Source organism: Oryx dammah, unplaced genomic scaffold, assembly GCF_014754425.2.
Source record: "Oryx dammah isolate SB20612 unplaced genomic scaffold, SCBI_Odam_1.1 HiC_scaffold_25, whole genome shotgun sequence".
Lineage (NCBI taxonomy): Eukaryota > Metazoa > Chordata > Mammalia > Artiodactyla > Bovidae > Oryx > Oryx dammah.
In genome coordinates this window covers 59,590,639-59,837,471 of record NW_024070209.1, presented here as the reverse complement: position 1 = coordinate 59,837,471, position 246,833 = coordinate 59,590,639, and the positions used below count along the sequence as shown (strand labels likewise).

General features: G+C 39.1%; 3 protein-coding genes across 5 annotated transcripts; 2 read left to right on the top strand and 1 right to left on the bottom strand.

Annotated features, from left to right (window-relative positions):
* Nucleotides 1–3,766: 3,766 nt before the first annotated feature.
* COMMD1 (copper metabolism domain containing 1) lies at nucleotides 3,767–166,569 on the bottom strand. 2 transcript variants are annotated; one of them, XM_040224012.1, is made up of 3 exons: nucleotides 166,334–166,569; nucleotides 103,848–104,129; nucleotides 3,767–3,991 (listed from the first exon to the last, which is right to left on the bottom strand). In XM_040224012.1, exons 1-3 carry the CDS (start codon nucleotides 166,508–166,510, stop codon nucleotides 3,884–3,886), a joined length of 567 nt encoding a protein of 188 aa, XP_040079946.1. In that variant the 5' UTR covers nucleotides 166,511–166,569; the 3' UTR covers nucleotides 3,767–3,883. The 2 variants fall into 2 exon arrangements, with proteins under 2 accessions (XP_040079946.1, XP_040079947.1); XM_040224013.1 differs by lacking the exon at nucleotides 3,767–3,991 and adding an exon at nucleotides 63,092–63,175 and having other exon boundaries at nucleotides 166,334–166,549.
* Nucleotides 166,570–184,865: 18,296 nt separating this feature from the next.
* On the top strand, nucleotides 184,866–197,249 carry CCT4 (chaperonin containing TCP1 subunit 4). The gene is made up of 14 exons (XM_040224009.1): nucleotides 184,866–185,190; nucleotides 187,609–187,661; nucleotides 188,117–188,206; nucleotides 189,127–189,235; nucleotides 189,837–189,979; nucleotides 191,014–191,135; nucleotides 191,480–191,612; nucleotides 192,568–192,707; nucleotides 193,925–194,021; nucleotides 194,104–194,214; nucleotides 194,308–194,438; nucleotides 194,609–194,843; nucleotides 196,691–196,804; nucleotides 197,034–197,249. Exons 1-14 carry the CDS (start codon nucleotides 185,046–185,048, stop codon nucleotides 197,046–197,048), a joined length of 1,638 nt encoding a protein of 545 aa, XP_040079943.1. The 5' UTR covers nucleotides 184,866–185,045; the 3' UTR covers nucleotides 197,049–197,249.
* An 8,002-nt stretch (nucleotides 197,250–205,251) lies between these two features.
* FAM161A (FAM161 centrosomal protein A) lies at nucleotides 205,252–232,330 on the top strand. 2 transcript variants are annotated; one of them, XM_040224006.1, is made up of 7 exons: nucleotides 205,252–207,209; nucleotides 219,405–219,643; nucleotides 220,881–222,050; nucleotides 222,475–222,642; nucleotides 224,248–224,347; nucleotides 231,194–231,348; nucleotides 231,773–232,330. In XM_040224006.1, exons 1-7 carry the CDS (start codon nucleotides 206,748–206,750, stop codon nucleotides 231,909–231,911), a joined length of 2,433 nt encoding a protein of 810 aa, XP_040079940.1. In that variant the 5' UTR covers nucleotides 205,252–206,747; the 3' UTR covers nucleotides 231,912–232,330. The 2 variants fall into 2 exon arrangements, with proteins under 2 accessions (XP_040079940.1, XP_040079941.1); XM_040224007.1 differs by lacking the exon at nucleotides 222,475–222,642 and having other exon boundaries at nucleotides 231,773–232,316.
* Nucleotides 232,331–246,833: the final 14,503 nt, after the last annotated feature.

Genomic DNA, 246,833 nt, shown 5'->3' with positions numbered 1-246,833 from the left:
GAGTACATCCAGGCTGTATATTGTCACCCTGCTTATTTAACTTATATTCAGAGGACATCATGAGAAACGCTGGGCTGGAAGAAGCACAAGCTGGAATCAAGATTGCCGGGAGAAATATCAATAACCTCAGATATGCAGATGACACCACCCTTAAGCAGAAAGTGAAGAGGAACTAAAAAGCCTCTTGATGATAGTGAAAGAGGAGAGTGAAAAAGTTGGCTTAAAGCTCAACATTCAGAAAACTAAGATCATGGCATCCGGTCCCATCACTTCATGGCAAATAGATGGGGAAACAGTGTCAGACTTTATTTTTCTGGGCTCCAAAATCACTGCAGATGGTGATTGCAGCCATGAAATTAAAAGATGCTTACTCCTTGGAAGGAAAGTTATGACCAAGCTAGATAGCATATTCAAAAGCAGAGACATTACTTTGCCAACAAAGTTCCGTCTAGTTCAGCCTATGTTTTTTTCTGTAGTCATGTATGGATGTGACAGTTGGAATGTGAAGAAAGCTGAGCGCCAAAGAATTGATGCTTTTGAACTGTGGTGTTGGAGAAAACTCTTGAGAGTCCCTTGGACTGCAATGAGATCCAAACAGTCCATTCTAAAGGAGATCAGTCCTGGGTGTTCTTCGGAAGGAATGATGCCAAAGGTGAAACTCCAGTACTTTGGCCACCTCATGTGAAGAGTTGACTCATTGGAAAAGACTCTGATTCTGGGAGGGATTGGGGGCAGGAGGAGAAGGGGACAACAGAGGATGAGATGGCTGGATGGCATCACCGACTCAATGGACATGAGTCTGAGTGAACTCTGGGAGCTGGTAATAGACAGGGAAGCCTGGCGTGCTGCAATTCATGGGTCACAAAGAGTTGGACATGACTGAGCGACTGAACTGAAGTTAAACTAGGGGCTTCCCTGATAGCTCAGTTGGTAAAGAATCCACCTGCCTTGCAGGAGACCCTGGTTTGATTCCTGGGTTGGGACGATCTGCTGGAGAAGGGATAGGCTACCCACTCCAGTATTCATGGGCTTCCCTTGTGGCTTAGCTGGTAAAGAATTGCTAAACTTTAAAATGCTGTGGTTTATTCTGAATCATCATTAGAATAACACCTTGGAAGACAGGTTCTATAAAAGAAAGAGGAGACTATAATGGTTGAATTTAAGCCTCCAATGATTAAGCCACTAGCAACCAGAGCTTCCAAGATAAGGCAGTCCTGAGAACAAGGCCAAAGCTTTTGCTCCTTACCAACATGAAACTACTGAATCTGAAGCTTCTTTTGAGTGCAGTGTTTGGCCTTTCTATACTGTTTCTAAACAGACTGGAAGTTATAGTGCTTATGATTTACCAATGGACAATTTCTGCAAGGCCCATTTCAGGCTGAGGGTTGTTTTTATTTTGCCCCACACTTCCTGAACTCTAAGGTGATTTTAATCTAGGATTAAAGAAGTAGGCAACCTAGTGGGGTCTGCTAGGACCTTTCTGACAGTTTTCTCCTTCTCTGGTCCTTTCTCCATGCTAGAACTATCCCCAGGAAGATGTCCTAATACAAGAAATTTCCCCTTACAAAAATTTACAAAAATAGATTAGTACCAGAAAACACAGAAATTTCTCTGGTGGCTCAGATGGTAAAGAATCTGCCTGCAACGCAGGAGACCTGGGTTTGATCCCTGGGTTGGGAAGGCCCCCTGGAGAAGGAAATGGCAAACCACTCCAGTATTCTTGCCTGGAAAATTCCATGACAGAGCAGCCTGGTGGGCTACAATCCATGGTGTTACAGTGTTGGACACAACTGAGCGACTTTCACTCACTCACTCACCAGAAAATACAAAATCCAGATAAAATCCAATAGGCAAGAAAGGGAATGATTAAGTCTCATATATTCTTAGAGGTAACACAAACTGATTTTTAACCTGATATTAACTGAAAAGGAATCTGTAGTGTTTAGTAAAGTCTTAAAAACTGCACTCTCTACATCAATCATACCTCAGTGAAAACAAAAAAACAAAACCTGGGAAAAAACCTATGTGCTCCACTTTCAGGAATTTATTCAGGGAAAAATCAACTCTTTCTAGTCCTAGCCTTCTTTTTGTTATCTGTGTTTATTAGGTTGATGGATCATTTAACTCTTCTTACTGTGTTCTATATTTTCACAAGACTATAATAAACATATACACCTTTGGCAATCAGAAAGGAAAATATCAGCAGTAAACATAAAACACACATAAACACACCCTGTCTAAAACCACTCGCACTCAAAAGTGTTTAGTGTTAAATGTGGGACCCACCTTCAGCAACCAGTGTCTTTTATTATTATTCTGAAAAATTCACTATTCTTTAATAGTTTTTCCAGAGACTTAGGGTTTGATGGTATAATGAACAAGCCTATGTCCACTTCTGTGGCTGTTACTTTCACAGGATGACCTAAATAGAGCTTCAAACCACGACAATGATGTCCTCTCCCTGTGGACCCATGGGCTGTTCCTTCAGGCTTCCTCAGACTTACTGGAAATGTGATCCAAGACTAACATGGTAGGTACAGTTCTCTCTTCCAGTGATATCTGGAATTCCATTATCTGATGAGATATTCTTTTCCTTCATTTTACAACAGGAGACATTATCTAAATTCTCCTGGATCAAATGACAGTAGCCCTGAGAACAGAAAGCAAGTTTTAATAGCTCTTTCACCAAACCACATGACTTCTCTGATTCTGTTTACCATACTGTTTGAAGATGTTTTCTGAAGGGTCCACAGAGGCTACATTCAAAACCTTCTGGTCATTGTTTGCTAACTGCTGGGATGGTCTTAATCAGAGAAGAAACCAAATTTTCTGCTTCGGTTTTGGAAAAGCTCCTAAAATGTCTTTAAATTGATTTAGGAGAAAATGTTTAACAGAAGAAGAATTATTACTGCCCTGGAATAAATTCATTAGAACTGACATTTGTTGAAACCACAGACCAAGAGTACTACATGTTGGGGACACATTACATCTCAAAGACAACTGAAGTTTCCGAATGCTGTCGTTATCAGACGATAAAAGCTGTTCAACAAGGACCACAGCCTCAATGTTCTGGTTAACAATTTATTCTCTTAGAATGTTCTTGGTGTTTGGTATAACCTCTCTAACAGGACCTAGTTTTCTCAAAGAAATTTTCTTCAAGAGGTTTTACGTGATAACTCAAGATTTCTAAGGTAAAAGACCTCCCATCACTTCAGTAGACATTTTCCCTCCCCACAATTCTGACTTGAGCTAAGCGAAGGGAGTCCCTGAATGATGAGGCAATTTAGTTCTAGGTTCCAGAAAAGCCCAAGTTTCCCAGTAGCTCAGATCAAACCAGACCACCCCCTGCCCTTCGATTTAGGCAGAACTAATACAAATGCCTGAATCAGTTCCAGAAGCATCTCATGTCTTACTAAGGTCAGTAAACCTCTTCTAGGGAAGGCAGGCTCCTCAGGCCTCAGTTCAGGCCACATTTGGTCAGCCTGTATTTGCATGAGTAAAATGTTTTCTCCCTTTTAAAAAATTCTTACATGATTGATCATGTATAATCCTACCTAGGAATAACCCACCATAGCAAAGGTTTCTAAAGTTGATCCCACCCTAGTCTGAGGGAGGATTCAAGTCTCTGAGGATAGGGTCCTTAAGTCCTTTTTTAAAAATGCTCTTATGAGTGCCTCTGTGTGCTGAAAGATAAGGACTTCTGCAGGAGATCAACTGTAAGAGTAACTGAAAGGGAGACAGAGAAATCACAGCAAGGAGAGGCAGGCAAGATTTGAACTTGAGGATTTAATACTATTAGAGGAATACGATTTTTCTTTGTTTAAAAAAGCAGGCCTCTGGGGTGGGATCACAAACACCTCTGCTTCAACATCTCCATCTTCAGCTAGGCTGGTTGCATCAGTGTGCTGATACTTTCTTCTACCTCTGAGAGCTTCTTCAGGACTTGATTGACCTTGACCTCATCAAATTCCAAACACAGAAATTCAGATTCCTGGAAAACACAAAAGGATATTTTAGACAAGATCCCCAAAACTATCCAAAGCTCTGCTTCTGGTATGACCTAGCTCCAAAGGCCAGGGCCTCTACCCAGCAAGCCTGACTTAGGTCTCAAAACCTAAATGATATTTTACCCACACAATCCCCTAAATGAAACTACCTCTATAAGATATTTCATAAATGCTAAAAAGAGATACAAAATAATTTTTAAAGTAAGTACTTAAGTATTGGGTTTCCCTGGTGGCTCAGTGGTAAAGAACCTGCCTGTCAATGCAGGATATGTGGGTTCAATCCCTGGGTCGAGAAGATCCCTGGAGTAGGAGATGGCAACCGACTCCATTTTTGCCTGGGAAATTCCACGGACAGAGGAGCCTGGTGGGCTATAGTCCGTGGGGTTGCAGGGCTGGACATGACTGAGCAACCAAACGACTTAAGTATTGCTGTTTTATAGATGAAGACTCTGGGACACGGGAAGGTTAACGTGTATCACAAAATCAGAAAAAGGCAGAGTCAGATTGTGAACTCCCTGCTCTGGCTGACTCCAAAGTCCATGCAGTCTCCATAGCACCCTGTAATAAAAACAATGGAGAGAGGATTTGGCTTGACTCTCTGTTTGCCTGGGAATTACGCTCTTCGATTTAGCGGTTATATTAGAAATTATGACAAGCTATGAATAAGTTGCTTGGGAAACATCAACCAGATAACTGAAAGATAACCAGATCTTGAAAACAGCCTTAAATATTTCTGAGGCCTTTCCACTTGCTGCAAGCCAATTCTCCTAAGATTCCCTCAAACACATTCCTTTTAATCACTGTTGGGATCAATCTACCCTGAATTAGGCAGATATTAAAGAAAAGTGTGGTGACACTTTGAAGTGTGTGACCGAAGTTTCACATACACCTGACAAGTTCTAGGTCCACTCTGACTTCAGAGACAAGGGAGAAGTATGATTCTGAGTGATCATATTCAAGGTCCTCAAGATCAATAACCATGTAATTTTACGACAGTATGAATTTTTAGAGACCAGCTACCTTGTTTTTTAGGTAAACAATTGAGGCTTCAGGCATGTTAAATGACATGCTTATTATCCTTCTGTTTGTTGATGGCATAGCCACTGGGTCAATGTTCTTTTCTTTATATTTTCCTTTCTCAATAAATGGCATTTCCCAACCCTGTCCAAAGTGGCAGGGATCCCTCCCTTCAAAGAGAGGGATTCACTCTGTCATCAGCTAGAAGAACCCTCAGGATTTGATTTTGTAAAAGTGCCTTTGCTGTTGATGAGCAGCTGTGCTGTGTCCATATTAATGGCACTGAACATCCCCTAGGAGAAACAAGTACAGAGGGAAGGAAGGATGAGTTTTTCAAAGGGAGGAAAGGTAGCTTTCCTTGACCACAAGCAACTTTTCCTCAAACATGTATTTAAATAGGAAAGGGGTATAGTCTCATATGTGATCTTAGAAACTGCTAGGTTTTCATTTAGTTGAATTTAAAGAACAAGAAAGATGCTCCCTGTGTTTGAGCTACAGGCAGGGTTATCTCCTTTTGGAAATAAAAGCAGATGTATGGCAAATTAGGTACCTGGCTAAATTAAGGACAGGTCTCAGATTTGAAAGCCTCTTATTCTTCATTCACGTTTATGAGAACTTTATTGTTTTTGTTCAGCTGCAGTCATGTCTGACTCTTTGTAACCCCACGGATTGCAGCATGCCAGGCTCCTCTGTCTTCCACTGTCTCCCAGAGTTTGCTCAAACTCATGTCCATTGAGTCGGTAATGCTATCTAACCATCTCATCCTTTGCCGCTCCCATCTCTTCCTGTCTTCAATTTTCCCAGCATCAGGGTCTTTTCCAATGAGTTGCTCTACACATCAGGTGGCCAAAGTATTGGAGCTTCAGCTACACAATCAGTCCTTCCAATGGATGTTCAAGGTTGATTTCCTTTAGGATTGACTGGTTTGATCTTGTTACTGTCCAAAGGACTCTCAAGAGTCTTCTCCAAAATCACAATTCTAGAGCATCAATTTTTGGGTGCTCAGTTTTCTTGATGGTTCAACTTTCACATCTGAACATGACTAATGGTTATAGCCTTGACTATACAGACTTTTGTCAGCAAAGAGATGTCTCTGCTTTTTAATATGCTGTCTAGGTTTTGCCATAGCTTTCCTTCCAAGGAGCAAGTGTCTTTTAATTTCATGGCCATAGTCACCATACACAGTGATTTCAGAGCCCAAGAAAAGAAAACCTGTCATTGTTTCCACTTTTTTCCTCTTCTATTTGCCATGAAGTCATGGGACCAGATGCCATGATCTTAGTTTTTTGAATGTTGAGTTTCAAGCCAGCCTTTTCACTTTCCTCTTTCACTCTCATCAAGAGGCTCTTTAGTTCCTCTTCACTTTCTGCCATTAGAGGGGTATCATCTGCATATCTGAGGTTGTTGATATTTCTCCTGGTAATCTTGATTTCAGCTTGTCATTCATCCAGCCCAGCATTTCCCATGATGTATTCTGCATAGAAGTTAAATAAGCAAGGTGACAATATACAGCCTTGACATACTCCTTTCCCAATTTTGAACCAGTCCATTGTCCATGTCAGATCTTTAGCCTGACTTTAAAACATTTAAAAATATTTGGTCTTTGAAACAATTATCTAGGAATTAATAATTACCAGAGTCCAACATATATATTTAGGAACTGGCAGAAGAGATGATATAACCCATGTTTCACCTCAGTGAGATAAAGCCTGCTACAATAATAAATCACCTGGTTTTCCATTTATACGGGAAGAGCTTATCAAGGACAATGTTCCTAGAGATAGGAAAACCTGAACAAAGTTTAATAAATAGCCAGGATGTTTTCTGACTAAAGATCATTTATTTGTTGTAATTTTCAGTATTCAAATGATCTTTGATTGGACCTCTAAGTATTCATGAAGCTCAGTTCACTTCTGAGGGAAATCAAATATCAGAGAGAAGAAGCAGGTTAAACAAGAGTCCAAAGTTAAGCAAATATTTCCCATGCACTCTTAAACTTCACCTCTCTCCCCTGGAAACAACAGAGACTAACAGTCTTAAAAAGACACCTATAACCATACATGACTCTTGAAGAAACAGCTTACTTGAAACTGCATTATCAAGGCCTGGCTTCATCTAGTTATGCTATCAAAATATTTTATCAGGAAATCAGGAGCCTTTAAACTGGGGCTTATCAAATGGAGCTTTGTCCAAATTTTGCATTTGGCTGGGGTGCCTTGCAGAAAATACATCTAAAGCACTTGAAAAATATCTTTAGAAATGCAAATGATGCTTTTCACCAGATGCAAGAAGTAAAACAGCAGTTGGAAACACTTGATTTTTCCTCAGTCATCCATCTTGATCTGGGCCTAACTAGTCATAATAATGAAAGATGATAAGACTAAATTCCTGTATTTAAGTATCTGAATCAAATGTAGAACCTGCTTCTTAGTAGAGTAGATACATCATCAGATAGAGTCAGAAAATGGTTCAGTTCAGTTCAGTCACTTAGTCGTGTCCGACTCTGCAGCACGCCAGGCTTCCCTGTCCATCACCAACTCCCAGAGTTTACTCAAACTCATGTCCATCGAGTCAGTGATGCCATCCAACCATCTCATCCTCTGTCGTCCCCTTCTCCTCCCACCTCCCATCTTTCCCATCATCAGGGTCTTTTCCAATGAGTTAGTTCTTTGTAATAGGTGGCCAAAGTACTGCAGTTTCCGCTTCAGCATCAGTCCTTCCAATGAATATTCAGGACTGATTTCCTTTAGGATTGACTAGTTTGATCTCCTTGCAGTCCAAGGGTTAATGGTTAGCAGGTGAATAAGCAGATGCATCATTAAGAATATGTACTCTGATCACGAGTACAGCAATGTATTAAACACAAGGGTTCTATTCCAAATTAGAAAAGAAAGCAAAGGTAACCTATTCAAATATTCTTTCCAAGTACAAAAGCTAAAAAGTCATAAAATCCTAACAAGAGATCCTTGAGGGGCTACTCTCTCCAAACTAACAACAACAAAAAAAACCAAGCTAGCTTTTAATGACATCTAGAAAAGGACATCTTACATGTTCCTAAGGAACTCCTTTCCCAGATAACTATTCTTTTTTCAGGAAAGTCTTATGTGTCAAGCCTAAATCTTTACTTTTTTTAGCTTAAACTCATTTCCCAGCAAGGTCAGAGAATATAACTGATTATTTGTTTATATAATAATTAAATGCTGTTAGTAAGCAAGTGTTTGGTTTCTCAATCTACATACTAAACCTTTTTGTTTGTACTATCATTTAAAAGACCTTTTTATCTAGGTCCAGCAGCATACCCTGACGAATTCTTTGGCAAAACAATACTATAGTGACAAAAAGTAACTTATTAAAAACCTGTGTGCTCATTTGCTTCAGCCATGTCTGACTCCTTGTGGCCCTATGGACTGCAGCCCACCAGGCTTCTCTGTCCATGGGATTTTCCAGGCAAGAATACTGGATTGGACTGCCATGCCCTATTAAAAATCTAAGTGGAACCATTTAGAATAAATTCAACATAAAACAAAATAGAAATCTTATAGCCTATATCTTCTATATTATTTCCTGTGCAAAGTTTCCACAAAGATCTATCCCAATTTATTGGTCATATTTAACATTATGATACAACTTTGGCAAATTCTAACATGTTCCAAATTTGGACAATGGAGGATGAAAGTGGGAAAGGGTGCCTTAAGATCCTGCTAACCAATACTAATTCAGAAGGCCACATATCGTGACCAGTTTTCATAAGGCTATTCCCCAATTTTTCTTTTGGCTGCATTTACTGACACAAAGAGACTCTTAACTGAGCACACAAAGTTTTAGCCATGAAACCTATCCCTCTGTTTAGGCTGTCCTTTCCTAAACTGAAATTAATCCTCTGAGCTGCAGCTCTGCCACTCTGAGTCTTCTGGAAAGAGAAAGAACATTTGGCAAAGGTCAAAATTGGCAATGGTGCCTTGAAGAGGAATTAGATAATAAATAAGGTAGCCAGGGCTTTGAATGCTGCCCACCAGAGAAGTTTAAAACAGCTTCATAGGTAAATCTGTGTTCACCACTCATTCCCATACTTTCTGCGGCTTTCTCAGAATTATACCAATACTGCTCCCAACTCCTTCAGGAGACCTGGAAATAGCTTCTCTGTAGCAAAGAATCCTCCAAGTTACTTCATAAGGAACCACTTATCCAAAATTAAATTTTATAGTTCTCTGAAAACTGTGCTGATTATTCTCCACTTGTCCTTTTGATGTAGGAGATAGATGGGCTCCAGGTTAGACATTTACAGCTGGCCTCCTGTTTATATGTCACTGGACACAAAGAAGTGGGCTTCTGGCTGGATACTTAACAACTGTTACCATTTCTTGAGACAAGAAATAGGTGGGCTCCAGTTAAATAAGTCATTTACAATCAGCCTTCTGTTTGCTCTCCGAAATGTAAACAGCCAGGTAAATAGCCAGGGTTTGTTTCTTGTAAACATCTTAAGGTCATAGTCATGGCAAGGACAAAGAGGGGCAAAACCCTGTTTGAATAAAGGATTAAGGGATCTCTACTTCCCCCTCTTTTGGGACAAGGGAGACACTACACATGAACAGAAAGGCTCCTTGTGAATCAAAAGTCAAGAGATAAAGCCAGGCCATAACTGGTCTTGCTCCTCCCAGAAGCCTTCACTTTGAGATCCATCTTGGCTGAGGGGTGCATATACAACCCAGGGAAGGATCCCAGGGTAGGTCAGGTGTGGAAAAAGAAATCAGATAATAGGCCCGAAGGAAGACAAAGAATGGAAGAACTGACCTATATAAGTAGCTTAATTGCCTCTTTTCTGAGCTCCTCCTCACTAAGGGGAACACCCACACCCTTTCTCTCTGGGTGTGCATCTCTGCCGTTTTCTGTCTTAACTAAAAAACTATTTCTCTATATGCTCTCCTACTCGTGCTATGTCTCTAATAATCAACTTTGTACCTAAATTCACGGTTTCTGCTTCCGTGATAAATGCATTCTTCACTGGGGGCAAAGATCCAGGGGAAAATAACTCCTAGCCTCTAGCCCTTGCTGGTCTGGTGGCTAGGATTCCTGGTTCTCATCCAGGCTGCTGCTACTGCTACTGCTAAGTCATTTCAGTCGTGTCTGACTTTGTGTGACCCCATAGATGGCAGCCCACCAGGCTCCTCTGTCCATGGGATTTTCCAGGCAAGAGTACTGGAGTGGGGTGCCATTGCCTTCTCCATTCATCCAGGCTACCCAGGTTCAATTCCTGGGCAGGGAATTAAGATCTCGTGTCACTCCACGGCTCGCTACTGCCTCGCCGAGATCACTTTCATACCGTTCCCCATCTTTCTCTGCCTTGTTCCAAGTTCTCTAAGATTGTGTCACTCTCTTGTTCTCTGGTTTACAGTGGGGTTTTGACAAGAAAAGACAGAGGTCAGGATATTTATTCCCCTACTCCCAACTCCTTCTCCTCTGCTATTTCCAGTATTTTTTATGTGTGGGAATCGTTTATCTCCCACTTTACTTTCTGGCCTTAATCTCTACTTCAGTATAGACATTAAGAAGATTTTCTTCAGACTGTGAAAGTACATAACCACCAAATACAAACTCGAAAGACGAGCAGGGCAAGAATTTTTATCATGCCTAAGTTGGTAGAAAGGCTGCCCTCCAAGTGATAAATGACAGTATGAACCAGCATCAGTATTTAATTTTTTTCTATTGTAATCTGATATTAAATTTTATATAATAGCACTTTGATATTAAAAAAGAAGAAAACAACAATAGTAGTAACAACTGTACAAGGTGACATTTCATTAAGAATCTGCATCAAAGGTCTTGATACCAGACTAATGCCCTCATCTTTACAACCTGTCCTTATACCCTAAATCTAAAGCAATGGATAGCTTAGGCAGTAGCTTAAAACAATACTTTCCAAAAGAACATTTGTGATTTATAATATTTTTGAATCTTTCAACACATATTTTTAGCAATACATCTTATTAATATAACCAATGGTCCTTACTCAGGCCATTTTTAATCCTGAGGAAATCCTAATTTCAAATATAATAGCTGACAAGTCCTACATTTACTGTGTAAAAAGCAAGCTTTAGCAATTTTCCAAAAGGGAAAAACATTATACTATGAAGTACAAAGCAAATTATTCTATTGAAGATCAGAAAAGACTAAAGTCAGACTCTTTTGGAAGCTAAGACTGAAACTTAATAACAGAGAAACTAAACTAAAATGATTTACCCCAAAACTCAATAGATGTCCCCATGTGCTAAGACCAACTATGGGACTAAGATAATGGTAGTTTCAGAACCAGAGCAGCTCCTACAGGAAGCATTTATCTACACTCCCTCAGTCTCCTAGAAGAGGAGAGAGTATTCTTGGTGTAGTATAAAAGCATTAACCATCACTGGATAACAATTACTGAGTTTTCTGATGATATTATTCAGGCATTTCAAAGGACTTCTGTGAGGACAACTTGACAACAGGAGTTTAAAGTGCTTAAAAATTTAAAAGTCTGCACTCTCACAAATTCTTACTACATTAAAAGATAAATTTTATGAGAAAACATGAATTTTTAATCAGTTAACTAGAAACTCAAGAGAAAAGAGAGACATCGGGTATCCAGGGAGTTTCAGATCTACCACCGATGTAAGCTACTGCTAAACAAATCTAAGGCACCTAATTTCAGCTTTTCAAGTAGTGCATATGGGTTTTACATAAAGTGGCACAATTTTTAAATAAAATAACATCAGATCTTCATTATTCAGAAACTGATTATCTGGGTCTCTGCTGCTTGACTTCCTCCTCCTTTTGGGGGCCATCTTTTAAGTATTTCTACAAAATGGGAAAAGGAAGTGAAACTTAAACTGGTTAATATGACCAAATCATAGCAGCTCTGCAGACGGTTTTTTAGAAATGGATATTAGAGCTATTAAAAGGAACTCTGTGACTTCATGTAACTACCTTGGAAAATTATACTCATAAGGTTGTAATTTAAGCCAGAAAGATCTTCTTATCCCAAATATTTCCCTTCCTTTAGTAACCAGGACTACTGTTCTCAGCTTAATATTAGTCTTTAATAGAGAAATACTCCCAGGAGAAGTAATATAAAAAAGTCACTTACACCTTTCTATCACTTAAATTAGGAGATTTATTTTCCTCCAGGAAGAATGAACCCAAGTAGCCTGCCTTAAAACACATGGTACCTACCATTAAGAGGAACTGGGGAAAGTGGGACAAATAGGTAGGGCATGAAACATAAAATCAGGAAAATACCAGAAGTAAATCCTTCTCATATCAGATGCACAGATCCACAGATGAAGGATATTAAGCTAGTCTTACCCTAGATACATCCTCTCCATGCCTTTCTAATCACCTGATCGCCAGGAAAACCTAAGTGAATTTTTATAGGGGGCAGTGTTCTTGCCTGGAGAATCCCAGGGACAGAGGAGCCTGGTAGGAGCCTGGGGTTGCACAGAGTTGGACGAAGTGACTTAGCAGCAGCAGCAGCAGCAGCAGCAAGATAATCACAACAAAAACCAAAGGCTGAATTTATACACACACACACACACACACGTGGGGTGCTTTCATTTTCATCTGCAAGCTCAGGGCCTGTGACCCAACAAGGCAATGAGATTCCAAGAACACTGTCCACTCAAAGCTGTTTGAATTTCTAAGAAGAGAGAAAGGAGGAGTATACCAAGAATAGGACCCTAAAATTCTTTTGGTTATAGATTTCTTAGCTGGAAAAAAATCTAGAGTTATGACCTAGAAGAAAACTGGACTGTCCTGCCAATGTGTGGTCAAATAGAGCATGTATTTTGACCCAGGCAACTTGACTTGTTTCTGAAAGGGAAAAAATAGTTTTGACCTTATAAGAATGAGAGGTTCTTTCATTGGCCAAATTCTGTACTGCTAAACCAAGACTATCATTATTCATCTTCCCCCAAGATTTCTGAGCAATCTGACACTTATCTGCTCACCATCAGTGTATGTGCTTGTGCTCAGTCACATCCAACTCCTTCATGACTCTATGGACCACAGCCTGCCAGGCTCCTCTGTCCATGGGATTTTTCCAGGCTAGAATACTAGAGTGGGTTTCCATTTCCTCCTCCAAGAGATCTTCCCGACCCAGGGACTGAGCCTGCATCTCCTGCATCCTGGCAGGCGGATTCTTTACCACTGAGCCACCTTGGGACACCTCCATCAGTGTACAGTGAAAGGTAAAGGTACATCAATCTTCATTTTACCACTAAAAACAAAAGAAATCCAAAGACTAGCCTCACTTACATGAAGCCTGAAATTCCCAGCTCTTTGATTCAACCCACTGCCAACTGACACCTACATCTGACCCTCAATTTGGACTCTTTCAAACCTGATTAAGGTACATTTACAGATTAGACTGGGAACTAATTAGGCAGACCCAATTTTGTACTGATCTACATAAATACTAAACAACACTTAGTATTTTAGAAACACCCAACAAAAGAAAATCAATTTGCTGTATGACTCAGGGAACTCAAAAGAGGGCTCTGTAATAACCTAGAGGGGTGGGGATCGGTGGGAGGTGGGAGGGAAATTCAAGAGGGAGGGGACATATGTACACCTATGGTTGATTCAGGCTGATGTATGACAGAAATCAAATGAATATTGTAAACCAATCATAAATAAATATTAAAAAATCAATGGAACCAAGTTATATAAACAATAAAAGCTCAACACAATAAGATTATTGGATGATTTCTACAAAGCACTGTGCTCTACTTCATTTTATAACTTCATTTTCAGCAGGATTTAATACTTAGCTGTTAAGATTCTCTGTATTTTGAAATACTGTGGCTGAAATATATTTTGGTAAAAAACTATTACAAGGTGCTCTTGTTTGATCTTCGGGAAATAATACAGAGTTTTGGCCAAGTAGAACTAGTTCTCATGTGACAATGGACAAAGGACCAGAGGATCAACTGTGAAACAGCTGAAAAGGCAAATCACACTGAGGGAAGGAGAAATTTCACTTAAATCTTAGAGAAACCAAATGACAAAACTCTTTAGCACATGAGAAACAGTGTTGTTAATTTTACTTTGAAGTTCAACTTGAGGTGTCTCATCATTCCTGATGAGGTACCTTCCAGAGCAAACTCATTTGCAAACAGCTTTGACAAACAAACTAAAATATATTTACATGAAAGGAATAGAGAAGATTTTAGAAAACATCTCATCAAGAGTAGTTTGTTTAGGCGATACCATTAATTAGGCAGGAACAAAGGATGCAATGGCACTTGCTTTCCAAGGGGCTCTTGATAACTTAGAGATTATGATGGGAGAAACACCTTAATACAACCAATAAAAAGACAAGAGTGAAGCAATGAATGACAAACTCCTTGGCAGGAGGAAAACAACTAGAGGATGTCCAATTAGAGCCCAGCTCCATTGCTCTGCCAATAGCACCACCTATCTATTCCCAGCTTCCTCAATGTGGTTTCTTTTAAGTCACGTATGACAGCATGATTAAGCAGAAATAGGCATTGTTGAAAGCAGCATTTCCCTTCCATTTAGAGGAAGCAAGTGAAGCTATGCAAGGAGGGCAAAGGATGAAATGATGAAGAATAAGGGGACTTTTGAATTCAGAAAACACTATTTGGGGAGAAAGAGTTTGGGATGCGTTTTTTTTTTTTTTTCCTGGCAAGGCTGTGGAGTGTGGGGACTAATTTTGTTGGGCTTCCAACCAACTCCAAATACAGTAACATTCTGAGGCACTGTAGGCTGGAATTGTCATTCTAACATTTGAATTTGTGGGGGACACAATTCACTCCATAATAATCCCCAATGCTTGGAGTGCACTGTGTTATCAGGCATCACCTAAGTGTTCGCAGTTATGATGATGATGATAAGCTCATATGAGTCTAGGCTTGCTATTCACACTTTACAGAAAAGAATTTCTAATAGTCTAGAAACAAGAAAGACACAGGCAAACACACAAAAGCTATCTTCTGACTGCTCAGGTCTGCCAGCCCAGTGTGGCAGAAGCTATATCTGGCCTCGTCCTTACTGAACTTGAGTTTGAAATGTCATTTAATCAATAAGGGCTGCCAGGATAAGGGCTGGAAAATGGCACCAAGGAAATCTTTCCTAATCCTCACTCCCAGTCCCCATTTAGTACTTTCACTGCCATTCTGTGTCCCAAAGTCCAGCCCTGAAGACTGACTTGGAATCTGACACAACATTCTGTCAGAGAATATTAGGATGAAGGAAGAAGACAGGCCTTGCAGTCACTTAATGAAGTTAGTCACTATTCTCTAGCTCAAAGAGTTTACTGTGAACTTCTGGAGCTAGCAGAAAGACAGGAGATTGCATCTTTATTGTCAAGGTTGAATCCTGGTATCACTTAGGTTGCTGGGGCCTTTGTCCATAGGTAATAATCACCCCTCCCATCACCATTGTGTTTACAGTTTAGAAAGCTGTTTCCCACACATGACCTACCTCATTTGACCCTTAGAAATGCCCTGTTACTAGGAAGAAGCCAAGCCAGAGGAAAGGTACTTTGAACTAGAACGGACAGACCTTGTCCATCTAATCCCAAATCAGATCTTTTCAGCTATATTTGGAAGATTTCATCAGATAATGCAATAGATTTTATGGGTTTTGATATACTTCTGATCCAATTTATGGAGGAAAAGAAAGTAAGGCCTCATTTACTTATTACTGCCCACAGTTTTAGAAAGTAGGATTATAAATTCAGTCCTTTGTGAAAGACAGAATAGGCAGTCAGGTCCTAACTGGTGAAGAAAAAGAATTTCTTTCTTTGTCACCATTCATTCAGCAGGTTTTGGAAGTAATGGAAGGAACAGGAAAGTTTGAGGGAGGTTCAAGGATGATCTCTGAACCCTGGGGGAAAATGAAATGCCTAAAGAAATGAAATGCCTTAATTAAAAAGAAGTCAGCCTTGAAGGCAGAAGTAGGAGAGATTGTGGGAAAAGTATGACAAATCTGAAGACATAAGCAAATGCAAGAAATGTCATTAGAAATGACACTAATGATGATATTAATAGCAGTGATAACTAACAATAGCTAACATTTGTTGAAGACATGCAAAACGACAGGTATGACACTAAGCGCTTTACATGTATTATTTCACATTGGTGAAAATTTTACCCCATTTTACAGATAAGGAAAGATGAACAATTTGTTTAAGATCACACAGGTAATAAGTGGAGTGGTAGAACCAGTTTTTAAAAAACCCAAGTCTGGCTTCAGAGTCCAAGCACTTAACCATTTCACGATCCTGACTCACATTCATATATAATAACATAAAAACTAAGTACCCACATGTGAAAGTTAGTCTATGACTAACTTTAACAAAGATTCAAAAGGAAGCTGAGTGTTGACAGTATGATAACCCAAGGTTAATATGCAGAGATGCATTATAGAGACTAAGTTCTTATTCTGGGGCAAGATGGCCTTTTATCCCCTCCCTCTGTGTATGTGTGGCTGTGAGGGGAGGCAGAGAGGATTGAGTTATATATATAGCTATTTGTCCCCATCACCAGGTGTTGGAGGCAACATTTATTTTTGCTGTTATACTGACTGATGTATGGAGCTCCCTGAGACTCCTCCCAGATTGAATCAGTTGAACCAAAATACTTGCTTAAATCTGGGGTTCTTTCCATCTACAATTAGAAGGAATTCCCAATTCTGGCTTGTTATCTAATCCATGAATACCAAATCATTCATCTTGAAAAAAATCACATCAGCATTTACAGGCACTTTTAGAATACACAAAGATAAATATGATCATTTTGCAATACATAAAAATATCAAATCATTATGTTGTACATCTGAAACTGATATAGTGTTATATGGCAGTTATGATCTCATTTTTTTTAAAAAAGGAAAGAGAACAAAAAAGTATTGGAAAAAAAGAAAAATGTGTTAAATCATGAAGTTAAACCTTTAACATCCTTCATATTTTGTTTTTGGTCAGTCGCTAAGTTGTGTCTGACTCTTTGCAACTCCATGAACTGCAGCACAGCAGGCTTCCCCTGTCCTTTATTATTTCTCGGAGTTTGCTTAAACTCATGTCCATTGAGTCAGTGATGCCATCCAACCGTCTCATCCTCTGCCACTCCCATCTCTTCCTCCTCTCAATTTTTCTTAGCATCAGGGTCCCCTTCAGTGAGTCAACCCCTGGGATACCCTTGGACAGCAAGGAGATCAAACCAATCAATCCTAAAGGAAATCAACTCTGAATATTCACTGGAAGGACTGATGCTAAAGCTGAAGCTCTAATACTCTGAAAGTGAAAGTTGCTCAGTCATTTCTGACTCTTTGCGACCCCATGGACTATACAGTTCATGGAATTCTCCAGACCAGAATACCAGAGTGGATAGCTTTTCCCTTCTCCAGGGGATCTTCCCAACCCAGGAATTAAACCAGGGTCTCCTGCATTGTCGGCAGATTCTCTACCAACTGAGCTATCAGGGAAGCCCCCATACTTTGGCTACCTTCCTATCTGTCCCACATCTATTCTCTGGTGACTCAGAGGTAAAGCATCTGTCTGCAATGCGGGAGACCTGGGTTCGATCCCTGGGTTGGGACGATCCTCTGGAGAAGGAAATGGCAACCCACTCCAGTATTCTTGCCTGGAGAATCCCAAGGATGGAGGAGCCTGGTGGGCTACAGTCCATGGTGTTGCAAAGAGTCAGACACGACTGCGCGACTTCACTCATTCTCTGGCCAAGGCAAGGGTAAACAGGACTGGTGGAGTGAAGAAAAACAGTAACCTTGATAATGCACAAAATAGCATAATTCACTCATACATAATCAAGGTTTGACTCACAACCACCTAAAACAGAGACAGTATATGTGGCATTCAGTTCAGTTCAGTTCAGTTCAGTCGCTCAGTCGTGTCCGACTCTTTGCGACCCCATGAATCGCAGCACGCCAGGCCTCCCTGTCCATCACCAACTCCCGGAGTTCACTCAGACTCACGTCCGTTGACTCAGTGACGCCATCCAGCCATCTCATCCTCTATCGTCCCCTTCACCTCCTGCACCCAATCCCTCCCAGCATCAGAATCTAAGAAAATTAACAAACGGTAGTAAAAGCAATTTTTATTCTACTTTGTAGTTTATTTCGTTAAAAAGAACACATTTACCACTCCGTCCAAGATTATGTTAGTAAGTCAGAAATATGAACTATCTAAGAAGGGCCAAAGAAATTAGACAAAAATATTAATGAAAAAAACTATTTTGAAGAAAAGAGAGATGTCCCCAAAGGAGGTATAAGAAAAACATCTTGACAGTATGACTTATGTTTCCTTTTTAAAATAACAGTCTATGTTTATCTCCTTAACTTGCTTTGGCAAGTTCTTTGCCAGCAGAGGAAGCATGAATGGTCCTCGTCTCCTGGCCTAAGTTCTGTTTTGCAGGTTCCTAAAGAATTTTAGCCACATTTACAGAACATAAGGCATTTAAAATTTTTCATTACATAATTTCAAGTATATAAAAAACATGATAAAAATACGACTCTCCTACACTCTTTCCCCAGATTTATCATTTTTCAATTATTTACACTTTGCCACATTTGCCTTGTCATTTTCTCTCTCTCACAAACCACTTGAGAGTAAGTAGGGGATGGTCAGGGCCTTTTATCCCTAAAATTTTTAGTATATATTTCCTAAAGAAAAGACATTTTCATACATAGTCATGGTTATATAATACTGAGAAACACTATTTAACCCATTCTGTATTCAAATTTTATCAAATACCTCATAATGTCCTCTATGAAGTTTTTTTTCCCCTGTTCCCAAATCAAACCCACAGTCACACATTGATTGCATTTAGATGTCATGCATTTTTAGTCTCCTTTAACCTAGATCAGTTTTTCAGTCAACCTTTCCTGTGTTTCTTGATCTCAATATTTTTGAAGGATATAAGCTAGTTATTTCATGGAATGTCAATTTGTGTTTGTCTGATTTCTTCATCTTTCTTCATGATGAGATTCTGTGTATGTGCAAACATCTAGCTATTTCCTAGTTTTCTCCAGTGATTAGTGAACATGGATTCTGAAGTTATAGAAACCTAAATTCAAACCTAAATTAAAACTTCACTACTTTCTAACTGTGTGGCTGGCTAAGTTTTAAATTCCTAAACTGTAAAACGATGATTCTTAACAGATTTAATGGACCAGGTTGCTGTGAGGGTTGAATGAGATAACATATCCAAAGCAAAGTAACACAGTTTGGAGTGGGATAAACTGAATATTACACTTCTCTGATTTTACCACAGTATCTCATACCCCAGGAATATTAAAATAACATTGGTTGATTAAGCAGCATCTCTATCAACTCCAGGTTACAACTGCCAAAAATGTGAATTTGTTTAGGGGACTGCTAGGGAATACTGCCGGAGAAGGCAATGGCAACCCACTCCAGTGTTCTTGCCTGGAGAATCCCAGGGACAGCAGAGCCTGGTGGGCTGCCGTCTATGGGGTCGCACAGAGTCAGACACGACTGAAGCGACTTAGCAGCAGCAGCAGCAGCAGTGAATACTGTGACTAAAAGCAGTGTCAGGAGCTCAGGCTCAAGTCTATCCCTTCCTGTCAATTTGTCTCTGTCAATTCTAAGAAAAAATAGAATACCCAAATCAAGCAATTTTCTTATAGTCAAATTGAGAGATAATTTTAATATTCAACAATAACACTGAAAATCAGGAAGTCCACAGTTAAGATGCCATTCTTACTTCATTTCCATAATTCCCTTGCCCAGAGCAAGATGGTAAGGGAGTGTGAGTACAGAGGATTTCCAATCTATTGGTTCAGCATGATGATCTCATCCTCCCCACTTTCTCTTAGAATACAAAAAAAATCGTTCCATTTATGTTAAATCACTCCTCTATGTCAGAGATTAAAACGGAACCAAACAAACAAACAAAAAGGAGTATAGTAGCTGAACCAATTCTTCAAAGTATTGAAGATACAGATATACAAATCCACTTTTGAGATTTGGAATTGAATTTAAATGTTATTTTTCTAGGTTATTATCTCAAATATATCTCCATTTTTATGTTTTCCCCTCAATTAGAACTTCAGATGCAAGTTAAATGATCCCTAGGGGAAAAAATAAAATGAAGCAAACAAGAAAATTCCTGTGTCCTACATTTCAAACTGTGAGAAGGGCCCTCCAGCAAAGCAAAAGGAAAATTTTATGATCTCATCACCATGCTGAAATGAGAGTTATATCTGTAGTCTGAAATGACAAGAGAAAATTTTTATGTGAAGGCTTTATTTTCATCAGTGAAGAGTAAAAATACTAAAGTATGAACACAGAACTTCCAATAATTCTGTCTTTTATTGGACAGAGACCTTAAGTCTGGGTCTGCCTTCAAGAAATACTCAGATTAAAGTGAACTGTTTTAGAAATGGGAATTCTCAACTGGAGGTTAAGTCTAAATATAAGACAATGATGATGCTATATACCCTTACGGTCACTATTAACCTCTGTTCTTTAGGACATAATGGCTCATGATTGGACATTTCCAGAAAGTAATAAATACTTCTGTAAACATCTTTAGGGAGAAAAGCACTTGTCAGCCACTCAGCTGCATCACCCATTAAGATCCTGCTGCTGCTGCTGCTAAGTAGCTTCAGTTGTGTCCGACTCTGTGCGACTCCATAAACGGCAGCCCACCAGGCTCCCCCGTCCCTGGGATTCTCCAGGCAAGAACACCAGAGTGGGTTGCCATTTCCTTCTCCAAGGCATGAAAGTGAAAAGTGAAAGTGAAGTCACTCAGTCGTGTCCGACTCTTGGTGACCCCATGGACTGCAGCCTACCAGGCTCCTCCTTCCATGGGATTCTCCAGGCAAGAGTACTGGAGTGGGGTGCCACTGCCTTCTCCAATTAAGATCCTACTCAGTGTTATGTTTAAAAGTTCAGTATATTTAAGACATTTTGAAGGTTAGGGTCAGAAAGGAGTATGTAAATACATGTAAACTCTGCTATTTCATACTCTGCTTCTGTCACCCCCTATAGGAAGATCAAGAAATGAGACCTCTCCATGATTACACATGAAACCCAAAGCAATATTGTGAAGGGAAAAAATCACTGGTTTGAGAGTTAGACAACTTGCATTTAGACATGGCTCCACTATTAACAGCTGGGTGACCCTGGGAAAGTCATCTAATTTTCTCAAGCTTAGGTTTCCAAATCTAGAAAATGGAAAAATAATAGCTATCTTATAAGGACTCTTATAAAGACTAAATTAGATAGCACATATGCAAGCACCCAGCACCGTCTAGTGTGAAACAGGCCCTCAGTAAATGTTAGTCTTGGACTTCTCTGGTAGTTCAGCAATTAAGAATCTGCCTGCCAATGCAGGGATACAGATTCAATCCAAGAGGATTCCACATGTCAAGGGGCAACCGAGTCCGTGCACCACGACTACTGAAGACTGTGCCTGGAGCTCTTGCTTTGTAACAAGAGAAGCCATCACAATGAAAAGCCCGAGCATGGCATCTAGAGAGTAGACACTGCTTGCTGCAACTAGAGAAAAGCTTGCACACAGCAACAAAGATCCAGAGAAGCCAAAACAAAATTTAAATAAATTAAAAAATTTAAAACCGTAAACAAAAAAAATGTGTTTCTTTCTATTGTGTTACACACATCCTGCCCTCTGACACTTTTCAAAGGAGTTCTGCTGAACACTTTAGCTACAGCCCTGTTTTCTTCAGAGCAGACACTTCGCTCTCAATAGTGACAAACGGTCGTGTGAAAGACTGCTAGGACCTAACACTGTCCTGGAGAAACAAAAAAGTTCTCACAGTGGGAAACAGCACCAACGGCTTCAGGCTATGACAAGCCCCAAAGAGTAAATCAACTTCTGCATGTTTTTACAGTGTTACTTAACATCCTGAGAGCCTTGTGCTCTTTCAACAGTTTTTTCTCCCTGCAAGGATCAGGCACATGATTTGTCCTCTTTTGCCTTCTTAATAGAGGTCTTTATTCAACATGACCACCCAATGGATTCAAATATTAGGAATTAGCAAAAGCCAAGCTCAACCATGAAGAAACTGGCAAAGCCTCAGGACTAAACAGTAAGCCCTTCTTAACTTTTCAGAATCTCAACTTTTATGCTTTCTGTTTTTGGAAATAGCAGACTTGCTGATGCACTGGTTCAAACATGTCTGTGTATTTCCCTCGCCTGCATTATCACAAAACTCTTACCATGTAGAAGACTTCCTGCTAAAGTTCAGAAACTTAAAATCTGCTTGTAATCCAATAAAGCAACACTTTCCAGCCTCTCCTGCTTCATAGCAATAGACAGACCTTAACACAGGACACTTCTGAACTAAAGGGACTAGAAAGTATTGATGGCCCCAAAGGGCCAAATACAAGCAGCACTGAGAAAAAAGGTATACAAATATAAACCTATTTGCCACTTGACTCTTTCCCCTGGAGGAGGAAATGGCAAACCACTCCAGTATTCTTGCCTGGAAAATTCCATGGACAGAGGAGCCTGGTGGGCTGCAGTCCATGGGGTTGCCAAGAGTCAGACATGACTGAGCAACTGAGTGCACGAGCGCGAGTGCGCACGCACACACACGCACACACACACACACACACACAAACTTTTATCACATAAAATTCTTCATTTTAACTCCAAGCTGCTCTAGGTCAATGTCCACAATCCTTCATAAGGCTGATCACCCATGTCAGACCTAAAGGATAAAGTCAATGTCAGAAAAACAACTAACATTTGATGCGGGGCAGCAGGTTCTGAATGTAAAGATCACAAAACACTAAGTAAGTGAATCAGACATCAGATACTTATTAACTGTCTCATATCTGCTAGGTATATTTCTAAACAGAGGAGTCAATGGTAAGCCAGATGGAACCTCTGCCCTTGAAGAGCTAACATTCTAACAGGAAAAGAGGCAATAAATTTAAAACAATTTAAAAAGCAATTTCACTAGATCATATAGGTCAATGTTTTTCATGTACAACAGACACGTAGATCAAGACTTCTGACATTCAGAATTCCCTGGAGGTCCAGTGGTTAGGACTCCATGCTTTCACTTCAGAGGGTCCCAGAACAATCCCGGGTTGGGAAATTAAGATCCCCCAAGCCATGTGGTGTGTGGGCGCAGGAGAGCCTAGAGGAGCCATCCCATGTTGAAGGTCAGGAAAGGCGGTGGGAGGAGATACCCCTCATCCAAGGTAAGGAGCAGCAGCTGTGGTTTGCTGGAGCAGCCGTGAAGAGATATCCAACGCCCAAGGTAAGAGAAACCCAAGTAAGATGGTAGGTGTTGCAAGAGGGCATCAGAGGGCAGACACACTGAAACCATACTCACAGAAAAGTAGTCATTCTAATCACACTAGGACCACAGCCTTGTCTAACTCAGTGAAACTAAGCCATGCCCACGGGGCAACCCAAGATGGGTTGGTCATGGTGGACAGAGCTGATAGAATGTGGTCCACTGGAGAAGGGAATGGCAAACCACTTCAGTATTCTTCCCTTGAGAACCCCATGAAGAGTATGAAAAGGCAAAATGGTAGGATAGTGAAACAGGTACTCCCCAGGTCACTAGGTGCCCAATATGCTACTGGAGGACAGTAGAGAAATAACTCCAGAAAGAATGAAGGGATGAAGCCAAAGCAAAAACAATACCCAGCTGGGGATGTGACTGGTGATAGAAGCAAGGTCTGATGCTGTAAAGAGCAATACTGCATAGGAACCTGGAATGTCAGGTACATGAATCAAGGCAAATTGGAAGTGGTCAAACAGGAGATGGCAAGAGTGAATGTCGACATTCTAGGAATCAGTGAACTAAAATGGACTGGGATGGGTAATTTTAACTCAGATGACCATTGTATCTACTACTGCGGGCAGGAATCCCTCAGAAGAAATGGAGTAGCCATCATGGTCAACAAAAAAGTCCGAAATGCAGTACTTGGATGCAATCTCAAAAATGACAGAATGATCTCGGCTCATTTAAGGCAAACCATTCAATATCACAGTAATCCAAGTCTATGCCCCAACCAGTAATGCTGAAGAAGCTGAAGTTGAATGGTTCTATGAAGACCTACAAGACCTTTTAGAACTAGCACCCAAAAAAGATGTCCTTTTCATTATAGGGGACTGGAATGCAAAAGTAGGAAGTCAAGAAACACCTGGAGTAACACGCAAATTTGGCCTTGGAATGTGGAATGAAGCAGGGCAAAGACTAACAGAGTTTTGCCAAGAAAATGCACTGGTCATAGCAAACACCCTCTTCCAACAACACAAGAGAAGACTCTACACATGGACATCACCAGATGGTCAACACCAAAATCAGATTGATTATATTCTCTGCAGCAAAAGACGGAGAAGCTCTATACAGTCAACAAAAACAAGACCAGGAGCTGACTGTGGCTCAGATCATGAACTCCTTATTACCAAATTCAGACTGAAACTGAAGAAACAGGGAAAACCGCTAGACCATTCAGGTATGACCTCAATCAAATCTCTTATGATTATACAGTGGAAGTGAGAAATAGATTTAAGGGACTAGATCTGATAGATAGAGTGCCTGATGAACTATGGAATGAGGTTCATGACATTGTAAAGGAGACAGGGATCAAGACCATCCCCATGGAAAAGAAATGCAAAAAAGCAAAATGGCTCTCTGGGGAAGCCTTACAAATAGCTGTGAAAAGAAGAGAAGCGAAAAGCAAAGGAGAAAAGGAAAGATATAAGCATCTGAATGCAGAGTTCTAAAGAATAGCAAGAAGAGATAAGAAAGCCTTCTTCAGTGATCAATGCAAAGAAATTGAGGAAAACAACAGAATGGGAAAGACTAGAGATCTCTTCAAGAAAATTAGAGATACCAAGGGAACATTTCATGCAAAGATGGGCTCGATAAAGGACAGAAATGGTATGGACCTAACAGAAGCAGAAGATATTAAGAAGAGGTGGCAAGAATACACAGAAGAACTGTACAAAAAAGATCTTCATGACCCGGATAATCACAATGGTGTGATCACTCATCTAGAGCCAGACATCCTGGAATGTGAAGTCAAGTGGGCCTTAGAAAGCATCACTACAAACAAAGCTAGTGGAGGTGATGGAATTCCAGTTGAGCTATTTCAAATCCTGAAAGATGCTGCTGTGAAAGTGCTGCACTCAATATGCCAACAAATTTGGAAAACTCACAGGTGGCCACAGGACTGGAAAAGGTCAGTTTTCATTCCAATCCCAAAGAAAGGCAATGCCAAAGAATGCTCAAACTACCACACAATTGAACTCATCTCACACGCTAGTAAAGTAATGCTCAAAATTCTCCAAGCCAGGCTTCAGTAATACGTGAACTGTGAACTTCCTGATGTTCAAGCTGGTTTTAGAAAAGGCAGAGGAACCAGAGATCAAATTGCCAACATCCGCTGGATCATCAAAAAAGCAAGACATTTCCAGAAAAACATCTATTTCTGCTTTATTGACTATGCCAAAGCCTTTGACTATGTGGATCAAAATAAACTGTGGAAAATTCTGAAAGAGATGGGAATACCAGACCACCTGACCTGCCTCTTGAGAAATCTGTATGCAGGTCAGGAAGCAACAGTTAGAACTGGACATGGAACAACAGACTGCTTCCAAATAGGAAAAGGAGTACGTCAAGGCTGTATACTGTCACCCTGCTTATTTAACTTCTATGCAGAGTACATCATGAGAAACACTGGACTGGAAGAAGCACAAGCTGGAATCAAGATTGCCAGGAGAAATATCAATAACCTCAGATATGCAGATGACACCACCCTTATGGCAGAAAGTGAAGAGGAACTAAAAAGCCTCTTGATGAAAGTAAAAGAGGAGAGTGAAGAAGTTGGCTTAAAGCTCAACATTCAGAAAACGAAGATCATGGCATCTGGTCCCATCACTTCATGGGAAATAGGTGGGGAAACAGTGGAAACAGTGTCAGACTTTATTTTTGGGGGCTCCAAAATCACTGCAGATGGTGACTGCAGCCATGAAATCAAAAGACACTTACTCCTTGGAAGAAAAGTTATGACCAACCTAGATAGTATATTCAAAAGCAGAGACATTACTTTGCCGACTAAGGTCCTTCTAGTCAAGGCTATGGTTTTTCCTGTGGTCATGTGTGGATGTGAGAGTTGGACTGTGAAGAGGGCTGAGTGCCAAAGAATTGATGCTTTTGAACTGTGGTGTTGGAGAAGACTCTTGAGAGTCCCTTGGACTGCAAGAGATCCAGCCAGTCCATTCTGGAGGAGATCAACCCTGGGATTTCTTTGGAAGGAATGATGCTAGAGCTGAAACTCTAGTACTTTGGCTACCACCTCATGCAAAGAGTTGACTCATTGGAAAAGACTCTGATGCTGGGAGGGATTGGGGGCAGGAGGAGAAGGGGACGACAGAGGATGAGATGGCTGGATGGCATCACTGACTCGATGGGTGCGAGTCTGAGTGAACTCCGGGAGTTGGTGATGGACAGGGAGGCCTGGTGTGCTGCAATTCATGGGGTCGCAGAGTCAGACACAACTGATCGACTGAACTGAACTGAAGCTGTGCGGTGTAGGGGGAAAAAAAAGACTCTTGACCTTCTGAGGAAACTGCTAGCCACTTTCTAAGTAGTTTACTCAAGGAAGAAAGAATACTGAATAAATTATAAGATGCTGATGCTGTACTGTACTATGTTCAGTCGCGTCTGACTCCTTGCAACCCCATGTACTGTAGCTTGCCAGGCTCCTCTGTACATGGAATTTTCCAGGCTAGAATAATGAAATGGGTTGCCATTTCCTTCTCCAGGGGATATTCCTGACCCAGAGATCAAACCAGCGTTTCCTGCGTCTCCTCTATCGGCAGGCAGATTCTTTACCACTGTGCCACCTGGGAAGCCCATAAGACACTGACCCAGTTCTAAAATGCAATTCTCACATTATTGTCTCCTTGCTATGGACTTGGCATCATTGCCCTTATCCTTTGATAACACATATAAAAGCAGGATGAGATCATTCATAGGAAGATAATAAAGGCCCGGGCAATATAAAATTATAGAGAACAAGACCAGAAATCTCAAGATCAAGGATCTAGTTCCAATTCTATCACTTAACATTCATACGAACTTAGGTAATTCACTCAAACTTCCAGAGCTTGACGTTCTTCATTTATTGTATCCCACTGTGTAGGGGTTTCAGGAAATTTAAATGAGGTAATATGATAAAGGGACTTATTTAAAACATTGGACAAATATAATTTATTATTGTGTAATCAAAATGTTTACAGGAAGGCGATGAGAAAAGGAACAGTAACTACATTCAAGACCAAATAAATCCCTGCTGCTGTTGCTGCTGCTAAGTTGCTTCAGTCGTGTCTGACTCTGTGCGACCCCATAGACGGCAGCCCACCAAGCTCCCCCGTCCCTGGGATTCTCCAGGCAAGAACACTGGAGTGGGTTGCCACTTCCTTCTCCAAGGCGTGAAAGTGAAGTTGCTCAGTCAATCCCACTCTTAGCAACCCCATGGACAGCAGCCTACCAGGCTCCTCGGCCCATGGGATTTTCCAGGCAAGAGTACTGGAGTGGGGTGCCATTGCCTTCTCTGAAATGAATCCCTACTCCTGTATATTAGCTGTTCTGAAATCTTTGCTTCCACTGTTGTCCCAAAGGGCTCACCTTTTGGAGGTAATAGATCCTAAAAAGCAATGTCAAGTCTCAAGACAGCCTTCTTAGTGATTATTCCTTACTCTAAGCTAAGATCAGAACATTACTTTCTGAAGGGTATTTCATTTCTTTGTAATTTACCCCTTGATTAAACATCCTTACTTTATGAGTTATTTTCACTAATTATTATCAAGTAGGAGGTAAGAAATAAATATGAAGTCACCTCTCTTAGCTGTTAAGACAAAGACTATCAAAGACCTTGATAATCTCTCTTTTCTTTTTGGAATATTATACTTGGGTATCTCCATAACCATTATCTTAAATTCAATTGCCTACAGGGCAGAGGGCCAAGTAGAGAGCCAAAGGAGCCTAGGGCAATATGGGGAGAGAATGAGGAGTGGTAGGATCAAAGTGGTAAATACAAGTATCATTTAAAAGGATAATAATTTCTCAGCTTTAACCTATTATTTGTAGAAAAGTGGGCCCACTGTAGACCAATCTTTGTTATTTCAAAAAATTCAAGAAATTACATTTTTGTGTGATGCTCCTGAGATTTTTACTTGCAAACTGCTCAATCAGCTGGGGTAACTATAAATTCATAGTGTATATGCCTTCTGCCAGTAAAAGGATGAGTCATTTATTTTAAAAGTATTTATTGATGCTGATATATCATTTACATTATTTTGATTTGAGGAAATAAATATTAAGCTGGGCCTTGCCAGTTAGCAATAGGAGAGAGGACATTTCAAGCCAGACAAACATTATATGCAGAAACACTGAGGGAGAAATATGCCTGGCATGTTGTGAGGAGGAAAGAGAATGGACAGACTTGCTCAGCTAAAAAAGAGAATTCCTTTACTGAACGAACAAGATGCAGATGGGAGAAGACTGAGCAAATCTTGAATTCTGGAGTAAAAAGTTAAGATTTTAATAGATAACCTTTAAAAGATAAAGGCCATGACAAGGAGCGGAAATCATTGTACTTCGTATCTTGCTAAGAGTTATATGTTTCTATTCTTACTAACTTTTACAAAATAGAGGATAAGGCTGAATGCTGACCCATACAAATTGGGACTCCTGAAAAATTCCCAAATGAATGCCAGTTTAACCAACCACACTATAAATCAATTCTGTTGGCACTGAATTGTTGGTCAAAGCTTTCAAAGCAAAAATTAAATGATCTCTGAAGGGTTATTTCTTTCTGATCAATAAAAACATTTAGAATTTAAAATGGAAAGTAAGGGTTACTGGACACTTTGGCAACATTGTCAGGTTAATGATCAGACAAAGCTCTCATTAGACTTGCCTGTCATCTGGCAAGAAGCTGGACAGGGGAGCCTGGGCTCACAGTTTCCCACCAGGAGCCCTAGACCCTGAACGCACCACTATTCATTTACATTCAACATATAGAGAGACGTCTCTGGCAGCTCATGTTTCAGCCTCAGACCCATTTACCTTTTCTTCTGCAACAAATGATTATGGGGCTCCCAGTCCAACTGATATTATCAATAAAGTTCCTGGAGACAAATGGCCAAAAGAATAGAACTATGGACTTTTACCATGATCTGAGATACTAAAATACCAAACTAATAGGCTTTGTTCTTTTGGACAAAACATCCTAGAAAACAGTTGAAAAAGATCATATACATATAATTAAGGAAATTAAACTTTATCACAAAGGTAACATGGGAACCATTAATGATTTTTGGTCAAATAAATATTATTAGAAAATTTTAAGGAACACTAACCTGGTGGTCTGATCTGAAGAGAAACCAGAGTATTCTACTTTGTCAACAAAGGTCTGTCTAGTCAAGGCTATGGTTTTCCCAGTGGTCATGTATGGATGTGAGAGTTGGACTATAAAGAAAGCTGAGTGCCGAAGAATTGATGCTTTTGAACTGTGGTGTTGGAGAAGACTCTTGAGAGTCCCTTGGATGCAAGGAGATCCAACCAGTCCATCCTAAAGGAGATCAGTCCTGGGTGTTCATTGGAGGAACTGATGTTGAAGCTGAAACTCCAATACTTTGGCCACCTGATGCAAAGAGTTGACTCCTTGGAAAAGACTCTGATGCTGGGAGGGATTGAGGGCAGCAGGAGAAGGGGACGACAGAGGATGAGATAGTTGGATGGTATCACCAACTCAATGGATATGGGTTTGGGTGGACTCTGGGAGCTGGTGATGGACAGGGAGGCCTGGCTTGCTGTGGTTCATGGGGTCGCAAAGAGTCAGACATGACTGAGCGACTGAACTGAACTGAACTGCACCTGGTGGTACTATTCAAGGTGACCTGAAGTGGGGAGAAAGACCAAAAATAGGTAGACTAACATATGCAAATACACAGAGTTGGGAATGAGCATGGTAGGTCTGTAGGACAGTGAGGAAACCAGACTGGGCCTCTCAGCATTTATGAGAGCATCAGGAACAGTTACTATTCTCTCTCACATACATGCAAACTCACACACAGACCCATGAGCACATCACCACCCCTCCCAAACACACACACATCTTAGTTCTATTCTCTTCTTTCCAAAAAACAATCCTGCAATATACATATGACTAATAATAATACCCTAACACAAATCCTAGGTGACCTCTCAGCTACAATGCTTATCACCATCTGGCAGCTTCTCTACACCAATAAGTTGAAAATTCTGAAAAGAGTCTATCTCAATCTAAAACCATGGCTCAGGAACAGCCTGTTATACCAAACCATGTCACAAATACCTGTTTAGGGTTCCCTCTGATCTAATTAACTGAGGGTCAGTGGGTAGGGATGAAAAGCTGGCATGGTTTACTACTCACACAGCAATGACTATAGGAAAAGCAGTTTATCTTAGGTTAGTTGGCAGGGTAGCACAGACAATGATAGACATATTTTGCTACAGCTTAGGAAGAGTGGACAATAAGCTACCCTAGGGAAAGCAGACAACTTCTAAAGCCAAGTGGATGTGATGAACATTTAAGATTAGCAAACATGTAAGATTAACTGGTACCCAATGGAAACAAATTGTTCATATGACTAAATATGATGCCTGTGTATGTATGCACCACGATTCAAGCATACTACCATTCACATAAAAAAACACTTTCACACAAGTGAAAAATGATTGTTCATTTTCTAAAGTTTTTAAAATTAGCATTTAAATATAATCCCCTAATGCTGAAAAATTATTAAAAATTTTAAAATTTGATGTTTATGATTTCCTAAGAACTTATATGATTTATCATGAAAAACATTTTTTTCTAAAATTATATCGAAGTTTAATAAATTCTACATATTAGTATGTAATCTGGAACCCAAAATACAAACCTAAACAAAATTAGCATGGGCAAGGAAAGTGACAGACGAGCAAAGATTTACATATAAATTCAGACTCAAAGCAAGCAATTTAGCCCAGTCAAATATAAATAGATTTTCTGTATTTCTTAGCATTTTGTACAATTCTTAATCTGCTGTAGTGTATATATTTGCTTTCTTTATATGACTTTATGCGACAGAGGATGGGATGGTTGGATGGCATCACTGACTCAATGGACATGAGTTTAAGCAAGCTCCAGGAGATAGTGAAAGACAGAGAAGCCTGGTGTGCCGCAGTCCACGGTGGGGGCAAAGAGTCAGACATGACTGAGCGACTGAACAACACAACATGAGTACTTCCTGAAACCAGAAAACAGACTATGTTTGGTTTTACAGTTGTATCTCTAGCACCTAGAACTGTGCTTGGCACAGAGCAGGCACTTATTTCTAAACTATGAAGAGCAGCTGGAATCGAACAAATGAGGGTAAATTGTGAATTCTGTCAGCCTGTATTAATGTCCTACAACAATTTCATAGAAATGAATACAGGTGGAACACATGCTTTAAAATTTTAAATGTTTAGAATAGTTTACTATGGACAAAAGAAGAATCCATTTCTAGCTATTAGGCTGGCTCCACAACATCTTCCAGAAAAACTTGTATGAACTTTTTGGCCAATCCAATATGTTGGTGATTTCAAGAAACATGTCCAAAGATGGCAATTTTTTTCTGGATTTTTAACACCTGTGAAAAAATTATTCTTTCTAGCCAATTTTTAGGAGTAGTAGGAAGATGAATCAATCTGTGAAATTGATCTACTCAACAGTTCAGTTCAGTTCAGTCGCTCAGTCGTGTCCGACTCTTTGCAACCCCATGAATCGTAGCACGCCAGGCCTCGCTGTCCATCACCAATTCCCGGAGTTCACTCAGACTCGCGTCCATCGAGTCAGTGATGCCATCCAGCCATCTCATCCTCTGTCGTCCCCTTCTTCTCCTGTCCCCAATCCCTCCCAGCATCAAAGTCTTTTCCAATGAGTCAACTCTTCGCATGAGGTGGCCAAAGTACTGGAGTTTCAGCTTTAGCATCATTCCTTCCTTAGCCCAGGTATTACAAATGTATTGGGCTGGCCAAAAAGTTCCTTTGGGTTTCCCATAACATCTTACAGAAAAATCTGAAAGAACCTTTTGGCCAACTCAATATATACAGGAGGGTATTACGTCTCACTGAAAGAATTAAGGAGATTCATGAAGGAAATGACTTGGGTATTTAGATTTCTATAGGAAGAAACAGTTATATTTTGAAGTAGCATGTGTGCTTGTATGTATGCATGCTCAGTCGCTTCAGTTGTGTCCGACTTTGTAGCCTGCCAGGCTCCTCTGTCCATGGGATTCTTCAGGCAAGAATACTGGAGTGGGTTGCCATGCCCTCCTTCAGGGGATCTTCCCAACCCAGGGATCAAACCCATGTCTCCTGGGTCTCCTACATTGCCGGTGAATTCTTTACCACTGAGACACTGGGTAAGCCCATTTTGAAGAATAGGGAACAGCAAAAGTACAAAAATAGGGGGGAGTTTTCGCATAAAGTTTTAAAGTCTAGTCTGATGGAACAAGAATCAGGAAGGGATACAGCCATGAGATTTCATAGTAAGGCATATGGACTTAATGCCTAAGTCCATCAGGAATGAAAGCCATTCAAGAGGAGTTAAATGGTCAAGTGTATATTTTAAGAAGCAGTGTGAAAGACTAAGACGCAAGAGATTAGAGATGAGTAAAAAGCCTGAGCTAAGACAATGCCCATGGGAATAAATGGATAGATGGGTACACAAAAAAACTGCAGACATAAAGGACTAGGTGACCAAATAGATTGGAGGCAAGGGAGAGAAAAGAAATGACAATCAGTAATATTTCCAGTGTGATTTGTGTGATGGTGATGCCATTAATTGAAATGGAAAATGAGAAATATGTTTAAAGTAAGAATAACACACATTCATGTATAGATATTTCTCTATTCAAAAGTTAACAATAGTAATAATCCACACCCCAAATGGATTTTAGATACTAGATACACTATACAACCTAGAGAACATTTAAGAACAAAATGTCACACTGAGGACATTTAAGTGATAAATATGAAATGACAGTATGTCCATTGTTCTTTGTAATATCTTAAATTTTTATGATAAGAGGGACCATCTTTAACTACTTATTAAGCACCCAATAAGAATATTTAAGTTGAGTATGAAATGCACTAACCAGAAGAGACGAAAATTTTCATATCAGGTTTTCATCTTTTGACTAGAAAAAGTTTCAAACTATATTACAATAAAGGACAGAAATGTTATGGACCAAACAGAAGCAGAAGATATTAAGAAGAGGTGGCAAGAATACACAGAAGAACTGTACAAAAGAGATCTTCACGACCCAGATAATCATGATGGTGTGATCACTCACACTCACCTAGAGCCAGACATCCTGGAATGTGAAGTCAAGTGGGCCTTAGGAAGCATCACTACAAAAAAGCTAGTGGAGGTGATGGAATTCCAGTTGAGCTATTTCAAATCCTAAAAGATGATGCTGTGAAAGTGCTGCACTCAATATGTGAGCAAATTTGAAAAACCCAGCAGTGGCCTCAGGACTGGAAAAGGTCAGTTTTCATTCCAATTCCAAAGAAAGGCAATGCCAAAGAATGCTCAAACTACCTCACAATTGCACTCATCTCACACGCTAGTAAAGTAATGCTTAAAATTCTCCAAGCCAGGCTTCAGAAATACATGAACAGTGAAGTTACAGATGTTCAAGCTGGTTTTAGAAAAGGCAAAGGAGCCAGAGATCAAATTGCCAACATCCGCTGGATCATCAAAAAAGCAAGAGTGTTCCAGAAAAACATCTATTTCTGCTTTATTGACTATGCCAAAGCCTTTGACTGTGTGGATCACAATAAACTGTGGAAACTTCTGAAAGAGAAGGGAATACCAGACCACCTGACCTGCCTCTTTGAGAAACCTATATGCAGGTCAGGAAGAAATAGTTAGAACTGGACATGGAACAACAGACTGGTTCCAAATAGGAAAAGGAGTACGTCAAGGCTGTAAATTGTCACCTTGCTTATTTAACTTATACGCAGAGGACATCATGAGAAACGCTGGGCTGCAGGAAGCACAAGCTGCAATCAAGATTGCCAGGAGAAATATCAATAACCTCAGATATGCAGATAACACCATCCTTATGGCAGAAAGTGAAGAAGAACTAAAGAGCCTCTTGATGAAAGTGAAAGAGGAAAGTGGAAAAGTTGGCTTAAAGCTCAACATTCAGAAAACAAAGATCATGGCATCCGGTCCCATCACTTCATGGCAAATAGATGGTGAAACAGTGGAAACAGTGGCTGACTTTACTTTTGGGGCTCCAAAATCACTGCAGATGGTGACTGCAGCCATGAAATTAAAAGACACTTACTCCTTGTAAGGTAAGTTATGACCAACCTAGACAGCATATTCAAAAGCAGAGACATTACTTTGCCAACAAAGGTCTGTCTAGTCAAGGCTATGGCTTTTCCAGTGGTCATGTTTGGATGTGAGAGTTGGACTGTGAAGAGGGCTGAGTGCCAAAGAATTGATGCTTTTGAACTGTGGTGTTGGAGAAGACTCTTGAGAGTCCCTTGGACAGCAAGGAGCAAGGAGATCCAACAAGATCCATCCTAAAGGAGATCAGTCCTGGGTGTTCACTGGAAGGACTGATGTTGAAGCTGAAACTCCAATACTTTGGCTACCTGATGCAAAGAGCTGACTCATTTGAAAAGACCCTGATGCCAGGAAAGATTGAGGGCAGAAGGAGAAGGGGACGACAGAGGATGAGATGGTTGGATGGCATCACTGACTCAATGGACATGGGTTTGGGTGTACTCTGGGAGTTGGTGATGGGCAGGGAGGCCTGTCGTGCTGCGGTTCATGAGGTCACAAAGAGTCGGACACGACTGAGCAACTGAACTGGAACATTATAATAATCTTTATAGTTCTGAAAAGAACAATTGTGGGCTTAGAGTGCTCTCAAAATATTAAAAAACAGTTTTTAAAATTCATCCCTACTTTTGCCTTTAGCTCCACATGGAGCACCTCGCTAACCTTTCAAAGATCATACACTATCAATACATCTGTAAGTCAGGGTAATAGTATTTGCCCTCCTACTTCAGAGAACATTTCAGAATTATGAGATAATGTTCCCATAGCTCTCTGAACTGCTCAGATCAAAGGCTTTCATTATCAATGATCAGTGGGGTTATTCTGGTATCATTTTTCATACCTCAGGTTTACCTAAAGTTTGTGCTTATTTAGGAGGAAGAGATACTCAATTAAATTTCAAAAGTCGGAATTTCAGTAGCCAATCTAACGGAATACTTTGAGTGCAATGTGTCCACTAATGAATGATCAACAGATAGGTATGGCTTCATGAAAACTAAGAGCTTCTCTGTCTCCAGTACCTAGAACCATTCTGTCACTCCTTCCTTTCTGGCCATACTTTCTCAAGATGCTAAATCATTCCATAACACCCTATGCCCTAAAAACCATCTCTCCTTCCTCTCTCCGCAAAATTTGTTTAACACTCATCTATGATCTTGACAAAAATGTCTAATCTAAATCTAATCAAATCTTGAGATTTTAATTACCATTTTACAGGAAACAGAGGAGTAGTGACAAACGCTATACACATTCAAAACTGGGGGAATCGGCCTTTGTTCTATTCTTCAGCAAAACAGAAATAAAGGAATTCAGAATCACAGATCACATACAAACAACAGACTTTGGTCATTTTTGTAGGGAGAGGATTCTTATATCCAGTTCTTAACCTTCTGCTGCTGCTGCTGCTAAGTCACTTCAGTCGTGTCTGACTCTGTGTGACCCCATAGATGGCATCGCACCAGGCTCCCCCGTCCCTGAGATTCTCCAGGCAAGAACACTGGAGTGGGTTGCCATTTCCTTCTCCAATGCATGAAAGTGAAAAGTGAAAGTGAAGTCACTCAGTCGTGTCTGACTCTTCGCAACCCCATGGACTGCAGCCTACCAGGCTTCTCTGTCCATGGGATTTTCCAGGCAAGAGTACTGGAGTAGATTGCCATTTCCTTCTCCAGGGGATCTTCTCGACCCAGGGATCAAACTCAGTGATAAACTGTATTAAATAAATGGATACAAGGTTAATTTTGAGGTCTAATGATAAGTGTCTCTTATACACGATAGATTTAAAATTCCTATAACACAAAGAACTTCTAAGTTGATAAATCATAAGCCATCCAGTTAAAAAAAAAAAAACCGACATAGGATGTATACAAGCAGTTAATAAGAGATTCCAGACATCTCTATGACATATGACACGACAACAGACTCAACCTTGCTAGCGGTCATGGAAATACAGAATAAAGCAACAATGGGATATCACTTTTTAAAAATCTAGGATATGAAAAATTAAAGAATGATAACATTCAAGGATGGTAAAGATGAAGGCAAAAAAGAAATATGTGTTGCTGCAGAACTGTGAATTATTATCACCTTTAAAAAAGATCTAGCAATAACTATTAAAAGTTAAGGTACACATGCCTCTTGTAACAAACACACTACTTTTAGTATTCTCTTACAGAAACAGAAGCACCAGTATGTAAGGACATACAAGCATCCATAAGGATATTGTTCTGCTAGATGGTATGTAGTGACAGAAACAGCAATTAAAAACAACAAAGTGGAAATATCTTGAATATCACTAATATTTGACTAGACTGTGGAGTAAGTACTATGCTTATTTTTTAATAGTAGCTATTAAAAAAAGAGTGATTTGGGACTTCCCTGGGGGCCCAGTGGTTAAGAAGCTGCACTTCCACTGCAGGAGGCGCGGGTTCAGTCTCTGGTAGGGGAACTAAAGATTCTGCACGCCACACGGCAGCAGACCAAAAAAAAAAGGGTGATTTATGGTTGTATCTACTGACCTTGAAAACTGTCCATGACCTATTTAGCAATAAAGCAAGTTAGCGGAATGATTTGTATCATACAGTATAATCCAATTTTGGTAAAAACATCCAACTACCCCTTAAAACCTTGTAAGTATGATTATATTTAACAAGGAAGACAATGTGAAAAAATACTACTATTGGCAGAATTGAGGGATATGTAAAGTTTTACATATTTCTGTATTTTTCATAAATTTTGTGAATTTTTGGGTAACATTTGAAATGGTGCTTGATAAATAAAACTTATTGGAGAAGGAAGCTCCTTATTCCATTTAGCCACTGTTTAAAGAGAGGTGAGGGCCTTCCTCAGGAGTCCAATGGCTAAGACACTAACTCCAAGTGCAGGGGGCCCAGGTTTAATGTCTGGTCAGAGAACTAAACCCCATATGCTACAAATAAACATTCTGCATGCTGCAATGAAGATGGAAGACCTGGCACAGTCAAACAAACAAATAAAACAGAGTTGGGACTGTAAAGCGATCCTCTGCTGGACGTCAAGAGCATACAACCCCTATTAATACTGCTGTCAAATCTGTATCTGCAACTTTTCCCTGACCACATCCCAGTTTCATTTTGTTCAACTACAAAATGGTAGTTACAATACTCACCTGACCTGACTATAACCAGAATGAACTGAGATGGCATAAACAGAGGACTGTGGGCTTTTTTTCCCTTTTAAACTCAGAGATTCCTTAAAGATCAAGTTGCTCACTATATGCCAATAAAATGGGCAACCTGGAAGAAATGAACAAATTCTTAGAAAGGTACAGTCTCCCAAGACTGAACCAGGAAGAAACAGACAATGTGAACAAACCGATCATCAGCAATGGAATTGGAACTGTGATTTAAAAGCTGCCAACAAACAAAAGTCCAGGACTTGATGGCTTCACAGGTGAATTCTATCAAACATTTAGAGAACAGTTAACACCTATCCTTCTGAAACTGTTCCAAAAAATTACAGAGGAAGGAAAACTTCCAAACCCATTCTATGAGGCCACCATCACCTGAATACCAAAACCAGACAAAGATACCACAAAAAAAGAAACTTACAGGCCAATATCACTGATGAACACAGATATAAAAATCCTCAACAAAATACTACCAATCCAAATACAACAGTATATTAAAAGATCATATACCAAAATCAGGTGGGATTCATCCCAGGGATGCAAGGATTTTTCAATATCCACAAATCAATCAATGTGATACATCATATCAATAAACTGAAGAATAAAAACCACATGGTCATCTCAATAGATGCAGAAAAAGCTTTTGACAAAATACAGTACAGTTCAGTTCAGTCGCTCAGTCGTGTCTGACTTTTTGCGACCCCATGAACTGCAGCACGCCAGGCCTCCCTGTCCATCACCAACTCCAGGAGTCTACCCAAACCCATGTTCATTGAGTCGGTGATGCCACCCAATCATCTCATTCTCTGTCATTCCCTTCTCCTCCCACCCTCAATCCTTCCCAGCATCAGGGTCTTTTCAAACGAGTCAGCTCTTTGTATCAGGTGGCCAAAGTATTGGAGTTTCAGCTTCAACATCAGTCCTTCCAATGATCACCCAGGACTGATCTCCTTTAGGATGGACTGGTTGGATCTCCTTGCTAGGGACTCTCTAGCGTCTTCTCCAACACCACAGTTCAAAAGCATCAATTCTTCGGTGCTCAGCTTTCTTTATAGTTCAACTCTCACATATACATTTATGATAAAAATGCTCCAGAAAGTGGGCATAGAGGGAACATACCTCAACATAATAAAGGCCATATATGACGAATCTAGAGCTAACTCTAACTCAGTGGTGAAAAGCTGAAAGCATTTACTCTAAAATCAAGAAAAAGACAAGGATCTCCACTCTGACCACTTTTATTCAACATAGTTTTGGGAGTTCTAGCTACAGCAATTAGAGAAGAAAAAGAAGTAAAGGGAATCCAAATTGGAAAATAAGTTAAACTCACTGTTTGCAGATGACATGATACTCTACATAAAAGATTCTACAGATACTACCAGAAAACTACTAGAATTCATTTGGTAAAGTTGCAGGTTACAAAATTAATACACAGAAACCTGTTGCATTTCTATATACCAACAACAAAAGATCAGAAAGAGAAATTCAGAAAACAGTTCCATTTACCATCACAAAAAAACAAAAAAAAAACTAAGAATAAACTACCTAAGGAGATGAAAGACCTGTACTCTGCAAACTGTAAGACACTGGTGAAGGAAATCGAAGAAGACACAAACAGATAAAAAGATATATACCATCTTTGTGGATTGGAAGAATCAATACTGTCAAAATGACTATACTACCCAAGGCAATCTACAGATTCAGTGCAATCCCTAGCAAATTACCAATGTCATTTTTCACAGAATTAGAACCAAAAAAATCATAAAATTTGTATGGATACATCAAAGACCCCGAACAGCCAAAGCGATCCTGAGAAAGAAAAATGGAGCTGGAAGAATTAGTTTCCCTGACTTCAGGCTATACTACAAAGCTACAGTCATCAAAACAGCATGGTACTAGCACAAAAATGGAATAGGATAGAAAACCCAAAAACAGACTCATGCACCCACAGTCAATTAATCTATGACAAAGGAGGCAAGACTATACAATGTTGGAAAGACCATCTCTTCAACAAATGGTGCTGGGAAAACTGGATAGCTACCTACAAGAAAAAATGAAATCAGATCATTCTTTAATACCATATATAAAAACAAAGCTCAAAATGGATTAAAGACCTAAGGGTGAATCCCTAGAGGAAAACACAGGCAGGGCACTCTCTAGCATAAATTACAGTAATATTTTTTTGATCTGCCTCCCAGAATGACGGAAGTAAAAACAAAAATAAACAAACGGGACCTACTTAAGCTCAAAAGCTTTTTCACAGCAAAGGAAACAATAAACAATATGAAAAGACAACACACAGACTGGGAGAAAATATTTGCAAATGATGTGACTGACAAATCTTCAAATTTACAAACAGCTCATGATGCTTAACAGCATCAAACAAACAACCCAATCAACAAATTGGCAGACCTTAAATAGATATTTCTCCAAAAAAGACACACAGATGGCCAAAAGGCACATGAAAAGATGTTCAACATTGCTAATTATTAGAGAACTGCAAATCAAAACTACAATGATATATCACCTCACACGAGCCAGAATGGCTATTATCAAAATATCCACTAACGATAAATGCTTGAGATGGTGTGGACAGAAGGGAATCCTTCTACATTGTTGGGGGGGAATGTAAATTGGCACAGCTACTATGAAGAAGATTATGCAGGTTCCTTAAAAAACTAAAAATAGAGCTACCAATGACCCTGCAATCCACTCTGGGGCATATATCCAGAGAAAAACATGATCTGAAGGATATATGCACCTCAGTGTTCATTGCAGCACTGTTTACAACAGCCAAGACATGGAAGAAACCTAAATGTCCACTGACAGAGGAATGGATAAAGAAGATGTGTTATATATACTCAATGAAATATTACCCAGCCATTAAAAAGAATGAAATAATGCCATTTGCAGCAACATGGGTAGACCTATAGATTGTTATACTGAGTGAGATAAGTCAGACAGAGAAGGTATCCCTTAAATGTGGAATCCCTTAAATGATATCCCTTAAATGTGGAATTGAAAAAGAAATGATACAAATGAGCTTACAAAACAGAAAGACTCACAGACTTAGAAAATGAACTTATGATTGTCAGGGGGAAGGGCCACTTAGGGAGTTTGGGATGGACATGTACACACTGCTATATTCAAAATGGATAACCAACAAGGACCTACTGTATAGCGCATGGAACCTCTGCTCAATGTGCCAGCCTGGATGGCAGAGGAGTAAGGGGGAGAATGGACACATGTATATGTATGGCTGAGTCCCTTCACTGTTCACCTGAAGTTATCACGACACTGGTAACCGGCTACCCTCTGATAAGAAATAGAGTTTGTTTTTTTTTTTTTTTAAATCAAGTTGCTCAATGGAAGTAGGAGGATGAGGGAGGTAAGGATTGTGAGCAACCGCATAGATTCCTAAACTGCAGCCAAATATTGCTTTGTAGGAACACAGGCCAGTGATACATATATTTTTAAACTTTAAGACAAGTTTGAAAGTTCACATTAATGTGAATTCTCCACGTTTTTTTTCTTTAAAAAAAAAAAAAAAACACTAGCATGTAATTTAAAAACATTTTTTCAAAGGGTGCACCAATATAACACCTGGTAAAACCTGTGTGTGCACGCTCAGTCACTTCAGTCATCCCTGAATCTTTGCAACCCTATGGACTGCAGCCCTCCAGACTCCTCTGTCCTTGGGGATTCTCCAGGCAAGAATACAGGAATGGGCTGCCATGCCCTCCTCCGAGGGATCTTTCCAACTCAGGGACTGAACTCCTGTTTCTTATGTCTCCTGCATTGGCAGGTGAGTTCTTTAACACTAGTGCCACCTGGGAAGCCCCTGCTAAAACCTATGTCACCAATTTGCAGTCTATGCCTTAATGGCTCAGAGGGAAGGGAGAGGCTGCCAACAGAGCTCCCTTGCTAGAAGCTTCAAAGACTTGGTGAGAGGGAAAGGTAATGGCTTTGGTTTCATCACTTGATTCCTAGTTTTTCCTGTACTGAGAAAATGATGAGACAAAATAGAGAAGATAAATTGATACTACTGTTGAAAGACAATACCAGAAATAGAGAGCAAAGGCCCTAAATACCTTTTAACTCTCTGGATCCAGAGGGATGTACAATGCAGATATGACTGGTCTTTGTGCCTGGTTCCTGGGAGAGCAACAAAACTCATGGGATTTCCCCCTTGATAGGAATGTCTTGTTATTCATGGTGGGCTCTTATAGTTTACACTCTAGAGGTGATTCATTGTAGGCCCCTAGATAGCTTATGCTAAAAAGGTGACTCAGAAGGGGGTCAAACCAAGTAGGAAAGACTAACCATGTGATCAGAGGGTTGACTTTGAGCCACTTAATATCAGTCCAGCTCCCATTAGGGCAAGAGGGCTGGAGACTGAGTTCAATTATGTGGCCAATGGTACAATCAGTCAATGGTTTGGAAATGTGACCCCCAAAAAAAACTCTGGACATAGAAGCTCAGTTGAGATTCCTGGTTGATGAACATATCAGTGTGCTAGGAGGGAGATGAATTCAGATGCCAAGGGGAGAGGGCATGAAAGTTCTGTGTTTGGAACCCTTTCAGACTTTACCCTGTGTGTCTCTTCATTTGGCTGGTCCTGATTCATATCCTTCATAATTAAGCTGAAATCATAAGTATAGTGCTTTCTTGAATTCTGTGAGTTGTTCTAGCTAATTATCAAATCTGAGGGGGGCTGTTGCAGGAACCTCCTATAGTTGTATCCAGTTGGTCAGAAGTGTAGGTGTTCTGAGACCCCCCCCCCCAAACTTGCAACCCGAGTCAGAAGTGAGGGCAGTCTGTTGGAGGACCATGTCTTTAACTGAGAGATGTGCACTAATTTTGGATGGTTAACATCAGAATTGAACACTGCAGCATTACAAGAGCATGTACTTTAATTGTAAGATTAAACACAATTAACACATTTTGATAGATCTAAATTGTTGGTGCCAGAGAAAATTCTAATCTCAGGAGTAATCAGGAGCCTAAACTCAATTATAGCCTATACTCAAGAGCTTGTATTTCAGCCACAAGTAATAACGTTAGCAAAGCAAGTACTAAATGTTACACTAAGAAGACAAAGTCAAATCAAAAATTATCTTTCTTAAAATAGAAAACTAATATTTATTCCCCCTTGAAAACATCTCACAAGTCTGCCAGAAAGAAATACAACCAGTGAGAGTTTGTCTTTCAGGCCCCAGCAATACATATTATTATTTATTTTTATTTAATCTAAATCTTTGCCCTCCCCACTACTCCTACCAGCCCCTTTCCCCTTCATAGGTAAGCTTCCCACTTGAGTTGCTACTTCTAACAAAGACTACCTGAGCTCTAACTATTTTTCTCAAATAAACATCTTGGCCTTAATAAACGAAGGCTGATGTTCTATCATAGATCATTTACTATCAGGTTGTTAAATTATTTTGGCCTTGCTGAAAACCTTCCAATTTCCCATATCTGCCTGGGTTCTTGTTCTGCAAAGTCCAAAAACACAGAATTAACATCATGCTACGGAGGAGCCTGGTACGCTGCAGTCCATGGGGTCACTAAGAGTCGGACACGACTGAGTGACTTCACTTTCTTTTCTCTCTTTCATCCATTGGAGAAGGCAATGGCAACCCACTCCAACGCTCTTGCCTGGAGAATCCCAGGGACGGCAGAGCCTGGTGGGTTGCCGTCTATGGGTTCGCACAGAGTCGGACACGACTGAAGCGACTTAGCAGCAGCACCAAAAAAAGTAGAAATAAAACCAGAATATAAATACCTGTCCTATGTTATGGAAAGTCATTTTCCCCCTAAATAACAACTAATACAGCTCTAGACAAAAACTATTTAATAAAGTAGGACTGACTGATTTTGACAATGGTTTTCCTGTTTTCCAAAAAGGTCTTCAGTATCTTTTCAAAGTTAATTAAATTTTATTTCTTAAGGATTTAGTCATGTAGTCAAGAATTTATACAACATATATGTAGGGCTTTAAGAATAATAAAAACACATGATGCCCAATGAAACACCTGAAGAATTAACACAATGTCAATACCTTTGAAGCCACAGTATCCCCCGTCTTCCCAACTGCGTTCTCTAGTAGTCCTGTTGGAGGTAACCACTATATTTGCATTAAATTCTGGGAGTCACTTTTAATTCCAAATGTTCCTTTGCTCCTATTTCTTAAAAAGACCATCCTTTCTCCATTAAATCACCTTTGCATTTTTGCTGAAATCAACTGACCATGTACATGGTACTCTATAGTTGGACTCTATCCTACGACCAGGAGCAAATGACTTGTATGTCTATTTACAGTATGACCAGTGTGCTTCTTCAATAACTGGGATTTTGAGATAGCAGTCAGCATCCTGTAAGTAGAATGTGGGACTAAGAATCAGTAGAAATTAATTCTAATACAAGTTCTATCTTCAATGAAGACTCCATGTGTCCAGAGGATAACACCTACCACATGGGATTGTTGATAGTCAAGAGAGAAAACATATGGGAAAATGCCTTGAATGGGCCACACAATTAAAATATTTTCTCTAATTTTTCATTTAGGAGTCTAATTTTAAGTACTCATGAAATTCCATCCTTTTCTCCACATTTGAATATTGAAACTTGAACCTAGGACTTTAACAGTAACAAATAGCCTATTAAAACTATATACACTCAGTTCTGATTTGCATCCCTGATCAGTCATTCCAGGAGTGAAGCAGCTGTAATCAAAATTTCCCCTCATTGTTCCCTCATTGTAAATGAGAATTTAGGCATTTTCATACACATATTTTGCCCTCTTCTCCCTCTAACTATTTTTCTCAAATAAACATCTTGGCCTTAATAAATGAAGGCTGATGTTCTATCATAGATCATTTACTATCAGGTACTACAATTGCTGCTACTCTGGCTACTACTATTTCTACTCCCTCAAACTACAGTATAAGTACTAAAATGCTAAACAAAGATAGTCTTAAGAGAGCACAACAGTTAAGAAAAAAGAGAGGTTGGGGAGTTCTTTTCTATTTGTAATTTTCAGGAAACAATTATGAGATTAGAAATGATAATTCAAGAATCCAACTGTCCTCCCTCCAACTTTATCTTAAAAAAAAAAAAAAAAAAAAAAAGTCGGAGTGAAGTAAGCCAGAAAGAAAAACACCAATACAGTATACTAACGCATATATGTGGAATTTAGAAAGATGGTAACGATAACCCTATATGCGAGAGAGCAAAAGAGACACAGACTATAGAACAGTCTTTTGGACTCTGTGAGAGAGGGAGAAGGTGGGATGATTTGGGAGAATGGCATTGAAACATGTACAATATCATATGTGAAATGAATCACCAGTCCGGGTTTGATGCATGATACAGGATGCTCAGGGCTGGTGCACTGGGATGACCTAGAGGGATGGCATGGGGAGGGACGTGGGAGGGGGGTTCAGGATGGGGAACACGTGTATACCCGTGGTGGATTCATGTTGATGTATGGCAAAATGAATACAATACTGTAAAGTAATTAGCTTCCAATTAAAATAAATAAATTTATATCTTTAAAAAAGGGAACAAGAGCCTTAGTAAATTCAAATTAAATATGAACCTTAGTTTCACTTCCTAAAACCAGCAAAACTGAGTGGGAAAGATCGCTGTTAATTCTGCTGCACTTCTACTAGAGTGGTGATTGGGAGACCCGACCACCACACAAAGACCCAAACACCACTGGGTTGGTCATATACTTCCTCCCTGGTGACTAGCCACTTCTCATTCTTATTTCTCTTATTTCCTTTCAGATTTTCTAACTCTAATTAAATAATCAAATTGCATGACAGAATTTAAATCATCACAAAGAATTTTCCAGTTAAACAGTTTCTCCTCTTCTGAATTATAAAGAAACATCCAGGTTAATTTTTCCCTTGAGCTATACTCTAGAACAAGTTTTACTCAGAAGACTTTTATTAAATATTAGTTTAACAATTATAATAAACACGTCCTCAGTAGCAGCAGCAGCAGCAATACCTGAAAAATATTATTCTTAAAAGAGTATTTGAAATAAAAATACTAGTTAAATTCCAGGCTCCCCTTAAGGTAAGTGCATATAAAATATTACTACTGTAAATTTCTGGGTCAGGGTAGCCTGAAGTTACATAATTAGTTTTGATTCATACACTAAAATTTTTTTTTTAATTTTTATACAAACTTAAAGGTTACTTTCCATTTACAGTTATTACAAAATGTTGGCTATATTCCTTGTGTTGTACACAAATCCTTAATACTATCTTACACTCAGCTGTGGCTCACTAGGTAAAGAATGCCTGCAGTGCGGGAGACCAGGGTTCAATCCTTGGGTTGGGAAGATGCCCAGGAGAAGGAAATGGCAACCCACTCCAGTATCCTTGCCTGGAAAATCTCATGGACAGAGGAGCCTGGTGGGCTGCAGTCAGGCACGACTGAGTGACTAACACTTACTTACTTACTATCTTACACTCAGTAGTTTGTGCCTGCCATTCCTTCACCTCTATGCTGTCCTTTCCTACCATCTCCCTACTGGTAATCACCAGTTTATTCTCTGTACCTGTGAGTCTGCTTCTTTTTTGTAATATTCACTAGTCTGTTGTATTGTTTAGATTCCACATATAAGAGATATATAGTATTTGTCTTTCTCCGACTTATTTCTCTTAGCATAATGCCCTCCAAGTCCATCCATGTTACAGCAAATGGCAAAATTTTGTTATTTTATGTCTGAGTAGCCTTCTGTCATATATATAGACCACATCTTCTCTATCCATTCAACTGTTGATGGATACTCAGATTGCTTCCATAGCTTGAGTGTTATAAATAACACTGCTTTGAACATTGGGGTACATGTTTCTTTTAAAAATTTTTTTCCATTTAATTTTTTAAATTAATTGACATTATAGTTGCTTTTCAATATTGTGTTTCTGCTGTACAGGAAAGTGAATCAGTTATACATATATTTCACTCTTTTTTATATTCCTTTCCCATCTAGGTCACCACAGAGCACTGAGTAGAGCACCCTGTGCTATACTGCAGGTTCTCATTAGTTATCGATTCTAGATTAGTCCTGGGTGTTCTTTGGAAGGACTGATGCCAAAGCTGAAACTCCAGTACTTTGGCCACCTCATGTGAAGAGCTGACTCATTGGAAAAGACCCTGATGCTGGGAGGGATTGGGGGCAGGAGAAAAAGGGGACGACAGAGGATAAGATGGCTGGATGGCATCACCGACTTGATGGACATGGGTTTGGGTGAAATCAGGGATTTTGGTGATGGACAGGGAGGCCTGGTGTGCTGCAATTCATGGGGTTGCAAAGAGTCGGACACAACTGAGCGACTGAACTGAACTGAACATATAGTAGTGTGTATATGCAAAATCCTAATCTCCCAATTCACCCCACCCTCCCTTTCACCCTCTTGATAACCATAAGTTTGTTTTTTTCATCTGTGACTCTGTTTCTCTTGTGCAAATAATTTCATCTGTACCATTTTTCTAGATCAAATATTAACAATATTTTAAAAGGAAGAGAAAAACTTGATTCACGTGTTTTGTTTTATATCGGTTCATCCACATAATATTATGCTTTAAAAGAACACACTAAAGGTCACCATTAAGCAACAATTTTCCACAGGTCTCTCACATTTCTGGATATTTTGTGAGCTGAAGCACTGACTGTATTTGTTCCAGACTATCTTTTCAAAATGTTAGAACAGGGACTTCCCTGGTGATCCAGTGGTTAAGAATTCACCTTCCAATGCAGGGGGGGATGTGGGTTCAATTCCTGGTCCAAGTGAACTAAGAACCCATATGCTATGGGGCAAATAAACCTGCATACTAGAACTACTGAGTCCACATGCTACAACTAGAGAGCCAGAGTGTTGCAACTATAAAGCTCATGCGCTCTGGAGCCTATGCGCCACAACTAGAGAGGACTTCATGCCACAATCAAAGACTGTGCATGCCACAACTAAGACCCAAAGCAGTCAAAATAAGTGAATAAATATTTTTAAAATGGTTAGTACAAGCAGCTATGGAAGATAAAGTCACCCTCTGGAGTAGAGGGTAGGTGTGTTTATTGTCCACAATGATAATCTCTCCTTCCAGGCAGGGTTCACTTGATCCACTTTGTATCACTCTGGTAAACAGAGTAAATAGAGTGATATGAAGTGGGCAAATAGTACAATTGCTGCTACTCTGGCTACTACTATTTCTACTACTGCCACCACCACCAGGACTAATAAAGTCCTCTGTCTCTGACCCAGGAAGCTGCCAGCATTCATAAAACTGTGGCAGATTAATTTGTTAGCTTGTAAGTAGGGTAAAACCTCAGATTCTTCACAGTTCTTGAGAGACAAGAACCATAGCAATTCATCTTTATTCTTTAGTCTGCACAACACCCTGAGTCAATGGAGACACGCTGTTTAGAGTTCACTAACTCTAAAACAACCCAATGTTGTTATCAGAACAACCAATTTATTCACATATGTATATACTTCTGCTCCAAAATGGTCTTCAGTGGACTTTCAACTCAGTATTACGGGCCTATCAGAGCTCTTCAGCAGGCCCAACCCCACTTTCATTATTTCATTACAAATAGAAAATATTCAAAATTTAAACTCCTCATTCCTGGCTTTCCTTTACCCTTTTGAAGGAAAAAAAAAAAAAAAAACTGTAACGTTAGATGCAACGAATGTTACTGTTTGAAACAATCTTTTTATTCCAAAGGATTTGAGTTGTAAGAATAGGAAAAAATACCACAATGAAAAGCGAAGTGTAAACAATCAAATATATGTGAAAACGGACAAGTTCTAAAACATTTTAGTAGCTAGAGACTTTCCCTCATAAATACATGCCACCAGATACAAGAGAATGTAGAGCAAATTTATACAAGTGTGTGCTTGCTACTGGAATGACAACTCAAACGCAGATCTCAATTAGGATAGTTTATTATCCAGGGATGGTTCAGGTGTGATGTGTTTAATAGTTTCGTCTTTATTCAACAAAAGCTGGTTAAACAGGTGTGCCTTTGTTACTAGTTGTGCTGTCTTGTAAACTGAGTACAGCTGGTAGGCAATGTACTCTTTAACTACTAGGTGATGATGACAGAATAGCAGAGGTGGCAGGTGTGTTCTTAGCAGCACCTCACAAGGATGACATCTGAAGACCTCAACAAGTCTCATAAATTGGTAGGCTCCACATGACCAGAAAAATCTAAACATAAATGGGCAATATTTTTTGCTGCTGACTTCTGATGTGCCTCAAGTAATTTAAGTCTAAGGAGTAGTAATATAAAGATGAGTTTTACTGATATTAATAGTGTCCAAATTTGGAAAGGTGAGACTGTAAGCAACTAGCATGCTATTCTAATTTTCTTCTTGTTCAAGAAGTACTATTTTCCATTAAGTACTACTTTTTATTTTTCATTAAGCTATGTTACTTGTCTATTCTCACAATTTAAATTTTATGTGAAATTTACTCGAAAACATGCTCCAAATACTAACATTAGTTACATAAAACATTTAAAAAATACATTTCCTCATAACATTAGAAGATGCAGGCAAAGCCAAATTAGGATACTGATAAAACTTAAAATATTGTATAGAGACATGTGTTTCTCAGTTTTTTGAAGTAAATAAAAAATTAATTTTGGAATAATAGAAAACCACCTGGTCTACGAAGGAGCTGGACTATAGTTTAGGTCTCCTGATGCCCCACTCAGTCTCAGGTTTCCCCCCTATATCATGTTGCTTTCTTATTTCAAATTTTTAATAATGGATATAAAATATTAATAAGACTATGTCCCTGATGTCTAGAAAGACCAAGGAGAAGAACCTTAAGACACTGCTTGAAGGTCTTTTTCCCCATGTTCTTTTCTAAAAACAACTTGAGGTAACATTTTTTTTTTCTTCTTCTTGAAACCAAAGAAAAATGTTCTACTTCCACTAGTGGCGGAGAATCAAAAAAACTGGACAAAACAAAATCTAAAGGCAAAGAAAAAACAATAGCAGACAGAAATTGCTGGGGAGTCAACATCTAGGAGGAGAAAGCAATGGCACCCCACTCCAATACTCTTGCCTGGAAAATTCCATGGACGGAGGAGGTGGGTGGGCTGCCTTCTATGGGGTCACACAGAGTCGGACACGACTGAAGCGACTTAGCAGCAGCAGCAGCAGCAACATCTAGGAATAGTACCAGCTGAGAGAGTTTGTTGCCCCATGCCCTCTTTTAAATTTAAACAGCTTTTTGCTGAGGAGACACCCCACTGCGTGCTGGGTTGACAGCTAAAATACCAAAATCTGCAGTCTTTCTGGCTTGAGGAACCAAGAAAAGAGAGTTTGAGGCTACCACAACATCCAGAAATTAAGGAAAAATTCTTGAGACAGAGAGAGTATGCCACAGAGAAGAAACTCCCCATTCTTCATATGACTTTACTGAAATGTCTGGCTGATAAGTAAGTTCTGTACACAAGGGACAGATTCTACGCAGCCCAGTAAAATTAAAAGATGTGAACAAAAGTTTCAGTTGCTACCCACTGCAGTTCAGTGTTGGATTCAGTCGAGTTAACTCCCTGAAAACCAACCAAACAAACAAAAAAATCAACATTCCTCAGAGAACAGTATCTACAATGCACTATTGTATTATGGGTGGCGCAGTGGTAAGGAATCCACCTGCCAATGCAGGAGACACAAGTGATGCAAGTTTAATCCCTGGGTCAGAAAGATCCCCTGGAGTTGGAAATGGAAAACCGCACCAGTATTCTTGCCTGAAAAATTCCATGGACACAGAGGAACCTGGCAGGTGACAGTCCAAAGGGTCACAGAGAGTCAGACACGACTGAGCAACTGAGCACCACAGACATTACACAACAAGAAGTTATTAACCTATGAAGAAGCAGGGAAATGCGACACATAGTCAAATGGATAGAGACTGAAGGTGAAATGACCCCACTGTAGGAATTAGCAGATATAGCTGTAATTGTTGTTGCTGTTTTAAAGTCACGTCTGACTCTTTCTGACCCCGTGGACTGTAGTCCACCAGGCTCCTCTGTCCTTGGGATTTCCCAGGCAAGAATACTGGAGTGGGATCCCATTTCCTTTTCCAATAGCTATGATACCTATATTAAAAGATGTTTGAAATAAATGCACAGATAGGAAATATCAGCAAAGAAACAGAAACTATCAAATAACCAAACGAAAACTCTAACACTAAAAAATATAATACCTGAAGTAAAAAATTCAATAAATAGGAAAAACAACATTAGATTGTTTCTGAGTCACTCCAAAAGCAAGACTAGAGATGACAGAAGTCACTGAACTTGAAGATAGAGAAATTATGCAGTCTGAAGAACAAAGCAGGGGAAAAAAAGACTTAAGGGGATGGTGGGAACAGAGACTGAGGAACAGGCGGGACAATATTAAAAGATTCAAGACATGTGTAATTGGATATCCATTAAAAAAAGTGGGGTATGAAAGGGAGTAAGGCAGTAAAAGAGGACTTATGACAACCAAAAGTTTCCCAAATTTGATAGAAGACATAAATGTACAAATTTGAGAATAACAATAAATACCAAGGAGGATACTTACAAAGAAATTCATACCTATGCATGGCATACTCAACTACTGAAAGGCAAACTTCAATAAACAGAAAATTTTGAAAGCAGCCAATTAAAATCGGCACATTACATACAGAATAACATATGTGACTAGACTGCAAGATCAAACCAGTCAATTCTGAAGGAAATCAGTCCTGAATATTCATTGGAAGGACTGATGCTAAAGCTGAAGCTCCAATACTTTGGCCACCTGATGCGAAGAGCTGACTCATTGGAAAAGACCCTGATGCTGAGAAAGATTGAAGGCAGGAAGCGAAAGGGACAAAAGAGAATGATTGAAGCATCACCAACTTGATAGATATGAGTTTGAGCAAACTCCAGGAGTTGGTGATGGACAGGGAAGCCTGACATGCTACAGTCCATAGGGTCACAAAGAGTCAGATACAACCGAGTGCCTGACCTGAACTAAACTGAACTGAATGTTAGATTGGAAACAATGGAAACCGTGAGACAATATATGTAAAGTCCTGAAAGAAAATTACAGAATTCCAAATTAAGCAAAAATACCCATCAAAAGATGAAATAAAGATATTTTCAGATAACTGAAAACAAAGCAAACTCATCGCCAATATACCTGTACAATAAGAAATGCTATAGAAGATTCCTCAAACTAATGAAAAAAACAAATGGAGAAACAGATCTTCAAAAAGAAAAAACAGTTCAGTTAAATAAATAAACACAAAAAACCTATACATTGTATTACTGGTACAGATAAAAGAAAATAAATCAATGGAACTTAAAAATGATAAAAATAATTTTAAAAGGAACCAAAAAGCAGTGGAAGTGGTATAAATATGGCTAGGTATATAAGACCATGTTTTATTCTCTCTTAATTCCTTTCTTTTAAAAATATTTATTCATTTGGCTTCGCTGGGTCTTAGTTGTGGTACTTGGGATCTTCATTCTTCACTGCGGCATCCAGGATCTTTAGCTCTCAATCGTTACCAGCATCAGGGTCTTTTCCAATGTGTAGTCGGCTCTTGGCATCAGGTGGCCAACGTATTAGAGCTTCAGCTTCAGCACCAGTCCTTCCAATGAATATTCAGGGTTGATTTCCTTTAGGATTGACTGGTTTGATCTTTTTGCTGTCCAAGGAACAAGTGTCTTCTCCAGCACCACAGTTAGAAAGCATCAATTCTTTGGCGCTCAGCCTTCTTTATGGTCCAACTCTCACATCCATACATGACTACTGGAAAAACCATAGCTTTGAATATATGAAATTTTGAAAGCAATGTGATATCTCTGCTTTTAAATATGCTATCTAGGTTTGTCACAGCTTTTTTTCCCATGGAGTGAGCGTCTTTTAATTTCATGGCTGCTGTCAGCATCTACAGTGATTTTGGAGCCCAAGAAAATAAAGTCTGTTACTGTTTCCACTTTTTCCCATTCTACTGCCATGAAGTGGTTATTTGTATCACATATATTTGTATATTATATTATAGTTGTTGGCTATTATCTATCTCTTAGCCCAAAACTGCAACAGTCTAGGTGGTCATCAACAGAAGAATGAATGAATAAGGTATAGTATATTCATACAATGGAACACTAACAAGCAATAAAAAGGAATGAAATACTGATTAATGCAATAATATGGATAAATCTCGAAAACATGCTGAGTCAAAGAAGCCTTTCACAAAGGAATATATACTATGATTCCATTTAAATGAAGTTTTATAGCAGGCAAACTAAGCCATGATTTTTTAAAATATCAGAAGAGTGATTGCTTCTAGGGCCTTGGACTGACTCAGAAGAGGCAAGAGGGAAATTCTGGGCATGATAAATGTTTTGTATCTTGATGGGGATTTGGTTACACCAGTGTAGGCATTTTTCAAAACTCATGAAATCATACACTTAACATTTGAGCACTTTAGGATATACAAATTTTACCTTAAAAATCATAAATAAATCTAGTTAAAGAAATGCATGCAGAAAAATGTAAGGGAGGAGTGTGATGCCTGCAACTTACTTTTGAAGTATATATTAAAAAATAGGTGGAAAGATAGATGGTAAGATAGTGATAAAGCAAAAATAACAAAATGTTAACAACTGTAGAAAATGCACAGAGTTGTACAAGTGTTGCTAGTATAATTATTTCAACTTTTGGTATGCATGAAATTTTTTGTAATAAAATGTCATGGAGAAATTACTTTAAGAAAAACAAAGTAGATGGGCAGCCAAGAGCAGATACTTGAAAACTCTGTGATACGTAGATCATCACAGGTTTGCATTCTTCTACCCAATTCAAGATATTAATACACAGAATTACATTTCATAGAATTTGGTTAATATGTATACTAGTTCCATACATCTATTTTAAATTTATAATGTGTTTTTCATTTTTTCTTAAGTATAGTAATACTATATTGTCTTGGGAAAGCTACTTAAGTTTTTTTAAACTTCTGCATTCAAAAATGATTTTTTAAGTACTTTGAAATATCTAAAAAGTGCTCCATGAGTAGGGAATGTACCTTTTGGCTTGTGTTAGAATTATTTCTTGAACATTTGCAATTTAGTAAAGGACACAAAAATTCTAAATGGACAAATATAACAAAAAATATCACAACTCTAATACCTCATTCACAAAAAGCTCTTTTCTATGAGGCAAAGGTGTGGCATCATTGTGATAGACATGCTCACTCTTCCTCAGAATCTGGGCAAATGTGTTTCCAGATGTCCTGCTGGACTACATTATAACCAAGCTAACCATTGCAGTCATCCCTGAAACCTAATTGCTGAGGTCAGTCAAACCCAAAGAAATTCACTGGGCTCATTCAGACAACTGAAAAGAAAGAACAGGACCTCTTTACCGTTTTTCTCAGAGACCCAATATTAGATTGTTCATCAGTCTCAAAAATGCATTTGAATCTTTAAAAGTTGAGAATACTATTTCTCTCATTCACTGGAAAAGCAAGGTGGAAGTATCTCCCATTTCCTTCCACTATACAAAACCCTATCAAAAAATTTGACACTTAAAAAGCAAACCAAGTACCTCCCCAAATATAGAGATAAATTATTTCACACCAATACAGTATACTAACACATATATATGAAATTCAGAAAGATGGTAATGATAACCCTCTATGTGAGACAGCAAAAGAGACCCAGATGTAAAGAACAGACTTTTGGACTCTGTGGGAGAGGGAGAGGGTGGGATGATTTGGGAGAATGGCACTGAAACATGTACACTATCATGTAAGAAACGAATTGCTAGTCTACGTTCGATACAGGATGCTTGGGGCTGGTGCACTGGGATGACCCAGAGAGACGATACGGGGAGGGTGATGGGAGGAGGGTTCAGGGTTGGGAACTCATGTACACCTGTGGTGGATTCATGTCAATGTATGGCAAAACCAATACAGTATTGTAAAGTAAAAAAATAAAATTAAAAAAAAAATTATTTCCCAGTAGCTGATTTTGGTCCTCATTTCTTTTCCAGAGATCCCAACTTCTCATGGTTCCATGTTCTGTTACTATGGACAGTATCCTGATTTAAATGCCCTGCATTACTAGGAAAACTTTTCTATTAACACCATTCATGTCATTTCTGACACAAAATGTAACGGCTCCCACACTCATCTTTCTCTCATTATTTTGTGACTCACATTTTAATTCTCTGATGCAGTCAGGAGCTCACCTTCATAAGAAGGTGATAAAGGCGTCAGAATTATAAGATACTGACAATGACACTTTTGACTCAATCTAGGTTTCAAGCTCAGGACTCGTTGAAGACAAATCCTGTCCCTTTGGACCTAATGATAAAGAAACTGTAGTGGTTAGTGAAAACATAAACTGTAACAATATACGAAAATTCAAAAACAGAAGAGCTGTGTGAATAACTAACACAAAGTTCATGTTAGTTCTATTTTTCCCCCTCATCTTAGTCTACTAAGTTCTTATTAATAATAACTTAAAGATACTATGCTAAAATTGGGATGAAATTATGTTGAAATTTATTTTACTTAGTGACAGTGGAGGAAACAGATAATAGTGAGTGTGATAGTGTCATTTGTTTCTCAGTATCTATCCCTTCTTCTATCTATCCCTTCTTCCACAATAATAAATGAGACACGTAGCTACCTAAAATAAAAATATGTCTTTCCCTTCCTTGCAGCTAAGTATGACCATGTGACTCAGCTCTAATCAATGGTATATAAAAGTAAGAACTGCTGCTGGCAGCTTCAAGGAATCTTCCTTAATAGAAAGGCAATATGTAACTTTTGTTCCTTTCTTTGACCCTTTCCTACATCCTGCTGCCTGAGATGTAGATATAATAGCTTCTTGGGAGAGGAGAACAAGGATTATACCCAAGGAACAGCAGAGTGATCTGTTGAAAAGTCTGGAACTATGAAGGCTGAATGGAACAAAACCTAACTTTGGACTTTAACATAAAAGATAAATAAATTCCTATCTTTTTAAAGTCTTTGTTAATTTGGATTTCTGTAACTGACAGCTGAACTTAATCCTAATACAACAGTTCAGCTCAGTTCAGTCGCTCAGTCGTGTCCGACTCTTTGCGACCCCATGAATCACAGCACGCCAGGCCTCCCTGTCCATCACCATCTCCCGGAGTTCACTCAGACTCATGTCCATCGAGTCCGTGATGCCATCCAGCCATCCCATCCTCGGTCGTCCCCTTCTCCTCCTGCCCCCAATCCCTCCCAGTCTTTTCCAATGAGTCAACTCTTCGCATGAGGTGGCCAAAGTACTGGAGTTTCAGCTTCAGCATCATTCCCTCCAAAGAAATCCCAGGGCTGATCTCCTTCAGAATGGACTGGTTGGATCTCCTTGCAGTCCAAGGGACTCTCAAGAGTCTTCTCCAACACCACAGTTCAAAAGCATCAATTCTTCGGTGCTCAGCCTTCTTCACAGTCCAACTCTCACATCCATACATGACCACAATAAAAACCATAGCCTTGACTAGACGGACCTTAGTCGGCAAACTAATGTCCCTGCATTTGAATATGCTATCTAGGTTGGTCATAACTTTTCTTCCAAACAGTAAGTGTCTTTTAATTTCATGGCTGCAGTCACCATCTGCGGTGATTTTGGAGCCCCCAAATTAAAGTCTGACACTGTTTCCACTGTTTTCCTGTCTATTTCCCATGAAGTGATGGGACTGGATGCCATGATCTTCATTTTCTGAATGTTGAGCTTTAAGCCAACTTTTCCACTTTCCTCTTTCACTTTCATCAAGAGGCTTTTAGCTCCTCTTCACTTTCTGCCATAAGGGTGGTGTCATCTGCATATCTGAGGTGATTGATATTTCTTCCGGCAATCTTGATTCCAGCTTGTGCTTCTTCCAGCCCAGCATTTCTCGTGAGGTACTCTGCATATAAGTTAAATAAGCAGGGTGACAATATACAGTCTTGACGTACTCCTTTTCCTATTTGGAACCAGTCTGTTGTTCCATGTCCAGTTCTAACTGTTGCTTCCTGACCTGCATACAGATATCTCAAGAGGCAGGTCAGGTGGTCTGGTATTCCCATCTCTTTCAGAATTTTCCACAGTTTATTTTGATCCACATAGTCAAAGGCTTTGGCATAGTCAATAAAGCAGAAATAGATGGTTTTCTGGAAATGTCTTGCTTTTTTGATGATCCAGCAGATGTTGGTAATTTGATCTCTGGTTCCTCTGCCTTTTCTAAAACCAGCTTGAACATCAGGAAGTTCACAGTTCACGTATTACTGAAGCCTGGCTTGGAGAATTTTGAGCGTTACTTTACTAGCATGTGACACGAGTACAATTGTGCGGTAGTTTGAGCATTCTTTGGCATTGCCTTTCTTTGGAATTGGAATGAAAACTGACTTTTCCAGTCCTGTGGCCACTGCTGGGTTTTCCAAATTTGCTGGCATATTGAGTGCAGCACTTTCACAGCAGCATCTTTCAGGATTTGAAATAGCTCAACTGGAATTCCATCACCTCCACTAGCTTTGTTCGTAGTCATGCTTTCTAAGGCCCACTTGACTTCACATTCCAGGATGTCTGGCTCTAGATGAGTGATCACAACATCATGATTATCTGGGTCGTGAAGATCTTTTTTGTACAGTTCTTCCATGTATTCTTGCCACCTCTTCTTAATATCTTCTGCTTCTGTTAGGTCCATACCATTTCTGTCCTTTATCGAGCCCATCTTTGCATGAAATGTTCCCTTGGTATCTAATTTTCTTGAAGAGATCTCTAGTCTTTCCTATTCTGTTGTTTTCCTCGATTTCTTTGCATTGATCGCTGAAGAAGGCTTTCTTATCTCTTCTTGCTATTCTTTGGAACTCTGCACCCGAGGCCAGGGCCGGCGGCCAGGAGGAGCAAACCAGGAGCGGTGGCTGCGCAGGCACAAGAAGGCCTAGAGGAGCTATCCCACGTTGAAAGTCAGGAACGGCGGCGGTAAGGAGATACCCCTTGTCCAAGGTAAGGAGCAACGGCTGTGCTTTGCTTGAGCAGCCGTGAAGAGATACCCCACGCCCAAGGTAAGAGAAACCCAAGTAAGATGGTAGGTGTTGCAAGAGGGCATCAGAGGGCAGACACACTGAAACCATACTCACAGAAAAGTAGTCAATCTAATCACACTAGGACCACAGCCTTGTCTAACTCAATGAAACCAAGCCATGCCTGCAGGGCAACCCAAGACGGGCGGGTCATGATAGAGAGGTCTGACAGAACATGGTCCACTGGAGAAGGGAATGGCAAGCCACTTCAGTATTCTTGCCTTGAGAACCCCATGAACAGCATGAAAAGGCAAAATGATAGGATACCAAAAGAGGAACTCCCCAGGTCATTAGGTGCACAATATGCTACTGGAGATCAGTGGAGAAGTAACTTCAGAAAGAATGAAGGGTTGGAGCCAAAAGAAAAACAATACCCAGTTGTGCATGTGACTGGTGATAGAAGCAAGATCTGATGCTATAAAGAGCAATATTGCATAGGAACCTGGAATGTCAGGTCCATGAATCAAGGCAAATTGGAAGTGGTCAAAGAAGAGATGGCAAAGGTGAACGTCGACATTCTAGGAATCAGCGAACTAAAATGGGCTGGAATGGGTGAATTTAACTCACATGATCATTATATCTACTACTGCGGGCAGGAATCCCTCAGAAGAAATGGAGTAGCCATCATGGTCAACAAAAGAGTCCGAAATGCAGTACTTGGATGCAATCTAAAAAACGACAGAATGATCTCTGTTTGTCTCCAAGGCAAACCTAATACAATAAGTAAACCAAAATAGGGCGGTGAAGAGATTCCTCATCATTCAGTTTAAGAGTCATCTCGTTAAAGCAGACTGAACAAGGATGATACATACATTCTTTGAGAAAGGAGATGAGGAACTTTTAATTGCTATTCCTCCGATACATGAGGCAAGGGCTTCCCAGGTGGCACTAGTGGTAAAGGACCCATCTGCCAGCGCAGGAGATGCAGGAGGCAGGTGTGATCCCTGGGTCAGGAAGACCTCCTAGAGGAGGGCATGGCAACCCACTCCAGTGTCCTTGCCTGGAGAATCCCATGGACAGAGGAATCTGGTGGGCTATAGTCCACAGGGTCTCAAAGAACCAGACAGGACTAAAGTGACTTAGCATGTACAATATAACGAAGCAGGTCCGAAGGGTTATTTGTGTAGCATAAATGAGAGTCTTCTAAAGAGTGAACTCAGTTGAGTGGATCAGCTAAGTCATTGGCATATTCACAGAATGCTGATACTTGCTCTGAAGCCTACTGAGCTTACTGAACCATTTACATGCTTCAGTGAACATATGGCTTTAAAAACCTTTGGACTATCTACAGCATTGCTTTCAACCAATTCTGGGAAGCCCAAAAAGAACCAATTGTGATATAACTATAGAAGATTTAAAAATCCATTCCAAAAAGAGTCACATCTGAGAAAATCAGTAAAAGAATCAACAGCATAACAGGGTTAAATAACCAATGGTTTCAGTTCAGTTCAGTTGCTCATTCATGTCCAACTCTTTGTGACTCCATGGACTGCAGCACACCAGGCCTCCCTGTCCATCACCAATTCCCAGAGTTTACCCAAACTCACATCCATTGAGTCAGTGATGCCATCCAACCATCTCATCCTCTGTCGTCCCCTTCTCCTGCCCTCAATCTTTCCCAGTGTCAGGGTCTTTTCAAATGAGTCAGCTCTTCCCATCAGGTGGCAAAAGTACTGGAGTTTCAGCTTCAACATCAGTCCTTCCAAAGAAATCCCAGAGCTGATCTCCTTCAGAATGGACTGGTTGGATCTCCTTGCAGTCCAAGGGACTCTCAAGAGTCTTCTCCAATACCACAGTTCAAAAGCATCAATTCTTCGGCACACAGCTTTCTTTACCATCCAACTCTCACATCCATACATGATGACGGGAAAAACTATACCCTTGACTAGACGGACATTTATTGACAAAGTAATGTCTCTGCTTTTTAATATGCTGTCTTGGTTGGTCATAACTTTCCTTCCAAGGAGTAAGCGTCTTTTAATTTCATGGCTGCAGTCACCATCTGCAGTGATTTTGGAGCCCCAAAAAATAAAGTCTGACACTGTTTCCACTGTTTCCCCATCTATTTGCCGTGAAGTAATGGGACCAGATGCCATGATCTTTGTTTTCTGAATGTTGAGCTTTAAGCCAACTTTTTCACACTCCTCTTTCACTTTCATCAAGAGGCTCTTTAGTTCTTCTTGACTTTCTGCCATAAAGGTGGTGTCATCTGCATATCTGAGGTTATTGATATTTCTCCTGGCAATCTTGATTCCAGCTTGTGCTTCCTCCAGCCCAATGTTTCTCATGATGTACTCTGTGTATAAGTTAAATAAGCAGGGTGATAATTTACAGCCTTGACGTACTCCTTTTCCTATTTGGAACCAGTCTGTTGTTCCATGTCCAGTCCTAACTGTTGCTTCCTGACCTGCACACAGGTTTCTCAAGAGCAGGTCAGGTGGTCTGGTATTCCCATCTCTTTCAGAATTTTTCACAGTTTATTGTGACCCACACAGTCAAAGGCTTTGGCATAGTCAATAAAGCAGAAGTAGATGCTTTTCTGGAAATCTCTTGGTTTTTTGATGATCCAGCGGATGTTGGCAATTTGATCTCTGGTTTCTCTGCCTTTTCTAAAACCAGCTTGAACATCTAGAAGTTCACGGTTCACGTGTTACTGAAGCCTGGCTTGGAGAATTTTGAGCATTATTTTGCTAGCATGTGCTGCTGCTGCTGCTAAGTCACTTCAGTTGTGTCCGACTCTGTGCGACCCCAGAGACGGCACCCACCAGGCTCCCCCGTCCCCTGGGATTCTCCAGGCAAGAACACTGGAGTGGATTGCCATTTTCTTCTCCAATGCATGAAGGTGAAAAGTGAAAGTGAAGTCGCTCAGTCGTGTCCAACTCTTAGCAACCCCATGGACTGCAGCTTACCAGGCTCCTCCATCCATGGGGTTTTCCAGGTACAAGTACTGGAGTGCGTTGCCATTGCCTTCTCTTGCTATCGTGTGAGATGAGGACAACTGTGTAATAGTTTGAGCATTCTCTGGCATTGCCTTTCTTTGGACTTGGAATGCAAACTGACTTTTTCCAGTCCTGTGGCCACTGCTGAGTTTTCCAAATTTGCTGGCATATTGAGTGTACCACTTTCACAGCATCATCTTTTAGGATTGGAAATAGGTCAACTGGAATTCCATCACCTCCACTAGCTGTGTTCGTGGTGATTCTTTCTAAGCCCCACTTGACTTCAATTTCCAGGTTGTCTGGCTCTAGGTGACTGATCACACCATCATGATTATCTGGGTCGTGAAGATCTTTTTTGTACAGTTCTTCCGTGTATTCTTGCCACCTCTTCTTAAAATCTTCTGCTTCTGTTAGGTCCGTACCATTTCTGTCCTTTATTGAGCCCATCTTTGCATGAAAGTTCCCTTGGTATCTTTAATTTTCTTGAAGAGATCTCTAGTTTTTCCCATATTATTTTCCTCTATTTCTTTGCACTGATCACTGAGGAAGGCTTTCTTATTCTCCGTGCTATTCTTTGGAACTCTGCATTCAGATGCTTGTATCTTTCCTTTTCTCCTTTGCTTTTCACTTCTCTTCTTTTCACAGCTATTTGTAAGGCCTCCTCAGACAGCCATTTTGCTTTTTTGCATTTCTTTTTCTTGGGGATGGTCTTGCTCCCTATCTCTTGTACATCATGAACCTTCATCCCTAGTTCATCAGGCATTCTGTCTATCATATCTAGATCTATCAGATGTCTGTCAGTCCCTTAAATCTACTTCTCACTTCCACTATATAATCATAAGGTGATTTACGTCATACCTGAATGTTCTAGTGGTTTTCCCTACTTTCTTCAATTTCAGTCTGAATTTGGCGACAAGGAGTTCATGATCTGAGCCACAGTCAGCTAGCTCCCAGTCTTGATTTTGCTGACTATATAGAGCTTCTCCATCTTGGGCTGCAAAGAATATAATCAATCTGATTTTGGTGTTGGCCATCTGGTGATATCCACGTGTAGAGTCTTCTCTTGTGTTGTTGGAAGAGGGTGTTTGCTATGACCAGTGCGTTCCTGGCAAAACTCTATGAGCCTTTGCCCTGCTTCACCGTGTACTCCACGGCCAAATTTGCCTGTTACTCCAGGTGTTTCTTGACTTCCTACTTTTGCATTCCAGTCCCCTATAATGAAAAGGACATCTTTTGGGGGTGTTAGTTCTAAAAGGTCTTGTAGGTCTTCATAGAACCATTCAGCTTCACCTTTTCAGAGTAATTGGGCGGGACATAGACTTGAATTACTGTGATATTGAATGGTTTGCCTTGGAAACAAACAGAGATCATTCTGTTGTTTTTGAGATTGCATCCAAGTACTGCATTTTGGACTCTTTTGGTTTACATCACATAATCACTCTCATAAATCTGCCCATTTTAAAAAGGCAGGAATTCCCTTATGACCCAGATGATTGGGACACATTGCTTTCACTGCCATGGGCCTGGGCTCAATCCCTGGTTTGAGAACTAAGATCCCATGTGCCATGCGGCCAAAAACCCAAAAATTATCAAGAGACTTGAAAGATCAAAGATGAGCAAAAAAAAGCTTGTTATAAATCACTTAGATTGACAGTTATACAATATGAAAATATGGTAAACTTTTTAGCACAGCAATAAAAGTTCTTTCAGCTCTATAAAATGACCCTATATTTTTTTAAAAAATTGGTTACACTACAAATTATGTGCTGCAGTCCATGGGTCACAAAGAGTCAGACACGACTTAGCAACTGAACAAATTATGAGTTGAGTTAAAGAAATAAATAGTTCACTGAAACTTCAGAGACCTAAGACGGCTTAAAAAAATAGACTTTTATGATAACCAAAAAGTCCACTGTATAAGTTAATTACTTGTCAATCTAGAATAGAAGCCTTCATGAGACAAATCGAGCCTAACTAAGGCAAGCAGATAATAAGACAAGCTGCATCAAAAGCATAGAGCAAAGGGTAATTTTCTCTAACAACCTGTAAAATTTCTTTACAACCTTCATTAGCAGTGAATAATATAAGATGGTTCCAGAGTTAATGATGTTTCAATTCATGATTTTTCAACCTTACAATGGTGTGAAAGAGATCCTCATTCAACAGAAACTGTCCTTTGAATTTTGATTTTTCCTGGGACAAGGCAGAGACCCATAGTTTCCAGTCAGCCACACAATCACAAGGGTAGACAATCTATACATTCACAATCATTCTGTACCCAGAAAACTATTGTTTTTCACCTTCAGAATAGCATTCAATAAATTACTGATAGTCCACATTTTATTATAAAATAGGTTTTGTGTTAGATGACTTTGCCCACCTGTAGACTAACATGGTTGTTTTCAGCACTTCTAATACAGGCTAGTCTAAGCTATGATGACAGGTAAGTTAGGTGCATTAAATGATTTTTGACTTATTATATTTTCAAATTACAGTGGGCTATAAAAGTTATTGGGCCACAACCCCATCGTAAGTCAAGGAAGATCTGTAAGTGGAAAATAACATTCACCATCACATATATTCAACTCACTCACAGATTTTCAGTACCTGCATATCAATGTACACCTGTGTTTTAATCTTACAATTATCACTGAGCTTCCAATTATAAGGAAGAAATGTTAGTTCCTTAAGAAAAAAACTGTTCAATTTCAAATAGTAATGGCATGTTCCTTTTCTACGTAAAGTTTCAGAATATTGATTATGCATTATCCAAGGAAAAAGAAAATCAAATTTAAAGGGACAGACTTTTCTCAACTTTGTTCTTCCCAATGATGAGAAATATATTTTTAACTGCCACATGACATAAGTCAGCTTACGAAATGAAGTCTTTACAGTAAGGCATGTGACTCTTTATCCCTCTCAGCAGATCTCTTCCTAACTGATAAATTCTTTCCTAAACTAAATTATCCAAAGCTGAACAATAAAATGCAGTAGTAGAGAGGACAAAAAAAATGAGAAAAAAAGGCGAGGGGACTTTTTTTTTCTTTTTTCCAACAAAAGCAGATGTAGAATTTTATAATGCATACATTATAGTTAAGCATACATATATTAAACCCCTAAAGATAAAATAATAAAAGGAAAGAAAATACACAAAATACTAGTAACCTTATTGGGATGGTAGAGATTAGTACTAGAGATTTCCCACCTTTTAAATGTTTTTCAAATGTTCTCCAACATTAGTTTCATCACTATTATAACCAGAAAGTAAAACTAAAATTGTTAACAGCATAAAAAGCCTTTTAATCTTCTTCTGTTTGGCTGAAGAATGGTGATACTTCAGGCATTCTTATTTTGTGCTATGATCTAATGCATCACCTAGCCTTCCCACCCAGAAGTTTGACAGAAATGCAGAAATAATGAGCCTACATCTTAGTAAGATTTCTAGCTGCACATTAAGTTAGTTCTAGACTATTCATCTAGAAATAAACACCTATGTTGGTTCCTTTCTAAGCCCTTCCTATCTGTCAATCTATAATGATCATTTTTGGGGACTTACCTATTAGATATAGTCATGGAATTCAATAAATATTGATAGTAAGAGATAATAAAAGGAATATATTAATCATACCACTACAGTCTCGGTAATCTTTTAATAGAAAGCATAGTTCCCAACTTCAAACCCAAGCAATCATCCCCTATCCCTTTAACCATATCCACTGAAATGAACCAAAAGCAGATATGAGTACATCAAAGAGTCTTTAAATGAAATCTGAGGAAACACTAGACCCTTCGGGTGATATGATGCTGCAACACTGAGATGCCTGTCCTGACTCTTACTACGGCAACTCTGTCCAGTCACTTTGAAATGTCCATCTAGGGCCCGGTTTCTCAGTCTGGATGCTGTTGACAGTTTGGGCTGAATGACTCTTTGTCGTGGAGACTGCTCTGTGCATTGGAGGATATTTAACAGCATCCCTGGCCTCTATGTACTAAATATCAGTATTACTTTCCCAGCTGGAACAAGCAAAACTGTTCCTGACACTGCCAGATGTGCTCCGTGGGCACCCTTTCCTCACAGGCCCCCGGTGAGAAGCACTGGGTGAGGAAGAGAGCAATCATCAGTAGTGGTCCTGTCAATGTAGGTCAGTGATCTTATCTGGGATTTTCATAAAAAGACATCGAAGAATATAGCTGGGTTCATAATTATAAGCACATGTGTGAAATCTGTTTTGAAAGCTCTAGAAGAGCAAGGTCAAGGTCTTTTTTTTTTCCCCTGGGTATTGTATTTATGGCAGTTTCTGGCCCATGGTCATGTGTGACAATGTCTGTTAAATGAGCTAAATTATATAGATATTCTACCCATAGTATTGGGAAGTCAGTTATTATTCAGTTTTCAGGATAAACTGTCATGACTTCTTTGTGTACTATCATTTCTTAAATGTATTTCTCCTATCCATTTTAACTGAAGAAATCTACTAGTTAAATCAGATCTAAAAATTAATTATTAAGACCTTTGATGTAACCATGATATCTGAACCAATTACCTGTACATTATAGAACATGGGTGACAGCAAAGGGAAGTAGGAAAATTAGCATAAGAAAGTAAGTAAACTTCACCAGGAATCTGTGCTGAAGATCTAGCAGTTCAGGGCACTCCTACTAGAGATGATGGAAGAAATTCAGGTGCTGTCACTTTTCTGTCCAGATTGCTGTTTCTTCACTTGGCTTATTGTTCAGAATTCAGCTAAGGACTCATTCTCTAAGTATTCTCCAAATAACCTAGGCAAGTAGTTTTTAAACTTTTTTTTTTGGAGCCACAGACTCGCTTTCAAAATCTGATGAAATGATAATTATACATCAATTGAAAAAGGGGGGAATCTGATAAAAACTAAGGACCCTCTTCCTAGAAAAATACACTCACATAACCAACTTTACTATATAATGTGAGGGTGTTTGTAAATTGCCTAAAATCTACTGATGACAATGGTTTTTCTCATTCCTACAAGATTATTGCTGCTGCTGCTTCTGCTGCTGCTAAGTCGCTTCAATCGTGTCCAACTCTGTGCGACCCCATAGACAGCAGCCCTCCAGGCTCCTCTGTCCCCGGGATTCTCCAGGCAAGAATACTGGCGTGGGTTGGACTTCCTTCTCCAATGCATGCATGCATACTAACTCGCTTCAGTCATGTTCGACTCTCTGTGACCCTATGGCTCCTCTGTCCATGGGATTCTCCAGGCAAGAATAATGGAGTGGGTTGCCATTTCCTTCTCCCACAGACTATTAGTATTTAGTAATTTGGCAATTTAAGTAAGTGGTGAAACAGATTCTCATCTAAGTCAACTTAAATGATGTAGCTTCTAGTCTGTCAGTTGGACAGCTGGTATAGTGATTCTGATAATCTAAAACAGAATCTGTGGGAAAAGTGCTTATGAACTAAAAAGTACTAACAACACACAGCCTTAGCTTATGTTCTCCATTTTTGTCTCCCCAACCAGATTATAAAGAACTTGAGAGTAGTGACTATATATTTTAACTCTCCTGAAGACTTTTTGGTGTCCAGTAAGCCTCATCTAGAGCCAGACATCCTGGAAATTGAAGTCAAGTGGGCCTTAGGAAGCATCATTGCGAACAAAGCCAGTGGAGGTGATGGAATTCCAGTTGAGCTACTTCAAATCCTGAAGAATGATGCTGTGAAAGTGCTGCACTCAATATGCCAGCAAATTTGGAAAACTCAGCAGTGGCCTCAGGACTGGAAAAGGTCAGTTTGCATTCCAGTCCCAAAGAAATGCAATGCCAAAGAATGCTCAAACTATCACACAATTGCACTCATCTCACACCCTAGTAAAGTAATGCCTAAAATTCTTCAAGCCAGGCTTCAGCAATATGTGAACCATGAACTTCCAGATGTTCAAGCTGGTTTTAGAAAGGCAGAGGAACCAGAAATCAAATTGCCAACATCCACTGGATCATCAAAAAATAAGAGAGTTCCAGAAAAACATCTATTTCTGCTTTATTGACTATGCCAAAGCCTTTGACTGTGTGGATCACAATAAACTGTGGAAAATTCTGAAAGAGATGGGAATACCAGACCACCTGATCTGCCTCTTGAGAAACCTGTATGCAGGTCAGGAAGCAACAGTTAGAACTGGACATGGAACAACAGACTGGTTCCAAATGGGAAAAGGAGTATGTCAAGGCTGTATATTGTCACTCTGCTTATTTAACTTATATGCAGAGTACATCATGAGAAATGTTGGGCTGGAGGAAGCACAAGCTGGAATCAAGATTGCCAGGAGAAATATCAATAACCTCAGATATACAGATGATACCACCCTTATTGCAGAAAATGAAGACGAACTAAAGAGCCTCTTGATGAAAGTGAAAGAGGAAAGTGAAAAGGTTGGCTTAAAGCTCAACATTTAGAAAACTAAGATCATGGCATCTGGTCCCATCACTTCATGGCAAATAGATGGGGAAACAGTGGAAACAGTGGCTGACTTTATTTTTTAGGGATCCAAAATTACTGCAGATGGTGACTGCAGCCATGAAATTAAAAGACACTTACTCCTTGGAAGGAAAGTTATGACCAACCAAGACAGCATATTAAAAAGCAGAGACATTACTTTGCCAACAAATGTCTGTTTAGTCAAGGCTATGGTTTTTCCAGTGGTCATGTCTGGATGTGAGAGTTGGACTATAAAGAAAGCTGAGTGCTGAAGAATTGATGCTTTTGAACTGTGGTGTTGGAGAAGACTCTTGAGAGTCCCTTGGACTGCAAGGAGATCCAACCAGTCCATCCTAAAGGAGATCAGTCCTGGGTGTTCATTGGAAGGACTGATGTTAAAGCTGAAACTCCAGTACTTTGGCCACCTGATGCGAAGAGAGGACTCATTTGAAAAGACCCTGATGCTGGGAAAGATTGAGACCAGGAGGAGAAGGGGATGACAGAGGATGAGATGTTTGGATGGCATCACCAACTCAATGGACATGGGTTTGGGTGGACTCCGGGAGTTGGTGATGGACAAGGAGGCCTGGCGTGCTGCGGTTTACGGGGTCACAAAGAGCCAGACATGACTGAGCGACTGAACTGAACTGAACTGAAGACTGAATGAATGTTTCTTAATGTCTATCTCAAGCAAGAAACTCTGGCTTATTTCCAGAGTTCAGGGAGGTGGTGGGAGTAACCACCTCTAATCTGCACTCAGAGATAATACAGCAAGACCAAACACTTTATTAGCTTCAGAAGATTATCACTTGACTAGTCCTATCTTTGTAAGTCATGGATTAGTTCACCTACTTACCTATTCCAGTACTATGGCTACACAGAGAAGTAAACATTGGAAAAAATGAAGACTTTGTAAATCATGAATTGGAGAGAGAGGAAAAAAAAGAAATCCATCAAGTTTCTTTCCTCAAAACTGGCATCTGCTACATTCTTCGAATCATGTTGTCAAGACTCAGTGCAAAGAAAATGAACTGTTTGGAGGATCAAGCCAATAAGTCTAAGCTCTTCTCTTTGCTTAACTTCTTCATGTTCCATGGTGAGTTCTATACTAATTTTATTTTTCCGGCAAAAAATTATAGCATATAATGAATACCATAACGGACAACAAATTCCAGCTCTGTTAAAATCCAAGGGGCTCTGGATAAATCCTATCTTTTTTTTTAGAGTTCAACTCAAAAGTTACCTTTTCATGAACTCTTTTCCTTTGACTTTGAATTGTCTAGCATTTTTGTCCACAGTCTTTCAGATCACATTATCATATATTTTACTGGTCAGAACTGCATACATAAGCGCCTGTCTTATCTCCTTACCCAGATCAAATTCTGTATAGCATATCTATGTAGCACAGATTTAGCTACACATTTAGTACCTTCTAAAGGAGTGCTGAAATAAAACAAAGTTATATGACTTATCCAGGACTCATTTTCTTCTTCCATAAAAACAATACTAATACTTCCAGATCCCCAAATGACTGTATCATCGATCAAATTAATGTGAATGTGGTGACAGAAGACTTCTAATGGTTCATAAAGGAAGAAAATAGGTCATTCTTCACATGGTCGGAAGCCCATTCCTTGGAGATCCTGTACTCAAATGAGCAGAAGCCAATTCTCACCAGACTGTTTCTTTGATAGGAGAAGGAGCAGAACCCTGATTCCTAAAGTCCTGTTCTGTTACTTCTTTCTGCTTTTCTTTGATACTGACTGCTAGTCTACAATGCCTGGTTCACCCTTTGAGAAAAAGAATATATAAAAAAGAATAATTCTATTAAATAATTCTGTTTAGTAGTCGTATTAAATCTACTTTGTAAAGGTGCCAAGAAGACAAATAAGACACTTATAGAACCAGGAAACGCACTATACAAATAAACTATAGCAAACAGCTACTTTAACATTTATAAATTCTATGCCTAATTAACAATTTAAATTGATAAGTTTTAAAAAATGAGACCAACATAAAAATCACTTAAAAGCATCAAAGCAGGATGAGATTAGTGAAAAACGAAAGCAAGAGATGAACCAGAAAGTAGATTAGAAGGCCATCAGAAATAAGATAAATGTCTCTACCTTCAAAATGACATCCCTCTTCAACCAAATGTTACAAAAACTAAGTGGACATACTACAAGTTTGTTACATAATTCACAAATTCAAGAAAATCTGCAAATTAAAATCTAGTCTCAGTTAATCACAATGAAGGAAAAGAACAAACAAATGGATTACAAATCTGCTGCCAAAATTTGCAAAAATTTTGGAGTATAATTATTGGAATATAATTATATAATAATAATAATATAATCCAATTATATAATAATATAATCCAATACTTTGGCGACATGATATGAAGAACTGACTCATTGGAAAAGACCCTGATGCAGGGAAAGATGGAAGGCAGGAGGAGAAGGGGACGACAGAGGATGAGATGGTTGGATGGCATCACCAACTCGAAGGACATGAGTTTGAGTCAGCTCTGGGAGTTGGTGATGGACGGGGAAGCCGGGTGTGCTGCAGTCCAAGGGGCTGCAAAGAGTTGGACATGACTGAGCAACTGAACTGAACTGAATAATATAATTGGAATTATATTATAAATTATAAAAAATAATAATATAATTATTCCCAAATTAGAGGGAAGCCAGAAAGCGAAAAGAACACCTGGAGGTTAGCAGTTGCTGCTGGAGGTTAGCAGTAGGAAGGCCATAAAACAGCAAAGAAAAAGTCTTTACTCCTTAAGGATCATGGGTTTCCTGTGGAAAATGTTTTGATGCTCCCATGGCCCCTAGAGAAACAAAACCACTTTACAAATGATATAACAAATATTCCTAAATGCCACAATGAGGGATACAAAGCTATCATAAACAGTAACACATTATTTAAAGCACAGTTTAAAGGGTTATTTCCCATCCTTCAGGCTTTACCCACACACAATGTACACTCAAGTAGTTTCTATGATAAAAACCTATAAATCTGTAATCCTTTTTCATAAATCAAACCAATGAATGCTCAGACAAAAATACTAAGCTGACATGAATATCCACAAAAAAATTTATAGAGAGCCCAATCAGAGAGCAGTAGAAGAATAAAAAACACATATCTCAAAAGCTCAGCATAATAAATTTAGAAACAAATGGCTAAGTATACCTGTAGTTATTAAAAAAAGTTACCATCCGCCTGTAAAATTATATAAGACCTCCGTTAAAAGTTAATTTACTCCACATTCACCCTTAATGTTCTTCTATCAGTCTCTACTTAGATAAGGTAGTGCAAAGATTTTAGAGGAGAGTTCCTAGTTTAGAAAACTAAAACACTGGGAATGAGTTAGGCAAGTCCTCACCCAGCCTCTTATAACATTCGACTATTCATTTCCTCATTATGCAATAAGTTTATATTTGGCATCACTATATCCTGCTTATTTAACTATATAAGCAGAGTACATCATGACAAATGCTGGGCTGGAAGAAAAACAAGCTGGAATCAAGATTGCCAGGAGAAATATCAATAACCTCAGATATGTGGATGACACCATCCTTATGGCAGAAAGTGAAGAGAAACTAAAGAACCTCTTGATCAAAGTGAAAGAGGAGACTGGAAAAGTTGGCTTAAAGCTCAACATTCAGAAAACTAAGATCATGGCATCTGGTCCCATCACTTCATGGGAAATAGATGGGGAAACAGTGGAAACAGTGTCAGACTTTATTTTTTTCGGCTCCAAAATCACTGCAGATGGTGATTGCAGCCGTGAAATTAAAAGATGCTTACTCCTTAGAAGAAAAGTTATGACCAACCTAGATAGCATATTCAAAAGCAGAGACATTACTTTGCCAACAAAGGTCCATCTAGTCAAGGCTATGGTTTTTCCAGTGGTCATGTATGGATTTGAGAGTTGGACTGTGAAGAAAGCTGAGCACCGAAGAATTGATGCTTTTGAACTGTGGTGTTGGAGAAGACTCTTTGAGAGTCCCTTGGACTGCAAGGAGATCCAACCAGTCCATTCTGAAGGAGATCAGCCCTGGGATTTCTTTGGAAGGAATGATGCTGAAGCTGAAACTCCAGTACTTTGGCCACCTCATGAGAAGAGTTGACTCATTGGAAAAGACTTTGATGCTGGGAGGGATTGGAGGCAGGAGGAGAAGGGGACGACTGAGGATGAGATGGCTGGATGGCATCACTGACTCGATGGACGTGAGTCTGAGTGAACTCCAGGAGTTGGTGATGGACAGGGAGGCCTGGCATGCTGCGATTCATGGGGTCGCAAAGAGTCGGACACGACTGAGAGACTGAACTGAACTGATGCCTGGTACTATCATAAGTACCTGTGATTCAACAAGCAGTAAGAACAAGCTAATTCCTACTTTCATGGCCCTTAAAGTCTGGTGAGACAGTTAACCAAGCAACTACAACTAGGATAAGGTATTATAACAAGGAAAAAGGATGAGCTATGGAAGGTATGTAATAGAGGGCAGTAACCCAGACAGGGAAGTCAGGAAAAATCTGCATAATCAAGTAACATCCAAGACAAGAAGGATGAAAAGGAAATGGTTAAGTTAAAAACACATGAAAAGATGCTCAACATCACTCATTATCAGAGAAATGCAAATCAAAACCACAATGAGGTACCATCTCACTCTAGTCAGAATGGCTGCTATCAAAAAGTCTACAAACAATAAATGCTGGAGAGGGTGTGGAGAAAAGGGAACGCTCTTACACTGTTGATGGGAATGCAAACTCGTACAGCCACCACGGAGAACAGTGTGGAGATTCCTTAAAAAACTGGAAACAGAACTCCCATACAACCTAGCAATCCCACTGCTGGGCATACACACCAAGGAAACCAGAATTGAAAGAGACACATGTACCCCAATGTTCATCGCAGCACTGTTTACAACAGCTAGGACACGGAAGCAACCTAGATATCCATCGGCAGACAAATGGATAAGAAAGCTGTGGTACATACACACAATGGAACATTACTCAGCTATTAAAAAGAATACATTTGAATCAGTTCTAATGAGGTGGATGAAACTGGAGTCTATTATACAGAGTGAATTATGTCAGAAAGAAAAACACCAATACAGTATACTAACGCATATATATGGAATTTGGAAAGATGGTAATGATGACCCTATATGCAAAACAGCAGAAGAGACACAGATGTAAAGAACAGTCTTTTGGACTCTGTGGGAGAAGGCGAGGGTGGGATGATTTGAGAGAATAGCACTGAAACATGTATATTATCATATGTGAAATAGATCGCCGCTCCAGGTTTGATGCATGAGACAGGGTGCTCAGGGCCAGTGCACTGGGATGACCCAGAGGGATGGGATGGGGAGGGAGGTGGGAAGGGGGTTCAGGATGGGGGACACATGTACACCCATGGCTGATTCATATCATTGTATGGCAAAAACCACTATAATATTGTAAAGTAATTAGCCTCCAACTAAAATAAATAAATTAATTTTTTTTTAATGGTTAGGTTAAGTTTCTCAGGGTAAGCACCTAAGCCTTTACCTTGCTATTCATATGAAGAATAGTATTCCTTCACCTTCCCTCTTATACCAGGTTGCCAACTTTGTTTCAGTTTCATCCTGAATAGCTTGTATATGAGCAGGAAGTAGAACACTATAGCAAAACCTATTCTGCTACTATTTCCAATCATTTGGTAGGTGGACTTAGTTGGACATAACTTCCAAAAGTAAAGTTCAAGTTAACTCAAATTTACAGGTAAGGACAGAGCAAATAGAGACATACTTTCTGCATACGGGATACCACTAAATGACAACCAAGGAAAAATTTAAAACCTTTCCTTATGGTATTGAAAACTGATTTGGTTCCATATATAGATGGATAGACAGACACACCTTTGTAGTGAGAGAGAGGGGAAAAAAAATGGAAAAGAAGCCATCTAACAAAGAATAGTTAACTGAAATAAAGCAGTTAACTCAAATCTGAGAATTTAAAAAGACACTTTAGGTCACCTAGCCCTCACAGCTCAGTTGGTAAAGAATCTGCCTGCAATGCAGGAGACCTGGGTTTGATTCCTGGGTTGGGAAGATCCCCTGGAGAAGGAAATGACAATCCACTCCAGTACTCTTGCCTGGAAAATCCCATGGACAGAGGAGCCTGGTGGGCTAAAGTCCATGGGGTCACAAGAGTCAGACACGACTTAGCGACTAAACCACCACAGCCATTATTAAGTAGACATCCTTAGTGAACATGACTGCTATTCTTGTTTAATCTCCAACTAGCAAAGGGCCAAGGTATAAGTTATTCTGTTTCCCTAAAGCTATACCCAGAATCACTGGCTCAGCTCCAAAGGCTACTTCCAAAGGCTCTGACTCATTGACAAATCTCAAGATGACAATAGGGCTTAGCCTCTTTGAATAAAACAATGTGTGTTTATTGGGTGAAAGACGGTAAACTCAGTGTTCCTTAATCCAAAGTTAGAGGATATCTGACAATCTTCTCAAGTGCCTAAATCTGCACAAAAAAATAGGTTTGAAGTATTCTTTGGCCTTAAAAATATAATGAGGTATTTCAATTTCTTATAAATACCTTTGGAAGGTAAAAGCATTAACTGGCCTGATATCTTCATCAGAGGATTACTTTTACCAGTGGTACCATTACCTTAGTGCCAGCACATAAAACATGTAAAAATAGCTCAATTATTACTCAATTTCTTTAATTAAGAAAACAGATAGCAGAAAATACAAGTCAACTTTACAAATTTAATCTATCAAGAAAAGCAAGAAGTATTTTTCATTATGAACAAAAAAGAGATCCAAAGTTTTTGATCCAGAAAATAGAAATGGAGTTACTTAAAATAACCTAAAGTCATGAATTCAGGCTGAAGCATATCATGTTGGATGATGGCATCTATGACTAAATGGAATATTTAAAATATTTAAATGGAATACTTAGAATATTTAAAATATTGCATCCCCATATTAGTCATGAGTATCTGGAGGAAGAGCAAAGTGTCTGGTGGTGTGGACCTTAAAGATCCCCACAATCTCTTAGGAGTGGGGAGTACAGCAGTGTGAAGAGGAAAAGGGTGATCAGTGGTCAGGGGAAAATTCTATACTAAAGAACATAACACAAACAACAAAAAGAGGTGACAAGTGACAAGCCTCAGCAAGGCAAATCAATGTTGGTGATACATAATCCCAAGGATTCCAACCTTAACTTTCTTCCTGAAATATTTTAATTTAGTCTGGGATTTTCATTTTTAGGTATATCTAATTTCACCATGAAAAGTAAAAGTAAGGTAGGATTCACTTAACAAAAATTATTGTAAAGGGAAACTATACTCTGTAACTAAGAGAAAGATTTCATGAATAATTCTTCACTGAGAGACAGCATGGATAGGGAAAGAGTTTTACAGCAAGAGAGAACTGTGCTCAATCCTCTAACCCTCCTACTTGAGTTGTATGACCTTGTGTATATCATTCAACTAAACCTTTTTCCTCATTTATACTTCTTAAAATATTATTTTAAGAATTGGCACAGAAGAGGCACTCAACAAGTGGCTATTGTTATAATTATTATGGAATTGCTAAATTTTTCTCAGGAATATTTTTGAGCAATAAAACTGCATGTTACAAGAACAATAAAACTGCATGTGCAAGGAAATATCTGACCATTTAAAAATGCTTTAATTCCTATGGAATTCCTGGTTCCAAGGACTTTTCTTGTTCAGTAGAAAGATATAAAAAAGGAAAAAGAATATATCTTTTCAGATATTTTATTTTGTTAACTTTCAGAAGATAGGATATATTATACTTCTGGTATATCTCATATTTAATACCCCATAGACAGATATATTCCTTTGTCAGATAGGACTCTGCTTTCCTCTACATCCATATCAGCTGATAGAAAGTGGCCAGCTGTGCTCAAAATTGTAACCTGGGCAATCCCACTCTGGTGGTATGATACAAGGAATAGGTTAATTCCACCAATATTTAAAATGCATATGCTGTTCAAGAGCTAAAAATCAGCCAGCACCACCTAACCTCACAATGTTATTCTCATTTCTCTGTGAATCAAGTTAGCTACTCAACTCCTTACCGAGAGGCCATTCTGATACTCCATCAGGTAAAGGAGAAGAGGACAGGCTTGTTCTCTTTAGGGTTGGAACACAACTGATAAACTTTTCTGAATAAGATTTTTTCTTCATGCATGCCCCTGTGATTTCACAAACTGTGGCATTTAAATAAATTTACAGGTTTGGGATGATTCCCTAAAAAAAAACAAGGTTGTCCTCTCTGCTTCAAGGACAGAAGAAAAGAAATGACACCCAAACTCAACTAAGCAGAGTAACAGCATCAGTGTCAGAAATGTGTTAACCCAATTTAGGCACCATTTTCTGACCCTTCAAAGACTGAAAATTAACGCAAGCATCCTGGACTTGATTTTTCTTGGGAATGCAGGAACAGTTAAAATTTTCTCCAAGCGAAGCTTCATTTGTCTACTTATGTTCTTAGAAACAGTGAAGTAAAATTAATACAAATTTTTAAAAATATACACACATATACACACATTTGTGTGTGCATGTTTGTGTTTATAAAATCATTGTCTCCCATCAAAAACCATTTTAGGGACTTCTCTGGTAGTCTAGTGGTTAAGAACCTGCCTGCCAATGCCTGGAACACGGGTTCAATCCCTGGTCCGGGAAGATTCCACAGGCTGTGAAGCAACTAAGCCCATATAACACAAGTACTGAGACTGTGTACTCTAGAGCCTGTGCTCCACAAGAGAAGCCACTGCAATGAGAAGCCCGTACACTGCAAGAAAAGTAGCTCCCACTTGCACAAAAGAAGCACATGTGCAGCAACAAAGACCCAGCACAGCTGGAAAGAAAGAAAAAGATCAAGTTTTAAGGAAGGCTGCCAACAAATCTTAAAAAAAAAAAAATATATATATATAAACCACTATTCGAAAACAACTTTAGACAGGATTAACGCAATTTTAATTTTTTAATCAAAAAAACTGAGAAAGACATGTTAAGTGACTTTCCTGACACTACCAAACTAGTTAATGGGATAGCCAGAACTGGTACCTAGATTTCCTAACTCCTAGGTCTTTCTAATAATCTGGTGGTCTCAAAGTTTAGCTCCGGAATTCTCTTTCAAGCTAAATATTTTGTGAAACTTCACTAATTCAACAGGTAAAACTGTACCTGCTCTGCCTGAAGTGGATATTGGGGCCAGAGCTCAGTATACCTATACTCCACGTCTCCTCCTCTGTGAGACTCTGAGGAGCTTCTAGAGATCAGGATGACTCAGAAAAAATATGGTTACTGTAAAACACCATCATCAGATGGTGACTCATTCCCTTTGGGAAATCCATAAAGTTAATCTAATCTAAATATGAACAAGACTAGTAAAACAACACTTTTCATAGTTACCATATTTTCAAAACTATATATTGATAGGAGTAAAAGTATAAACTACGTCTGATGTGTACTGTTCCAAAGACAGTGGATAGGCAGAGCTTACTATCTGCTGAACTACACCCATGGTACTGTGTGATGTAACAGGAAGGAAGGAGCAGTACTTCATTCTTTGGCAATATTGTCACCTCATTTGCAACGCTGACACAGGCACACTAGCTAAGTCTTCTGTTTCCAAAGGTAAATATAGATATCTTCCTTCAAATACAATGTAAATAAAATCTTAAATGGAAGTTATCTTATAAGCTGTTCTAGTTAAATGAGGTGGACTGGGGTGGGGCGCGGTCAAGAAGAGGCAGCCAGCCTCCCCAAAGCTGCTGAAGGCTTTTGGAACACCAAAAGGGAGGAACAGCAGGCCAAAGGAAAGGATTATTTCAAGATTTCTAAGCAGCTTCTGAACCGAAAATGGTGAACAGCATGCAGTTCTGAATTGCTGATGGACCGACATCTGAAGCAGAAGCAGAGGCCACAATTGATTTTTAGGCATAAATAAATGTATTTGAGTGCAAACTACAGCATAAACTTCTTTTCCACACCCACCTGAGTAACCATCACATATTATGCTAACACTGTATACGTTTCTGCAAAAGGATTACTGTCAGAAGCACACACAAGGCTCATAAATCAAAGAAATAGTATTTTTTCAAAATACCAGCATAAACATTCCTGGGCTTGAACAATTGCCAACCAGCAGGTCAAGTTTATTAATAGCAAGGGCCAACTGAGAGCAAATCTCAAACTTAACTTACCTTTGAAAATAAACCTTAAATTTGGGAAAAAACCAGGATGAAGATGATTGATATTGTACATATAAAACCAATGAGTGACTGCATCTACAAAAAGCATGGAGAAAGTCAGAGCTGATCTCAAAGTTAAAATTACACAAAGTAAGAAAAGAAAATTAACCTTTGTATCAGCTCCAGAGAAGCCATTATCAGCTGTGCTCCTTTCTTACCACCAAAAATATATCAAATGAACTAGCTATTGTACCTAAAAATATATAGTGAAATTGTAACACAGGATCATTTAAAGACTATGTAGTCTTTTGAAGAGGACAGCAAACTGGAATGTGACTTTGTTTCCTTCTTGCCTGTGCTACAGACCACATATATGAGCTAAAGCAAATAATTTTTCTCTTAGCTTTTTCATTTGTTAAAAAGGAATTTTAACAGCTACACTACCTACCCACAATAGTGCGGTAATTATTTGATAAAATAATATACATCAAAGCATGATTTAAAGTATTAAATACCATGTAACTTGTATATTATAAAATATACCTATCTTACCAGTTAAAGTAAATAGAAAACTTAATATATCTTTGTTAACTATACTTGATAAGAATCTATATTAATTTACCAGTATTGACTCAAGAAGAAAAATCCCTAGTGGGAAACCATCTTACCTTGATAATCACAGATTACACACAGGCTCTGGTTCACTCTCAACATTACAGGCACAGAACTGAGAATCTTTACCAAACAGCTGTCACAGTCAATAAAAACTTATCCCAAGGAGCAAATGTTCAGTCGAGCTTTGAGTTTTAACATAAAAATTATGTCTCATAAGAGTGGGGAGATATTTTGTGTAAACGTTTAAAGAAAGTACTAAGGAAGAAGTCTCTCTTTGAAAGAAAATATATCAATATACAAAAATGATATGATTCACATAAATATATGGTGAACCCCTTACTCCACTCTGTCCAAGGCCCTTTGTCACATAGGTTTGTTCTGTGGAGGCCTGGACCTACAAGACTTTAACATAATTTTTATCTAAATCAAATACTGAAATCTTGCTTTAAGCTTCCTGTTTGCTGGAAGAACTGGAAGAATTAAATATGTGAAATATTGCCTTAACAGAAGAGGCACCCAGTGATAGTTTCCGGTTATTTCATCATCAAAGATGCTGATGATAAAGCATGTGATTTGGGTCTCATGTGCTGTCAAGTATCACTTGGTTTTCTTGTTTAACATGTGATTAAACTGAAGCTCCAACAGTCTAGCATTCAAACACACAGGATCAGGCTTTTTTTTTTTTAACCATTTCTCAAAGGTCAAAGATACTTCAGATGTTAGGTACATTGAGAAAACTTAACAGTAACCCATTAAACATATGTGTGGTGACTGGCCATTAAACTACAATAGTTATGTATAAGGGTTGTGTTATCTGTATATCTGAGGTTATTGATATTTCTCCTGGCAATCCTGATTCCAGCTTGTGCTTCACCAAGCCCAGCATTTTGCATGATGCACTCTGAATATAAGTTAAATAAGCAGGGTGACAATATACAACTTTGACGTACTCCTTTCTCAATTTGCAACCAGTCCATTGTTCCATGTCCGGTTCTAACTGTTGCTTCTTGACCTGCAGACAGGTTTCTGAGGAGACAGCTAAGGTAGTCTGGTATTTACATCTCTTGAATAAATTTTCCATACTTTACTGTGACTCACACAGTCAAAGGCTTCAGTGTAGTCAATGAAGTAGTAGATGTTTTTCTGCAACTCTATTGCTTTTTCGATGATCCAACGGATGTTGACAATTTGATCTCTGGTTCTTCTGCCTTTTCTAAATCCAGCTTGTACAACTGGAAGTTCTCAGTTCACATACTGTTAAAGCCTAGCTTGGAGAATTTTGAGCATGGCCTTGCTAGTGTGTGAAATGAGTGCAATTGTGCATTAGTTTGAACATTCTTTGGCACTGCCTTTCCTTGGAATTGGAATGCAAACTGACCTTTTCCAGTCCTGTGGCCATTGCTGAGTTTTCCAAATTTGCTGGCATATTGAGTGCACCACTTTCACACCATCATCTTTCAGGATTTGAAATAGCTCAACTGGAATTCCATCACCTCTACTAGCTTTGTTCGTAGTCATGCTTCCTAAGGCCCACTTGACTTCACATTCCAGGATGTCTGGCTCTAGGTGAGTGATCACACCATCGTGATTATCTGGGTCGTGAAGATCTATTTTGTATAGTTCTTCTGTGTATTCTTGCCACCTCTTCTTAATATCTTCTGCTTCTGTTAGGTCCATACTGTTTCTGTCCTTTATTGTGACCATCTTTCCATGTAATGTCCCCTTGATATCTCTAATTTTCTTGAAGAGATCTCTAGTCTTTCCCATTCTATTGTTTTCCTCTATTTCTTTGCATTGTTCACTTAGGAAGGCTTTCTTATCTCTTTTTGTTATTCTTTGGAACTCTGCATTCAGATAGGTATAACTTTCCTTTTCTCCTTTGCCTTTCGCCTCTCCTCTTTGCTCAGCTATGTGTAAGGCCTCCTCAGACAACCATTTTGCCTTTTAGCATTTCTTTTTCTTTGGGATGGTTTTGGTCACTGCCTCCTGTAAAACATTACAAACCTCCACCCATAGTTCTTCAGGTACTGTGTCTATCAAATCTAATCCCTTGAAGCTATTTGTCACTTCCACTGTATGGATTTGATTTAGGTAATACCTAAATGGCCTACTGGTTTCCTTACTTTTTTCAATTAAAATCTGAATTTGGCAACAAGGTATTTATGATCTGAGCCACTGTCAGCTCTCGGTCTTGTTTTTGCTGACTGTATAGAGATTCTCCATCTTTGGCTGCAAAGAATATAATCAATCTGATTTCAGTACTAACCATAATATACATTATCTTTAACCTTCAAAATAACCTTTATTAAGTATATGGTACTGTGCCCATTTTATGAATGAGAACACTGAGGATCATAATGGTTAAGTGACTTGCCAATAAGTATTAGAGACAGACAGAATTTAAGTCCAGGAATGGTAGGATCCAGAATCTACCATCTTTCCCCTATACCTTTGATGACAACATCACCTCCCTAGGAAACACATAAGCTTTAGCATCAAGACAGACTAGCTCTAAGTGGGTAACAGTGAGGGATAGCACTGATCACACAGCAAAAGATACCTAGATGGGTTGCTAAGTTATGACATAAGGTCTGATTGAACTCAAACTGGCCTGTGTCTGGTTCTATCTTTTACTGTGTGACCTTGGGCAAGTTACATCAACTCTCCATGACCATGTTTTCCTATATGCAAAGCAGGAATAAGAACACTACATTCTCACTGAGCTTTTGTTAACCTGTCAGAAGCCAAATGCCATCTTTCTTATTATTATGGGCTTAGCACCCTTTCCTGCTATCATGAAAAAAGTTACTAGCCATCTCGTTCTTCAAGAATTAAGTCACTAGCCACTGCAGTCACTGACCTTTAACACACCCTGAAAGGAGCTGAAGGTGGAGACAAGGAATGAGGCACTCTGTGCTATGGGAAAAACTGGCAGAACAGGCCTTCAGAGAGTTAGATATTTTCAGGAGAAAATTTTATGAATTCAATTGTTTACATCTTCTCAAACCTGCTGCTGCTACTGCTGCTAAGTTGCTTCAGTCGTGTCCGACTCTGTGCGACCTCATAGATGGCAGCCCACCAGGCTCCCCCGTCCCTGGGATTCTCCAGGCAAGAACACTGGAGTGGTTGCCATTTCCTTCTCCAATGCATGAAAGTGAAAAGTGAAAGTGACATCGCTCAGTTGTGTCCGACTCTTAGCTCCTCCATCCATGGGATTTTCCAGGCAAGAGTACTGGAGTGGGGTGCCATTGCCTTCTCCATTCTCAAACCTAGAAAGCACTAACATCATTAACAGAGACATCAGCTTCTTGAGACTAGCAGCAACCTTCTCGTAACTAGCAGCAACCTTCTACTGAGATATGTGCTTGATTGCCCCTACCCCCTTCACCAAAATCATATATACACTGAGCTCCCCTCCCTACCTCTTCAGAGCAGTTCCTCAAAGCTATGTGAGAAGCTGTTTCCTGGGTTACAGTCCTCAATAAGTCCCCAAATAAAACTAAACCCACAGCTCTCATGTGTGTGTGTGTGTTTCGTCTGACATTTGGTTCAGAGGAAATTATAAGTCAGAATGGTATTAGGTAAGTTAGGGCAGAAAATACTATTATAGTAAATATTCTGATTTTTGCATATACCATGCTGATAAGGTAACTCATATTAGTTAGATAAGGTAACATCACATTATATATTTACAGGAGCCTATAAATGAAGACCATTCTTAAGAGACCAGACAGGCAGGGAAAGGTCTTCTTTAAATTTGGATTTATACAGGTCCTGAAGAAGCAAGGTTCTCTGAAACATTCATAGATAACTTTAAAGTTCTTCCCAACACATTCAATACAAAATTCTGATTTAACCTCCCTGGAATGTAATCATCAACAGAAAAGATATATGTATAATTTACTTATCTATAGAGTACAACCACATACACTATAAAGAAATTCACCAGGTTTATAATCAACACTTTAAAAATCTTGTATACATTTCCTTTAGTTGAGAAAGATCCTAGATCTAACTTTTCCTTGTGCAAACTGCAGGTAAAATAAAATATTGTATACAGTAGATTTAAATCCAAATATAGTGCAAAGATTTCTTCTATAACATTATCACCCAAATACTGCTAATTATGATTTAAAATATATTTGAAGAGCATTTTATTACCAGAAAATATAAACAATGGTATTTATTAATTAATTTTAAATTTTCAATGAAATAACTTTTTAGAATGTTATTCAGTAACAAGAAAGAATCTAAACCATTATCAAAGAGTTTAACTCTAAACCTCATTCAATTTCTTAATTAACCTTTTTCCTTATTATTAACCTGATGCAGTATAGCATTTTCCAAATTACTCAAGCCCTTCAGCCTTTCGTATGACATTTCAAAATAAAGAGAAAATAAACATTTTATTTAAATGTTTTAAAACAAAAGAAATAAACATTACTAGTTTCAAGCTTAGAATGACTCTTTAGGTAAAAGAAAACAGGGCATGAGAATGTGGAAAATACTAAAACAGATAAAGAACAAGAAATGCAGATAATCTCCATCACATAAAAATAATTCTCTGAGAATATTTGTTATGTATTTTGGAGGGCATTTTTTTCTATACAAATAAATATGTATTTCTAAAATCTGGAGTTATGATGGTTGCACACTGTGAATGTACTAAATGTCACTGAAAGTAGATTTTATGTTACATGTACTTTACAAGAATAAACTATTTTAAAATATGGATTATACTACACGTACTATATATACAGCTCTGTATTTTGCCTTTTTCCCCCACAGGGAACACTATTTCATTTTCTAATATCATTAAATAATCTTGAAAAATTTTGATCTAAAAAAAATGATTGTAGCATATTTCATAGAGTGTATCTAACCATTTTTATGGTTATTCCCTCATTCTCCCTCTCTGCTCCCCATTCCTTCACCTATTATTGGACATGCAGCTGTTTCTAATTTTCCATCACCTAAACATAATAATAAATATTTACATAAATAAATTTTATGTAAATATTCAAAATTTTTTGAATATTCAAAATTGGGAAAGGAGTATGTTAGGGCTATATATTGTCACCCTGCTTATTTAACTTATACGCAGAGTACATCATGTGAAATGCTGGGCTGAATGAAGCATAAGCTGGAATCAAGATTGCCGGGAGAAATATCAATGTCACATATGCAGATGATACCACTTTAATGGCAGAAAGTGAAGAGGAACTAAAGAGTCTCTTGATGAAGGTGAAAGGGGAGAGTAAAAAGATGACTTAAAAACCAACATTCAAAAAACGAAGATCATGGCATCTGGTCCTATCACTTCAGGGTAAACAGATGGGGAAAACATTGCAACAGTGTCAGATTTCATTTTCCTGGGCTCCAAAATCGATGCGGATGGTGATGGTGACTGCAGCTACAAAATTAAAAGATATTTGCTCCTTGGAAGAAAAGCTATGACAAACCTAGACAGCATATTAAAAAACAGAGACATCACTTTCCTGACATGTCCTTACAGTCAGAGCTATAGTTTTTCCAGTAGTCATGTATGGATGTGAGAGTTGGATCGTAAAGAAAGCTGAGAGCCGAAGAATTGATGCTTTTTAACCGTAGTGCTGGAGAAGACTCTTGAGAGTCCCTCAGACAGCAAGATTAAACCAGTCAATCCTAAAAGAAATCAACACTGAATATTTATTGGAAGGACTAGTGCTGAAGTTGAAGCTCCAACACTTCAGCCACCTGATGGGATGAGCTGACTCATTGGAAAAGACCCTGATGCTGGGAAAGATTGAGGGCAAGAGGAAAAGGGGGCGACAGAGGATGAGGTGGTTGGATGGCATCACTGACTCAACGGATATGCGTTTGAGCAAACTCCGGGAGACAGTGAAGGACAGGGAAGCCTGGCGTGCTGCAGTTCATGGGGTTGCAAAGAGTTAGACATGACTTAATGACTGAAAAACAACAACATAAATAAATAAATATTTGTAGAATCTCAGGTTGTTTCCTTAGACTAAATTTCTATGAGTACTCCTTCTTTCCCACAACATACACACCCAATTTTTCTTTTTGTTTTTGGATATTTTTTAAGTAATAAAAATTTACACGGTGCCACTGTTTTCTTCCCTTATCTCAATTTCCTCTGTCTTTTCCTCAGAGGTACTTAGTATTTACCACTTCACGCATACTTTTTAAGTGATCTGGATATATATTTTTTTAATTTGTAAATGACATATCTGTGAAATGCATTTACTTCCTTTGACTACACAGGAATCAAATTCAGCTACGAACATTTACCATGGAGACTGAAGACCCACAGTTTTAACCCCCCACTCATCACTTTGCTCTGATTCTACTTCAGGTTGACAGACAAGTTACCTTTTCTTAATGTGGCTCATAAGCATTTTGAGTTTCTATTTTTTATTAACATTATCATTTCCACTAACGAGGGTGCAAAATACAAATTTATAATAACTATGTTATTTAGAAGTACCCCCATACTAGACTGCTGTGCGTGCTAAGTTGCTTCAGTTGTGTCTGACTCTGCAACTTTATGAGCTATAGCCCACCATGCTCCTCTGTTCATGGGATTTTCCAGGCATAAAGTGTGTTGCCATTCCCTTCTCTAGGGAATCTTCCCAACTCCATAATCAAACCTGCATTTCTTACATCTACTGATGTACACAGGCAGGCAGGTTCTTTATCACCAGCACCATCTGGGAAGCCCGAGGTAAATAAAAATGTGAAACTAGAATTAAAACACATTCTAAAAAAACATTTAAGCCGACTGCTAAAAATACTATACTGTCATGATTTGTTCACCAAGCATCTCAGTTTACACTGGTCCCCACCTCATGTAAAGGAAAAGAAAGCACTGGCAAATGACATTAGAAGACTGATCTCAGAATATCTAATTTACAGTTTCTACAACTATCCTCCTTCGTTATCAAAATTCAAAAGGTTAAAAATAAAGGAAAAAATAATTTCAAAAACTTTGAGTTAGCAACTTGCTTAGGATCTCATAGAATTAAAAACTACACTATAGGAAAATTAATAAAATAAACTATAACCTGAATGAGATATTGACTGTCCTCAAGAGCAAACTTACACATTCACATGTTGAGGTTCTTTCACTCTAAAATACAATGTCAAAAAGAAATGTTCATTCAATCCCTACATCATTCCATATATAAAAATTAACTCAAAATGGACCCACGACTAAATATATAACAATGACCGATTTCTCTTAAGCTGAATAAAGATAAATCTTCACGACTCAGATTTGGCAATGGATTCTTAGATTTCACATTAAAAGCATGAGCAACAACAACAACAAAAAAAACAGATATACTGGACTTTATAAAAATTTTAAATTTCTGTACATCAAAGGACATTACCAAGTAAATTAAAAGACATCATAGAGAACAGGAGAAAACATTTGTGAATCATATATCTGATAGAGTTTAACATCAGGAATAGATAAAGAACTCTTAAAACTCAGCCAAAAAGACAACCTATTTAAGCATATAGCATTCTTTTCTTATAGGAGTTACTTTTGCACTCACACTTTATGGACACAGAGGGCAAGCTGTTTAGATAAGTTCTTCAACTTTGCCTCCAAGGCTGTGTTTTTATCCTTCAGCTTAATAGAAAAGCTAAAATCACAACTTTAATTATAAAAAGGTACTGATCTCCTTGACTCAAAGAATTTATATGAAGAGGAAACTGGAAAACTTCCCACTAAACTCAGCATGTAAAGTAAGTGAGAAAGTACCATCATCAATACTTCTCCAATCTTGTATGTTTCATTTCTCCAGTCTATCACTGACCCCGTCCAACACTGCCTCCCTCACAGAGTCTTTAATCACTTGCTCATTAATGGTCCACAATTCTCGAAGTTCCACTCTTGGCCTTCCTTCTGCTCCTCAATAATTTCTCAAATTCAAGGGCTGCTGAATAAATCCTCATGACTTCCAGATCTTTCTTTTTGCCAAGGCTACATCACTAAAACCCCAACCCAAATTTCCAAATTCCTAATAAACATCTCAAAAACAGCTCAATGAAAAGGAGCCAGAACTTGCTGGTTTTGAAGACTCTGAGTCTCTCCAGATGCAAACAATATTAAAGTAAGACATGACTTCCAAGAAAAGTTTAAGACATTGCCAAGAAATCCTAGTCTAAAAGATAAGGTTAAAAGCAGAGCTACAAAATTCTTTCCTATAGCCTCTGAAAGCTCTAAGATGATGATTCTGAGTACTATTCAGTTAGACAAAATGTTTTCTCAAGATTTTAAAAGTATGACTCACAGATTATTTTAATCAACTACTACAGTTTCCTTATAACCAAATTCAGACTCAAATTGAAGAAAGTAGGGAAAACCGCTAGACCATTCAGGTATGACCTAAATCAAATCCCTTACGATTATACAGTGCAAGTGAGAAATAGATTTAAGGGCCTAGATCTGATAGATAGAGTGCTGGATTAACTATGGAATGAGGTTCGTGACATACAAGAGACAGGGATCAAGACCATCCCCATGGAAAAGAAATGCAAAAAAGCAAAATGGCTGTCTGGGGAGGCCTTACAAATAGCTGTCAAAAGAAGAGAGGCAAAAAGCAAAGGAGAAAAGGAAAGATATAAGCATCTGAATGCAGAGTTCCAAAGAATAGCAAGGAGAGATAAGAAAGCCTTCTTCAGCGATCAATGCAAAGAAATAGAGGAAAAGAACAGAATGGGAAAGACTAGAGATCTCTTCAAGAAAATTAGAGAAACCAAGGGAACATTTCATGCAAAGATGGGCTCGATAAAGGACAGAAATGGTATGGACCTAACAGAAGCAGAAGATATTAAGAAGAGGTGGCAAGAATACACAACTGTACAAAAAGGATCTTCACGACCCAGATAATCACGATGGTGTGATCACGCATCTAGAGCCAGACATCCTGGAATGTGAAGTCAAGTGGGCCTTAGGAAGCATCACTAAGAACAAAGCTAGTGGAGGTGATGGAATTCCAGTTGAGCTACTTCAAATCCTGAAAGATGATGCTGTGAAAGTGGTGCACTCAATATGCCAGCAAATTTGGAAAACTCAGCAGTGGCCACAGGACTGGAAAAGGATTGCATTCCTATCCCAAAGGAAGGCAATGCTAAAGAATGTTTAAACTACTGCACAATTGCACTCATCTCACATGCTAGCAAAGTAATGCTCAAAATTCTCCAAGCCAGCCTTCAAAAGCATGTGAACCATGAACTCCAGATCCAACCTGGATTTAGAAAAGGCAGAGGAACTAGAGATCAAATTGCCAACGTCTGATGGATCATCGAGAAAGCAAGAGAATTCCAGAAAAACATCTATTTCTGCTTGATTGACTATGCCAAAGCCTTTGACTGTGTGGATCACAACAAACTGTGGAAAATTCTGAAAGAGACAGGAATACCAGACCACCTAACCTGCCTCCTGGGAAATCTGTATGCAGGTCAAGAAGCAACAGTTAGAACTGGACATGGAACAACAGACTGGTTCCAAATAGGAAAAGGAGTACATCAAGGCTGTATATTGTCACCCTGCTTATTTAACTTCTATGCAGAGTACATCATGTGAAATGCTGGGCTGGATGAAACACAAGCTGGAATCAAGATTGCCGGGAGAAATATCAATAACCTCAGATATGCAGATGACACCACTGTTACGGCAGAAAGCGAAGAAAAACTAGAGAGTCTCTTGATGAAAGTGAAAGAGGAGAGTAAAAAAGTTGACTTAAAGCTCAACATTCAGAAAACTAAGATCATGGCATCTGGTCCTACCACTTCATGGGAAATGGATGGGGAAACAGTGGAAACAGTGTCAGACTTTATTTTGGGGGGCTCCAAAATCACTGCAGATGGTGATTGCAGCCATGAAATTAAAAGACGCTTACTCCTTGGAAGGAAAGTTATGACTAACCTAGACAGCATATTAAAAAGCAGAGACATTAGCTTGCCAACAAAGTCCATATAGTCAAGGCTATGGTTTTTACTGTGGTCATGTATGGATGTGAGAGTTGGACTGTGAAGAAAGCTGAGTGCCAAAGAATTGATGCTTTTGAACTGTGGTGTTGGAGAAGACTCTTGAGAGTCCCTTGGACTGCAAGGAGATCCAACCAGTCCATCCTGAAGGAGATCAGTCCTGGGTGGTCACTGGAAGGACTGATGCTGAAGCTGAAACTCCAATACTTTGGCCACCTCATGGGAAGAGTTGACTCATTGAAAAAATCCCTGATGCTGGGAAGGATTGGGGGCAGGAGGAGAAGGGGATGACAGAGGATGAGATGGCTGGATGGCATCACTGACTCGACAGACGTTGAGTTTGAGTGAACTCCAGGAGTTGGTGATGGACAGGGAGGCCTGGCCTTTCATGGGGTTGCAAAGAGGTGGACACGACTGAGCGTCTGAACTGAACTGAACTGAACTGAAGTTAGACACTAACAGTTAATGCTCTGTGTTTTATTTTAAATCTAAGTTGTTAGATAGCCAATGGGAATTTGACTCAGGGAACTCAAGCCGGGGCTCTGTAACAACCTAGAGGGGTGGGGTGGTGAGGGAGGTGGGAGGGAGGTTCAAGAGGGAGGGGACATAGATATTCCTATGGCTGATATCAATAACCTCAGATATGCAGATGACACCACCTTTATGGCAGAAAGTGAAGAAGAACTAAAGAACCTCTTGATGAAAGTGAAAGAAGAGACTGAAAAAGCTGGCTTAAAACTCAACATTCAAAAAACGAAGATCATGGCATCCAGTCCTATCACTTCATGGCAAATAGATGGGGAAACAATGGAAACTGTGACAGACTTTATTTGGGGGGGCAGATGGTGACTGCAGCCACAAAATTTTAAAAGATGCCTGCTCCTTGGAAGAAAAGCTATGACCAACCTAGACAGCATATTAAAAAGCAGATACAATTACTTTGCCAACGAAAGTCCATCTAGTGAAAGCTCTGGTTTTTCCAGTAGTCACGTATGGATGTGAGATTTGGACTCTAAAGAAAGCTGAGTGCTGAAGAATTGATGTTTTTGAACTGTGGTGTTGGAGAAGACTCTTTATAGAGTCCCTTGGACTGCAAGGAGATCTAACCAGTCCATCCTAAAGGAAATCAGTCCTGAATATGCATTGGAAGGACTGATGCTGAAGCTGAAATTCCAATACTTTGGCCACCTGATGCAAAGAAATGACTCATTTGAAAAGACCCTGATGCTGGGAAAGACTGAAGGAAGGATGAGACGAGGATGACAGATGCTGAGATGGTTGGATGGCATCACTGACTCGATGGACAGGAGTTTGAGCAAGCTCCAGGAGTTGGTGATGGACAGGGAAGCCTGGAGAGCTGCAGTCCATGGGTTGCAGAGTTGGATACAACTGAGCGACTGAACTGAATTGAACTAATGGCTGATTCATTTGACGTTTGGCAGAAACCAACACAATACTGTAAAGCAATTATCCTTCAATTAAAAATAAATAAATTCAATTTTTAAAAAGTCTAAGTTGTAAGAAATTTTAAAGAAAGGTTCAACTATCCTGAGAATTCAGATTATCGGATCTAGTTGAGATAACTAGACAGGAATTCATGGCAGAGATAATCAGCAATACGAATGCTAAAGAAGAGAGAGGATTTAACCAAGTGAAAATGGGCATGGATAAGAACATTCCAAGTAGCAACAGAGAAGGATATGCACGTATGGAAAATATAGTCCCACATGGTTAGCCTGCACAATAGGTGATAGAGCATGGAAAACAGGTGATACAGCATGGAAACCTTAAATTATATTCCTAGAGGGCTACGCTGTTTTTCCTAGACTAAGGGCATGTGTGAGGGAGTTATTTATCACAGGATAAATGGTCAAACACACTTTGTAATCAGTCTTGTTTGGATGTCACCACTCAGTGAACTATGCACTCATTAGTTTTATCATCATAATTCAGCTCCTGCTTCTGTACTGTAACCACAGACAAATAACATTAAAATTCAGATATAGACATACTTCCACTATTATTGACTTCCTCTAATCTACTTAAGTTAATAACCCTGGCAATGGAAGCTGTTGAACTTATTTGGCAGTTAATCTGAGCTCACTTTTAGTGACTACAACTTATTATTAAGTGCCGCCTGTATCTTGGGTGATACTACTGAGCTCTCTTTAATTAATTACAGAAAGATGAGAAACATGATAAAACTGAAACTTAGCTTGTAAGTTCAAAAGTCCCACTTTATTTTTCCTCAATTGAGAAATAAATTTTTAAAAATCCATCCAAAAATGTTACAAATGACCTTGTAGAAGTGAAAGCGTTAGTCGCTCAGTCATGTCCAATTCTTTGCAACCCCATGGACAGTAGCCAGCCAGGCTCCTTACACCATAAATAGAAATTAAATCAAAATGGATCAAAGACTTAAACATAGAGCTTAAACTATAAAACTCTTGGAAGAAAACGGGAGAAGTTTCATAACACTGGATTTGGTAATTATTTCTTGGACATGATATTAAAAGCATAGGAAACAAAAGAAAAAAATAGATAAACTGGACTACACTAGAATTAAATTTTTTTTGTACATACAAGGATATTATCTAGAGAGTGAAAAGACAAACCACAGAATGCCAAAGAATATTTGTAAATCATGTATCCAATAAGTGATTGATATCCATAACATTCAAAGAACTCATATAACCCAACAGTAACAACAAACAACCAGATTAAAAGTGGGCAAAGGATTTAAGTAAATATTTCTCCAAAGAAGATATACAAATTACTAATAAGTACATGAAAAGATGCTCAACATCACTAATTATTATGGAATGTGACTCAAAACCACAATGAAATACCACTTCAAATCCATTAGGATGGCAATTAAAAAAAAAAAAGAAAGAAGAAAAGAAAAGGTGTTGATGAGGATGTGCAGAAATTAGAACCCCTGCACATTGCTGGAAAGGTTAAAAAGTGGTTGTAGCCACTGTGGAGAACAGTTTGGCAGTTCTCCAAAAATTTAAATGCAGAATTATCATATGTTCTCGCAATTCTACTCCTAGGTATATACCCTAAGCAGGGACTCAAACAGATTTTTGTACATCACATCCATAATATTACTCACAAAAAACCAAAAGTGAAAACAACTCAACTGACCATGAACAGATTCATGGATAAATAAAATGTGTGTGTGTATGTGTGTGTGTGTACATATATACACACAGAGTGGAGGCATACAGTGAAATACTATTCAGCCTCAGAAAGTAATGAAATTCTGACACAGTGCTACAACATGGATAAATCTTAACATATTATGCAAAGCAAAGTAAGCAAGACACAAGAGGGTAAGCATTTTATGACTCTACTTCCATGAGGTACCTTGTATAATAAGCAAATTCAAAGACACAGAAAGTAGACAGAGATTATCAGGGGCCAGAGAGGTGAGAATGGGGAGTTATTGTTTAATGAGTACAGAGTTCCTGTTTGGGATAAAGAAGTTCTAGAAATAGAGAGTAGTAATGTACTTAATACCACTTAAAAATAGTTAAATGGTAAATTTTACATCTTGTATATTTTACATACTTTTTAAAAAAGTGCTAAGAGTGGGCTTGGGTCAGAGGCCTTCTACATTTATCTTGGCTGTAAAGCAGCAGCATCCATGGAATGAAGCCCACAGGCCCTGAGCCAGTACATAAATACTAGACAAACACAAGCAGCTTCAACATTGCTGGGCAGGATACCCAGTCACCCTGAGTTTAGCACAAAAACTGTTTCCAAGTTCTCTTAAAGCTTGGTTTTCTGGCTTCCTCTCAAATACCCCATCTGTCCACAAGAATAGAACCAGAGAGCCTGAATGGCAACAATCTGAAAGAAGACCACGAGCTGCCTGTTGGCAGGCTACTAGAAGCTGAGGACTTCACCAGTGCTAAAGCCCTGTTCTCAAACACGGTCAACAAGTTTGCAAAGACAAACACTTTTCACTCTCTCTCTCTTTAAATCTTTACATTGAAACATAATATACAGAAAGAAAAGGGCACATCACAAGCAATAATGATATTTTTTAAAGCTCATTAGGAAGAATTTAAGTTCAAAAATCTCAAATGCATCTCTTCATAAATTGGGGCTTTTTAAAAATAAAATAAAATTACTTCAGCACAAAAGCATTTTCTTAATTGCCAAATGTTAAATAATTTCTTTTTAAATCTTTTTTCTCAAGTGGAAGGGCTAGTGATAACAGCTACCAAAAAACTCAAGTTGTATATTAGATGGCCAACTTAGTAGTAGGGGCTTCCCTTGTAGCTCAGTTGGTAAAGAATCTGCCTACAAAGCAGGAGACCTGGGTTCAATTCCTGGGTCTGGAAGATGCCCTGCAGAAGGAAATGGCAACCCACTCCAGTATTCTTGCCTGGAGAATCCCATGGACAGAGGAGCCTGGTAGGCTACAGTCCATGGGGACACAAGAGTTGGACATGACTTATCGACTAAACCACCCCATCAAACTTAGAAGTAAGACTGTTAAACAAAGACTAAGGTTACCAATTTATACTAACATATTCATACAAAAAACAAGTTATTCCCAATTCCTCACTTTCTTTCATTTCCTCCATCGCTTCCAACACACCCCAAAGCAACTTATCTACATTAAAACATTTCTTCTATCTCCTCACTTCTCTCCACCTTGATTGCTAAAATTATCTCCATCTTCCTGGCTAACATTCTTACCTGGACCACCACTATAGCACCTGCTAAGTGTTCTGACTATGCTTTCCCTTTGGGCACTGTAATGATTTTTATTAGTTATCCCTGGGCTTTGTCAAGTTTTGAAACATGTTACAACAAAATTTGAAAAGGAAGGAGATTGTCCTAATTATGGGAAAGAGGTAGAAATGTGGGATGAAGACTGTCAGAAGTCCAGGTAAACCCACGAAAACCCATTTTGAAACAGAGTACTAATTTTGGCTCTGTTCATTCTAGATACCTAACCTTGTTAGTAAAATGAAAGAGGAAGTTTTCAGAATTTTTGTTTTTACCTTGAAATCCCATTTTACCTACTAATATCACACAGATATTTGGAAGCAAAAGAGAATAGCTTTTAATGTGCAAAAAAACCAGTTCCAATCTTGGTGATTGTTTTCCCTGACCTCTCAGAATCATGGCTTCACTCTTGACTCTATTATAATCCATCCTTCTCACATGAATTCAGGAATTCTGTGAGGACATAAATCACATTATATCAGCCCCTTGTTTTGAAGTCCTTCAATGGTTTCCTACTATACTTTGAATAAAAATTCAAATTTCCTACCAAGGCCAACTTCCTGCCTTTGCTGTTCCTCCAGCATGTATTTTCTGCTCTCCAATCACCCTGCCTTCTTGGAGAAGCCTTCCCTCTCTCAAACAAAAGCAAAAGTCCTTTACTTTGAGGTGGGGTCTGGGGGGTCCATAATTTTTTAAAGCTCCTTAAGTGAGTCTGATACACAGCGATGCTGAAAATTACTGTAGTAAATGAGTCTTGCTTTTGCTTGAGACAATTTTTCTGCCAATTAACTTCCTGGTACTTGTTACTACCTATGGTTTGAGAAACTGGAAAACCAACATGTAGGAAAAGTTTTGTGGTTTTTTTTTTTTTCCCTAAAAAAAAGGAAAGAAAAAAAAAGTAGTGGGAGGGAGGTAGGTGGAGAGAGTGAAAGGAAGGAAGGAAGAAAGTAAGAAGGAAAGAAAGGGCAACCTGTACTAAACCAGTGCCAAAGGTCACACTTATGTCATACCATCTGTACCAACTTTTTCATTTTTCTTAGTTCACGACACTCTGAATCAGAGATGAAGTCAGAGAAATCAAATGCAAATGTTACCTCCTTAGAACTACCTTTCTCAACTTCCTAGGTAAAGAGAGCCATTTCCTCTTCTGAGCTTTGATAAGGCTCTTCAGTCTCTGATACACTTTCTTACACTACTTACAACTATTTTTTGTTTTTTTGTCAGCTCCTTAAGATAAGAGCTGTCCCTATTGTTCACAGATATATCCTCAACACCTACTATCTACTATCAGAGTGCCTGATAGTAGATGCTTAGTAAAATAGTGAGTTATATGATTCGTTTATTCATTCAACACCTATTTCCTGAACAGCACGTGCCAAGCAGCATCCCAGACTTTGAGAATATAGCAATGAACAAAACAGCAATAATCCTCATCCCTTTGCATGCTAATATGGAGCACAGACAAGTATAGTAGGTACAATAAAATATATAGCATGGTAGATAGCAATAAGTGCCAAGAAGAAAAAATAAAGCAGAAAAGACTAATCGATGATGATCAAATGTAGATCAGTGGTTGTCTAGGAACTGTGCTGGAGAGAGAGACATGGATTATACAGGGGAAGAAGGAGACTTTCAAGGGATGAATAACCTGTTCTGTCACTTGACTGCCATGGTGGTTTCACAAGTATACATATACACCAGCCAAAATTAATCAAATGGGATACTTCCAATAGATATACTGTACTGTATGGAAATTATAGCTCAATAAAGTTTTCAAAAAATAAAACAGAATGTGAAGACTAAACTTTAGAGAGGTGTTATTGAGAAGGTAAATTTTTTTAAATGACCTTAGAAAAATAAGTAAATGAAATAAAATAAAAAAGACCTCAGGAAAGTGAAAAGACTAACTCCAGGATACTTGAATGAAGACCAATCAAGAGAGAGAGATCAGCAAATGTGCAGACTCTAAAGAGGGAGCATGCTTAGCACCATCCATCAGTCAGCAAGAAGGCCACTGGGTCTTGCTACAGTAGACTGGGCAAGGGAGAGAGCTATTAATCTGACTGTGATATGAAGGCCCTAAAGAGAGATGAACACATTAACTGACTTGGGCTTTAACAGAGTTACTGTTGACACACTGCTGTGTGTAGAGAATTGCCAAAGGCAGATGCAGAGAGTTCAGTTAGGAGGATGTTCCTACAATCTAGGAGAGAAGTTATGGTGATCTGAACAGAGTAGAGGGGAACAATGAAGAGTAATCAAATTAAACCCAGCATGATCTGATGATGGACTAGATGTGGGCATGAGAAGAAAAGGACAGGAACTAGAGGAATGGAGGTAACACTGACTGAGATGATAAAAAATGAAGGAGGAACAAATAAGGGAGGCAACAGAGGAACTTAGTTTGAGGCATATTCAATTTTTTGATAGCCTTTCCACATTCAGAGTTCTCAAGTATGTCATAAGTATATACATGGAATTTAAGGGAGAAATTCAGTTTGGAAATACAAATTTGTGAGTTGTTAAGATATAGATGGTATTTAAATCCATTATACAAATAACACCACCTAGGAAGTGTGTTAGGAGAAGGCAATGGCACCCCACTCCAGTACTCTTGCCTGGAAAATCCCATGGATGGAGGAGCCGGGTGGGCTGCAGTCCATGGGGTTGCAAACAGTTGGACACAACTGAGCGACTTCACTTTAACTTTTCACTTTCATGTACTGGAGAAGGAAATGGTAACCCACTCCACTATTCTTGCCTGGAGAATCCCAGGGACGGGGGAGCCTGGTGGGCTGCCATCTCTGGGGTCACACAGAGAGGAACACGACTGAAGCAACTTAGCAGCAGCAGCAGCAGCAGCAGCAGCAGCAGCAGCAGGAAGTGTGTTGCAGATAGGGAAGGAAACAAGACCAAAACTTAAGCTCAGGGACACTTCAACATTGAGAAGCTGGGGAAATAAGAAAGAACCAGCAAGAAAAATATGAAAAGGAAAAAAAAAAAAAAAAGACTAGAAATTAGAAGGAAAATTAGGCAACTATGGTGTCTCAGAAGACAAGTGTTTCAAAGAATAGAGAATTCAAGTATGTCAAATGTTGTTCATAAGTTTCAAAGGTTGTCATTTAAGACCAAAATAAATGCAAAAATATTATATAAATTTTTGAACAAAGGCTTGATTAAGAAAATCAAGTGTATTAACAATAGACCAGTCTAATCTTTAACACATTAAAATATTAAATGCCACTTATTACTACATAATTCTTACATTAAAATACCCCCAAATGCCAACTTTTTAACTGGTAAACTATCGACTACTAAAAAGTTCTGGTTTTAATTGTTTCAAAACTAGATGATTACTTAAATTTCGCCCCCCACTGGCTATTACCTATTTTCTCTTCATTCTAATTAGAAATGCTAACAAAAGTTTTCTAGCATCTTTTTTCTTTTGTAAAACATTTCCTTCTGTACAAGGTATATTTGCAAATAGCTAATTCAGAGTTAGCCAGAATTTGAATATAAGGTTTTGGGTCTCCATGTTTGTTTAACAAAAATGAACACAATACAAATCACAGAGGACCAAATTTTTTACTCTATTTATTTTCTGTGTTGTTATAGACCTTGGGCACTGTCCTTCTACAAATTATATCTTGGAACTGTAAGTTTAGGACTACAACTTTAGAAAACAAACTAATATGAAATATATATTAGAGCTACAAAAAGGGTTGACCTATTTAGAACTAAAGTTTAAATAAACCCAATATTTGAAACTTTATATAAAATATAAAATGGAAAATTCCTTTATTAAAGTATTCTAAATTGATTTAAAGCATCCTCAAGCTGTTAAATTTCATCAATCCGTACTGACAAAGGGTGGTTTGTTAGATTAGTTTGACTAATTTCTCTGGAGGCTTTCCTTTATTACATTGTGAAAAGTGAAAATCCAACTTTAAAAACAAGAATTATCAGAAATAGGCCAAGCATTACAACTTGTATAACTAAATAAGATTATCCAAGCTATTGCAACATGATCTCAAAATGGTGACCAAGTGTTAATTCTCTATATCCCATCCTTACAAATTTCCCCACATACTGATACATATACAGATAAGTGTATATATATGTATGTAAAAGAGAAAGGCATGAGAAAGAGAGAATGTGTTTTAAACTTTGCTTCTTCTTCTATGACACAAAGCAGGGAGTTGTGGTGGCTATGCTCAGGCTTAAGAGGCTACAATAGTATGTAAGAGCTCTCGGCATAAAACTGATTATTACTCAGGTTTTAGCAGGTTCTTGCTCCTTACCAGACAGAATTAAACAAGGAGATCAGTGTACATTGTTTTAGAAGGAATTGTGCAAATTAAAAATAAGTGATTACTTTGAGATTAGATATTTACCTATGTTTCAGACAAAATACTGGCCTTTTAATCCAGAGCCAAATCTGTATTGATCCAAGAAATGAGAGCATGTTTATTATTGTTTGGGCTTCCTGGTGGCTCAGATGGTAAAGAATCCGTGTGCAATGCAGGAGACCCAGGTTTGATTCCTGAGTTGGGAAGATCTCTTGAAGAAGGGAATGGCTCCCCAATCCAGTATTCTTGTCTGGAGAATTCCACGAACAGAGGAGACAGGGGCTACAGTCCCTGGGGTCTGACATGACTAAGTAACTTTCACTGATACTCACTCACCATTGTATATAATCTCTTGATATCGCATACCTTATCTAACTTATCTAACTGCTTGAAAATGACAGGACTGAACATCTGATGAGACCGGCAGAAGAAAAAAAAAACAGTAAAGGTAGACTCTACTTCTTCCCTATGTTGGCTAAAAACATAGCCCAAAACTAGAGTGCTTGATACACTAAAACTCTGTCTAGAAAAGGCAACAACATTAGCCATTTTTTTTTAATAACAATAAAGAAACAGAGCTTTATACTTCAGGATCTCTACAGGTGGGGAATCTCTAAATACTTAAGAAAAAACAATTTAGCAGAGGAAAGAAGAAATAATTTACTACTGGATGGTTTAGCATGGAAGTTGTGGCAAAATATTTCCTCAAAAAATGTCTTACTGGTCTTGAAAAACAGGAAGTTACCAAAGAAAAACTAACATGTCTTTATAAAAAGTCAAAATTGAGGCTCAAAAGAGAGAAATAACTATATACGAGACTCTACTAAGCATATAAACGATCCCCCGCTCCTCCCCGCCAAAGAACATTACTGTTTAAAAAAAGAAAAACATTCTATGAGAAATTCTGTTTCAGTTCCAGGAAAGACAAACACAACAGTGGTTCTGACGAAGTAAGCAAAACAATGAAACTTTCCTAAATATACATGCCAGTCCTCAAGGCTTAGGTCTCTCTATGATTTATGGTAAAATAAGAAAGGATATCAATTATACAAGTAAAGCACTGATGTTCTTCCCTTGGGACATGAAATGTTCACCTCAAAGTTTTCTGTGTACTTTTACGACTCAATTCATGTTTTATTCCTGCAAAAATTTTATTTCTGTTGAAGAAAAACATTTACTACAAGAAAAGTAATTAGGTTACTAGTGCATAGTCATTTTCTCTAGCTTTGCATACTTCCATAAATATTTACTTCCTTAGTAACTTCTCTATTACTTTGGCTTCCTCATACTTCAAAGGTATTATATATTGCGGTTAACAAGAAAAAAAAATGAGGTAATACATGCACTTGGCTGCCAACTGTCAAATGTACTTTTTGGACCAAAGAAAGAAGTAATGCAGACAAACTGGGTAGGAGAGAGAAACTTAAGCAGGGAGTAGGGGGGAACCCAAAAACCTACCACCACCACATCTAGTACCTGAATAAAATAGTCCTCAGTCAGTTCAGTCACTCAGTCATGTCCAGCTCTTTGCAGCCGGAGCACACCAGGATTCCTTGTCCATCACCAACTCCCACAGCTTGCTCAAACTCATGTCCATCAAGTCAGTGATGCCATCCAACTATTTCATCCTCTGTCGTCCCCTTCTTCTCCTGCCTTCAGTCTTTCCCAGCATCAGGGTCTTTTCCAATGAGTCAGTTCTTCGCATCAGGTGGCCAAAGTATTGGAGCTTCAGCTTCAGTATCAGTCCTTCCAATGAATATTCAGGACTGATTTCCTTTAGGATAGACTGGTTGGATCTCCTTGTAGTCCAAGGGACTCTCAAGAGTCTTCTCCAACACCACAGTTCGGAAGAATCAGGTTTTTTGGTGTTCAGCTTTCTCTAGTGGTCCAACTCTCACATCCACATGTGACTACTGGAAAAATCATAGCTTTAACTAGGCAGACTTTTGTTGGCAAAGTAATGTCTCTGCTTTTTAATATGCTATCCAGGTTTGTCATAGCTTTTCTTCCATGAAGCAAGCGTCTTTTAATTTCATGGCTGCAGTCACCATCTGCAATAAAGTCTGTCACTGTTTCCATTGTTTCCCCATCTATTTGCCATGAAGTGATGGGACCAGATGCCATGATCTTCGTTTTTTGAATGTTGAGTTTTAAGCCAGCTTTTTCAGTCTCCTCTTTCACTTTCATCAAGAGGCTTTTTAGCTCCTCTTCACTTTCTGCAATAAGGGTGGTATCATCTGCATATCTGAGGTTATTGATATTTCTTCTGGCAATCTTGATTCCAGCTTGTGCTCCATCCATTTAGCATGATGTACTCTGTATATAAGTTAAATAAGCACAGTGACAATATACAGCCTTGACATACTCCTTTCCCAATTTGGAACCGGTTTGTTGTCCCATGTCCTATTCTAACTGTTGCTTCTTGACCTACATACAGATTTCTCAGGAGCCAGGTCAGGTGGTCTGATATTCCCATCTCTTGAAGAATTTTCCACAGTTTGTTGTGATCCACACAGTTGAAGGCTTTAGTGTAGTCAATAAAGCAGAAGTAGATGTTTTTCTGAAACTCTCGTGCTTGTTCTATGATCCAATGGATGTTTGATCTCTGGTTCCTCTGCCTTTTCTAAACAGTCCTCAAACACTTCACAAATTATGGCAAGTAGAACTATAGGCCAACATCATTCTCACTGTAAAAATTTAATGCCAAGCTCTGTTAACATTTTAAATCAGAGTATTTTGCTACCTTTAACACAGTGGTTCTCAATCCTCGATGAATACTGAAATCACCAGTTTTAGTTGGCTTTTTGTTTGTTTGTTTGTATTTTGGCCACACTTCAGGGCATCCAGGATTTTAGTTTCCTGACCAAGCATCATCAAACCTGTAACCCCTGCAGTGGAGTCTTAACCACTAGATGGCCTGGAAAGTCCCCACCCTTCTTTTGAAATCACCAATTTTAAAGAACACTGATGCCCAGGTCCCATTCCCACAGATTCTTCTATTTTATTTTTTAAATTTATTACATTTTTGGCTGTGCTGGGTCTTTGTTGCTGCACGGACTTTTCTCTAGTTGAGACTAGTGAGGCTACTCTCTGGTTGCAATGTACGGGCTTCTCGATATAGTGGCTTCTCTTGATGTGGAGCACAGGTTCTAGGCATGCAGGCTTCAGCAACTGTGGCATGTGGGCTTGGCAGTTGAGGCCCCTGGGCTCTAGAAAACAGGCTCAGTAATTGTGGCCCATGGGCTTAGGTGTTCCACAGCATGTGTGATCTTCCTAGATCAGGGATCAAACCTGTGCCTTCTGCATTGGCAGGCAGATTCTTTATTACTGAGCCACCGAGGAAGCCTTCCACAGATTCTTAATTAGTGTGAAATATGTCCAGAGCATGAAAACTGTTAAAGATCCAAAACTCGTTCTTATATGCAGCATTGACCAAGAACCACTGATTTAAAATGACACAAAATGAACACAGTGATTTAGTTGATTGAGATATATGAACAGACATACACACCAGAGTTCAGAAAAGTTGATCATTCTTCTTAGAAGCAACCTCTTAATACCCTAGCATCATTAATTCTCTAACAACTCATCCAAGACAGTACTGTGAAAATAAATTTGCCTTTGTTGCCTATGTATATTCTAAAAAGTGGTAACTTGCCTTAGTAGAGTATGTCATAAATAACATTCACCTAGAAGCTGACAGAAATACTAACCAAGGATCCAGGTCTCACAAAAACATTTCCGGTAGGATCTGGGTTGTATATTTTACCACCAGTCTAGTGTCTGTTACAGTTTACTTTTTTCTTTACACCTTTTCTTGTTTTAAGAATATATTTGCAATCAAAGAATTTCTGTGGGTTTAAGTACATATCCAATCATTTGTATAGTGATCATTTTCTTTACAACTTTGAAGTATAAATAATGTACAATAAACTGCATATCTAAAGTATGCAATTTCATAAGTTTGATATACATATATGTCCATAAAACTGCTGTCACAATGAACATAAACATTTCTACCACACTTAAAAATTTTCATGCACCCCTCTGTAACCTAGGCCTTCCCTGGTGGCTCAGATGGTAAAACATCTGCCTACAATGCAGGAGATCGGGGTTCGATCCCTGGGTCGGGAAGATACTCTGGAGAAGGAAATCGCAACCCACTCTAGTACTCTTGCCTGGAAAATCCCATGGATGGAGGAGCCTGGTAGGCTACAGTCTATGGGGTCACAAAGAGTCAGACACGACTGAGCGACTTCACTTTTCTGTAATCTAACTTCATCCCTCTCTCTATTCTTATGCCTAGACAGCTGCTTCCTGTCACTATAGGTTACTTTGCATTTTCTAGGATTTTATATGAGTAGAATCATACATTATGCTAAAAAAACTTTTCATTTGACTTATTTCACTCAGCAAATGATTTTGAGATTCAACCATTTTGTTGTGTATAACAAAAGTTCTTTCCCTCTTATTGCTCAGTGATATTCCTATCAATGCTCTTGATTACCACATTGTATACCTAACATATTTTCTTGGCACAGACTATTGTGAGAAGCTAAAAAAGCTCCTCGGTATAGGCATCAATGATTTTTGGAAAAAATAGGTCTGGTGATCCCCATTTTAATTCTCACTTTACCACTTAGCAGCTGTGTCTGAAGCAAGTCACTTATCTGCCTCGTATACCTTCTCTAGAAAATGGGCGTATATGTCACCTCACCTATGTAATTTACCTTAGACGAGTGCTTAAAGACTCTCTGACTTCTAGGACCTATTGATTCTATTGAAATAGGCGAACCTTCTAGAAAAACAGCAATGCTAATTTGTTTACATACTGCCTGTGGCTGCTTCTGAGCTGCAGCAAGAAAGATGAGTACTTGTGACAGAAACTATATAGCTGTAAAGCCTAAAATATCTGTCCTCTTAAAAAAAAAGCTTACCAACTTATTCTAAGTAATCATGAAATGTTCCCGAAGCTAGCTAAAAAACATCTGTAGTGATGTTTAGAATTACTGATTGACAAAAAACCATTTCACTATTTTTTAAAAAGTTTTTTTAAATTACTTTAGCTAACAAAATGAAAGGAAAATCATAGGAACTCAAAAATAGATTTTTAAAATCCCTGTGTCAATACCCAATAAGTTTAGATGGCATATAAAATCAAAAGTCACATTATAAACCCTAGCTTAAAAAATACTAGGAAAATATCAAGTTAAAGGAACACTATAATAGTTTTCTTCCCAGGTGGCACTTAGTGGGAAAGAACCCGCCTGCTAATCAGAAGAGGTTAAGAGACGTGGATTTGATCCCTGGGTTGTGAAGATCCCCTGGAGGAGGGCATGGCTACCCACTCCAGTATTCTTGCCTGGAGAATCCCATGGGCAGAGGAGCCTGGTGGGCTACCAGGGTGGCAAAGAATCGGACACAACTGAAGTGACTTATTAGCACAGCACATGGTTTTCTAAGAAAGTCAAAGCAGATACATATGTTTGCATCTTCTTGCCCAAATAACAAATACTAGAAGACAAAATGAAATAATCACTACTGCCAGAATAAAAAATGAATAGCCTATACAAATGGCTGGTGAAACTGAAATATACAAGAATACTTTCTGCACCTTTTTAAATGTCTGATTTTTGGTCTAGGAATAATTGGAGTGGTTAAGAAAACGGACTTTAGGATCAGAGAAACCAAAGTCATAAAGGCTTGCAAAATAAAGGAATAAAAGGACCTCAAAATGAATTTTGCAAAAGTACAATTTTTAAAAAGGGATTATCTTTTAAATTACAATTAAAAAGTCATTAGGGAACTACAAATACTGAACAATCCTAAGAAACTCAAGAAGGGAATATGTGAGGAAATCTGCCAGCTAAAAAAATGTTCTCCTTATTAGAAGAAAAGAAATACATTTCTATTATAGCATGTAACAGAACCACTTATTTGATTATTTACATAGAAATAAATCTAATTAGCTAATTCAGTGATCTGGGTTTTCTCTTCTTAATTACAAGTTGCTGCTTTTTTCCCCCCAAAAGACATATACCAGGTCATTAAAAGTCTGATCTGGCAGTCACCTGACTGCCAGTTCAAACTGACTTCAAGAAAAGCCATGTGGATGTCTGCCATAATGACACTGGAAAATGAAAGGAAAGCAGTGAGTGAGTGAGTGAGAGTCGCTCAGTCATGTCCAACTCTTTGTGATCCCATGGACTGGAGCCCACCAGGCTCCTTTGTCCATGGAATTCTCCAGGCAAGAGTACTGGAGTGGGTTGCCATTTCCTTCTCCATCACAAGGAAAGCAGTGGTGTTTTGTAAATAATCAGTATCAATTTAAAATTATTTGTAGGCTCAGGGACAGAAATAGCACATACTCAGGGTCTTTAGGACAATATTGTAATTAAAATACATGGCCTCTTATACCTGAATGCCTATAAAGATGAGTTTTGTGAGTTAGTTTTGTTCTGTGTTTTTTAATCTTAATTTCTCGTTTTTATTTAGCATCTTTATCATTGCCTTGGATTTTCTGAATACAAACACCTAACCAAAAGGGAGCAGTGGCCAACTTCTGTACAGTCACCTTATTGATCCATTTTGCTCCTCTGAGATAGCTATACCAGAGGCTGGTGGCTTTAAGATTCAATCCACAATTGAGAATATCCACATTTTCAGATGATTTCTATCTCTGAAAAAGGATTCTAAAAATAAGAATCTTTTCCTATTATTATCTCTGCAAACAAAAACTGTAAAATAAATTGTTCTGAATGTATGGCTAATATATAATAGAAAATATAGTTTACAAAGGGAAATTGATCGAAGTTTGAACTCACCTGTCCACTTCTCCCTATTTCCAGCTCCATGATGGCAACAGGAGTATGTATTTGAGCTGAGTGTCTTGACTGCGATTTGCCATCAACTCTCCAGCTCAAGCCCCGAAGCCCTCTGTCCCAGCAGCTCTGGTTCATAAGACTCTCTCGGATTTTTGTCTTATGGCTCTTCCAGAACTTGGAAATGACAGCAGCTTGCTCAGATGTGATCCCGCCTTGCTTTTTGGTTTGAGCAGTCAAAAATGCCTCCAGCTGGTTGAAATCCATGTCTGCATATGCAATAGACTAAAGACAGAAAAAGGAATAAATTTGAATTTGATAGGTAACTAGAAAAAGATGGTTTCTTAACTACAGATCACACTTTTAAATGATTCTTAATCACTGAATAAGCTTTCAAAGAGGGTCATCAAGGCCTTCCCTGGTGGTCCAGTGGTTGAGAGTCAGGGAACACAGATTCAATCCCTGGTTCGGAAGGATCCCACATACTATGGAGCAACTAAGCCTGCTGCAGCACAATAACTGAGCCAGCACTCCAGAGTCTGTGAGCCATAACTACTGGAACCATGCCCCACAACTACTGAAGCCCACAGGCCCTAGGGCCCGTGCTCCACAACAAGAGAAGCCATCACGATGAGAAGGCCATGCACTCCAACTAGAGAGCAGTCCATGCTGGATGCAACTGGACAAAGCCCATGCACAGCAATGAAGACCTAACACAACCAAATAAATAAACCTTTTTTAAAGGTCATCAAAAGACAGTAATGAGAATAAGCTCTTCATAAGTACAAAAATATTCCCTTTGAAAATACTAAATATCAGAAAAGCTACTGTTAAAAATTTCACATTGGGAATTCCCTGGTGGTCCAGTAGACAGGACTCCATGCTCTCACTGCTGAGGACCCAGGTTCAATCCCTGGTTGGGGAACAAAGATCTCAGAAGCCATAAGCCATAAGCCGTGGCCAAAAGAAAAAAAAATCCACGTCACTCAAATTCTCTATTAATAACTATAATCTATAAATATCTAGTTCCATGATGAGAAAATAAAAATATAAAAATAAAATAATAAAATGAGAGTAAAATGAATTAGTGCTCTGATGAAATCTTACATAATTTCACAGTGCCTTATAGCCAGGCTTGGTTCGATATACTATAAATGTGTGATGCCTTGTCCATAAGAAGTACTAAGTAAATTTTGTTAATGTATTATTTTAGATTTGTAGCCTATCTTCAACCAAATAGTTCATATTCAATACTACTCTAAAGTATACTACATTATGCTTTTCCATAAATTTTTAAACCTTAACTGCCACTGCTGTTCTGAGAAGAATAAGCAGCTAAACTGAAGTGGGAAATCATCAAAGGGCTCAGGCAATGGAGCCTTGGATAGGACAGTGATGTTTAATACTTCATCTCAGAACAAGCTTTCCCCTGCCTGACCAAGAGTTCCAAACCAAAATACAATACCTCCTTTCTCTGGGCACAATGACTGACCCAAATTAATCTCCCAATTTAGAGTAGGTGGAGAAGTGGTCTTGTCGCTTGGGTGTGATGGTACCAGAAGAATATGAGGCTAGATGGTTGCAAACAGTCATCTTTGATTTTCTAGCAAAATATCTGACGGCAAAAAAAGATGAAAAGGATTCTAATGGAGTGATATCCCTGTTCTGTAATCCCCAAGGCCCTGGTTCCTACAGACCTCTCTTCAACTCCATGTTATCTCAGCATCTTTTCCACCTGTAGACACCAAAAAAAAATCCCATTTACTATTCAAAATAGTTTAAGATGTATAACTATCATTTGGAAGCAAAAGTTCTACCTAAACTTAAGCATTAGAAATGAGAACAGAGGAATGTAAAGGTAGGTAGTGTACACATAGAATATAGGTACAATGGGTGGAACAGAGGCTGAAAGACAAACATGTTGTCTTTCATTCTTCTATTAATATAAAAATTGTACAGTAAATGTTAGAACATACATTAAAGGCATTTCTCATAACAATTCAACATACATTTACTGAATATCTGCCTATTTACCAGGTATAAGGATCTAAAATTTCTGGCTATGTGACTCAACAGAAACATTAACTTGTATAATATACTATAATTAAATAAAATTATGTCCACTGGCACTTTGCTTCACAATATCACAGCACAACACAGGTGATGTGTATCATTCTTTTCCTCAAAGTATATCAAGAAATCTACTCTGATTTAACTTCACTTGTGACAGAAGTTGTTTTGATTGGGTTCCAATCAATAATACCTTGAACTGGAATCAATTCACCTTAAAAAATGGGTTACCATCTCTATAACAGAGTTTTCTCTCTTTTTTTTTTGCCCACACAGTGTGTACTGCAGGATGTAGTTTGCCAACCCCTGCTCAAGAACGTGCTACGAAAAAAACTGACACATGTCCCACATGACTTGGCAGTGTCCCATCTAAGATCATGTGGAAAGAAAACCTGTTTATAATTACTTGGACCTAGAAACTACTCTTTTACTTTTTACATTTAAAAAAGAAGTATTTTTTGCACAGTTTTAATAAGTTCTTAATTTTCCAGGAATGCAACTAACATAGCTTGTACTTTGGTTTGGTCAGAACTTTATAAACAGGCTATTGAGCATTTTACAAAATCGCACTACCAGAGGCAATACCATTCGTATTTTTATAGCCAAACTACCAAACCATATTATCTGTCTGCACTTATTGCTGCACATTCACAATGATGCTACACACACCTGCAAGTGTTTAACTCATTATATGTTCTAATTCAGTAATGCTTCAACATTTACATTTTTTTTTTTTTGACTGCACCACATGGCATGCAGGACCTCAGTTCCTGACCAAGGATTGAACCTGTGCAATGGAAGCAAAGTCTTAGTGGAAGCAAAAGTTCCTCAACATTCACATTTTTAAATATACATTTTAAATTACTTCACTTTTTCATTTTCCTCATAACTTTACATTATACTCATGTCACCATATTGATTAGAAATTATGCATATTAACTTTATTATATGTGAATTATAATTACATATGTATTTCATTTAAGGTTAAAAAGAACTCTACCGTCAGGTCACTCAAGATGGCTGTTCTCTTGTTCTCTGTATATCCCCTGCCTAACAGCACCTGCTTTACTCACATGACTGACCTTACAAACTTGTCCCAGGCTCCAGCTAGTGGCTCTTTTTATCAAAAGGTTGATGAGGGGTGTGGGCCTCTGATTTCCCTGGTAACTATTGAGCCAATCTGATGTAATTCCCCCTATAACTGGCAATCTCCTCTTCCATATGGACATGAATAAGTGACTAAACTATCCCTTCCACCAAGAAGTGAAACCTGCCACCATGTCCACCCTACCGTCTGCTGCACATTGTGGGGTTGTAGCTTCAGGACCTTGTTTCAGATGTGTAAGCTCCCTCATCCACTAAACCAAGAAGCAAGAGTTAGAACCAGATATGGAACAACGGATTGGTTCAAAATAGGGAAAGGAGTATATCAAGGCTGTATAATGTCACCCTGCTTATTTAATTCATATGCAGAGCACATAATTAGAAATGCTGGGCTGGATAAAGCTCAAGCTGAAATCAAGATTGCCGGGAGAAATATCAATAACCTCAGATATGCAGATGACACTATCCTAATGGCAAAAAGTGAAGAGGAACTAAAGAGCCTCTTGATGAAGGTGAAAGAGGAGAGTGGAAAAGTTGGCTAAAAAAAGCAACCTAAACTAGTAATAAAGAAAATGTAAACTAATGTATGGATGTGAGAGTTGGACCATAAAGAAAGCTGAGCATCAAAGAATTAATGCTTTTGTACTGTGGTATTGGAGAAGACTCTTGAGAGTCCCTTGGACTGCAAAGAGATCAAACCAGTCAATCTGAAAGGAAATCAATCCTAAATATTCATTGGAAGGACTGATGTTGAAGCTGAAGCTCCAATACTTTGGCCACCTGATGCGAAGAATTGACTCACTGGAAAAGACCCTGATTCTGGGAAAGGCTGAAGGCAGGAGGAGAAGGGGATGACAGAGGATGAAATAGTTGGATGGCATCACCGACTCGATGGACATGAGTTTGAGCAAGTTTCAGGAGCTGGTGATGGACAGGGAAGCCTGGCATGATGCAGTCCATGGGGTTACAAAGAGTCAGACACAACTGAGTTGACTGAACTGAACTGAAGTGAAACTAATAGCACTTCCCATCCATTAAACTGTCAAAAAGTAAACTACTCCACAACACTAAATATTGTTTCTTCACTTTATTGACAACTCTCATATACTGTTGTGGGAATAGAACATTTTCAAAGAGCAATTTTGTATTCAGTTCAGTTCAGTTGCTCAGTCCTGTCCGACTCTTTGCAACCCCATGGACTGCAGCACGCCAGGCCTCCCTGTCCATCACCAGCTCCTGAAACTTGCTCAAACTCATGTCCATCGAGTTGGTGATGCCATCCAACCATCTCATCCTCTGTTGTCCCCTTCTCCTCCCACCTTCAATCTTTCCCAGCATCAGGGTCTTTCCCAATGAGTCGGTTCTTTGCATCAAGTGGCCAAAGTATTGGAGTTTCAGCTTCAACATCAGTCCTTCCAAAGATATTCAGGACTGATTTCCTTTACGATTGACTAGTTGGATTTCCTTGCAGTCCAAGGGATTCTCAAGAGTCTTCTCCAACACCACAGTTCAAAAGCATTAATACTTTGGTGCTCAGCTTTCTTTATAGTCCAACTCTCACATCCATACATGAATACTGGAAAAACCATAGCTTTGACTAGACAGACCTTTGTTTGTCAAGTCATGTCTCTGCTTTTTCATATGCTGTCTAGGTTGGTCATAGCTTTTCTTCCAAGAAGCAAGTGTCTTTTAATTTCATGGCTGCAGTCACCATCTGCAGTGATTTTGGAGCCCCCCCAAATAAAGTCTGTCACTATTTCCATTGCTTCCCCATCTATTTGCCATGAAGTGATGGGACCTGATGCCAGGATCTTAGTTTTCTGAATGTTGAGTTTTAAGCCAATTTTTTCACTCTCCTCTTTCACTTTCTTCAAGAGACTTTATTTCTTCTTCGCTTTCTGTCATAAGGCTGGTGTTACCTGTTTATCTGAGGTTATTGATATTTCTTCCAGCAATCTTGATTCCAGCTTGTGCTTCATCCATCCCAGCACTTCACATGATGTACTCTGCATATAAGCTAAATAAGCAGGGTGACAATATACAGCCTTGACAAACTGCTTTTCCTATTTGGAACCAGTCTGTTGCTCCATGTCCACTTCTAACTGTTGCTTCTTGACCTGCATACAGATTTCTCAGGATGCAGGTCAGGTGGTCTCGTATTCCCATCTCTTTAAGAATTTTCCACAGTTTGTTGTGATCATACAGTCAAAGGCTTTGGCGTAGTCAATAAAGCAAAAGTAGATGTTTTTGTGGAACTCTCTTGCTTTTTCGATGATCCAGCAGATGCTGGTAATTTGATCTCTGGTTCCTCTACTGTTTCTAAATCCAGCTTGAACATCTGGAAGTTCATGGTTCAGGCACTGCTGAAGCCTAGCCTGGAGAATTTTGAGCATTACTTTCCTAGCGTGTGAGATGAGTGCACTTGTGTGGTAGTTTGAACCCTCTTTGGCATTGCCTTTCTTTGAGAATGGAATGAAAACTGACCTTTTCCAGTCCTATGGCCACTGTATTTTATATTATTTATCAAAATTTAAGATGTACATATTCTAGAACTCAACAACTCTTCTGCAATGGAAAAACCTTCAAGTAAGTCTTATGTCTGTGCACTGGGAGTCCCATACAAGAACAGTTATTTCAACAATGTTAGTAATAGTAATAAATTAGAATCAAACAAATGTCCAGGACTACAACAACAAAAATGGTCAGTGATAATCAAACAATGGACTAACACACAGTAAATGAATTAGAATTATATTTATCAATACAAATAAAGCACACACAATGCTGAACAACAAAAAAGTCAACTGCACACAAATATATAAAGGTATGATACTATTTATATAAAATTTTATCAGATGAAAAATAGTATAAATTTAAAACATATATATAGTAAAAATGTAATATTATGCATGAGGTTGATAATCAATACCTAATGCAGGTCAGAGGATACTTCACAGGATAAGGAGAATGCAATCTGAGAGGCATATAGAAAGCTCTAGTAGTATCTACAATTTTTTTTAATGTTTTTAATAAAAGTTTAACACAGATATACAGAAAAGCTGTGAAAATAGTACAGAGTTAGTATCACATACTCAATTTCCTTGGCTATGTACACCTTACACCTTACTTGTGACAATGATACATTATTATTAACCACAGTCTATACTTTATTCATATTTCCTTAGTTTTTACCTGGTGTGCTTTTTATGCTCCAGGATTCCCATCCAAGTTACATTACATTTAGTCATCATTTCTCCTTAAGTTTCCCTTAGCTATGATAGTTTTTCAAACTTTCTTTGTATTTGGTAATCTTGACAATTTTGAGGAGTACTAGTCAGGTACTGTGTAGAATATTCCTCAGTGAGGATTTGCCTCGTGCTTTTCTCATGGTTAGACTGGGTTATAGGATCTGGGAGAAAAACTAGAGGTAAATTGTCATTCTCATCATACCACATCAAGAATACATGCTAGCAACAGGGCTTATAATCTACTGTTTGGTAGGAAGTCACCATGAGCAGCCCACACTTTAGGAACAGGAAGTTCTGCTTCAGCTTCTTGGAGGCAAAGTATCTACATAAATTATTTGAAATTCTTCTGTGCAGGTCAAAATGTTTTAAAATAGACAAAAAAGAAATAATAAAGACCAGAGCAGAAATAAATGAAAGAGAGACTAAAACAAAACAAAAACAAAAAGATCAATGAAACTAAGAGTTGATTGTTTGAAAAGATACACCAAATTGATAAACCTTAGCCAGACTCATCAGGAGAAAAACACAGGCCTCAATAAATAAATTGAGAAAGGAAACAGGAGAATTTACAACTGACAGCACAGAGATTACTACAAACAAGTATGTGCCAATTAAATGGACAACTGAGAAGAAATGGATAAATTCCTAGAAATGTACAATCTCCCAAGACTGAACCGGAAAAAAAATATATGTATATATGTATGTACAGGCTAATTACCAGTAGTAAAACTGAATTAGTAACCGAAAAAACAAACAGACAAACAAAAAAACCAATAAACAAGTCTAGGACCAGAAGGCTTCACAGGTGAACTCTACTAAACATTTAAAGAAGAGTTAATGCCTTTCCTCAAACTATTCCAACAAAAATTGAAGGAAAAGAAATGCCTTTAAACTCATTCTATAAATGTAGATGCAAAAATTCTCAACAAATATTAGTAAACCAAATTCAACAATACATTAAAAGGATCATACACCATGATCAAGTGGGATTTATTCCAGGAATGCAGTTCGGTTCAGTCGCTCAATCGTGTCTGACTCGTTGCAACCCCATGAACTGCAGCACGCCAGGCTTCCCTGTCCATCACCAACTCCCAGAGTCCACCCAAACCCATGTCCATTGAGTCAATGATACCATCCAACTATCTCATTCTCTGTCGTCCCTTTCTCCTCCTGCCCTCAATCTTTCCCAGCATCAGAGTCTTTTCAAATGAGTCAGCTCTTCCCATCACGTGGCCAAAGTATTGGAGTTTCAGCTTCAACATCAGTCCTTCAAATGAACACCCAGGACTGATCTCCTTTAGAATGGACTGGTTGGATTTCCTTGCAGTTCAAGGGACTCTCAAGAGTCTTCTCCAACACCACAGTTCAAAAGCATCAATTCTTCTGTACTCAGCCTTCTTTACAGTCCAACTCTCACATCCATACATGACCACTGGAAAAACCATAGCTTTGATTAGACGGACCTTTGTTGACAAATAATGTCTCTGCTTTTTAACATGCTGTCTAGGTTGGTCATAACTTTCTTTCCAAGGAGTAAGCGTCTTTTAATTTCATGGCTGCAATCACCATCTGCAGTGATTTTGGAGCCCTAAAAAATAAAGTCAGCCACTGTTTCCACCGTTTCCCTATTTATTTGCCATGAAGTGATGGGATCAGATGCCATGATCTTAGTTTTCTGAATGTTGAGCTTTAAGCCAACTTTTTCATTCTCCTCTTTCACTTTCATCAGGAGGCTTTTGAGTTCCTCTTCACTTTCTGCCATAAGGGTGGTGTCATCTGCATATCTGAGGTTATTCATATTTCTCCCAGCAATCTTGATTCCAGCTTGTGCTTGATCCAGCCCAGCGTTTCTCATGATGTACTCTGCATAAAAGTTAAATAAGCAGGGTGACAATATACAGCCTTGACGTACTCCTTTTCCTATCTGAAATCAGTCTGTTGTTCCATGTCCAGTTCTAACTGTTGCTTCCTGACCTGCACACAGGTTTCTCAAGAGGCAGGTCAGGTGGTCTGGTATTCCCATCTCTTTCAGAATTTCCCACAGTTTATTGTGATCCACACAGCCACGGATGCAAGGATAGCTCAAATCCAAAAATCCATGAGACATACCACATTAACAAATTGAAGAATAAAATCCTATGATCATCTCAAGAGATGCAGAAAAAGCTTTTGACAAAATTAAACATCCATTTAGGATAACAACTCTCAACAAAGTGGGTACAGAGGAACATACCTCAACATAATAAAGGTCATATGGGACAAACCAACAGCCAACATAATACTCAATGGTGAAAAGCAGAAAACCTTTCCTCTAAGATCAGGGACAAAACAAGGATGCCCACTCTCACCACTGTTATTCAACACAGAATTGGAAGTTCCAGCCACAGAAGTTGAACAAGAAAAAATAAATAATAAAAGGAATCCAAATTTAAAGAGAAGTAAAACTGTCACTTCACAGATAACGATACTATATATAGAAAATCCTAAAGATACCACCAAAAAACTATCAGAACTCATAAATGAACCCAATAAAGTTGCAGGATACAAAATTAGCATACAGAAATCTGTTGCATTTCTATACACTAACAGAATTATCAGAAGAGAAATTTTAAAATGTGTGTGTGTGCTCAGTCGCTCAGTTGTGTCCAACTCTTTGCAACCCCGTGGACTGTACCCAGCAGCTAGGCTCCTCTGTCCATGGAACTTTCCACACCAGAATACTGGCGGTGGTTTAGTCGCTAAGTAGTGTCCAACTCTTGCGACCCCATGGACTGTAGCCTTCCAGGTGCTCTGTCCATGGAATTCTCCAGGCAAGAATACTGGAGTGGGTTGCCATTTCCTTTTCCAAGAATACTGGAGTGCACTGTAAATACCATTTATAAAATAATAAGATACTAAAAACAAACCTAACAAAGGAGGTAAAAGACCTATACATGAAAAACTTTAAGACCCTAATGAAAGAAACGAAAGATAACATAGACAAAAAGAAAATACTGTGTTTACAAATTGGAACAATTAATTTTGTTAATATGACCATATTACCCAAGGCATTTACAGATACAATGTAATCACTATCAATATACCAACAGCATCATTCACAGAACCAGAACAAATAATTCCAAAATTTGTTCTAAAAGGCCACCTAATGAATGGGAGAAGATGTTTTCAAACAATATATCTGATAAACAGTTAATATCCAAAGAATTCATACAACTCAATCGTGCAAAAATAAAAAACTTTAAATGGGCAGAAGATTTGAATAGACATTTCCCCAAAGAAGACATATGAATGAAGAACGGACACAAGACATTGGGCATCACTAATCATCAAGTAAACGCAAATCAAAATCACAGTAAGACATCAACTCAGAACTCTCAGAATGGCTATCATCAAAAGACAACAAATAAACGCTGGCAAGGACGTGGAGAAAAGGGAACCATCATGCACTGTTGGGAATATAAATGGGTCCAGCTGCTCTGGAAAACAGTATGGAGACTTCTCAAAAAATCAAAACTAGAATTACCATATAAGAATCATTAATATCTCTAATTTTACTCTGGATGAAAAGAGGAAAGCAAAACCTGCTAGTCTAATATAATAAATACAAATTAATGTGGAAAACCTTGCTTCTTACTACCAAGAAGAATATCGGGGACATAAACTCAATAACCCAAAAGTACTACTTCTTAACTGTATCAAATATAAGTGATGAATCAATGCAGTGTAATAGCTTGTAGCCCTTTGTAATGAACTAGATAAAATAATGTCAAAGATAAATAATAAACTTTTAGGATAAGTATCTTATTCACTTAAATATAAATGACCTTGAATTACAGGTAATTCTATTTTTCCAAGAAAGAAACACAGTTTAATTGAAGAAATATTCCTTATCATGATCAGTACTGGTAGCAACTTATATAAATAATTTTTAAAAAACAAGCAGAAAATTCTCACCCACAAATAATATACTTACCATCAATCTCATTCTACTTGGAAATAACTATCTTTTTCTAGTTATATTGTGTGGGGTTTTTTTTTTAACATGGCAAGAAAACAACTGCATGGTAACAATTGCATGGTAACTGTTTGAATTACCAAGGCAACTGTTTGAATAAATAGCTACTTCTTTAGCGACTATGTTATATCCAAGAAGAAAGAATGATTAGGAATTAAGCAAGATAATGCATGAGATATAAATATTTGCTTCTCCAACCACTAAATGGGAACAGTAATTAAGAACTTCAGAAAGTTATGCACTCCCCTAATTTCCATGAAGTAAGTGAACTGGAATACATCAAGGAGATTTAAATTCATCATCATTTCTAAGGAAAACAGACTTAGAGGCACAGAAAGCTAACCAAGAACTAACAATAGTTCAACCCCCATAGAAATTACTCATGGTAACCAAAAACAAACCTTTACTTGTCAACATTTCTGTCAAGGTTCCAAAAACTTTGCTATGCAAAATGTGCAGACATTTGTTTAGTTAAGCCTATAAACTACAGAATGCTACTTAAGATCTCAGGAAAGCAAAAGCAATTTGCCTCTAGTGACTATTAATATTAGCTTGTTAGTAAAGGGTCATAAGGAGAACTTTTTTCTCCTGATTTATTTCATAAGAATATTTTCTGTCAAAAATATATTTAGGGACTTCCCTGGCAGTCCAGTGGTTAAGAATCTACCTTCCAATGCATGGGACACCCAGGTTCAATCCTTGGTTGGGGAACTAAGATCCCACATGTCTTGGGGCAACAAAGCCCATGTGCTATAACTAGTGAGCCCAAGTGCCACAACTAGAGAAGCTTGTGTGCTGCAACAAAGACCCAGCGCAATCAAAAAAAAATTTATAATAATAATAATAAAAGAAACATATATTTACACAATTAAAGATCAAATACTAGGTCAAAATATCTTAGTTGCATTTCTATAGCCTCTAGGAATAAAAACTCACATAATGAGCTAAAGCAAGTGAAATGGCCCAAAAAATGGTTTAGGTAAACTAGTGTTTTCAAAAGCTTTCTTGTTTTTAAAAAATTAAATATTTCCTTTGAAATTGTTTATGCTATTATTTAAAGTAGAACATTGTCCAAAACATAAGCAGAAATAGTCCAAAAGAAAAAGAGTTTTGTCTTTTACTTTCAGTAAAAAGGGCTTCCCAGTGGTAAAGAACCCACGTGCCAATGCAGGAGACACAAGAGAAACAAGTTCAATCCCTGGGCCAGGAAGATTCCCTGGAGGAGGGCATGGCAACCTACTCCAGCATTTTTGCCTAGAGAACCCCATGGACAGAGGAGCCTGGAGGGCTACAGTCCAGAGTAGAAAAGAGCCGGACATATCTGAGCGACTTATCATGCAAATTAGCAAAATCTGATTTACTGCACTTGCAGTTAGAAAGTGGTTTTGCTATTTGAAACATTTCTCTGAGTTTTAGTTTCCCTAAAATTAAATGAAGGGGATCTCCTAAATGATCTCTATGTACTCTGCCCTCAGCATTAACATTCCATGTTACTACATCTATAGACTGAGCTCCATAAAATTACCAGCATTCAACCGTTTTTGACTTACAAAAATGGTAATTTGAAGTGGTTCAATCTTGTTAAATCTCCTAAGTTTTCTTCCTATAAACTATCTTTGGCTTCATGCAGCTTTTGTATATTTTTTTAGTATAGTTGATTTATAATATTGTGTTATTTTCAGGTGTATAGCAAAGCGATTCAGTTACACTACGTATGTATGTATCTATATATATTTTTCACTTCTCCCATTATATTGTTCTGAATATAGTTCCCTGTGCTATACTAAGTCTGTTGTTTACTTTATGTACAGTTTTTTTGTATTCTTAAAGTAGAGCAAAATGATGAAAGCTGTCTCTAATTGCCATTATTATTGAATGCACTTTATTAGAAAAAAAATTTTAAGGCCTATTTTATTCCTGAAGAAAAAGCAGATAACCTGATATGGAAACCCTCCTATGTTACTACTTCCCAATTCAGTTCTGAGTATTTGCAGCATTTGTTCTAGCCCACTCAGTTTTATGACTCCAATTGTTATCACTGTATGATCTTCATCTCCTAGTTTCAACCAACTTCCCAATAGGTCCTGTCCTAAGCTCTCAAAAAAGATGAATAACACAAACACGCCTTGAAGAGCACACAATCCGGTGTGTAACCAAAAGTGCAATGCAGCATCCTTGGCTTTCCTTATTCACTTGGAAATCTAGAGCAGTACTACCCAAAGTACAGTCTGCAGACCAAGGCCAGTTCACAAACTTCATTACAAGTCCCCGACAACGTGACTGTAGAAAGAGAATAAACATTCAGAAACATTTTTGACAATGTCAATTATTCTAACAAAAAGATTAAACCTTGTATTTTTATGTATTTTTGGTCAGAAATGGAAAATTCTAAAAAACAACACACACACACATAACAAAACTGGTCCTCAACAGACATCGTTTAAAAAGCACTGGTGATTCCAATATGAAATTGAAAATTAAAAAAAAATAAAGTTAGGAAAAAAAAGCACTGGTGTTGAGTCTATTATTTTTGCAGTTTAGGTCAGCTGTATTTTAAACTAAAAACACTCATCTCATATCTGACTTCATCAACTAATAGCTAATCAGCCCCGTTTCCACTATAATAAAAATCCTGGCTACATTTAAAAGGAGGGAAAAAATGATACCAAGAAGAAAATAAGGTGCTGGCTATGGACAAGTTGGAAAGATTAAAGTCAAAGCTAAAAATAAGAAATGAGAAAATGCTATTACTCTTCAAAGGGGAAAAAAGAAAATATTTCACGTTGACAGCAAATTTTATAAATCACTGTTGTCTATGCCTGGTTCTTCTTACAGGAAAAAAAGAAAAGCTGCAATCATTTGAATTTCTCAATTCACACAATTCAACAATTGAAAATTACCAACAGAAGGAAACTTCAGCTAAAAGGAGAGATATGGAGTAAGTAGGAGACTTTATTCCTCACACATCTGTGTAACTAGTCCTGTTCCTTGCCATCTGTGATAAAATAAGTCTCTGTTTATCTGATGTCTCCACACCTGGGAAATTACTGGAGCCTTTGTAAACAAAATCCAATCATGTTTCATTTGGCATAGATAAACACAGAAAGGCAATCAAATCATATTTCAAAGGCAAATTCATATTTCCCATTACCAGATTTAATACACAACTGATAAACACCCAGTGGGTATTTGCTGTATGACGCAGGGAGTTCAAACCTGTGCTCTTGTGATGGGGTTAGTAGTGATTTATAAAATTTGCTGCCAACATTCAAGAGGGAGAAGACATATGTATACCTATGGCTGATTTCATGTTGATGTATGGTAGAAACCAACACGATACTGTAATCACCCTCCAATTAAAAATAAATAAAAAATGATATATATAACAGACTAGTGTGTCTGTTGAGTACTACTGCCATATTCTATTCTAACAAATTTACACATTAAAAAAGAAACATTTTCCTAAGAGAAAAATTTGGCCAATTACGAACTCACCTAGAGTACCTCTGGATACATTCCAAAGTGCAATGACAAGTACAACTACTATGTAACAGTGACTGTACCAAGAAATTTCCAGCTTTCTGGCTGCTCTGACATCCAATTAAGGGCAGACAGCCCAAAATCTGGTGATAGCTAGATGGGAGTGAGAAAAATATAAAAGTACACACTGTAATAGATTTAGTGATTAATCTGGTTAAATATATCCATATCAGGTAACAGAACACTTGTGAAAACTCAAGTCTGAACATCAACAATTTAAAAACAGCCTCAAACAACTGGGAAATCTTGGATAGACAGCACTTAGTCACTGTGCTCCAATAATTATGTGTACCAGAAGGTATGTATGCTTGCTGCTGCTGCTGCTGCTAAGTCGCTTCAGTTGTGTCCGACTCTGTGCGACCCCATAGACGGCAGCCCACCAGGCTCCCACATCCCTGGGATTTCTCCAGGCAAGAACACTGGAGTGGGTTGCCATTTCCTTCTCCAATGCATGAAAGTGAAAAGTGAAAGTGAAGTCACTCAGTCGCTCCCAACTCTTGGCGACCCCATGGACTGCAGCCTACCAGGCTCCTCCGTCCATGGGATTTTCTTAGCTAGTAAATAAACCTACCCAACTTCCCAGAATTTTCAGGGCAGTTTTTTTTTTCTTTTCTCTCTTATCTATTTATTTGACTACATCAGGTCTTAGCTGTGAAATACAGACTCTAGTTGTGGCATGGGCTCTGGAGCACAAGAGCTCAGTCATTGTTGCTCATGGTGCTCCACAGCATGTGGGATCTTAGTTCCCCCACCAGGGGTGAAACCCAGTCTCCTGCATTGCAAGGTGGATTCTTAACCACTGGATCACTAGGGAAGTCCTTTGAGGGCAGCTTTATAGAACTTCTTTCCTTAAGGAAATCAAACCTTGATACTTCAATAAAAGTAAATACTTATTTACCCTTTTGGATGTCTGAAGATTCTCAGACAAGTTTTCTGTAAGGCAAAAAAATAAAATAGAGGAAAAACAGGCAATGAAGTCTCCTTGTGAGAAAGGATACTGAACTCTGAAGCTCCAACTCCTGTCCTAGAGATCTACCTTGCCCTTAATGATAACCCCTTGCAGCAGCCATTTTTTTTGGTCACATTTTAGTAACTGCTCTGGTGAATTTTTAAACAACTATCCCTAACTGAGATTACACTTGGTTTTTCAATCTTTCTTAGTCATGTATAAGATTTCACAAGTCATTAGTTGATCACCAAATATTTTTAAGTGTTCACAAAGCTCAATACCATGTTGAAATACTTGCTCATGCAATATTTACAGTTTAGTAGAAAGACTACAGATTGCATCTAACAATTTTCTCTGCTGAACTAGTTTCATTTCTGGTTTTTTAAATAGTCCTACTTGGTAGCTAGGCCTAGCAGATAAATCACACTGTTAAGCCATACAGTCCTCTCCATTAAATAAGATATGTAATTTATCAGAAATTGTCAGCTGGAAACTACAGAAATTAAAAATACTTCAGAACATTTTACATGAAATTTTACATCCATGTTTATGCTTTCATATTAATAAAAACTGTATCACAGTACTTTTAGATTTTTTAATTATATTCATTTACAGCATAGTAAATATATCTGCTATTCTGAATATTCACAGAACATTTATTTAGATATCAAACACTCAACTAGCTGAAAAAAACAAAATTCAGATAATAATAGGTTCAGAAACACTACTCAGCCTCTCAATTCTTTATCACAAATATAAAAATGAAAAATACAATGAAGAAGATGACAAAAAGAAGAGAAAATGGTTAAGAAGTGTTATGACGTCTAGATATACAGATTTCTCTGGGTATACAGCTAAGAAGCACGCATTCCCACTGTAGACCTTCAGAAAGGGTTTCCCTGGTGGCTCAGTGGTAAACAATCTGCCTGCCAATTCAGGAGAAATAGTTTCAATCCCCGATCCTGGAAGATCCCACATGCCACGAAGGAACTAAGCCCATGTGCCACAACTATTGAGCTTGTCCTCCAGAGTCCAGGAGCCACAACTACTGAAGCCCGCATGCTCTAGAGTTTACTCTCTGCAACAAGAGAAGGCACCACAATGAGAAGTTCCTGCACAGCAACTAGACAGTCACCCCCACTGTCTGAAACTCAACAAAAAAGCCTATGCAGCAAAAAGACACAGCACAGCAGAATAAGAATTAATAACAGGATTTAATGCATTGATGAGAATGATTTTATGACTTTTTGTTTGAAACACTGCTGGTTCTTTAATGCTTTGAGTTAAACAGGCATTTGAAAAAATCTAAATAACTTCATTCTTAAAGTACAAATCAAAGTTTCCTGACCTTATAAAGTATATTTGGACAAAAGACTTTTCCCATTTCACCGTAAATAAAATTTTCAGATGCAATTTTTACTTGGGGAAAATTAGAAACATGCATCTTCCTTCAATGAAAAATTATATATCTTCTTTCAAATAAAAATTATAAGGAATTAATTTTAAAGTGCTAATTTTTGAAGCACCTGAAAAGTTATTCTACCAATTACATGTGATCTTAAAGTCATATCTGACATAGATCAGTGGAATAAAACTGGGAGTTCAAAAACAAACCCTTATATTCATGGTCAACTGATTTTTCAACAAAGGTGAAAAGACAATTCAGTGAGGAAAGGATAGCGTTTTCAATAAATAGAGCTGGCATAATTGTGCACCCACTTCCCTGGTGGCTCAGATGGTAAAGAATCCGCCTGCAATGCAGCAGACCTGGGTTTGATCCCTCGGTTGAGAAGATCCTCTGGAGCAGGGCATGGCAATCCACTCTAATATTCTTGCTTGGAGAATCCCTTGGACAGAGAAGCCTGGCAGGCTACAGTTCATGGGGTCGCAAAGAGCCTGACACAACTTAGTGACTAAGCATAGCATGCATAAAGTTTAATTTAGACTGTGTTCCTCAAGTTTTCATTACACATTCCTAAGAAGTGCCTTGAGATATTTTAAACTTAATTTGCCCCCCCGCTCAAAAATTTTTAATGGGACAAATATCCTATTTATCTTTTTTTAATATTTATTTGGTTGCATTAGGTCTTAGCTGGGGCATACAAAACCTTCATGTGGCACAGCAGGCTTAGCTGCCCCAAGCCATCTGGGATCTTAGTTCCTAGACCAGGGATTGAACCCATGTCCTCTGCATTTCAAGGCAGATTCTGAACCACTGGACCACCAGAGAAGTTCCTGTTTATCTGCTCTATCTCTGGTTTACACATAAATACAGAAAGATTTTTTTCATTCTTCAGGAACCAATTATCTCCTCCAATAAGAATGCATGAGAACATTAGCTGACACACAAAAATTAACTCAAAATGGATCATATACTAAAATGTAAAACCTAAGACTATAAAACTCCTTGAAAAAAATAAAATAGACTATCTTTGAGAACTTTTCAACATGAAAACTGCTCTTAAATGCAACACCAAAGTACAACCTATAAAGAAACAAATTCATAAGCTGGTCTTTATCAAAATCAAATACTTATTGCAGTTCAAAACAAAATTAAATGACAAGCCACAGACTGGGAGAAAATATTTGCAGGTTATATTTCTGATAACAAACGTATCCAGAATATATATTTTTTAAGTTGTTATAACTCACTAATAACACAAAATGACTGAATGAATTTTTAAATGGGCAGAAGACTTAAATAGACATATCACTTCTGTGTACCTTCTGGAGGGATGTCTCTTGAAGCCATGCCTAACCCATAAAAAGGCTTATGGTTTGCATCACATTTTGAATTAGCTTACTTTCTGAAGCTGAGTTAGAGTCCCAGGCTTCTTTTTTGTAAGGTACACCTTAGGATGGAAGTTATTTCTAACTTTGGTTTCCAGGTCTCTCTGCTGCTTTGAAGGCACTATGCTTAGTCAGGCTGTGAGTTCTTGGATTTCTGTTTCAAGGCTCTCTGTTCTCACTACTTGGTCCTGCTCCTATCATGGGAACTTTAAGTTAACTAAAATCATCCTTCTCAAACTCCTGCTGACCATATGCTCTGCCACTACACCACTAACTCTAACTCTGCGTTCTCCCTTGTTGGTATGCCTTTACAAGAATGATTTAGAACTTCCAAAGGTTCTTTAGAAAAACTTAAAGATTTCCTAAGCTGGCTTCTCCAAGGCTTTGCCCACTGTATGTGAGCCTCTCAACTCCCTAGAGTCACTGGAACTTCAGCCCTCTGCCCACTCCCTCTAAGGACTCAGAACTCACAAAAACAACCACTTGGATAAAAAGGTTAATTGTTAGTCCACATTCTCCACAAGATTTTATATTAGGACAAAAGAAAACCTTAAAACTCTTCCAAAATAAAGGTAAAAAGCTGTAGCCCTTATTCTGAGCAGGTAACAACTTCTCCCATTTACCAGACACACTATTCAATAGGAACACAAGGTGGGACAAAGATGAGAATGCTTACATATAAACGAGTGGATTCTGTATTACTATATTTATGTCTGACACACAGCTAAAATTTTAGGATGAAGGTCATAAATCTCTCTACATTCCTGTCTAAAAATATGATATGCATATGTAATATTTCCTATCTCCATACTACTAAATTAACAAAGAAGCTCTATCCTCATTGACTTAGGAAAAGGAAGTCCTTATATAAACTACAATAAGTCCCCTACATACGAACCTTCAAGTTGCAAACTCCCAAAGATGAGAATGTGTATTTGTATGTCAAATCATATAAGTAATTCACATGTCTGGAGTACACTGTTATATGCATGCATCCTTTAAAACTGGCTGTGCTTTTGTGTACTTTAATAGACAGCATTACATAGAATACAGTTTAGTTCAGTTCAGTTCAGTTGCTCAGTTGTGTCTGACTCTGTGATACCAATACACACAGCACGCCAGGTATCCCTGTCCATCACCAACTCCCAGAGTTTACCCAAACTAATGTCCATTGAGTCAGTGATGCCAACCAACCATCTCCTCCTCTGTTGTCCCCTTCTCCTCCTGCCCTCAATCTTTCCCAGCATCAGGGTCTTTTCAAATGAGTCAGCTCTTCGCATCAGGTGGCCAAAGTACTGGAGTTTCAGCTTCAACATCAGTCCTTCCAATGAACACCCAGCACTGATCTCCTTTAGGATGGACTGGTTGGATCTCCTTGCAGTCCAAGGGATTCTCAAGAGTCTTCTCCAACACCACAGTTCAAAAGCATCAATTCTTTGGCACTCGGCTTCCTTTACAGTCCAACTCTCATATCCATACATGACCACTGGAAAAACCATAGCCTTGACTAGATGGACCTTGTTGACAAAGTAATGTCTCTGCTTTTTAATATGCTGTTTAGGTTGGGCATAACTTTCCTTCCGAGGAGTAAGCATCTTTTAATTTCATGGCTGCAGTCACAATCTGCAGTGATTTTGGAGCCCAAAAAAGTAAAGTCAGCCACTGTTTCCACTGTTTCCCTATCTATTTGCCATGAAGTCATGGGACCAGATGCCATTATCTTAGTTTTCTAAATGTTGAGCTTTAAGCCAACTTTTTCACTCTCCTCTTACACTTTCATCAAGAGGCTCTTTAGTTCTTCACTTTATGCCATAACAGTAGTGTCATTTGCATATCTGAGGTTACAGATATTTCTCCCGGCAATCTTGATTCCAGCTTGTACTTCCTCCAGCCCAGTGTTTCTCATGACGTACTGTGCATGTAAGTTAAATAAACAGGGTCTCAATATACAGCCTTGACGTACTCCTTTTCCTATTTGAAATCAGTCTGTTGTTCCATGTCCAGTTTTAACTGTTGCTTCCTGACCTGCACTCAGGTTTCTCAAGAGGCAGGTCAGGTGGTCTGGTATTCCCATCTCTTTCAGAATTTTCCAGTTTATTGTGATCCACACAGTCAAAGGCTTTGGCATAGTCAATAAAACAGAAATAGATGTTTTTCTGGAACTCTCTAGTTTTTTCCAATATGGTATATTAACGCACATATATGGAATTTAGAAAGAAGGTAATTTTTGCAAGACAGCAAAAGAGACACAGATGTGTTGAACAGTCTTTTGGATTCTGTGGGAGAGGGCGAGGGAGGGATGATATGGGAGAATGGCATTGAATCCTGTAAAATATCCTATGTGAAACAAACCACCAGTCCAGGTTTGATGCATGATACAGGGTGCTAGGGGCTGGTGCACTGGGATGACCCAGAGGATGGGATGGGGAGGGAGGTGCGAGGGGGGTTCAGGATGGGGAACACATGTACACTCATGGCAGATTCAAGTCAATGTATGGCAAAAGCAATACAATATTGTAAAGTAAAATACATAAATTAATTAATTTTAAAAAAATACTCAATCAGGATGTCTGGAGACCAGACGCAGCAATCTGTGCTTTTAACAAGTTCTCCAGATGATTTTAAAGTACACTGGTGCACACTGAAGTTTGAGAACCACTGTTTTATAGGACCCAGTTTCTTCAGGGGGAAAAATAAAAGGGAAAACAAAAACCTAAAAGGGGGGACCTATAGGTTAAAAATGAAATCTCAGCCAATTGCAATATACATGAATCTTATCTAAATATGGATTCAAACCTATTGATCTCAAATTTTTTAGAATAATCAGGGAAATATAGCCATTAAATCAAATTATGATATTTTGTAAAATTAAGAATTACTGTCAATTTTGTTTTTAGTTCTTTTAAGAGTGATAATGGCATTTGTGGTTTTTTAAAAAATGTATGGCAAAACCAATACAGAATTGTAAAGTAAAATAAAAAATAAATAAATTTAAAAAAAATAAAATAAAATTAATATAACTATTTTGGTTGTGCTGTAAAAAAATAAAGAGTCAGTGCTTACAAGGTCCTCTTAGAGGTTACCCTGTAACCTAACTTACAGGTTACCAGCCTTACAGGTGACTGAGGAAGCTCATTGGTTGTAAGTTTAGGAACTCTGAGATATTTAGAGGAACTCAAGAAGAAAGGAATTTACCCAAATCTATAGATTACTGCAGGTAAAGTCTGGTGGTAAGTTCTTAAGTTGGCTTTCTGGTCTCAAACGTGTTTTAAGTCCAATCTGAGATTTCTTATAAAAGTCTCAGCAAAGAAAATTTTAAAAAGTTTAAGTGATCAATATAATTATTGTGTTTATGTAAATAATTAGGACAAATTTAATTAGACTAGGATTATTTTATAAACAAGGATAATCTTACTTTGATATCATTGATCAAAATGGGAATAAATATAAAGGGAAATTTTATGACTGCTGAGAGAATTTTTTCAGCAGAAAACTACAGCTCTTGTGACTTATCAGATTCTAGTTCTTTTCATTGTCTTTGAGCTATTTTTTACCTCCAAGTAGATTGGATACTGCCATATTGTTTCCATTTTTTCTCTTACTTTCTTGATATGACATCAGAACAGTTCAGTTCAGTTGCTCAGTAATGTCCAACCCTTTGCGACCCCATGGACTGCAGCACGCCAGGCCTCCCTGTCCATCACCAACTCCCAGAGTTTATCGAAACTCATGTCCATTGAGTGGGTGATGCCAACCAACAATCTCATCCTCTGTCATCCCCTTCTCCTCCTCTCTTAAATCTTTCCCAGCCAACAGGGTTGTTTCCAATGAGTCAGCTCTTCACATCAGGTGGCAAAAGTATTGGAGTTTCAGCTTCAACATCAGTCCTTCCGATGAACACCCAGCACTGATCTCCTTTAGGATGGACTGGTTGGATCTCCTTGCAGTCCAAGGGACCCTCAAGAGTTTTCTCCAACACCACAGTTCAAAAGCATCAATTTCTCAGTGCACAGCTTTCTTTATGGTCTAACTCTCACATCCATACATGATTTCTGGAAAACCATAGCCTTGATTAGATGGACCTTTGTTGGCAAAGTAATGTCTCTGCTTTTTAATATGCTGTCTAGGTTGGTCATAACTTTCCTTCCAAGTAGTAAGCATTTTTTAATTTCATGGCTGCAGTCACAATCTGCAGTGATTTTGGAGCCCCAAAAAATAAAGTCTGACACTGTTTCCACTGTTTCCTCATCTATTTGCCATGAAGTGATGGGACCAGATGCCATGATTTTAGTTTTCTAAATGTTGAGCTTTAAGCCAACTTGTTCACTCTCCTCTTTCACTTTCATCAAGAGGTTCTTTAGTTCTTCTTCACCTTCTGCCATAAGGGTGGTGTCATCTGCATATCTGAGGTTATTGATATTTCTCCCAGCAATCTTGATTCCAGCTTGTGCTTGATCCAGCCCAATGTTTCTCATGATGTACTCTGGATATAAGTTTAATAAGCAGGGTGACAATATAAGGCCTTGACGTACTCCTTTTCCTATTTGGAACCAGTCTGTTGTTCCATGTCCAGCTCTAACTGTTGCTTCCTGACCTGCAAACAGGTTTCTAAAGAGTCAGGTCAGGTGGTCTGGTATTCCCATCTATTTCAGAATTTTCCACAGTTTATTGTGATCCACACAGTCAAAGGCTTTGGCATAGTCATAAAGCAGAAATAAGATGTTTTTCTGGAACTCTCTTGCTTTTGCGATGATCCAGCAGATGCTGGCAATTTGATCTCTGGTTCCTCTGCCTTTTCAAAATCTAGCTTGAACATCTGGAAGTTCATGGTTTACATATTATTGAAGCCTGGCTTGGAGAATTTTGAGCATTACTTTACAAGCGTGTGAGACTTGACATCATTGACAACTAAAACCTGACTGCCCAGATCCTTATTGAAATTCTAGGTAATCCTGCTCCAAAGACTACAAGCTGAAGCGGAACAATTTTCTTTAAACTTAAAACCACTTGTAACTTCAAATTTGGGTTACTTGGGAAGGTCACCAAAAACATGATCTTTCATTCTCTGCTCTGGGACCTGACATTGATGTCTCACTCTACCATCTAAAGATACTTTGAGCCCAACATCTAAAAATCTGGACTGGATGCCCTCTGAACAGAGAAAATGTGTTTACAGTCTACTCCAACCAGGCAACTTTGGCCTTGGAGTACAAAACACAGCAGGTCAAAGGTTAACAGACTTTTGCCAAGAGAAGGCACTGATCAGAGCAAACACCCTCTTCCAAAAACATGAGAGAAGACTCTACACATGGACAACACCAGAGGTCAATACCAAAATCAGACAGATTATATTCTTTGCAGCCAAAGATGGACAATCTCTATACAGTCAGCAAAAATAAGACGGGAGCTGACTGTGGCTCAGATCATGAACTCCTTATTGACAAATTCAGACTTAAATCGAAGAAAATAGGGGAAACCACTAGACCATTCAAGTATGACCTAAATCAAATCCCTTGATATTATACAGTGGAAGTGACAAATAGATTCAGGCGATTAGATCTGATAGACAGGGTGCCTGAAGAACTATGGATGGAGGTTCATGACACTGTACAGGAGGGAGTGAGCAAGACCATCCCCAAGAAAAAGAAATGCAAAGAAGGAAAATGGTTGTCTGAGGAGGCCTTATAAACAGCTGAGAAAAGAGAAGCTAAAGGCAAAGGAGGAAAAAAAAAAAGATATACCCATGTGAATGCAGAGTTCCAAAAATAACAAGGTGCAGTAAGAAAGCCTTCCTCAGTTATCAATGCAAAGAAATAGAGGAAAACAATAGAATGGGAAAGACTAGAGATCTCTTCAAGAAAATTAGAGATACCAAAGGAAATTTTCAGGCAAACATAGGCAAAATAAAGGAAAGAAATGGTATGGACCTAACAGAAGCAGAAGATATTAAGAAGAGGTGGCAAGAATACACAGAAGAACTATACAAAAAGATCTTCATGACCCAGATAACCACAATGGTGTGATCACCTAGAGCAGACACCCTGGAATGCAAAGTCAAGTGGCCCTTAGGAAGCATCACTATGAACAAAGCTAGTGGAGGTGATGGAATTCCAGTTGAGCTATTTCAAATCCTAAAAGATGCTGTGAAAGTTCTGCAGTCAATATGCCAGCAAAGTTGGAAAACTCAGCAGTGGCCACAGGACTAGAAAAGGTCACTTTGCATTCTAATTCCAAAGAAAGGCAATGGCAAAGAATGTTCAATCTACTGCACATTTGCACTCATCGCACACTCTAGCAAAGTAATGCTCAAAATTCTCCAAGCCAGGCTTCAACAGTATGTGAACTGTGAACTTTCAGATATTTAAGCTGGATTAGAAAAGGCAGAGGAACCAGAGATCAAATTGTCAACATCCTTTGGATCACTGAAAAAGCAAGAGAGTTCCAGAAAAACATCTATTTCTGCTTTATTGACTATGCCAAAGCCTTTGACTGCGTGGATCACAAAAAACTGTGGAAAATTCTTCAAGAGATGGGAATTCGAGACCACCTGATCTGCCTCCTGGGAAACCTGTATGCAGGTCAAGACGCAACAGTTAGAAGTGGACATGAACAAAAGACTGGTTCCAAATCAGGAAAGGATTTTGTCAAGGCTGTATATTGTCACCCTGCTTATTTTACTTATATGCAGAGTACATCGTGCTGATGCCAGGTTGGATGTAGCAGAAGCTGGAATCAAGATTGTGGGGAGAAATATCAATAACCTCAGATATACAGATGACACCACCCTTATGGAAGAAAGTGAAGAAGAACTAAAGAGCCTCTGGATGAAAGTGAAAGAGGAGAATGAAAAAGTTGGCTTAAAACTCAACATTCAGAAAACTAAGATCAACCCAACCACCATCACCCTTGTTAAGTTTGGTATATAAACCTTTTATCGCTAGCTATTGAATGCTGCTGCTAAGTCACTTCACTCGTGTCCAACTCTGTGCGACCCCATAGACGGCAGCCCACCAGGCTCCCCCGTCCCTGGGATTCTCCAGGCAAGAATACTGGAGTGGGTTGCCATTTCCTTCTCCAGAGAATTCTTGAATACTCCCTCACATATACCGGGCAAGCCTAAAGTAAGTTGGTCTTTTTTCCTCTTAATCTATTGCCACAATCTGTAGTCAACAACCACTGGAACCAAACTGTAAAAGTTTTCCTCTTAACAACATCAAGCAGTGAAACAAGAACAAAACAAATCAAAAAAATTTTAAAGCAATGAAACAAAAAAGATACTCGTTTTAAAATAATCTAGTTAATAAAAATAACCTCAATGCTCTGAAGATAATGAACACCTGAAGAGTAATATTTGGCTCTAGCGGGCTCTTCACTAATTCATAAAATCTGATAAACCAGTGAATGTTGCACCATCCTAGCCCTCTGTCTTCCATTATGTTTTACTTCTCAATTTCATATCTTTGGCCTTCTCCCTTAACTGAACATTTCAATTCATGAACTTACAAAGCCTTTCTAGGAGAAAAGTAGATTTTATTTATGATTTTATTCCTTCACATTTATACTTTAGAAAGGCACAAGCCTGAGGCTAAACTCATTTAGGGTGTGTGATATGGGCATCTCCTGATTCTGTCTTTAGAAAGTAGCAACCCCATGGTCCCTTCAGGGGAGCTTTCCCAACTGTCCCACCTACTAATCAATAAAACTTATTTTTCATTCTCTACTTCCCCCACATGTCACATGTACACACTCAACACATCTCAAGCCCAGTTTGTTTTTAAATGTAGCAGCTGATGATTATACTGGACTTGGGTATTTTAGTATTTAGTATTTTAGCATTAAATGAAAGCTGTTTGTTCCCTTGTTTTTCTTTGCTCCTTAGACTTTGTGCCAGTCTCTGCAAAGTCTATGGTGAACTTAGGACTGAAAAGAGGGAGCAGAGAACATAAAGCCAACAGGTTTTGTATTTGCCTGTCTGATTTGTTCTCCCTGCACGGAACATAGCTGTCTGTTTTATTATTGAAGGGTCTATAAAACATGGGTGGTATCTGAATCTCTTGGCAACTCAGACAACTGAAATAACAACAAGGAAATGCCAGGAATGCAAGTACTGTTTTATAGAAATCCACTTGTGGCTTTCATATACATTTTATCTAAAGAACTTTACAGAAGTAGACATTATTGTCAGAGAAGAATTAAACATGTCAGCAGAGAAAGAAGGAAAGATTTGTAGCCAATGTGAACAAGGCCTCCAAAGTTAGTCTCTGGAAGGTTGCCTTGAGTTTCTATACATTCAATATAATGGATAAAAGAAGATTTTAAATCATAAATAGAGAAAGGTGTTTTCTGTTAAAGGGATGATTTATTTTATTTAGTCGCTAAGAGAGGGCATCAGAGGGCAGGCAGACTGAAACCACAATCATAGACAACTAGCCAATCTGATCACATGGACCACAGCTTTGTCTGCTCAGTGAAACTAAGCCATGCCATGTGGGGCCACCCAAGATGGACAGGTCATGGTGGAAAGTTCTGACAAAATGTGGTCCACCTGAGAAGGGAAGGACAAACCACTTAAGTATTCTTGCCTTGAGAACCCCATGAACAGTATGAAAAGGCAAAAAGATAGGACACTGAAAGATGAATTCCCCAGGTTGGTAGGTGGCCAATATGCTACTGGAGATCATAGAGAAATAACTCCAGAAAGAATGAAGGGATGGAGTTAAAGCAAAAACAACACTCAGTTGTGGATGGGACTGGTGATAGAAGCAAGGTCCAATGCTGTAAAGAGCAATATTGCAGGAACCTGGAATGTTGGGTCCATGAATCAAGGCAAATTGGAAGTGGTCAAACAGGAAATGGCAAGAGTGAACATTGACATTCTAGGAATCAGTGAACTAAGATGGACTGGAATGGGTGACTTTAACTCAGATGACCATTATATCTACTACTATGGGCAGGAATCCCTTAGAAGAAATGGAGTAGCCATCATAGTCAACAGAAGAGTCTGAAATGCAGTACTTGGATGCAATCTCAAAATCGACAGAATGATCTCTGTTCATTTCTAAGGCAAACCGTTCAATATCACAGTAATCCAAGTTTATGCCCCGACCAGTAACGCTAAAGAAGCTGAAGTTGAACAGTTCTATGAAGACCTAAAAGACCTTCTAGAACTAACACTCAAATAAGATATTTTCAATATAGGGGACTGAAATGCAAAAGTAGGAAGTCAAGAAACAACTGGAGTAACAGGCAAATTTGGCCTTGGAGTACAGAATGAAGCAGGACAAAGGCTAATAGAGTTCTGCCAAGAGAACGCACCAGTCACAGCAAACACCCTCTTCCAGCAACAAAAGAGAAGACTCCACATATGGACAACACCAGACGGCCAACATTGAAATCAGACTGATTACATTCTTTGCAGCCAAAGATGGAGAAACTCTATACAGTTAGCAAAAACAAGACCAGGAGCTGACTGTGGCTCAGATCATGAACTCCTTATTGCCAAAATCAGACGCAAATAGAATACAGTGGGGAAAACCACTAGACGATTCAGGTATGACCTAAATCAAATCCCTTATGACTATACAGTGGAAGACAGAAATAAATTTAAGGGACTAGATCTGATATACAGAGTGACTGATGAACTATTGACGGAGGTTTGTGACATTATACAGGAGACAGGAATCAAGACCATCCCCAAGAAAAAGAAATGCAAAAAAGCAAAATGACTGTCTGAGGAGGCCTTACAAATAGCTGTGAAAAGAAGAGAAGCGAAAAGCAAAGGAAAAAAGGAAAGATATAAGCATCTGAATGCAGAGTTCCAAAGACTTGCAAGAAGAGATAAGAAAGCCTTCCTCAGCGATCAATGCAAAGAAGTAGAGGAAAACAATACAATGGGAAAGGCTAAAGATCTCTTAAAGAAAATTAGAGATACCAAAGGAAATTTTCATCCAGAGACAGGCACAATAAAGGACAGAAATGGTATAGACCTAACAGAAGCAGAATATATTAAGAAGAGGTGGCAAGAATACACAGAAGAACTGTACAAAAAAGATCTTCACAACCCAGATAATCACGACAGTGTGATCACTCACCTAGAGCCAGACATCCTGGAATGTGAAGTCAAGTGCCCTTAGGAAGCATCACTACGGACAAAGCTAGTGGAGGTGATGGAATTCCAGTTGAGCTATTTCAAATCCTAAAAGATAATGCTGTGAAAGTACTGCACTCAATATGTCAGCAAGTTCGGAAAACTCAGCAGGACTGGAAAAGGTCAATTTTCATTCCAATCCCAAAGAAAGGCAATGCCAAAGAATGCTCAAACTACTGCACAATTGCACTCATCTCACATGCTAGTAAAGTTGTGCTCAAAATTCTCTAAGCCAGGCTTCAGCAATATGTGAACCATGAAATTCCAGATGTTCAAGCTCGTTTTAGAAAAGGCAGATGAACCAGAGATGAAATTGCCAATATCTGCTGGATCCTCGAAAAAGCAAGAGAATTCCAGAAAAACAGCTATTTCTGTTTTATTGACTATGCCAAAGCTTTTGACTGTGTGGATCACAATAAACTGTGGAAAATTCTGAAAGAGATGGGAATACCAGACCACCTGACCTGACTTTTGAGAAACCTGTACTCAGGTCAGGAAGCAACAGTTAGAACTGGACATGGAACAACAGACTGGTTCCAAATAGGAAAAGGAGTACATCAAGGCTGTATATTGTCACCCTGCTTATTTTACTTATATGCAGAGTACATCATGAGAAACGCTGGGCTGGAGGAAGAACAAGATGGAATCAAGATTGCCGGGAGAAATATCAATAACCTCATATATGCAGATGACACCACTGTTATGGCAGAAAGTGAGGAGCTAAAGAGCCTCCTGATGAAGGAGGAGAGTGAAAAAGTTGGCTTAAAGCTCAACATTTAGAAAACTAAGATCATGGCATCTAGTCCCATCACTTCATGGCAAATAAATAGGGAAACGGTGGAAACAGTGGCTGACTTTATTTTGGGGGGCTCCAAAATCACTGCAGATGGTGACTGCAGCCATGAAATTAAAAGACACTCCTTGGAAGGAAAGGTATGACCAACCTAGACAGCATATTAAAAAGCAGAGACATTACTTTGTCAACAAAGATCTGTCTAGTCAAGGCTATGGTTTCTCCAGTGGTCATGTATGGATGTGAGAGTTGGACTATAAAGAAAGCTGAGCGCCGAAGCATTGATGCTTTTGAACTGTGGTGTTGGAGAAGACTCTTGAGAGTCCCTTGGACTGCAAGGAGATCCAACCAGTCCATCCTAAAGGAGATCAGTGCTTGGTGTTCATTGGAAGGACTGATGTTGAAGCTGAAACTCCAGTACTTTGGCCGCCTGATGCGAAGAGCTGACTCATTTGAAAAGATCCTAATGCTGGGAAAGATTGAGGGCAGGAGAAGGAGGAGACAACAGTAGATGAGATGGTTGGATGGCATCACCAACTCAATGGACATGGGTTTGGGTGGACTCTGGGAGTTGGTGATGGACAGGGAAGCCTGGCGTGCTGCGGTTCATGGGGTCGCAAAGAGTCGGACATGACTGAGTGACGGAACTGAACTGAAAGAGGACTATCTTGGGAGTTGGCTGGCTTGCTCTACTATGGATAACTCCTATTTTTCTTGAACTCCAAATGTAGTCACCTAGAATTTTAAAACACGTAGTCATGCTTATATAGATAAGGTGGTACCCCTGAAAAAGATAATATAAGACAAGTTCTTTTTTCTGAAACTGAAAATTTTAGTTAGCTCTTTAGGATATTGAAAGGACTTCTGTGGTGGCTCAGACGGTAAAGCATTTGTCTACAATGTGGGAGACCCAGGTTCGATCCCTGGGTTGGGAAGATCCCCTGGAGAAGGAAATGGAAATCCACTACAGTACTATTGCCTGGAAAATCCCATGGACAGAGGAGCCTGGTAGGCTACAGTCCATGGGATCGTAAAGAGTTGGACATGACTGAGCAACTTCACTTTCACTTAGGATATTGAAAAAAGATAGAAAAAAAACCCCAGCTGCACATGACTTAGCTTCTTAGAAGACTGTCATCATTGTGTCTAAAAGTCAATTCCACTGCAGATGGACACAGCTGTCAGAAAGAAATAACTAAAATCTAACTTTATAATGAGGAAAGTTTACTTGTATATTACTTATGCAAATGTTTATGTTTTACTTAAAAAAAAAACACTAACTCTACAACTGGTCTCTTCACAGTCAAGGACCTTTGTAATTTACTCTGTATCCACTGGATCTAAATACAAATTCCTGAAGTAAATGACTTTTATGAAGGATTAAAGAGAATTAACACTTGACCACATGGGAGGATTTTAATATAAAAAGAGCAATAATTATTAAATACAAATCATATGCCAAGCACTATTTAGGAATTTTATATACAGTATCAAATATATTATACTACTAGTTCTAGCTGAATTAGAAATTATTTTTCTTATTCTGTATATGAATAAATAAACAGAGGTTCAAAAAGATTAAATAACTCACCCAACTTTACTCAACTAGTAAACTGTAATACTGGGAATTGTAATTAAGGTCTTTCTGCCTCCTAAATCCTATTTGTTTCCACAGTAATAAACTGTCTCCTAAAACACACAAACTCACTAAAATAGTCCAAACATCATTTTAAGTAACCAGCAGAATGATATTTTCTAAGTAGGAAGGTGGGAGTTGCTGACATTTCTTTGTACTTCAGTTCAGTTCAGTTCAGTCGCTCAGTCGTGTCCAACTCTTTGCAACCCCAGGAACTGCAGCACGCCAGGCCTCCCTGTCCATCACCAACTCCTGGAGTTCACTCAGATTCACGTCCATCAGGTCAGTGATGCCATCCAGCCATCTCATCCTCTGTCGTCCCCTTCTCCTCCTGCCCCCAATCCCTCCCAGCATCAGAGTCTTTTCCAGTGAGTCAACTCTTCTCATGAGGTGGCCAAAGTACTGGAGTTTCAGCTTTAGCATCATTCCTTCCAAAAAACACCCAGGGCTGATCTCCTTCAGAATGGACTGGTTGGATCTCCTTGCAGTCCAAGGGACTCTCAAGAGTCTTCTCCAACACCACAGTTCAAAAGCATCAATTCTTCAGCGCTCAGCCTTCTTCACAGTCCATCTATCACATCCATACATGACATAGGGAAAACCATAGCCTTGACTAGACGGACCTTAGTCAGCAAAGTAATGTCTCTGCTTTTGAAAATGCTATCTAGGTTGGTCATAACTTTTCTTCCAAGGAGTAAGTGTCTCTTAACTTTATGGCTGCAATCACCATCTGCAGTGATTGCAGAGCCCAAAAAAATAAAGTCTGACACTGTTTCCACTGTTTCCCCTTCTATTTCCCATGAAGTGATGGGAAATAGTGATGTACTTACCATTTCCCAAATATCCCACCATCTTTCACATCTGAATGCTGTGGCTCAAGATGTTTAATCTGGTTGCGATAACCCTCAACAACCTCCATCTTTTCTCCAACTCCTTTAGAACACAGCCCCAGAAACTAATGGTTTCCTCCTCTACACAGTAAATTTTTGTATCTGTTATGAGTGATTAAAACTACAGATTAAGGAGTCAAAATAATCTGTGTTCAGTACTCTTTCCCCTTTAATAAGTAAGATCTTAGGCAAGTTATTTATCTACTTTAAGCCTCAATTTTGTAATTACATGGAGAATTATCTCCTCTGTTGGAGAGCTGCTGTTGTTCACTCACCAAGTCATGTCCAACTCTTTGCAACCCCAGGCTTTCCTGTCCTTCACTGTCTCCTGGAGTTTGCTCAAACTCATGTTCACTGAGTTGGTGATGCATCTAACCATCTCATTCTCTTCCTGCCATCCATCTTTCCCAGCATCAGGGTTGCTGGATTGTAGTGAGGATTAAATGAGGAACTCAGAACAAAATATCCTATACATCACACTTTTCCAGGCTATCAGATACTAGTCCAGTTAAATGCCTTTGAGTTACTTAACAACTCTCCATAAGTGGTACACTGCTAAGTCGCTTCAGTCGTGTCTGACTCTGTGCGACCCCGTAGATGGCAGCCCACCAGGCTCTGCTGTCCCTGGGATTCTCCAGGCAAGAACACTGGAGTGTGTTGCCATTTCCTTCTCCAATGCATGAAAGTGAAAAGTGAAAGTGAATTTGCTCAGTCATGTCTGACTCTTAGCGACCCCATGGACTGCAGCCCACCAGGCTCCTCTGTCCATGGGATTTTTGAGGCAAGAGTACTGGAGTGGGGTACCATTGCCTTCTCCGGTACACTACTGCTGCTAAGTTGCTTCAGTCGTGTCCGACTCTGTGCGACCCCATAGACGGCAGCCCACCAGGCTCCGCCATCCCTGGGATTCTCCAAGCAAGAACACTGGAGTGGGTTGCCATTTCCTTCTCCAATGCATGAAAGTGAAAAGTGAAAGTGAAGTCACTGGAGTCATGTCCAATTCTCAGTGACCCCTTGGACTGCAGCCCACCAGGCTCCTCTGTCCATGGGATTTTCCAGGCAAGAGTACTGGAGTGGGGTGCCACTGCCTTCTCTGGTACACTACTGATAGATATGTAAATTATGTACTGTCAAATAGTAATTTGACATCCCCCCTCCTTCCTACAGGAGTGGGGAGAAACCTAGTTTTGTCCAGTCTCAATTTACAATTTATACCATTCCTTTATACCACAAAAATTTGTGCTGTTATGACTTTTTCTTTTTTTTTGCCACACAACATGTGGGATCATAGTTCCCCGACCAGGGATGGAACCAGTGACCCCTGAAGTGGAAGCCCAGAGGCTTAACCACTGGACCGCCAGGGAAGTCCCTTGATTTTTCCTTTGTATGGATTAGATATCCTTGGTTGCCTCACATAATATGAGTAAAGTGAATTCTGTAATGTGTTTGCTTATTTTTGAATCTGTAGGAGGGTAACAAGTTGACTTTTTTGGAAAGTTACATTTTTATCAACATCATTATCCCAACTCCCAATCTTGATCTTTTCTGAACTCCATACTCCTTATATTCAAGCTACCAGAATCTTCACTTAAATGTCCCAATAAAGGGTTTTCTTTACTTGGAAAACTTGTTCCTCCTTACAGTCTCCAAGATGACATCCAATGACCCTGCTCTCTTGACTTTTTGAAGAGTCTACAGTGGCTATTTTGCAAGATGGCTATTACTCATTAGAGTTGGTTTATGGTTTTGGGGGCACAAATATTATCTATGAGGCAGAGATGTCAATTTGTCTATTGATGATCCCAAGTTTGATCATCTGATTAAGGTGATATCCATTAATGACTCTCAATGCTTCTGTTGCTGGGCATTTTCATCCACCGAAGCTACCTAACACCTATTTCTCCACCTTTGACTGTATTTCTTCCAATTTTTTTCTGGCCTCTCCAGACTCCAAATCCTCTTTCCTATCCCTCAATCTCTGCAGGGAATCTATGTCCTACTTCATTACTAAAATCCAAAAACAACTCCCTCAACCTCATCTCTACTAATTATTTTCCTTCCAGACTTAACATCCAAATGCAGTGTGTGGTCTATGATCAGATCCTGGTTTGAATAAACCAGCAAGACATTTCTGGGGGCAATCATGGGAACACTGTACATTAAGGAATTACTGTTAATTGTACTGGTTGTATAATCATATTGTGTTATGCAATTTAGAGACACACTGAAGTTAAAGTGAAATACCATGGCATATATTTTTTAATGTAAATTTATTTTAATTGGAGGCTAATTACTTTACAATATTGTAGTGGTTTTGCCATATATTGACATGGATCGGCCACGGGTGTACACGTGTTCCCCATCCTGAACCCCCTCCCACCTCCCTCCCCATCCCATCCCTCTGGGTCATCCCAGTGCACCAACCCCGAGCACCCTGTCTCATGCATTGAACCTGGACTGGCGATCCATTTCACATATGAGAATATACATGTTTCAATGCCATTCTCCCAAATCATCCCACCCTCTCCCTCTCCCACAGGGTCTAAAAGACTGTTCTATACATCTGTGTCTCTTTTGCTGTCTTGCATATAGGGTTACCACTACCATCTTTCTAGATTCCATATATATGTGTTAGTATACTGAATTGTTGTTTTTCTTTCTGGCTTACTTCACTCTGTATAATAGGCTCCAGTTTCATCCACCTCATTAGAACTGATTCAAATGTATTCTTTTTAATGGCTGAGTAATAGTCCACTGTGTATATGTACCACAGCTTTCTTATCCATTCATCTGTCGATGGACATCTAGGTTGCTTCCATCATGGCATATATTTTAAAGTACTCCAGGAAAAAAGAAAAGGAAAGAAGAGAAAGAATATACAGAAAAATATTAACAATTCATAATTTAGGTGAAGTGTATACTAATCTCTACTTTTCTTGTAACTGAACATTCTCATAATAAGTCAAAGTTTTGTTTCTATCTTTTAAAAAAACTTGAAGCACAGAATCAGTGACTTGCCAAGATCATAAGCTGTAAATGGGATTTAATTAGCTAGGATTCTAACCCAGTCAGGGCTCCAAGTCTGGGCCCTCAGCCTCTGTACTACACTGCCTCTTGTTCAACTGATCAAAGTTTTTGAGGCACTAGTACTTGCGGTGGGGGGAGAAAGAAAATAGGATGCAGCAAAGATTAACAAATTAATATATGTAAAGTCCTTAAACAGTGCCTGGCATACAGTAAGAACTATTTAAGTGTTAACTATTAGAGACCACTGTTCCACTGAAAACTATTATGGTTGCCACAGCTAGGGAAGGAGTTGGGGTAGGGATTGAGATTACATAGATTAAGTTTGAGAAACCCTAAGTGAAAGAAAGTTAGACATGTTTCTCTGTGCATGATGTCTTTGTGTCTTTAATACATTAATCCTCATTTCCAAAACAGATATCTAGTATGCAGCATTTTCCAGTTCTAATTGATCACTAAATGCTTCCTCCCCCCGGCCCCCCGCCAAAAAAACAACTTGAGGAACTGACACTCTGTGCAACAAGCTGACCCCCTGATTTACATGAAGAAATCAGGTCCTTCACAATAAGGCAACATTTTATTTCAATGGTTAGAGAAAAAGAATCAAATGATAAATCCATAATGCTTTACTGGACAAACACAATGTTCACTTTCAAAGGTCTGTTATCAGTATGGCTAACAAATGGTCTTCCTGAAGTATGCTAACATGTGTTGCTACTGGCTCCCTCCCTGTTCCTTTCCAAGGTTGAATACCATGAAGTCTCATGCCCTCTAGCCCCCTCTACCTGAGGTTCAAGTATTCTCTGAGGATCAAGAGAATTCTCCTCCCTTCTAATAAGTCAATTCACTCCATTGTCCCCCTCTCCACACAAAACATGCCTCTATTTATAAACAAGAAAAATATTAATTTGATGTACTAAGAAAATGAGATGACAGTGCTCACCCTCTATCTGCCTCTCCTTCTTTCTTGCAATGCAATTCCTATAAAAGCAAAATCTTTATTTTAAATTCTGAATCTTTTTCTCTTGTAAGATGACTTAGCACATAAGCGATTATAATTTGTTATATGTTTTATTGCTGTTGATATAATGTATTTTCAAGTCTCATTCTTGCTTTGTTTGAAGAAAAACATAATCAAGGAGAACATTTGTCATATTTCACAGGAACCTAAAAGAATACAGGTAAGAGTGGAATTTAAAAGTTTTAAGGTGAAAAGTCATCAATAATCTGAATTACAGACCCATAGGTATGGTTTTAAGGTATTTTAAACAACATTAACGTTTTAAATATACAAAATCATTAAACTCTGTAGTAGCTCACATTCTATTTCTTATCAAATTGCCATATTTCTGGAATATAACCAAACAAAGAGAAAAAAAATGACAACGTTTAAGAGAAGATTTTATAAATATATATCTAACAAAAATAGATGTCACAAAGATTAATCTCTAAAATATAACAGTAGCTCATGCAGTTCAATACCAGAAAAACAACAACCCAATCAAAAAGTCAGCAGAAGACCTAAACAGACATTTCTCCAAAGAAGACAAACAGATGGCTAATAAATACATGAGAAGATGCTCAATACTGCTCATTATGAGAGAAATATAAATCAAAACTACAATGAAATATCACTGCATACCAGTCAGAATGGCCATCATCAAAAAATCTACAAACAATAAATGCTGGAGAGGATGTGCAGAAAATGGAACTCTCTTGCACTGTTGGTGGGAATGTAAATTGATACAGCCACTATGGAGAACACTATGGAGATTCCCTAAAAAACTAGGAATAAATCTACCTATGACCCAGCAATCCCACTACTGGGCATATACCGTGAGGAACCCGTAACTGAAAAAGACACAAGTACTACAATGTTCCCCGCAGCACTATTTACAATAGCTAGGTCATGGAAGCAACCTAGATGTCCATCGACAGATGAATGGATAAAGTAGCTGTGCTACAGGGGCTTCCCAGGTGGCACTAGTAGTAAAGAATCCACCTGTCAATGCAAGAAAGTGTGGTGCATATATACAATGGAATATTACTCAGCCATAGAAAGGAACACATTTGAGTCAGTTCTAATGAGGAAGATGAACCTAGAGCCTATTACACAGAGTGAAGTAAGTCAGAAAGAGAAAAATAAGCATCATATATTAATGCATATAAATGGAATCTAGAAAGATGGTACTAATGAACCTATTTGTAGGACAGCAATGGAGATGCAGACACAGGGAACAGACTTGTGGATACAGCTGGGGAAGAACAGGGTGGGATGAATTGAGAGAGAGCACTGAAACATATACTTTACCATATGTAAAATAGATAGCCAGTGGGAATTTGCAAGGCAAATAACACAGGGAGCTCAAACCCAGTGCTCTATGACAACCTAGAGAGACAGGATGGGATGTAAGGTGGGAGAGAGGTTCAAGAGGGAGGGGACATAGGTATACCTATGGCTGATTCATGTTGATGTATGACAGAAACCAACCCACTATTATAAAACAATTACCCTCCAATTAAAAATAAATAAAATTTAAAAAAATATGCTTCAACATATAATGTATTTTAAAAAAAGATGTCACAAAGAGTTAACAAAAGGCCTAGATTATAACTAAAACCAACTCAAATCTTATTTAAAACACATACTAAAGGTAAACTATTCAAGCTTTCCTTTAATTTATTACAAATATAATTCTTAATAAAAAGAAAAGATAGGCCAACAATCACTTTTTAAAGTTCCCTTCTAGTTCTTCTTTATATGCATATATGATTTGTGATCCGAGTTGCAGAGTATAAAATATCTATTAAAGCAACATAAACATTTAGACACTTAAGACTCTTTGGCAACTGCAATTAGATTCTATTCTGAGTAAATATATTGTCTGTCATGAAAGATATTTAATAACACTTTCACACAATCAAGCAGTCCCTAGAATTCTCAGAAATAAACCACCAAATCAAGAAGTAATAGCAATGCATCTATTAGAATGGACAAAATCCAGACCTCTGACACACAAAGACTGGCAAGGATGTGAAACAATGCAAAATTTCAGTGACTGCTGGTGGGAATGCAACATACTACAGCTTCTTTGAAAGAGAGTTAGGCGGTTTCTTACAAAACCAAACATACTCAAAGAAAAACAAACAAGAAAACATACTCAACCATATGATCCAGAAATTGCACTCCTTGGTATTCACCCAAATGAGTTGAAAACTTATGTCCACACAGAAAACTGCACACTGGTATTTATAGCAGCTTTATTCATAAATGACAAAACTTAGAAGCAACCAGGATATCCTTCAGCATCAGTGGATAAACTGTGGCAGGTCCACAACAATTCAATGTTATTCAAAAGAAATGAGCTTTCAAGCCATGAAAAGATATAGAGGAATCTTAAATGAATATTACTAAGTGAAAGAAGCCAATCTGAAAAGGTTATATGCTCTTATCATTCCAATTATGAGACATTCTAAAAAAGGCAAAACCATGGAGACAAAAAACAAAAACAAACCCACCAGTGGTTGCCAAGGAGAAGGGAACAGAGAGATGAACAAGTGAGCCCTAAGGTAAACTGTGGTCTCTGGGTGATAATAATGTGTCAGTTAGGTTCATCTATTGTAACAAATGTACCATTCTGGAGCGGATGTTGAGAATAGATGAGGCTGTGCCTGTGTGGGAGCAGGAAGCATAGGAGAACTCTCTGTACTTTCTGCTGTGAACTTAAAATTGCTCCAAAAAATTAAGCCTATTTACATTTTTTAAAAAGCAGCAATACTGTGTTTCAAGGATCTTAACTACTATAAAGAACATTAAATGCATGCTTTCATATCAGGAGACATACATGGTCCAAAGAAAAGTCATACTGTTGTTTTGTATTTTAAGGGGAACAGGACACAGAGTTGTCTCCCAGAAGCAGACACTGTTACCTTCTTCTTTAACAAAGTCAAAAGATAAGAACAAGTCACTATGGCAGCTTAAACAGATATCCAGTTCCTACTCTGCTTACTGCTTGCTCTCCCCATGCAAAAACAACTCGGATCTGGTTGACTTTAGAATGAGGACATTCCACAGGTTTTCATTAGGTGAATCTGAAAATGTCAAACTCATTAGCTAAAAGATTCTGATGGCTGTTAAATTCTCAAGAAGCGGTTTATACACAAACTAAACAGTAAGCACAAAAATTAATTTCCTCCTCAAACAAGAGTAATACTCTGTGTCTCCACCCCACTCCCACCCCCCAGATTTATATGTTGAAGCCCTAACTTTCAACGTGATTATCTAGAGATGGGGCCTTTGGGAGGTAATTAGAGTTAGATGAGGTGATGAGGGTGGGGCCCTCATAATCGAATTAGTGCCTTTATAAGACCAGATACCAGAGAGTTCATCTTCTCTCCCTGCACGCATGCACAAAGAGGTTATGTGAGCACACAGTGAAATGGCACTTGCCTGTAAGCCAAAAGGGGACTTAGAATGAAACCTACTTTACTGTCACCTTGATCTTAAAATTACCTAGGCTCCAGAATTGTGAAAAATACATTTCTGTTGTTTAAGCTTCCCAGTACATATTTTGTTTTGGCAGCCAAAGCAGACTAAGAGTTAGTGAAACTGAAAGCAATTCTAATGGCTTGCCCAATTAAAGCCTGATCCAAACTCATGACTCAAACCCAAGACTTCCAGATTTATATCTATTAATTTTTAAGTGAATTTACTCTCAATGAATACAAATTCACTATAAAACAGAAAATAAAAGTAAATGGTAGTAAACTATGGAAATCAAATTCAGTATTTCAAATTGTGCAAAAATCTTTATAATTCATATCCATCTCCTATCTTGTGGATCATATAGGTTACTTTGCTTCCTTCTGTTGTATTCATGTGACTATTTTGTTGTTTACTTCAAGTCTGAGGTGCATAAGTAGAAACAAAATGTTATAAAATTTAAACATTAATTTTGATCCTTCTAAGCAATTTTAATGATGAAAATGAAGCCTTATCATTTGGTGGGTGAGGTATTTTAGACTAGTAAACTACAAGCTTCTTGTGAAATATACAGTGTCTTATATGGTTCTTATTTCCCCCAATACTTGGCAGAATACTATGCACACAGTTTAATGAATATGGAATGAAAGAAAGACAGATGCCTACCCCCACACCTGTTTCATCATCAGATTAGAGTAACCACTTAAATTCTGCATTATCTATCATTCAATGTACCTACCTCGTTAGAAGAAAATTAAACTGGTGGTATCTTAAAAGGGCTTATAATTTAATAAAGAATTGTAACAAAATAATGAAAGAATAACAATAATAAAATTCAATTAAAAGATATTCTATCAAAGAGTGTTGTTTTCTGTTTCTAAATCTACTAATCATGCCAACTTTCAAATCTTCATATTCTGAAAGCCTGAAGTAGCCTAGTATCTGCTTCAGAGGTTAGATATCTTGAAAGCAATTTGCTGTTTCCATATTAACCTAGTCTAATTACAGAACATTATATTAGGATTATATTAAATTACCCTGTTACTCAACAAAAAGATCTACAAGTTTTGTGATTCTGGAACAAATTTAGATGATAAATCAGAAATCATGAAAAGTCAATAGTGATTCTATTGATTTGATTCTAATCATTTTCCTCCAAACAGATGTCTCAGTTCAGTTCAGTTCAGTCACTAAGTCATGTCCAACTCCTTGCAATCCCATGGAATGCAGCATGCCAGGCTTCCCTGTCCATAACCAACTCCTGGAGCTTGTTCAAACTCATGTCCATCGAGCTGGTGATACCTTCCCACCATCTCATCCTTTGTCACTCCCTTCTCCTCCTGCCCTCAGTCCTTCCCAGCATCAGGGTCTTTCCCAATGAGTCAATTCTTTGCATCATGTGGCCAAAGTATTGGAGCTTCAGCTTCAGCATCAGCCGTTCCCATGAATATTCAGGACTCATCTTCTTTACAATTGACTGGTTTGATCTCCCTGCAGCCCAAGGGGATCAGATGTCTACGCCTATCTTAAGCTTCTCCTACATAGGTAATAAACAGTCTTTGGGCGGGTGTCTACAAGAGATCTTTTAAAGTAATTATAACTAATAGTATCTCTGAAATTTCTCCACATTTTAATCAACTTCAAGTTGCACAAAACTGCAAAAGGGGAAAAAATTAAAACTCACAAACTTTTATAATATAATAAAATAGCCACAAAGCTTTTTTAAAAAAAAAAATCAGGAGGGAAACAGAACCTAAAAAAAACAGACCAGGAATTTAAGATTCTGTCTTCATGGCAAATCTTTAGGATACCTCCTGCATTGGACCAAATTCTTCCAAAAAAAACCAATCCCATGTCATTGGTAAGAACCAAAATTTACCAAGTTTTCTAATGTCATAATATGAAACACTATAAGCTAAGACCTGGTCATTTTCTGGCTATAAGCCTAATGACTATCTTCTATGTTTCTTTTTATGCAGTCTGTTATTAAACTGCTGACAAATGTAATTTAAGTCCAAAACACTCTTCAGAACACATTATAAGAAAAAAATATTCAAGTTAAATAAAGGTTCAAAAAAACTAATTTTTCAGTCTGTACCTACATAATAGCTTCCCAGGTGGCTCAGTAGTAAAGAATCCACCTGCAGTGCAGGAGACCCAGTTCAAAACCCTGGTCAGAAACATACCCTGGAGAAGGAAACGGCAACTCACTCCAGTATTCTTGCCTGAGAAACCCAATGGACAGAGAAGACTAGTAGGCTACAGTTCAAGAAGTCGCAAAAGAATCCGACACAACTTAGTGACTGAACAACAACAAAGACTATATAATGAAGGAAACATAGTAAGTTAATAAAAGAAATAAAGGAAGCAATAGCACTGCCAATTTTGGACTGCTTCTTAGAGACTGAGATGAGGAAAATTCATGCAAAACAGGTATGTAAATGAATGTTCCAGGCAGTATTTATAATTGGCAAGGTATGGTAGCAACCTAGCTACTCATCAACAGATGAATGGATAAAGAAGATGTGGTATACACACACACACATATACGAAGGACAAAATAGGGTTGTATAGGAGAAAGGGAGTATTATGGGATTACATGATATCATATGTGAAACTTTTGAAAACTGTAAAGAATTACAGAATTTAAAGAATCTCTCATTCAATTAAAAAAAAAAAAAATGCACACACACACAAACCAGGTAAGCAAAGAAAGGTAAAGCAAACTCATCAATCACTCTTTTCTCCCAAAATAAGGCTGGGTTGGTTTAATTCTCAGAAACAATGACCAACAGAATATATTTACATAACACTTTAACGCTTCTGTAAATGATTAAACTCAAGAATGTAACATGTTTTAAATAATTACAAATGCTTATCTCAAGTATTATAATGAAAGATAGAAAATATATTTCTGAGTAAAAGCCAGAATTTTCTCTAGTAAAAATTCTTTATGCTATGATTCCCTCTATTCATTGGATAACCAAAGAGTAACTTGGATCTGTTGTTAAGTGACTATTTATGCCACAACCTAATGTGTAAGATGCTTCTAAATTACACTCTTTAGTAGAAGCTCATGGTTACTAATTGGCTTTCATTCTGCCAAGTTACTTTTACCCAATAACTTACTCATCTTCTATGTTCTTCCAGTTTGGTATAGGACTTCTGTCTCTGTCAGCAAGGGGAAAAAAAGATCCATGATGAAGAACAGTGAAAGTTTCCTCCTGTTAAATACTCCAAGCAACACATTAGCCTTTAACTTCATGGAAAAAGAATTTAGCCTTTTCTAAAAGAACATTTTGTGGCCAGCTCAGGTATGTTTATGGGAATGTCTCCAGAAGCAATTATAAAATTTAAAAAAATACCCATTCTTCCCTTTCTCTTGACAGACCATAAAGCCTTCTCCTAGGAAACAGCACATGATTAGTGCGCTAATCAAGTTCCTAAATTAATATTTATGTAAAAAAAAAAAAACTTTTCAAGAAACAGATTGCTTAGAGGTCATCTTTCATTATAACGAGAGCCCCACAACCAACTGAAGTTCATAGGTTTGCAACAGGAAACAAAGTCCTGATCCTGTAGAAATAAAAATGACTTAATTAATAATAAAGGAAAAATAAGAATAAGAGAAAAAATAAACACTGCACTAGCTGTACTAATTCATAAGATCATTAAAGAACCATTGGGCAGGCTTTAAAATGTATGAGAGATAACAGAGGTAAAAACCTGAAGAAAAGAATATACAAACATATTTAATTATTTACAGCTTCAAAGCAGAACATATCTCAATTATAAAGGAGTTCAAAAGAAATACACCTCAGGGCACAGGTTCCTACATCCAATCTATCTGTCAGGACAAAATACAGCTCAATTAAATTATATAAAAGCTTATAAAATCAACCTGTATGTGACTTGATCAAAAATGGTCCTCATACAATATTATTATATTATGCAACCTTAAAAAAGAAAGAATTTGGCAATATGCAACAACATGGATGAACCCTGAGGACATATTATTAAGAGATATAAGCCAGTCAAAGAAAGACAAATACTGCATGATTCCACTTGAATGAGGAATCTAAAACAGTCAAATTAATAGAATCAAAGAGTGGAAAGGTGATGCCAGGCGGGTAATGAGGAGTTAGTAATCAATGGGCATAAAGTTTGAGTTAAGGAAGACTGAATAACCTCTAGAGACCTGAAACACAACACTGTACCTACAGTCAGTGATATTATATTGTATACTTAAAAATTTAAATAAAAAGAAAGGTTTCTCTGCTCAATGGAGGAAACATGAGGAAAAAATGGTTATATTTTAGGGCAGAAAAGTAGTATCCTCTATCCATTATAAGGCAAAAACTGGAAACTTCTCAAATCCCCATCAACAGTAGAATGGATAAGCATATTGTGATATATTCAAACACTGGTGTATTCAGCTGCTGCTGCTAAGTTGCTTCAGTCGTGTCCAACTGTGCAACCCCATAGACGGTAGCCCACCAGGCTCCTCCATCCCTGGGATTCTCCAGGCAAGAACACTGGAGTGGGTGGTGTATTCAGCAGGAGTTCGTAAATTTTTCCAGTAAAGGGCAGACAATAAATACTTTAGGCTTTGCCAACCATCCCATCTCTATTGCAACTACTTAACTCTGCCCTTGTAGAGCAAAAGCAACCATATACTTTATTATGGACCCTGAAATCTGAATTTCATATAATTTTCATGTGTCACAAAAAAATTTTTTAACCATTAGAAGACATAGAAACTATTCTCAGCCCACTGGCTGCACAAAAAGAGGCAGGGGGCTAGATTTAGCCTGTGTGGTGTAGTTTACTGACCGCTGCTCTACAGCAATAAGAATGAATGATCTACAACTGTAGCAATAATGCTGAATCTCATAAACATGTTGAGTGAAAGAAGCCTGACACAAGAGTACGTACTATAAGATTCACAAAAAGCAAAACAAAACTACGTCATTAGTACAGATGGCTAACAAAAGCATGAAGAGATGCTGAACATCACTCATCAGAGAAATGCAAATCAAAACCACAGTGAGGTAGCATTTCACGCGTCAGAATGGCTGCTATCCAAGAGTCTACAAGCAATAAATGCTGGAGAGGGTGTGGAGAAAAGGGAACCCTCTTACACTCTTGGTAGGAATGCAAACTAGTACAGCCACTGTGGAGAACAGTGTGGCGATTCCTTAAAAAACTGGAAAAAGAACTGCCTTATGACCCACCAATCCCACTGCTGGGCATACACACCAAGGAAGCCAGAACTGAAAGAGACACATGTACCCCAGTGTTCATCACAGCACTGCTTACAATAGCCAGGACATGAAAGCAACCTAGATGTCCATCAGCAGACGAATAGATAAGAAAGCTGTGATACATATACACAATGGAGTATTACTCAGCCATTAAAAAGAATACATTTGAATCAGTTCTAATGAAGTGGATGAAACTGGAGCCTATTATACAGAGTGAAGTAAGCCAGAAAGAAAAACACCAATACAGTATACTAACGCATATATATGGAATTTAGAAAGACAGTAACGATAACCCTGTATGTAAGACAGCAAAAGAGACACAGATGTATAAAACAGTCTTTTAGACTCTGTGGGAGAGGGCGAGGGTGGGATGACTTTGGAGAATGGCATTGAAACATGTATAATACTATATGTGAAATGAATCGCCAGTCCAGGTTCAATGCATGATACAGGATGCTCGGGGCTGGTGCACTGGGATGACCTAGACGGATGGTATACGGAGGGAGGTGGGAGGGGGGTTCAGGATGGGGAACACGTGTACACCTGTGGCAGATTCATGTTGATGTATGGCAAAACCAATACAATATTGTAAAGTAATTAGCCTCTAATTAAAATAAATAAATTTATATTAAAAAATTTTTTAATAAATAAATTTTAAAAATTAAAAAAAAAACCTAAACTATGTCATTAGAAGTTGGGAGAGTGGCTCCCTTGGAGGTGGGTGCCCAGAGAAAGCACAATGACGACAGCATTTGATCTCTTGATCAAGGCACTAGTTATATAGGTATATTCAGTTTGGGAAAATTCATTAAGCTGCACAAGTGATTTATGTACCTCTCTGTATGTATGCAATACTCAACAAGTTTTTAAAAATAAAATTTAAGTGTCCTTTCTAGAAAACTAGCTGAAAAGCCAGAAAAGATACAAAGTTCACTGACTTTAGGAACAGATAATTAAAGAGATCTAAACAAGAGTAAATCTCATGTATGATATACACCTCATATACAGGTGTGGAATCCTTAACAGAAAAATTAAGTCACTTTATATCTCTATACCAGAAAATTGATTATATAGCAACCAAATCTGGATGGTAAAAATAACATACTAGGAGATTCTGTTCTAAACATCAAATGTATATAAAGTTAATATCTATCACCTTGATTTTAAGTAAAATCTAGTGGAAAAAAATCAAAGATACTAATGATTTAAGATTCATTACCCTAGGGAGTGTCTGTCATTGACTTTCAGGGATCAAAAAAGATTATTAGAGGTGAAAGGGAGCCAGTACGTAAAAAATGAATACATTTTCTGCCATCATCCTTTTCTGCACATATTCTTGCTTACTGTATCCAGGATATCCCAGCCTCACCAAATGTGAGGTTTGGGAGGCAGGACAACTGACAATTTGGTTCATTCATATTTCCAGTGCCAAGCACAGGACCTGGAACATAGCTGCTGTTGTTGCTGTCCAGTCGCTCAAAGTGTCTGACTCTTTGCAACTCCATGAACTGCAGCACACCAGGCTTCCGAGTCCTTCACCAACTCCTGGAGCTTGCCCAAACTCATGTCCATTGAGTCAATGATGCTAACCAAACATCTAATCCTCTGTCATCCCCTTTTCTTTCTGCCGTCAATCTTTCCCAGCATCAGGGTCTTTTCTAGAGAGTTGGTTGTTGGCATCAGGTGGCCAAAGTACTGGAGTTTCAGCTTCAGCATCAGTCCTTCCAATGAATATTCAGGACTGATTCCCTTTAGGACAGACTGGTTGGATCTCCTTGCAGTCCAAGGGACTCTCAAGAGTCTTCTTCAACACCACAGTTTAAAAGCATCGTTCTTCAGCGCTCAGCTTTCTTTATGGTCCAAATCTCACATTCACACATGACTACTGGAGAAACCACAGCTTTGACTAGATGGACCTTTGTTGGCAAAGTAATGTCTCTGCTTTTTAATACACTGTCTAGGTTTGTCATAGCTTTCCTTCCAAAGACCAAGTGTCTTTTAATTTCATGGCTGCAGTCACCATCTGCAGTGATTTTGGAGCCCAAGAAAACGAAGTCTCTCACTATTTCCATTGTTTTCCCATCCATTTGCCATGAAGTGATGGGACCAGAGGCCATGATCTTAGTTTTCTGAATGTTGAGTTTTAAGCCAACTTTTTCTCTCTTGTCTTTCACCCTTATCAAGAGGCTCTTTAATTCCCCTTCACTTTCTGCCATAAGGGTGGTGTCATCTGCATATCTGAGGTTATTGATATTTCTCCCGGCAATCTTGATTCCAGCTTGTGCTGCATCCAGCCCAGCATTTCACATGATGTACTCTGCATATAAGTTAAATACAGCCTTGACGTAGTTCTTCCCAATTTGGAATCAGTCTGTTGTTCCATGTCCAGTTCTAACTGTTGCTTCTTGAACTGCAAACAGATTTCTCAAGAGGCAGGTAAGGTGGTCTGGCATTCCCATCTCTTGAAGAATCTTCCAAACTTTGTTGTGATCCACACAGTCAAAGGCTCTCACGTAGTCAATGAAGCAGAAGTAGATGTTTTTCTGGAATTATCTTGCTTTTCCTACAATCCAACGTATCTTGGCAATTTGATCTCTCGTTCCTCTGCCTTTTCTAAAACCAACTTGTACACCTGGAAGTTCTCAGTTCATGTACTGTTGAAGCCTAGTTTGGAGAATTTTGAGCATTACTTTGCTAACGTGTGAAATGAGTGCAACTGTGTGGTAGTTTGAACATTTTTGGACATTGCCTTTCTTTGGGACTGGAATGAAAACTGATCTTTTCCAGTCCTGTGGCCATTGCTGAGTTTTCCAAATTTGCTGGCATATTGATTGCAGCATTCTCACAGCATCCTATTTTAGGATTTGAAATAACTCAGTGGGAATTCTATCACCTCCACTAACTTTGTTCGTAGTGATGCTTCCTAAGGCCCACTTGACTTTGTATTCTAGGATGTCTGGCTCTAGGTAGGTAACCACACCATCTTCGTTATCTGGGTCATTATGATCTCTTTTGTATAGTTCTTCTGTGTATTCTTGCCACCTCTTCTTAATATTTTCTGCTTCTGTTAGTTCCATACCATTTCTGTCTTTAACTGTGCCCATCTTTGCATGAAATATTCCCTTGGTATCTCTATTTTTTTTTAAGAGATCTCTAGTCTTTCCCATTCTATTGTTTTCCTCTATTTCTTTGCATTGGTCAATGAGGAAGGCTTTCTTATCTCTCCTTGCTATTCTTTGGAACTGTGCATCCAGATAGGTATATCTTTCCTTTTCTCCTTTGCCTTTCATGTCTTTTCTCAGCTATTTATAAGGCCTCCTCAGACAACCATTTTGCCTTTTTGCATTTCTTTTTCTTGGGGATGGTTTTGATCACTGCCTCCTGTACAATGTTATGAACCTCCAACCATAGTTCCTCAGGCACTCTGTCTATCAGATCTAATCCCTTGAATCTATTTGTCACTCCCACTGTATAATCATAAGGGATTTGATTTCAGTCATACCTGAATGGCCTAGTGTTTTCCCTACTTTCTTCAATTTAAGTCTGAATTTGGCAATAAGCAGTTCATGATCTGAACCACAGTCAGTTCCCGGTCTTGTTTTTGCTGACTGTATAGAGCTTCTCCATCTTTGGCTGCAAAGAATATAATCAATCTGATTTCAGTATTATGCATCTGGTGATGTCCATGTGTAGAGTTGTCTCTTGTGTTGTTGGAAGAGAGTGTTGGCTATGACCAGTGTGTTCTCTTGGCAAAACTGTTAGCCTTTACCCTGCTTCATTTTGTATTCCAAGGCCAAACTTTCCTGCTACTTCAGGTATCTCTTGACTTCCTACTTTTGCATTCCAATCCCATATTATGAAAAGAACACCTTTTTTTGGTTTCAGAAGGTCATGCAGTCTTCATAGAACTGTTCAACTTCAGCTTCTTCGGCATCAGTAGTTGGGGCATATACTTGGATCACTGTGATACTGAATGGTTTGCCTTGGAAACGAACAAAGGTCATTCTGTCGTTTTTGAGACTGCATCCAAGTACTGCATTTAGGACTCTTCTGTTGACTATGAGGGCTACTCCACTTCTTCTAAGGGATTCTTGCCCACAGTAGTGGATATAACGGTCATCTGAGTTAAATTCACCCATTCTAGTCCATTTTAGTTCAATGATTCCTAAAAAGACGATGTTCACTCTTGCCATCTCCTGTTTGACCACTTCTAATTTACTTTGATCCATGGACCTAACATTCCAGGTTCCTATGCAATATTGTTCTTTACAGCATTGGACTTTCACCACCAGACACATCCATACCTAGGCACTGTTTCTTCTTTAGCTCAGCCTCTTCATTCCTTCTGGAGCTATTTCTCTGTTCTTCTCAAGTAGCATTTTGGGCACCTACCAACCTGGGGAGTTTACATTTCAGTATACTATCATTTTGCCTTTTCATACTGTTCATGGGGTTCTCAAGGCAAGAATGTTGAAGTGGTTTGCCACGCCTTCCTCCAGGGGACCACGTTTTGCCAGAACTCTCCATCATGACCCTTGGGTGGCCCTACACCACATGGCTCATAGTTTCATTGAGTTAGACAAGGTTGTGATCCATGTGATAAGTTTGGTAGTTTTCTGTGATTGTGGTTTTCATTCTGTCTGCCCTCTTGGATAAGGATAAGAGGCTTATAGAAGCTTCCTGATGGGAGGGACTGGCTGTGGGGTAAAATGGGTGTTGTTCTGATGGGTGGGGCCATGCTCAGTAAATCTTTAGATTAAATCTTTAATCTGGAACACAATGCAGTTCAGTTCAGTCGCTCAGTCGTGTCCGACTCTTTGCGACCCCATGAATCGCAGCACACCAGGCCTCCCTGTCCATCACCAACTCCTGGAGTTCACTCAGACTCACGTCCATCGAGTCAGTGATGCCATCCAGCCATCTCATCCTCTGTCATCCCCTTCTCCTCCTGCCCCTAATCCCTCCCAGCATCAGAGTCTTTTCCAATGAGTCAACTCTGCATGAGGTAGCCAAAGTACTGAGTTTCAGCTTTAGCATCATTCCTTCCAAAGAAATCCCAGGGCTGATCTCCTTCAGAATGGACTGGTTGGATCTTCTTGCAGTCCAAGGGACTCTCAAGAGTCTTCTCCAACACCACAGTTCAAAAGCATCAATTCTTCGGTGCTCAGCTTTCTTCACAGTCCAACTCTCACATCCATACATGACCACTGGAAAAACCATAGCCTTGACTAGATGGAACACAGTAGGTGCTCAATAAATGTTCACTAGACACACAGGGCTTCCCTGGTGGCTCAGAGGTTAAAGGTCTGCCTCCAATGCGGGAGACCCAGGTTTGATCCCTGGGTCAGGAAGATCCCTTGGAGAAGGAAATGGTAACCCACTCCCTGGGCTACAGTCCAAGGGGTCGCAAAGAGTCAGACACAACTGAGCGACTTCACTTCACTTCACTTCAGACACACGGAAGCAACCCGATGTCCACTGACAGATGAACAGATAAAGAAGTTGTAGTACATATACACAATGGAATACTACTCAGACATAAAAAGGAGCACATTTGAGTCAATTCTAATAAAGTGGATGAACCTAGAGCCTATTATACAGAGTGAAGTAAGTCAGAAAGAGAACAATAAACACATATATAAGAGACGGTGACAGCACCCCACTCTAGTACTCTTGCCTGGAAAATCCCATGGACGGAGGAGCCTCGTAGGCTGCAGTCCATGGGGTTGAGAAGCGTTGGACACGACTGAGTTACTTCACTTTCACTTTTCACTTTCATGCATTGGAGAAGGAAATGGCAACCCACTCCAGTGTTCTTGCCTGGAGAATCCCAGGAACGGGAGAGCTTGATGGGCTGTCGTCTATGGGGTTGCACAGAGTCGGACACGACTGAAGTGACTTAGCAGCAACACATATATATGGAATCTAGAAAGATGGTACCCAAGAATTTATTTGCAGGGCAGCAGTAGAGTAACAGACATAGAGAACAGACTTACAGACATGGGGAGAGGGGAGGAGAGGGTGTGGAGAGAGTAACATGGAAACTTACATTACTATATATAAAATTGATAGCCAACAGCAATTTGCTGTATGTTTCAGGAAATTCATTAGGAGCTCTGTATCAACCTAGAGGGGTGGGATGGGGAGGGAGACAGGAGGGAGGTTCAAGAGGGAGGGGATATATGTATATCTATGGCTGATTCAAGCTGAGGTTTGACAGAAAACAACAAAATTCTGTAAAGCAATTATCCTTCAATTAAAAAATAAACTTTAAAAATAAATAAATGTCCACTGGTATTAACAAACAATCATAAATAATTTGGAAATGATTTGACTATTTATTAAGTAATATATGCTCAGGAAAAACATAATAGAAATTTAAGGATTTTATAAATGGTAGCTCCTTTGTTTAGAAACAGGTCTATAGAAAATTGAGGAAGAGATCAGATGTCATGACAGAGAATAGTATCTTTCAGAGATAACTTCACACTGGCATATAAAGATATTAATTTAATCATATATGCAGCACACATAATACAACCCATACCAAAATTTCTATAATATGGCTTTTTTAAAAAAACTGAATTAGCTGAAACAAATTTTTCATTAAAGATGAACCATAATGGAGGTTAAAATTTATAAAAACTACATTTTAAGTTAAAGCCAAAAACCGTAGGTGCTTTATTATGACCAAAAAACCCGTGACTTCTTGTATGTCTGTAGTTTATAAAGGGGCTTCTCTCATAGCTCAGTTGGTAAAGAATCCGCCTGCAATGCAGGACACCCCAGTAAAAGATTATAAATAAGGATCCATTCTAGCAGAACACATCATTTATGCCTTTCTCATGACATTTACCATGTAAAACCTGTTTCTTCAACGCATGGGCTGTGATAATCACTTCTATAAACAGAACAGGGTATACAGCATATTTGTAGTTTAGTTGCTAAGTGGTGTCTGACTCTTTCTGTGACCCCACGGACGGTAGCCTCCTCTGTCCATGGAATTTTCCAGGCAAGAATACTGGAGTGGGTTGCCATTTCCTTGTCCAGAGGATATTCCTGATCCAGGGACTGAAACCATGTCTCTTGCATTAGCAGATTCTTTACCACTGAGCCACCAGGGAAACCCATATAACCTATTAGAGACTTGGTAAAAACAGCTATCCCTTGGTGTCCACAGGTCACCGATGCTCAAGTCTCTTAAATGAAATGGCACAGTATAGTTGTCTCTCTGTATCCTCTGATATAGAAGCCATGAATAAACAAGACTGACTGTACTTGATAGGTATATCCAAGATAGAAATTTTCTTTAAAAATATTCCTACTGGACTTCCCTGGTGGTAGAGTGGATAAGAATCTGCCTGACAATGCAGGGGACAAAGTGTTTGTGTTTTTTTTTTCCTCTTATCTATTTATTTTTTAACTGAAGGATAATTGCTTTACAGAATTTTGTTTTCTGTCAACCCTCAACATAAATCAGTCACAGGGGGACACAGGTTTGATCCCTGGTTAGGGAAGATCCCACATGCCAAGGAGCAACTAAAGCTGACACACCACAACTACTGAGCCTGTGTGCTCCAACTACTAAAACCTGCACACCTAGAGCCTGTGCTCCGCAACAAGAGAAGCCATCACAGTGAGAAACCTGCGCACCCCAACAAGAGAGTAGCCTCCGCTCGCTCTAACTAGAAAAAGCCCACAAGCAGCAGTGAAGATCCAGCATAATCAAAATTAAAATTAAATATATATATATATTCTTACCCAGGAACTCCTTCAATCCAAGTCAAGTTTTCAGACCTGGAAACTTGCTTTGAGAAAAGGAGACCTAGAAACTTGCTCTGAGAAAAGAACCAAAAATAGGTCTTCAATTAATATGAATTTTACTCTAAACTAAGAAAGAAAGAAAAAAGCTTACAGAACACCTCATTACAGGTCACTTGAGTCTATTCACATATTTTGCAAACTCTACTTGGTAATATGCAATTGCTGCTTTATCATATGATATCCAGTGACATAAAAACATAACATCAAACAGCTGTTTGCCAGTCCTTCAGAGAGGTAGGAATACATCTCATGAATTATCATCTAAATTTCCAAAGTCAGGGAAGGGCAAGATGGGGAGGGGATTAAGAGGTACAAACTATTATGTATAAAAGAAACTAGCTACAAGGATATATTGTACAGCACAGGGAATATAGTCAATATTTTATAATAACTATAGAAGGAATATAACCTTTAAAAATTGTGAATTACTATCTTGTACACCTATAACTTATATAATATGGTACATCAACTATACCTCAATTAAAAACATATTATAAAAATAAAATTAAATTTTAAAAAATTCTCAAAAATCATCAATGAAGTTAGCAAAATTTATTTACACAAAACCTAGTGAACTATGGGGCTTCCCTGGTGGCTCAGAGGTTAAAGTATCTGCCTGGAATGCAGGAGACCCTGGTTCAATCCCTGGGTCGGGAAGATCCCCTGGAGAAGGAAATGGCAACCCACTCCAGTACTCTTGCCTGGAGAATCCCATGGAGGGAGGAGCCTGGTAGGCTACAGTCCATGGGGTCTCAAAGAGTCGGACACGACTGAGTGACTTCACTTCACTAGAGAACTATAGCAAAAGGAATCTGTTTACGGAGCTTTACATTTTCCGGAAAATGATATTTCTAAATTCAAAATATCTAACCAAATATTTAGACCTCTTTTGGATAACAAATTCTTATTATTGAGTAGGCAGCTTTGTTTTCTGAACTAAGAACAATTCAAGAAGAACATTTTAAACGTTATGTTGCTTCCAACCTATTTTATCAGTGTATTAGCAAGCCAATATTCTACTGCCACCTAACGTAGAAAAAGAGAATCACTGCTTATAGTTAAGACAAAGACAATTGAATCCTGAAAATATGGCAGAATAAGTCAAATGTATTCAGTCTCTCCTGCTCATGTCTCTTGATCTAAACATTTTAAGATCAGCTATTTTGCATCCATTTTTTATACTTAATTTAACTTATTACCTTTTATTTGTTGTTCAAAACATATATGGGTGAAATTCATTCTCAAAGCGAGTTAAGTATCAAAAAGATACTGCTTTACGTACTTTTCTTTATTTGCAAAGAGAGGCCAGTAACAGATTTTAAAATATCTTACATAGTAAAATCTTTCTACATTATATAATAAATCCAAAAACTGTACTGCAGAGACAACAAAGCTCAACATTCAAAAGCATGATGGATTTTCACAACAGGCTTTTTCATAAGATAAATTTCACAACAAAATCACTAAGGAGCAGTGAACTTGAGTTGTTTTATAAACTTGATATCAAATTCACTTTTAAGCCTCTGTTTTACTATAAATACTTTCAACAAAATTAGAATCAAATTGTGCTTTTAAAATAATATATACCAAGGAATTCCCTGGTAGTGGCTGGGACTCTGTGCTCTCACTGCTGAAGGGTTCGGGTTCAATCACTGGTGAGGGAATTAGGATCCCATAAGCTGCACGGTATGGCCAAAAAAAATAAAAAATAAATAAGAGAAGCTGCCATAGAAACACAAGTTAGCTAAAGTGACAGAGGACTAGGATTAAATTTTTAAAAATAAATAATAACAGCAACATATACCAATAATAATAGTCAACACACACCACATTATGCAAAACATTAAACTTCCTGGAATATTAAAAAGATTAAACAGGGTATCCCTTTATAGGAATTTAACCTCTTCAATTTATATCTTACCCCAAACAAAGACAGCTATATAATGCTCTTCAAAAGCCTCTACAAAAAACTCTCTCCAGTGCTGAGTACAAATGCACTAAATTCCTAATACTCAAGAATAGTATTTAAAAAAAAGAGACAAATTTTTTAAAAGTCAAATGCAGAAAATTATGTACTGTATGCTCACCGCCTTGTATTTTAAAAACAGAGAGAGGCTGGTGGTGATGGGGACATGCTACCCCAAATTATGGCACCCTGGCATATTGACTATCATAAGGTGAGGGAATCTAAGAAATAGAGCAGAAAGGTTGCCCTGACCTCCCCACCAATCCTTCTCCTCTAAAACAGGTCATAAAATCCTCATGTGAGAGGTGCCCTCACTATACCTAGAGAAATGAAACATCCATTCCTTGTCTCCAAAAACAAAGGAATGCCAAAAAAAAAAAAAAAAATTACAAACAAGCATGGCTAAATTTCCCTTGGTTTACTATAATTATTTCATAATCCTACGAACAAAGCTAGTGGAGGTGATGGAATTCCAGTTGACCTATTTCAAATCCTAAAAGATGATGCTGTCAAAGTGCTCCACGCAATATGCCAGCAAATTTGGAAAACTCAGCAGTGGCCATAGAACTGAAAAAGGCCAGTTTTCATTCCAACCCCTAAGAAAGGCAACGCCAAAGAATGCTCAAACTACTGCACAATTGCACTCATCTCACATGCTAGTAAAGTAATGCTTACAATTCTCCAAGCCAGGCTTCAGCAATACGTGAACCGTGAACTTCCAGATGTTCAAGCTGGTTTTAGAAAAGGCAGAGGAACCAGAGATCAAATTGCCAACATCCGCTGGATCATCGAAAAAGCAAGAGAGTTCCAGGAAAACATCTGCTGCTGCTGCTGAGTCGCTTCAGTTGTGTTCAACTCTGTGCGACCCCATAGACGGCAGCCCACCAGGCTCCGCCGTCACTTCTGCTTTATTGGCTGTGCCAAAGCCTCTGACTGTGTGGACCACAACAACCTGTGGAAAATTCTGAAAGAGATGGGAATACCAGACCACCTGACCTGCCTCTTGAGAAATCTGTATGCAGGTCAGGAAGCAACAGTTAGAACTGGACATGGAACAACAGACTGGTTCCAAATAGGAAAAGGAGGACGTCAAGGCTGTATATTGTCACCCTGCTTATTTAACTTCTATGCAGAGTACATCATGAGAAACGCTGGGCTGGAGGAAGCACAAGCTGGAATCAAGATTGCCGGGAGAAATATTAATAACCTCAGATATGCAGATGACACCACTGTAATGGCAGAAAGTGAAGAACTAAAAAGCCTCTTGATGAACATGAAAGAGGAGAGTGAAAAAGTTGGCTTAAAGCTCAACATTCAGAAAACTAAGATCATGGCATCCGGTCCCATCACTTCATGGCAAATCGATGGAGAAACAGTGGCTGACTTTATTTTTCTGGGGTCTAAAATCACTGCAGTTGGTGATTGCAGCCATAAAATTAAGATGCTTACTCCTTGGAAAGAAAGTTATGACCAACCTAGACAGCATATTAAAAAGCAGAGACTTTACTTTGCCAACAAAGGTCTGTCTAGTCAAGGCTTTGGTTTTTCCAGTAGTAATGTATATGTGATAGGTGAACTATAAAGAAAGCTAAGCACAGAATTGATGCTTTTGAACTTGTGGTATTGGAGAAGACTCTTGAGAGTCCTTCGGACTACAAGGAGATCCAACCAGTCCATCCTAAAGGAGATCAGTTCTGAGTGTTCACTGGAAGGACTGATGTTGAAGCTGAAACTCCAATACTTTGGCCACCTGATGGGAAGAGCTGACTCATTTGAAAAGACCCTGATGCTGGGAAAGATTGAGGGCAGGAGGAGAAGGGGACGACAGAGGATGAGATGGTTGGATGGCATCACCGACCCAATGGACATGAGTTTGGGAAAATTCCGGGAGTTGGTGATGGACAGCGAGGCCTGGTATGCTGCAGTCTATAGGGTCGCAGAGAGTCAGACACGACTGAGCGACTGAACTGAACTGAACCGATGTCAACAGATGATCAGTGTGTTTTTGCACATCTGATTTCTATATTTTCTGTAAAGTTAAATAATATTTACAATAAAAAGTATTAAGGGAAAGCATATAGGTTTTTGCACATCTGATTTCTATATTTTCTGTAAAGTTAAATAATATTTACAATAAAAAGTATTAAGGGAAAGCATATAGGTTGGTAAATGTTTGAAAAACTGAAAATTAACTAAATGCAGCATCCTTCTCAGAAGACCTATTTCTGTTATAAGACCCACAAAGACTGTATTACCACAGGTCTTTCCTTTCTGGTCAATCTAGTTCTCAAAAAATTACAAATTTTCATAGCTTCAAGAGTAGAGACAAAAGCGGGTTTTTATAGATAAAAATATTTCTTAATCTTTTACTACTTTAGATCTTAATATGTTACTGATGTTATTTTCTCATATAAATGTAAACCAGTTTTCATAACATTGATGGTATAACTTGACTCTTAAGCTTGCAACATTAATTTTATACATTTTATGTTAATTTTACATCCTCTTACTATGAAAAAAATCCAAATTCAAATGATGTCTTACCAAGAACACATGTAGTACTACAGAATTATTAAAGCTTATTTCTCATTTACCACAAGCTTCATGACCTAAAGAAGAAATTAGTGAAATTCCTCTAGTGTGCATAAGACCAAATAATCCCTATTTCTTATATATTTCTGTTTTAGATTTCAATCAAGTAACCAATAAATAGGGCTTTCCTGGCATATCAGTGGTATAAGAATCCACCTGCCAAGCAGGAGACAGAGGTTTGATCCCTGCGTCAGGAAGATCTGGAGAAGGAAATGGTAACCCATCCCAGTATTCTTGCCTGGGAAATCCATGGACAGAGGAGCCTGGTGGGCTACAGTTCACAGGGTTGCAAAGAGTCAGACATGATTTAGCAACTAAATCAGCAGCAGCAACCAACATATAATTTATATACAAGATTGTTTCCAAGTATTACATATGAATTTAGGAACAAATTCTAAGAAAGGAATCACCAAACTTTTTCTGTAAAGATTCAGGTAGTAAATATCTTAGGCTTTGAAGGCCACAAGATCTCTGTTACAACCACTCAACTCTATTATTACAGTGGTGAAAGCTGTTATAGACAAGATGTAAATGAATGAGCACATGGCCATGTTCCAGTAAAAATGTATTTATAAAAACAGGCTGCAGGCCAGATTTGTCCCAGGGGTCATAGTTTGCTGACCCCTGATTATAACCTTCCACAGTATGACTCCTTCCAGCTCTTCCCATACAGAAGTAATATAGGTTTTCTCTCTGTGATTACTTTTTTAATGGCAATCTCCACATTTAAGCACTATCCATTCATTCACATATTCTACAGATTTTTACTAAATGCATACCATGTGCCAAAAACAGTTTTAGGTGTTAGTGATTTTAAAAAATGGAAAAAGTAATAATAAAGTGCTGCCCTCTTAATGCTTACATTCCAATAGGGTATATATAATTTCAGTTAGTAAGAAGTATGAGAATAAGTAAAGCAGGGCAAAAAGAGTGGGGGTGGAAGGGTGAGGCTCTTTGCACGGATCAGGGAAGACCTCATAGGAAATCACTTTTAGCTACAGAATGAATGAAGTAAATAAACAATTCAAATGAATATCTGGGGGAAAAGCACTGCAGGCATATGGACAACTACCTGCAAAGGTCCTGAACAGATTCAGAAAGCACCTAACAGGTTTAAATAAAGACAAGGTTAGTGGGGCTGAAATAAGACAATGAGATCAGAGAAACTGGTAAAGGTAAGATCACAGGAAACTATAGGCTATGGTAAAAAGGACTGGATCTTATTTTAAGCTCATGAACATGACATGGTTGAAAGCAAGGCAGTCAGTAGGTATGATGTATGTTTTAAAAAGGTCACCGGTTTATTTGTCATATCTCAATAAAGTTGGGGAGAAAACGAGGTTCACTGGCAGCTGTGCTGTAGGAGGTAGGAGGCAGACGGTAGGAGACAAAAGTGGAACAGGAGAGCCAAACCATAAACTGCTGCATGTATTTATAGATTTCTAAATAGAATTTAAACATACTTTTAATACAAATCAGAGAAGATGAAAAGTGAAAGTGAAGTTGCTCAGTCGTGTCCGACTCTTGGCAAACCCATGGACTGTAGCCCACTAGGCTCCTCCACCCATGGAATTTTCCAGGCAAGAGTACTGGAGCGGAGTGCCATTTCCTTCTCCAGGGGATCTTCCTGACCCAGGGATCAAAGCCAGGTCTCCCACATTGCAGGCAGTTGCTTTTACTGTCTGAGCCACCGTGAAGAAGATAGTATAAAATAAATAAGCAATAAGGATAGATTGTACAGCCCAGGAAAATATAGCCATTATTTTCTAATTACTTTAAATGAGCATAATCTATAAAAATATTGAATCACTATGCTATACACCTTGAATAATTGTAAATCAACTATACTTCAATCTTTTTAAAAAAATGATAGCAAGAATGTGAACAAAGAATTATATCAACAATGTGTGTGTGTGCGCGCGCACACGCACACGCTCAGTTGCGTCCAACTCTTTGCAATCCCACAACTGTAGCCTGAGAAGCTCCTCTGACCATAGGATTTTCCTGGCAAGAATACTAGAATAGGTTGCCATTTCCTCCTCCAGGGGGTCTTCCTGACCCAGAGATTGAACCTGAGCCCACTGCACCTCCTGCACCACAGGCAGATTCTTTACCGCTAAACCACTGGGGAAGCCCTGTATCAACAATAGACAAAACAACACTCAACAGAATTTTCCTTAAAAATTTTTGTTTAATATGAAATTTTGGTGAGGAAATATAATAATATCATCACCAACAGAGGGCAGTAGTGAATACAGAACATAAGTGTACAAACTGTGATCCAGCTTCATAGTTAAGATCTTTCTTCAGAATTCTAGTAAACTAGAATTGAGGAGCATCCCTGAGAGGTTAACAGCAGAAGCAAGAAACCGAGATTAAGCAAACACATATCTATGAGAAGTTGAAATTATAAATATGAGCAAAAAAAAAAAAATTAGATAAAAATGGCAGAGTATTTATAGAGGATGTCATTTCCCTAACTAAATATACCAAACTCAAATCACTGATTTCACTGCTTCTCAGAAGATACCAAAAAATAAAACTAAAGCTAGTGAAGAGCCAGCTTCATGTATCTACACACTGATGAAGGGTTTGCCCTTCTGTTAGCAACAGGCAAAGCTACAGAGGGTTCATGTCCCAGCCAAGTAGGGTAGAAAAGCTCCAGTTCAAGTGGAAAACAGGGACCAGTACAAATGTGAGCAATCAGTACACTACACCTGGGCACGGAATGTGAAGGTTAGAGGGAAAGGCTACAGCTCAGGAAGCAGCTGAACTTGAAACATAGCCTATGAATAAATGAAGGCAGGCAGCTGGCAACAAGGAGACTATTAACATATACCCACTGCCTATTCCGTGCTGGGAGTTACACACCCCTTCCTTCCTTTCCTCCTACCTCTGTTGTCCCTCTTCATTTTCACTCTCTTTATAGAACTTGATGCTCTACAGATCACTCAAAGGTATGACACTACTCCATTTTTATCCTTAGTTTTTTTTCCCCTCTGTCTAGATTCCTACATTTTCTTTAGTAATTTTCCTCACTGCTTTTCTTCTAGCCTGCATGTTGAATTCAAGATTGTTGAGACTCCACAGACAGAAGAAAAAACTGTTTTGACCTCTGCAGTCATCATTATGTAAAAATGTATACCCTGCCCACTTCATAGTCATTAGTATGGCTACCGTCAAAATATACACACAGACACACACAGAAAATAACAAGTGCTGATAAGGATGTGAAGAAATTGGAATTCTTGTACACTGCTGGTAGGAAGGTAAAATGACACAGCTGCTGTTGAAAACAGGATGGCAGTTTCTCAAAAAATTAAAAATAGAATTACCATATGAGCAATTCCACTTCTGGGTATATACCCAGAAGAATTGAAAGCAGGGTCTCAAAGAGGTATTTGTACACCCATATTCACAGCAGCACTATTAACAAGAGCTAAAGCAAGGAGGCAACCTACGTGTTCACTGACACATGAATGGATAAGCAAAATGTGGTGCATACTGGTACATACAATGGACTATTATTTAGTCTTTGAAAGGAATGAATTTCTGACTTACACCATAACATGGATGAACCGGAAAGATACCATGCTGGAATGAAATAATCCAGTCACAAAAAAAGTCAAATACTATATGATTCCACTTATATGTGACATTTAGAGTAATCAAAATCATAAAGACAGAAATTAAAATGGAGGGCGCTGGTCAGGGAGTGAGATGTGATTTATCTGGAGTTACTGTTTAATGGGTAAGGGTTTCAGTTCTACAAGGTGAAGAGTTACAGATACAGATGGTTGTGATGGATGTACAACATTATCAATGTATTTAATACCAATGAACTGTATACTGTGAAATGGTTAAGATGATAAATTGTATGTTTTGTGTACTTTACGAAAACTTTTTTAATTGAAGGGGGAAAAAGTATAACCTGCTAAAAAGCAAGAATAAAGGAATAAAAAGTAGTTTCACTTTTTTCTTGCCTCCTCAACCAATACTCCAAACTGGGTATGGCCATGCATTAGTCACCATTTCTTGAATCTGCTCTACATTTTCCTGCCCCATCTCTGCTATTTTCTTAGCCTAAATGCTCTATGTGGCTGTCCTTCATTTTAATCTAAAATACTCTATATTTTCTTCAAGACCAACAAAAATGGCATCTCCAGGAAATTTGCCAGAAAGAGCTAATATGTCTTTTCTGTCCATAGTAGTCCACTCAGACCTCTAATTCCAAATACTATGCATCCTTGTATAATGTTTATTTGTGTATGTTCTCTTCTATTGCAGATGGACGTTCCATCTCTGCTCAAAGCCTTTTTGTTTAAATTCATATTTACTTTTTATGTTCTCATAAGAATTAGAGATGTTTATCCCTCAGTGGTGCTTACAAGGTAAATGAAGACTGGAACTTGATGTCATCTTGAGCCCATAGTTTCAGCCCTAAGCCAACCAATCAAAGGCTTTTTCCCTTCCTACCTCAAACCAATCAGCTGTGCAGAGGCTGTGCTGTGAGGCACAGGCAATCTTCAGTTCTACTCCCAAAACCAAAAGAGTCCTGCTACTCCATCCAGCCTCAGGCAGAGGACTGAGAATAGTGAGGGCAAGATCTAGATATTACATGGCAATGTATTTTAAAGAAAATAAAGGAGAGTTTCCATAATACTCTTTCTCGGTATATTTCAATTTTTGTCATAACAAAAGATTCAAAATATCCCCCAATACTTAGAGATTCTAAAACACTGTGCTGTTCTTACTTTTCGGTCTTCAGTCCCTTATCCTCATTCCCTTACAGGCCTAGCAAACACTTCAGAAATTCAGGTAAGATGTCAAATTCTCTAAGAAATCTTTTCTTATCACTTTAAGAGTAACATTTGATAGAAACAGAAGACATTCACTAGTGACTCATCATAACCAAAATTACTTAAAATGTCCAGAATCACATAGGAGATATTACTTCTTACATTTCAATAAGACAATCCATTTACTTTGTTTTCAATAATTGCTTTGGTTTTCTTTTTCCAGATTCAAATCCTATAAGCAAAAGCAGTTTTTAAAAAAAAGAAACATAACTGCCCTTTAAGGTATCAGAAGCAGTGCTGAAACACAGCAAGTGCAAAAGGATAACAGATGAAATTTCAACACTGATTTCAGTGTAACCATTAGGCTAAATGCTTAGACTCCCAGAGCCTGTTTCCCAATCTTTAAAATGGGGGTGTACCACATAAGGTTTTTGCAAGAAACAAATTAAACAAAATAGAAAATGTCTAAAAGAATTCCTAACACATAGAAAGCCCCCCCCCACCAAATATACTTCTACAAATTATCTCTTGCGTATACTTCATTACTGGAGTCCATCCTATTGTTAGCTCTTAGTCTAATCCAGTATGATCCAATAAGGTAGCCATTAGCCACGTGTGACTGTTGAACACTTGCAATAGTGACTAGCCCGATTTGACATGTGCTTTAAATGCAAAATATACACCAGATTTCAAAGACTTAATGAAAAAACTAATATAAAACATTTCATTAATATTCTGTATATTGATTACATGGGAAAAAATACTTTGGATATATTGGGTTAAATATTAAAATTAGTTCCACGTTTTTCTTTTTACTTTTTTTTAATGCGGCTACTAGAAATTGTAAAGTTGTTATGTTTGGCTCTCATTGCATTTCTACTGGGAAAGGCTGAGCTACGCTTTGACTTCAAGCTAATGAACGTGCTCTCCTAGTAGACTGCTTGACAGGGGTTCCCTCGGGCTAATCCACCCCTTATCCCGGCAAACACTTGACCACTAACACTCTTGAACACTTCAACGGCGCAGGAAAACTGCTGGCTTGATCGCTCTTAATATTAAATAGTATGGAGCGCAGAGATCTGCAGAGGCAACTCGAAATCGTGACCTACACAGCAGAGAAGTGCCCGGAGACAAAACCCGAGTCTTCGGTGGGTGTCGGTCAGCACTGCTGCCGGGAGCCCTAAGAAAGTGAGAAGAGGCGACAGAGCGAGCGCCGGGGACCTGATGAAGCATAACAAGGAGCCCCTGGAGTGGAGGTCTGAGGAGGGAAGCCTTTCGGCTTCGGAGGGGACCAGTTGGAGGGCGGCGGGGAAGAGACTCGGCTCCGCAGCGGAGGCTGCGGAGAGAAGCGCTACCTTAAGAATCCCCTTCATCTTCGCCAGAAAGGGGCGGAACTCCTCAAGTGACACCTCAGGATACAGCTGGCTCCGCAGCAGCTCTTCCGTGATTCCCGGGTGCCCGTAGAAAGTATCCTGAGCCAGGCCGCTCAACAGCCCACTCAGGCACTTGGAACTCTCAAGTTCGGCCGCCATGGTTAGCAAAGGCCCCTGACAGCTGAGCGCGACAGCGCTACGGCAGCCGAGATGGGCCTAAACTGCCGGACAAACGCGCGAGAGGAGAGTGGCGGAGGAGTGCCAGCAGAGGTCGCTGTTAGCAGCGCCCAGCTCTGCACCTGATGCGAAGAGCTGACTCATTGTAAAAGACCCTAATGCTGGGAAAACTTGAGGGCAAGAGAAGGGGGAGACAGAGTATGAGATGGCTGGATGGCATCACTGACTCAATGAACAACAGTTTGAGCAAACTCAGGGAGATAGTGATGGACAGAGAAGCCTGGCGTGCTGCAGTCCATGGGATCGCAGAGAGCTGGACAGGTCGTAGCGACTGAACAATAACAAGCTCTGCAAAACACAACCCGTACATTTGCCAGTGCGGAGCTATCAATTCATTGACCCCTCATTTTGCTTCTGCTGATTTCCCTCTTCAGCCCCAGGGCCTACTCAGAGAGGAAATTACTCGGTGAAGATTACTTTAGATGGAGTAGCATGCTATGCCGGTGGCGGTTTAAGTTTTGGTTGGCTGTTTCGCCCTCTAGGCTTTGCCAGTCCTTTAACTGAATAGGATCTATCACTCAAATCTGATCTCTGCCTAATCCTAACCTAGCCTAATCCCAATCCTTTTGTCCCCGAAAATTTGACTCTACCTTGATAATATGTCTGCTTGGGTTGTTAACTGCCTTTTTACATACATACATGGTCTTGTGTTTCCAACTAGCTTAGTGCTTCTTATTCAATGTTCCTTTCTATAACAAATATTTTGTAAACTCTTTACTAGCCTGAAATAAAGTGCATAGATAATATAACTTCCTGCCCATATAATTTCCAAAAATCAATGTATTATTCACCAATAAAAAAGAATGAGTTACAGGACTTCCCTGCTGGTCCAGTGGCTAAGACTCTGGGTTCCCAATGCAGGGACCCTTAGTTCAATCCCTGGTTGGGAAACTAGATCCCACATGCTGCAATTAAGAGTCCATATGTCACCACAAAAGATCCCACATGCCACAAAGATTGAAGATCCTGTGCAGCAAAATAAATAAAAATAAATGAAGCCATGGAGACTCAGGCATAGAGAACGGACTTATGGACCAGGTCAGGGGAGAGGAAGGAGAGGGTGGGATGTATATAGAGAGTAACATGGAAGCATACATTACCATAGGTTAAATAAATAGCCAATAGGAATTTGCTGTATGACTCACAGAACTCAAACCTGGGCTCTGTAATAACCTAGAGGAGTGGGATGGGGAGGGAGGTGGGAGGGAGGTTCAAAAGGGAGGGGACATATGTATGCTATGCTGTGCTTAGTCACTCAGTTGTGTCCAACTCGTTGTGACCTCATGGACTGTAGCCTGCCAGGTTCCTCTGTCTATGGGATTCTCCAGGCAAGAATAATGGAGTGGGTTGCCATGCCCTTCTCCAGGGGATCTTCCCAACCCAGGGATCAAACCCAGATCTCCTGCATTGCAGGCAGATTCTTTACCATCTGAGCCACCAGGGAAGCCCCAAACATATGTATACCTATGGCTGATTCATTCAATGTTTGGCAGAAACCAACACAACACTTAAAGCAATTATCCTTCAATTAAACATAAAAAAAAAAGAATGAGTTACCGATACATGCTGCAACATAGATGAGCCTTAAAAGAATGCTAAGTGAAAGAAGAAAACCACAAAAGGCCAGATAGTGTATGATCCTGTTTATATGAAATGTACAAAACAGGTAGAAACATAGAGACAGAAAGCAGATGAACTAGAGGAGTGGGGAATGAGGAATGACTGTCAGTGGGTTTCTTTTGGGGATGATGAAAGCATTCTAGAATTAGTGGCTATCATCGTCAATGTACTAAACCCACTGAATTGTAACTTTAAAAGAATATGAACTTCAATAGTATGTGAATTATATCTCAACTTAAAATCAATGACTTAACCATAATTTAGGACAAAAATAAAGGAAAATAAGTTATAATACATGCATTTCAATGTATAATTTTTAGATTTCAGGCTCAGACAATAACAAAGAGGTAAGTTTTTCACCTATATGAATGTCCCTTGCATGGCAAGACATTTTATATTCCCGGTGCCTGTCTGGCCTGGGCCATTCTTCCTCTTCCATAATTGGGACAATTGAAATACCCCTTTCAAAGTAGTGCCATCTTGTTCAGAATCACTGGTCTAGACTACTTTAATATCTACCCATCATCTACCTGAAGTCAAGAGTTATTCTTTGTACTAGAAAAGATATAAGGTATTTCTTTCCTTAAAGGAATTAATTTTCTAAAAAGCAAATTCAGAGATGGTTTCATAACTCAAAGAAAAGCAAATCTAGAAATAAACTAGACATTCTGTTAAGTGTGCCTGGAGGAGTTGGAGAGAATGGTCCATGTAAGGGAAAAAGTAATATAAGGGTGGTAAGTGGATAAAAAGCACTATTAAGCACATGACTTCCAAATTACCCAACAGAAAAGCTGTAGCAATTCATTTTCATGAAACCTTAAAACACTAATACTATTCTTTATAATCTTTGCCATCTGATACAACAGAAATATTATCTTATTTTTTTAATATGCATTTCTTAAATTTTGAGAGTGAATGTTTTTTAATCTATATAATTGACAATATAATTGTTGCAAACATATAACGTAATGATTCTATTTGTATGTACTGTAAATGATCAGTAGAGTAAGTCTATTTAACATCCATCACCACACAGCTGCATTTTTTTTTTCCTTGTGATGACAATTTGTTAAATTAACTCTCTTAGCAATTCTTGGGAATTCCCTAGCAATCCAACTCTTAGGACTCACCTTTGTGGTCAAGGGCCTGTGTTCAATCCCTGGTCAGGGAACTAAGATCCCACAAGCCTTACAGTTGAGCCATAAATTGAAAAAAAAAATACAGTATTACTAACTATAATTACATGTTGTACATTACATTCCAGGACTTATTTTCTTTATTTTTGACTGCATTGGGTCTTTGTTGCTGTGTGCAGGCTTTCTCTAGTTGCGGCGAGTGGAGGCTATGCTTCATTGTGGAGTGCAGGCTTCTCATTGCAGTGGCTTCTCTTGTTGCAGAGCATAGGCTCCAGGCCAGACTCTTCCAGGACCAGGAATGGAACCCATGTCCCCTCATTGGCAGGCAGATTCTTATCCACTGTACCACCAGGGAAGTCCAGGATTTATTTATTTTTAAAATGGAAGTTTGTACCTTTTGAACTGTTAAAAAAAATTCAACTTGGTAAATTTTAAAGATCTTATTACTTTATTTAATAATTCATGAATCTTAGCTAGGAAGGTGCTCAACGGAGCTGTACAAAAATGAAAGACTTTTATAGGCAAAAGGGAGTGAGAACAAGAAGTTATACCTCAAAACAAAAATCAGGCTGGTTATTAACAAGGTCATCTTCCTTTAGAGGATGTCAAGGATCTATCAGGCAGATTACCTAACTAGTGCTGATTAGGCAATTCCTGATTGACTGGTTTAAGATTCCATTTCTTGAGAGCTGAAACAGTAATTCTCAGTTTGGTGATGTGGAGCTTGTTTAGCCTAAGTGACTCCATTTGGGTCCTGCTGTCTTGTTTTAAACAACCACCTTTATGTGAGGACTTTTTATATATAGTGATTGACTGCTTGTATATCTTCCCATTTCCTTGTCCATCTTCTATAGAGGTTTCTGTCACTTCAGTGATTTCTAAATGCTCTTTAATACATTAGTAATACTAATGCTTGTTACTTATATTGCAAAATGTTCCTTGGGTTTATAGAGTTGAATCTATCAACCTGCCTAGAAAAATCCAGAAGGTTAGTCACCAAAATGGTTATGAAGTATATCTCTGAGCAAATGGCTTTTATTTGCTTCTTTCTGCTAACCTGATTTTTCTAAATGTCTACAGTGTACAAAGAAGAAGACATTAAGAAGAGAAGGCAAGAATACACAGAACTGTACAAAAAAGATCTTCATGTTCCAGATAATCATGATGGTGTGATCACTCACCTAGAGCCAGACATCCTGGAATGTGAAGTCAAGAGGGCCTTAGGAAGCATCACTACCAACAAAGCTAGTGGAGGTGATGGAATTCCAGTTGAGCTATTTCAAATCCTAAAAGATGATGCTGTGAAAGTGCTCCACTCAATATGTTAGCAAATTTGGAAAACTCAGCAATGGCCACAGGACTGGAAAAGGTCAGTTTTCATTCCAATCCCAGAGAAAAGCAATGCCAAAGAATGCTCAAACTACCGCACAATTGCACTCATCTCACATGCTAGTAAAGTAATGCTTACAATTCTCCAAGCCAGGCTTCAGCAATACATGAACTGTGAACTTCCAGATGTTCAAGCTGGTTTTAGAAAAGGCAGAGGAACCAGATATCAAATTGCCAGCATCTGCTGGATCATCACAAAAGCAAGAGAGTTCCAGAAAAACATCTATTTCTGCTTTATTGACTATGACAAAGCCTTTGACTGTGTGGATCACAATGCAACTGTGGAAAATTCTGAAAGAGATGGGCATACCAGACCACCTGACCTGCCTCTTGAGAAACCTGTGTGAACAGTTAGAACTGGATGTGGAACAACAGACTGGTTCCAAATAGGAAAAGGAGGACGTCAAGGGTGTATATTGTCACCCTGCTTATTTAACTTATATGCAGATACATCATGAGAAATGTTGAGCTGGATGAAGCACAAGCTGGAATCAAGATTGCTGGGAGAAATATCAATAACCTCATATATGCAGATGACACCACCCTTATGGCACAAAGTAAAGAAGAACTAAAGAGCCTCTTGATGAAAGTGAAAGAGGAGAGTGAAAAAGTTGGCTTAAAGCTCAACATTCAGAAAACAAAGATCATGGCATCTGGTCCCATCACTTCATGGCAAATAGATGGGGAAACAGTAGAAACAGTGGCTGACTTTATTTTTGGGGGCTCCAAAATCACTGCAGCTGGTGATTGAAGTGATGAAATTAAAAGACGCTTACTCCTTGGAAAGAAAGTTATGACCAACCTAGATAGCATATTCAAAAGCAGAGACATTACTTTGTCAACAAAGGTCTGTCTACTCAAGGCTATGGTTTTTCCAGAGGTCATGTATGGATGTGAGAGTTGGACTATATTTAAAGCTGAGCACAGGAGAATTGATGCTTTTGAACTATGGTGTTGGAGAAGACTCTTGAGAATCCCTTGGACTGCAAGGAGATCCAACCAGTCCATCCTAAAGGAGATCAGTCCTGAGTGTTCATTGGGAGGACTGATGTTGAAGCTGAAACTCCAATACTTTGGCCACCTGATGTGAAGAACTGACTCATTTGAAAAGACCCTGATGCTGGGAAAGATTTTAGGGGACAAGACAGGCTTCTCAGCACACGGAAGGAGGAGGGGAAGAGGACGACAGAGGATGAGATGGTTGGATGGCATCACTGACTCAGTGGATATGAGTTTGGTACACTGCCGGAGTGGTGATCGACAGGGAGGCCTGGCGTGCTGCAGTTCATGGGGTCGCAAAGAGTCAGACATGGCTGAGCGACTGAACTGAACTGAACTGTACAGTGTACATGTAACACTGTTGTAATAAAAAGTTATTTAATGAAATGATATATTGAAATGCCCATCGAGCGCTATTTAGTAGCCTAGTGGTTAGATTCCAGGCTTTCACTGCTGTGGCCCAGGTTCAGTCTCTGCTCAGGGAGCTGAGCTCTCATAAGCTGCACTGTGTGGTCAATAGAAATAAATAAAGGGCCCATCAAGAGATAACTGGTTTAGAAAGATATAGTATACATGTTACATATATATATGTATATATATACATAACACACACACACACACACACACACACACATGGGCTTCCCTGATAGCTCAGACAGTAAAGAATCCGCCTGCAATGCAGGAGATGTGAATTCAATCCCTGAATTGGGAATATCCCCTAGAGAAGGAAATGGTAGCCCACTCTAGTATTCTTGCCTGGGGAATCCCATGAACAGAGGCTCCTGGTGGGCTACAGTCCATGGGGTCACAAGAGTTGGACACAAATTAGTGACTAAACCACCACACACACACACACACACACACACACACACACAGAAGCTTCCCTGGTGGCTCAGACAGTAAAGAATCTGCCTGCAATGGAGGAAACCCAGGCTCAATCCCTGGGTCAGGAAGATCCCCTGGAGAAGGGAATGGCTATCTACTTCAGTATTCTTGCCTGGAGAATTCCATGTACTGAGAAGCCTGATGGGCTACAGTCCATGGCGTCACAAAGAGTCAGACACAACTGTAAGAGCTAGACATGACTGAACAACTAACACTTTCACTTTGCTTTGCATACATACACACACACACACAAATATTACTCACCCATAAAAATGAAATATTGCCATTTAGAGCAACATGGTTGGACCTAGAGAATATCATACTAAATGAAGTAAGTCAGACAAATATGTAGTATTGCTATATGTGGAATCTAAAAAAGAAATGATACAAATCAACTTATATACAAAACAAATAGACTCATAGACATAGAAGACAAATTCATGGTTACTAAAGAGGAAAGCAGGGGAGGGGTAAACTAGGATTACGGGATTAACAGGTACAAACTAGTATACCTAAAATAGATAAGCAACAGGATTTACTGTATAGCACAGAGAACTATATTCAATATTCTATAATGGCAAATAGATGGGGAAATAATGGAAACAGTAGCTGACTTTATTGTGAGGGGCTCCAAAATCAGTGCAGATGGTGACTGCAGCCATGAAATTAAAAGACACTTACTCCTTGGAAGGAAAGTTATGACCAACCTAGACAGCATATTAAAAAGCAGAGACATTAGTTTGTCAACAAAGGTCCATCTAGTCAAGGCTATGGTTTATCCAGTAGTCATGTATGGATGTGAGAGTTGAACTATAAAGAAAGCTGAGCGCAGGAAAATTGATGCTTTTGAACTGTGGTATTGGAGAAGACTCTTGAGAGTCCCTTGGACTGCAAGGAGATCAAACCAGTCCATCCTAAAGGAGATCAGTCCTGGGTGTTCTTTGGAAGGACTGATGTTGAAGCTGAAACTCCAATACTTTGGCCACCTGATGCGAAGAGCTGACTCATTTGAAAAGACCCTGATGCTGGGAAAGATTGTGGGCAGGAGGAGAAGGGGACGACAGAGGATGAGATGGTTGGATGGCATCACTGACTCAATGGACATGAGTTTGGGTAAACTCTGGGAGTTGGTGATGGACAGGGAGGCCTGACGTGCTCAGTTCATGGGGTTGGACATGACTGAGCAACTGAACTGAACTGAACTGAATAACCTATAATGGAAAATAATCTGGAAAAATGTATATCTGAATCACTTTGCTCTATACCTGAAACTAACACAGTACTGTAAATCAACTATTTCAGTTTTTAAAAATGATAACTGTCTTAAAATCAGAATCCTTTTAACAAAAAGCTTTAAAGAACACTTGTTCTACATCACTGAGAAAAGCTAGACACCTTTCGTAGTGTTTCTTAAACATTTTGATAAAGTCAGAATTTTATAGAAGCCTCAGATATTTTCTCCCCCAAAGGCAAATACACATCAAATACAGTCTACAATATTTAGGGGTTAATTTACCCCCCTGAAACTTTGATAAACCTGCCAGTTTTCCACTGGCTTTAGGAACTCTCTCTTAGTACTCCCGGTCTAATTAATCCTCACAATAAATAGAAGCAGGGGAAATTCTGTTTATCGTTACCATTATCCAGCTCTCATTCCAGTGTATGTAATACCTGGACATATCACTTGTTAAAAATAAGTTAAGGAAGCCCAGGATGGAGTCACATCACCAAACTGAGACTTAATTACCAATCAGGAAATCTCCTCATCAATACCACTTAGGTAAACTGGTAGATCCCTGCCATCCCCTAAACAAAGGTGATCTTGTAATAAACAGTCTTTTTTGTCTAGTACGACACATGTTCCTGCTCCCTTCTATCTATAAGTCTTTTATTTTGTACAGCTCCTGGAGCTATTGTAGTTTCTATTTGCTTGACTGGATGCTGCCTGATTCATCAATCAATGAAGAAAACCAATAAGATCTTTAAAATCTACTGAGTTGAATTTTGCTTTTTTAATACAGGGCCTGCCTGAGCCTACAGGTTCCAAAACACCAAGGTGACCAATAAAAGAAAATCACCTCTGTGTGCCACCAGGGGCTGCTATTGTCAATGTAACTATTTTAGGTTGGGAAGGAGTGCATGTTTAGAATACCTTTCAAACAAAAGGACCAAAGTACAAAGCTTTCTTAAATCTCAAAACACAACCTGATTTCCAGATGATAAGCCTGCGTGCAGGCCTATTAAAAGAACTGCCTAATTGCTATAAGACAACAGCAAGGAAAATACTCTGAGCCCCGTCTCAAAGGAAACTGCAAGCATCTAACTAGCAGCCCTTCTGGTCAACGGGTTAGCTTTCCACTGTGGCCAAATAGATGCCCATTCTAAGTCTCATTAAGCAGCTAGTTGCTTGCCCTGTTAAATTTCTCCTTTTATGGCTTACAGGCTCTTTAGTCCCAGGCCATCAATATGTGTTTTTATAAAGTTTTCCAGCTCTAAAAATATTAAAATTTAAAATGTGAACTGAGATAATGTGGAAATACACTGGCCCTAAGTTTTGCAATAAACTCTCCTTGCTTCCTGTCTCTCCTCTGCCTTTTCCAGTTGTACTTTAATCACCATTCACTCTCCACTAACAGATATTGATTCAGAGTTTTGTGCCAGTCTTTCTGCTAGGCTCCAGGGGACAGAGAATGAATAAGACACACTGCTCTAAAATCTTACATTCTGGAAAGAGAAAATAATAGGTAAATGAGCGGTAGCAGAATATGCCACCCCAAAATATACCACTTTGGCATAAGGATTATGTTGAGCTGAAGGCAACTGAGAAGCTGATACAAGGAAAGCTCACAGCCCTCCTCCTTCACTTAAAAGCAGGACATACATTTTCAAAGAACTTCCCTGTGGCTCAGTGGTAAAGAAACTCCCTGCAAATGCAGGAGACATGGGTTCGATCAATCCCTGGGTTGGGAAGATTTCCTGGAAAAGGAAATGGCAACCCATTCCAGTATTTTTGCCTGGGAAATCCCATGAACAGAGGAGTTCGGTGGGCTAAGTTCCCTCAGGTCACAAAAGACTTAGCGACTAAAACAACATTTTCAACAGTGTCCCTCCTTCCCTGTCTACCAGGAAGTACAAAAACAAATGCCAGAAGCCAATTTTAGACCCTTATTAATGGAGAAGAAACCGACTTAAATCTGTGATTCAAACCTCACTCGTTTATCATGCGTTTCCCTGTCATCTCTCTATAAATGAGCTTCTGGACATGGTCCTTTTTTTTTGCCTTTGGCCGAAGATGGTATATAAACAGGAGTTCTAAGCCACTGCTTTGAGTTGCTCATTTTTCCCTGGGTATGTCACATGCATATATGAGGCACGTACTGTGCTCAGTTGCTCAGTCGTGTTGACTCTTTGCAACCCTATGGATTGTAGCCCTCCAAGCTCCTCTGTCCATGGGATTTTCCAGGCAAGAATGCTGGAATAGGTTGCCATTTCCTCCTCCAGGGGATCTTCTTGACCCAGGGATCAAACCCATGTCTCCTGCGTCTCCTGCATTGCAGGTGGATTCCTTACTGCTGAGCCACCAGGGAAATTCCACATATGAGAGGGGTGTGTGTGTGTCAGTCGCTCAGTCATGTCCCACTCTATGAGACTCCATGGACTATAGCCTGCCAGGCTCCTCTGCATGAAATTCTCCAGGCCAGAATACTGGAGTGGGTTGCCATTTTCTTCTCCAGGTATATGAGGTGTACATGTTAGTAAGCCTGTTTGTTTTTCTCATTAATCTGTCTTTTGTTACAGGTGTCCCAGCTAGAACAGAAGAGTGGGAGGGAAAACTATTTTTTCCTCCTTTACATCAACAAATTATTAAAATGCAATGAACAATAACAAAAAAAAATGTAATGAACTAAGGATTGTTACTACCTAGTACCTAGAAGTAGCTATCAGAATTGGTGGTGAGAGAAAGAAAAAAAATGACTAACTCGGAATAGGTCAAAGAAAGGCTTAATGTGAATAGCCAGGTATGCTGCAGGTGAAATAGCATGTCCTTATATAGGGAAGCATGAAACAGAATGGTGTGTTGAGGAACACTAGGAACCCCACAGTGTAACAATAGGATTCAGGACACACTACCCCAAAATACAGAACCTTGGTGACAGAGTAGATGATGGTTTAAAGCATAAAGGGGCTCATTTATTTGCGGGCTACCTCTCCATGTATCTGGTGTGTTATTTTACCCTTTAGTGGGCTGTGCTAATCAACATAACTATCATAGCAAGCATTTGGAATGAAATTGCCATAAAACAAAACTCTCATTCTGCATTTTAAAATATTTTAATTCAAATTCAGACTCAAAGATTTTAAATGGGATTGATTTCAGAAAGATGGTACATACCTGGAGAAATCTAGTCTTGTTTTCTTTCTGATTATCCAAACATTTTTAAAAAACATTTCTCATGGAAAATTTCAAACACATACAAAGCAAAAACAATTATATAATGAGCTCCCATGTCCCTATCACCAACTTCAGCAAATAAATCGCCTATCTTGTTTCCTTTCTACTCCCATCCACCTGACCCTTCTCTTTCATTTGGAAAACCCCAGACATCATAACAGTTTATCTGTAAATATTTCAGTATGTTTCTCTAAAAGATATAGGTCCTTAAAAAAATAATACATTATTCCATTTTACACATTAAAAGAAAAACACTTTCTTAATAATGAAAGAATATCAATCAATCAATTCCCAATTGTCTTACAAACTTCATATTTTTTAACAGTTTGTCTGAATATTTAAGTAGTGGATTAGCCAGTCAAATGAAATTAGTTATAGGTTCCCCTTCCAGGTTCATTGGGCTTTATTTTCTTGTAATTTATTTGTAGATCATTTGTCCTAATGAGTTTCTCATAATCTAGATTTTATTGACTATACCCACATGGTATCAGTTTTTAAAAATATTTTTTCCTGTCCTTGTGTGTCCTACAAATCTGTAAATTTGTAGTTACATCTAGGAATTTGATTAGACTCAGATTCAGCTTGTCTCATTTTCTGCCAGGAAGTATCTAGTGTCTGCTGCCTATCAAAGTGCTATGCCCCACCACCACACTTCCTGCTGCTGCTGCTGCTAAGTCACTTCAGTCGTGTCCGACTCTGTGTGACCCCAGAGACGGCAGCCCACCAGGCTCCCCGTCCCTGGGATTCTCCAGGCAAGAACACTGGAGTGAGTTGCCATTTCCTTCTCCAATGCATGAAAGTGAAAAGTGAAAGTAAAGTCGCTCAGTCGTGTCCGACTCTTCTCGACCCCATGGCTCCTCCGTCCATGGGATACTTTCTAGACCTCCAAAATAAGAGTCATCTATTCTATACACAAATCTGCAACTTTTATGGCTCTGGAGAATGCTATACTAATTAAATATTAGTTCATCTCTGTTTCTAGATAGACTAGCTGGTTACTTGTTTACTTACAATAGATCACAGAACTTCTAAGTTTGCTAGCACCCGCCTTTGGCTTTGGGCATGTATTATTGCTTAATCCTAGGGAAAAAAAAAAATTCTGATATCAATTGTTACAGAAAAAATATGTAATTATAACTTGAAATCTTTCAGATAATTAAGGCAAGTATCACACCTATGGAGACTGTCCCCAAAAGCCAACAACAGCATCTTCCAAATTCTGCTTTGTTACTTCTGGCTAACTGGTCTACTTCTCATGCTGATAAAAATAGTACAGTTTACTAAGGTTTAGAAGCCACTGTATTCAACCTTCCTACTTTATAGATGAGGAATGTAAGACCCAGAGAACTTAAATGACTGCCCCAAGATTACCCACCTAGTCCAGAAAAACATCTACTTCTGCTCTATTGACTATGCCAAAGTCTTGACTGTGTGGATCACAAAAAATTGTGGAAAATTCTGAAAGAGATGGGAATACCAGACCACCTGACCTGCCTCCTGAGAAATCTGTATGTAGGTCAAGAAGGAACAGTTATAACTGGACATGGAACAATAGACTGGTTCCAAATTGGGAAAGGAGTACGTCAAAGCTGTATCTTGTCACCCTGCTTATTTAACTTGTATGCAGAGTACATCATCAGAAACACTGGGTTGGATGAAGCAGAAGCTGGAATCAAGATTGCTGAGAGAAATATCAATAACCTCAGATACACAGATGACACCACCCTTATGGCAGAAAGTAAAGAAGAACTAAAGAGCCTCTTGATGAAAGTGAAAGAGGAGAGTGAAAAAGTTGGCTTAAAACTCAGCATTCAGAAAACTAAGATCTGGCATCTGGTCCCATCACTTCATGGCAAATAGGGAAACAGGGGAAACAGTGGCTAACTTTATTTTGGGGGGCTCCAAAATCACTGCCATGGAGAAGGAAATGGCAACCGACTCCAGTATTCTTGCCTGGAGAATCCCAAGGACAGAGAAGCCTAGTGGGCTGCTGTCTATGGGGCTGCACAGAGTAGAACACGACTGAAGCGACTTAGCAGCAGCAAAATCACTGCAGATAGTAACTGTAGCCATGAAATTAAAAATATGCTTGCTCCTTGGAAGAAAAGCTATGACCAACTTAGATAACATATTCAAAAGCAGAGCATAATCTTGCCAACAAAGGTCCATCTAGTCAAAGCTATGGTTTTTCCAGTAGTCATATGTGGATAAGAGAGTCAGAATATAAAGAAAACTGAGTGCCAAAAAATTGATGTTTTTGAACTGTGGTATTGAAGAATACTTTCAAGAGTCCCTTGGACTGCAAGGAGATCAAACCAGTCACTTCTAAAGGAAATCAGTCCTGAATATTCATTGGAAGGACTGATGCAGAAGCTGAAATTCCAATACTTTGGCCACCTAATTCGAAGAATGGATTCATTGGAAAAGACCCTGATGCTGGGAAAGACTGAAGGCAGGAGGAGAAGGGGATGACAGAGGATGAGATGATTGGATGGCATCTCCAACTGGATGGACATGAGTTTGAGCATGCTCCAGGAGTTGGTGATGGAAAGGGAAGCCTGGCATGTTGCAGTCCATGGGGTCGCAGAGTCGGATACTACTGAGTGACTGAACTGAACTGATATAGCAGAAATGGAACTCAAGCCAGAATTTTGAGCTCCCAACTTAATGCTATTTCTATCATCCTCATCATACTTGTTTGCATCATACTACACTAGTTGTTTTAACAAATAATCATAGCACATTTGAGGCTGCTGCTGCTGCTGCTAAGTCGCTTCAGTCGTGTCCAACTCTGTGTGACCCCATAGACGGCAGCCCACCAGGCTCCCCCATCCTTGGGATTCTCCAGGCAAGAATACTGGAGTGGGTTGCCATTTCCTTCTCCAATGCATGAAAGCAAAAAGCGAAAGTGAAGTCACTCTGTCGTGTCAGACTCTTAGCGACCCCATAGACTGCAGCCTACCAGGTTCTTCCGTCCATGAGATTTTCCAGGCAAGAACACTGGAGCGGGTTGCCATTGCCTTCTCCAATGTTTGAGGCTACACTGACATAATCTGATCCTTTGAAGAGATATCAACCCTAGACTTATAGATCATGGAACACCTAAGAAGCTTCATCTTCTAGGGCCTGTGTCCTGAGTGAGAGTAAAAGCTCCTAAGGATCAGAGGATTAAGAACTACGAAAAATTATCACTGAATCTATTTCAGGCAACCATCATTTTGTGGATGCTAAGAAATTATTTGTGAACAAATATTGAAAGAACTTCACCTGCATAAGCCTCCAATCTAAAATACAGAAGTAAAAAAAGCCCAGCATTGTAGCTTATGACCTCTGAAGTTGCTCTATTGAAATACTGCTTCCATTGATTTACCCTGAGATTCAGGTCTCTTTGTGCTTCATTCCCTTGTCTCCTACCAAAAAAAGATAAAGGGACTTACTTCATAGGATTCTTGAAAGTATTACATGAGATGAAATGTGTACAGAGTTTAGCATTGCAACTAGCACATTAGCACATAACTGAGCTAATAACTGATTGTTACTAAAATGTTCAGGCTCCCAAAGAGTCAGTGGCTATGTTATGCAGGAGAAGCTACTGTAAAACAAGGGCACTGTACTAACTGCACAGGCAGTCCTGACTTGGCAGGCAATCACAGGTCCAACATTTTTAAGATTCTTTGGTATTTAACCAGTTGTGTATTTAAATCTCTAACTGCTACCTAGTATCAATCAATATAGAACAATCAATTCCAACATCTAAATAGAAAAGCAGTCACAAGGCAACAAAAGTGAAAAAAAAAAAAAAACCACAAAACACTAAATGGGACTTAAGCTTTTGTACCTGACTGCCTGGTGGTACAGTGGATAAGAATTCACCTGCCAGTGCTGGAGATATGGGTTCAATCTCTGATCCTGGAAGATGCCACAGTCCAAGGAGCAACTAAGCCCATGTGTCACAATTTCTGAGCCCAGGCCCTAGAGCCAGCAAGTACCTACTAAGCCTGGGTGTTACAACTACTGAACCCCGTGTGCCTAGAGCCTGTGCTTCACAACAAAAAAGCCACTGCAGTTAGATTTCCACACACCGCAAGAAAGAGTATCCCCTGCTCTCTGGAACTAGAGAAAGCACATGCACAGCAACGAAGATCAAATGCAACCAAAAAAAATTAAAATTAAAAAAATTTTTAAATTAATTTTAAAAAAGCTTTTGCACCACAAAGGAAATCGACAATCTACTGAATGGGAGAAAATATTTGGAAATTATATGATCAATATGGGTTAATATTCAAAATATATAAACAGCTCGTACAACTCAGTATTTTTTTTAAAAAAGGAACCCAACTAAAAAATGGGCAGAAGACCTGACTGGACATTCTTTCAAAAAAGACATACAAATGATCAACAAGCACAAGAAAAGATGTTCAATATCGTAGGGGCCTCCTGGTGTCTCAGATGGTAAAGAATCTGCTTGCAATGCAGGAAACCTGGGTTCAATCCCTGGGTCAGAAAGATCCCCTGAAGAAGGAAACAGCAACCCACTCCAGTATTCTTGTCTAGAGAATTCCACGAGGAGCCTGGCAGACTACAGTCCATGGGATCACAAAGAGTCGGACACTACTGAGTGACTAATTATCAGAGAAAGACACACTAATCATCAGAGATATGCCAACCAAAACCACAACGAGCTATCACCCCATACCTGTCAGAATGCTAGCAGCAAAAGGAACACAAATAACAAACATTGGCAAAAATATTGGTGAGAAGGTAAACTGGTGTAGCCACTGTCAAAAACAGCATGGAAGATTCTCAAAAAATGAAAAAATAGAACTACCGTATGAGCCAGCAATTCCATTCCTCAGTATATATCTGAAAAAACGGAAAACACTAACTCCAAAAGATATATGCACCCCAATGTTTATAGTAGCATTATTTACAACAGTCAAGATATGGAAGCAACCTAAGTGTCCATTAACAGATAAATGGATTAAGAAAAGGTGGTATATATACACAATGGAATCCTACTCAGCCACAGGAAGAATGAAATTCCCCCATTTGCAACAATATGGATGGATCCGGAGAATATCATGCTAAGTGAAATTAGTCAGAGAAAGATAAATACTATATGTTATCACTTATATGAGGGACTCTATAAAAATAAAACCGGTTAATGAATATAATAAAACAGAAACAGACTCATAAATATAGGAGGGGGAAAAAGAAAAAAAAAACTAGTGGTTACCAGTGCAGAGAGGGAAAGGGGCTGGGAAGAGAGGCAAGACAGGGTGCTGTTGTTCAGTCACTCAGTTGGGTTCGACTCTTTGTAAACCCCATGGACTACAGCACGCCAGGCTTCCCTGTCCATCACCAACTCCCAGAGCTTGCTCAAATTCAGGTCCATCCAGTCGGTGATGTCATCCAACCATCTTGTCCTTTGTGTCCTCTTCTCCTGCCTTCAATCTTTAAGGGATTTAAAAAGCTACACGGATTATGTTGTACATACACTGAAGAATAGCAAGGAGAGATGAGAAAGCCTTCCTCAGCGATCAATTCAAAGAATCAGAGGAAAACAATAGACTGGGAAAGACTAGAGATCTCTTCAAGAAAATTAGAGATACCAAGGGAACATTTCATGCAAAGATGGCCACAATAAAGGACAGAAACAGTATGGAACTAACAGAAGCAGAAGATATAAAGAAGAGGTGGCAAAAATACACAAAAGAACTACACACAAAAAAAAATCTTCATGATCCAGATAACCACTATGTTGTGATCACTCACCTAGAGCCAGACATTCTGGAATGCGACGTCAAATGGGCCTTAGGAAGCATCACTACAAACAAAGCTAGTGGAGGTGATGAAATTCCAGCTGAGCTATTTCAAATCCTAAAAGATGATGCTGTGAAAGTGCTGCACTAAATATACCAGCAAATTTGGAAAACTCAGCAATGGCCACAGGACTGGAAAAAGTCAGTTTTCATTCCAATCCCAAAGAAGGGCAATGCCAAAGAATGCTCAAACTACTGCACACTTTCACTCATCTCACATGCTAGTAAAGTAATGCTCAAAATTCTCCAAGCCAGGCTTCAGCAGCACATGAACTGTGAACTTCCAGATGTTCAAGATGGATTAACAGGCAGAAGAACCAGAGATCAAATTTCCAACATCCGTTGGTTCATTGAAAAAGCAAGAGAGTTCCAGAAAAACTTCTGCTTTATTGATTACACCAAAGCCTTTGACTGTGTGGATCACAACAAACTGTGGAAAATTCTGAAAGAGATGGGAATAGGAGACCACCTGACCTACCTCTTGAGAAATCTGTATGCAGGTCAAGTAGCAACAGTTAGAACTGGACATGGTACAATAGACTGGTTTCGGAAAAGAGTATGTCAAGGCTGTGTATCATCACCCTTATTTTACTTATGTGCAGAGTGCATTATGTGAAATGCTGGACTGGCTGAAGCACAAGCTGGAATCAAGATTGCCAGTGAAATATCAATAACCTCAGATACGCAGATGACACCACACTTATGGCAGAAAGCAAAGAACTAAAGAGCCTCTTGATGAAAGTGAAAGAGGAGAGTGAAAATGGTGGCTTAAAACTCAACATTCAGAAAGCTAAGATGATGGCATCTGGTCCTATCACTTCATGGCAAATAGACAGGGAAACAATGGAAAGTGACAAAATTTTATTTTGGGGGGGGCTCCGAAAATCACTGTAGATGGTGACTGCATTCATCAAATTAAAAGATGCTTGTTTCTTGGAAGAAAAGAAAGTGAAGGCACTCAGTCATGTCCGACTCTTTGCGATCCCATGGACTGTAGTCTACCAGGCTTCTCTGTCCATGGGATTTTCCAGGCAAGAGTACTCGAGAGGGTTGCCATTTCCTTCTCCTGGGGATCTTCCTGACCCAGGGATCGAACCCGGGTCTCTTGCATTGCAGGCAGGTGCTTTACCCTCTGAGCCACCAGAGAGCCAACCTCAACAACACATTAAAAAGTAGAGACATTACTTTGCCAACAAAGGTCCCTTGCTTCAAAACTATGGTTTTCCCAGTAGTCATGTATGGATATGAGAGTTGGAGTATAAAGAAAACTGAGCGCCGAAGAACTGATGCTTGTGAACTGTGGTGTTGACAAAGACTCTCGCGAGTCCCTTGGACTCCCTGATGCCGGGAAAGACTGAAGACGGAAGATGGGGACGACAGAAGACGAGATGGTTGGATGGCATCACTGACTCAATGGGACTGAGTTTGAGTAAACTCCGGGAATTACTGGTGATGGACAGGGAAGCCTGGCGTGCTGCAGTCCATGGGGTCCCAAAGTGTCGAACACAACTGAGCGACTGAACTGAACTGCCAAATCTCTTTTCCGATTCGCTTTCAAAACGAATAAAACTGAATAAAATACAGGTCTGTGCTCAGTCGTGTCCGACTCTGCGACCCCATGGACTGTAACCCACGAAGCTCCTGTTCCATGGATTTTCTCCAGGTAAGAATAGTCGATTGGGTCGCCATTTCCTTTTCCAAAAATACAATTCTACCGCCGGCAAAAACCCCACCCACCCGGGAGTGACACTTCCAACTGCAGTTAACAGAGGGGTCCTCAGGCCCGACGAGGGGTTAGTGGGGAGATGAGGTGTCCCGACACCAGCCTACAATCGCAGGTGGGCCTTTCTGCCTCCCCCGAGCTCGCTCAGCGCGCCCCCGGCTCAAAGGACCCCGGCCCAAGAGCCCCAGCCAGCCCCCAGCTCCTCGGAGCTGGCCCCCTCACCCGGCGCGCGGCGGGCAGTCTATGACGTCACGGCAGCGCCGCGCCTCCAAGAAGGACCCCTTTCCCGGCTCCTCCTCCTCCTCTCAGCGCCGGCGCCGCTTTCTGGAAGGTTCGTGAAGGCGGTGGGCGCTTACGGTTGGTCCCTGGTCAGCCGCAATCCGTGTCCATCCGTCCTTCCCAAGTTCACGCAGACCCATCCAAGGTTGCCATGCCCGAGAACGTAGCACCCCGGACCGGGCCGCCCGCCGGGGCTGTCGGGGCTGTCGGGGCTGCCGGCGGCCGCGGGAAGAGCGCCTATCAGGACCGCGATAAGCCGGCCCAGATCCGCTTCAGCAACATCTCCGCAGCCAAAGGTATCGCTCCCCGGCTTGAGCCGCGGCCCTCCGGGCCTGACTGTGCACTCTCACCCCCAGCCTTCGGTGGGCTGTTCGTTCAGATGATCCGCTTTGGGCCTCATAGAATAAGCTCAGTGCAGGGTTCCTCCTTCCTGTTCGCCGTTATTCCCTACCCGGAGTATGGAAGCCCTTGGACTGGCCCCATTCTGCGTCTCAGACGCCTATAATTTTCCGTCCCGGGGCGTGCTGCTTTCATAGTTAAGAAAGCAGCCGGGGCCCTCATGCAGCGGTCTACTGGTAGAATGTTTGCATAATACTTTTCAGTCTTTTTGTTTTTATTAAAATACGGAAATACTTTTCTGGGTCAGCTGTTGAATTCGGGTAAACTCTCCGCGCCTTAAATTGGGGCGGGGTCCATTGTACTGGGGGTATGAAAGAGACCGACCCACCTTGTTTGAGAGTAATTATGAGGCTGCGTTGAGCTTTGATGTCCTCTGCACGTACAGCCAGCAAATGAAGAAGAGTTTGGCTTTTGGTGGAATTTAAGAAGTCCTGGGTTTCGTTTAGTTACGTTACTTCGTGGCTTTGTGACCTTTAACCAAGGTTTTCTTCCCTATAAAATTGAGGATGGAAAAGTTCGCTTAAAAGTTGTGAGGATTAAGAGACGTCGCGTTGAATTAGAAGAGTCTAGAAGAAAAAGTGAGAACAGAGGCTTAGAGTTCTTGCCCGTTATGTGTTTGAGTACAGGGAGTATTTCATTTGGGTTAGAGCATCAGGTGCCTGAAGAAATGAGAGGTGAGATCGGAAAGGTAGAGTGGGGCCACAAGGTGTCCTTTGTTGTTGTTCTGGAAAGGGTTTAACACGACTCCCGCAGCTACAGATTGTTTTTCAGTATAATGAAATAATAGCTACCTTGAAGGGTTGCTGTAAGGCTTAAATAAGAAAGCATCTGAGGAGCCAGGTGTGTATATATGTATACATAGAGTACAGCCTTACAGATATGTGAGGTTATCTGTCCAGGGGACTGAGGGTATGGTGCTGCTACTGCTGGGAAAAACCAGGTACACTGAAGGAAGGATGGTGGAAGAAGAGAGACTAGGTTCTGGTTCAGGCTTAAATGAGTTGAGGATGTCAGAATGACTAAATGGTAAATTTAGGAGTCGTTTGAAAGTTCAAGAGTCTTTACCCGGAAATGAACGTTGTTTGGTAGTTATCTAGAGACCGTAATTGAAGCTTAGATTTATTTCATTAGAAACAAGGTGTTAGGTAGTTTCTGGTGCCATGTTGGGGGGCCGGAAAAGCTATAGAATATGATAGATTTTCAACAAACAAGGTAACAGGATGGGATGTTTACTTTGGCAAATTTGGAAACATCCCTGCACAGAGAATTGAAATTGGACAAGAGAGAAATGCATATAGGAAGAAAAGGCCACTTACTTGTAAACCTGACCCTTACATCTTAAGTGAGGAGAGCTCCTGGAACAAAAGGGGACTACTAGACTGTCCAAGTCAGACAGAACCCTACAGACTGGTGGGGGAAAGCTGTTGCCAGATGCATCTTTAGTGTAATTCATGGAGCCAGTTTTCTCTTTGGTTGACGATGTCAAAACAGCACACACACACAAATCGTTGTGGTGGTTCTGGTACTATTCAGCACAAGTCATTTAACAGATACTACTGTGTACTACATAGTATGTTAAACTTCGGACACTTGAGGAGGTGATCAGCAAAAATTTTATTTTTTGAATAGTGTGCCTTTCTAGAGGCTTCTTGTAGATGACTGTAAGGGTGTTCTTAAAGTGAATTGGTCTGCTTGTAGAATCGTTGCCTTGTAGGTCCACTAAAATCACCTGAAAGAGTGATTAATGATGGCTGAATAATTAGGAAATGCAGCCCCCAATTACGAAATAATTAAGTAGAATATAATTTTTTAAGCTATACCAAATATTTTCTTATAATCTTTTTAAGATTATGTATTGTTAACACAACCCACTGAAAGCATTATTTTAGTTGTGAAATATACAAAAGCAAATAGGGCTGTAGAATGTGCTGGGAGATCTAACTTGTCCTGTTATTGCTGTTTGTTTTGTTTCAGAGAACGGGGAAGGCAATGCAGTTCTCATTCAGAGCACATGACTTAAGTTATATTGATATTTATAGGATTAGGTGACTTCAAAATGTATTCTACCATATGTGCAGGGTACAAATGCTACATATAGTGACTTTAGCAACAAGAAGTGAAGTGTCATACAATTAAAGGAGTAAAATAATTATTTCTGTGTTCAGTAGATTTTTAGGTATAGAATTTTCTTTAGCAAACACAGTGAATTGTTATGCACCATATTCTAATAAGGACAAAATGATTATTTGTGGGTAGAAGAAATGCTTTGCTCTTTAAAGAGTCTTGGTTTCTTTTTCTTTTTTCCCTATTTACAGCTGTTGCTGATGCTATTAGAACAAGCCTCGGACCAAAAGGAATGGATAAAATGGTAAAAGGCTCATTCATTACTTATTTAGTACTACTGTGCCTACTGCAAGCTCTCTATAGAGGGTTAAGATGTGCTGTTTAAAAAGTAAAGTGTTAGAAAGGCTTTGAGAGTTCAGAAAGGGACAGATTACTTTGAGGTGAACGGAACCTAGTTATAATTCATACTTTATGATGATTCTTCATAATGTCTTTTGTATCCCTTTTTTAGTGTCTTAGTTCCTTCACTTTTAAGTAGGAAAAAACCCAGGTATTTCACTTGTAAACTGGGACTATCACTGCATGTTCTTACTCGTTACACCAGGGTAAAGGAAAACAATTTGAAATTAAGCATTAGGCAAACATAAGTTCTGTACAGGAAGTATTAAAATTAGTAGAGCTTTTAGGGTTTCACATTAATACTGGATAAAGAAACAACTTTTTTTGAAATAACCACCTTTAAAAAACTATACTTTGCAGATTCAAGATGGAAAAGGGGATGTGACCATTACAAATGATGGTGCCACCATTCTGAAACAAATGCAGGTGTTACATCCAGCAGCCAGAATGGTAAGTGTAATTTTTAGGTGAGAGTTTTTTGGGTTTCTTTAAGTGTATTATTTGATATTCGGTAAACAGTTAAATTTGTTTTATTTGATCACATGGTAAGTTTAAACATGGTGAAAGTTTTTCTTTTTTATGCTAATCAGGCATATTTTTAGGATATGTTGTATGCCTAGCATTATGTTCTTCGTTGAAAATCATAATAAAACATGATTCTCCTTTTCCACAGCAACGTGCCACACATATAAGGAAGAGAGAAAAAAATGTACTGTTAAAAAAAAATTTGTACTAATTATTAGTTCAGTGGGTGTTAGCTGAAAGTAGAATTTTTTGTTTGCAGAATAAATCTTGTGTTTAAACTTTCCCTGATATTTATTTTTAAAAACCATTTTTAATTCAACTACAAATCATAATGGTGATTCTAGTGTCAAGTGAGGAGTCAAAATATCAGCAAAAAGAAATTCCTTAGAAATTCCTGTTTAAAAAATCCCTTTTGATTAGGTAAAGGTAACTGAAAATTAGTCAGCTTATGCTTCATGCAGGGTCAGTTTAGATAAACTTGGCCAAGGATTTCAAACTAATAATCTCCTCTCATCTGAATCCTGCACTTCATAGTTTCTGAATCTGTAGAGTGCCCCTAGTTCTTTTAAGTAATGGGAAGAAGAAACAACCCGTAGTCTGAACTATAAATCATAATATGGCCTCTTATAAAGTGTGTAAATAGAATTTTGCATGCCACAAATATATAGGTCATCATTTTTAAATCAAACCAAAGTGAACAAAAAATCAGAAGAAAAGTATATTGACTCTTACAGTGCTGATAATCAAAATCTATAAGTGAACATGATGTGAATGTCACTGACGTTGTTATTGGGCTCTCATGAACCAGTTCTTACTGAGCAACTTGACATGTTCTGTTCACCCAGCTGGTGGAGCTGTCCAAGGCTCAGGATATAGAAGCAGGAGATGGCACCACATCAGTGGTCATTATTGCTGGCTCTCTCTTGGATTCCTGTACCAAGCTTCTTCAGAAAGGTGGGTAGGACATAAGACATGCTTTATTACTGAATAAAGGCAAAAGTTATTAAGTAATATGAGATTAACAATTTAATTTGAAACAGCTAATTTTGCTATGTTTATCATGTATTAAAAATTTTTTTTTTCTTTTTTTTGCTTCTGAGTCTCCCCCCACCCCACCCCACCCCTGGCTTTCCTGCTTTTGTTTTGAATGGAACTTCATAAAATTTTGCTTTTAAAAAATGACTGGTTGGTGGTGTTACTAAACAGGCTCTAGATGAGAACTGTGATTTAGGAGAGAAAGTAAGGATTCTTGTTTTGGTACATACTGCCTAAATGTGGTTGTGATTCCTCAGTCACTTACTATTATGTAGATTTATAGAATCTTTGTAAAGTAAAAAATGGTTTTAATCTTAAGTATCACATAATATGTAATTTATCTATTTAAAATTAAATAGAAATAAATTATTAGACATTAGCAGTTAAAGTTATTCGAACCATTAAGAATAATTTAAAATTTGACTGCGTTGATGTTGTAATGAGCAAAGAAATTTTAAGTCATGTCAAGTAAGAAGTTTATCTGTTATTATTAAATTAACTACCCTTTCACAAATGACAGGGATTCATCCCACCATCATTTCTGAGTCATTCCAGAAGGCTTTGGAAAAGGGCATCGAAATCTTGACTGACATGTCTCGACCTGTGGAACTGAGTGACAGAGAAACTTTGTTAAATAGTGCGGCCACTTCATTGAACTCAAAGGTGAGACAAGCACAATGCGATCATTGTAAAAGTACAGTTAAGTTCATCAGGAACTGCAGTTCTTAATTCTGTGGTTTTTGATGCTGTATAGTTCATAAATATTAACTCTCAAGAGTGGGTAACTAATTTGCGTAACTGAATTAGTTCAAGTAAAATTAACTAACGTCAAGGCTTTTAGGTAAGTTGATTTTACAGACGGAAAAAGAAAGTGAAGTTAAATAACTTATCCAAGATCCACTAATGAGAGGCAGAGATGAGACCTAAACCCCAGATAGGGCTGCCCATCATGGTCCATCTCTTAACCATGTTGCTATTTTTTTTTTATCAAATATAAAGCATTAATGTTATTTTCAGTTTTTCATCAGTGTTATTTAAATGTTAAGGGGAAATCTAGATCGTAGTAGTGATATTAAGTAGTAGTGTTGATAAATGTCCTCAGAACTAATTTAGACAGAATATCATAATGGTTATAAGCATTGGTCATAGAGCCTAGACTGCTTGGGTTCAGTGCCAGCTGCACTTAATTAAGCTATATGTTTTAGATTTTTCATTGCAAGATTGAGTATATGAATGTAAAGTGTTAAAGCTACTGCATGACATAGAATTCATGCTCAATATGTTCTAACCATTACCTATTTTTATCAGCCCCTCAGCAATAGGGGTGCACATATATAACATCTGATCATAAATTCAGTTTAAATATAAAACCTTGGCATAAAATTGTTCTTTTGGATTTCCTGTTGAATTACTAGTAATCTAGTCAGTCCTGATTATTATTAATAAAAGAGGAATGCAAATGTATATTTTTATTGGTGACAGTCAGACTTGAGTGGAAAAGATAGTTTATATGTAATGTTTTCTCACATGTACTCCATGTGTGTGCTAAATCACCTCAGTTGTGTCTGACCCTTTATGTTCTCCACCCCACTCAAAAAAGTAATTGAGATTACTTCTTGAATATCTTTATCATTAAAGAACTGGGACTTTCTCTGTTAACATTTTATGACACTAACTTTTTTTCTTTTTAATACTAGGTTGTGTCTCAGTATTCAAGTCTCCTTTCTCCAATGAGTGTAGATGCAGTGATGAAAGTGATTGACCCAGCCACAGCTACTAGTGTAGATCTTAGAGATATTAAAATAGTTAAGAAGCTTGGGTAAGCATCTCTAATTATAATTTTAATAAAAATTAATTTTCAAAATAAACATAAGCTGTTTCAAAAATAGTTAAATGAAAAATGTAGATGAAAGTCATGTAAGTTTAGTTGTTTTGTTTTCATGACAGCTGATATTAATGTGGAAATTTGAAGAGTTAGTTTATATTCCCTGGTGAAGGCAGAGCAGTGGTGTGATCAGAGAGGTTCAGGAATGGGCCATTAATTAATATGAGTGAGGTTGAAGCACATTTTATCAGACTGATGATTTTTAATCTGTTTTCAGTCTGTTAAACTTGGAGATTTCCCTCCCCTCTTAACTGTCTCTTCATTTTCTTTTTTCTTAGTGGGACAATTGATGACTGTGAGTTGGTGGAAGGTCTGGTTCTTACTCAAAAGGTAGCAAATTCTGGCATAACCAGAGTTGAAAAGGCTAAGATTGGGCTTATTCAGTTCTGCTTATCTGCTCCCAAAACAGATGTAAGTAAAACCAAATGAAATTATTCCTTAGGTGTTTGACTTCCTAATAACAAAGATCTTTGCTGATTGTTATAAAAATAGAAAATGCTGATATTAATACTAGTGATAGAAAGCAAGGATTTAAAAAATAATCATTAAAATCAAGACAAAAGTATAAAATATTAGGTGCCACATGTGATGGATTTAATTCATTTGGCTGTTTATTGAAATTGAGCATTGACTTCCCAAAAGAAGACAAATAATCATAAGGATATATATAAAACAGTAAAGCTAGGCTTTGTGAAAGTGGTGGTGTAAGAGGGATTTCCATATTCTTTGTCTTTATGTTTGCATAGTAGAACTTTAAACCAGCTTATTGTTTTTATTCCAAAAAGGTGATTTTTTAATTTAACATATTAAATCTGTTAGTGATAAGTACCATTCCCTAAAGGAGTGGCTGATCTTTGTCACCTGATTCAGGTTTGCTCTCATTTCATATTGTATTAGCATATAGATTTCCTGTTGAGTCGTTTGTTTCCCAAATTTTAACCCATATAAAAATCAGTGTTCTTTTATAGGTCTTAAACATAATAGTACTTGTCTTTAGTAATTGCTTTCAGCATATCAGTATTTTTTAACCATAGAGTAAAAGGGATGCAATGGAAGTTATTTCAGTAACATGTAAATTTTTATGAGGAGAATTGACGTATCCATGAAATAGGATGATCATTTTTACCTTCAATGATTTCCAAAACATTGTAAAAAAATACCAGTAAGGTGTATAGATAAAAGTAAAAAACCTAAGTTACATTTCATTTATATTCACTTTTCTAGACTTTTTCTGTGTGTATGTAATCTCTAGGTTGGTGTGATTTTCATTGGATTTATATTGTACATAATATTTTCATTAAAATTCTCATTTTTTGCTTAAGAACTCTTAAAATCCAAATTATTAATATGTTCTTTTTCTGAACAGATGGACAATCAAATAGTGGTTTCTGACTATGTTCAAATGGATCGAGTGCTAAGAGAAGAGAGAGCTTATATTCTAAATTTAGTGAAGCAAATTAAAAAAACAGGATGTAATGTTCTTCTCATACAGAAGTCTATTCTAAGGTATGGGGCATTTTATTTTGATCACCTCTTAACAATAATTGATTTTGGATGCCTTCTAGCTGTTTTTAGGAAGCATTAGTGGTGTGTTAAACCACTAGAAATCTGGAACAGATTTGCATTTTAGGGCATTGTAGTATTCTGGTAAATTATCTAAAATGAGTTCCTTTCTTGTTATGATAATTTAAGTGTGGGATATATCTCCTTCTTGACGAAGATCCTTACTATCAAGTAAAAAGGTACCTAATATAGCTAAAATTTTAGAGGTATTTATTTAAAGTGAAGTCGCTCAGTCGTGTCCAACTCTTTGCGACCCCATGGACTATAGCCTACCGGGTTCCTCCGTCCGTGGGATTTTCCAGGCAAGAATACTGGAGTGGGTTGCCATTTCCTTTTCCAGGAGATCTTCCCAACCCTGAGATTGAACCTTGGTCTCCCGCATTGTAGGCAGATGCTTTACCATCTGAGCCACCAGGGAAGTTCTTTATTTAAAGGGTCATGCAGTAGTTTGTCTTGAAATTTTAGGAGTTCTTTTGGGGGGGGATCCTGGATAGTCCACGGATTGGGGGAATGCTAGATAGTCCACGGATTGAAAGAATTCTCCAAAGTTTGAACTGATGCCTTCTGGAAGAAACTGATGTTTCAGTGTTTTCTTCTAATAGGTAGACACATTCTCATGTATTCTATATAAGTATTGTGGATCTCTTGATATAGACACCTTCTTGAAGAGTTGGAATACCTGGTTCTAAATTCAAGTTACATAATAGCTAGTAACTTCTAGTAAATTGCTTTCAAAACTCAGTTTACTTATCTGTAAAACAAGGATACTAATATCTACCCTTCAGTATCAGGGTTTTTGGGGTGCTGGAGTCATTCAGATAGTTTGTGTAAACATGTAAATTTGTGGGATCTTAAACATAATTTAGCATGATACTTAATTCTAAATTCATGAAGTATTAATTGTTAACTATCAAGAATGATGACAGTTACTTTTGTGTGTTTTACAAGTGTCCTTGGGGTACATTTTAAATATTATCCTTTAGAAATCTTATTTAAGAATTTTGAATTCATAAACTTGGTCAAGCTATTTAAAGCATCTTTCACAAATAAAGTAATTGGCCATTTAAACAATAGTAAAATTATGGAAAACCCTAAGGAGTTAAATAGCAAAATTTCTGTTCTAAACCAGTATTGACGTAATCACTGTTTCTGTATTTTAGAGATGCTCTTAGTGATCTTGCATTACATTTCCTGAACAAAATGAAGATTATGGTGGTAAAGGATATTGAAAGAGAAGACATTGAATTCATTTGTAAGGTAAAATATTCTTAATATCTGTATATGTGAAAATGTTCACTAGTCAGACGTCTGAGTTTGTGAATGTGACTGTTATTCCCAGACGATTGGAACCAAACCAGTTGCTCATGTTGACCAGTTCACTGCTGACATGCTGGGATCTGCTGAGTTAGCTGAGGAAGTCAGCTTAAATGGTTCTGGCAAACTGATCAAGGTAACTATTAAAATTACGTTTCTCTTTGCTTGGGATTTGGGGTTTTTTTTTTAATCCTTCAGATAACCTAATTCTGGATTTTGTTTACTAAAGATTACAGGTTGTGCGAGCCCTGGAAAAACAGTTACAATTGTTGTTTGTGGTTCTAACAAATTGGTGATTGAAGAAGCTGAGCGCTCCATCCATGATGCTCTCTGTGTTATTCGCTGTTTAGTGAAGAAGAGGTAATATTACTAAGTAACGTTTTGATCATTAAAACTTCCATATTCTGATTATTAAGATTTTAGATTTTAAAATTTTTAGTATTATTAAAACTTTAAAGAGTATTAAGCTTTTAAATAAATTATTATTTCTATTGGATAAAATAAACTAAAAATACACTTGTAAATTTCAGAGCTCTTATTGCAGGAGGTGGTGCTCCAGAAATAGAGTTGGCCCTACGGTTAACTGAATACTCACGAACATTGAGTGGTATGGAATCCTACTGCATTCGTGCTTTTGCAGATGCTATGGAAGTCATTCCATCTACACTAGCTGAAAACGCTGGCCTGAATCCCATTTCTACTGTAACAGAACTAAGAAACCGGCATGCCCAGGGAGAAAAAACTACAGGCATTAATGTCCGAAAGGTAGTAAATTAAACTTCTGTTACTGCAGAAAATGCTGATTAATATAAAATACTAAAAGCTTCATAACTGTCTGTGGAATGAAAGGCTTTCTAATTAAAAATAGAGTAACCTTCAATTTGGATACAAAACCTGCAGGTTAGTTAATGTATGCTAATGAGTGAAAATGAAGATGATGCCTTAAGTGAGAAATAGTATTTTGTTCATTAACCCTGCCATTTTATGATTGTACAACTTTAAATCTGTGTTTCCGTTTTCTTGGTTGTAAAAACAGGGATTATTATAGTTCCTTCATAGGCTGGTGAGGATTAAATGAATTACTAAATAGAAAGTAAAAGTGAAGTTGCTCAGTGTTGTCCAACTTTTTTCGACCCCATGGACTGTAGCCTACCACTCTTCTCTGTCCATGGGATTTTCTAGGCAAGAGTACTGGAGTGGGTTGCCATTTCCCTACCCAGATGATCTTCCCAACCCAGGGATCGAACCTGAGTCTCGCATTGTAGGCAGACGCTTTACCATCTGAGCCACCAGGGAAATCACTAAACAGAAAGTTCTTAACAAAGATGCCTGGTGTATAGTTAACCATTGCTGCTGTGGTGAGCACCAGCCTGGTGCAGTTACATAGGGTAAACACATAGAACAGTACTGATTTCTCCTGTTGTATTATTACTGTCTCCTTTTATTGAGAAGACAGTTAACATGTAAGGGGAAAAAATGGACACTACAAGGTGATTTTTTTTTTTTTTTAATTGTAGAAGCAGGTAGATCGAGGGCACTGGTTAGGGAAAGTTTTAGGAAGCTGCAACTTTGGTTTGGTAGGGGATAAAAAAGTTTCAGATGGGGAAGCAGTGATTTACAGGTAAGAGGGACCAAAAAAGTTAATTCATTTTGTCTGGAGCAGAGGTGATGTGTTGATCATATAATGGACTTTAAGATTGGAAAGACTGGATAAAAGCTAGAATGAAGAGTCTCTTGAGTTGTTGATGAATGGGTAGGGTGGCTGGGTGTTTGTTTTTTAATTCCAGTAGTTGGGAGTTTTTGTTTTTTGTGTGTGTTTGTTTAAACCAGGAGACTAAGGTGATGGAAAGAGTATTTTAAGGAGGGAAGAATGGAGACAGGATTGCCTATTAAGACCATCAGCAGTAATCCTAGGATAAAGGTGAGGAAATAGTGGCAGTAAGAATCTAAAAGTAGAAAGTGAGAATGATATAAAGTACCAGGTAGACTAGATTTGGCCAAATTCAGAATTAGGAATCAGATGATTTAGAATTTTATACCTTTTTTCTTTAATTGAGATAGTTGATTTAGAGTGTTAGTTTTGAGGGCTTCCCTGGAGGCTCAGTGGTAAAGAATCTGCCTGCCAATGCAGGAGACTTGGGTTGTGGAAAACCTTCCCTGGGTTGGGAAGATCCCCTGATGAAGGGAATGACCACCCACTCCAGCATTCTTGCTCGGAGAATCCCATGGACAGAGAAGCCTGACAGGCTACAGTCCATGGGGTCACGAAGAGTCAGACAAGACTGAGCAACTCAACAAATTTTCAGGTATATAGCAAAAAAAAAATCTTAAAAATTTAATAACTATATCATCTATTTAATTTTTGCCAGGAATTTTACAATAAAAAATACAAGGAATTGTTTTGGAGTTCAGATTGGGAGAGTACAGCATTAATTCAGTTTTTCCAGATTTCAGTTGAAAAACAGCCTATAACATAGGGAAATGCTTAGTAGAGTATTTGACTCTAGACTACAGGAAAACTAAGTTTGAAAGGCTTTGAGGTTTACTGGTAACAGTGTAGTTGGTACTGTGTATCATTATAAATTCTAAAAGCAACTTGTACTGGTTTGCAGGGTGGTATTTCCAACATATTGGAGGAACTGGTTGTCCAGCCTCTCTTGGTTTCAGTCAGTGCACTGACTCTAGCAACTGAAACTGTCCGGAGCATTCTGAAAATTGATGATGTGGTAAGTATATACAGGTGGTAAATTTCTTACAAGGGCAGAAAGGCATATTTTTTGAGGAGTTGGGGTGGGAGCAATAAATGTTGTTAGTTTGCTAGTCATCAGGGTGAAAACAGTTCATACTTCTAGTATTTTCTCACCTATAAAAATAGGGAAGTTGGGATAACCACCTTAAACATCTTCCATCCTTAAAATTGTGTCCTTACAGGTTTTGAAATTTTTCTCTTTTCAGGTAAACACTCGGTAATCTGGTTAACACCGCCTGACTGGCACCATCGCAGCCACTAATGGTGCAGCTGGAGTGGAAGCGCACCTTGGCATTCCTTGTTGTTTGGAAGATTGTTTCTTCTATGAATTTCTGGGCCTGGTCTTCCAGTTGGCATTTGCTTGAAATTGTATTGACACAGTTTAATGAAAATATTAAATACATGGTTTCAAAAAGCAGGTTCATTTATTGCTCTATACTCTGCATTATTCTCACTCTCTCCCAAACTCTGTTATTTCTGATTCACTTGAGAAATCTGTGAGGAGAGAAAAAAGGAGTTAACATTTGCCTGTTAAATTCTTACGGACTTAATGCTGGGTACTTTTAAGTTTTGTGTTAACTTGTGGTGGTGGTTGTTTTTCTCTTTTTTGGCTGTGTGGCATGTGGGATCTTACTTCCCTGACCAGGGATCAAACCCACACTCCCTGCATGGGCAGCAAAGAATCTTAAGCACTGTACTGCCAGGGAAGTCTCCAGTTTTGTGTTTATTGATAGAAGTATTGAGAAGGAAAAAATGGCCCAATATGCTCATCACCCAGATAAACCCCCATTTTCAGTAATATATATGCTGTTTGAAAAGTTAACAGTGTACAGAAAGAGTGAAAAATGAAAGTCTTTCTCATTCTTATCTCTTTTTCTAAGAACCACTGTTGTTAATTGGGATTCCTTCTAAAAATAAAAATATGCATATATATGTAGCAAATTTTGTTTGTATAAGTCTTTTGTCAGTGGTTTAAAACACCTTAATCTTGCACCAAGAGTACTGTAAAACTTAACTAGTTCTGTCCTTGTTTCAGTCACCATCTAGTCAACTTTGCACACATTCTTTATATAGCTTAGTGGTCTTTTTTTAACTTGCTAAGCACTCCTTTATAAATGCTTTCATGGCTTTTAATTGCCTTTGGATAAAGGCCAGACCGTTAAGGTGGATCACAAATTGAGCCTTACATAATCCATGATTACTTTCACCATCTTTTATGTTACATATAAAGAGTACTATGAAAGCAGTGGATGGAGGGACTCCTAAAGGTTTTAGAGAACTTCAGCCAATCAGTATGAAGTTCCTTTGTATCTGACAACTCCAATAGTTAATTAAAATGACTAATCTGGTAAGTGATAAATTCAGATAAGTCTTTGGATAGTCTGGAATTTAATAATTCAGTAATTATTTCTGCTTTTTAATGGGTATTAAAATACTTTAGCCAGAATTATTCATATTGGAACTTTTAAGAGTTATTCAGCACCCTTATGTGTGTCTGTGTCTTAGGCTATACCTGTGTATTTAAATACGTTTAAAAATTTATAAAAGGAATGCTAACGACAAATGTTAGTCATTAAGTTTGATGTAAATTAAGCCACTATTTAGGGTTTGATTGGGTTTTACAAGTTTATAAAATTTATAAAGTTAATGTTTTGGGGAGCAGTGGTGGTTTGTCACTGAAAGGCCAAATGACAAAACTCAAAAATAGTGGTCTGATAGTTAAATCTAAAGCAATAAAAGGAAAATTATCCTGTTAACATATTTAAGGTACGCTTTTAAATAGGAAGGATGACTATCCTAATGAGACAAAGGTTTTGCATACTTTTTTCCTCTTGAGTACTATTTATTTTTTCACTCTCATTTTCTTTATTTTTTTGGCCACACCCCATGGCTTGTGGGATCTTAATTGCTGGACCAGGGTAGTCAGGCCCATATAGCAGTGAAATTGCTGAGTCCTAACCACTTGACAGCCAGGGAATTCCCACCCTAGCTTTTCATTAAGTTCACAGAACAGTATGAACACCCTGTACCCTCCAACTATTGACATTTTGCCATAGAAGTCAGTTCTATAATATGTATCCTTAAAAATCTTGATATGCAAAATTGTGCAATAGAAACCACAGGGCTTAGAGGAGAAATGTGAAGGGCCTGTTGGAGCTAATGTCATTGCAAAGTAGTAGAAGGAGGGTTATATGAAACCTAGGTTGCAACACTGGATGTGTTGAGTTTGGCTTATAAAGGTTAATATCAGTTTTTTTGAGGTGTGTGTGAAGTTGTGTGTGTCATGGGGCAGTTTGATTCAAATGGATGCACTTTTGTATATTCACATTTTTCTTGAAATCAGGTAAATGTGAAACATGGATGTTGCGTAAGTTGTTCACTTCCCACTTTAAAATTTCTTGTGTTTTGATGGTTTCGACTATAATGTATCTTAGGTGTGGATCCTTTTTAAGTTTATTGAGCTTTTTAAAGGTACAGATTAATAGTTTTTCCATCAATATTGCTGAATTAAGATAGGGAACAAAGGTTCAGATACACTGAGTGGCTAGAAGTTGTAGAACAGAGTACTAGAAGACAAAGCTTTACAGAACTAATTCCCAGAGATGTGTAGAGGTGTAGTCGAGTCTTTGGCTGAGTATTTCTGTGTACGGTAAAACTACATAGAGTTCACAGAAAAGCCAGTGAAAAGTAGTAGGCTGTATTTACAGTGGCCTTGAAATAGTTTAAATTCTTACTAGATTGGAGAAACCTTGTATTGTAATAGGGAATGCGTAGAGCCTTCAGAAGAGTACAGCCTTAATAGCAAGACTGAATTAGCCATAAAGACCACTCTGGACTCTTCCAGACACAGGATTTCTCTAAAGGGATCAAACGAGTCCCAAGCAACATAATCTGTATCTGACCAAAACTTAAAATTCTTAAAGGATTTAATAACAAAATTCACAGTGTTTGGCATTCAACAAAAAAATAAGTAGTGTGAATGGATACAGAAGATGTATTATATATAAAATCGGATACTACTTGACCATATGCTAAGTGAAATAAGGGACAAATACTGTACGATATCACTTATTTGTGGCATACAACAAACTAGTGAGTATCACAAAAAATTTAGAATAATGGTTACCAGTGGTGAGAGAAGGAAGGAGGGCAATATAGGGTGGGTAAGAGATATAAATTATTAGGCATAAAGTAGATACATTGTATAACATGAATATAGCCAATATTTTATAATTATGGACTGTAACCTTTAAAAATTGTGAATCACTGTATTGTACACAGGTATCATTGGATAGCGACTGCACCAGTTTTTTAAAGGACATCAAAATATGAAAAATCAGTCATGCAAGTAAAAGCACAATAGAGAGTACAGAGTGACAGTGAAAGACTGAAGGGTTTTTTACTTAAAAAAAGGCCAAGAATGCCCACTCTTCCACCCCTATTCAACATAGTACTTGAAGTTCTAGCCAGGGCAGTTAGGCAAGAAGAATTAGAGGCATGCAAATTGGAAAGGAAGAAGTAAAATTGCCTTTGCAGATACAATCTTAGATGTAAAAACTCCCAAAGACTCAACACACAAGCTGTTGTGATGAATGAATGAATTCAGCAAAGTAACAATACAAAACAAATCATTTGCAGTTTTATACATGAACTGAACAATATGGAAAAAAATTAGAATTCCATTCATTATAGCATCAAAAAATAAATACTTAGAAATTAACCAAGAAGGTGAAAGATTTGCTCAGTGAAAACTACAAAACACTGTTGAAGACAAATGGAAACATTGTACATTTATGGATTCAAAAACTATTGTTAAAGTGTCAATATATCCAAAGTGATCCATATAATCCCTTATCAAAATACCAATGGCTTTTTTTCAAAGAGCTAGAACAAATAACCCTAACATTTTGTATGGAACTACAAAAGATGTCCAAAGCACTGTTTAGAAGAATAAAGCTGGAGGTTTTATGCACCCTGATTCCAAGCTATATTATAAGCTACAGTAATCAAAACAGTGTGGCACTGGCATGAAGATGCACATTTAGACCAATGGAATAGAAGACAGAGCCCAGAAATAAACCCTCATCAGTTCAGTCGCTCAGTCGTGTCCGACTCTGCAACCCCATGAATCGCAGCACGCCAGGCCTCCCTGTCTACCACCAACTCCCGGAGTTCACCCAAAATCAGGTCCATCGAGTCGGTGATGCCATCCAGCCATCTCATCCCTGTCGTCCCCTCTCCTCCTGCCCCCAATCCCTCCCAGCATCAGGGTCTTTTCCAAAGAGTCAACTCTTTGCATGAGGTGGCCAAAGTACTGGAGTTTCAGCCTCAGCATCAGTCCTTCCAATGAACACCCAGGACTGGTCTTTAGGATGGACTGGTTGGATCTTGCAGTCCAAGCGACTTGCAAGAGTCTTCAGCACCACAGTTCAAAAGCATTACACATATCGTCAAATGAGTTTTGACAACAGAGCCAAGGCCACTCAATGTGGAAAGTTCAGTCTTAAGCAAATAGAGCTGGGAAAACTGGATATCTACATGCAAAAGAATGATATGAGACCCTTACTTAACACCACAGACAAAAATTATCTGTAAATGGATCAAAGACCTAAATTAAGACCTAAAATAATAACACTCTTAGAAGAAAATACAGAACAAAAGCTTCACAACATTAGATTTGGCAATCACTTCTTAGACTTCACATAAAAGACACAGATAACAAAAGAAAAAGACAAACTGGGCTTCATGATATTTTAAAATTCTGTGCATCAAAGACACTATCAACAGAGTCAAAAGCAACCCACAGAAAGGGAGAAAATAACTACAAATCCCATATCTGATAAGGGATTACTACCTAGAATACAAGTCAGACACCACTGAGTGGCTAACACCTTCACTTTTCCAATTTTTTCACCTAGAATGTCTAGAAAGAACTACCGAAACTCAACAAAGCAACACAATTTAAAAATGTGCAAAGAACTTGAATAGACATTTCTCCTAAGAAGATATATAAATGTCCAATAAGCACATGAAAAGATGCTCAACAGCACTAATCATTAGGGAAATGCACATCAAAACTACAAGATAACACCTCCTACCCTTGACTATGCCAAAGCCTTTGACTGTGTGGATCACAATAAACTGTGGAAAATTCTGAAAGAGATGGGAATACCAGACCACCTGACCTGCCTCTTGAGAAATCTGTATGCAGGTCAGGAAGCAACAGTTAGAACTGGACATGGAACAACAGACTGCTTCCAAATAGGAAAAGGAGTATGTCAAGGCTGTATATTGTCACCCTGCTTATTTAACTTCTATGCAGAGTACATCATGAGAAACGCTAGACTGGAAGAAGCACAAGCTGGAATCAAGATTGCCGGGAGAAATATCAATAAACTCAGATATGCAGATGACACCACCCTTATGGCAGAAAGTGAAGAGGAACTAAAAAGCCTCTTGATGAAAGTGAAAGAGGAGAATGAAAATGTTGGCTTAAAGCTCAACATTCAGAAAACGAAGATCATGGCATCTGGTCCCATCACTTCATGGGAAATAGATGGGTAAACAGTGGAAACAGTGTCAGACTTTATTTTGGGGGGCTCCACAGTCACTGCAGATGGTGACTGCAGCCATGAAATTAAAAGATGCTTACTCCTTGGAAGAAAAGTTATGACCAACCTAGATAGCATATTGAAAAGTAGAGACATTACTTTGCCAACAAAGATCCGTCTAGTCAAGGCTCTGGTTTTTCCTGTGGTCATGTATGGATGTGAGAGTTGGACTGTGAAGAAGGCTGAGCGCCGAAGAATTGATGCTTTTGAACTGTGGAGTTGGAGAAGACTCCTGAGAGTCCCTTGGACTGCAAGGAGTTCCAACCAGTCCATTCTGAAGGAGATCGGCCCTGGGTGTTCTTTGGAGGGAATGATGCTAAAGCTGAAACTCCAGTACTTTGGCCACCTCATGTTGACCCATTGGAAAAGACTCTGATGCTGGGAGGGATTGGGGGCAGGAGGAGAAGGGGACAACAGAAGATGAGATGGCTGGATGGTATCACCGACTCGATGGACGTGAGTCTGAGTGAACTCCAGGAGTTGGTGATGGACAGGGAGGCCTGGCGTGCTGTGATTCATGGGGTTGCAAAGAATCGGACAGGGTGGAGTGACTTTCACTTTCCCATAGACATGTGTTCTCTGTATGTAATTGTGCTCTTCAAATCATCTACACCCCTCCATATATACATAACTGTATCAAAGACATATCCAGGAGTATTCATAGCTGCCTTATTCACAATGGCAAATGTGGCAGCCATCTAACTTAGCTGCTTAGATCTCCCTTAAAGACATGCTCTGCTGTGAGGACTGCAAGTCAGTTGACACACTGCAGTGTACAAGAGCCTGTCAGTACTGCCTTGACAGAGCTGATTGTAGAAATTTCAGGATATTTTCAAACTGGTTGTTAAACATAGCCATTCTTAAAAATTGTTTTGCTAAATTATAATTAAATAAATTACATTCAAAACAAAGATAATTTCTCAAAACTCTTCACTTCCTCTTCTGTTACTACATTTTCTTATACCTATGCTCTCGAGACTGTTACTCTTTATCTGTGTGGTGGAAAAACTTTGTAATGGTGTCCCGTTGGGCATCTTTCCCCAAGTTCATGTTTAGTGATGTGACACTGGTAACTTGAAACTGGCCCTTGTAGTGGTCGGGGGACACCATGGAAATCAGCCTGTGCTACAAGTTGGACTTTAAAGCTTAAAGCAATAAAGACAATGTTATTAATGCAGAAAAAACTTAGTGTGTGGTATCTAAAGCTGTCACATTGTGAATAGCACAAAAATTTAAGGAAAATTCTTCTAGTGTTAGAAACGTATTCTAGCAAGGAAGTTGCTCACAACATTAGCAAACAAGTGAAATTCTAATGTACATGTTGGTTGTTTCACTTTCATTTTAGTCATTAATACAAACAAAAATATCAACCAGCATTTATCAATCAGTTGTAACCATAGGTTGGCTATAGATATAAGAGTTCAGCAAAAACCAGTGAAAGTATTCTGGAAGAATCAATTGTAAGGGATTTACAGTAAAAAGTATGTATTATTTATAACTTGTGTGCTACAAGTCCTTATATTACTAAAATTTATAAGCATAATCACACATTTTCTCCTAGAGAGACCGTCATCAACCATTTACCAGCATACCACTGGCTAACAAACAGGCTGCAACCACAGCACTTTAGGATTTTCCCAAGTATACCATCTGAGGCCTTGCTTTTCAAAGAGTGCCAGCGAATGATGAGATTGCAGGACTGGTAGTGTTTGGCCATGTCTGCTCTATGTGCAGTCTTTGTGTTGGAGTTCTCTTTTTAACCAGTCTGAGAATTTTTCAGGCCTTCACTGTAGTTTCAGCCTCCTCCTACACAATTATTCTCCTTTCCCTCTCTCTTATCTAAGATGTCAGAATATATCTTGTCCTGAAAACATTCCTATTCCTTTCATCTTTCACAGAAACTTCCCCCAATAACTCTCTTTCACTTCTAACTCCTTCTTTGTGTCATCTTCCTGAAGGATTCAAACTGACAGCAAACAAATAGTAAATAAATGGAAACAACAGGCAAGTGGATAAACTTAAGAAAGTAATACAGACAATGTTATTGGTGCAGGTTGGGATTCCTCTGGGGCTCAGCAGTAAAGAGTTCACCTGCAATGCAGGAGATGCAGGAGTGAAGGGTTCAGTCCTTGGATGGGGAAGATCCCCTGCAGGAGGGCATGGCTACCCACTCCAGTATTTTTGCCTGGAGAATCCCATGGACAGAGGAGCCTGGTAGGCTACAGTCCATGGGGTGGCAAAGAGTTGGACACAACTGAAGTGACTGAGTACAGCACAATGGTGCTGATTAAATGTAAGAGTATATCTTGTCTGTAACTGTTACATTATGAATAGCATAAAATAAAGAGGAAAATTCTTCTAGTATTGGAAAACTATTATCTTAGCAAAGAATCAGTTTAGTTCAGTTCAGTTCAGTCGCTCAGTCGTGTCCGACTCTTTGCGACCCCATGAATCGCAGCACGCCAGGCCTCCCTGTCCATCACCAACTCCCGGAGTTCACTCAGAGTCGCGTCCATCGAGTCAGTGATGCCATCCAGCCATCTCATCCTCTGTCGTTCCCTTCTCCTCCTGCCCCTAATCCCTCCCAGCATCAAAGTCTTCTCCAATGAGTCAACTCTTCGCAAGAGGTGGCCAAAGTACTGGAGTTTCAGCTTTAGCATCATTCCTTCCAAAGAAATCCCAGGGTTGATCTCCTTTAGAATGGACTGGTGAATTAAAAAGGAACAGACCACCCCTATATACAACATGGACGAATCCCTAAAAACCGGTATGTTGATAAAAAGAAGTTAAGAGAAAAAGGACTATATGCAGTATGATTCCATTTACATGAAGTTCTAGAACAGTCAAGGAAATGTGAAATGGGTACCATTCAGGGAAGGAGCACAAAGGACCTTTCTGGAATGACTGAAATGTTCTGTACCTTAATATGATTTATGAGTGTATGCACTTGTCAAAAGGCATCCAACTACACATTTAAGATCTATTTATTGCACTGTATATATTTCAATACAAAGGTGCAAAAATAATTCTTCCTATGATGATAAGATTTGTCATTTTCTTATTGTAGATCTGTCCATTTCTGCTTTATATATTTTGAGACTATATTATTAGATATCTGCAATTTTATGTATATATAACTGAATCACTTTGTTGTACATAAACTAACACAACATTGTAAATCAGCTGTTTTTCAATAAAAAGTTTAAAAGATAACTGCAAATTTAGAATATTGCTCACGAGTGGAAGCTTTTTTGCTCTTCTACATACACATCTAATATGTCCTCCACACTTACTGCTTCTTTTCCACTCTCTTCTAATGTTTTATTTTCAGTGTTTCAGCATGCTGATTTGGGGTCGGGGTCAAATTACAAGAGGGTCACGTGCAGCCACAGAACTCGCTGCATGCAAACGCCTAGAAGTCCCTTCTGTGGTCATTTGCGGCGTCCATACCTCATGGGCTTCCAACTCTAGCTAAGAATCCAGCCAGTATCTGTTCCAGTTGTCAAAGCAAATCCTCAGCCAAAACAAAGAGCAGCCTGCAGAAAGCTGAGGGAGTAGGGCGTTTCCCAAGTGTTTACATTCCTGATGGAAGAAATACTTGATTCAGACTTCAGAGAAGGGGTCTTGATATTACGCGTTGCATACCCTAACTTTGTGGTGGCGACAGCAGGTTGTAGGGCCAGGAGTGGGCGGTGGCTGCGGCCTCAGCCTCAGGAAGTAGGGGTTGGCTGACACTGCACCACGAAGCGACTTAGCAGCAGCAGCAGCAGCAGCAGCAGCAGCAGCACCACGCCTGCTATTTTAAGGCTAGGCTTCTCAAACAGGCGCTTGGTGTAGCGGCAAGGCGTCATTTGAAGCGCCCAAATCCCAAGTGGGAGATGTTGGGGGGTGAGGTGGAGATGAGGCTGGTTTGTGGCTACTGGTGGGCGTTCACGCCTTCCGATCCCCACCACTATAAAGCGGAGGAACCCAAGCAGCAAACGTGCGGGTCACACACCGGCACTCTCAATCACTGGTGGGTGGACCAGGCTCCACCTTCCTCCAGATTGGTCGATTTCTGTTAGCTTTCAAGTCAGGGTAGAAAGTAACTCACGGCTTCCCATTCTCTGGCTCGCTGGAGAGCCATGTTAGGTCGCGGGATGCAAACGTTACCGTTGTCCCGAGACCGTGACACGATAACACGCCCTGCTTTCTTCTGCCGCCGCCACCTCCTCCAAACATATTATTTCAATGAATAAAAAGCCCCCCCACTACCACCACAAGTCGTTTCATTAGTGTAATGTGAGAAGTCTGCATTTAGGGGGTGAAATGCGAAGAAGAGGGACCAGGTGCCCTATTCCGCCGACCAATCCTCTAAACCAGCAAAGACTCAATACTGACTCCCGCTATCCAAGGGGCCCGCGGCGGGCGCCGGTTTTAAGTGATTTTTGGCCCCTCGCGGCCCCTGTAGCGTCCCTAGTTACCGGGCCCCTAGTAACCACCACCCTAAGCAAAGAGCAATCGGGCGCCTGCGGCCACGCCGGCTTCCCCGCCCCGGGCCAGCGCGGGCGCTCAGGCCTCGGCGGCGCGGTGATGGCTGCTTCGCACCGCGCGGCGAAGTTGGCGGCCAGCAGTCTCCAAACCCCGGTCAATCCCAACACCGGAGCGCGGGTCGCCCAGTACGAACGCAAAGACCCCTTGAATTCCCTGTCGGCGGCGGCGGCGGCCATGGAGGAAGAGGAGGAAGAAGAAGAAGAGAAAGAGGCGGCGGCACGGCTGGCGCGGGCGCCGGTAATGCAGGGTCGGGAAGTGGGGTGGGGCTGGGCGCCGGGTGCCATTGGAGGCTGATCGGCGACCCCCGCTGTTGAGGCGCGGGCTGGGAAATGCGAACCCTGTCCTGACCCTCCGTACAGGTGAGCCTGGCCCACCAAGTCCTCTGGGCCCTCACGGAAAATACTCAAAACCGAGGCGTTGAAAAGTCTTTTAACCAAAGAGATTGTTGTAAAAATTTCTTGGAGGGCATTTACGTTACGCTATTTCTAATGAAAAGTACAGAACTTTATTCTTATACTCCAGCAACTGTTGGGAGTAGATATTTGCTTTTCTTTTCTTTTTTTTTTCTTTTCAACTCGAGGAAAACTGTGCTGTCCTACAGAGAATAATCCAAAAAATGCAAGCGAGTCAGCTGTGTTGTCAGGCGTGTTCTGTTGCCACTTCAATGTCTTGGTTATTAGTGCATCTTAATACAGTACACGAGAGATGATGGTTAAAACCAGCAGGAGTTTAGTGGGTAGATCAGAAACAGAGCTAAGCCTCCAGAGAAGCAAATTACTGAGGCTCCAGTGTTGCCACACGGCTCTTGAGAGTGGGGAGAAACAGCTTTTTCACAGATCAATTTTCAGTGCCAAGTGTTTTGTGAACACCTGTCTACCAGGTAGGGGGCCAAGTCTGCCATCTGCTCTATTCCCTTAAAAGATGAGAACTTGGAATTTTAACCAGCAGTCTGCAGATATAAACCTTCTTAACCCCAGGTAAAGATTCTCTTGTTATTTTTAATATTTATTTATTTGGCTGTGCTGAGACTCAGTTGCCTCCATGCCACCTTTGTGTGGATTCTTTAGTTGTGGCATGCAGAATCTACTTCCCTGACCAGGGACAGAACCCAAGGCCCTTGCATTGGGAGTGCAGAGTCTTAACCAGCAGAGAAGTCCCCCCAAATTCTTAATACTGTTTGCTCAAAGCATCTTAGATTAAAAACATGTGGTCTAGTGAAAGTCACTCAGTCATGTCCAACTCTTTGCATTCTATATAGTCCATGGAATTCTCCAGGCCAGAATACTGGAGTGGGCAGCCTTTCCCTTCTCCAGGGGATCTTGTGGTCTAGGGCTATTAGAAATTACTGGATATTTTGGAATTCTCATCTCTTTAATCTGCACTAGAAATGTTAATAAGAAAATCTGTAGTAACACCTTTTATGGGCAGTATTTTACCAACAGATAAACTACTTGAGGTTATCCAGAGTAAAGCAGATTAAGACCCTGAACTTCAACTAGAATGAGTGACCTACAACCAAATTCATTCATGATAAAGCTTCAAATTTCAATACCCAATGAAGGAGGTGGACTGATGTTGAAAGATGATTTGAATGAAGAGAAGAATTTGGAGTCCTGGGTTAGGATCTGTTCATTTGCTAGTTAATATTAAGACGTAACTTCTTTCAGTTTGTTTCCTTATCTATAAAAGAGCTTTAAAATAACTGTCTTTCTTGTCTCACTGGGCTATTATGAGAACCAAATGAGAGCATATGTCATAGCTAAAAGCCAGTTTGTGTAAATTAGTAATAATAGTAACAGCTGCCAGTGGGGCTGTTATTTGAACACTTATCCAAAAGAGAACAAGAGAACAAGAGATTAAGTTCTCTTCTGGCTTGCTGTAGTGGAAAAGTCAGTCATTTCTGTGGTTGCAGGTATACTTCCAGAGTACCCTGTAAAATTGCAAATTGTATTAGAAACATTACCTTAGGAGAGATCAGTTTATCTAATAAGCTAGTTTCTAAAGGACAGTATCTCACTAAAAAAGAAAAAAGGAAGCTAAGTTTAACTCTATTCTGAGACCACGGTACTTGAAGGAACCAAAAGCAAATCTGGATCAGCTGCCTCTGTAGTAGTGGTAAAGAACTCCCTGCCTGCCAGTGCAAGAGATGTAAGAGACGTGGATTTGATCCCTGAGTCAGGAAGATCCCTTGAAGAAGGGAATGGAACCCATTCCAGTGTTCTCTCTGGGAAAATCCCATGGACAGAGGAGCCTGGCAGGCTACAGTCCATAGGGTCAAAGAGTCTGACACAACTGAAGTGACTTAGCGCGCAGCACATAGCAGTAGACCTGATGGAGACACTGGGGTGGGCAGGCAAAGCACTGGAAAGGCAAGAAAGAGAGTGCAGCAGCCAAGCTTTACCTTCCTCACAGTTTGCCTTGATATCTCACCTTGATTTTTAAAGGCTAGTTTCTCTCAACTTTGTCATCTATAAAATGGAGTTAACTCAGCTTACCATAGCCATCACACAAAATTGATTATGGAGAACTAACTGTCATAGTTCAGTTCAGTTCAGTTCAGTTGCTCAGTCATGTCCGACTCTTTCCAACCCATGGACTGCAGCACACCAGGCCTCCCTGTCCATCACCAACTCCTGTAGTCTACCCAAACTCATGTCCATTGAGTTGGTGATGCCATCCAACCATCCCATCCTCTGTCGTCCCCTTCTCCTCCCACCTTCAATCTTTCCCAGCATCAGGGTCTTTTCAAGTAAGTCACTTCTTCACATCAGGTGGCCAGAGTATTGGAATTTCAACATCAGTCCTTCCAATGAACACTCAGGACTGATCTCCTCTAGGATGGACTGGTTGGATCTCCTTGCAGTCCAAGGGACTTTGAAAAGTCTTCACCAACACCACAGTTCAAAAGCATAAATTCTTTGGCACTCAGCTTTATAGTCCAGTTCTCACATCCATACATGACTACTGGAAAAACCATAGCCTTGACTAGACGGATCTTTGTTGGCTAAGTAATGTCTCTACTTTTTAATAGGCATTTAAGGCATATTCCTTGAATCTAGCCTCAGTTGGAGATATCAGTTCACAGGTCTTGCTTTGTGGTTGATGATGATATGGGTAAAGCAACATTCTATAATTCACGTTAAAATTTCATGGATTTTCCTAATGGGATGGCCTTCTCTTTTTCAGCAAACTTTGAGCATTTATTAAGTGCCAGTAATGGACTATTCAGAAGTGAGTGCTAGCAGACATAGCTCATGTTGTCACAGTGCTTCCAGTCTGATGGGGAAGTTGGACAATAAAAAATGAGCCGTCAAATGATTATAAGACAGGAAATGTTGGGAAAGGGGTGACCAGGCTACTATAATTAAAAATGCAGTAGGCGGGGACCTACTTCAGTGAGTTAACATTTAAGCCAATGCCTGATGGATGAGAAAGAGCAGCCATTTTTGAAGATGGGGGTCGGGGTGGGGGTGAGAAAAGCATTCCAGGCAGAGGGAGCAGCATATGCAGAGGCCCAAAGATAGGAAGAGAAAGAGTTTTGTGTGATTAAGAATCTGAAAGAAAGCCAACAGGACTGGAAAAAGGAGAGGGGAAGACGGCAGAAGATGAGGTCGGAGAGGTAAGGAGGTCCTTATAGACCAAGGTAAGGAGTTTAGTGTTTATTGCAGGTGCAGTGAGAAGTCTTTGAGACTTTTAAGAGATCTAGCATGTTTCTCTTTACATTTTTTAAAGATTACTCTGATGGCTTTGTGGAGAATGATTGGAGGGTTTGACAAAGAAAGGAGATTGGGTAGGAGGCTGTTGCAGTGATTAAGGGGCCAGAGGCAGTGGCCTGAACCTAGAGTCCAGGCAAGAAGTGGACACAGATTGTATAGGACTTACGTGAGGCCAAGGAAGAAGTCAAGAGTGCTCATTCCCAGATTTCTGGTTTGACCAGCTGCATGGAAGATAATGCCATTTACCAAATTGGGAGTAACTTGAAGAGGATTAGATTCAGAGGCCAGGTGGGAAGCAAGGTTTCAGTTTTGAACAGGTAAATTTGAGATATCTGTGAAACTAGCAAGTGGAAAGATGTAGAAAGCAGTTGGGCCTATGAAACTGTAGATCTGTGGGGCATGGGTTGGATATTTCTATCTGGGAGTTTTCAGCGTTTTTGAAACAGTGAAGTCACTTAGGAGCAGAGTGCAGAGAAAGAAGAGAAGGGGCCTAGTATAGAGCTCTTAAAACCCTCAACGACAGTCAGGTTGTGAAAATGGGGCAAAAGAGGTTAAGATCAGCTCCTGTGGTAGAATTATTGCTGGAGCATGGAGGTTTCCAATTCATTGGTTTCAGTGATGAGGGGAAGGGTCAGATGCTGCTAAGAGAAGGGACATTTCATCTCTGAAGCAGGAGGGAAAGCAAAAAGGGGCACCAAAATGGGCAGTTTTGTAGATGGAAGGATGAGGGAACTTCCTGTGATGGTTTCTTTTTTCCTGAAGAAATAAAGGTGTTATCCTTTGCAGTTAGGGGGTAGGGGTGGGAGCAGGTAGAATAGCAAGGAACAGGTAGGCAGGATCGTGGGGGCAGTGTGAGAGCCACTTCCAGGAGCACAGGAGGTGCCAGGCTGACCAAGTAGCCATTAGAAATTGTTCAGTTATTAATTTAGTATTACTATTCACAAAACATTTTCTTTCTTTTGTTGTTACATTTTAATTATAGAAGTAATACATAAACATTCTCCTTTTAAAATTTCAAATGTTATAAATAAGGCTAAGGCCCTTTAATACTTCTCCCTGCAAAAAGAGAGTCTGGCCCATGCCCCCCCCCCCCCCATTAGTAGCCACTGGGTTTTATTTTGTTTTGTTTTTCAAATGTTTGTTTTATTTGGCTGCACCCCGTCTTAGTTGCAGCATGCAGGATCTTTAGCTGCAGCATGTGGGATCTAGTTCCTTGACCAGGGATTGAACCCAGGCCCTGTGCATCAGGAGCCCAGAGTCCTAGCCACTGGACCACCAGGGAAGTCCTAGTAGTCACTGTTTTGAATCAGGTATATACTCTAGGCCTTTTCCTATCTCCTGTGTACATAGTATTTTAATATATGGTAGCATTTTGTAGATATATATTGTCCTCCACTTGCTTTTTTTCCTTTTATCATTTACATGTAGATCTGCCTCATTCCTTACAAATCCATTTAATGCAAAAAAAAATTTTTAATAAAAATTCCAGAATTATAGATGATAACTTTAACACAGATAATGATGAATGCTGATTACTAATGAAGCAACATGTGTTGGAAGGAGTCATCATCTAAATGGGTCAAGCCAATCTAGGAAAGATTATCCTCTAATCTCATGGCTGTGTGTACAACATTCTACAAAAAGCTCAACAGTTAAAGGGGAAGGGCGCAATCAGGCTCTTGGAAAATCAGGCCTGTCGCATCTCTTTAGAAGTTACGCATCCTTCTGTATTGTTTTCAAACATCTTTTCCAGGTTCAAATAAACTTCATCATTTTTGTGAAAATGATTGTTATAAGACCTTCTTTTAAGGAAGAGGCTAAAAGAATGAATGGTGGATGCTTTGCCTAAAAACGATTCTTTGGAATATCAACCCTATTTTAATGATAGCTTTTGGAAGAGAAGCCCTTTCCTTAATACTCAGTAGAATATAGCTCTTAAGAGCAGCCAGTATTTCTTTGATTCAGTCTTTTGTGAGGGAATACCTGTCCATTCCCCTTGGGAGGACTTAATATTGTTTTAGCTGGACATTTGTTTATCTAGAAAACACTGATTGAGGGTCTTTCAATGACCATACACTCTTCTAGGTACTGGGGACACAACAAAGCAAATACTTGCTTTCGTAATGCTTACTTTCTGGTAGGGGCAGGCATGTAATACACAACTACATCAGCAAATATGAGTAGAATGTCAGTTGGTGGTGAGTACTTATGAGACAAATAAAGCAGGAAAAAAAAAAAGGGTGACAGTGAGTCAGAGGAGAGGTTGTCATTTCAAAAACAGGTAGTCAATGAAGACCTTGTGGAGAGGATGGCATTTTGAGTAAAGCTCTGAAGGAGTGAGCAGGTGGGCCGTGCAGATATCTGGAGGCAGAGCATCTGAGGGGGAGGGAACAGTACGCCCTCGGGGTGATTCTGCTGATTCTGGGAGCACTAAAGAACCTGCAGACTGGAATCAGCCCCTGCTGCTAGAGCGAGCTGCTGCTGCTGCCCAGAGGAAGAACACTGCTGGGGGGATGCTTGTTGTTGTGCTTAGTTGCTCAGTTGTGTCCAACTCTTTGCGACCCCATAGACTGTAGTCCATGGGGATTCTCCAGGCAGGAATACTGGAGTGGGTTGCCATTTCCTTCTCCAGGGGATCTTCCCAACCCAGGGGTTGAACCCAGGTCTCCCACATTGTGGTCGGATTCTTTACTGTCTGAGCCACCAGGGAAGCTGGGGTGATACAAGCAGACAAACAGATGGAGAACTAACAGGAAGGAATAGTCCCTTCTTCCTCCTCCAGCCTTGCAGTCTCCCTCTAGCCCCACTTTTGGCAGAATCTAGTGGGAAGCCTCTGGCAAAGCAGAAATGTGGTTTGCAGAGTCCTGTCCCCAGCATCACATAGGAGGTTTGGAGCTGTGAGACAATAGTTTAACAACTGGCTCACATACTTTATGTTTCTTAAAGCTGAAGTCCCAAAGTTCTTAGCCTCCCCACATGACTAAGAAGTGCAGAACCTAGGCTCGAATGAGAATTCTGACACCATGTCTGTAATCTTTCCCCCAAGCCATATGAACGTTCCAAACTGCAAAGTGTCTGACCCTTTCTGCTTTGAAGGGTTGTAAGGGGGCTCAAACCAGATGACCAGGGCAGAAACAGAAACCGCATCTTGATTGCCCTAACCTCCCTTTGCAGGCTTTCTGCCCCAAATTGCTTTGTGCATTTTTACTTTCTTTATAGCCTGCAGCTGTGTGCTTTCCACCATGTCCACCCACCCACCCACAACCCCATCCCCACTGCTTTTACTGTCATTTCCTCTTTCTAGAGTACCTTTTCCCTCTTTCCCCATATACTTTCTCTGATCCTCCAGTTTTTCCATTCTTTGGCTCAGCTCAAGTATCACCTCCTCCAGGAAGTCTTTTAGTATCTTCCAAACTCAAACAAAACCAAAGCTCCCTTCCTTTAAATATGGTATCACTTTGTTGCTGAATCCAAGTTCATCTGCCCAATGCACAGTGAAGCCAAACAAACTGACACATTAGAGCTTGGAGCAGAGAAAGGTTTATTGCAGAGCCAAACAAGGACAGTGGGCAGCTTGTGCTCAAAAATCCCAACTACTCTGTTGGGGAAGAGGTTTTATAGGCAAAATTTAGGGGGTGGGCTTCAAGGGTGTGTGACCTTTTCTCTGATTGGTTGATGGGAGGTAGCAGGGTGGTGGTCAAGGAAGCTCAATCATCAGTCTTCCAGTTCCAACCATGCTGGGATCCGTGTGCTTCTGCTCAGCCTGAAGTTACCATCCTCCACCTGGGTGGGTACCTTAGTTTCTGTATCAGATTGTTTTGTTTCCCTTAAGGAGGAACCAGGACCCTGCTCCTTCCAAACACTATTTCTTGACTGCCTTTCTTTTTTTTTCCTACAGTCCCTCACTCCTCTAATTAATAACTGTTTGCATCTGCTCTTTGAAACAAGGACGTGGAAAGACTGTTGTGTCCTGGAGGGCCTCACAGGATTCTGCTCAGTTTCAGCCTGATTTTTGTGATCTTTTGTGACCGTGGTCCATTTCATCCTTTTTTGTACATATTTTTAAAAATTAGTCATTTATTGTATTTTGGGTTGCCCTGGGTCTTTGTTGCTGCTTGCAGGCTTTCTCTAGTCGTGGCGAGTAGGAGCTACTCTTTATTGCAGTGCATGGGCTTCTCATTGCAGTGGCTTCTCTTGTTGTGGAGAACACGTTCTAGGTTCATGGTCTCAGTAGTTGGAGCTCGTGGGTTAGTAGTTGTGATGCACGGGCTTAGTTACTCCATGCCGCGTGGAATCATTCCACACGAGGGATTGAACCCGTGTCCCCTGCATTGACAGCTGGATTCTCAACCAGGGGACCACCAGGGAAGTCCTATCACTGCTTATTTGGATGCTAGTGTTTGCCAACATTTCCATCCTCAAGTTCTTGCCTCTCACTGCCCACAGGAAGCCTTACCTACACCCAGGGCTGCACCTGCATTTCTGTGTGCATTGCTGGCTCCTGTATTTCCATCTCCAGCCCAGCCTTCTTACCAGGTCTCCAGATATATTTACCCCTCTGTTTCCTGGACATTGGGCTGCCCTACTGCCCCCTCACACTTAGTGTGTCTTAAACAGAGATTAATTTCCTTTCCCTAAAAATTCTCCTCTTCCCTGTAGCCCCTCTACTGATAAATGGCAGATCGTCACTCGCCTAGACATGCAGTACTCCAAACAGAAAGCTTTTTCAGTTTCTTGTGCACAGTCCAGGCCATTGTCAGGTTAATGATTCAGCCTCTTAAACCTCCCAACAGCCCATTAACCACCACCAACCTTGCTTTCCTTCCCTCCACTTCACTTGCTACCAGAGAGTCCTTCTGAGTGTTACTGTCACTCTCTGCTCACATCCTTCAGGGCTCCTGGTGCCTGTGGCTTGGCCCACTGGGCATTTGGTTGGGGCTCTTTACTTGCCTTTTTCACCTTGTTTTCCCTCCTCTGCTGTGCTCCATATATGCTCTTCCCCACCACCTCTCAGACTGTATACCTTCCTCTGAGCACAGCATGCTTGTTACTTCCACTTGCAGCGAAAAAACCCTCCTGCACTTGGGCGGAGTGTGGTGTGTCTTTGGAGTCTAACAGGCGTGGTATTGGAGCCCGGCTCTGCTGCTTACTAGCTGTGTGACTGTAGACAGGTCACCTGACTCCTCTGAGCCTCAGTTTCCTCACCAAGGACAGAGACCTGCCAGTTGCATCATCATGAAGTAACGGTGAATGTTCGAGCCCGAGGCCTCAGTTTCTTTGTATTTTACAGACTTTGTTCTTATCCAGCCTTGTGTCTCCAGTCTTTCTGATCTCTGCAAATTTTGCCTCTTCTTTCCCCCGGTCAGAATTAGACGCTCTTTCTGTGAGCTTTCAAGGTCCCTGATACCGTGACATACATGGTCACTTCTCTGCCTCCCTGCTCAGCTTGGAGGAAATCATGGGCAGGAATCAGGAGTTCTGTCTCATTCAGAGCCTGCTATTGATTATTTATCTGTGTGTCCTCTTCTAAACTAGCTGGAAGCTTCTGGAAAGTGGAGTTGTCTTTTTTTTTCTAATGCTACACATTTATTCAAAAGGTCAGAAGTTTAAAAAGACTAAACATATTGGCAAGAATATGAAAGAACCAGAAGTCTCAAACTCTTCTGGTAGGAATACAAAAGGAAACAACCATTTTAGATCACAATATGTGCTGATGTGCTCAGTCACTCAGTCGTGTCCAGCTCTTTGCGATCCCATGGACTATAGCCCACCAGGCTCCTCTGTCCATGGAATTTTCCATGCAAGAATACTAAAATGGGTTGCCATTTCTGGAAGGTAGAGTTTTTACCTGATTTGTATCTTTCAGCAGCTAGCTAAATACTGAGTATCTCTAAACATTGAATGAATGAGGAAATTAACAGAGTACTCATTCCCACAGCTAAGAAGGTAATGGTGAAGAGCACATAGAAAAAATAGCAGAAGATATCAGAAAATTCTCTTAATTGAGTTGTATGACTCAAGTGGGCCTTAAGAAGCACTGCTATTAATAAAGCTAGTGGATGTGATGAAATTCCAGCAGAACTATTCAAATCCCTTAAAGGATGTTGCCATCAAGGTTTTGTATTCATTATGTCAGCAAATCTGGAAGACCCAGCAGTGGCCACAGGACTAGAAAAAGTCCATCCTCATCCCAGTTTCCAAGAAGGCTAGTACCAAAGAATGTGCTAACCATTGGACAATTGCACTCATTTCTTATGCTTGTAAGGTCATGCTTAAAATCGTGCATGCTAGGTTTCAGCATTATGTGAACCAAGAACTTGAGCATGTCCAAGCTGGGTTTAGAAAAGGAAGAGGAACTAGAGATCAAATTGCCAACATTCACTGGATTATAGAGAAAGCAAGGGAATTTCAGAAAAACCTCTCTGTTTCATCAACTGTGCTAAAGCCTTTGATTGTGTGGTTCATGACAAACTGTGGAAAGCTCTTAGAGAGATGAGAATACCTGTCTCCTGAGAAACCTGTATGCGGGTCAAGAAGCAACAGTTAGAACCCTATATGGAACAACTGATTGGTTCAAGATGGAGAAAGGAGTATGACAGGGCTGTCTGCTGTCATCCTGTTTGTTTAACCTATACGCTGAGCACCTCTTGAGAAATACTGGTCTGAATGAGTTACAAGCTGAAATCTAAGTAGGCGGGAGAAACATCAACAACCTCAGAGATGTGGATGATAACTACTCTGATGGCAGAAAGCGAGGAGGAACTAAAGAACCTCTTGATGAGTATGAGGAGGCGAGTGAAAGAGCCAGCTTAAGACTAAATATTACAAAAACTAAGACTATGGCACCCAGCCCCATTACTACATGGCAAATAGAAGGGGGAAAAGTGGAAGTAGTGATAGATTTTCTCTTCTTGGGCTCCAAAGTCACTGTTGGTGACGGTAGCCATGAAATCAGAAGACAGTTGCTTCTTTGCAGGAAAGCTATGACAAACCTAGACAGTGTGTTGAAAAACAGAGACATTACGCTGCTGATAAAGGTCCATATTGTCAAGGCTGTGATCTTCCCAGTTGTTTCATACAGTTGTGAAAGCTGGACTGTAAAGAAGGCAGAACGCCAAAGAATTGATGCCTTTGCACTGTGGTGCTAGAGAAGACTCCTGAAAGTCCCTTGGACAGCAAGGAGATCAAACCAGTCAATCTTAAGGGAGATCATCCCTGAATATTCACTGGAAGGACTGATGCTGAAGCCGAAGCTCCAGTATTTTGGTCATCTGATGTGAACAGACAACTCATTTTAAAATCCCTGATGCTGGGAAAGATTGAGGGCAGAAGGAGAAGAGGGCGTCAGAGGATTAGATGGCTGGATGGCATCACTGAAGCAATGAATATGAACTTGGGCAAACTCCGGAAGATGGTGAGGGACAGGGAGGCCTGACGTGCTGCAGTCCATGGGGTCACAAAGAGTTTGACACAACTGGGGGACTGAACAACAGCAGCAACATGACTCAGAAAGCAGTTCTCCAGTTTATTTGGTAATAAATTTCTGCACACTTGTTCTACTGAAGAAAACTTGTTTTCTTTCATTTGTTTTCTCTTAACTTATCCCAAGTGGTACAACACTGGCCTCATGTTTTTGAGCCCATTAAAGTGTTATAAGTATTATGGACAACTGAATCTTCTGAATTTTCTGTTGGGAGACACTGTTCAGGTTTATTTTCTAGAGTCTTATCAGGTTGGATCTCTATTTTTCTTTGGCAAATATACTTTTTTCATTTTGAGTCTATTTCAGGCAGTAAGCTAAATTTAAAACCATAGTAACCTTTTATGCATAGTACCATAAACAATTTCAATTGTTTCTTACCTGAGAAATTTTTATATACTTGTGGAGGATATGGGGTTTTACCTCTTTAAAGTTCCTTCAGTTAAAAGATTGAAAGGTATTTGAAGGGAGTGAGGGGGAAAGGATCAGTCTTACCCTTGTAGGCATGTATATAGAATAACCGCCCTATGTGTTCTTGTTCCCTTGCCACCCCCACAGTCCTTGTCACCATGGGAGCTGCTGTTCTTGTTGCCCACAGGAGTGGCTATTCTTGGAAGTCCCTCCTACCTTCATCTCGTGCTGTTCCTGAGGTGGCCCCCACCCCCACCCCATGCATATGGAGGAGAGTTTCTCTCTGGCTTCTTGATGAGCCCCCGAGAATTTTGTTCCCTCCATTCCCACATTTCCCAGAATTCTCATTCAGTTTTCCTCTCTGCTGAAACACCCTTGGAGCCCACACTGCAGAGCCCAGCTCAGAGAGGGCACTGGGCTATGGTTGGTTGGTCTGCAGCAGGAGAAACTGTGTTCTTCATCTCAGATAAGTCTGCACTGAGAAGGAGGCTCTTTATAAAGCGTGATTTGGTTTGATCCTGCCGTAGTGTTTCTTAGTACATAATTTGATAATCTAATCACCCTTTAAAAGATGGATTAAACAGTATTTATTTTCTGGCAACTTGGTCTCTCTATCTCCCTCTCTCTCTCTTATTCTTAATAAAATACTTATTAGGAGAAAATGTATATAGCCCACGAGTAACTTATGTTATATGTACATAGTCCACAAGTAAACATATAACCTCATTAAGTGGACTTTTGAAAAAGCAGCATTGGGAATAAGTGTCAACTTAATTTGTCTTACAACTCCAGACATCATATAACAGGTTTTTTTCATCCTACCAGGCTGATTTTAACACCAGCATTTCTAGGGTGAATGAACAAAAACATATAAGCCATGAGGATTTTGTGGACTTTTCTGATATTTACCACTCTAATGAAGAGTATTTCAGGAAACTAGAAGAGCTGAAGGCAGCCCACATAGAAACTATGGCAAAGTTAGAGAAATTGTACCAGAATAAATTAAATTTAAAGGAAGTTCAGCCAGCAATCACCAGGGAAGAAGCTGCTAGTGTCTCTTCCAGGTAAGTTTGTCCATATTGTTATTTGTAGACTGTAAGATAAAATGTATACTTAAAAGTGCAAAACAAATTATTTCAAAATGTTTTCTCTCAAATATCCCTTTGTGCTTTCAATGATATATGGAGGTGGGTTTTTATTCAGATTGTTTGATGGCTTATCAACCTACTAGGTAGCTTCTTGCTTTGAGGGTTATTTGGTGGACATTTAAGCCTTTTCTCTCTGATGCACCACTCTTAGACATGTATCAAAATATTTAGTCTGGGCCATTTTCAAATGTTGAATATTAGAATTCAGTTTTAAATGTTTTTTATTTTTATAATATGTGGATTAACATGAGCTCTTTACAGATATAACAGATTGTTCAGAACTAAGACATAAATCTGATTTGTTTTCAAAATAGTCATTTTTGCCATAAACCTGCTTCTTTTGAAACTTGAAGCCAGTCATCCAGTTAGTCAGCACTGATGGTGCATCTCCTGTGTACCAGATGTTGCCTAGGCACTGAGCACTCAAAATCAAGATGCTCTCAAGGAGATCAAAGACAATCTGAGATCCAAAAATACAACATGGTGTAACAGAGTATCATGGAGAGAGAGGAAGAGCAGTTGAACATGTCAGAGTGTGAGTGGAGGGATACAGGCAAGTGAAGTATCAAATCGGAGTTCAGTCTTAAAGGAGAAATAGCTGAAGCAGATGTAGGAAGCAAGGAGTGCCCTTCTAGGCACCAGGAACCATGTGTACAAAGTGCCTTGAGAAATCACCACAGTGTGGGAGAAACTTCCTATGATTGGATCTGACTTAAGAATGGTGACCTGGGTAGGGAGAGGCAAGAGGTGAAACTGGAAAGGTAGGCAGGAGCTAGTCTTGAGGGGCTTTATAATCTAAGCTTGGTAACAATGGCAAGTCATGGGAAAGTTTCAGGAAAGAAAGGGATGTGATCAGATGTATATTTTAGGATGGTGACTCTGGAAAACATGTGGAGAATTCAATAGTGGTTAGATATAAGGAAACTCTACTGTCTCAGGTTCCTCCCCTGTAAAATGAGGGAGTCAGCTTAGATCAATTTCAGGCATCTCCCAGGCTTTATTCTAAAAAAATTTGATAGTTTTCATCAGCCCTGTCCAATTCCTATTTTCTAACTGATTTTATCTTGATCTTAGAAATTATGTAGTTTTTAATTTTTCTATTTGGTCACACACAACTGAAAAGGTAACCTGATTATTCTCCTCACTTGCTTAGGTCTGTATCAGAAAAGAACTCCTATCACCCTGTCTCATTAGTGACATCAGTTTCAGAACCTGGTTTAAGTCAGTCGTCCTCCTTGATTGTGTCTTCCTCTGAAGAAGAGTTGCCCAACTTGGAAAAAAAGTATTCTGAGAAAAGCAGTATGATGACCTATGCTAAGGAGCTCATCAACAACATGTGGACAAACTTCAGCGTAGAAGATTATATCCAGTTTGAAGATGTCAGCCTGCCAGTACTTGAAAAACAAAGAAAGAGACCGAAAGAATGGGTGCCAAGGATTACAGTACCTGAGCCTTTTCAAATGACAGTTAGAGAGCAAAAGAAAAAAGAAGAGAGCATGAAATCGAAATCAGATATTGAAATGGTACACAAACTGCTCAAGAAGCAAGAAGAAGAGTCAGAGTGTAAGAAAAAATTCCGAGCCAACCCAGTTCCTGCGTTCGTCTTTCTCCCCCTTTATCATGATATAGTCAAGCAAAATGAGGTACGGAGGAGGGCTATGAAGGAGAGAAACAAAGAAGCTCTTTTGGCCTCTCAAAAGCCCTTTAAGTTTGTTGCAAGGGAGGAACAGAAGCAAGCAGTTCGGGAAAAGCAGCTGAAAGACTTTTTTAAGTCTAAAAAGAAAACAAATCGTTTTAAAGCCAGGCCTATACCTCGATCTACTTACGGTTCAACTATCAATGACAAGTTAACAGAAGAAGAACTCTATAAAAACATTAGGGCACATCAGAGAACTCAAGACTTTTTACAGAACCCTTCCCCTCTGCCTTACAGTCCAGCTCGCAGGAGTTTTGCTACAAGGAAGTCCAGGGGTCCTGAACAAGCTGAGAAGTCCAAGTATAAACACAGGGTTAGGCGCCAGACTGCTGATTCGGAAGACCAACCTGAGAGGTATCAGAAACACCACTCAGAACAGAAGTATCCCAAATTCCTAACAGTCTGTGAACCATGTCACCTTCAGGCAGCCTCACATTCATCCACTAAAAGAGAGAAAATTTTGGCAGACATTGAAGCAGATGAAGATAATTTAAAAGAAACACGTTGGCCTTATCTGTCTCCAAGGCGCGCGTCACCAGTAAGGGATGCAAACACAAAGCCTGCACCTCGTAGCTGCAACCCTCCAATGCCCACGGTGTCCTCCCGAGGAAGAGAGCAAGCCACAAGGTAAGTAACCAATGCAATGATGGCTGACTCACAGTCACTCTAGTGATTTTGTGTTGGGGGTTTTGAAAATACTATGCTATGTTATCCGGTAATATTTTACTATAAAATATAGAACATATTGCCAGAAGGTGTGCTAAGAGGTCTTCCCTGGTGGTTCCAATGGTAAAGAATCTGCCTGCAATGCAGGAGACTGGGGTTCAATCCCTGGGTCAGGAAGATCCAAGAACTAAATATATTTTCCATTTTATGAATCTTTGGGGCTAGAAAAGGTTACAGTCAGCCTATCGATTTCTAGTTACGACACAGATCCTTCTCAAAAGGTTGCCCTTTTTTTTTCAGCCATTGAATTATCCTGTGCTAAATCTTTAGTAAACAACATTCTCATTGGCTTAAAGTGAATTAAGCCTTAGTTTGTTGCCCTCAGGAGATCACTTGAGGAAAAGAAAATGTTGGAAGAAGAGAGACATCGGATCTTAACTAAGCAGAAGCAAAGAATGAAAGAATTGCAGAAACTCCTGACAACCCGGGCTAAGGCTTATGATTCACATGAGAGTTTAGCTCAAATGTCTAAATCCAGAATAAAAGCCCTCAGGTATCACGAGAGAACCCTGACCCTCCAAATCACTGGTTTTCAAACTTTTTTTTTCATCAGTGGACCCCCCCCCCAAATATATGAATGAATGAAGAATAGTGTTAGTATTTCAGTTTGTGGATTCAAGTTACTATCAATTACTTACAGTTTACGTATGCACACACACTCTAACACTCACTCACATCATGGTAAGAACCAACATGCATACTCACCCCACAATGAAGACCATGATGCCGTGTTGATGGATAGAAGCATTTTATACTGTGGCCATGGTTCACAGTTGTAATCCTTTATCAGCATCTAAACTTTTTATTTATATTATTTTTTATTGTACAGTGTGATATTGAGAAAAATCTTGATTCACACAAAGCTCTTTTTTAACAGCTTGCTGTGTAATCTGAAAATATTCTTCAGTAAACAAATATATCCAAGACCTTTGTTCTAAAGTCTACACAAAATCTGATAACACAGATTAGCACATTGATGTTAGCGTCAGTTATGTGATGTGTCAATTAACATGTGTGTTAAGGTTTAGTGGTATGTGACACGCTGGAATTCTGCAGTACAAAGTTTGAAAATCAGTGTTCCAGAGGAATATTTTTATGTTGCAACATAAAAATGTTCATGTTTAAGTAGTAAAGTATCTCCCTCAAAGCTGGGTAAGTAATATGATTTATTAATTTTTAATCTGATTTGTAAGTACCCCCCCAAATCTATATTTGCTTTTAATTGTGATCATTCCTTTAAATATTATTATATTATATATAATAATTATATTCCTTTATAATGTATAGTATATATATATACCTTATAGTGTGTATCAGTGTAACTCATTGATAGAAGGAGCTTGATTTGATACATGAGCAAAATATTCTCTAGAAATATACTGTTCATCTTTAGAAAGTAAACTGGATTTTCCATAATGCTAAATTGTGTATATTTAAGCATAATTATCATTTTATGGTATAATTATTTTTTCTAATCCAGGAAGTCATGATCTTGGTAGAACTAGTATATTTTACATAGAGAAAATAGCATAGTTTAATTCATTATAGGATCTGGTTCAAACAGTGAATATATTTACTGTGAGTTTTTGTGTTTTGGTTCCTGTTTCTCTATATGTGCTATTTCCATACTCCTTGTTTCTCCCCTACCCTGCTCCCATTTAATTAACTGTGCCACCAGCCTATAGGAGATCTCACCTAGGGAGAAAAGAAGAGCACCGTCTAATTTTCAGAAGAAATTCCTCAAAGAGAAGATACCTAATTTGGACCAAATTTTTTGGTTTATAAATGAGAGAGCATTGATTAATCTCCTGAGGCCAGTTTGAAGCCCCTTAATCCATTCTTGTTTTGAAGATTTCAGGAATCACAGCATACCCAGACTGCCTGAGATGTAAAATGTGTGCTCTCAAAACCTAGAATTTGTATTCTGCATTCCTTAAAAATTTACCAGTCTAATGGGAAAAAAAAATTTACCAGTCTAGAAAAGAAATTGTGATAAAATGTGCTCGTGATTTAACTTCTGATTTGTCATCTAAGCTAAATGTTATATGTGCAAATTCTTGTTTCTTTTAAAAATTCCATTCCTTTTATTTGATTTTAGAAAGAGTGAAAAGGAAAGGATGAGAGAATATCGACGAGAACTAGAAGAAAGAGAAGAAAAATTAAAAAACAGGCCGCTGCTATTTGAAAGAGTTGCTCAGGTTGTGTTTGTTGGAATTTGAGAGCTATTGTCAGCCTTTTTTTTTAACCTCTCTAGCTCCTAATTTTCATAGTCCATTTTTCTTATCTGTTATGTAATTTACTGAGACATTATTATGTGATAGCTTCACCACATCAGTCCAGTAAGTAATTTGCTTAAATTTGAGCCTTATATCTTGATGAGGTTCATAAGCTTGATAAAGCACATGCTACTGATCCATTCATTTTCAAAATAATAGTTTCACAACCTGTTTTTAATGGCTAGTCTTTTTTCAGTACCAACTTGGCCAAATATTGAGGTGAGGCTTCATGATACGAATTGGAAGTCTTTGAAGAATTAAAAAATGAAACAAAATGGCTAACTGAATCAGATTTATTTCTGCCAGTTTTTTTTTCCAGTTTTATTGGGATAAAATTGACATTTGGCAGGTATAAGTTTAAGATGTACAGTATAATGACTTGACATTCATATATTAGGAAATGATTATTACAGTTAGTTAATGCCTATCAACTTTATTGTTACCAAAAAAATTTTTTTCCTTGTGATGAGAAGTTTTAGGATTTACTCGCTTAGCAACTTCCATATATTCCACACTGCAGTGTTAACTGTTGCCATCAGGTTGTACGTTACACTTCAGTACTTTCATATATTATAAGTGGAAGTTTGTACCTTTTGACACCTGCATCCAATTCCTCCAGTAATCACAAGTCTGATCTCTTTTTCTATGAGGTTTGTTTGTGTGTGTGTGTTTGGATTCCACACATAAATGAGATCTTATAGTATTTGTCCTTCTCTGTCTGACTAATTTCTCTTAGCACTGTGCCCTCAAGGTCCATCTGTATTGTTACAAATGGCAGGATTTCCTTTTTTGTGGCCAAATAGTATTCCATATATACCACACTTTCTTTCTTTCTTTATTTTAATTTTTACTTTACAATTCTGTATTGGTTTTAGCATAGATTGACATGAATCCACCACAGGTGTACATGCGTTCCCAAACATGAACCCCCCTCCCACCCCCCTCCCCTCACACTTTCTTTATCCATTCATCTTTTGATGGTCCTTTGGGTTTTTTCCATGTCTTGACTATTGTAAATAATACTGCAGTGAATTGACATAAAGATTTCATTTCCTTTTAATAAATACCCAGGAGTGGAATTGCTGGATTGTGTAGTGGTTCTATTTTTAATTTTTTGAGGAATCTCCATACTGTTTTCCATAATGGCTGTGCCAGTTTACTTTCCCATGAACAGTGCACAAGGGTTCCCTTTTTCTCTACATCCTCACCAGCATTTGTTATGTGTTTTTTTTTTGAGACCAGCCATTGTAACAAGTGAGAGGTGGTATCTCATTGTGATTTTGATTTGTATTTCCCTAATGATGGTGATGGTGATCGCCTTTTTATATGCCTGTAGCCATTTGAATATCCTCTTTGAAAAATGTCTATTCGTATCTTTAGCCCATTTTTAAATTTTATTTTTTGCTCATGACTTATATGAGTTCTTTATATATTTTGGATATTAACCTCATGTCAAATAGATGATTTGCAAATATTTTCTCCCATTCAGTAGGTTGCCTTTTTGTTTTGTTGATCAGTTCTTTTTTAAGTGAGTCTATAATTTTTAGTTTTAGCTATAATTAGTGAAATTACTTCCTTTTTCTAAAAATTGAAGTATAGTTGATTTACCGTGTTGTATTAGTTTCTGGTATACAGCAAAGTGATTCAGTTTTTTTGTATATATGTATACATACACATACATATATATATATATTCTTTTTTAGATTCTTTTCCATATAGTTTACTACAAGACATTAAACATAGTTCCCTGTGCTATACTGTAGGACCTTGTTATTTATCTATTTTATATAAAGTAGTGTATATCTGTTAATCCCACCTCCTAATTTATCCCCCTTCCCTTACCCCTTTGGTAACCATAAATTTCTTTTCTGTGTGTTTCCTTTTTATTGGGAAAGAAAAAAAAAGCTTGGTGCTATGAACAGTGAATCATGATTTTACTAGATTTATACTCAGTTTTACAGTCTTTCCCTTAAGAGAAATGTGTTGATGTCAGGTGATCTTTTCTGTGTCCATAAGGGAAAAGCGCCTATGGGCTACGTAATTTAAAAACAGACCAAATCACTAGAGGTTACAGGTGCTATGTTGTGAATTTCAAGCTGTTACGTTTGGAGCTTGCTGCCAGCAAGTGTCTGGGAGAGATGAGTGTCCTATAGGACTGTCCTTGCCAGAGTCTCACTGAGGACAAAGGACATTCGTCGTGGCATATTACAATCTCTAAAAGTTATGGGAACCCTTTACTTACTGATTTGGATATAATTTTATGTAACACTTTTCACTTTAAGGGATTTTTTTGCTCACATCCCAGTTTCAACTTTAGGGGAGAAAAATGATCATAAGCTGTTCTACATTACTCAGCATAAAGTGATCGACTTTTGCTTCACATAGTTTTCTCCGGCTTTCTACTGCAAGTTTTATGTCCACTCGTCTGGATGTATCTACCCAGATTTCTCACAGGCATCTTATATTCATCTTCCAACAAAATAGACCTTCCTCTCTGGGAAGAATAGACCTTCCTCTCTATTTTCGTGTTGTTGTTGGGCTGCAATTTAGATGACTGGAAACCACTTTTCCCCCCACTTTTTCTCAGTTCTCACTGAGACCTGAGAAGTTCCTTTCTAAACAACTTTTGGCTCTACCTTTCTCCATTCCTGATGGTGAAATGCTAAGTGAAGCCGCTGTTATTTTCTGTCTGAGTTGTTATGGTTTGACTGGTTTTCTTGCCTTGCTCTTTGCAAAGCCACTCACTCTGTCTTCTCTTTGCCATTGCTATTCCCTTGCCACAGTGTTCACCCCAGTAACGGTGGCAATCATCCACTTCACTGATGCCATGTGTTCTCATTTTCAGTAAATGGTATCAGGGGAGCTTGACATTGGCTTCTCCAAACAGTGCTGCAAGATGGGTATTCTTGTATTGCAGAGGAAGAAACTGAAGTTGAAAGAAAGTAAATAATTCTTAATGTCTATAGTTAGTAAATAATGGAACTAGGAACCCAAGTCAGCCTGCTTCCAAATGCTTAGCACTAAGCTGTCCTGCTTTCTCCCAGAAGATAAGTCCACAAGTCTTAACATGGTGTACCGAATCCTCTTATCTGATCCCTGTTGACCTCTTTAGTTCATCGACCGCTGCATGCCTCCACCCACTTCTGTGTACACCCTTTACTTGCAGACTGTACTACACCACTAGTTTCAAGCTGGAAATCTTTTTTTTTTTATTTTTTAATATTTATTTATGTATTTGGCTGTGCCAGGTCTTAGCTGCAGCAGTCGGGTTCTTTGATCTTTGTTGTGGCATGTGGGATCTTTTTAGCTGTGGTGTGTGAACTCTTTAGTTAGGGCATGTAAACTCTTAAGTTGCAGCCTGTGGGATCTAGTTCCCTGACCAGGATTTGAGCCCGGGCCCCCTGCATTGGGAGTGCAGACTCTTAGCCACTGGACCCACCAGGGAAGTCCCTCAACTTGAAATCCTTATTCAGGCTGTTTCTCAACACCCATATAACTTCTTTGTATCTTTCCCCTGACTCTTTCAAGGCTTAGTATAAAATCACTTCTTGTACTGTGTCCCCAGGTTGAGTTGCATGCTATTTGTTCTGTGTTCTTTTATTACCCTTTGTGCATTTCTGTCTTTATTCCAATATTGTGTGGAAATTATCTGTTTAATGCTCTCTCTTCTCTTTCAGCTAGTTTCTTTTAAAGGTGTTGGTCAAATCTTTGTGTTGCTAGCTCCTAAGACAGCATGCGGCACAGAGGACATGTTCATAAACATTTGTTGAACCCAAACTGGACTGTTTCTCCCTGGGATTAGCCCAGGTGTAGAGCACTACCCTAACATAGTAGTGATGAGTCTCAGCAGTAAGAAGCAATTCTGCAATGCTGTGAATTCCCAGTCTTTCTAGTCACCAGAGAAAATGTGGCAAAATAGTGGTGTGTGTGAAATTAAACCTGTAAAGAAGTGTTAAATATTGAAAGCATAGGTTAGTTTCATAGCTGATATTTTCTTCAAACAACTTCAGCCAACACATATGCTCTCCTCTCCCCATATACTTCTACCTCCCATGAGGGCTTGTCACAAAATAAGTAGTCAGTAATTATTATATAAAGGAAAGAATTGCTATAAAGTAAACTTAGGCTTATAAAACTAAGTATTTTTTTCCTCTTCAAACTAGAGTAGTGATTGTAGACAAATTGCCTAAAGAAACAAACATAATTTGTTTTTTGCAGTATCTTAGATACAAAAACAAAATAATCATTCAGTTATTTTAACCACTTTTATTTCATGGTCTTTACAGTTCTTTTGCATGGTGAAATTTGAGGGGGACATGTTTGTTTTAAAAAAGAACAGTTAGTTACACACTATTCACCTTGATATGAAATATTAAAAGATAATAAATTCTGTATACAGAGTGACTGGCAGTGAGTCACCATTGTTTTGGTTTTGTTAACATATATTGGTACTTTTTTTCTTGCAGTTACTATTACTGCTAATTAACAGTTGTTATTAATAAATTCACTCACAACAGTATGCATTACCCATTAATAAGTGTTAATTATTTTCTTGCTGCTGTTGAGTTATTCCCCTAGCAGAGTTAGCGTGTGATCTAGGACAGAACAAACCATGTTTTCCTATTTCTTAAAAATCACAGGATTTATTAACTGAATATGTTAAATCAGATTTTAAACCAAATATTGGGGCATCCCTGGTGGTTCAGCTGGTAAACAATCTGCCTGCAATATGGGAGACCTGGGTTTCATCCCTGGGTTGGGAAGATCCCCTGGAGAAGGGAACGGCTACCCACTCCAGTATTCTGGCCTGGAGAATTCCATGGACAGTATAGTCCATGGGGTCGCAAAGAGTCGGACATGACTGAGCGACTTTCACTTTCAAACTAAATATTAAACAAAGCATTAAATCAAATTTTAAATCAAATTCAGATAAAGGCTTAAGAGCAGTAACAGTGACTAGTATCATTTAAATCTTTCATACCTCATTTGCTTAAATCAGAATATATTCTTTTTAGCCCATTGAGTTAGGTCTGGGGTTTCTTTATCCTGCTTGACAGTCTTTGGGGCATTGTTCTCAGGTCACTTTCCCATGCCTTTCAGTTGCCCAAGGCTTGTCTGTTGGTCATAGCCTCTGGTTGCATTTTTACTTACTTGTCTAAAAATCATCATCCACAGTGGGTGCATTTTGGCAGCAGTTTGCTTCTTTTTCCGTTTTCTAGAGTGTCAGAAAATGCACTAGTGACAGTTTCATCCATTGTAATCAGCCCTTGCCATTTTGGTTTCTCCCATGGAACACTAGTCTCCAGGGTCCTTCCTTGTCCTGGAAGCCCTGGGTTAGGAAGATATCTGACACTGCATTACCGAAGTCAGGCTTCAGGCCACGTTGGATGACCACTACCACCTAGAGGAAGCAGCATGGTAGAGTGAAGACCCAGGAAAGGATTAGGAGACTTGCTTTCCCCTCAGTATATTCTGTGACTTGAAGCAAAGCACTTAACCTCAGGAAGGGTGGACTGAGTATCTTGGTTTCCTCTTCTGTGTTAAATTTTGGGGTGAGACCGAGAGCTCTTCTACACCCTTTTCAGGATGGCATGCCATTGGTGCATTGGGACTGGGCCATTCTTCGTCACTTTCCTTTAGTTCCAGGTTCAGAGAGTGATTTTTGGCCCTGTGCTAGTTCACACCCACTCATAGGAGGTAAAAGTGGACAAAGTCAAGGCATTCGTGTGAACCTCAGTCATCTTGTGAATCTGTAAAGCCTGTGGTATCAGGAGCCAAGGCACTCATATGAACCTCAGTTATCTTGTGTTTCTGTAAAGCCTGTGGTCTCAGGAACTGTGATAATTGATTTGCTTTAGGTATGAGAAGGTCATCAAGGCTCCCATGGGCCCCAAAGCCAGGAAGTAACAGTCCAGAGATTTGAACCCAGTTCTAAATTCATGTTTTTCCTGCTGTATCCATTGCTTCCCCCACACAGTAAAGATAACAACATTGATGATTTATACTCTTCAGTGGATTAGAGACATGGCTTGTAAAGAGTAAAATTTATAGTAGGCACATAAAGAACCCTCTGACACCTGTCACATGATCTTATTTTCCTACTGACTTTTTTTTCAGATATCCTTGAACAGTCATGAAACAGTACAGTGTAAAGAACAATTATAGTTCAAAACTCATGTAACCATTACCATGTTAACAAATATAGCATTAGAGCATTGCCAGTACCCCAGAAACGCTGTGTGCCCTGCCCAGATTAAAACAATTGCACCTAGAGGTAACCACCATTTTAACTTTTGAGATAAGCATTTCCTTGCTTTTCTTTATGGTGTTACCACCGATGCACCGATCCTAAGCAGCGTAGTTCAGTTCTGCCTGTTTGGGGTCTTTTATACTGTGTGTACTCTCTTGTGGCATGCTGCTCTTGTTCAGTGTTGTTTGTGAGGTCCATCCATGTTGTAACATACAGCTAGAGTTCATTTTCTGCTTAATTTTAGTCTGTTTTATGAACACACCAGTATTTATTTATCCATCTAGTGTTGATAGATATTTAGGTTGTTTCCAGTTTGGGGTTGTTACAAACAGTACTATTCTGAGCATTTTGGTGTGTCCCTTTGGGCACATAGGTTGGAGTTTCAATTGCTGGTCAGAGTATGCATATTTTTCAACCAGCTATGATTATTGAATTTAATTTTCACTGGAGCTTTTAACATTTTTAATGGAAACTTGAAGTCTTTTGTCCTCCTCTAAAAAGGTTTGTCTTTCCTATAGAAAAATGCAAGAATGGCAGCAGAAAAGCATTATTCTAACACTTTAAAAGCACTAGGAATATCTGATGAGTTTGTTTCAAAGAAAGGCCAAAGTGGAAAAATATTTGAGTACTTCAGCAATCAAGAGATGAAAAATTTCACTGAAGATAAAGAAAGGTAACATATATAAGATGTCTGAACGGTTAACCTTTGAAAAAATTCTTACTTGCAGGAAAGCATAAAAATCTGTTCTATAAGATTTTAAAAGGTGTTTAATGGAACACACGTGAAGTGTTGTAAAACATACTGACATTTTAACATGTTTGACACTTCAAAATATTACATGGTGATGAAATATTTTTTAAAGTCAAATAATGTAAATTTCTGACATAAATAGTGAAAACAATAACATGCTTTCAAGTGAAGTTTAAAGAGTCAATCTTTACCTTCCCAATTGGTACTTTTATAGACTTTTCTTGATAAATTGGAGCTTATACACTTGAGGAAGACTGGCTGCAGGATGGCATACATTGCAGAGGGTTTGTTTACCTTTAAACCAAATCCTTTTTCCTTTGAAAGACTGATAAATTTCTTCCTCTAGCTTTAATGAAGAAGAAAAAATAGAAGAAAGAGAGAATGGGGAAGAAAATTATCTTACTGATACCAACAGCCAAGATTCTTGCAAGGAAACAGATGAAGTCAATGAAGAGAATGGAGAAGAGAAATGTGTTGAAGAATAAAACTGAGTCAATTGGCAGGGTCGCCTCTCTGTGCCCCTGCTGTTGTTGGCAGCATTGGGCATCAGAAGCTGTGCTTGTGGTATTAAGGACATCTATGAGAACCCATCTGTTATGTGCAGGACTCTTGAGCGAAGTCCTCATGTGGCCTGGGAAGGCCAAATCCAGCTAATGGGTCATTTGATCATTTAGAGTCAGGTTTTGCCTTCCAGTTTTTAAAATCACTATATATGGTCTGTTTGCAACTTTGATCTATTTTTAAAAAATGTTTGAGAATCACAGCTGTCATTGCTTCATTATTTTGGGTGGAAAAATCACTTAGCATTGAGAGTAGAGAGAAATATTGGCCTTTGGTGATTTGTTTGGAAAAAGTGTTCTGGAAAGCATGAATTGAAAAATAAATATTTTAAAATTATACTATTTTATCCTTTTTCTCTTCAATACATCTCACAAAATGAACCCTCAAAGTTATTTTACTGGTATTTTAAGTTTCTTATCTGAGCCATTTTTTAAAAAGTAATAAGACGTAGGAAAAAATAGATAACTTGCACAATTATATTCATTTATGCACTGAGAGTTACTGTTAAATTATCCACACCATTGTCACTTTTTCTTTTACTTACTTTCATTCCAGTTTATTTTTAAAACATAAATTATTATAAAAGTTTTTATACTAGTTTTTTAAATGTTTATTTTGACAGGTGGAAATAATTGTAGCATCTGTGTTATAATCTTAATTGGAATTAAATATCACCCCTGTTTTATAGATGATGAAATTGTACATAACAACTTGTTCTGGACAAGTCTCCAAAGTAACTCAGATTTAACCCTTTAATTCTGAACTTACATGCTGTTGTAGATACTTGTCTTTCTGTGCATAATGTCAGTTTGATTTTATGAATCTTATTTTGCTCTTTGAACAAACTTTTGCTTTAAAAATTCAAACCAGTCAAAAGGATGTGATTGAGTAAGATCTTTTTAGAAGAAAAAGATCTACTTCCTTTAAAGGTGATGAACTAATAAAGGTGTGTATAATAGCACTGTTTAACAACTGGCAATTTATGCCTTAAACTACAAAAATGAGGTGATTTTTCTCAAGGGCAAATGCTTACTCCTAATTCCTTTCCTACAGTTTGTGTTAAACTCATTATCATTAGATTGAAAACTTTCCTTGAGAGTTGGCACTAGTTAAAAATTCATCTTTCTGTTCCTTGAATATTTTGCACAGTATTGTCCATATCAGTTCAGTTCAGTCGCTCAGTCGTGTCCGACTCTTTGTGGCTCCATGAATTGCAGCACGCCAGGCCTCCTTGTCCAGCACCAACTCCTGGAATTCACTCAGACTCACGTCCATCGAGTCAATGATGCCATCCAGCCATCTCATCCTCTGTCGTCCCTTTCTCCTCCTGCCCCCAATCCCTCCCAGCATCAGAGTCTTTTCCAATGAGTCAGCTCTTGGCATGAGGTGGCCAAAGTACTGGAGTTTCAGCTTCAGCATCAGTCCTTCCAGTGAACACCCAGGACTGATCTTTAGGATGGACTGGTAGGATCTCTTTGTAGTCTAAGGGACTCACAAGAGTCTTCTCCAACACCACAGTTCAAAAGCATCAATTCTTCGGTGCTCAGCCTTCTTCACAGTCCAACTCTCACATCCATACATGACCACAGGAAAAACCATAGCCTTGACTTGATGGACCTTAGTCGGCAAAGTAATATCTCTGCTTTTGAATATACTTTCTAGGTTGGTCATAACTTTTCTTCCAAGGAGTAAGCGTCTTAATTTCATGGTTGCAATGACCATCTGCAGTGATTTTGGAGCCCCAAAAAATAAAGTCTGACACTGTTTCTACTGTTTCCCCATCTATTTCCCATGAAGTGATGGGACCAGATGCCATGATCTTTGTTTTCTGAATGTTGAGCTTTAAGCCAACATTTTTACTCTCCTCTTTCACCCTCATCAAGAGGCTTTTTAGTTCCTCTTCACTTTCTGCCATAAGGGTGGTGTCATCTGCATATCTGAGGTTATTGATATTTCTCCCAGCAATCTTGATTCCAGCTTGTGTTTCTTCCAGCCCAGCGTTTCTCATGATGTACTCTGCATTTCTCATGATGTACTCTGCATATAAGTTAAATAAGCAGGGTGACAATATACAGCTTGACATACTCCTTTTCCTATTTGGAACCAGTCTGTTGTTCCATGTCCAGTTCTAACTGTTGCTTCCTGACCTGCATACAGATGTCTCAAGAGGCAGGTCAGGTGGTCTAGTATGCCCATCTCTTTCAGAATTTTCCACAGTTTATTGTGATCCACACAGTCAAAGGCTTTGGCATAGTCAATAAAGCAGAAATAGATGTTTTTCTGGAACTCTCTTGCCTTTGCGATGATCCAGCGGATGTTGGCAATTTGATCTCTGGTTCCTCTGCCTTTTCTAAAACCAGCTTGAACATCAGGAAGTTCATGGTTCATGTATTGCTGAAGCCTGGCTTGGAGAATTTTGAGCATTACTTTACTAGCATGTGAGATGAGTGCAATTGTGCGGTAGTTTGAGGATTCTTTGGCATTGCCTTTCTTTGGGATTGGAATGAAAACTGACTTTTTCCAGTCCTGTGGCCACTGCTGAGTTTTCCAAATTTGCTGGCATATTGAGTGCAGCTCTTTCACAGCATCATCCATTTAGTAGGTACTTAATAAAGGCTTGAATAAATAGATGAATATAGTTTTAAATTTTACTTATAATTACTTGAAAATGAGTACACATAGAGTGAAAACATTTCCCTTTCAATTTATTGAGAACCTGTTCAAACACAATTCACAAATTGTAACATTTAAAACATAACTTGCTTCCTAAGGATTTACTCTGCATTCTGTTTCTTCTCAGTTTTTTGGGCAGTGTATAGGACTTGGTTTCAGGACCAAGCTTCAGTTTTCTTTAAAAATGGGAATTGTATAGTCTGTGGGGTTGCAAAGAATCAGACATGACTGAGCAACTTCTATTTTTCTCCACTTTACCTATCTTGGGTGGCTGTGGGAAAGACTGGTGTAATATATGGAAGAGTTCTTTGTAAACTAGGGTATTCAAGTGACAGTGTCAGAGGACAGAATAGTCCTCAAGAAACTTTTAACTAGACCTTTTATTTAAATGAGATACAAAATTATTTAAATATTATTTTGTTAGAAATTATATTTGAACTGACCCAGATAAACATGATGGTGTGATCACTCACCTAGGGCCAGATATCCTGGAATGTGAAGTCAAGTGGGCCTTAGGAAGCATCACTACAAACAAAGCTAGTAGAGGTGCTGGAATTCCATTTGAGCTATTTTAAATCCTAAAAGATGATGCTGTGAAAGTGCTCCACTCAATATGTCAACAAATTTGGAAAACTCAGCAGTGACCACAGGACTGGAAAAGGTCAGTTTTCATTCCAATCCCAAAGAAAGGCAATGCCAAAGAATCCTCAAACTACTGCACAGTTGCATTGATCTCACATGCTAATAAAGTAATGCTCAAAATTCTCCAAGCCAGGCTTGAGCAATTGTGAACCATGCACTTCCCGATGTTCAAGCTGGTTTTAGAAAAGGCAGAGGAACCAGAGATCAAATTGCTAACATCTCCTGGATTATCGCAAAAGCAAGAGAGTTCCAGAAAAACATCTACTTCTGCTTTATTGACTATGCCAAAGCCTTTGACTGTGTGGATCACAATAAATTGTGGAAAATTCTGAAGGAGATGGGAATACCAGACCACCTGACTTGCCTCTTGAGAAATCTGTATGCAGGTCAGGAAGCAACAGTTAGAACTGGACATGGAACGACAGACTGGTTCCAAATAGGAAAAGGAGTACACAAGGCTGTATATTGTCACCCTGCTTATTTAACTTATATGCAGAGTACATCATGAGAAATGCTGGGATGGAGGAAGCACAAGCTGGAATCAAGATTGCCGGGAGAAATATCAATAACCTCAGATATGCAGATGGCACCACCCTTATGGGACAAAGTGAAGAAGAACTAAAGAGCCTCTCGAAAGTGAAAAAGGAGAGTGAAAAAGCTGGCTTAAAGTTTTCTTCAGAAAACGAAGATCATGGCACCTGGTCCCATCACTCATGGCAAATAGATGGGGAAACAGTGGAAACAGTGGCTGACTATTTTTTTGGGCTCCAAAATCACTGCAGATGGTGATTGCAGCCATGAAATTAAAAGACTCCTACTCCTTTGAAGGAAAGTTATAACCAACCAAGACAGCATATTAAAAAGCAGAGACATTACTTTGCCAACAAAGGTCTGTCTAGTCAAGGCTATGGTTTTTCCAATAGTCATGTATGGATGTGAGAGCTGGACTATAAAGAAAGCTGAGCCCCAAAGAATTGATGCTTTTGAACTGTAGTGTTGGGAGAAGACTCTTGAGAGTCCCTTGGACTGCAAGGAGATCCAACTAGTCCATCTGAAAGGAGATCAGGCCTGGGTGTTCATTGGAAGGACTGATGTTGAACCTGAAACTCCAATACTTTGGCCACCTGATGCGAAGAGCTGACTCACTTGAAAAGACCCTGATGCTGGGAAGAATTGAGGGCAGGAGGAGAAGGGGATGACAGAGGATGAGATGGTTGGATGGCATCACCGACTCAATGGACATAGGTTTGGGTAGACTCCAGGAGTTGGTGATGGATAGGGAGGCCTGGCGTGCTGCGGTTCATGGGGTCACAAAGAGTCGGACATGACTGAGCTACTGAACTGAACTGATACTTGAACCACTTACTATTTTTTCTTAATAAATTTAAGTATAGTTGATTTACACTATTATATTTGTTTCAGTATACAGTGTAATGATTCAATATTTTTATAGATTATACTCCGTTTGAAGTTATTACAAAATAATGACTATATTTCCCTATGTTGTACAGTATATTCCTGTTGCTTATATATTTTATACCTGGTAGTTTGTGTCTCTTAATCAACTTTTTCCCTGTCTTCCTCCTCCCCCTTTCTTCTCCTTACTGGTAACCACAAGTTCGTTCTCTATATTTTTGAGTCTGTTTCTGTTTTGTTATATAAATTCCTTTATTTTATTTAATTACCTTATTTTTGGCTGTTCTGGGTCTTCATTGCTCCGGGTAAGTTTAGTCTATAACACTGTCTTGAAAGTAGTTTTTTTTTTTCTCCCCCCTTGGCCACATCACACAGCATGTGTGATCTTTGTTCCTTGACCAGGGATTGAACCCTGTTGGAAGCACAGAGTCTCAACCACTGGACCACCAGAGAAGTCCCTTAAAAGTAGGTTTTAAAATGTAATAATTATTTTTAAAACTTCTGCCCCATTAGAAAAAGGTGATTGAATATGGTGTCTTACTTTGGAAATGTTGGTTTAACACTTGATGATAAAGCAGTCTGAAAGATGGTTCTAAGCTGAGTGTATCTCAGCGATGGGCTTGAATGCCCGTCATGCTGAGAATGATACTGCACAAGACTCAATGCTTAGTATTCAGTATCCACATATGATGAGGTTTGCTATTGATCACAGTGTACATAAATGCTTATTTCAATCATCTGCTAACTTTGAACTTTTTGGCTCACTCCAAACAAGACTGGTTAGACCATCATTGTTTTTTCCTCCTTATGTCGCTGATTAAGAGCTCATACCAGGAACAGGAGAAGTGCTCTGATATTTTCCTGTCCCTTGTGCTTGTGTTGAGAGTATTAGCCTCAGTCAGAGGTGTCTTTGCAGGATTTTCTTTTAAAGCCACTTGTCTGTTTTGTGAGGATTGGTTTTTGAAAGCTGCTGATACAATCTGTGAAACTGCCTGCCAGGGCACACACAGCTTGAGCTGCATAGCCACAATAATCACAGGAACAAAAGTAGAGGCCATGTCCCGGACTGGCACTTGGCTGTCTAAGGACCAGACCATGTAAATAGCCAGGGACAGTCCACACAGTCAATTTGGTAAAACTGACTTTTTTCAAACAAAATGAGCAGAAATGTTCTAGTAGTCACTTCTTTCCACACCAAATGGGGCATCTTGCTCCCTCCTGCTCCTGTGTGTGCATCCCACTTCAGAAATACTGCTCTGGGTCCCTGCTTCGTCTTGCTGAGGTCAGTCAGTGTGGCTCGATCCAAGAGTGATTGTAGGGCTGAGGTCACCAAGGCTAGTAGGGCAGAAAATAAAGAGCTGGTTGTTCAAGGGATACACACAACACGTATCGTTAGACTTGCTGGTAAATGCACTTTGCCGTGAGTCGGGTGGAGGCAGAGTCAACCAGAACTCCCGGCCCACCACTGCTGCGATGTCCAGTGATAGATAATTGCAAGGCCCTGTGGCAAACTAAAATCCATGCCAGCATGCTTCATGGCACCCTGGAGAGCTGAAAGGAACCTGCCGATTGAATCAGCCTCAAGGAGGGGACGAGTTATGACGAATGTCCTGGTGGCCCATGGTTCTGCCCCAGGAGAGCACACACAAAGGGTCAGAAGCCTCGTGTGTGCCGCACCCACCCTCTGAAAGGTGAACATGTGCAAAGGTGAGGAAACTACATCTGCTCAGACACTTGAAGATAACAAGATCTTCCTGCAGAGGGGGACAACCAGGCGGTAACAGCTGAACATTACATAATATATTTAGTATAGAGAAGGCATTTAAAAAATTGCTTTAAAGATAATGTTTAATTCTAATCATATCCTTTAAAATATCTACTGTTGCATGCATTTCAATTCATGTTACAGTAAGCATTTCAGTTACTCAAGGTTTTCCTTAAAATAGACAGTGGTTTAATTACCATTTGGAACTGACATCACAACTAACTAGGAGAATCCAAGTCTTACAAAGATGAGTGACAAAGATGATAAATGAGAAGAGAGGAAGGAGAGAAGACAAGACATGGAAGTGAATGCATTGATCAAGGCATTCTGTAAAAAGCAGTTGAAATCTAACAGAAATGATAATAAGTGGCCAAAGAGTTCAAAGTGCAAACTATCAGGATCCTAGGAACTCAGAGAAAATGAGGATAAATTCTGGATGAACCTTAGGTGCTTTCCAGTTGAAAAACCAATTACAAACCTCTGAATCTCAAACACTGGGTACCACAGTTCAATTACATCTCCAAAAGAAACCAGAAAGTTTCCCCAAGAGTTGTGCTACCTCATTACATCTCCTGTAACAGAAGTTGTTCGCTTAGACTTAAAACCAACAGTTTCAGTTCAGTAGTCCACATCCCAACACATCTTTAAAGCAGTCATTTTCTCACTGGCAAGTGACCCTCCAGCCATTCAGAGCCACTTCACGGCCTCAAAAAACCTTGCCCCCCTTGTCTCTCTGACTGCATTCTGCTTACCCCATCTGGAGCTCTGCTTTATCCCCCTGCCTGACTCCCCTGGGGTCTGTGCATCTTTACTCCTGTCGCTTTTTCCAGGGGTCTTTCGGTGCCTTTGACGTTACCTTGACATGTAGCAGCTCTGACTCTCAAGCATCATATGCACCTGCCAACTCAGAACCTCCCCTTGTTCTGTTATAATTGGTAGTGATGGTCAGTCCTTGAGGGCCACACTTTTCTTTCACCTTTCAATCCCCAGGACTGGCCCATCACCCTTCATACAGGAAGGGCTCAGTCTGTGTTTTTGAGTGACTGATTAATGAATAAATCTAAAATATGTTTCAATAAGCATATTGAATAAACATTTCAATAAGCATATAAAGCACAATATGTTTCAATAAACAATTTCAATAGTATGACTCTAAGAATAACTTTTTCCTAAAATTGTTACACTAATCTTTATTTGAGCACGACACAAGGGTTTTCACTACCCACTTGTTCTTGAAGTGTGGGATTTAAGCATTTTAAAAAATTAATCTATTTTAGTTTTTTGGTTTTTTGCTGTGGCGGGTCTTTATTGCTGCGTGCGGGCTTTCTCTAGTTGTGGTAAGTGGGGGCTACTCTTCGCTATGGTGCGTGGGCTTCTCATTGCAGTGGCTTCTCTTGTTACAGAGCACAGGCTCTAGGCGCTCAGGCTTCATTAGCTGTGGCATACAGGCATAGTTGGCTCTGTGGCACGTGGGATCTCCCCAGACCAGGGATCGAACTGGTGTCCCCTGCATGGAGGATTCTTAACCACTGGACCAGCAGGGAAGCCCCTAAGCATCCTTCTTTTAAAGCAGGCTGTGTTTTACTGAAGGCTTCTGATTCTTTTATTTTAACCTGAGATCTAGCCTATAAATGATCTATGTAAGATAATCAGAATGCTCCATAATACATACTAATTTATTCAGTCAATAAGAGCTTAATCTAGGTACTGAGAACACATCAGTCAACAACAACAAAAAGGAATCCCTGCTCTCATGGAACTTATATTCTAGTAGGGGGTGATAAGCAGGTGGGGTGGGATGGGATGGGATAAGGAGGGAGGTTCAAGAGGGAGGAAACATGTATACATATAGCTGATTCATGTTGATGTTTGGCAGAAACCAACATAATTCTGTATATCAATTATCCTTCAATGAAAAATAAATGTTTATATATAATAATATATATTAAAACATTATGTCAGCTGATGAATAAAGAAAAATAAAGTAAGGTAAGGGGGTAAAAAGTGACTGGGGAGAATTTGTCTAATTAGAGTCAAAGAAGGCTTTTCCAATAAAGCAGCACTTGAGCAAAAACATGAAGAAAGTAAGCACTGTATCAGTTCAGTTCAGTTCAGTTGCTCAGTCGTGTCCAACTCTTTGTGACCCAATGGACTACAGCACGCCAGGCCTCCGTGTCCATCACCAACTCCTGGAGTCCACCCAAACCCATGTCCATTGAGTCAGTGATGCCATCCAACTCTCATCCTCTGTCGTCCCCTTCTCCTCCTGCTCCCAGTCTCTCCCAGCATCAGGGTCTTTTCAAGTGAGTCAGCTCTTTGCATCAGGTGGCCAAAGTATTGGAGTTTCAGGTTCAACATCAGTCCTTCCAATGAACACCCAGGACTGATCTCCTTTCGGATGGACTGGTTGGATCTCCTCACAGACCAAGGGACTCTCAAGAGTCTTCTCCCAACACTACAGTTCAAAAGCATCAATTCATCAGTGCTCAGCTTTCTTTATAGTCCAGCTCTCACATCCATACATGACTACTGGAAAGACCATAGGCTTGACTAGACGGACCTTTGTTGGTAAAGTAATGTCTCTGCTTTTTAATATGCTGTCTAGGCTGGTCATAAGGTGTGTGGATAACTGCAAAGGGCATCTCAATTAAAGGAACAGCAAGTACAGTGGCCCTGAGGTGGGAGTGAGCCTGGGGTTTTGAAGAACTACAAGGAAACCAGTGAGGCCAGAGCAATGAGGGACAGAGAGTTGTAAGATGTGAGGTTAGGAAAATAGTGTGGCCCAGATTCCCTGGAGCCTTCTACACCACAGTAAGGCCTTTGTATTTTGTTTTAAATGAGATGGGGTGCTCTGCGAGTGCTGAGAACTGAAGAGGGACTTGACTTTGAAATGGTCACTCCGGCTGGTGCATAGGAGACCAGTGAAGGTGGTTTCAATGATCCAATCATCCAAGTGAGAGATGATGGTGGTTTGGACCAGTGTAGTAATAGAGGCAATAATGAGAAATATTAAGATTCTGGATCATTTTAAAGGTGACATTAAAAGGAATTTAAGGTGGAATGTGAAAGAAATTGATGAGTCCACGGATGAAGTTTCTAGATTGAGCCACTAGAAGATGGAATTGCCACTTGCTGAAATGGGAAAGATTTGGGATGAAGTGGGTTAGGGAGGTGGGCTTCCCAGTTGGCACTAGTGGTAAAGAATTCACCTGCCAGTGCAGGAGATGCAAGAGATGCATGTTCAATCTCTGGGTCAGGAGGATCCCCTGGAGGAGGGCATGACAACCCACTCCCAGTATTCTTGCCTGGAGAATCCCATGGATAGAGGAGTCTAGCAGGCTACCGTGCATTGGGCCACAAAGAGTCAGACATGACTGAAGTGACTTGGCACACAAGAATTATTTTACAACTCAAAGGCAGAGGTAAGTAAACCATTTACTGGTGGTGGGAAGGCGGAGGGGTCTGTTAATGTGGAAAATGCTGAGAAGGGAGCCAAGGAGAGGCAACAGCCCTCAAATTCAGCACACTAACAAGTTTAACCAGTCTCTGCAGCCCTGGAGACCTTTTCATGATTTTTATACATTTTAGGCTGGATATGGAGTTACCATGGTTCTTAAAAAGGAACTAGAGGATCAAGCCATTTGAAAATTCTTATTTAAAAGGAAGTCAACATGTTATCTATTTACAATTACCTTGTGATTAGGCATCATCCATCCCACCCCACCCCATATACCCATCTATCGTGTTGTGCTTTTCAGACCTCACTTTTTTTTTTTGGCTGTGCCTTGTGGCTTGCAGGATCTTAGTGCCCTGACTGGGACTTGAACCCGGGCCTGGGAATTGAAAGCACCAAGTCCTAACCACTGAACAGCCAGGGAACTCATTTTCATGTGTCATTTTAATGATGTAGTCCCTTCTCCTCCCCCAGGAGTAACAACTTACATTTCCCCTCTAAGCCTACCTGAACTTACTCTTATCATGCATCCCAGATACAGTAAAGCTGTAGTTTCCTGGAGAGCACACTCTATGCCTAAAAGAAAAAAAGAGCCTACCTTAAATCCTGGGTTCAGCTCATAATTAGAAAATATTTTCCATTGTCTGTAAACAATTACTAAGAAGCTTTAAATATGTTTACTGTTAATAACTAAAATCTCAAAATACTTCCTTTGAAAACAAGGCAATTTTTGCTCTCCCTCCTTTCAGTGGTTGTCAGATGGCAGCTGCTCCTCTCCTTCACTGAGTATCCTGGGATCACCTTCCAAATAAATACTTGTACCCAAATCTTCATCCCAGGGTCTGCTTTGGGGAAAGCCCAAACCAAGACGATGGTCTTCTGAACATCTGGAATGTCGAGCAGCATTGGGCCTGCACTTCACCTGGCAACAAAGGGTGATGTCAGAGGCAGCTGACTCTTTCATGGCCATATGTCCCCCACTCTGAACAGCCCTCCCTGGAAGTGGCCGAGCAGGCATCTCAGTGTGGAGCTCTGCACATGTGAGGTGCAGGCACATGGAAATCTTTCTGTTTTACATTTTCAAGCAGTGAGAGAAGAGACACAATGAACAGATATATTTCAAAACTATAGTATAATCTATGCCATGTGTGTAATTGAAAAACTAAATAGTTAAAAAATACTTCCTTTAATAAGTATTCTGGCATTTTAATACTCTGTCAATTTTTTCTTTTTTCTATATTTTTTCCCCTGGTTATTTTCTCAAGTTGGGGTTTCAAGAGTTTCAAGAACTAACTTACTTTGCTTAATTTTTGTCTGTGCTTTGGGTTAGCTTGAGTGCTTTCAGGAGGATGTTTATTAATAATGCTTCAACTCCAATTATCAATCTCTCCTGGAAGAGTGAACACTCCACTGTCATTTCTAAAGTAATTCTACAACCTCACAAAATTTGATTTCCGTAAAAGAATGTGAAAATCATCTCAGATAATTTAAGCAGCAATTTCATCTGACAAATGTGAGATTTGATTCTTTCAAATAAAGATGTGGAAAGCAAAATTGCTTTCATGTGAAAAATACACATGATTTAAATTTTTTCAAATCAATTACTCATAACACTTTCCCTAGAGATTTGCTTCTAAATAGAAACTGAGAACTATTATCAAAATTTCAAGACCATTAGTCTTTCCTCTGATTTTAAGACATGGTTCATGTTGCCACTCCCCAGATGTTTAATATGAAGATTTCACAATGATACTGACAGAATAATAGGGAGCAACTGCAGTCACTGCCATATCTGAAGCCTGCTCCATGTAAAGTAATGCCAGATTCTTAAGCAGGGCCTAAAAACAGTAACATGAGTTTTAAAATAGAACCTCAACATGCATTTATTTAAGAAGTGATGGCTCCTTCAGAGGAATAGTTCTCAGTATATTTTGAGCCACTAAGTATGTGGATAAGCACATACTTAGAACACTCCTTCTGGTTTGAAATTGATTTCTGAGCTTAGGATGTATTCTTTTGAGTATCACAGTGGTGCCAAATATTTCTTCTTCGACAACAAGTTAATTTTTTAAAATACTGACAAAAGTAACTTGACAAGACTAGTGAATAAGATAAGTAGTCAAACTAGTGGCATTCGTTTCAAAAAAAACTAAGCAAAATAACCAGACTGGTGTTCTCACCTTGCTCAGAAGTCACCTCTGAGATGGATCTATGAAGCTCCCCGAGGGCAGGGCCTGTGACCATTTTGCCAATTACTATACCTGGTGCATTGTAGGTGCTCAATAAATATTGGTTGAATGACTGAATAAAGGCAAAAATTGACAATGGTGCTAATTCTGTGATATTCATTGAATGCATGTATTTGAAATAGTTGTTTAAAAAAGAAAATAGTTTTTGTTATTTGCAAATTTGACCGTGCTCTAATGGTTTATAGGAAATGCCCCAAGCTACTCAACTTAATTTTCTTTCTTTTGACATAATACCATCCTCTGGATTACAGTCCATTTTGCAAAATAAAAAGAGCACTTTTTCAGGAGTATATTGAGTAGATAGGGCAAACAGAATCACTCCTGTTTTATAGATTAGAGCACTTGATGCTGGACTGTTAAGTAATTTTCCCAACATTAGTGTTATTCATTAGAATATTTTTAGCCAGTAATAATGCAAATCCTAACTTAGATGACTAATGTCCATTTCTGACAGAAACCACTGGGAAAGGGGAGGGGATTGAGTAATGAAAATAATACTATCACATAAATGAGCTAGCTACAGAGAAAAGTCCTGTGCATTGCAGTGTTTTCTGTATGAGGGAAGTCATTTTAAGCTTTGCAAGTAATCATATGTTCTGTTTGAAAGGAATTCTGGAAATAATTTATCCCACAAAGCAAGTCTTTTCTAATCCCTCTCACCAAGCAGGGTCTGAGCAGAATCTTTCATATACTTTTAATGTGTCATGATGAACAACAGTGCTACTCATTCAAAGACAATACTATTAACAGCCTTTGTAAATCCAGTCTCTGCTCCCACTAAAAGAGACAACCTAAACTCACCATCCATCCATAAAGCCAAACAACAAACTTAAAACTTAGGGCCTGGAAGGAGAAAAGGATGAGGAGAAAGGTAGATACGTGAAAACATTTCTCTTAACTAGTTAAAGTCAGGAAATCTGTGATCATTTATAAATTCTTGGTGGAGGAAAATTCTTAAAGAGATGGAAATACCAGACCACCTTACCTATCCCTGAGAAATCTGTATGTGGGTCAAGATGCAACAGAACCGGACATGGAACAATGGGCGTGTTCAAAATTGGGAAAGGAGTACGTCAAGGTTGTATATTGTCACCCTACTTATTTAACTTACATGCAGAGTACATCATGTGAAATGCCAGGCTGGATGAATTCCAACCTGGAATCAAGATTTCTGGGAGAAATAGCAACAACTCAGGTATGCAAATGATACCACTCTAATGGCAGAAAGCAAAAAGGAACTAAAGAGCCTCTTGATGAGGCTGAAAGAGGAGAGTAGAAAGGCTGATTTAAAATTCAACATTCAAAAAATGAAGATCATGGGATCTGGTCTCATCACTTCATGGCAAATAGATGGGGAAAAAGTGGAAACAGTGACAGATTTTATTTTCTTGTATTCCAAAATCACTGTGGACGTTGACTATAGCCATGATATTAAAAGACGTTTGCTCCTTGGAAGAAAAGCTATGACAAACTAGTCATTAAACTAGTATTAAAAAACAGACACATCACTTTGCCAACAAAAGTCAAAGCTATGGTTTTTCTAGTAGTCATGTACAGATGTGAGAGCTGGACCGAAGAATTGATGCTTTTGAATTGTGGTGCTGGAGAACACTCTTGAGAGTCCTTTGGACTGGAAGGAGATCAAACCAGTCAATCCTAAAGGAAATCAACCCTGAATATTCATTGGAGGGACTGATGCTGAAGCTAAAGCTCCAATACTTTGGTCACCTGATAAAAAGAGCCAACTCATTGGAAAAAGACCCTGATACTAGGGAAGATTGTGAGCAGGAGAAGAAGGGGGTGATGGAGGATGAGATGGTTGGATGATATCATCAACTCAATGTACATGAGTTTGAACAAACTCCAGGAGATAGTGAAGGACATGGAAGCCTGGCATGCTGCAGTCCATGGGGTTGCAAAGAGTCAGACACAACTTAGCAACTGAACAACAAATAAATTCTTGGTAGAGAATTAGATATACCTACTTCAAGTCCTAACCAAAAAAAGGTCCCTTATGATCTAGATCCTGCCGTGCCCACCTCTCTGATCTAATTTCCCGGACCCCCATTCTTAGACATTCCACTCCAAAGCCACACTGACTGTCTTGCTCGTCCTCCTGTTCCTCCAACACACCAAACCTTTAACCACCACAGGACCTTTGCACATGCCTTTGCTTATACCTGTAACATTTTCCCCAGATTGTCACCAGACTTGCTCTCTCACCTCATTCAGGCTTCTGTTCAAATGTCACCTCTGCTAAGCCTTTTCTAACTTCTATATCTAAAAAGACACCACTTCACATTCCCAGTCTCTCTTACTCTGCTTTTCCCATAGAGCACTGATCATTACTAGGCATAATGTAATATATTTATTTGTGTATTTATTGTCTCTTCTCCACTAACATGTAAGCATCCCAAATGCAGAGATGTCATCTACATTGTTCACTGCTGTGTCCTTGCGCCTAGAAGAGTGGCAAGCAAATATCATTCCAAAATATTTATGAGCATCTGCTCTGTGCCAAGCACTGTTCCAGAGGCTGAACATATAGTGAACTAAACAAAAATCTTTGCCCAGTGGAGCTTATAGTCTAGTGACACATGGTAAGTATTTGATCGGTATTTGTTGAATGAATCCTCAGGATTATAAT

Coding starts and splice junctions, on each gene's coding strand:
- COMMD1 (XM_040224012.1), bottom strand. CDS start 166,510: ATGGCGGCCGAACTTGAGAGTTCCAAGTGCCTGAGTGGGCTGTTGAGC. Junction 104,130..166,333: donor AGATGAAGGGGATTCTTAAG/GTAGCGCTTCTC, acceptor TTCTGTCTTTAG/TCTATTGCATATGCAGACAT. Junction 3,992..103,847: donor AAATAGGGAGAAGTGGACAG/GTGAGTTCAAAC, acceptor TGTGTTTTCCAG/GAATCTGAATTTCTGTGTTT.
- FAM161A (XM_040224006.1), top strand. CDS start 206,748: ATGCGAAGAAGAGGGACCAGGTGCCCTATTCCGCCGACCAATCCTCTA. Junction 222,643..224,247: donor TCCAGAATAAAAGCCCTCAG/GTATCACGAGAG, acceptor ATTTGATTTTAG/AAAGAGTGAAAAGGAAAGGA. Junction 231,349..231,772: donor TTCACTGAAGATAAAGAAAG/GTAACATATATA, acceptor TTCTTCCTCTAG/CTTTAATGAAGAAGAAAAAA.
- CCT4 (XM_040224009.1), top strand. CDS start 185,046: ATGCCCGAGAACGTAGCACCCCGGACCGGGCCGCCCGCCGGGGCTGTC. Junction 194,022..194,103: donor ACATTGAATTCATTTGTAAG/GTAAAATATTCT, acceptor TGTTATTCCCAG/ACGATTGGAACCAAACCAGT. Junction 194,215..194,307: donor GTTCTGGCAAACTGATCAAG/GTAACTATTAAA, acceptor TGTTTACTAAAG/ATTACAGGTTGTGCGAGCCC.